The sequence below is a fragment of the Schistocerca americana genome, chromosome X, assembly GCF_021461395.2.
Source record: "Schistocerca americana isolate TAMUIC-IGC-003095 chromosome X, iqSchAmer2.1, whole genome shotgun sequence".
Classification (NCBI taxonomy): Eukaryota; Metazoa; Arthropoda; class Insecta; order Orthoptera; family Acrididae; genus Schistocerca; species Schistocerca americana.
Window position 1 is genome coordinate 457,712,055 of NC_060130.1, and position 288,358 is coordinate 458,000,412.

Consider the following 288,358-nt stretch of genomic DNA (forward strand, 5'->3'; position numbering starts at 1 on the left):
ATGAACTGCAGATTGAAACTGAAGAAACAGCAAAAAATAGGAATTTAAGGAGGTGAGACCTGGATAAATTGACAGAACCAGAGGTTGTAGAGAGTTTCAAAGACTGCATTAGGGAACGATTGACAAGAACAGTGGAAAGGAATACAGCAGAAAAAGAGTGGGTAGCTTTGAGAGTTGAAATAGTGAAGGCAGAATAGGATCAAGTAGGTAAAAAGAGGAGGGCTAGTGGGAATCGTTGGCTAATACAAGAGATATTGAGTTTAAATGAAGAAAGGAGAAAATATAAAAGAATGCAGTAAATGAAGTAGGCGAAAAGGAGTACAAACTCTCAAAAACGAGATCGACAGGAAGGGCGAAAGGGTTAAGCAGGAATGGCTAGAGGACACATGTAAGGATGTAGAAGCATAGATCACTAGGGGTGAGATAGGTGCCGCCTACAGGAAGAGTCAAAAGACCTTTGCAGAAAAGAGAAGGACCTCTATGAATATCAAGAGCTCATATGGAAAACCAGTCCTAAGCAAAGAAGGGAAAGCAGAAACGTGGAAGGAGTATGTAGAGGGTCTACACAAGGTCGATGTACTTGAAGACAATATTATGGAAATGGAAGAGGACATAGATGAAGATGAGATGGGAGATGTGATGCTGCGTGAAGAATTTGACAGATCACTGATAGACCTAAGTTGAAACAGGGCCCTGGGAGTAGACAACATTCCGCTAGAGCTACAGATAGTCTTGGGAGATACAACCATGACAAAACTCTTTTATCTGGTGAGCAACATATACGAAAAGAAATCAGGTGCTGACAGGTGTGAAACTTACCGAACTATCAGTTAATAAGTCACGGTTGCAAAATATAGACACCAATTCCGTACAGGCGAGTGGAAAACTGGTAGAAACTGACCTCGGGAAAGACGTGAGGCAATACTGACCCTGCGACTTATCTTAGAAGACAGGTTAAGAAAAGGAAATCCTACATTTACAGAATTTGTAGACTTAGAGAAAGCTTTTGACGGTGTTGACTGGAATACTCTCTTTCAAATTCTGAAGGCGGCAGGGGTAAAATACAGGGAGCGAAATGCTATTTACAATTTTTACGGAAACTAGATGGCAATCACAAGTGTCGATGGGAAGTAAAGGGATGCAATAGTTTAGCAGAGAGTGAGACAGGGCTGTATCCTATTCTCGATGTTATTTAATCTCTATAATGAGGAAGCAGCAAAGGAAATATAAGAAAAATTTGGAGTAGGGATTAAAATCAAGCGAGAAGAAATGAAAACCGTGAGGTTTGCCGATGACATTGTAATTCTGTCAGAGAAAGCAAAAGGAAGAGTAGCTGAACGGAATCGACAGTGTCTTGAAAGGATAATATAAGATGAACGTCAACTAAAGCAAGACGAGGATAGTGGAATGTAGTCGAATTAAATCAGGTGCTGCCGAGAGAACTAGATTAGGAAAAGAGACTAAGTACTAGACGAGTTTTGCTGTTGGGGCAGCAAAATAATTGATGATGGTCAAAGTAGAAAGGATATTAAATGTAGACTGGCGATGGCAAGGAAAGCGTTTCTGAAGAAACGAAATTTCTTAACATCGATTATAGATTTAAGTGGCTGGAAGCCCGTTCTGAAAGTATTTGTATGGACTGTAGCCGTGTATAGAAGTGAAACATGGACAATAAACAGTTAAGAGAAGAAGAGTATAGAGGCTTTTGAAATGTGGTGCTGCAGAAGAATACTAAAGATGATAGGTTCGTAGGACACGTTTTGACGCATCAAGGGATCACCAATTTAGTATTCGAGGGAAGCGTGGAGGGTAAAAATCGTAGAGGGAGACCAAGAGATTCAGAAGGATGTAGGTTGCAGTAGTTATTCGGAGATGCAGAGGATTCCACAGGATAGAGTAGAATGGAGAGCTGTATCAAACCAGTCTTTGGACTGAAGACCACAACAAACTACAACCGCGTTGATCACTTTAGTCTGTCTACCTGTTTCAGTTCCTGAGGTTTGACTAAATATACAATGTCCAGTGATATTAATGTAACCACCTGTCCAAAACCTGAATAACCACCTTATGCAGCGTGGGTCGCTGCGAGACGTGCAGGAAGGGAGTCAATGGCGTTCTGGAAGGGTAGTACGGTAAACTCATCCTGGCGCTCTTCGAACCACGCACTTACACTGCTAGCTGTACGACGTGTTACACTGTCCTGCTGGCAGGTACCATCATGACAAGGAGAAAAAAACTCCATTTAGTGGTGGACATGGCCCTTTAGGTTACAGGCATTTTTGGCGTGATCCATTGTGCCATTCCGAATAACGAGTTTATCCAGGGAATGCCACGTAAACATTCCGCAGGCCATAACGCTCCCTCCTCTGGCCTGGATCCTTCCGCCAATTGTTGCTAAGTGTTTTCTTTCAGACCTTTCACGTCGAACATGCCAATGACCTTCTGTCCGATGGAACATAAAAGTGATTCTGAAAAGACGAGTTGTCTTCATTCAATGGACGTCCGGATATGGTTCTGCCGCGCAAATTCTAGCTTTCCTCTCCGATGAACAGCAGATAGCATGATAGCATGGGTGTGTGAACCAGGCGCACACACAGCAATGTTAGCTTAAAAATCGTTGAGGAGACACTATTGGTAGCCACTTGGTTCGTCTGGGCGATCAGTTGCTAAACTGCTGCACAACTATTTGCCTGTAAACATCTCTGCAGCCACTGCTTACCCCTGTCGTCTGTAGTCCTTGGTGCACCACAGTTAGTGGTTTTGGATAGCACTATTTTGTCATGCACGGTATACTTTAACCTCTGCGGTATGCGAACAGTTTACAAACCTAGCCTTTTCTGATATCTTTCCACCTTTTGACCGAATGCCAATGATCATTCAGTTTTGGAAGGCCTATTTAACTCTCTGTTACTGCATTACGACAAAGACTGCACTGCGCTCCGCGCCGCCGCTACTCCCCCCCCCCCCCCCCCCCTCCCGGGACTCTTTACATACCCTCAACTGCTAGAACTGCCACCTGCCGTCTGTGAGTGTTTCTCGCATCTTGAGGTCGAGCATAGTGGTGGTCACATTAATGTTACTGGACCGTACAGACGCCGACATCTACAGAGGCAGGAATCGCTAGTTCGTGACTAAAATGTTCAAGAGTACATTATAAAGAACTATAGAGAAACAGCTGGGGGTAAGTGCGCATTTGTCTATAGAAAATATAACAATTCACTGACGTTGAAGTTGGAAATTTTGAACACCATTTGATAGGCAGAGATGACAAGAAAGTATAGGTATGATTTCAATTACCTTACTTACACATACACCGTCCCCATTCATCATGCTTTGAAGAGACTTTCGTTTTATATTCCAATGCAGGAATTTAGCATGAAATATCCTAGCTGAAGCCTAAAGTATTCTTTCCTGCGAATGGTCAGTGGCAGCTGGGTAAAAATGGTGAACTGCTGGGCATTAGCGAGAGCAGATTGTTGGACGCCAGTAACTGGGCAAATGTATCGAAAAATAATTGGGTAAAAGGTATATACAAGAGAAAATTCCATAGTACTGGTCCCATATCTAATGACTCAATCCAAGACGTAATCGAGAACGACAAATTCTTTCAACTGAGTGGGGGGGGGGGGGCGGTAGCTGGTTTGTCTCGTTAGGTGCCTCTAAACCTGGTCTGAATAAGAGAATTGCACTACTGGCCTTTGAAATGGCTACACCAAGAAGAAATGAAGATGATAAACGGGTATTCACTGGACAAATGTATTATATTAGAACTGACATGTGATTACATTTTCTCGAAATTTGGGTGCATAGATCCTGAGAAATCAGTGCCCAGAACAACCACCTCTGGCCGTAATAACGGCCTTCATACGCCTGGTGCCTCGGGCATGGATGTGTGTGATGTCCTTAGGTTAGTTAGGTTTAAGTAGTTCTAAGGTCTAGGGGTCTGATGACCTCAGAATTTAAGACCCATAGTGCTCAGAGACATTTGAACCATTTTTTGATACGCCTGAGCATTGATTCAAACAGAACTTGGATGGCGTGTACAGGTACAGCTGCCCATGCAGCTTCAACACGATACCACAGTTCATCAAGAGTAGTGACTGGCGTATTGTGACGAGCCAGTTGCTCGGCCAGCACTGACCAGACGTTTTCAATTGGTGAGAGATCTGGAGAATGTGCTGGCCAGGGCAGCAGTCGAACATTTTCTGCTTCCAGAAAGCCCGTACAGGACCTGCAACATGCGGTCGTGCATTATCCTGCTGAAATGTAGGGTTTCGCCGGGATCGAATGAAGGGTAGAGCCACGGGTCGTAACACATCTGAAATGTAAGGTCCACTGTTCAAAGTGCAGCCAGTGAGAACAAGAGGTGACCAGTGGCACCCAATACCATTACAGTATGGCGATGACGAATACACGCTTCCAATGTGCGTTCACCGCGATGTCGCCAAACACGGATGCGACCATCATGATGCTGTAAACAGATCCTGGATTCATCCGAAAAAATGACGCTTTGCCATTCGTGCACCCAGGGTCCTCGTTGAGTACACCATCGCAGGCGCTCCTGTCTGTGATGCAGCGTCAAGGGTAAACGCAGCCATGGTCTCCGATCTGATAGTCCATGCTGCTGCAAACGTCGTCGAAGTGTTCGTGCAGATGGTTGTTGTCTTGCAAAAGTCCCCATCTGTTGACTCATGGATCGAGACGTGGCTGCACGATCCGTTACATCCATGCGGATAAGATGCCTGTCATCTCGACTGCTAGTGATACGAGGCCGTTGGGATCCAGCACGGCGTTCCGTATTACCCTTCTGAACCCACTGATTCCATATTCTGCTAACAGTCACTGGATCTCGACCAACGGGAGCAGCAATGTCGCGATACGATAACCCGCAATGGCGATAGGCTACAATCCGACTTTCATCAAAGTCGGAAAAGTGATGGTACGCATTTGTCCTCCTTACACAAGGCATAACAACAACGTTTCACCAGGCAACGCCGGTCAACTGCTGTTTGCGTATGAGAAATCGGTTGGAAACGCTCCTCATGTCAGCACGTTGTAGGTGTCGCCACCGGCGCCAACCTTGTGTGAATGCTCTGAAAAGCTAATCATTTGCCTATCACAGCATCTTCTGCCTGTCGGTTAAATTTCGCGCCTGTAGCACGTCATCTTCGTGGTGTAGCAATTTTAATGGCCAGTAGTGTAGCAACAGTTACGTGGGAACGGTTGTTTTAACGTCACATCTTGTGACCTATATCCTTTGGACCTCCCAGAACAGCGAACTAATATCAAGATTTTGTCAAATATCTTCATAGGCGATGAGATGTGTGTTTTTGAGCAACGTACAAGTGAGAAAGCAAGTAATAGTCTTAGTGAAAAGCTGCTCCATCACCAAAATGAAACAAAGGTAAACAGGGGAGAAAGAACATGAAAAATTAGTGGTTTCCTTATTTTCATGTAGAGCAGAATCAGCTATGAATTTGCCCTCCAGTGAACCAGAGCTACCCACTTAAGCACTGAGTAGGTGGCAATAATGAGAACTTGCAGTAGAAAAACGAGGTTCAGCGTCCTTTATCTCCAGCCTCCAGCTGATTTATTTTGTCACTACATTCAAGGAAAAAATTTACACTTGAGCACTTCATTTCAACATGATAAATCCTGATCAAAGCACTTCTGTTGCTAGTATCATTATCTTCTACAGTAGTAAAATGAATTTAAATCTCTTATGGAGATGAATTTGATGGACTAAATTAAATTTTGTGTCAGACAGTGATTGGAACTCGATTTTCTTGGGTATCGCGAATCTGCTACTAATCCACAACAGAGTAATGAATGTATCGGATCCTGTTTTGCACTACTATAAGCTGAGAGACTGGCAAAATATTTTTCGATTGAGCCACACGCACAGACGTACACACACACACACACACACGCACACACACACACACACACACACACACACACACGCACACACACAGTTTGTGTTTCACGACCACGTGGACAGTCATGCCAACTGCGGCAGTCACTAGGCACTTGCAAAAGCTTAAACACACAGAAATGATTGGCATCTCTTTTTTTATTGCATCAGTTTTTGAGACTTTCATCGGTTGAATAATGAAATTAATACTGCTGTGTGCGGAAACTAAACTACGTGCGCACGTCAAATCTGTATTACTTCTCTATCGATCAGGATAAACATTAAAATTGCTTAGCGTACTGTTGCAGCGGAAGATGATTATATTACTTCCGTTCTGTAAGAAGAAAAAGTAGATGTAATGTATTGATAAACGACAAGTAAATGTCTGAACTTCTATGTAGGCATTACATGGGCAACAAACTGTGCCTTTACTCGTGCACTGTTTTCGTACAGGCAGACAGGACTGTAAACTGAAAAAACTTGGGCTTTATGCGAGGCGCGTTTCTGAACAGAAATCGAGCTCATTACTGGCCACGCGGCTTCCTAGCTTGGAAACACGCCGAGGTAATTACTGCCACATGTGAGGTTCTTCTCTGCCGCCAAGCGCCTAATGAGCGACCGACACCCTCCATGCATCTTCCAGAAAATATTACCACCAATTCAAATGGAAGCCAGCGTGTTGGAATTCCGACAGCTACGAGGAGGCAACTAGATTACAAGAGCAGCTAATACTATTCCCTACAAATCCCAATCGTCTACAGTACCTGACAGAAAAAGGGAAGTATCCACAGGAAAAGCAAAAGAAAAGAAACTTCACATATTGATAATGCATGTAATATTATTTTAGTGTTAACAAACTTCAGTCAGATTTACGAGGAACATCACTGTATGAGACCACTTATCAGTATGACGTTGCACCCATTTTGGCTTGGATTATTGCGCTGACTCGTAGGAAATGATGTCACAAAGCCGTTGTACTATCAGCTGACGTAAGCTGGCCCACAAATGTAGTAACTAATCCTCGAAATACTGAACACTGGTACTGGTACGATGTTGGCATCCGGGCTTCTCCCACACATTGTCTCTCAGAGTGAGATCTGGGAATCTTTCTTGGTGCGGAATTGCCTTAACATCAGACAGGCAGTTCATGGAGACACGTACTATGTGTGGACAAGCACTGCAATAACACGACGATAGTGTCACCCAGTATGTTACACTAGAACGTACCGTTGCGCTGTTAGAATTTCCAACCTGACTGTCAGCTGTGACCCGTAACCGTACTAGAAGGCTTCCCACGCCATGGCGCCCATAGTGAAACCGGTCTGCAACACCCATTCATTTTAGGAGTGGGACTTCTCACCAGATTAGCGCCATACTGGAGTAGTGCAGAGATGCGCTTCATCATTGAACTCAGACAGCATTTCTTGCTTCACAATCATGGCATCACTCCAAACGCAGAGCGATGTTTAGTAGTTTTAATGGAAGACTACCCCCTGGATGGTAATTCCCTAGTCAGGCAGCTACCAGTCTCCAATCAGCAGTGCGGGGTGACGCAGAATATATCAGGGAGTCTATCACTAATTATCCTTGGCCGGCAGGCGCAGGGGTAAAAGTGTTAAGATGTGCTTGGTGCACAGTAAAGTGATCTGCCCTTATGGTGATTAGACGTGGTCGACCAGAACCTTGCTGATGAGTATGGCTGTCCTCACGTTCCCATGCAGTCCAACATCGGGGCACAGTCACATGATCCACAAATCTGGATGTTCGACCAGCTGGCCAAATGTAGGTGCCTTTCTCAAACTCTGTCAGGTGCCGATAACGCTGTCTCAGATCAGTGATTAATACACCAATCAGCCAAAACATGATTACTCCCAAACCGCGATGTTGAACGCCACCTGGTGGCCTTGCGAGCACGTGACGCGGTAGCAAAAATATGTAAGTGGACCAGACAAGGGCTAGGGATCATCCTAGCCAATGGGGAAATTCACTGAGATAAGGGACTTTGACAAAGGGTAGATTACTGTTACCCAGAGATGTGAAAGAGTATCTCGGAAACGGCAAAGCTGGTCGAATGTTCACGAGCTACTGTCGTCACCATCTATGGAAAGAGGTAGAAGGACAGTGAAACTGCCATTAGGCGCTAAATGGTTGGACATCTATGACTCTTCATAGAACGTGGAGTTTGGAGGCTTCTCTGTTCTATAAAGTAGGACAAATATTGATCTGCGGCATCTCTACGAAAGAGTATAATGCTCGTACACACACAAGCGTTTTGAAGCACACCGTTCATTGTACATTTCTAAACACGTAGCTCCGCAGCGGACCACTCCCGAGTGTTCATATGTTGACCTAATGACATCGTCAATTACGATTGCAGTGCCGGACGGTGTGGCCGAGTGGTTCTAGGCGCTTCAGTGTGGAACCGCGCGACCGCTACGGTCGCAGGTTCGAATCCTGCCTCGGGCATGGATGTGTGTGATGTCCTTAGGTTAGTTAGGTTTAAGTAGTTCTAAGTTCTAGGGGACTGATGACCTCAGATGTTAAGTCCCATAGTGCTCAGAGCCATTTGAGCCATTTTTTTTACGATTGCAGTGGACACGGAACCATCGAGATTCGACAGTCGATTCTCCGGGTAAATCAAATTTTTGCTACATTAGGTTGATGGTGTTCTCCACAAACGCCGTCATCGTGGTGAACAGCGGCTCGAAACCTGCAGTGCGCCACGGACGCAGGCAGCTGGGTGCAGCATATGCTGTGGGAGGCATTTTCCTGCGCTTGCACGGGACGTGTAGTATTAATCGAAGACACGCTGACAGCTGCAAACCACAGTCATCCCGTCATGCTTCATGTCTTCCCCGACGGCGACGCCATCTTTCAGCAGTATAAGTGTCCATGTCTTGAAGCCAGAAATGTGCTACAGTGGTTTGAGGAGCACTGTAGTAAACTCGCGTTGATGTCTCTGGAACCAAATTCGCCTGTTGTAAATCCTATTGAACCTATCGCTATAAGGCGCCTTCACTACCTACGCAAATCAGCGGCCTGTTATTTAAACGAATTAGATGAAATGTTCGTAGACATATAGTGCCACATACCTCCACAAACCTACCATCAAACTGTCGGATTCGTGATATGCAGAATCAGTGACGTATTTCTTTCCATAGACGGACAGACAAGCTATCTAGCATGTGGTCACAATGTTTTGGCTCATCAGTATTTCCGTTGTTATTCACAGAGAAAAATTAACATCTGGCGCTGTTCACGCCCCTTATATACTCCACCAAGGCTCGTAACAACGCTAAACATGAAGGACACTAATGCACACTTGTAGCAGCTCTGCTTGTGACAGAGAATTCCAACTTTAGTCATTTACATTTCTGCCGATGGTGTGTACATGAACGAAATTCCACTGGTATCAGACACATCTTCTGAGTGCTTCACTTACTTTCTCATGCTATGAACCTGGAAGGTATTTTCATCTTCAAGGTGTCTAAAACCCAATTCTTAGTACTCATGGTGTAAGAAACGCTAATACTATTAGTCCGTCTGCTGAGCTGAGTGGTAACGCGCTTGTTTACCATGCAGTGGGCGCGTGTTGGATTCCCGGCGGGTTGGATATTTTCCCTACCCGTGGACGGGGTGTTATGTTATCCACATCATCATTTCATCATCACCGACGCGCAATTCGCCCAATGAGGCTTCACGTGAAATAAGACTTGCGCCCGGCGGCCGAATTTCCCCGGACGGGACCTCCCGGCGATCCACGCCACACGATAATTTCATCTTTTACTACCATTTAAACAGCGAATATCACTTCCTCGTATCTCCAACAGCAGCACCAAATCTCATAGTTTATATCTTAGTTTTACATTCTCACAAGATGCAAGCAGAAAAGATCATGATTGACGTTTCGCGTAGCATGTACGTAACTACATGAAAGCAAAGAACTATTGGATATTGGAGTCCCGTGTTTGTAAATCATTTTACATTGTGAATCGTGCAGTGTCTCCTACATAATAATTCAACGCAAAAGTAATGAAACAGCTGTTCACTTCACAGTGAAAATATATAGTATCCGTTCCGTGCAACGTTGACTTCACACTAGTCATATCGCAGGCAAAAGTCTCATCATACAAAGAAGTTTTCTCTCTGTTTCTTTGGATTTTGTCGCTCTCAATGTCTCCATGTGATAAGGAGCTGAATGACAACAAAGAATCGTTTGTTGCAACTAATGAAAAATAGAGTCGAAAAAGTGAACCGCACTTTGAGATGATCGGAAAAATATTCAGAAGTACTAATAACAGTAGCAAATGGGAATAGAATCAAATGTTAGGCGAAAATGTAAGAGGCAGTCAAATGGAAACCGAACACGAACCACATGGGGCCCATGGATTGATTCCATTCAAAAGCAATCACCACACGCATTAAGCCATTTACTGCACTGGGAAACGAGACGACCCATGCCTGTTTCGAAGAACGCAGTCGGCCTCTGACGAATACAGAATCGTACGCCGTCTTGCAGTTCTTTGTCCCACAGAAACCGATTTCCTCGAATATCTTTCTTCGGGTCACCAAAGATGTGAAAATCACGCGGTGAACGATCCAGGCTGTACGGAGGATGTTACATTGTTTCTCAACCAAATCGTCAGACTGGCAGCATTCCTGGGCGTTTTACTTTATATCATGTCGCAATTTCTACACAATGTCTTTGTAGCGCTGACTCAACAAGCAGAGGGACACTGCAGTCGAAGACGAACGTCATCATGACCTTATGTGGAGCAACCATTTCGACCCCGAGGGCAAACGGCGAAGCCAACAGTGCAAACATCCCACATGTCCCCCGTCAAATAAATCCAAAGCTGGTCACCCAAGTTCCTGTTGCTCCCAAACTACGATCGGTCGAACGCTACGCTTCAACTATTTGGTTGGGTTACAATGCAACATTCTCTGTACAGCCTGAATTGTTCACTGTATGATTTTCACATCTTTGGCGACCTGAAGAAATACATGCTTGAAAGTCGGTTTCAGTCGGGCGAGGAAATGCAAGACTGGGTGCGGTTGTGTACACGTCAGCGGCCGACCAAGTTCTACAAAACGGTCATCTCGTTTCCCAGTGGAGTAAATGTCTAATGCATGTGGTGGTTACTTTTGATTGTCACCAATTCATGGTTCCGTTGTAACGATTGTTCGGTTTTCGTTCGACTGCGCCTCATATAAGTTGTATGCACCAGCCATCCGTAGCATCTCAAGTCTTCTTATTTCATATCCGTTCATTAAGTACATCAATAAATGCATTTCACACGTAAAATTGTCACAGCGACCTTTTCTGTAATAAATGTTATATTGTAGTATTTATCCTCCTTACTGTGAGACCGCGTCTCATTTTCTCTGTGCTAGATGCATTAGGATGAAGAATGTTACGATGTCATTAGAAAAGCCTTGAAGTGTAAAAGACATTTTCGTTTTTGATTAAAATAAATCGGTAGCTCTCTACCACCACAACGGAGGACAATGGCGTGCACAGGGTGATTTTTTATGGTAGAGGAACCACTTCCTACAGTCATTGTTGAATTACTTTCTGAAACTTTATAAAGGTCATCCAAAGTGCTCTGTAAGAAATACTTACGTTCTTGAAGGTGAGAAAAGTATTAATGAGGTGTTAGTAAACTGTAGGAGTAGCCTTGGTAAGGTGATAAGTACGCGATGAATTCATTGCTTTCCGAATTCGGTATTATACACTCCTGGAAATGGAAAAAAGAACACATTGACACCGGTGTGTCAGACCCACCATACTTGCTCCGGACACTGCGAGAGGGCTGTACAAGCAATGATCACACGCACGGCACAGCGGACACACCAGGAACCGCGGTGTTGGCCGTCGAATGGCGCTAGCTGCGCAGCATTTGTGCACCGCCGCCGTCAGTGTCAGCCAGTTTGCCGTGGCATACGGAGCTCCATCGCAGTCTTTAACACTGGTAGCATGCCGCGACAGCGTGGACGTGAACCGTATGTGCAGTTGACTGACTTTGAGCGAGGGCGTATAGTGGGCATGCGGGAGGCCGGGTGGACGTACCGCCGAATTGCTCAACACGTGGGGCGTGAGGTCTCCACAGTACATCGATGTTGTCGCCAGTGGTCGGCGGAAGGTGCACGTGCCCGTCGACCTGGGACCGGACCGCAGCGACGCACGGATGCACGCCAAGACCGTAGGATCCTACGCAGTGCCGTAGGGGACCGCACCGACACTTCCCAGCAAATTAGGGACACTGTTGCTCCTGGGGTATCGGCGAGGACCATTCGCAACCGTCTCCATGAAGCTGGGCTACGGTCCCGCACACCGTTAGGCCGTCTTCCGCTCACGCCCCTACATCGTGCAGCCCGCCTCCAGTGGTGTCGCGTCAGGCGTGAATGGAGGGACGAATGGTGACGTGTCGTCTTCAGCGACGAGAGTCGCTTCTGCCTTGGTGCCAATGATGGTCGTATGCGTGTTTGGCGCCGTGCAGGTGAGCGCCACAATCAGGACTGCATACGACCGAGGCACACAGGGCCAACACCCGGCATCATGGTGTGGGGAGCGATCTCCTACACTGGCCGTACACCACTGGTGATCGTCGAGGGGACACTGAATAGTGCACGGTACATCCAAACCGTCATCGAACCCATCGTTCTACCATTCCTAGACCGGCAAGGGAACTTGTTGTTCCAACAGGACAATGCACGTCCGCATGTATCCCGTGCCACCCAACGTGCTCTAGAAGGTGTAAGTCAACTACCCTGGCCAGCAAGATCTCCGGATCTGTCCCCCATTGAGCATGTTTGGGACTGGATGAAGCGTCGTCTCACGCGGTCTGCACGTCCAGCAGGAACGATGGTCCAACTGAGGCGCCAGGTGGAAATGGCATGGCAAGCCGTTCCACAGGACTACATCCAGCATCTCTACGATCGTCTCCATGGGAGAATAGCAGCCTGCATTGCTGCGAAAGGTGGATATACACTGTACTAGTGCTGACATTGTGCATGTTCTGTTGCCTGTGTCTATGTGCCTGTGGTTCTGTCAGTGTGATCATGTGATGTATCTGACCCCAGGAATGTGTCAATAAAGTTTCCCCTTCCTGGGACAATGAATTCACGGTGTTCTTATTTCAATTTCCAGGAGTGTATATATGTCACTAGAAACTCCAATAGCCGTAAAACCAGAAGGATTAGTTGTTGAGAGAGAGACGTTTTGAAGAGGAATGACCATTTAATTCTAATTGTAAGGAAAACAGATACAATGCTGAGACACAATAGAAAAACCTTAAGGAAATGTTAATTATCCACGAAAGAAGAGGCTCACACTTTCATGAGTATACGACTCTTACGAAGTTGAATTGATAGTTGAGAGAGAGATGGTCCAATGAATAGCTGCGCGTTTGAGCACTGTAATGTTAAATAAGCTCAAAGCCTTACACACACACCCATGCCCTCGAACCTCCGCCAGGACCAGCCGCACAATCCATGACTGTAGCGCCCTAGACCGCTCGGCTAATCCCACGCGGCGCGATGTTTATTCATGCGTTTGTGTGACCATATTTTCCATGAAGAATTGGGAAACTTATTACATCCTTCCACATATACCTCCCGAAATGACCATCATGAGATAATCAGAGAATTTAGGGTTCATACGGAGGTTCGTCGACAGTTGTTCATCCTTCCATCACTCGTGAACGAAACGTGTGAGAGAAGGATATTGCAGTGGTACCGGAAGTATCTTCCGCCACACACTGTTAGGTGGATCGAGAATGGAGCTGCAAATACAGATGTAAACATCTTCAATACAAAGTGAAAGTTTCCACCTGCAATTAAGTGTGTGCTGAGAGATATCTTCCTGTCTGATTAAAACTGTGTGATGTACGGAGACTTGAACTCAGAAATTTTGCTTCTTAAGGGCAAATGATTTACCAACTTTTAATTTTTTTTACTCTTTTATTGCCAAACTGTAGTAGTATTCTTTTTTATCACAATTACAAAAATTTTACAGTAGTGACAATGTGGAAAATCATGGACCTAACAATGGTGTGTGCATAATATAATTACAGTACAAAATGAAACCTGTGGGACAGTGTTGTAATTTATTACTAAACAATATAAAAGAAAACACAATCAAATTAGGCCAAACTTCCGGTTGTACTATACAAGAAAGACGACCACTCTAAACATGAGAAAATATCCGACGTTCTTCCAAAACTGGGTGACGTCTTCTTGGAATACAGTTTTGTTCAATTGCCCAATCCGAAATTCAGATCACTGTCCACCAGAATCAGCTTCTCTCACCCCGTACAACTCAGCTGCGAGGGGGCTCTTTGAATACACTGTTTAAGTAATTAGCAAGGGTCCGGCGATATCTGAATATCCTTCCTGTAAGAAAGTCCAAAAGTCAAGCGCTTCTTTGAGATCGTCCCGAAAACTCGTAGTATACACTGAAATTCCTTCGATCCAGTTAATCACAAGTGTCATTAATCGGGAAAAGTGGGTCTTCACTGTACGAAGGAGCATTCCTGGCTTGATCGTGTGGGGCGACACTCGGATATAGAAGGCCAGTATCTTCACACATCCATGTAAGATCCAAATTCCAGGCGATATTAATCCGTCTCTATCGGATGACAGCAAATGCACATTGGGGAGTCAGCTAGAACAATGATGTGCAGTCTACATGTTGTCGGAAAATGTTCCTTGACCACGAGGTATCAGGTGGAGTGAATCTCCGTCGTAATTTTGTGTGTGTGTGTGTGTGTGTGTGTGTGTGTGTGTGTGGATCCCTAGCCTGTTCCTCTTCCAGCGCTTGGGGACATGTATCTTCATTCGAGAAGCTGAATTTTAGCGTCGATTTCCGGTATGAATTGACCATTTACTTCGAAAGATATTCTATGGCGCAAAAGCTGCTGTAGCACGTAAGCGCCTCAAAGCGTGCGCTGCGGCAGGGCCGAGAACAGCCTCGTCCGCACTGCTCCGCCGACGACCGACCCAAGCACTACTAACGCCCATTCCACACAACTTTACTTCTTCCGCCACTGTCTCACCTCCTACCTTCAAAATTTCACAAAGCTGTGACTTTACCTCCGTATTGACTTACCTAGGTAATAGGGCTAATCACAGCTGTGTTTAAAAAGAATAGATCGATAAAGCCATAAGGAGGAGCCGTACACGTCTGCTTTCATCCCCTGCATCTAAACTCGCTACATATAATAATATGTACTAGTGATCCTGTGGTCAAATAGTCTGTCCCTTGGCCAGAATTGCTTATCAATAAAACAATCAGTACTATTAAATAAAAGACAAATGACTAATTAATAAAAAAGGTTTGTTCTGTCATCAGAAATTGTTGCAGACGACACAAGAGAATTAAATTGAATAACGTTTATTCAAGTAACTAACCTAAAATGAACGGAAAGTGGTCCTACAATTATCAGCTATAGAAGATCCACAAAGATAACCTTTTTAAAATACAATAAAATGGCGTTAAGTGAGATCCAAAAATGGCAGCTGAATCCGCAGACTAAATAATTACTGTAGATGCGCGAAAACTAAGTCAATTTAGTGAACACAATAAACGAAATACGCGCCAGCTAAAAATAATTCAGAGTTCAGCATGACGATTTACACTGCAACACACAAGAGACAAAGAGTACATATTCATGTTCTGTCGGGTTTCAGTTCTATAACGCAAACATAATACATTATAGTTGTGAACTGGAGCACATTCAGACTTCACGAAAGTTGAAGTCCCTCCAAAAGTTAATGTATTCCAGCTGCCGCTCACCGTCCAGAATCAGTAACCTACAAGACTGAATGTCACACGTTACGTCAGGTAGGTCTGCCTTCTTCCATGTATCGCCGTAAGGTGTCCTGAATCACTCCCTTGAGAGCACCTATCAAAATGTTCCTGTCTTCACTTGATTCCAGTAGTGTTCCCCACTACCTAATTCTCATCGGCTGAAAACCTACTCCACCAAAAATACAACATTCTTGTGCTCAACAGACACAATTTGATTCAAATTCACCACTGCCTATGCTAAACTAACAAAATATAACCATGTTTAATAAAGGGAATGTAATAATCATTTGGTCAGTCTCCGACAATTTATAATAAGCGAAAACAGTAGTTTTTTTTCAGAAATAAGTAAGCCAGCATTCTAGTTCATGTGCACTTGTGTTAACTGACAGTAAAATCTTGTTAAATATTAATTAAACAGTTACTTAGACCCACTCAATAGAAGCGTCTTTTGGCACTCTCTGCAATGGATGTCAGCAAAAACATGCCATTGACCACTTCTAAGTTACAATGGTGTATAACATCAGCTGCAATCAACAGTGAAATAAATTTACTGAAACGATAGCAAAATATTAAATGAATAACTATACAAATATGACAAGATATGAGGCATTCATGCTGCAGTCAGTTACTGGGTTACTGTGAAGAATATAATGTTCTGACAGACATTAAAATAACTAAAAAGGTATAAAAACGCAATAAATCAATAAAACAAATAGATACGCGTGTATAGCTTCCAGGGATGATAGCAATAGAGCTACATCACCATCCGAGGCAGTGTTCATTGAAATAGCATGAAGCATTAATAAATTGTCAATTTCCAGGCTTATTGTCTGTATGTTCAGTAACTGTAAATTATTAACTTTCGTAATATTTAAGATATTCAAAATATTATTGTTTCAATGAATGTGCCTCAATTTTCTGAGATCGCAGATGTCTTCAGATTTGCTTTACTATGGAACTGTGATTTATTATTGAATAAGAGTTGTAAGCAGAAAATTTCCAATGCACCGGTACTGGTACCTCATCTGCACTCCGACCATGCAATGAACAGCTGTCCAAATTCTCTTTGCTCTGGAATTACCCATGTCTGGACACATGTTGAACGCCTTTGTACCTGAGCTAGTATGGAGCAGTTGAGTGGCCTCCTCACGGCACAGACTCTCACCCTGTCAAGCAAACAGATTCACCTCTCCCCATTACCAGCCCTAGTTGACTGAATAGGTTGCCTAAATAAGTGTAACGTTAAAAAGTTTTTCTGTTAAACGTGTCGTGCTAGCACTCCTGATAGGAAGGATGTTATGAAGATGTAGTTTAGCCACAGCCGGGGGTAGTTTCCAGAATGAAATTTTCAGTCTGCATCGAAGGGTGCGCTAATATGAAACTTCCTGGCATGTTAAAATTGTATGCTGGACTGAGACTCGAACCTGGAGCCATTTCATTTCGCAAACAAGTGACCTACAAACAATTTTTACCTGATCTCAAAAACTGAAGAGTGGTGCGGAGGGCAGGAGCACAAAGCAGGCAAAGGTCACAACCCAAAGCCTGGCTGCGACGTCCCCTCTTTCTCTGCTATGACTGATGGGTCTAGAAAGGAATTATATGACGATAACTGACTACGTTGGTTTCCTTATTTTCATTTATTTTATTAATTTTATTATTTTAATTTTTTTAAATTTTTAGTATACACTCATGTTAAAAAAAAGAACAACTTGAATGGCTAGAGATAGGACGCTCATATTCACAGGACATGTACATTCGTGTGTCCTGCAGAAGTGATTAGCATTTCAGTCATCTCGCTTCAGCATGCGTCCTTTTGCCTAGTAGACAAAGGTTCCACCATGGGTGCTGATAACTTGTTCCATGCATGGTGGCATCGATGTGTATAAGGCGCGAATGGCGTCTTGTGGTGTAGCCTTCCATGCTGCATCCACTTGGTTCCAAAGTTCTTCTGTGGTGGTTGGCACTGGATCACAGCACTTCACTTGTGATTGCACCATGTTCCACAAATTTTCGATTGACTACAAATCTGATGATCAGGTTGGCCAGGGCAAAAGCCTGACATTCTTTGACGCCAAGAAGACACGTGTTCATGCAGCAACATGTGGTTGTGTATTGTCTTGCTGAAAAATGGCGCCATGGGTTTTGTGCAGACAGTGTATAGCTACAGGTCGCAGTATGTCATTTCCGTTGCTCACAATAGTCACAGTACACTGGACAAGCACAAATTGTGATTTACGGTTGTACCCTATAGTACCCCACACGTATGGCCTTGATTTGGCACTGTATGTCTTCTGCTAATGCAGTGACTGTGATGCCACTTCCCCGTTTGCGGCGAATCAATATGCGGCCATAGTTTTCAAACAGACAGAACCTGGATTCGTCCAAAAACATGTTCTGAAGACATTCCTGTCCCCTGCGACATCGTTCAATAGACCATTGCCGTCTAGTATGTTTTGCACATTTTTCAAAGGCAGGAGGAGAAATGGACGACTTGCACGTAATCCACGTCGCAGTAAACGGCGATGGTCTGTCACCACTGAGAGTGTACAATGTGTTACACTGTTGCACTTTTGCGCCAGAGCCGAAAAGGAAGCAGATCTGTACTACGATATCATTCGGATTAGGTGTCAATCTTCTCGGGGGGTGGTCTCGGTTGTGCGACCTGACCCATCTCGTCATGATCTACGGCCTTCCTTGAACCATTCTGCCCACTCCCGTTACACTGCCGAAACACTTCGTCCCACACAAGGAGCAGTTTCCCGGACGGATGCATCACATTCTCTCATGCTAATAATGCACCCTCTTTCAAACACACTGATCTGATGGCACTGTTCGGGCATACGTCTGCGAGGCATCCTGTATGTTTGCGTAAGTCACACTGATCCATAACCTTCGGTTTATAGCGATAACGAGAGTTGCAGGAACATTTTACCTATAGGTGGTGTTGCGTCATGATCTCGATGTTGACATTGAATCCACGGGCAGACAACGTTCAAATGCTAATAATTTCTGCAGAATATACTTATGTGCATGTCTTGTGAATGCGAACGTCCCTCTAGTCGTTCAAGGTGTTCTGATTCTTCTGAACATGAGTATCTTCGAGACCAGATTGAGTCAGCTTTATGGGACAGGCCAACGACATCATGGGCAGATAATCACATGAAACAAAATTGAAATTCAGAAAAAAAAGAAATACGCATTCGTGTGTGCTGCTCTCCCTGCAAACATTCAGATCGCTCGTCTGGAGATACTGGAATGCTACACCGTTCCAGAATGATCACACACATGTCAACAACATAGGAGATTGGGTGCTCACTATCTAGAGGAGGAGATTGTTGACCTCATTGCTCAAATAGTTGTCAAATGTCCGACGATGAGTGGGAGTACATTTGTGCATACCGTGAGCTTCCAGTATATGACATCAAAATTCAAGTGTGTAGTGTGAGGGATCACAGAAAAGGCAGGCAAAAAAGTGACCTTGTAGCCAAGTGATAGTAAAATGAGAAGTGTGTGGGAGAAGTAGGAGATTAGGGGACTGTTGCTGGTGGGGCATGGGGGTAGTAAGGCAATATACATTGTGTTAGGAACCGGACCTCACATTTCGTAGTGCATGTAAGGTGGTGCTCGTCAGTGCCCTCTCACAGGCAACTTCTGCAAAGTTGCAGTGCGGCCATACCGATATGGTGTAGTTGTTGGTTGCTGGGAAACTTGCCATTGACAATGTGGTAAGAAATGGCATGAAGTCAGACGGAAGGAAAAGTGCGTCGACAGTTTTCCATACTGTCGGCCACTGTAAGTCAGGGCATTGTGCCTCCAATGCAATGTGGCGATGATGGAGGTGTGTGCATCTACAACAACTTATAAAAATCCTTCGCCCACTGTGGGCACATTGTTGCAAGAGCATTGTGTACATAACTAAGCTCAAGGAAATATGTGGAAAAATAGGACTGCGGTGGAATATCGTGAGCCACGTTAATTGGTTGTGCAGGTGAGTCTGACATGTGTATTCCTGAGATACATTTCGTAAGTAATGATGAAACTTCCCCCCAACGTCTCAGCATGGTGTATATACCTAATGCTATGGCTCTGGCCAGGAAAAGGACGAGACCAAGGCCACCTTTTGTAAGAGGAAGGGTGAGGATCTAGTATCGTATTTTGAATATGGTGCCACCCGAAATGAAGTACCGAAGCGTCTGTTGGTGTTGACGTCCCAAGAGCCATGGTAGAGGGAAACTTGGATGGCATGGACCAATTTAGGTGCCATATATGTAGTGAGTTCAGGCTGCATGCGGGGTAGTGGCGAATGTGGTAACGAACTGGAACTGACTGCGGCATTCAACACTGTGTTTTCGCTGTGGCACGCTGGGTAGAGCCCGTATAGTCGATACCCAGGTAACGGACCATTGTCACAGTAGGACATGGTAGTGGCCCATGTCTTGGAATTTGCGTCCAGCTGTCATGATCATCCATTTAATAACGTTGAGGTGACCATCTGACAACTGTCTGTGATATTAGTTCCATGCTATGGCATCGTGTACTTCTGTGGGAGAGCGTGCGAGAAACAGGAGATCGTCCACATACTCCAGGCAGTAGAAAATGTTGCTATGCTATGTGAGGAGGCCTCTGATGGGGGGCTCGTGGTGATCTTGTACAAAATAGTGGAAAGAGAGCATGCCTGGCTACCGTACATCAGACAGTGATCGGTCTAGGCAATCGTCAGTTCAGCTGGACCATGGACTTGCACTGTAAAATAAGCAGTAAATGGCGTCTATTACTGGTTTGGGAAACCACATGCATTCCGTATTCGAAGAAGAAAAAATGATGGCAGACTCGGTAGAAGCCGCTGCTGAAATCTAACCACGTCAACGCTGCACGGAGGCAGCAGGACGCAGTCAGTGCAATAAGGTCCCGACATTCACCTGTGAACATCTGGATGGTGGACACGCAACCTCGCGATGTTTGTTCTGGAGAAAGTACTGCGGGTAACTCTGCACGCATGTGCAGAGCGCGTAGATTTTGTAATCTGCTTTGTGTAATATCAAGAGGCGAAAATTGGTGAGGTCCACTCCCCCTGTCGGCTGAGGCCCTGGTATGAGAACGCCGTCGAAAAAGATGAATGGACCGATGGAAGGACAGAACATCTCCTGGGACATTTGGGTCCATCGCTGAAGTTCAGATAAAATTCAACCGGAAAGCCGCCAGAGACTGGGGGATTTATTCGTCGCCACCTCGTCCACTGTGATCGCTATCACCAAGTACGCCGCCCCCGTGTTATTACGGGTGTGGGTGACGAGTGGGAGAACCGCCGCCGCCGCCACCGTTTCATGATTGTAAAATCGTGGGTAACGATTAGCGGCTGCCATCTTGGATGTTAAGGGATGAGACGAGGGAACGTCGTCGACGACGGAGGTCGTATATGACAAGAAGCATGGACGGACACTCCTCATCGGTGGTGTCTTGACGGTGTGACCGCACAACCACGCCTCGTAATTTGTTGCCCTGACGGGACAGAAAATTGGCTTTGATACGTTGGCGTTCGCGACGGACATCCGATGACGGTAAGATGACATAAGGTTCGCGTAATACAGTATAATAATAGTGCTGAGTATCCCGGTGCCACGCCGTCGCATCTATGCCGCACTGGATAAACTCCCTCTTGATTGCTGGCTTCGCACAACTGATTCACCGAGTCAGCGTCGAGGCGTACCGAGGAAACCGTTGCTCTCAGGATCTTCATGTAGCAGCCATGAGTTGTCGACAAAAGAGAAGTACAGGGCTTACAGGCACGTCGACCTCGCCAAACTGGTTGTGGTGGCATGAGCGGAACGTGCAGTCTCTACTTCCACCAGTACTGCTCTTCGTACCTTCTTAACATCACTGAAGTTCTGCGAAACTTGTGGGACTAGCACGCCTAGAAGAAAGGATGTTGCGGATATATGGCTTAACCACAGCCTGAGAGATATTTCGGGAGTGAAATTTTCAGTTCTGTGAAACTTGTGGGGCTAGCACGCCTAGAAAAAAGGATATTGCGGATATATGGCTTAACCACAGCCTGAGAGATATTTCGAGAGTGAAATTTTCACTATGCAATCGAGTGTGCGCTGATATGAAACTTCCTGGCAGAATAAAACTGTGTGCCAAACTGAAACTCGAACTCGAGGCTCTCGAGGAGTGCTAGCTCCATAAGATTTGCTGGAAGACTCATGTGAAATTTGGAAAGTAGCAGAGGAGGTACTGACAGAAGCAAAGCAGTAAAGCTTTGCACAGCGGCCGTGAGTCGTGCTTGTGCAGCTGAGTCGATGCCGGCACGGGAACTCAGCGTGTTCGATCAGAGGGTTAGCTGTCCTCTGTAATAAAAAAAACTGAGTTAATGGGTCAACGATGAACTTGAACAAGCGTCATGGGACGTCAGCCTCGAACAAATAGAACTGACAATAACGAAAAAAATGAGACAAAAAAAGTCGACAGAGCACTTGCCCGTGAAAGTGAAGGTCCTGAGTTCGAGGCTCGGTCCCTCACACAGTTTTAATCCTCCTGGAGTTTTAATCTTGAATACGCGCCTAAAGCTCTGTGCTCACCGTATCCTGATTCAGCCATAAGCTCTTCAGATATCAGTGCTGGGGACATGTTCAAATTCAGTGGTGCAGTTGTCTGTCCTCATATGAACTTCTTAATCTTGGCTGAATTTGTGCTGTCCTACGGCAGTCATTTCATGCCTCCCTCTACCATTGAAAAAGCCTTGAAACGACAAAGACACGTCGGACGGCACAGAGAATTATTTCCGTTTCGAAGGAGAGTATCATTCAAAATAGAATCAAAATGTCTTCGTTGTGGCATTGGTTTGTAAAATTCGGAAAAAGGGTAAGCGCCACTATTTTTCGTTATGTTTGAGTGACATTACTGTTCAGGCAGGTAGTATTCGTTTCCAACGTAGCGTGCCCAAGCCCTTACAGACAAAATTGTACAGATAGCAGAGGATCGGTAGCTGAGTATTTTGAGATTAGAAACAATTTTCGGAAAGGTACGTATAGTACGTCTGCGTAAGATGCCATACTTTCTGATTCTACATGAAGTTATTATGGGTATTTCGAGATTTTAGAAACGAAGTTAATCACAGCTGTTCAGCAAGATTCCTTCAAAGTGAATAGCGATTTGTATGACAAAATCATAAATTTCATGTCCCGAAGTGATTTTTTTAGAGCTTGCACTAGTAGACATCTCACCCCGAAGATCAGTCTAAGTTTGTAAAACAAAATTTGATAATATCACCAGTTTTATTATGTATTTTACTCTCAAATGTCCAAAATGTCAAATGTATGTGAAAATTAACCTAAATTTTCCTAAGGACAAACACACACACCCATGCCCGAGGGAGGATTCGAACCTCCGCCGGGACCAGCCGCACAGTCCATGGCTGCAGCGCCTTAGACCTTTACTCTCAAGTAATACTAAATAAAAGCTTGTATTGCAATTACCGACCGTCCCACGATTGATATTTGCTGTTCTACAGCACTGTCGTTAAACATATCTGCCATATCTGTGCACGTTTTATAAAGCCGCCTCTTACATGAATGCACTGAATCCAGTCCGCCTACCGTCCGTTTTTTCGTAATAGTTTCTATTACACACAACACACTAATTATCTTCAGGAGTCGAATTTACTTTTCTCCCTCGTTTGGTGAATGAAGAAAATTTTTTTGTATCAGTCTTTTTGTGTTGCACTGTTTCCAAAATCTGTAGTTTTTCCTGGTCTGTCAACACAGATGCAGATTTCTTTCTCCTTTTCGGGGTGCTTCCACATTTGGTATCGGTGTAATGTTTTAGAACTCGGTAAAGGTCACAGCCTTAGCTGCAACATTTGCGTTATATGTAATTTCTGGGCTTACATATTCATTAAGAGTGTGGGTTTCTTATTTGTCAGATCCACCAAGAATGTTGTTTCGATTAGAATGCTTCTCAGTATGTTCTAGGCATCGTCTGCAAATCAAAAATATGCCGAAGGAAAGGTGTTACTAGTGTCTATCCCGCGTATCTGGGTGAAATGCAAATTGTACTACGTGTTCCAGTGTGACAGCAAAAGTTCAGTAACCAGACACACACATAGTTCAAGACATAGAGTACACGATAAACACAAGGCTAGAATTGGAAAGGAATGTATATAAATCACTATCATTGTTTTTAAATATATCTGCGGTTATTCCGTCATCGGTTATTCAATCCACTAGGAGAACTTCAAGAAACAACTATAAGTGACTATTTCGCCACACAGATTTAAATACTTAAACACACTGCAGTATTTTTGCTCTCGAAAATGAAAAATATCCCTTTCAACTGCGCCTTCTGCTGGCCGCACGGGACTTGGACTCAGGGAAGCAGTGGACCACTGGATGGTGCGCCCTCTTGTCACAGTGAAGTAACACGAGCAAATTGGCATAATTCCCCGGTTACAATCCTTCCCGGATTCACTCTATTAAAACGGTAGGAGGTTATGAATGAGTAATACGTATGGGACAGAAGTTACTAAACGCCCTTCGTTTCATAACAAACAACTTGGCGGTGTTACCTCGAAAATCGATACTTAGTCGTCTATGCGATGACCACGGTGGAGTTTACTACCATTTATAGTTAATGACCGGTTGTCAACATGTACTTGAAGACATGTATTTAATGTATGGTGCGACAGGACGCAACGGCCAGAAAGCTATACGAATGTACACAGAAAATTTTCACAATAGGCGTCATCCTAATTTGACCAAATTTGGCACCGTTGACATCTATATATATGCAAAGCTGTGTGACTGAAACCACATATGGCTACCAGAGTTCCTCGGCAAGGAGTTCCACGCACAGTATACAATGAGCCGTTGGTGCTGGGTTTTGTGGGACTACAATCACTAACTAATAATACTCCGTTGGTCCGAGGAAAACACCCTTCGAAGGTGTACCCTATAATAAACAGTACATGGGTCAGTTAATTCTGAACCAGAGTTGACACCTGTCATAGGATCGTCTAGCGCAGTACTGCAGTGCCGATGTCCGTGTCGTTTGTATTATTCTAGAATGAGGCCTCTTCCACTGTGATGATGTTCTCAGCGCATCGATCGCAGTTTCTGAAGTGATTCTCAGATCTACATCTACATCTATCTACATCTACATGATTACTCTTCAATTCACATTTAAGTGCTTGGCAGAGGGTTCATCGAACCACAATCATACTATCTCTCTACCACTCCACTCCCGAACAGCGCGCAGGAAAAACGAACACCTTCCTGTTCGAGCTCTGATTTCTCCTATTTTATTTTGATGATCATTCCTACCTATGTAGGTTGGGCCCAACAAAAGATTTTCGCATTCGGAAGAGAAAGTTGGTGACTGAAATTTCGAAAATAGATCTCGCCACGACGAAAAACGTCTTTGCTTTAATGACATACATCCCAACTCGCGTATCAAATCTGACACACTCTCTCCTCTTTTACGTGATAATACAAAACGAGCTGCCCTTTTTTGCACCCTTTCGATGTCCTCCGTCAATCCCACCTGGTAAGGATCCCACACCGCGCAGCAATATTATAACAGAGGACGAACGAGCGTAGTGTAAGCTGTCTCTTTAGTGGACTTACTGCATCTTCTACGTGTCCTGCGAACGAAACGCAACCTTTGGCTCGCCTTCCCCTTCCCCTTCCCCACAATATGATTTATGTGGTCTTTCCAACTGAAGTTGTTCGTAATTTTAACACCCAGGTACTTAGTTGAATTGACAGCCTTGAGAATTGTTCTATTTATCCAGTAAACGAATTCCAACGGATTTCTTTTGGAACTCATGTGGATCACCTCACACTTTTCGTTATTTAGCGTCAACTGCCACCTGCCACACCACACAGCAATCTTTTCTAAATCGCTTTGCAACTGATACTGGTCTTCGGAGGACCTTACTAGACGATAAATTACAGCATCATCTGCGAACAACCTAAGAGAAATGGTCAGATTGTCACCCAGGTCATTTATATAGATCGGGAACAGCAGAGGTCCCAGAACGCTTCCCTGGGGAATACCTGATATCACCTCGTTTTACTCGATGATTTGCCGTCTATTACTACGAACTGCTAACTTCCTGACAGGAAATCACGAATCCAGTCGCACAACTGAGACGATACCCCATAGGCCCGCAGCTTGATTAGAAGTCGCTTGTAAGGAACGGTGTCAAAAGCTTTCCGGAAATCTAGAAATACGGAATCAACTTGATATCCCCTGTCGATAGCGGCCATTACTTCGTGCGAATAAAGAGCTAGCTGCGTTGCTCAAGAAAGATGTTTTCTGAGACCATACTGATTACGTATCAATAGATCGTTCCCTTCGAGGTGATTCATAATGTTTGGATACAGTATATGCTCCAAAACCCTACTGCAAACCGACTTCAATGACATAGGTCTGTAGTTCGATGGATTACTCCTACTACCCTTCTTAAACACTGGTGCGACCTGCGCAATTTTCCAATCTGTAGGTACAGATCTATCGGTGAGCGAGCGGTTGTATATGATTGCTAAGTAGGGAGCTATTTTATCAGCGTAATCTGAAAGGAAGCTAATCGGTATTCAATCTGGACCTGAAGACTTGCCCGTATCAAGCGATTTGAGGTGCTTCGCCACCCCTAAGGTATCTACTTATAAGAACCTCATGCTAGCAGCTGTTCGTGTTTCAATTTCTGGAATATTCCATTCGTCTTCCCTGGTGAAGGAATTTCTGAAAACTGCGTTCAATAACTCCGCTTTAGCGGCTCAGTCGTCGGTAACAGTACCATCGGCACTGTTTCGTTGTGGAACCTATTAAAGGCATCTCGCATTGAAGTCCGTGCCAAATTTCGCGCGTCTGTAAATTTTAGCCAATCTTCGGGATTTCGCGTTCTTCTGAACTTTGCATGCTTTTTCCGTTGCCTCTGCAACAGCGTTCGGACCTGTTTTGTGTACCATGGGGGATCACTTCCATCTCTTACCAATTTATGAGGTATGGATCTCTCAATTGCTGTTGCTGCTATATCTTTGAATTTGAGTCACATCTCGTCTACATTTGCACAGTCAGTTCGTAAGGAATGGAGATTGTCTCTTAAGAAGGCTTCTAGTGACAGTTTATCCGCTTTTTTAAATAAAATTATTTTGCGTTTGTTTCTGGTGGATTTGGAAGAAGCGGTATTGAGCCTAGCTACAACGACCTTGTGATCACTGATCCCTGTATCAGTCATGATGCTCTCTATTAGCTCTGCATTGTTTGTGGCTAAGAGGTCCAGTGTGTTTTCGAAACCATTTACAATTCACGTGGGTTCGTGGACTAACTGCTCGAAATAATTTTAGGAGAAAGCATTGAGGACAATCTCGGAAGATGTTTTCTGCCTACCACCGGTTTTGAACAAGTATTTTTGCCAACATATCGAGAGAAGGTTGAAGTCCCCACCAACTATAACCGTATGAGTGGGGTATTTATTTCTTACGAGACTCAAATTTTCTATGAACTGTTCAGCAACTATATCATCGGAGTCTGGGGGTCGGTAGAAGGAGCTAGTTATTAACTTAGTTCGGCTGTTAAGTATAACCTCCACCCATACCAATTCGCACGGACTATCTACTTCGACTTCACTACAAGATAAACCACTACTGACAGACGCAAACACTCCACCACCAATTCTGCCTAATCTATCTTTCCTGAACACCGTCTGAGACTTCGTAAAAATCTCTGCAGAACTTATTTTAGGCTTTAGCCAGCTTTCTGTACCTATAACGATTTCAGCTTCTGTGCTTTCTATTAGCGCTTGAAGCTCAGGGACTTTCCCAGCACAACTACAACAATTTACTACTACAATTCCGACTGTTCCTTAATCCAAGCACGTCCTGTATTTGCCATGCATCCTTTGAGATTGCAGCCCATCCCGTACTTTCCCGAGGCCTTCTAACCTAAAAAACCGCCCAGTACACGCCACACAGCCTCCGCTACCCGTGTAGCCGCCAGCTACACATATAACGATTCTCTATCAGCTCACGGGCTGCAGTTTTATAAGATAAACTAGTAGCCCCGTATTTGCTGCCACCTCGTTCGAATGATCTTGTTGTAGTTATACCTCCTTTTGTCTATAAGAGGATATTTTCGATAAATATAATAATTCTCGTCGTTGGATGGAGTCGGATGATTTGCCCCATGACCATCGGTCTCACAATAATCTCTTGCATAATGAGATTTCTGTAACTAAATCTGCACAGATACTCCGCAAGCCACGGTACTGCGCGAAGCGGAGGGCACTCTCTACCACTACTTGTGCCCCAATTTCTCGTATCTTACCGTCGTGGTCCTCAAGCGCAATGAATGATGGCGCCAGTAAAATCAAATACCGGTTCTCTAAATTCCCCAAAAGTGTTCCTTGAGAAGAACGTCGTCTCCCGCCAGGGATTCTCACATGGGCAAAATCAAATCGGAGGCAAATGAAACCCGGCAGAAGGTAATTTACGGCTAAAATTTGTTGGTTGGGTCCTAGCTGTCTATGGCAATGTACATCAGATGCAAGGAATATTTCAGAGAACGGGACAAAACTTTAGACGTTGTTGCAACGCAAGCAATGAGACTGGTGGTCGTCACTTTGAACACTTTCTTTGAGCTTAGACTTTTTCTGTAAGGCATAAATTATTTATGTCAACAAAAAGCTACATAATCGTTCCCAACCATGAGCTGACCATCAGCTTGTTTCAGTTTAAGATTTTTTAACCGTCTATAGTGCGTATAAATTTGAGTCTAAAGGTTTGGGATCCCTTATGCACATACAAGGATTTCTGTTTACGGGAAAATCTTGGTCGTTTGAGGTGATTTCTCTTGTCTTTTCATTTTCTTTTTTTTTTTTTTATAAATTTATGTTCAACTTCTGTACACGCGTTTAGAAACTGTCCTCTATGGATGAACATGGCGCAGTAACAATTCAAATAGGTGTTACGATAAATGAAGTAAACGGAATTGCTCATAATGGTCACAGTTTAGAAACTGTCCTCCATGGATGAACATGGTGCAGTAACAATTCAAATAGGTGTTACGATAAATGAAGTAAACGGAATTACTCCTAACGGGCACAGTTCTCTCCATAGATAACGTAAAACACTGTGAGGTGTGTTTCCGGAGATTACTTCCTACCGGAGGGGATTGTTAACTGTTCTGAGAGATTCCAGTTCGTTGTGCAGTTTGTAGACGTAGTGCTTGATTGCGTTATTTCACCTAGAGAATTTATTTACCTTGTAGTATGATTGTGCTAAAATATTTGCTGGTATAAGAGCAACTGGTATTGATAAAAAACTAGATGTTGTTGAATGGAGAATTTTTTTTTTTCAGAAGGATGATTGGCATCCTACTAACAAAGAAGTTTCGGTGAAGTAACAAATATTTACGCAGAGAAGGAAAGGGTCATTATTTATTACGTATTCAAGAGAACTAACTTTGCTGTGAGGCAGATAGTGCAGTACAAAATAATCATAAACAGAAAACAGTTAAAGTGAAAGCAAACAGATAAGTACTCAATTCAGTGAGCGTCAAGCAGGTATTATGCTGTGTGTATAGAAAAGAAGTACCACGAACTTCGAACAGGCTAGTTATTTAAAGATAAAAACGCCGAGATTTGAACCTACATTATCGAAAATGAGTTCGTACTTCCGTTGTGAGCAGTGTTAGTATTTTATCTAAGACTGCAATGTAACAAAGACACCATTTTAATCCTGTGTGGATGATATATACTGTCTAACGGGGATTAAGGGAAGTACCTAAACTCTCAAGCTAAGTAAAGCAACATGCGGGATTTTCGAACCCTGCCGGTTAGACAAGGCACGGTTTCGCAGCTTGGGACTGGACGCTTATTTCCGTGGTCGGAACACTCCTTCTCGTCGTACAAGTGGTGTGAAAACGCGAACGGCCGCCAGCGTCTTATTATCTCTGGCTACACGCGGCAGAAGAGCAGAAGGCTCATGAAACTCTCAGCGCTTGTTAGGGAGCCGTATGAGTGTGCATCAACGCCGTTCCTTTTTATGAGAGCCTCCGCAGGATCTTCTCTTTTTGCAGATACTTCGGTACTAAACTCACTCTCAGAGTAAAAACTTCATTATGTAAGAAACCGGCTCGGGTGCTGATGTTACTTCCTGGAAATGCTATATGCCCACAGACTGCTACCACATGTGCGCCCTCAGTCACCGGTTTTACAGATAACTGCATCTGATTCGAATGCTTTCCCAGTCGAAATTTCCGTCTTTAGATAAAGATTTCAGTGGGCTGTCCCAGGTCTTCAGCGTCAGAATATATATGTGTAGAGGACCCAAAACGGGGTAATTTGGGATAATGAGCTTACAAACGGAAACGATTATATAATTTTTTATTGGTACAAAAGCTCACATCTAATAGGAACAGCTTAAGAACATAACAACACTTCTATGTGCCGACTGCCAGTCCCAATGTGTGTTTACTAAGACACAAAATGTTCAAATTTGTGTGAATTTCTAAGGGACGAAACTGCTGAGGTCATCGGTCCCTAGACTTACACACTACTTAAACAAATTTACGCTAAGAATAACACACACACCCATGCCCGAGGGGAGACTCGAACCTCCGGCGGGAACTAAGTCACACAAAACGTCAAGAAGCTCTCTCAAATACCTTTACATCATGTTGAACTAAGAAACAGACAACTAGCACCCTACAAAACATTTCCTTTTCAGATATTACTGCAGTTTTATACAGCAGATACTCCATGTAACTCAGTGGGAAACGTCCACATCATTGTTTTACAAAGTATTGTATCCAAAGTCGAGGCAGCAACATAAGCGGTTTTGTTTTTCGGACATGTCCCGCATGCTGCAGGATCTCCTCACAATGGATCTATTGAAACGAAAAGTACATCTAATCTAATGTAATCTACAGTCATGTGACTCTCACACATTGTCATTAATGACCTCTTAGTACTTCAAATATTCATTTCCGACCATTGGTTCCTGATCTCAAAATACTTACTTCATGATCATCTATAGTCTGCCTGAATTTGGTAACCACAGATGAAAATGACAACAAAAGTACTTCTATATACTAATGGGCTGAGGCATTAACAGCTGGGGAGATCCTTTTTCTTGCTACAGTTATTGCTTTCATCCACTTAAGACTCTGGTTTGGGTAATGCAACTATAAAGGTGACTGTTGCCACATTTAGACTGTTAAATACACAATTTATTTATTCGTAACCGAAAGTACACTTTACACATAAAACATGAAAAGTAGTTGTGAGTGTTGCTTATATGAAACATTTTTGTATTAATCTAGAAAAAATATCGACAATCGCCTATTGCAGCAGGAAGGCCTTCTACACATTTCCTTACCATTCAACATTTCTGAACTGACACAAAAACGGGAGCGAAACACGTAACAATCACTCACTTATCTTACTATTTCGTATGTTTTGCGGGATGTGGGCAAACGAATAGGGGAAAATAGTGTTTCTTCCGGTTTTTTTGTGGCCTCTTTGCAGTGCATATGTAGATCACGCTAATAACAGCAAATACTGTCTTTTAAGTCGGAAAAAAGCCGAACAACGTGACGGAATTTTTTTTGGCAAAATCGTAATATAGATATCACGATCAATATTCTGTATTATTCATGACACAATAAGTCTTGTACCAGACAGACACTCCCACTGAGAATGGTAAGCTTCGCCGAAGTGGATTACAAGACTCTTTAAAAAATACCAGTAACAGCACAAAAGCACGTCAACCTGCAGTAACATAGTTTTACAGTCAATAAATCGTTACTTTTAATTAATATGTTAAAATTCTTTCGTTGTATCACTATATCTGTCTTGAATTTTTAATGTTTGAATAATAGAAAGCTAGATGTACTCAAATTACATGTTTTTGTTGGTAGTCACGGGTTGCAGTACCATCTAGGTTGCAGGATATATAGAAAATGGCTATCAGTAATTAGAACCCAGATTTTATAATCACTCGATGAATATGTTAAATACGAGTCGTCTATGTTTTGGTGCTGCAGAAACTAATTTTTGTTTTAGGACTCATCCTTGCTATATAAAATTTCTAAAAATCTATCAGTAATTAAAGAAGATGGGGACAACTTGAAAAGGAAAGAAAAAGAATTAATTCAGCTTAGGAAATAACTTTTATTCTGCTGATTCCAGGCCCACAGCCACCACACATTATGGGAAGAATTTATAACCATTTTACTCTGTCTGGCCGAGGGGAGCAACGGATATAGCATAGTCTAAGCAAATAGCGCAAATTCGGCTGCCGAAAGAGGTCTACGACCCAGTCATTCTCGATCCGGTAAACTTTGAATTTGGAAAATCAGTGTAACTGTTCTTGGTGAAGTATAAAGAATAAATAGGCGGAAAAAAATTAAGTCCAAGAACTTGGACGCGCGTTGCATAGCGTATACTGAAGTCCCCTTCAGCACTGCGAGGATCGGTAAACGTAAGATTTTGCTTCAAAGCACGACCTAAATGCTCAAGGCTGTAAGCAACTAACAAATTTAACACCATAAGCTGCAATCTGTTTTCTATGATAAGGCCAGCAGAACATAAGTAAGTCGATTTTGAGGGATGAAGACACAAATGGACGACACGTAATTGCCCGGAATCTTGCCATCGCCACCGAGAGCGAAGTACTTGTTATAAGTTTGAGACCTCTGTCAGTGCGAATGACAACGATGAAAATTTGGAAACTGTTTGTTGTGGAAATGTGGGACGTCGATATAATTACATTTAAACTAAGTATCAGGTGAGAACTTGAACGTAGTAAGTGTAGTTGGCGTATAATCAGTGGAAACTCTGTGTACAGCTCTGCACCAGGCAGCTGGGATAATTTAGGGTCAGCCCGAGCCTAATGCGCCCTGTGGCTTTTGACTGAATTAGGTCCCCCAGCACGACACGTTATTAATAGCGTTTCAGTTAACTACAAGACGCCGAGGAAACTAGGTTACGCTTTATTGGCAAATCAATAATCTGTGTCGCCTTGTCCTCCTCTTGCAGTACCTTGAGAACTTAATCCATTCGTAACGTGAATTAGGAACGAACGCCAAATCGTCTAAAGTGACTATCTGTTTTCCCACATTTGAAGAATTTTTCGATGTCTCGAGAGAAGAATATTTTTCTTTTTCTTTTTGTTCACTGAATAGTTGAGATCATAACGTGTATTCAGAACAGATGTAACTGTATGTAACACTATACCTACTTTGACTGGAAAATATTACATTTTTCTTCCCATTTCTGGTTGTTTATTCTTCATTACGTTATTTGAAATCATTGGAAGGTGTACATGACATGGTGACTATGTTCCAGTTGTTCTGTATTGTATGTCACTCTGGGTTATTTTATAAAGAAAAGTGTCGTGTAAATCAACAGCTTTGGCGAATTACATCACTATTTGCAATACCATGTTGATCAAGTAATGTAATACTGAATGCATAAGAAATTACCACAATATTTTTAATGACTTATGTTTACGTGTCCAGACGAAGTATTTGTTGCTTGAAACACACTCTACTTGCCTGTCCACACTGATTAAATACGAAATTATTCATCCAACATAATAAATAGCAACTTTGGTTCACGTAGGAGAACGTCTTTCTTACAATATTTAAGGCTGCAAAATGCGACGCCCTAAAAACGTGTTTCACGTCTGCTTATTCTCTGTGGTACACAAGGGGAAAGCAAACTAAACCAAATCATCAAGGGCACTAGGGTCTGTTCATTAGTGAAAGTTGATTGCAGAAACACCATTGTGTATTTCAAGTAGAAATATTCAAATGGAATAATTTTCGAACGTGCCTGACAGTATGCGACGGTTGCTTTAAAAATGAGGTTAATCGGTTTACCTCTGTTGGGAATGACTACACTATAAAACGAAGAATTTTTCCTAATGGAAGACAATTGTGAAATATTTGTCGCAGAATATTGTAAAACAGCTCAGAAGAGGCAGTAGAATTCTTCTGCATTTGAGGCCGCATTGTCACCTATAAAATCCCGACTGTTGCCACAGTCGCCGAAACGTCGGAATTTTATAGATGACAATGCGGCCTCAAACCCAGAAGAATTTTACTGACTGTGACAACGGCTGCAGAAGCCTACGTTTACATTTAGCTCAGAAGAGACTTCATTTTCTATTTGTAGGATGGCTAGAAGCCTCTGGAAATAAAGCAGCATATTGAACAACTAATTAAATGTAGTAAACATAGGGAGCTTATCATTATTGTCACACGACAGGTCACTGGTCGGGTGTCTGACTAAAGTAGCCGCTCATTGATGGAAATGTATACAAATTAAAGTAAATTCTTACTATCATGTCATTGCTGCCGGGATGGTACCTTTGAAAGGGCACGGCCTATTTCCTTCCCCATCCTTCCCTAACCCGAGCTTGCACTCCGTCTCTAATGACCTCGATGTCGATGAGACGTTAAACAACACTAACCTAACCTAACCATGTCATTGCCTCAGTGTGTATACTGAGAAACAGGAAAAATACAATAAGACATGACATGAAGAAAAATAATTTTCTATGAAAGATGTAATTCAGGTAGGAGTTAGACCAATACACAAGCTATTTTGCGTTTGCTGTCTATCACTTTGGTAGCTTTTAACGTTCTTTCCATAATTAGATGAGGAGGGACCGTGTGCTAAAGTGGAATGAGATAAGGTTGATAAAATGACCACATTTGTTATTTAGGCTGTAACTGTGCATTAATGCAATTATTGTTGGTTTTTGTCATAAGCTCTCTGCAAATTACAAGCTATGTTCCACTCAATACGTTCAACTGTTATTTTTAAAGCAACTTTTATTATCATTCTGAAAATATGACATACATATTATGTCTCTACAAGCTGATATTAATAGATTACGAAGAATATTTCGTTATAAAATTGACGTACAATTTACTTACAGTGTTTTTTGGTTCGAGTTTACATGTTCTGAAGTCCACTGCTTCTTCCTCCATTGTTAGTGGAGGATGAAGTCGAAACAAACCTGGTTGGAGATCAATATTCGTCTTTTATGAATCCACTTTTTCTTGCGCTGCATCTGTGTTGTTTCCATTTCACCTAACCTTTTTACACTTCACAAAAGAAACAATAATTTAGTTTAATGTGTTTCGTACTCAGCACAGTGATTATGTCCATTAATTGCTAACAAATATTCAGGGATTTTAGCAGTGACGTACAATATTGAGGGATGTATGAACATTAGAAAAAAAAAAACGTTAAGTAAACGTGAGCTCTAAGACGCATAAGTTAAGAGCTATGACCAATTCTTAATTTTTTATACTATGAAGCAAATTTCTTCCGCTGCAAGCTCTTTGCTTTCCGTATTTTATAAGTAGTAGCATGGATCAAATCAAGAAAAAACGTCCGGTAAACATGTGCTCTAAAATGCATATGTTAAAATTTATGAGCACTTATTCATTAGAAGAGCTGTGCTTCAAAGTTGCGAAGACGAACAAGTGCTCATATCTCTTAAGGTAGATTTGTAGAAAAGGAGGTTCCGGTGCTGTGACCTTCCGGTGAGGGGGGAGGGGAAGGTTTTTTTAAATTTACACTTCATAAAATTTTATTTTAACACCTTATGTGTATTTTGAAAGTGCGAAAACAACATTTTTAACGGTAAAGAAATAAAGTTCTACAGTACTACATCTGAAAATCTGAGATTCCGATTCATTTTTTTTTTTTCGTCAGAGGTACCAGTATGGGGTGCCGGTTAGTACCATCACAAATTAAACAATAGCTGTGACTACTAGTTCATCTTCGCTACAGAGAAAAAGCTCTTTCATTAAACAAGTGCTCATAGCTCTCAATTTATGCGTTTTATATCCCATGTTTACCAGACAATTTTTTCTTGTTTTTGTCCATAACAATTTTCCCAAAATATGGAAAGGTAACAGATTTCAGTGGAAGAGATTTATTTCACAGGATCGAAGATGACAAGGATATCGCCAGGAATGTCCATCGTAAATGTGATAGGACCACTATTATTCTCTGTATTCGTAAATGATCTGACGGCCAAGATGAGCAGCAGTGTGCGGCTGTTTTCTGATGCTTCTACGGTGTCCGGGAAGGTTTCCTCGTTGAGTAAGTGTAGGGCAGCACAAGATGACTGACAACAAATTTCTGATTGGTGTGATGAATGGCGGCTAGCTCTTAATTTATAAAAATAAAAGTTAATGCAGATTGGTAGGAAAAACAATCACTTAATTCAGCTTTAGTAGTGCGCTGCTTGACACAGTCATGTCTATTAAATATCTAGGCGTAACGCTGCAGTGCGATATGTTATGGAACGAGCATGTAAGGATTGAAGTGGGTAAGGCGAATGCTCGGCTTCAATTTATTGTGAGAATTTTAGGAAAGGCTGGTTCATCCGTATAGGAGACTGCATATACATCACTAGTGCAATCCGTTCGTAGGTGCTCCTCGAGTATTTGGGATCCCAAAGAGATCAGATTAAAGGAAGACATCGAAGCAGTTCAGAGGTGGGCTGCTAGATTTGTTGCCAGTAGGTTAGATCAATACTGAACTATTACAGAGGTGCTGTGGGAACTCACATGGGAATCCCTGAAGGCAAGGTTACGTATGTGTTGAGGAACAATATTGAAAAAATTGTAGAACCGTCATTTGAAGCAGATTTCAGAACGAGTTTGATGGCGACAAGGAATATATCGCGTAAGGACCACAAACACAAGATAATTAAGGGCTTCTACGGGGGCATATAGACAGTCGTTTTTCCTTCGCTCTGATTTCGACTGGAAAAAAAAAGGAAATGAATAGTATGGTATGACCTACTCCCAGCCACGCAATTCACGGTGGCTTGCAAATTATATATGTTGTCTAGATGTAGGTCAGTAATCATAACATCGAACTAGTGTCGAACATTTATCGTTAAAACGTTTCATGTTATTCGTCCTGCAACATTTATTTCTTTCCTTTTTTGATTTTGTTTTGTTTTCTTTTTCTTGTAGGACGTTTGGACTTCGATGGAAAAAACTCTTGTAATAAGGCCATTGAAGAAATATTTCGTAAACACGAGATTACGCGAATTATCTCTTCTATAAAGACCTAAATTTTTGCAGGACTTCGGTGTCACTGAATATTGGTATGTAGTGATATCAGTGGGAAACCATTGTGAGAATGGAGTTGAAGAATGAAGCAGCAGGTCTTGCAGTATGTTAATACATCTACCTAAATTAGTACTTGCATGAAAACTGCATGAAGTTAAAAAGTGAAAAAAATTAACCTACGTGACCTCTAAACAGCGCAGTAAAAATGGTCGCTCCTAGATGTATACCTTCCGTGAATATCATGTGCCATATTGTGGTGCAATATCCATAAGTGTATGATGTGAAACGAGACGATGTGGTTACAAGTGAAGGTTCATTTTATTAAAAGAGCAGGACGTTACTCCTTAGTGCAAGAAAGTGTTTCAACAAAAGCTTCGCACCCAGTAACTCATCAATCGAAATCTTAAATTAGTTCTCGCAGTCTCTCTCCCAGGTTCTAAGAAACAGAATTCGCCTTCCTATGTCTCCTATCAGGTTTACTGTAACTGAAAGCAAAATTACAGCTTCTCAATGGCTAATATGCTTTCTATGTTGCAGTATGATCACCGTTACATCATTTATCTTCAAGTAGACTGTAAAAAGTAGGTGTTAATTAGAGCTAAACTGTCGTTGTGTGTACAAAATAATCTTCAAGTACCTCTCATTGTCACTTTCTGTAATTTCTGGTCCTGCATCTGAGGTGGTTGAAGAACGACAATAGGAACATGGCTTTCACGACCTCTACAGTGGAAATATGTTATATTCACTACTTTTATTGTGCATAGCAGTAACATTAAAGATGCTGTGAAAGCGCTTATCACCTTGGCTATCAGTACTCTCCAGTTGATTTCCAGTGAGCAGGAATTTCATGCAAGCCCAAGATATACACTCCTACAAATGTTACACAGATAAATTAGTAGTATTTTGTTTGGAAGTAGTTTTGTCCTCTCACTACTCTTTATTTTGTTCCAGTAAGCGACTATAGGCATCACACCCTACGTGCCAACTACTATCATTTTCAGTCTTCAGGTTTTATTTTCTGCAGGAACGTCAGCACCACTGTGAAGGATACAGTTCCCATAAAGTTAAAATATACAAGGCAGAAACACTTACTGATTAAAAACATGAAATCATTCTTTGATATCTCAATAAACTAAGATTCACAGATGAATATTACATGAAAAATGATGAAAACTGTCAGGAAAGGAAACCATATAGATAGCGTTCAATGGTAGTCATGAAACATTAACGACACATCTTCAAGGTACCAAAATTTTGAAAATTATTTAATTTGCAGTAAAATTACAAATAACTGCAAACATCGAGCATTTTAATCACAAGTGGAAGACAAAACATAAAATATGATGTCCCTCCATCATCAAGTGATGTTTACTGATCCTAAATTAGCATATGATTATATGACATTTTAAGGAATGCTATCATTTATGCTAAAATTGTTCAGAAGATCATGAAAGGAGAATGCATTACTATTTTTTTCACTCTTTGATCTTAGTTTAATGAAATTGGTACAGAGATAAAAATTTCCATTAGTGAGGGAACTGAAATGAAGAAAGATAACAGAACTCTCTAAATTAATAGACATTAGCATAAATATTGTGGAAAAACATTCCTGTCAATAGAATGATTTATTGCAAAAAGTTCTGAATTTTCTGAAGAAAGATTGTCCACATTGAACAACAGGAACTGATAGTAGTGTAGTAGCAGACTCACTTACTATAAATGATTATCGTACACTGAATTAAACTGGATATACTACATTGACAGTAGATACTTTCCTATTAGATAAACATGACAAACCACCCTTTGATGTTTTTACGTAATTTTTAGGTGACAGATTTAGTCATTCTTCCACAATTATCAAATGCAGGTATCATTTCATATTACAAAAATGCATTTCAATTTGTGCAAAGGAAGAAGAACAGACTAAGCTTATTATCTATTCTTCTCCTTTTTTGGTACCTTTTAGACTCAAATACAGTTTGGTTCCCTTCTTCCATAGAATGTAAATTATTCTTAGTTGACGATTCCCTGTACAACAGTAAATATACTTTGAACAGAAGTCTTGTGAAAAATATCTTCTGTTCCATGATACTGTCACAATATTCAAAAGACGTATTAATGATTTGATAAAGAATTAAAATAATGTAAAGTTACGCAAAATACGTCTCTTCAGAAAAGTATCTATGTATCAAAGCGTTTCGAATGTTTGTAAGAAAATATGAATGTGAACGAATAAAACTGAAATGTTTTACAAACAGGAACATATACTTATGTTTAAATTTAGCTATTTGGCACAAATAAGTAACAAACGTGGGTGATCGTATACAATCATTTTCAGAAAAATCTTAGAAAAGGTAACAATTTTTCTCTCTATAATACAACATGATATTGTTCATATTGAAAAAACTTTTATATAAGGAGTGAGATAGGAGCCTCTCATTCCATAAGAAAGAAAAATTCATGCCTCAGCAATCCTTAAAAGAAGAAAGTTATACTAGCATTCTAATAGACGAAATATTTATGTATACAAATAAATTAAGAAATTAATGGCATATGCAACTAAAACATAAGGCTGAATACTAGGTAATAGAAAGAAAATTGATAATCAGAGAAAAATTCATCGTTAAAGACATTAATGAAACAACTCATCTATCTGAGATCGACAAATATAACAACACTTTACGGATACTAGATATCTTCCCAGAAGAGACACTCCCATGTATGGAGTTACATTAACATAGTTTGTGTAAAGTGTAAAGTTCAACTGCCGGAAATGTCACATTTAATAAAGTGTTCCGGGCTATTATCCCGTGGTCGAGTGGATTTCGCTTTAAGACCCGACGTTTCGTCTCCATCTGCGGAAGACATTTTCAAGGAGGATCGTAGTTTTGTTGAATGTTCGGTTCACAGCCTTGCTCGCTTCTGACTACAGCAGAATTCCGCTTCCGCGGGCTTCCGCGCAGAGGCGTGACGTCACATGTTCTGAATATGTGAGCGCAATAGACCTCTGTCGTCTGCCGTCGTCGGCATTTGCTGCCAGCCCATGGTGGAACTTCTTCAGCACCAGAATTCAAATTCCACGCCTCCTCCTTCCTTCTGAAATTCCTGGAGTGCTTTACAATCACTATGGCCTCTCTGTATAAACTTTTATAGTGTCCACTTACGGCTGCCAGTAACTGAGTCCAATCAAAATGGATGTTCTGGTCTCATGGTTGTAAGACATGTTCCGAAACAGCTAATCTGTCAATCTCCCCTCTTCTGCAATTGCCCTTGTGTTCTTCGAATCGTTTTTTGACAGTTCTTTTTGTAGTACCCACGTACACCTCCCCACAACTACATGTAATTGTATAAGTTCCAGTTTTCTCCAGGGGTTGGCGAGCATTGTTGGCCTATTTTCCGTATCTTCCGTGTACGTGTGTAGACTACCGAAATGTTCCGCTTTTTCTGGATTTTGCCTATATGGTAGGTCACGTCCTTAATGAATGGCAGGAGAACTTCCGATATCTCCAGCGCTTGAGCATCATCGATAAAATTGCTACGCGGTGGTCTTCAGGCTATATTGCCTCACGTCCACGTATTTCGAATGTAACGAAGAGTTCTATGATCAGACGGATGGTGTCGCTATTGGGAGCCCCTTACGCCCGGTTATAGCGAACTTGTTTATGGAAAAATTCGACAAGCAGGCATTGGAAACTGCGAACAAGAGACTGAATGTGTCGTTCCGTTACGTGGATGACCGTTTGTTCTCTGGTGGCATAGCAGGGAGGAATTGGATCGTTTTCACTAACATCTGAACGGAGCCATCCCGAAGATTCGGTTTACCGAGGAGGAGGAGACAGAGAGAAGATGAAATTTTCGTGACGCAGAAGTTTTTAAGAAAATAGATGGTAGCTTGGATCACATTGTTTACCGAAGACCCACGCACATTGACCATTACCTACACCGGTCTCCAAACCATCACCCACAACAAAAGCGAGACATCATAAAACGTTGGCAGATAGAGTAATGAAAATATACGAACCAGAGCTACTTGACGCAAAATTCAACCATCTCACCAATGCATTGCTCAAGAAAGGTTATTCGTTCACTGAGGTGAAAAGATTGTTAAGACAAAGTCGTAGCGACGCTCATGAGCTGGTGAAATCGAAAGTTTTCCAGTCATTTATTAAGGACGTGACTGACCGCACAGGCAAAATCCTGAATAAGTGGAACATCGCTGTAATATACACTCCTACAAGTAAAACACAAGATCACCGCTCTCCAACCGCTTAAAAAAGCTGGAATTCATAGGACTCCATGTAGTTGTGGGGAGGTGTATGTGGGTACTGCAAACAGAACTATCAAAAAACGACTCTAAGAGCACAAGGGCAACTGCAGGAGAGGGGAGATTGACAGATCAGCTATTGCGGAACATGCCTTACAGTCAGGAGACCAGCACATTGATTTTGATTGGACTCAAGTACTGGCCGCCACGAGCGGGCATAATGAATACTATACAGAGAGGCCACAGAGACTGCAAAATACTCCAGGAATTTCAGCAGGAAAAAAGAGAGCGTGAAATTGAATGACATTTGGATTCCGGTGTTGAAGGAGAAGTGCAACAGTGTTCCACAATGGGGGACAGCAAAAGGAGATGACGTTAGTGGACAACGACCAAATGCGCTTTCGTATTCGAAGTATGTGACGTCGCCCCGATACGTGGAAGCCCGCGGAAGCGGAATTCTGCTGTAGTCAGTAGCGAGCTAGGGTGTGAACCGGACGTTCAACAAAGCTACGATCCCCCTTGAAAACATCCTCCCCAGATAGGGACAAAACGGTGCGTTTTAGAGTGAAATTCATTCGACCACAGTATAACAGCATCGAACATTTTATTAATTGTAACATAATTTGTGTTAACAAAATAAGTTTGTTATTTATTAAAAACCACTGAAATACCTGAAAAACACCAAACCGAAATTACTTGAAACAGATACGTTAAAAATATCTGACGCAAATATGATCACTGTGGTTATGAAGAAATTTCATGCTTTACATCATTCTTTAAGGTCATCACACATGAAATATTTAAAAAAAACGTATGAAAATTAGGAAATTGATATTTCCCCCACTTATTGTAAAATGAATTCAGAATTACAGCTTTCTTATTAGAGTATAGTCCGGTCCTTCAAACTCTCGCAACAGCTTTTCTTGTATACAGTCGTTCAGATTTATAGGGCTCTAACGATGGACTGCCACAGAGACTTTAATTGACACTTATGTGAAACTGTTGATAGTACTTCAGGATGAATGCTTAACAAGATTTCAAATACTTTCAGGGAATTCCTAATTCATTACATTTTGGCCAACTTAAAATTTCACAGTTAATTCTGCTGGCATTCTAAGTAGATCTTATATTTGTTAGAATAATAATAGCAAAATATTAAGAAATATAAGTAGCCTTAGCTATTGCCTTAACTGGGTCCTATACATTTGAATAACTGCTGAAACATAAACGCTAAATATTTCCTCACAAAACTGCACATACTGTGTTGCGTGAAGATTGTAATAAATAAAAATTCTGATTTGTCATAGTTGCGAAATGTAAGCATATAAAAAACTCTTTTAAGGTTTGAAGAAATCTAACAGGCTTACTGAATTAACTGAAGTGATCCTGTTTCACTATAATCAGAAGAATCAGTGTAAGCTGAGATTTCCTGTGTGAAAAAATGCAGCGGAAGAATAAAGAAATATCTTTACTGAGGCAATGAAAGCTTTCCATTAATGAACAGTGAACATAAACGCCTCGGATGTTACTAAATACTTTAAACAGTTACTAATACTCATGTAATTTGCCTGTTAGTGGCTAAAATATGGACAACAGGCAGAATGAGGCATAATTGTTTATAGGCAGATTTCAGCAATTTTTACGATCATCAACTGTGCTGTGCATTTGTTTCTTCTAAATAGATGTTACTGCAATAAACTGCTCTAAAATAACCACAATTTTCTTTAATTAGTCACTCCAAAAGTCAAGAAAGTTGTATGCCACCTCATCAAGCAAAGATAACCACAGAACATGTTAACCCAAAAGTACCTGATCAAAAACGACATTCATCGTACTCTCTAGATATATCTGAGAATATGTAGACGATTTAAAACTTCTTTCTTGAAAAATAGGAAACAGGTAGTCCAATTTAAGAAATGTAGTATTTTATGTACAAATTTCTGTACTGATTGTCTCATAATTTTCTTTTGTAGAGCAACTTATTAAATACTTGATTTTTAACAACTTCATATTACTATTATTACTTAGATGAAGGAGAAAAGAGACAGTTTGGAAAATGGTATACAATAGATATCAATTTAGACACACAAAATAATTTGAAATTCACAACAAATACTTTAGTAGACTGAAATTTTCATTATTCTGTGGTGAGGCATGAATTACAATCTACACACAAATCATTTTATATCATCTAAATTAACTCAGTTCATCTAGTACCAAGAACCACAGCCAGATTAATTGTGAAAAATAAGTTGATTGTGTAGCAGATAAAATAAAACATTTGAGGTGCTGAGAACCACAAGGGTCTAAAGCACACTGTTATCAGTTTTGAGACTGTGGCATATGTGCATCATCCTGTTACCTGTAGACTGTATGGTGAACCAGCTTCATCTCCATCTATATCCACACTATATCTGCATCCATATTTAATACATGAACATTTACAAAAAAGTTGTGTCACTGATTTCTTGGATATTCAATTTCCGTGTGGTCCAAAGGCACAAAGCACAATTTTGCATTTTTGCACTTCTCAGTTGCCATCTAGGACTGACAACCTAATTTAGTGCTACATCATACACGCTGTAGTAATACTTCATAATTAAATGTGTATCAGCAGTTTCACCTGAAACACAGAATGTGTTTAACGAGTATGACGACGAGTACCATGAAGTGCTGAAAAAGGTCATAGTTATTGTGTGTGTGGCACACTTAGTATCTATTCTTTATGTTCTGATTCTAATTTCACATAATCACAAACATTGCAACTATGAAAAGATATTCTTCTTACTATCCTAAATATATAAATTTTGTGAATTAACATTAATAATACATAAAATCCTAAATATTAATTAATGTTTCATAACATAAAATGGATGCACACTACTTTTCCTAGGAAATATAGGATGTTGGAGCTTGGTCGAAACACAGTTCACGCCTATGAGACTGTTGGTTAGCCTATGAATTTCATTTTCACAAACATCTATTTTTCTGCACACTTTGTTTCTGCGCGTAAGGCTCTAATGGTTCTCAGAGCCTCATTTGCTTTGATGCAGGATGTGTTTATGTTCACACTGGTATATCAGTGACAGCGTTGCCTGGTTGTTTACGTTTTGGTGTATGTTTGATAACAGTGAGCATGATGTAACGAAAGTTCACACAGTAGATGTGGGTGCACTGTATCTGAAATTTAGAGATAGGACTAAAACGTAGATTCTTCAACTAGAGGTATGATAATGGAAATAAGAACAACTACTTTGTAAGTTATTAATCACTAGAGGTATGCTATGACTGATTATGTAGAAAAATAGAAACACTCACAGATTTAAGCTGGGAATTACGTCCATGAAAGTAAAAAATCTCAAATATATTACTCAAGAAATTAATGCAACAAGAGACAAAATGTAGAAAAAGAAGGAAAGCGAGGGAGACAGAGCTCCGTTTGTGTTTAGTGCAGTAGTTTACACTGAAAAAAATTATGTGTTTGACTGTATATTTAAAAATTCAACAAATAGTTTACAACAAGTAAAACAGGACAATCGAATGTATATTTGACACAGAAAACAGTTGATCGTAGTTACATCATCAAATTAAAAGGACCAATATGTTCTTATCTCTCCTTCCCTCTCTCTCTCTCTCTCTCTCTCTCTCTCTCTCTCTCCCTCACACACACACACACACACACACACACACACACACACACACAGTGTGACAGAGAAAATTATGTGTGATTACATTATCAACTGTACCCATTTCCAGTTTGTGAATGAGATGTTCACCAATTACTATATCAAAAGAGGATTCTCGAAATTCATGTTTTATGTAGTAAAATTTAAACATAGGGTGTTATTACTAAAAAAAGGTAGGAGTAGAAAGCCAATGCATAACATCTACCATTTTTGTTACTAATTCTTATTCTAAGAACGTAAGTGTGCTTTATAATGTCCTTCAACTCAGTTATTAATTACAGTCACGTTTTCGAAGATTACACAAACGGTCCCCTTCATAATTATGTCTTTACGCATGTGTAAAATCCGTACTTGTAAGAGGTTCTCTGGTGATAATTTACAACACTATATACACAAAAAAAGGAAAAGAAATTTGTTCAGGCTAGCACTTACTAATTATATGCTATGTCTTTCTTATACAATGGTAATGTTCTGGATACGTCTCTGACTGTTGCTGAAATGCACTTTGGATGGACATTTTTCAACAGATTTTGCACATTACACTGCCACTGGCGACGGACAAACGACATTTTTCAACAGATCGTTTCTCCTGCTACTTCGTCCATTTACAAAATACCCGCAGCACACTTCGCTACGAATCGAATGACGAATCCTGAATGATAAACGAAACACTGGAATGATGGACCACTAAGTAGGAATAATTTGCTCACTCGACGGTGTCCTGCTGCTAGTCCTCCTGTCAGAAACATTACTCTTGACTGCATTACTCAATACAGATTTGTCGTAGAGTCCCAGGTCTTGGAGGGTCCTTACAATACACTGACGAACATTCGCGTTCTTCCACGAATAGATGAATGGGTTGACGAGGTAATTGATGTTGGCGAAAGTATAGGCGAGGTTCTGGGCAAGGTCGATGGCTGGGGATGAGATTCCGGAGACCTTAACGAGATAGAGAAGCGTGTAGGGCGCCCAGCAGCCCAGGTAGACGCAGGTAACGAGAAGGAGGACGCGAGCAGACTTGGTGTTCATGGTGCGTCGCAGCACGTTGGCCGCCGACCCCCCGGGGCATGGCTGGTTGTCGCCCGTCAGTCGTCGGCACTTCACCGCAACTGCCTCCCTGCAGGACACACAAGCGTTCTCATCACTCTCATAGGCGAAACAAAACGAAAAGAGTCTAATTCTACCTACTTCAAAGGCACTTCAGTGGGTGGGCACAAAATATTAAAAAAATTTATACGCCGTTTCAGTGGCATGACAGTGGGAAAGGTTTAGTAAAGAGTCCAGGGCGGGAAAAGCAGTCATTACATATTTTTTGCCCTCACCTTTAGTGCTGCTTGCAGAGAAGATGTCAGACTAGTTCTATTATGTACCATCATTATCGTCAGTGAGTTTGACAGAAGAATCTGGTTCCACCACTTCTTAGTAAAAGTTTTTCTGATTTTGAGTCACCTGATGCCAGAAACAACATTTTTATTGTTCTTAATATCTCACTTACACACAGAGTAATACATTTTTAGAATTTAAAAGTTTAAACAACAACTTTTTTTCTACAAATGTACTTCCTTGTAGTGTTTTTCGGTTTGCTCGTTTCATCTGTGAACCACTAATGTCAACGGCATGTAAGAGCGGGAGAATAGGCCACACTACTTGTCCGGAAGAGTGGCCCAGTGTTTTATCCCTATATTAGTTAGTTAATTCCACACAGGGTGTTCGGAAATTCCTGATACAAACTTCTAGAACTTGTAAAGGTGAGCGAATACATAATATTTTGAACAGGAACACATGCTCGGAAACATACTGTTTCCGTGCTGCAGTCGTTTGAAAGCGTGTTTTTTAGGTAAATATGCAACAGTGTAGTGACGGTGGAGGAAGTTACGTCGAAATAACTACTACATTTGACTTCTATCCTATATCTCTGACCTGGTTCGAGCAACAATCACGTATCTGAGTGTTGGAGCAACATGATTGAGTTCACGTTTGCAGAATACACCGACATGATCCTTCTGAATGGCAAAGCTTACGATAGTGGAAGAGCTGCTCGTCGCCTTTGTCAAGATCGTTCTCCAAAATATCCGACTGCTTCGCATACCCGTTTTTCCACAATTACGCAACTTCTTCGAGGGAGGGTGCCTTAACTGTCAGCTAGCGTGACTGTGGTGCTCGATGGAGACATCTCATATCCGACTTGCAAGATCCCGTACTGCATCACCTTCAAGAGAACCATTCAACGACTACCGGAGCCATTTCTTTGGTTATTAATGAGCGGAACTGCAAAACAAGTAATAAACTGGCTCATGCCGAATCAGTTACTTGTAAAAGTGGTCACGTTACCAAAATATTTTCAAATAATTGTAGCACGGAAACGGTACGTTTCTGGACATGGGTTCTAATTCAGGATATTATCTACTTACTCCCCTCTACTAGTCCTAGAAGCTTGTAACACTAATTTCCGAAACTTTGTATGCCATGATGGTATTAGTGATCAGATTCACTTATAAACCTACTTATATACAAACTGTCATTCGTCATTCTATAGCCCTGTGACGATTTAGAACTAATTGATTTGTCATATTTAAAACTGTCCCTGTTCAGGTAAATTTGGCCTAGTGAAAAATACTATTGAAAATGATCTCCTCCAGGCGTTTGGTACTGTTTCAGGTACTAAGGACATCAAGATGCCAAGAAACGGCGTCCAGAATTCTGAAGGACGAACATGGGATGCTGTTGCGATGTCACTGGCCAAAAAACCCCACTAGGTAGTGGAAAATGCCCGCTACGTAAGTCTTCCGAGATATGCACACAGTTCCCATATATTGTTTCCCTTTCCATATAAAAATATTTTATATGACACCTTATAGTATGTAGATTCAAACTGTGTAAGCGGCAAGCTTCTATCAGTAAAAATTATTTGTTGAAAATTCAGTTTCCTTTAGAGTGGCCTCTTTATCACACCTTCCATCAATAATTTTCCGGGTTGGTGGAGAAGCGCAAACTGAGATAGGGAAACTCGATTATGGACTAAAAGTCGGAATTTATACATCAAAATGCGAAATTCCATGTACGCACAGTCTGATGATGATCATAAGAAATCAGGTAGACACACTTTTGTAATATGTAATCTTATTTATCTGTGCAACTTGCATCATTAATTCACACCTGTTGTTGAAGGTGGCATAAGGCAGCTCCTAAGCAGGCGTGCTATCGTCACACGTAGTTCTCTCATACCAACACGAACAATCCCAATGATTATTGGTAAATGACGCACCCAACGACAAATTATTTTAAAATGCTTTATTTCAGTGCATAAACGGTTTCATGCTATCACGTCCATATTTAGACGTCTAATGTTTACGATTACATTAGTGTTTCGTTCAGCAGCATGTCCTCCGCGCCTTCAGAGTCATCCAGTGGACTGCGCTTTGTCCCGGTGCGGGCCTCACACATTTCCAGGACAGTGCATAATCTGTTACAGTTGAAACAGCACACGTATTCTAAAAAATCACTTCATAATATTCTTCATGTCAGTTTTTGATTCACACATGTGCTTTACATTTGATGTTTTTGTTTTGTGTAAACAAGAACATCGAATTTAAAGCAAATGCGAGAAGCTCAGACTGACATGAAGAATATTATGACGTGTTTGTGTGAGGCAGTTATGTATTCAGAATATGCATGCTATTAGAACAGATTATACTTTATCTTGCAAGAATATAAGGACCATTGCTCCGTGACAGTCCCATCATTCATTGAAAACGTAATGTGGGTTATCTGAAAACAACCTGTTCGAATGTTTGGAAGTCAGCTTTCAGCATTTCGTAATCTGCACTGTTATTGACCAGGAGAAAAATGTTCTTTGATGAACTTCATGGCTCTGTAGCGAAAAATTGTAGGCCACCTGTTCGACATAGCAATAGGCAGCTGCAGAATGTGGTTCACTTTAAGTCCTCTTTTTCTATAGTGGTGTGGATAATGGGAAAAATCATATGCTGATATCACCAAATTACAGCTGTTATCTCTTATCCTCTCCCTCCTGCTCTTCTTCGTCTTCTTCTGTTCTTTTCCTCTGTACATAAATTGAAGTCACTTGCTCGCGACCTTCTGTATATGCAGTCTTATCACAGGAACTGCTGTAGGAATTTAGATCTAGTGTTGACTAATAGAAACATCGATAAATGGGGACGGTTTCTGTATGTAATTTACAAATTTTCCTACAAATTTTCTGAATAATGGTTAAGTAAATTTAAGTTGTGAAATCTATAATTTTACCACCTAGCGAACAGCCACCACAACTGGGGATAGCCGCGGTGACCCGGGAACGCAGCAAGCGACATCTAGTTGACATATGGTCTGGGGGCGTAGCAAAAGACCATGTAGCTGGAGACTGGAACGTTGTAGAATAGAATCTCGTCTGGTCGACTTTTTTCACTCTGCATTTTAACCTAGCATTCATCTGTCAGTGATAAGGAAATATTCATTTCGGAATATGACAATTTCGTATTGTCAGTTTCTGTTTCTCTGAGGTAAGCAAACGTAGTTCACAATCTTAATTCACTGGAAGCAGTTCAGAAAACTGGTAGTAAGCTACCTAACTTTGAAGCATGGTAATAACTATGAGCAATAACGAAAAGATAACCATCTCGTCAACACACTGTGACGTGAGATTTACAGTTTGAAATAATGCAATATTTTATCCAATAGTTGCCCTACAATCGTCTAAGAACAATTATTTGGTGAAAAAACTTGCGAAACAAAAATGTGTTTATTTTTTATGCTACAAGTAAAACGTTTTCCGAGAAACTAATTCAACAACTTTTGCCACTTTGCTTTATTTCAGCTCTCTGCTGTGTTTGAATCAAACCTAGATGTGGACTCGATTCTTTTTGTGAGACATCAGAGAATGCTACCATAACGGGTCCACTACAAGGAACTGCGGTAGTGAGTCTCAACAGTGCGTACTAGCTTTCACAACAGGTGTGCTGCAAAACGTGCTAAACGTGTACATGTTGTATCTAGAATGAAATTTTCATTCTACAGCGGAGTGTGCGCTGATATGAAACTTCCTGGCAGATTAAAACTGTGTGCCAGACCGAGACTCGAACTCGAGACCTTTGCCTTTCGCGGGCAAGCGCTCTACCGACTGAGCTACCCATGCACGACTCACGCCCCGCCCTGCAGCTTCAATTCCGCCAGTACCTCGTCTCCTACCTTCCAAACTTTACAGAAGCTCTCCTGCGAACCATGCAGAACTAGCACTCCTGAAAGAAAGGATATTGCGGAGACATGGCTTAGCCACAGCCTGGGGGATGTTTCTAGAAACATCCCCCAGGCTGTGGCTGAGACATGCTATTTGAACAGATTATACTTTATCTTGCACGATTATAAGGACCATTGCTCCGTGACAGTCCCATCATTCATTGAAAACGTAATGTGGGTTATCTGAAAACAACCAGTTCGAATGTTTGGAAGTCAGCTTTCAGCATTTCGTAATCTGCACTGTTATTGACCACGACGTGTGACGATGTTTCTCGAAACATCCCCCAGGCTGTGGCTAAGCCATGTCTCCGCAATATCCTTTCTTTCAGGAGTGCTAGTTCTGCATGGTTCTCAGGAGAGCTTCTGTAAAGTTTGGAAGGTAGGAGACGTGGTACTGGCGGAATAGAAGCTGTGAGGACGGGGCTTGAGTCGTGCTTGGGTAGCTCAGTCGGTAGAGCGCTTGCCCGCAAAAGGCTAAGGTCCCGAGTTCGAGTCTCGGTCCGGCACACAGTTTTAATCTGCCAGGAAGTTTCATATCAGCGCACACTCCGCTGTAAAGTGAAAATTTCATTCTAGAAACATCCACCAGGCTGTGGCTAAGCCGTGTCTCCGCAATATCCGTTTTTCGGGAGTGCTAGTTCTGCATGGTTCGCAGGAGAGTTTCTGTAAAGTGTGGAAGGTAGGAGACGAGGTACTGGCGGAATTGAAGCTGTAGGGCGGGGCGTGAGTCGTGCTTGGGTAGCTCAGTCGGTAGAGCGCTTGCCCGCGAAAGGCAAAGGTCCCGAGTTCGAGTCTCGGTCCGGCACACGGTTTTAATCTGCCAGGAAGTTTCATGTACATGATGTATGTTTTATCTTTTCTTTTCTTTATTTGTGCCACATCAGCCAGCTTCCAGCTCCCGATAATACTGAATCACGCACACGCACACACACCCATGATTAGTATAAAATGTTTACATTCGTTGTTAACATATTACTTACATCACGATGTGCTCCAATCACTTCCATAAGCTGTCAGTCCAAACAGTAATTCAGTATAGAACACACAGCACCCCGCCTCCAGGCAAGTTTTCTGGTGCGCTGCTTACATTGCAGAAGTTATATGAAGGTGGAGATAGTCCGTTATTTAACGTTGTTCTCTGTAATTTAGTCATATCCCTACGCAGTGGCCGCAAGCAAAATATGTTACGCCACATGAATCATCTGTCCGTAGATACTAAATGCTACGCATGCGGATGTACGTTCAACATCTCCTCCCGAACTACCGAATCGATGTCAACCGTACTTGGTACACATACCAGTCGCTATCTGGAAACATGCGATGTGGTGGTTGGAACCACCTACCTCTCAAAGTGCACTCGCGACTTCCAACGGATTTTAAAAATCATTTAAACCATTATCTAAAATTTTTCTCGCTTGCTTGCTTAACTTCAGATATTTAACGCATTATCTCATGTGTGACCTAAGACGTCAGAGAATACAAGGGAGTAACCCAGAGTGAACTTAATCTGGTTAACTATAAAATTGTATTTCCATATGTAAATATAAAAAGCAAATAAGAAATTGTTAATGAAGAGGAAGTATTTAAAATTGAAACAAAAATCTGAAATCATAACGTACATAGCCTAGGAAATGAACGTACGGTATATTTTTAAAAAAAAGTTTAGATGAAAGTTTAACTGAACCAGAATTTGACAGTACAGATATGCAGTATAAATTTATTGCTAATGCTCTACGTCAGGCAGCCAAAAAAGCCCTTGGTGAAGAAATTAAGTATGAGAAAAAAATCTTTATACTATTCTGATACAAAAATAGAGAAAGAGGTACAGATAAAGATAGAAAAATATTTAAAATGGCTAAATAAACAAAGTATCCAGGACACGATAGAATTAAGAGCACAACAAGCATAAATTAGTAAAATGGTGACCACAAAAAATAATAATTGGGAATACACCTGTAATAAAGTGAATAATTTAATTAGAGGTAAGGGAGGCTCAGAGACATGGAAGATTTTGGGATACACATAATAACGATACAGAAGAAACAGAAAATAATGGCAGCATTTCACTGGTCATAGAAGTAATAAAAAAATAAATTATAACGAAGTGTTACTGTAACTGCAGAAGTACCATCTGAGCTGGTTAAATATGATATACACTCGTGGAAATGGAAAAAAGAACACATTGACACCGGTGTGTCAGACCCACCATACCTGCTCCGGACACTGCGAGAGGGCTGTACAAGCAATGATCACACGCACGGCACAGCGGACACACCAGGAACCGCGGTGTTGGCCGTCGAATGGCGCTAGCTACGCAGCATTTGTGCACCGCCGCCGTCAGTGTCAGCCAGTTTGCCGTGGCATACGGAGCTCCATCGCAGTCTTTAACACTGGTAGCATGCCGCGACAGCGCGGACGTGAACCGTATGTGCAGTTGACGGACTTTGAGCGAGGGCGTATAGTGGGCATGCGGGAGGCCGGGTGGACGTACCGCCGAATTGCTCAACACGTGGGGCGTTAGGTCTCCACAGTACATCGATGTTGTCGCCAGTGGTCGGCGGAAGGTGCACGTGCCCGTCGACCTGGGACCGGACCGCAGCGACGCACGGATGCACGCCAAGACCGTAGGATCCTACGCAGTGCCGTAGGGGACCGCACCGCCACTTCCCAGCAAATTAGGGACACTGTTGCTCCTGGGGTATCGGCGAGGACCATTCGCAACCGTCTCCATGAAGCTGGGCTACGGTCCCGCACACCGTTGGGCCGTCTTCCGCTCACGCCCCAACATCGTGCAGCCCGCCTCCAGTGGTGTCGCGACAGGCATGAATGGAGGGACGAATGGAGACGTGTCGTCTTCAGCGATGAGAGTCGCTTCTGCCTTGGTGCCAATGATGGTCGTATGCGTGTTTGGCGCCGTGCAGGTGAGCGCCACAATCAGGACTGCATACGACCGAGGCACACAGGGCCAACACCCGGCATCATGGTGTGGGGAGCGATCTCCTACACTGGCCGTACACCACTGGTGATCGTCGAGGGGACACTGAATAGTGCACGGTACATCCAAACCGTCATCGAATCCATCGTTCTACCATTCCTAGACCGGCAAGGGAACTTGCTGTTCCAACAGGACAATGCACGTCCGCATGTATCCCGTGCCACCCAACGTGCTCTAGAAGGTGTAAGTCAACTACCCTGGCCAGCAAGATCTCCGGATCTGTCCCCCATTGAGCATGTTTGGGAGTGGATGAAGCGTCGTCTCACGCGGTCTGCACGTCCAGCACGAACGCTGGTCCAACTGAGGCGCCAGGTGGAAATGGCATGGCAAGCCGTTCCACAGGACTACATCCAGCATCTCTACGAATGTCTCCATGGGAGAATAGCAGCCTGCATTGCTGCGAAAGGTGGATATACACTGTACTAGTGCCGACATTGTGCATGCTCTGTTGCCTGTGTCTATGTGCCTGTGGTTCTGTCAGTGTGATCACGTGATGTATCTGACCCCAGGAATGTGTCAATAAAGTTTCCCCTTCCTGGGACAATGAATTCACGGTGTTCTTATTTCAATTTCCAGGAGTGTAGATAAGTAACATGAACTTTGGAGAAGCCTTTTTGAAAAATGCTTAAATGGCAAGCCCATTCAAGAAGACTGGAAAGTAGGATATATATATATATATATATATATATATATATATATATATATATATATATATATATACAGGGTGATTCAAAAAGAATACCACAACTTTAGGAATTTAAAACTCTGCAATGACAAAAGTCAGAGCTAAGCACTATCTGTCGGCGAATTAAGGGAGCTATAAAGTTTCATTTAGTTGTACATTTGTTCGCTTGAGGCGCTGTTGACTAGGGGTCCGCGTCAGTTGATGCTAAGATGGCGACCGCTCAACAGAAAGCATTTTGTGTTATTGAGTACGGCAGAAGTGAATCGACGACAGTTGTTCAGCGTGCATTTCCAACGAAGTATGGTGTTAAACCTCCTGATAGGTGGTGTATTAAACGCTGGTATAAACAGTTTACAGAGAATGGGTGTTTGTGCAAAGGGAAAAGTTCTGGACGGCCGAGAACGAGTGATGAAAATGTAGCACGCATCCAGCAAGCATTTGTTCGCAGCCCAGGAAAATCGACTCGCAGAGCTAGCAGAGAGCTGCAAATTCCACAATCAACTGTATGGAGAGTCCTACGAAAAGGGTTAGTTATGAAACCTTATCGTCTGAAATTGGTTCAAGCACTGTCTGCAGCTGATAAGATTAAAAGAATCGATTTCTGTGATTTTATCCTTGCTCAAATGGAAACAGATGTATCTTTCGTTTCAAAGATTGTGTTTAGTGATGAAGCAACTTTCCACACTAACGGGAAAGTCAACTGTCACAATGTCTGTATATGGGGCACTGAGAATCCGCGGGAAAGAACTCAGTATGAACGTGACTCGCCTAAGGTGAACGTTTTCTGTGCCATTTCAGCCAAGAAAGTTTTTGGTCCCTTTTTCTTCGAAGGTGCTACTGTAACTGGACTACTGTATCTGGAGATGTTAGAGAATTGGCTGTTCCCTCAGCTCGAACAAGAAGCACAACTATTCATATTTCAGCAGGATGGAGCGCCACCACATTGGCACTTATCTGTCCGTAACTACCTGAACGTCAACTACCTGAGGCGATGGATCGGCCGCCAGACAGCCCGTGACAGAGCACTTCATCACTCGCCTCCAAGAAGCCCTGATCTTACCCCCTGCGATTTTTTCTTATGGGGGTATCTTAAGGATATGGTGTTTTGGCCACCTCTCCCAGCCACCATTGATGATTTGAAACGAGAAATAACAGCAGCTATCCAAACTGTTACGCCTGATATGCTACAGAGAGTGTGGAACGAGTTGGAGTATCGGGTTGATATTGCTCGAGTGTCTGGAGGGGGCCATATTGAACATCTCTGAACTTGTTTTTGAGTGAAAAAAAAACCTTTTTAAATACTCTTTGTAATGATGTATAACAGAAGGTTATATTATGTTTCTTTCATTAAATACACATTTTTAAAGTTGTGGTATTCTTTTTGAATCACCCTGTACATATCAATAATCCACATGAAAGGAAGGAAAGATGAGTGCGAGAACTACAGAGGAATAACTGTAACTAATGTATTTAACGGACTTTAAGGAAGGACCGTCAAACAATTTTTGGAAACAGAGTTTAATGAAATGAAGGCCGAGGTACAGGCTGGCTTCAGAGCAGGGATATCAATTATAAATCATATATTCTGCTTGAAACAAATAATTGAAAAGAAAAAAATTAGAAATCCACCCCATCATTTAGTGTTTGTAGGTGTAGAAAAAGCGTAAGATAATATATCCATATGTAAGTTGTGGAGAGCTTGAAACGTGTATAATATAAATTCTATCGTAATTAAAGCAGTTCGGAACCTTTACGAAAACTCTATAGCAAGAATAAACGTACAAAATTGTCTCTCACCTGGATTTAAAGATTCAAAAAGATTACATCAATGATGCAATCTGTCGACAACACTTTACAAATTACATACAGAAAAAGCGTTGGAAAACTTGAAAAGAAAATGTAAAATCATGAGAATCCCAGTAAGCGATACTGCGATGTATTCAGTACAATTTGCTGATGGCCAACTAATTTTGGCACAAGATGAAGAACACATACAGTAGATTACAGGGAAATTAATATAAAAAATGGGGACTACAGGTCAACAGGTATAAAACAAAATATATGGTAATAGGGGACAAAACCCATGATCTGACTCTATAAAAAGGGATGGGAACTACTACACACACTGAAGAGTACAAATCTCCATGAGTCAATATCACACCAGATGGAAAACAAGGCAAGGAAATTAATTCAAGAATAAATGCTGGGAAGTACACTATGGGAACAGTAAACGGTATTTTATGGAACCAACAGATTAGAAGGGAAACCAAAAGAAAAATCTTCAACAGAGCTATCAGAAGCATTATGACATATGGATCAGAAGTATGGACAGTCAAAGCGCAAAAAGTAACAAGGTTGATGACAACGGAGATTGACTTTTGGAGGCGATCCGCAGGGATGCCTAGGCGAGAAAGAATGAGAAATGAAGTCATCAGGAAGAACATGAACGTTACAAATTCAGTTGCAGATTTTATAGAAGAAAAACAGATGTTGTGGTATGGACATACAAGAAGATTCCCACAGAGAATTATGAAATGGGAGCCCCAGGGAGAAAGAATGGAGGGAGACCGCCGACTACGTAGATTCAAGGAATTCCGGCCTCTATCAGAAGAAGAAATACTGAAGAAAATGTATGGAGAGATAGACACAAATGCAGGATGAAAATCAAATTTGACGTGTAATCTTGGGGAACCGAAAAATCTAATACGTGACCTCGTGAAACTGGATAATAATAGTAAAAACTCGATTAATTAAAGGACTGGGGCTTCACTCGTTACTTACTATCTGGAAAGAAGCTCTGTGTGACTAAGAATCCCCTACATCTGATAGGAGTAGGCATGAAAAGGGAGGGGGGCATTGAAGCGTAATTCAGAAACAGTTAGAGCACTTTCGACAAAATTTATTGGGTGCATGCCTTATTGGTATTAAACTGCCGTGGGAGTAAGATTCCCCACTAGCACTATGGCTGGAGGTGTGAATGAGAAGGGGTGACATATAAATGTTCGGAGTTAATACGTTGGTATTTATTTTGTGTATTTAGTTGACCTGGAAATGTTTTAAAAGTATGAGGCGCAATTTGTTTCTAATTTCAGCTATTCATTGTGTCAACCAGGTCACAAGTTTGAGTACTGCAGTGAGTCAATAATTTTCTCGACGAGTTGCGGGACCAAAGATCAAGCCACATAGCTGAATACTACAGATAAATTTAAATCCTGTTCGGGACGTACGGTATCAAAATGCAGAGAATCAGACATATAAGTATGTAATGCATAACGGGCGATCAAAAAGTTTCTGTTTGAAGGACGTACAGTCCAGAATCGGTATGCCAGTCAAATAATATGGCCGTGAGTACTGAGACAATCATCCTACCTACGGACCAGCTTGAAGACACCAGTTTGATAAAACACCGTGTCCTGCTGCGTAAAGTCGTCCGTAACAGCCTGTCGCACATCATCATCCGACAGGAATTTCCTACTCTTCAAGGCCTTTCTGAGGGACAGAAGGCTTAATAATCGCTTATATACCCGCATTAGAGCCGCGTTACGTTGCATATACGCTGCTTCAACGCCGTCAAACGGAAAGTTTTTGATCGGCCTTATTTGTCACATACGCATGTATTTAACACCTCCTCTAAGCCTGTGGATCGATTTCATTAAAACTAGGAAACATATTACTTACTTTCTGGAAAGAAATACTGCTACCCTGCGTGGTCTGAGGTGTGCTGTCACGGTCCGCGCGGCTTCCACCGTCGGAGGTCCGAGTCCTACCTCGGGCGTGGGTGCGTGTGTGTTGTCCTTAGCGTAAGTTAGTTTAAGTTAGATTACGTAGTGCGTAACTTTAGGGACCGATGACCTCAGCAGTTTGGTCCCATAAGACCTTGCCACAAATATTTACTGCTGTGGTAAAAAGCACCAAATTCCCGTTGGGGGGGGGGGGGGCGTTGGGGGTGATAACGAGGTGATGGACAGAGGAAGGCATGGAGGAGGTGGACAGAGGGAGGGACATAGACCGAGATGGGAGGATGGGTAGAAAGAGAAGGAAGGAGGAGTTGAATACCGCGATTTGAACAAATAAATACCTGGGCAAAGCCCGGTTTCTCAGGTAGCTGAAACATATTTTAGTTTATGTGAGTACAACTTTACTAAGGTTTTAATGTAAAGGCGGCCGAACATATCAGATCTGGTCTCACGGACCAAATTCCATAGGCACGTAAATTTTGGTGGTCATAAATTGTATTCCCAAGACATGTCCAGTACCATTCTAAAATTGATATACTGATGAATAAAGCTACTACTGGTACTAATACTATTACCACTACTACTACAAGCTAATCACCGTCGATTGGAACATACTATAGGAGCATATGATAGGGTGCTGACGGAAACATTCATGTAATCAAAAACTTGAGCCATCTAAAGGCTGCGATGAAAACCCTAAAGGTGTTACGGAATTGAAGTAAAGTATTTTAAAAGCATCTGTGGCTGTTTTTGTTATTCACCAACAATTACTAATGGTCGCTGAATTCATAAGACTCAGCATGGGAGAAATATCCCCACTGTCATTCGATGCATAAGAGTGCGGACTTCCTCTTTCCTTATCTTCAATGTTTATCAGTTAAGTACTAGCGTCATCATAATTCCGGGTATCTACATGTTTCCAGGTCATAATTTTAAGGAAAACTGGTGGGTTCCTGTAGCATATGACCTGTATATATTGCTGGAAATAGCCCTCGTCTTCTGTGGGAAACTGTGGCGGACCAACCGTAAATTTGGAAGATACGTTCCTCGCTGGAGGAGACAGACTGGACAGGCAGCACCAAGACTTAAGCGTCTGAATCTGCAGTCCTAAATCCTTTAAAGTTAGCGAGGGTACACGCTCTTCCACCAGAGGAGGGATGTGATGAATCTGTAATAGGTTACTTTACACGGGAATCTTGCACTTCTCTCGAACTTCTTGTATGTATTCTACTACCAGTTTAGATAATTACAAGAATAATAATGAAAATAACGATTACATGAAATTACATTTATAAATCTTAAATTATCAACCGTATACATAACATGAACGAAACATTAAAATAAAATTCTCGAAACGTAATTTTTCTTTGAAGTCAAAACCATCTAAACATGCCAAATGAATTGCACAAATAGTAACAATACCGAATGTGATCAGCAAAGAATATAAAGTGAAGTTTGTTGTCATTCATTGAAACAACCGTAGCAATCGGTGTCACAGAATTAAAAAGTATTGTTAATGAAAAATTTAAGGGAGTCAATAAAAGGTGTGTATATTATTCTCAGTAATTAATTTTGAAGAGACTTACTATATTCAGTTAATAACACGTAAAAAGTTTTCCAAACATCATTTGCTTTAGCTATTCGAAGTGTCACAAAAATAGAAAGCTAGCGAAAACTTTAGGCAAAGGTACTGTCATCTGAAAGCGCACAATAACCTATTTGTGAGAGAAAAAATATTTTTTGCTGCGTCATTACCAAGGTAAGGCATTTATACGCTTTCAGAGTCATTTAATCATCTTCCGTAAAAGTAAGGGAATTTTGTTTCATTGGAATCGAACTAGAATGACAACTCTAAGGGAACGAAAATTTATTCGTTATTCTCACACCATTTTAGCTATATTTTAATGTCTCTAGAGTGTGCCAAGAATATGATGTTAAGGATTTTCAGGCCAGGACATAGTTAATGTCGATTTTTACAGATTGATAATACTTGCACTGGCAGAACTGTACCCTCGGAGAGTACGCATTTTTGTGTGTTATTATGCATAAATTGTGGATATTTCATCAATGAATATCACTCCAGTAAAGAGAACCACGAGGCCGCCCTACAGTGTCATACCTTCATGAATGTAGCTGGTATGTAAGAGAAATTACACAAATTTTTGCCAAGTGTGCGTGAATTACTATAGCGACGAATACTACTTCTGGGAATGTATTACTCAGCGGAAAAAACCACAGGAGAGTTTGTCTGGTACACTCTCTGAAAGGGTTGCCTTTTTTGAACTGGAATTTCATCTGCTCTCCTTTGGAATGGAACAGCGAGGAGAAACAGTGGTTGAGGAACCGCACTAATATTTGTTAGGTGTGCAATGCGACTATCAGGTGTTTACGTTGGACGTTTAGCATTAGAGAGAACGTGGATGGTGAGTTGGCTGTCCTTACGAAGGAAAAAAGAAAAACCTGCAAATGCGAGTAGGACTCGGACTCAGAGGGTTTCGTACAACTTAATTATGTATGTAGGTAATTCATTCATCCCGAGAGTCAAGAATCTCGACGATTTTTCCCTGTTATCGAGATCGATACTGGCAAGGTATCTAGCTGGAGAATTTCAAGACTTTCGATAACGTGTAAATTTTGAGTCTGAAGTTTAAATTTTTGTATGATTTCGCGTTCAATATCGTAATTTTTCTTTTACTTCGTTAATTTTGGAGTTATACCAACATGCTTTGCTATATGGTTTGGTATCTTGTTTTATTTAACACGGCTAGTTCCGTAGCACCAAATATCCGAGCTCACTGAACACGTCAGTACATGAAATTACAACATGAAATTAATAAAAGATAAAACACAATGTTTATGAACCCAAAAAAGGCAAGCCATAAATTTACGCAAATGTAATCAACAATATAAAACAGGAATCAGCTTCATTATTCAAGGAACATCTCTACGGGATAGGAGTAATCTACGAGGAAACTCTTCGGTTTCGACTTTAAAGCGCGGGAATTACTGCTAAGATTTTTGAATTGTTGTCTTAGCTTATCGAAAATGGATGCAGAAGTATACTGCACACATTCTTGTACAAGAGTGAAGGAAGACCGATCATAATGCAGACTGGATTTCTGCCAAGTACTAACTTAGTGAAAGCTGCTAATTCTAGGGAATAAGCTAATATTGTTAGTGAGAAACGACAGTAAAGAATATACACATTGAGAGACCGATGTCTGAGTACACAGACTAGTGAACAGGGGTCGACAAGTGGTTCGCGAACTTACACCATCTATTGGCCGAGCCGCCCGTTTCTGAGTCAAAAATATCCTTTTGAGAATGGGAAGAAGTACTCCAAAATATAATACCATACGTCATAAGCGAATGAAAATAAGAAAAGTAGACTACCTTTCATGTCGAACTATCACTTACTTCAGATACTGTTCGAATAGGAAAAGTGGCAGCATTAAGTCTTTGAACAAGATCGTCAACGTGACCTTTCCACGACAGTTACTGTTCGAATAGTAAAAATGGCAGAATTAAGTCACTGAACAAGGTCCTGAACATGGCTTTCCACGGCAGTTTACTATCTATCTGAACACCTAGAAAACTGAACCGTTCATTTTCACCTGTCATATGCCCATTCTGCGAAATTAAAACGTCGGATTAAAACTGAGTCTTACTGTCATTTATAATTAATTTGTTTTCTACAAGCCATGAAATTATGCCATGAACTGCACTGTTGGAAACAGTGCCAATGTTGCGCACAGTTTCGTTTACTACCAAGCTAGCGTCACCGGCAAACACAAATATTTCAGAATCACCTTAGCACTAGAGGGCATATCATTTATACAAATAAGGAACTGGAGCCTCCGAGGACTGTTCCCTGGGGTACACCCAGTTTGACTGTGCCCCACTCAGACCCTACATCATAGCCATTCTAAACACTGTAAATAATGATTTTTTGCTGTCTATTGTTAAAGTAAGAGATGAACCAATTGTAAGCTACTCCCCGTATTCCATAACAGACCAGCTTTTGGGGCAATATTTTGTGATCAACACAATCAAACGCCTTAGTTAGGTCAAAAAAGATGCCTAGCGTTCGAAACCTTTCATTAAATACATCCAGTACTTCACAGAGAACAGAGAATATAGCATTTTCAATTGTTAAGCCACTTCTAAAACGGAACTGTACATTTAATAGCAAATTAGGCGAAATTGAATGATCTCTTATCCTTACATACACAGCTTTTTAATAACTTTAGCAAACACTGATGGCAAAGAAGTAGGTCTAAAATTTCTCTACATTATCCCTTCCCCCTTTTTATAAAGTGGCTTTACTACTGAGTACTTTAATCGTTCAGGAAACTTAACACTCTTAAAGGATAAATTACAAATATGGCTAAGTACAGGGCTAACATGTGCAGCATAGTACTTTGATATTCTGCTAGGTACTCCGTCATATCCATGACAGTGCTTAGTCTGCAGTGATGTAATTTTCTCCCTTGCCAGTAACACAGAGGAGTATTTCAGACATCAGTCTTGGAAACGCATTTTCCAAGAGAGTTATATTATTCCATAGAAACCAGGTTTTTATTTAATTCACCAGAAATTTTGAGGAAGTGGTTATTAAATGCTGTACGTATATCTGACTGATCAGTAACAGTAATATTTTATTACTAACTGACTTTATATCGTCGAACTTCTGTTGCTAACCAGACGTTTCCTTCACGACTGACCATATGGTTTTAACTTTATCCTGTGAATTAGCTATTCTATTTGCATACCACATACTCTTTGTCTTCCTAACAGCATTTTAAGCACCTTAAAATACTGTTTGCAATGAACTACTGTAGCCCGATTGTGACTACTTCTAACAGTCTGACATAATTTTCACTTTGTTCTGCGCGATATCCTTATCCCACTTGTCAGCCACCCAGGCTGCCTTTTACTGCTAGTACCCTGTATAACATTGTAACGGAAAGCAACTTTCAAAAAGCATGAGAAATGAGTTAAGGAAAATATTATATTTGTCATCTATGTTATTGGACTATGAACATCTTGCCACTCTTGTTCCTCAACAACGACGTTTAAAAAACCCTCTATTGCCGTTGGATTAGCTTGCCTAAATAGTCTGTAATTATATATAAGACTACAAAAACCTTTTAGTGTTAAAATTTTTGCGTCATGATCTGAAAGGCCTTTCATCCTTTCACTAACAGAATGCCGATCTAGTAATGAAGAATGAATAAAGGTATTTTTTATGTCTGTGCTACTGTTCTCCTGTACCGTGGTTGGAATGAACATAGCCTGAATCAGATCATATGAATTTAGGAGATCTTCCAAAATCCTTTTTCTTCCGCAATCACATACAAAACTGATATTGAAGTCACAACGTATAACAGATTTTTCGTACTTCCTATAAAGTGAATCAAGAACCCTCATTAACTTGAGCAGAAATGATCCGAAGCCAGCGTTAGGTGACATGTAAACAACAATAATTAGAAGTTTGGTTTCACGAAATTCAACTGCCTCTGCACGACATTCATATACTTGTTCAGTGCAGTGCTACATATAACTAATTTTTGGTACTTCCTATAAATTAAATCAAGAACCCTCCTTAACTTGAGCAGAAATGATCCGAAGCCAGCGTTAGGTGACATGTAAACAACAATAATTAGAAGTTTTGTTTCACTAAATTCAACTGCCTCTGCACGACATTCATATACTTGTTCAGTGCAGTGCTACATATAACTAATTTTTGGTACTTCCATAAACTGTATCAAGAACCCTCCTTAACTTGAGCAGAAATGATCCGAAGCCAGCGTTAGGTGACTTGTTTGTTGTTGTTGTTGTGGTCTTCAGTCCTGAGACTGGTTTGATGCAGCTCTCCATGCTACTCTATCCTGTGCAAGCTTCTTCATCTCCCAGTACCTACTGCAACCTACATCCTTCTGAATCTGCTTAGTGTATTGATCTCTTGGTCTCCCTCTACGATTTTTACCCTCCACGCTGCCCTCCAATGCTAAATTTGTGATCCCTTGATGCCTCAAAACATGTCCTACCAACCGATCCCTTCTTCCAGTCAAGTTGTGCCACAAACTTCTCTTCTCCCCAATCCTATTCAATACCTCCTCATTAGTTACGTGATCTACCCAGCTTATCTTCAGCATTCTTCTGTAGCACCACATTTCGAAAGCTCCTATTCTCTTCTTGTCCAAACTGGTTATCGTCCATGTTTCACTTCCATACATGGCTACACTCCATACAAATACTTTCAGAAACGACTTCCTGACACTTAAATCTATACTCGATGTTAACAAATTTCTCTTCTTCAGAAACGATTTCCGTGCCATTGCCATTCTACATTTTATATCCTCTCTACTTCGACCATCATCAGTTATTTTACTCCATAAATAGCAAAACTCCTTTACTACTTTAAGTGTCTCATTTACTAATCTAATCCCCTCAGCATCACCTGATTTAATTTGACTACATTCCATTATCCTCGTTTTGCTTTTGTTGATGTTCATCTTATATCCTCCTTTCAAGACACTGTCCATTCCGTTCAACTGCTCTTCCAAGTCCTTTGCTGTCTCTGACAGAATCACAATGTCATCGGCGAACCTCAAAGTTTTTACTTCTTCTCCATGAATTTTAATACCTACTCCGAATTTTTCTTTTGTTTCCTTTACTGCTTGCTCAATATACAGATTGAATAACATCGGGAAGAGGCTACAACCCTGTCTCACTCCCTTCCCAACCACTGCTTCCCTTTCATGCCCCTCGACTCTTATAACTGCCATCTGGTTTCTGTACAAATTGTAAATAGCTTTTCGCTCCCTGTATTTTACCCCTGCCACCTTAGAATTTGAAAGAGAGTATTCCAGTTAACGTTGTCAAAAGCTTTCTCTAAGTCTACAAATGCTAGAAACGTAGGTTTGCCTTTTCTTAATCTTTGTTCTAAGATAAGTCGTAAGGTTAGTATTGCCTCACGTGTTCCAACATTTCTACGGAATCCAAACTGATCTTCCCCGAGGTCCGCTTCTACCAGTTTTTCCATTCGTCTATAAAGAATTCGCGTTAGTATTTTGCAGCTGTGACTTATTAAACTGATAGTTCGCTAATTTTCACATCTGTCAACACCTGCTTTCTTTGGTATTGGAATTATTATATTCTTCTTGAAGTCTGTGGGTATTTCGCCTGTCTCATACATCTTGCTCACCAGATGGTAGAGTTTTGTCATGACTGGCTCTCCCAAGGCCATCAGTAGTTCTAATGGAATGTTGCCTACTCCCGGGGCCTTGTTTCGACTCAGGTCTTTCAGTGCTCTGTCAAACTCTTGACGCAGTATCTTATCTCCCATTTCATCTTCATCTACATCCTCTTCCATTTCCATAATATTGTCCTCAAGTACATCGCCCTTATATAAACCCTCTATATACTCCTTCCACCTTTCTGCCTTCCCTTCTTTGCTTAGAACTGGGTTGCCATCTGAGCTCTTGATATTCATACAAGTGGTTCTCTTCTCTCCAAAGGTCTCTTTAATTTTCCTGTAGGCAGTATCTATCTTACCCCTAGTGAGACAAGCCTCTACATCCTTACATTTGTCCTCTAGCCATCCCTGCTTAGCCATTTTGCACTTTCTGTCGATCTCATTTTTGAGACGTTTGTAATGGAATACGGTTTTTTACTTATATGGCCACTCCCCCACTCTGTATAGAACTTGAAAAACAGCCAGTTAATCTGTTTCCTGGTGAAGGGAGCCTCTGAATTGTCAAATTATTTAATTGGTGCTTCGATATACCAGTAATGTTAGTCAACATATTTTAGCAGTTCACGAACTTTATCTCTAATACTTCTTATATTTTGATGAAATATGCTAATTGCTTCACTACTCGGATATCCGGCCTCCTCTGAAGATGAATCTTTTGTAGGAGGGACTTCCATTAAGTAGGGAGACCTATCAGCTGACTTAAGTCTAAAAAAGGTGCAGTTCTAACACCGACTACTACAGGAATTTTCCCATGAGTAATCCCACCACCGCCTATTTCACTGTCACCTATAAGCTCTGTGAGTCTCCCCTTCCCATAACTATTCAGGTGCAGGCCGTGCCTAGTCGCACCCGATCTACTGACAGACTCAACTGGCACCATTGCAATGTGAGCCATGCCATCCTCCATCAGCGCCTTCTCCAGCCCTGATACGGCGTAACGTTAAGCTGCGGCACGTCGGCCAGGAAGGTTATAGCAGAGAGGGCTGTGAGACGATGTCAGCCAATAGTGCTCTGACGGATCCCTCTCTAGGACGACACCGAGATGGCAGCGGCATGTAGGAGAGGGGAATATAAGAGCCGCGCCGCCTGGTCGCGACCCTAGTTGAAGACGAGGCGTCCTACAAACGCTACAGCAGTGACACAGAAACTGTATTGGTTCACTTGTATTACGAATTGTACATACTGAAGAGCTTCCTTATATTTGCCTGTCGCTCCTTGCTTGCGTCACGTCTATACCTCACAAAGATAAGTATTGTAATCATTTCATTTTGTAATAAACTCCATTAATACGATTTGCTTGACTTGTTGTCTAGCGATCCGAGAAAGCAGGTTCCCTAGGCACCCTATATTAGACGACTGGGCATAACACAACAAGCCCAATGTTAACACGCCTAACAGCAGCTGTAAGATGAGGCCAGTCATGATGCCGAAACAGTTGCACGAAATGCACATTAATGCCACTAGTTTGTTTAGCTGTTTTATCAGATCATCACCAACTCATACTCCCCGTCCCTTTCAAGCCTGTTCCCAGCTCCACCCACAATCACTACTTGATCCTCTTCCGTAAAATGGTTAAAATGGCTCTGAGCACTATGGGATTAACATCTGAGGTTATCAGTCCCCTAGACTTAGAACTACTTAAACCTAACTAACCTAAGAACATCACACACATCCATGCCAGAGGCAGGATTCAAACCTGCGACCGTAGCAGCAGCGCGGTTCCAGACTGAAGTGCCCAGGACGGCTCGGCCACCCCGGCCGGCGGTATCTGTTTCCCTCACAATTAGTGTTATGTTCTCAGTCACCTGAGCCAACCTTGCACTAGCCTTCACATTGCTGGTGACCTGGTACTCACTCCCCAACACATCCTGCAACTGCTGGCCCACACTTCTGCCTTACGAACTACCTAGCAGGAGAACCGTTTTCTTTCTGTTAGAATTTGCAACTGGCTTAGGCATCGTAACTGCTGTGCGCTGCTGAATGTCTCCTACACCTACAACTACTAGAGGCTCCTCTCCACTAAGCTCTGACAGTTGGTCAAATCTATCAGTTATACAGAAAGTACAGCTGTTTGAATATCTCATCCTCCTAGCTGCCTTCTTACCAAACTCCAGTTCCCATTCCCCAGCGCCCTACAGCCTCCTCAACCTATGTAGTTTCGCCTTTGCTTTTTGTAACTGCACCTGCAGGGCATAGGTCTTACGCACTGCTCCTCTATCGAATCATTTCTGCTACTAATTCCGCATTTTCACAAGAGGATCTCGCTAGAATGCCCACTGGCTTCCCCACTTCACTTCCCCCAATGAAAAGACTTTCAAGAAATCTCGCACCGTAACCCACTACTCACAAACCTACGACGAAGACCACACTTCTCACTCATGGTAAAATGTTAAAAATTACTGAGAAAATTACATTACCTAAGTTCAATTACAACAGTACAACAATTTAAAGGACTAACAATAGTGATCTCGAATTTCCCTCTTCACTAAGAAAGCAACTACTTTTATTAATACTATTGAACCACAACTAATACCACTACCACAAAAACTTCACATAATTTTTTATCTCAAAATCTAAAACCAAAACTCCAAGCGACTACTGGAACACTCAACGAAATTCAACACAGTGAACGAAAGTCTTACTGAAATATTTCGCTACAAACAATAAGAAACGTCAACTGAAAACTACCGCACTAAATTTAAAAGATGATTTCAGTGCTTAAACACCTCTAACAAACACAGAGACCGAAAGTTTCAGAAAGGTTATTAATCCGTTATCTCATCAAAAACTGCACGAGACACCGTTAAAGCTACTAAATTTAATAAACGAATAACAGAGCACAAACTACTTTGTCGGAACATATGAACCGTTATAGCTGCAACTGCACTCCGCGAAATGTAAACACATTCCTAACATTTGGATGAACGATTGAAAACTACTAAAATTTAATATTTAAATACAGTGCATAAACGACTTTGTCAGCACTTAGCTTCAGAACCGCTACAGCTGCAACCGCACGCCGTGAAATGTAAGCACACTGTTACGATTTCCATGGGTGACGTAAGCTCACTCTAACTACACGTTTTCTGACTCCGTCTGATCTCCTCCCTTTTTCGATAACTGATAAGGTCTGTGGAAGTCAGCAGAGAAGAGAACGGTACAGCCGGCCATAGGGCTACTGCTGTCATGCGAATCTCGAATTGTTCTGTGGAACACTTCAATGGGCTTTTGAAACCACATAAAAAACACTGGAAGTCAATGGTGCATCATTTACGAGTAATACTTTGGTCTGAAACATTACAGATGCTGTACGTGTCGGAAGCACAGACTGTCAGGGAATGTTTGAGAGAATGAGACGGCGTGGATCGGGAGTCACGCAGCCTTACGCCAGTCATCGCTAGATGGCAAATGCATCGTTTTCACAGCGGTAGGAGGCTTCACGTCATCGTAACTCAGCCAAGTGTCACGAAATATTTGAAAATTATACACAGAAAACTTGCTCGTGATGCAATCTGCCTGTTAGTAAAAACCCATATACAAATCCCTACAATAGTTCCTAATATTTTTAACAGGTTACAAATGCAGTGTAAGTTCGTAATCGCAAAAAAATATTTTTTGTGTGATATAATTACAAACCAAAAATTTTAGAATTTTTTCCTTTACACTTACTGTTAAACCGAGCTTCCTGCCAAATTTCATGATTTTAGTTTAACGGGAAGTACCCTATGCGTTTGGATGGATGAGACTGTGAGTATCAAAAAACGGCTCTATATTCTTATTGGAATGACTTAGAAGCGTAAAGTTTTTGCACCTCAGATCTTAGCATGTGATATAAACGTCAGCTTGATATCTGTAACCGTTCCTGAGAAAAAACACATACAAACAGAGCGACAACGAAGTAATATTAAAAGTGTTCCGTTTCTGCCGACTGAGGAACGGCGCCCTAAAAATAAGAGTTTTTGTTGTCAGCATTATTCCGAGTTACGAGTCGGGGAGATGAACAGCTGTTGAAACGAAATATTATCTATCGAGCCTTATTCTTGTCCTAATTGGATTACGCTTACTACATGTTTGCAACTCTTTCTCGGAGAAATATCTTATTATGTAGAGATTTACAATGACGAAATGATACAATGTTGTAAAAAAATATGAATAATATCAGGGGAGCATCACCGACCAGTGTTCCAGATGAAACGACGGCATTGACAGAAACTAACAAAAAAAGGAGAGAGAGTGTTACTTACGTGGTCAAGAATTTTCCAAGTTTAAAGCTCAGCGTGTCAAAATGTGCGAAACATTATTGAAGAGAGAAAAGTCTGTTTTGAAACCGTATCGCTGAAGTTCGCAGAGAAAGAAGTAACGTTACTTGAGACAGCGCCATTTCAGCAGGTCATGATCCTCCTGAAGCAAAATTAATGAGTGCACTGTTTTATTGCCACTATAAGCAACATTCATTAATGCAAATTAACAGTAACGTAGTGAGCATCGAAAGAATAAAACTTTCTGTGGAATTAGGAGTTAAGGACTTCATGAATGAGGATGTCATTACGAAATGAGTCAATGGAAACAGCTGCATCAACATTCACATTTGATTCGGAAGTGCTGCTCGATTATTTTATTAGACGGATTATTTGTATGAAACTTTCGATTCATTGCTGTAAGATCTGTAAGATGCGACGTTCATGCAAATTGTGGAAACGTCAACGTATTTCCAAGAATGCTGTCCATCACGACAATACTTTAGACATAAAAATGTCTGAAATAACTATTAACAATACATTCTCCGCTTTGAGGAGGCCTGTCTATGGTTCGCTGTAAGTGAAAGTTTCTGCTCTTCTGTGCTTTACTTCTAACCTTGCTTCAACCAGAAATTAACAGCAAACGGCTATGGGTCGAATGGACTTTTGGTTACACTGATAAACAAATAGCCGATATCTGACAAGATTTTTACATTTTATAATGCAGTTATAATGTTGATATGAAATCCGAAAACAGTTTTGCAGCTTTAGTTTTCGTAGAAACCCGTTCGTCCGTTCGTAGAAAGTATTTACTTCATCTTTATGTTTACGTCATCTCCAGCGCCGTAAATATCCAGGTAGCCTCCAGTGAAACCATCCTTTGCTTAGGAATATCTTCATACATCGAAATATTTTCACGTTTAATTACAGTATTATATGAAGCCTCGAACACATCGTCAGAACATCGCGACTGTTCATTGAATCAAATTTCAGAAGCAGTGAGGTACCCAACGTAAGCAGGAGGGCTTAAACAAACAGGAGGGCTGAGAAAGCATAAACACCATTTGCTGCTTCAGATCACGCTCAAATTTCGTACTATGGTTTTGAACTGTCCTTTGTGGATTCAAAGTACATACCAGAGCAAAAACTGTAAATGCTTCAAAAGGTCCAGATCTCGTCCAGTAGGGCTGCAGCTCTACGATATCCTTAGAGTGGGTGAGTGGGTGGGTGTTGTCGGCTGCATCGAAAATTGTCAAGAATGTCGTCCACTAGCTCATCGCATTACTCCAAGCCCCAAGGTAAATGGTGGTTTCATTGCTGCCCTTTATGCCAGCTCCTGAGGAATTTTCGTGTCGATTCTGAATGGCGGTTTGTCTGAAATGCTTTCCTCGGTCACCCGTAAGAAAACCGCGTGATTTCAGCGTTGCGTGTCCGCAGTTCTGACCTCTATCGCAGAGGCCTTAAAAGAACGGCTGAAATATGGATAAGAGTGGGTGTGACGACCATCCCATCCTGTGACAAGTCCACTATGGCGTTGGACAGAATTTTTCTGAAGTTTGGTGCCAATGTGAGGTCATTAACTCACTTTAAACCACATGTGAACTTCTGAGCTATGGCCTTGTTTCCGTATGTGTCGACACCTTGCTGTTCGAAGCGTCGCCGTCAAAAGGGTGACATCGCAATGCGCCGCACTTTTACACCATTGCAGAAGAATGTTGTAGGAAAATTTGAGTCAAATTTCTAAATTAAGCGTTGCAATGAGAGACAACTGCAGGTTTTCGAAGAAGTTAACTTTTAATTGTGTTGTGCAGTGTATAATGATTACTTATCACGTCAAGATCGCCTTGTAATTACAGTGTTAATAACTGGTTTCCGCACTTCATTGCCATATTCAGATGTGATTAACCCACAATGAGGTTCGACATACTGTGTGCAACCCATTTATACGCTCTGAACACCCTGAAGAGTTATAAACTGATTCAATGAATTACACGTAATGTCATCTAACAGTTAGTGAAATTAAAACATTGCTGTGTAGTATTTATACAGAACTTATGGAAGAAAGTGGTACATGAATTAGGACGAAGAAGAAAGATAAGGCCATAATGAAGACGTTGTTGATAAAAGTGAGCTCTATGTCCACTTATGTCTGTTTTAGGAAAATATTCTTCATATTTCACGACTAAATATGTGATTACTCCTAGGTGGTGTGTTTAGTTTGTGAGTTGTGGCCATATATTTTGATAACCACTTCTAATGAGAAAACCAGCGTTCACCCATTTTATCGAACATATCACCCTCGTACGTGCTGAGAAGAGAAGGTTCAAAATGGTTCAAATGGCTCTGAGCACTATGGGACTCAACTGCTGAGGTCATTAGTCCCCTAGAACTTAGAACTAGTTAAGCCTAACTAACCTAAGGACATCACAAACATCCATGCCCGAGGCAGGATTCGAACCTGCGACCGTAGCGGTCTTGCGGTTCCAGACTGCAGCGCCTTTAACTGCACGGCCACTTCGGCCGGCTGGAAGAGAAGGAAAAGAGGTTCTTTATTCTATCATATCGTTAGTGATTTGCACAGAAGGTACTGCAGGCCAATTTGTGCATATGTATTTAAAGAGGAATGAAGAATAATGTCTTTTAATGCGCTCTTACTACAGTAAATTGCTTCACATTTGGTTGCGATGGCCGAAGGCTCTTAAAGGCTCCTCATATCTTTGTCTCAGTTACAAACGAGTCTCGAGCTACACGAAACGCGCATTAGTGGTTGCTGTAACGACATTAGCTTCTCTAAGAGTCCCAGGTGGTTACGCAGTATAGCACTCCTTCTGTTATCTTAATGAGTAAGGAAGGCTCACACGCAAATAAGTTGGCTTCTTTGGAAGCTACCTCTGTGTCTCTGAAATGCAAAAAACATTATACAAACGATAGAAACACAATACTGGTGATTTGTCAAACGATAACCCTGGGCCAGAAAATTTAATTACAGTGGAGGATGACGAAAGTTAGACAACAGATCAAATTACTAAACAGAACAAAACCTATAAGAGCTAACAGAAATTGCACTGAGTGGTATTTTTGATGGGTACCCTTAACTGTCAGCCAAACTCTAGAAACAGAGATCCCACCAAGGGCAAGAAATACATTAAAGTACAACAGAATGAGAAGAACAGTAAATTGTCGAAATACCACATAATATTAAGTTAGCAGAATAACTCAGCCTGTAGCAAAGCTGAAAGTCTGAAGAAAATGCAACAGATGGTTCAGTAATTATCGCAGCCATTTTGTGAATGGAACCTAACTGTAATAAAAGGCAAGGAATGTAGGTAATAGTAGCGCAGAAATATTCGGTTCCTTAGTCATCAGGATAGACTTAAAAAACGAGCGAAATAGAATAAGAAAAAAACGTTCTGTGCAATGAGTGCCGCGAAATCTTGCGAATGGGCGGTGACCACCAGTTGGTAGTCGACTACTGAAGCCTATGCAGCGCATTTGTCTCCGTGCCATTGTGACAGAAATGGGAAATCGAAGCCACACATTCAACTCGGTGGTGATTTGATCCAGAGCAAATCGTTGATCATACAGTATGGCTCTGTGGAGGCGATGTGACATCCATTCGCCGAACACTTGTGACATTCCTGTGTGGCAGTTTATTCGTGTGGAAACATTGCATCTGCGAAACTGAGAATCTACATTAGAGACAGTTGACCTAAAATTCGTATGTAATCGCAGATATGCTATGACCTGTCCGCCTTGCACAGATTACCGTCCCATTTTCAAAGTCGGATAACCGTCTACCTGTCGCCACGGTCCCTGCAAACGTTTGTGAAACAGACTGTTCATTATCTACACAGGGCCATTCGCCACATCTAGTTGCAATAGTCAGGCGTCATATATGTCATATTTGAAAATGGGACAACTCTCTTCTGCTTTTATATTAATTTCAAGGCTGTTGTGAAGCTTTGATACCGGGTTGCTGTTGAATTCATTGTAATGTGCTACACTGATGATAATACTTAGCTGCCGAGCGGTCTGGGGCGCTGCAGTCATGGACTGTTCCCGGCGGAGGTTCGAGTCCTCCCTCATGGTTGGGTGTGTGTGTTTATCCTTAGGATAATTTAGGTTAAGTAGTGTGTAGTCTTAGGGACTGATGACCTTAGCAGTTAAGTCCCATAAGATTTCACACACATTTGAACAATATTTAGTTGTTCTTGATAGTTATTTTTGTTTACGACTGTTCTGCATAGTCGGCGTATCATATATCTGGCTGCAGTTTTTGAAAATGTGGGTGGTTTGATTCCTAGCTAATTACCATGTCTGTAGCTGTTTCGCTTCTGAAAATGTTGAATTTGTGTCTCCTGTTAGATTTTGTGATTTGGAGGATGAGATACAGTATTGTGTCTTCTGTCTGTATTTCCATAGTCGACTGAATGTTGTAGTGTATAGTATTTATATGCCTGTTAACTGTTCGTATGTTCTTGTGCTCTGTCAGTGAATCATATCTGTACCTGTTTGTTTCTGTTACAGCCGGCCGGAGTGACCGTGCGGTTCTAGGCGCTACAGTCTTGAGCCGAGCGACCGCTACGGTCTCAGGTTCGAATCCTGCCTCGGCCATGGATGTGTGTGATGTCCTTAGGTTAGTTAGGTTTAATTAGTTCTAAGTTCTAGGCGACTGATGACCTCAGAAGTTAATTCGCATAGTGCTCCGAGCCATTTGAAGCATTTTTTTCTACTATATCTACAAAAAATCTCTTTTCAGTGTTATTCATTAGGAAAAAATGGCAGCTATCAGTGTATATAGAACACCTCTAGGCAAAAAGGACTGTCAAGGAAAACTATGATCATTAGCATTGTAGAAAATAATGGATGCTATGATCAAGACATGAGTGGAGGCGTCGGAAACCTGGAAAGCCGAGAGGTGTTAGGCGCCTTGCCACGGTTCGCGCTGCTAACACACCCCCCCCACCCCCGCCCCCACCGGTCGGAGGCATGGCATGGGTGTGTGTTGTCCTTAGCGTAGGTTAGTTTAAGTTAAATTGAATAGTGTGTAAGCCTAGGGACATATGACCTCAGCAGTTTGGTCCCACGGGAACTTACGACGACCCAGGAGAGAAACTGGTGAGGCCTGAAGGAGGAAAGGCCGCCTGCGGAGGAAAACACGGTGCCAAGCAGCAGTCGAGCTAAGCAAGGTTGACTGAAGGCGGACAACACTCAGACTACGATAACCCCACAACGGCCTACACAGCAACGAGGTGCAAAGCCAATAACTTTGCCACAACGATGTCAACAGGTCAACAACAAAGAGAGACACAAATCGTGACATGACCAAAGAGAAGAACCAAGTGTGGAGCGAGGTTTTTATCGAGTAGTTCATGTTACAGTGATGATATTAACCGACAATATCAGATGCGAGTACAGAGATAACTCTGGGGAGAAATTTACCCCGGCTGCAAGGAACACTAGTGGCGGCGTAATCACATGGCGAGACTGGTGGAGCGCTCGCAATGAGAGCACAACGCTGCGGCAATACTATGCCTCCTAACGACCATCTAGATAGATTATCATCGATGGAGATTCAACATCTATAGAGCGCGATGTAGCAACACGTAGCAGTAACACACTATGGAAATCACACCAGAAACATTTTACCATAACGGAAACCAGTATGGTGCACCATATCGTACAACAGTTACCTGTCATAAGATTGGCAACATCTTCAAAAAACGTAACACTGGTATCTCGTTTAGAACACTGGTATCTCGCACCGTAAAATATATTCGAATGACGAAAACTGATGAAAAATGGCTCCAAATATTAAGAATATTTCCGAGATATGGATATCCACAGCTTTTTAGAAGGAAACTGTACGGTATTTTGGATTCCAGAATAGAAGTTCTAGGTATGTTCTCATGCATTTTATGCATTCTCCATAAGTTAGTACATTGTCAGATAATACTTATTCCTAAAACTCATTTGCAAACCTAAAAGAGTTAAGAAATTAATGATCCTACGATATTAAATATCTTACGAACAACGTAAATTGCTCGCATCTCGTGGTCGTGCGGTAGCGTTCTCGCTTCCCACGCCCGGGTTCCCGGGTTCGATTCCCGGCGGGGTCAGGGATTTTCTCTGCCTCGTGATGGCTGGGTGTTGTGTAATGTCCTTATGTTAGTTAGGTTTAAGTAGTTCTAAGTTCTAGGGGACTGATGACCATAGATGTTAAGTCCCATAGTGCTCAGAGCCATTGGAACCATTTTTGAACAACATAAATTAAATAAACTTTGGCTTTATCTCAGTATTAGTGACCTTTGTAGACTGATTCCTCTGTACTTCGCCCGGCCCGGGAGGCCGAGTGGTTCTAGGTGCTACAGTCTGGAACCGCGCGACCGCTACGGTCGCAGGTTCGAATCCTGCCTCGGGCATGGATGTATGTGATGTCCTTAGGTTAGTTAGGTTTAAGTAGTTTTAAGTTCGAGGGGACTGATGACCTCAGAAGTTAAGTCCCATAGTGCTCAGAACTATTTGAACCATTTTTTCCACTGTACTTCATTGAAGGCTTCAGAAGATCAATACGCAATTAATCAGTTATCACGTATCTTGGCAAAGCATTGTATTGGTGAGACCAGTAAAACGGTCCGGCGAATTGTGCATACACACAAACACAAACGCACACAAACACAACAAATATACACACGCACACACACAAACACCACACACACACACACACACACACACACACACAGTCACCCTCCCCCCCCCCCCCCCCCCGCCCCCACACACACACCCTCTCTCTCATGTACATAGCCATATCATTTTACTGCGTGAACCGTTCAATTTTTAGGCATGTGGTAGTGAGAAGACAGACGCGTAATTTTGTTCTGAGTTTAATCCACTATTTTTCTGTTGTATATACCGACGGATCGTGGAATGAGAGGTCCACTTTGCCGTTTTCGTTTGGCAATACGCGATTCCGACCGCCATACGTTTTAAGTTTAGCTCCTTTCTCGGATACTTCTGTGAAAGATTCAACGCAAACATTAATTCACTGTACTCGACTTTTCACGTACTTTCTAATACCGTCAAAAAATAATGGTTTCTTTAAAAAATACATAGTTGCTTCAGTACCTCTGCGTACAATTATATGCCGAGAACTTCGTTTTGGAATCTTGGACGGTTCATGGAATAAAAAGGGTTCACGTTTTACGTAGTTCAATCTGAACACCTGACAATTCAGGTCAGTTAGTGACCTCAGATATTTCCCGAGCCTTTCTACATCTACGTGATTACTCTGCTATTCAAAACAAAGTACCTGGCTGAGGGTTCAATACACCTTTCATGATATCGTAATTCAGTTTTCACCCAAAAGAAGTGTGAAAAAGTTCTCACATAGATGAAGTATAGCCCCCTGTCATAGCTGTATCTGCTACAGAAATATCAGAATCAATTTCACTTTTTCCAGTGAAACTATAGTAATTTCTGCTGTTACTATAGTAGATCTAAAATATACTAATTCGCTCTGCAAAATGCGACTAGCAGTTAGGAGAAATTACAGTATTTAGAACGTAAGATCTTTCTGTTTAAACATGCATGTAATTGCTGCCTTCCGTCAGCAGCTCGTGGTCGTGCGGTAGCGTTCTCGCTTCCCGCGCCCGGGTTCCCGGGTTCGATTCCCGGCGGGGTCAGGGATTTTCTCTCCCTCGTGATGACTGGGTGTTGTGTGATGTCCTTACGTCAGTTAGGTTTAAGTAGTTCTAGGGGACTGATGACCATAGATTTTAAGTCCCATAGTGCTCAGAGCCATTTGAACCAATTTGCTGCCTTCCATGGAAGATCGTGTAGTTGTATGGAACCGTCGCGTCAGGCTGATGAAATTCACCAACCTGACGCAACTAAGATAATCTGCTTACAAAATCGGAATAGTGGAGAAAAGTTTAATTTGAAATTGATGCTAATCACACGTGGTTACATGAAGTTGGACCAACACACCAACTTAGAGCAAAGGACGTGGCATCTGAAGATGATTCACCAGTTAACTATTCATATGTTCAGCACTTGTTTCTGCCAGAGACTTGAATGAAAGATGTCTGCCAACAGCCACATGGGTTTTTAAAACGGAAAACAGTTACAGATATTTCACATAATAGCTTCGTTTAAAGTGGAGAGAACTCCACAAATTGGAAATATTAAATCAGAAATAGCAATAAAATGAAATCGCAAAAGAGTGTGGTCACAAATACAACCTTAAAATAGCATTTATGTCACCAGGTGCCCGAAATGGCCACTGTCTATAGCAGTACTTGTTTTCAGTCGCTGGTTCAAGGAAGCGTGAATAGACTGAAGATATTCATTCGCTATGATCGGACATTCTGTAATAACGCTATGTTTTAGATCTTATCGAGTCGTCGAAACTTGGGCATAGAATTTATATTTGAGTTTGACCGAAAAAGAAAAGCACAGAGGCACCAAAGTAGGTGAACGTGTTGACCAGCCAATAAGGCGTTCACTTCTTATCCAGCGATCAAGAAACAGTTCCGTGAGCGCTTTCTGGCCACAAGCGAGTAGCTGGCCGGGTGCCTGAAGGAAAGGGCGCTCCATGTGTGGACGAACTCTTCGAATTCGTAACTCGATTACAGCACCTTGTTTCTCGAGCATCGACATAGTTCGTTACACACCACGATGCTACACACTACAATTCGGAGCCCTCTAGTGGCAGAAGGATACATATATGTAAACATAAAGAATAAATTTGTAGAATGTTAATAGCGTTTGTTTATTTAAAATGTTTATCAGTTTTTACATCAAAAATTCTGAGGCCTTACTTTTCAGCAGACCCTCTTATTCTCAGGTAAAGCAGTTTTGCAAGAAGAATCTGCGAATCTACATAAATTTTGAAATACCTGCTACTCTGTATCAAACGCAAGGTGTATTATAACCACCATGTCAATGCCTGTACGCTTCCTTTCGTCACATAAGCGCCTCTTCCGTTTTCTCGTCGGCTCGCCACGCTGTCAAAAAGGGTGAGAGGGGGGGGGGGGGAGAAAGGGGAATAGGAGGAGGAGCACTACCTGGAATTAGTACCATACTCTCCAGTTAACTACGTCGCCTAGCTTAACACGCAACACGCTACGTTACGCAACATAGTACAGCCTATGAATGAAAAATAGGATACATAATTCGTGTAGTCACCATTTTTTTTAGGTGGGAGAGCCATTAATAACACGCTAAAATTCCTTGTCGGACAAGAGGGGGTGTGAGCGTGGCGTATGAGGGTCGATTTTTATAAGTTGGTTGGTTGGTTGGTTTGGGGAAGGAGACCAGACAGCGTGGTCATCGGTCTCATCGGAATAGGGAAGGATGGGGAAGGAAGTCGGCCGTGCCCTTTCAGAGGAACCATCCCGGCATTTGCCTGGAGTGATTTAGGGAAATCACGGAAAACCTAAATCAGGATGGCCGGACGCGGGATTTTTATAAGTCCTTCTTGAATAAGTCCTTCTTGAATAACTCGAAAGGCATATCCTCTAGCGAAAACGTGTTCCAATACAAAATTAAACTACACTAAATTTACTAACAGAAATCCCGTTCATTTTTCCTCTTATGAAAATAGGTTGAGTGATGCAGGGGATAGAAGAAACAGAAATTATTAAAACTAGTGTTTTAAAGATATAAAATTTATGTTTATTGAAAAATTAAGTGTCTTAATAACAATTATTAAATATGTGTACCGTATCTAATTGCATCAGAGTCGCATTAACAATTAAAGCATGTGATGGGGCTGTGAGGCGCGCGGGATTAGCAAAAAATGGTTCAAATGGCTCTGAGCACTATGGGACTCAACTGCTGAGGTCATTAGTCCCCTTGAACTTAGAACTAGTTAAACCTAACTAACCTAAGGACATGACAAACATCCATGCCCGAGGCAGGATTCGAACCTGCGACCGTAGCGGTCTTGCGGTTCCAGACTGCAGCGCCTTTAACCGCACGGCCACTTCGGCCGGGCGGGATTAGCAGAGCGGTTTAAGGCGCTGCAGTCATGGAATGTGCGGCTTGTCGCGGCGGAGGTTCGAGTCCTCCCTCGGGCATGGGTGTGTGTGTTTGTCCTTAGGATGATTTAGGTTAAGTAGTGTGTAAGCTTAAGGACTGATGACCTTAGCAGTTAAGTCTCGTAAGGTTTCACATACATTTAAACATTTTTGAAAATGGGGCTGTGATGGTGTGGACGGTAGAAGCGTAAGGGAAAGCAGGTTGCCAGAATGTGGTCAGATACCTCCGCCTGCAAACTGGAGAGCAGGTGAGTCCTCACTTTCTCTACTCCACTATGTCACGAGAAGCAACTACAGTATACTTCACAAGGTTCAACAACTCTTTCACAGTGCGACTTACAAATCAGTGGAAGCACAGTGCGCAGATGCACCATCAGGAGGATGCTTAGTTTTCATAAATCGGGGTCAACTCTACATGGCCGGCCGGAGTGGCCGAGACGTTCTAGGCGCTACAGTCTGGAGCCGCGCGACCGCTACGGTAGCAGGTTCGAATGCTGCCTCTGGCATGGATGTGTGTGATGTCCTTAGATTAGTTAGGTTTAAGTAGTTCTAAGTTCTAGGGGACTGATGACCTCAGAAGTTAAGTCCCATAGCGCTCAGAGCCGTTTGAACCATTTTTGAACTCTACATGAAATGCAAACTGGGGTTACTGACAATACTAACACATGAAACAGGTAGAGAGAAAATTTACATAAATCGCTGCACAGTGCTAGTGTGGTACTTGTCATCCTTCATGGCAGTTATAGCGTTCTTCTTGGAAAAGCCACTTTTCCCATAACAAGCGTTGCTGTTACTGGGGTTTACAGACAATGCCACCCGAGCGTTTCGCATCCTATATGAGACAAAGTACCAACACGACTATATCTTGAGAATGTCTTTATTCTATCACACGAGTAGTTTTGGCGGCACATTACAGCCATCCTCAGGCCTTACCCCTGCCGTAAGGGTATGTGATATCCTTGGCGCATTTACTATGAGATCCTTGTTATTACCACACGTGGTCTAGCTTTCATCAAGAGTCTATACTCGACGCCGTTTTGTAGACACGTGTGCTAGTAACAAGGATCCCACAGTAAATGCGCCAAGGAAATCAAATACTTTTCTGACAGTCGTGGGGCATGAGGATGGCGGTAATGTGCCGCCGAAAGTAGTCGTGTGATAGAATAAAGACATTCACAAGATACAGCTGTGGTGGTAGTTTTTCTCACATGTATCATCAGCTGAGGTCTCTCGTCCATGCAACAAGACACACACTCATAGGTTTCCCATCCTGTTGTCTAATGTGAGTAGACAAACTCGCACACTGCTAGTGTTTACATAATGGCGTTATTTTCAGTTTATTGAGTTAGTACATGTTTACAGTTATCTAGTTTTTATGTAAAATACTTACCTAGGAACAATGACGGGGAAGTGTTTAAATATGAAATATGATATTGTCAGTGACCTAAGTAATGCTGATGGGAAATGGAATAGATATGTGAACTTGTGTACACCGTGTAGTAGTTACTTGGCGATGAATGGCAACAAACTTACTGCACTTCATTCACTAACTTTAGCAACAGAAATTACTGGTCCTTATAGTGTAGGCTACACCGACTGTTGTCACTTACCAGACATTCACAACACATCTTCCAAGCTGCGTGTGAATATGTCGGGTGGAATGGGACTGATCGTGTTCAAGTCTAGAACACTGATATCTTAAGTTCCGTAATACCTTAATGGTCTTTTTTTGTTGCAGAGAGAGTTGATTTAAGCCTTGCAGCTCTTCATATGATGGAGAGTTGAGGTCGGGATGCTGTGTTTTATCCCCCATGCTGTGAAAAGCATCCCAGTCACTGAGAAAAGGTAGTCGACATTTTCGAATATACAGTATACAGTGACAGAGTAGCTCGCTTAGTACTGTATCTTCAGTGTGGCAGACAGCTTATAGCTCCAATTGTTGTTTTTCTTAGTAAGCTCACTGAAACCCAGACCAGAAAGGAGACTGATCAAGATTCTGATCCGTATTTACGGTGAGTGATGTGGTTGGCAATATGGACGACAAGAGATATGGACGACTGATGGCGAATGGCTGCAATATCCACTTTTTTCAGTTTGCTGTTTAGCCCTATTATTCGTTGAAATGCAGTCCATGAAGAAGAGGACTATATGAGGTACTATTTTCTTAGCCCCTCGACAGAATTTGTGACAAATGGAAAAAAGTTGCGATAAGATAGTGACTTAATATCTTTCAAGATATCGAATGAAACAACAAGTTTACTATTCCCAGTCACTGTTTATTTATATGCACAACATATCTCTATGGTTTAAACCTCCATCATCAGTTGGACCCACACCTGTTAGTATAAGACGTGTGTGTTGTGTTACGACTTTGGGGCAACCAGCGGCGCTATCTGCAGCCATCAAATGGCTCTGAGCACTATGGGACTTAACATCCATGGTCATCAGTCCCCTAGAACTTAGAACTACTTAAACCTAACTAACCTAAAGACAGCACACAACACCCAGCCATCACGAGGCAGAGAAAATCTCTGACCCCGCCGGGAATCGAACCCGGGAACCCGGGCGTGGGAAGCGAGAACGCTACCGCACGACCACGAGATGCGGGCTATCTGCAGCCATCGCAGGATTCTTTCTCTGTCGTCGACATACCATATACACTGTTCATACTTTGTACAAAAAAAGATGTCTACAAACTATCATGTGCTATTATCTTCCAATATAACTGTGGCAGATGTTTTTACTATTCACTTCTGTTCTTCTTGTTCGTCTTTGCTCTTTGCAGAATGGCACACGTATTTTAAAAATTTTCCCTTGTACTACAAAAGCACACCAAAGATTTTGTGTTGCGAATTGTGCTGAAAACATTGTGCTCCGTGTTGTTTACTACTTCATACTCAGTGATACGGAGGTGTGGGTTACAGAGTGGTGCGGCAACTTTCTTCATAGAGAAAGCTGGACGGGAGCCGAAATTATTAGCGAACAAGTTAACACACAGAAGATTCACTTAACTTGCATTTCTCCAAACGTACGAAGACTTCTTGGATGGAGGTCCGCCAGTTATGCAAAACACCATTTTTCTCAGTACCCAAACATGTTTCGGCACCACTGTGCTATCATCAGTGGGTTTTCGTTTTTATTTATTCTTTCCATTTGGTGTGCATGAATTTTCTGGATCACTTGTGTGTTAATTACCACAGGTTTTCGTGTGGCAAGTACTTCCATTCTCTGCATAATGCTGAGGTGTTGTGATGCACACGTAACTATAACAAGTATTTTTCACAAATAACGTAGTAAAACACTTTTCACTTCACTAGAACACAGTGTGTGTTATAGTTACGTTTGCGTCACATCATCTCAGCATTATGCGGAGAATGGAAGTACTTGCCACACGAAAACATGACAAGCTTCCTGTAGTAATTAACACACAATTGATCCAGAAAATTCATGCACACCAAATGTAAAGAATAAATAAAAACGTAAACCCACTGATAACGGCACAGTGGTGCCGAAACATGTTTGGGTACCGAGAAAAACGATGGTTTGCATAACTCGCGGACCTCACATCCAACTATTTTAACTGCAAACGCGGCCAATACAAGGAGCGGCAAATTAAAATGATGGATATACGAAGACTTATTACAAATAGTGCAGCAAGAATTAGAATCAACAACGAAGATCCTCGCTGTAGTAAGCACAGACAATGGCGTCACATCGGATGGGCTCCAAGTGCAAGTGGGTCGTCTGGCTGTCGCCGGCCGTCCTATATCGGTGTGGCAGAGGACGCTTATAGTCCAGAGCCGCTGGAGGCGTGGCTCACTGAGCGTGGACTGTTGGGTCTGCCCACACCACCATCGACGTCTGACGGAAAGTTACAATTCCGTTGCTAACTTCGCCACGCCTCTGGGATGGTATCGATAAGTACTACCACAGACCCCATCTGTGTCTTTCGTTCTGTCCGTGACTGACATTATACGAGGTATTTTTCCGGAAATTAACGCGAACAGCTCATCCAAGACGAATCAGCAGTTGTCATTTATCTTTATGTAACTGAAAATCACCTCCATTGATGCAGATATTTCTTCATGGTCAGGGTGTCGTCTTCTTCTCGATGTATATCCTATGTCTCTTAAGAACTTTGTATAGTGATCGTCATGATGATCTGCATCTGCTGCTTGCACAGCCACAACAGAGCCGATATGTCTTCAGATGGTGGCTCCCCATTCGCCCGTCCTCTGCTGTGCGAAAGCTGCAATTATATTGCCCTTCATGGAGGAGTCAACATAAAACTCCTTCGCGGCATTTGTTGAGTTTCTGAATTTTGTTTATCAAGAAACTCATCATCACCACGTTCCGCACAGAATAGATAGTTATAAAACAAAATTTTATGTGAGCTGAATGTAAACTTGAAGCTCTATAACGTAGGCTGTTACTCTGCCAGAGCTTCTTTCAGAAGTGAGTCACCTCATTTAATTTAGTCTGCTCTGGTTTACTCTTTTCAGCAAGATGCATGAACAACACCATGCTTTTTGGTTTCTGAAGCATTCGTAACTGGAATTTCTTCCTCGGTCACTGACAATATCACACTTACGGGTTAAACAGTTCCCAGATATTGCTTACAGGAACGTATTTCCCATTAAAACTCATTTAATAACTGCAAATATATATATATATATATATATATATATATATATATATATATATATATGTGTGTGTGTGTGTGTGTGTGTGTGTGTGGCTACAGAGCTGTTAAATAGGAAGTTCCCGTACTGTTGGATAGGACGACGTGCTGAAGTGAAGTGGCCTGCCCGGTCTCCTGATTTGACCACTCTTGATCTTTTTTTCTGTGGGGAGCAATCAAACATAAAGTGTATGCTCAAATACCAACTACGCCAGACGATACGAAGCAACGTATCATCGAAGCATCCTGTGATATCTCATGTGACACCCTCGCCGCCGTTCACAAATCATTCGAACGGCGACTACAAAAGTGCATTGCAGCAGAGGGGAAGCATCTTGAGCACATGCTTCAGTAAAGTTTTTTATCATGTACAGTACGATATGTATTTTGTATCTTTGTGTGTATTTGCTTCGTATTGTGATCTATAGTAAATATTTTCAAATAAAAGCAAATACTTAGGAAATAATTGTGACCAATAAGGGCCTCCTCATTTACATTTGTATTTCTGTTACTTAAAATGTAACAACATATTGTAGTATTTTAATACTGTATGTAGTCTGTTATTTAGGTACCACACTTGTCAAATAACTGATTAATATCTGCGCGACATCATCAGTTAATTTTTGTGCAAAATATCGCAGTATGTATTACTAATGTCGGGTAAATGGGCGTGTTTGTGTAAGGACGGACTCGAGACGTTTACCATGTAGTCTACGCAACAGGCCATGTAGTCTACGCAACAGGGAAGGTCGTATTGGTCAACGCCGCTTCGAAGGACGAACACGATACGAGAACATATCTGTGTCTCAAGAACTATTCGTCTAAATAATATGATATACACATATTTGAAACCGTCTTTTTAAGCCCATCATCTTACGCTAAAATTTAACATAGGGTTCCATTTTAAAAAAAAACAAAGATGGCCTCATATCTCTGTAGTAAAAAAATAACACAAACATGAAACATTTTCTGTTCAAGTAGCCCCTGTCCCTGCAATTCACTATGCAAAAAATGGTTCAAATGGCTCTGAGCACTATGGGACTTAACATCTGTGGTCATCAGTCCCCTAGAACTTAGAACTACTTAAATCTAACTACCCTAATGACATCACACACATCCATGCCCGAGGCAGGATTCGAACCTGCCACCGTAGCGGTCACGCGGTTCCAGACTGAAGCGCCTAGTACCGCACAGCCACACCGGCCGGCTAATTCACTATGCAAACGGCATCTTTGTATCTACTATCTATTACGGTTGGGGAGATATAAGGGGTGTTATGACTTAGCTGCCTCACCATATATATATATATATATATATATATATATATATATATATATATATATATATACGAGGGCAGTTCAATAAGTAATGCAACACATTTTTTTTCTGAAACAGGGGTTGTTTTATTCAGCATTGAAACACACCAGGTTATTTCCCAATCTTTTAGCTACACAACACTATTTTTCAACGTAATCGCCATTCAATGCTACGGCCTTACGCTACCTTGAAATGAGGGCCGGTATGCCTGCACGGTACCATTCCACTGGTCGATGTCGGAGCCAACGTCGTACTGCATCAATAACTTCTTCATCATCCGCGTAGTGCCTCCCACGGATTGCGTCCTTCATTGGGCCAAACATATGGAAATCCGACGGTGCGAGATCGGGGCTGTAGGTTGCATGAGGAAGAACAGTCCACTGAAGTTTTGTGAGCTCCTCTCGGGTGCGAATACTTGTGTGAGGTCTTGCGTTGTCATGAAGAAGGAGAAGTTCGTTCAGATTTTTGTGCCTACGAAGACGCTAAAGTCGTTTCTTCAATTTCTGAAGAGTAGCACAATACACTTCAGAGTTGATCGTTTGACCACGGGGAAGGACATCGAACAGAATAACCCCTTCAGCGTCCCAGAAGACTGTAACCATGACTTTACCGGCTGAGGGTATGGCTTTAAACTTTTTCTCGGTAGGGGAGTGGGTGTGGCGCCACTCCATAGATTACCGTTTTCTTTCAGGTTCGAAGTGATGAACCCATGTTTCATCACCTGTAACAATCTTTGACAAGAAATTGTCACCCTCAGCCACATGACGAGCAAGCAGTTCCGCACAGATGGTTCTCCTTTGCTCTTTATGGTGTTCAGTTAGACAAAGAGGGACCCAGCGGGAACAAACCTTTGAATATCCCAACTGGTGAACAATTGTGACAGCACTACCAACAGAGATGTCAAGTTGAGCACTGAGTTGTTTGATGGTGATCCGTCGATCATCTCGAACGAGTGTGTTCGCACGCTCCGCCATTGCAGGAGTCACAGCTGTGCACGGCCGGCCGGCACGCGGGAGATCAGACAGTCCTGCTTGACCTTGCGGCGATGATGACACACGCTTTTCCAACGACTCACCGTGCTTTTGTCCACTGCCAGATCACCGTAGACATTCTGCAAGCGCCTATGAATATCTGAGATGCCCTGGTTTTCCGCCAAAAGAAACTCGATCACTGCCCGTTGTTTGCAACGCACATCCGTTACAGACGCCATTTTAACAGCTCCGTACAGCGCTGCCACCTGTCGGAAGTCAATGAAACTATACGAGACGAAGCGGGAATGTTTGAAAATATTCCACAAGAAATTTCCGGTTTTTTCAACCAAAATTGGCCGAGAAAAAAAATGTGTTGCATTACTTATTGAACTGTCCTCGTATATATAGGGGATCACAGTGGAATTTTGAATACTTATATAAGAGAACTGGATGGAAAATGCTGGGGAGGTATGGTGCATTGGTAAACTCTGCAGAATGAGGAGAGCTCGTGGTGGGTGAAGTGACTTTCCTCAGAAGTACGCTACAGTTTTTTATAGGATAACTAAGATCTAATTTCCCGACTAGCAGTGTGCAGTGATTTATGTAGATTCTGTCTGTATGTGTATCTCGCGTTTGTATTATCAGTAACTCATATCTGTATTCCATCTAGAGTTAGTACCATTTTGTGAAAAATAAACATCCTCTTTTCTGGTGTATTGGTCACTGTGTTGCCACTGATTTATAAGGTGCGCTGTGAAAGAGTCAGCGCAACATGTGAAACATCCTGCAGTTGCTTATTGTAGCATAATCGGGTAGAAAAAATAAAGACTGACTTGTTCTCTCTTTAGGCTGCAGACCGTTAAAGGTGGGAAGTGGTTCTGAAGACGTTCTATTCCACAGGTTTCTATCCTACACCCGTTTCCCCTTCCATGGGGTCACAACAACATAACACAATATATCCCTTAATATGGCTCTGCTGCACTTAAACGTGGTACACTCATCTATTATTTGTTATTTACTCACTTAATTTAACAACGAACTGTAATTTTGTACAATTAACATACAATTTTCAACAATTTGCGATTTTTGCATCGTGTAAACTATTTGTCTTAAAGAAAAAATGAGTAAGTTATGTTTATGTAGTAAATTTAAGTTAATTTTATTTTGGCTAGTGGATGTCGTTTTCAGTTTGTTCAAGAAACACGTAAAAATTTACCTTCAAACAAACCTCCACCCGACCCCTACACGACCTCCATCCCCCCCTAACACCCCACCGGTCAGAGTATTTAGTATACGGTTCGTGGCACCCCCCACCTACCACTGTACAAGAATCTGCAATTACACGAATTTAAGATTTCTTAGCGCTCGTTGAAGGAGACAACAGACGCGTACCGAAACCGCGCTTCTGACTAATAACAGTTGGCTTGGTACACCGGCCAGTCTATTAATGGTTTTCACAGACATTCAAGCAGCCAATCTTCACGGGCTTTTTACGCGAATGGAAAATGAAGAAACGCTAGTATGTAGTATGATGGTAAGTATTCTCCGCCATGCACTTTTAGTGGTTTACAACGTACAGATGTGATAGTAGATACAGCATGTTAGCAACATAGCTTTCGCGACATGAAGATACGTACGTAGAGGTATGTAACTGAGCAGCTAAATTTGAGAGAAATACTTTTACCTTGTACTTCCATGTACGAAGTGCACTCTATAAGTAACGCAACACATTTTTTTCTGAAATCAGGTTGGTTTCATTCAGGATTCAGATACGTCGTATTAATCCCCATTGTTTTGGCTACCAAACCCTACTTTTCACCATAATTTCCGTTCGGTTGCGCAGCCTCACTTCACCTTGCTGGAAGGGGCTCTATGTGTCGGACCCATACTATTGCTGCTTCAATAACCTACCCATCAACCATGTACTGCTTTCCGCAGAGTGCATCCTTCATTGGGTCAAACAAATAAAGCCGGAAAGTGTGAGATCCGGGCTGTATAGTGGATGAGAAAGAACAGTCCAATGAATTTCAGCGAGCACTACCAACAGAGACGTACAGTTGTGCAACGAGTTGTTTGATCGTGATTCGTTGACCACCTCGAATTCGAGTGCTCGCACCTTCCAACACTTCAGGAGCCACTGCTGTATGCTGTGTGCTGCCGGCTGGCTAGAGGAAGCTCGGACAGGTTGGCGCTACCGTGTTGCGATAATGACAGACGCCTCATCCAACGACTCACCGTGCTTTTGTTCTCTTCCAGGTCTCAGTAGACGTTCTGCAAGTGCCTATGAATACCTGCGATGCCCTAGTTTTCCGTCAAACGAAACTCAATGACAGCCCTCTGCTTGGAGCCCACCTCCGTTACCGGCGCCGTCACCTAGCGGAACTTCAGGAAACTATGAGAGCTGAAGCAGGAATATTCTACGATGTCCCCCAACAAATTCCGCCTTTTCTAACCATGATTTGCATTACTTACTAAACGTTCCTCCTAGAAACACATAAGCTCAGTAGCCCATCTCATCGACAATGAATTGGAGGTCAGTTCTGTCGTGAGAGGCCCGATATAAATTGTGGTACGCATTAAAACATTTGAACAGTTGTATTGACTCCGATGGTGGAAATTGTATCTTACATGACATTGTCGGCAGATGACTATCTGAGCTCGTCTACGCTATGTGATATACAACTTCAAGACTCTCATTCAAAAGCCACCTCAGAGGCAATTTCCGTTATGTAACGCATTTTATTCCATGGAAGTCATCTTATTAATATTTATGTGACACACAGCAATTGTGCATGTTGCATTTAAGAAAGGGCAATGTGGAATAAAATAACAAATAATGACGTAGTGCAGCTTCGATGTATCCACAAAATGGCTCTGAGCACTATGGGACTTAACATCTATGGTCATCAGTCCCCTAGAACTTAGAACTACTTAAACCTAACTAACCTAAGGACGGCACACAACACCCAGCCATCACGAGGCAGAGAAAATCCCTGACCCCGCCGGGAATCGAACCCGGGAACCCGTGCGTGGGAAGCCAGAACGCTACCGCACGACCACGAGATGCGGGCGATGTATCCACAGTTAAGGCATTTACACGGTACACAAAGTGTCAAAAAAGGAAGGGTCAATATGCAGGGCAATGACAAAATCGATCATTCCAAGGAAACTGTCTTGTAAACATGGGCTCTTATTTGTAAATGTTTACTTTAAGAACTATGAGCATTTGCTCCTCTTCACTACTGTGAAATACGTCTCCTCTACTGAAAAAGTGCACATACCTATTAAGGTGTGCATTTTAGAGGCAATGTCTACTAGACATTTTTTCTTCGACTGAGCGTTCCTGCCATATCCTTCAGTACTGACAGTTCCTCTTGGGCCTACCTGTATAAATGCCGACCGGAGTGGCCGAGCGGTTCTAGGCACTTCAGTCTGGAACCGCGCGACCGCTACGGTCGCAGGTTCGAATCCTGCCTCGGGCATGGATGTGTGTGATGTCCTTAGGTTAGTTAGGTTTAAGTAGTTCTAAGTACTAGGGGACTGATGACCTCAGCAGTTAAGTCCCATAGTGCTCAGAGACATTTGAACCAGCCTACCTGTATAAACATGCAGTACTCTTAAAACATTTTTTGCGTCCTTACTTCTATGCAGTGAATGATAATTTCAACTTATGTTCAATCGCACAGAGATTGTGTCCTGGAAAAATATTTTCAACAGCCTACTATTTAGGGCCGCTGGGTTGATTTTGAGAGATACGTTACTGTATTCCTCAAACCATTTCCACGGTGATAGAAAATCTGAAGGAGGCATTCCATTTATTCCTATGCATCTCACATAGACCGTTGTTATCAGTATATGTTACCTTGATGTTTGTGCTGTATAAGTGGTCTGTATACTCATAGTCATTGGTGACATTAATAGTGCTGTACTGAAATGGCACATTTAGCTTGACGGAATTCGACCTTGCTATATTTTCTACGGTAAATCCATGATCGGCACTTGTGCATTAATGTTTCGGTTATCGTTAATATTGTAATTTATCACTGATTTTTGAGACAAAGTAGGGTATAGAATTGCTGTGTAGTTTCTATAAGTGTCTTGTTTCAACTTACTATTTTTGTATGGGAATATATAATTATGTGATGATGCTGGGCCAATTACTGTATTAAAGAAGATTTTATTTCAAGAAGCGATACTCTTTAGTTAACTGGTGTTCAGCTTCCGAAGTGTCTTAAAATATCGCTTCTGTTCTACGGATATTGAGAGTGGCCGTGGCAAAGTAGTTTATACTGTACAAGGGGAAGGTAGCAGAGTGCTCAAACTATACGGCCAACACAGCTATGCCACAAGCAGAGAAAAGAAGTACGTTGTGATACCTAGGAGCCGTGTGGAGCTCCTGCAGCGTCGCTGTTCAGAAATCGCTTTGGATAACAACAGAAGTGGACTCATCCCGACAGTTAAGCTGCACGGACGTAGGTCCAGTTTTCATGGCTCTCAAGGTGGCAGCGCGCATCTGAATTCATACTGAGATTCGGCTCTGGGACGATGTCCGTCTCAGATTCTCTACTGCCAGTTTTGTCAAAGAAATAAGAAGATCGGCCACCGCGATGCGCATCCTAAAATTATGTTTGAGATTAAGGTGGCATCTCCAATCGTATGAAATAAAACTGTACGTTTGAATGGACGCTGTCCTATGAATCTGATGATGAACTGGATTTAAGGTAGAAGTTAGCAAATTCTGTGTGCAGCTGATTGCTGAAAATTATGTGACTTCCCGTTAGTGACTGTTCTTATTGCCTCATGACATATAACTGAGTGTCTGAATCAGTTATCAAGGCAATGATGTTGCTTTCGAGGAGAAATGGACTCAAACTCCAGATTGACCAAGCAGATCTGTGCTTTCCGCTGTTTTAGTGACAGTGAGCCAACTCCAACGTCGTTCCTTCGGTAAGGTGAAAACAGATTTTTCAGTAAAGCTGAATCCTTAGTGTTACTTCACTATTAACGTTCATTTATGATATTTTATGACAGTTAGAAGTGTCTAAATGCGTTTGTAAATTACTGTTATGTTATGAATCTTCAGTTTTCATCCAATGTGACCAGTGGTTGCTGATACGAAGTTGTGAAAATGAGACTATAGACAACTGCTGTTAATCTGTTGAGAAAAAAGAAATCAGTTTGTATTCTAAATAGCTTTGAACAAATATAGATCTTACTGATATTATCTGAATACACGGGTTTTAAAATTACGGGGAAACAGGAATTTTTGCTCGGCCGAAATCTTATTTCAATGAACTTCTCTCACATGCGTTATAACCATTTTTGTTCTTGGAATAAGATTTCATTCCTGAAGGTATCACAAACTGAATTCTGTGCTATAAATCATGACTATGCAGAACTCAAAGATCTGACTCCATAGAAAAATAAGTACCGATAGAAGGTCTAGCAACCAAGACGAAAATGTTGAGCTTCCAACTTGTTTTCTTTCTCTAAATGTCTCGTTATCGACTGAATGATAATCATAATGCTGTAATGTTCCTTCTTTCTTTCATCAGATGTACCCTTTTTTTATTTTTAAAGTTCGAACAAGACGATTTAAATTTGTATCTTGTACTTAAGGTAAACGACAATTTAGCTTCAGGCTTAGCCGTATTTTACGAACGTTCCCAGTGTTCGCCTTGTAAAATGCTGAAGTGCTGTAAACAGAGATCCGAAACCTGATTATGGGCAGTATCATAGCTCAACAGTCATGACTGATTTGATTTAAACTGTTTTATAGAAAAGGAAACCTTCTAGTCCAGTTTCAAGGAGACGGTTTGCATGATTCTTCCAACATAACAGTACCAAAAAGAAAACTATCTTTTATAGGAAAAACCCGTATGGACTGTAACATTACAACAGTGACAGAGAGATGGTGATATCTGACATTTCTTATGTTTTCAATATGCGAGGAATTTAATAGAAGATTATGATTATGATTTTTACGAAGAGCTGAGATAAGGACGCGAGCGAAGGACACTCCCAAAACAGAAGCTACTATTTACGATTAAGACTATCCACTGTATGGATATTAAAAATGCTTGTAACACTCAAGGATGGTTTGCTATTTTTCTTGATAGATTTATGTTTATATTCCTCTGCATATTTACTTATTAGGGCATAGAATTACTGCTAAAACAAATTTGTCTTATGATAATTAGAGAGACATTTCTTCACTACCTAGCACATGTCTCATCCCGGGTTCAACTCGAAACACCATATGTGCTTGAGTTTCAGAAAATCCTCTGATTGCAGACACAACGGATGGTTTGCTATTTTTCTTGATAGATGCCTATTTCTGTTTATATTCCTGTGCATATTTACTTATTAGGGCATTGAATTACTGCTAAAACAAGTTTGTCTTATGATAATTAGGCCGGCCGGTGTGGCCCTTGCGGTTCTAAGCGCGACAGTTTGGAACCGCGTGACCGCTACGGTCGCAGGCTCGAATCCTGCCTCGGGCATGGATGTGTGTGACGTCCTTAGGTTAGTTAGGTTTAAGTAGTTCTAAGTTCTAGGGGACTGATGACCTCAGTAGTTAAGTCCCATAGTGCTCAGAGCCATTTGCACCATTTTATGATAATTAGGGAGACATTTCTTCACTACCTAGCACATGCCTCGTCCCGGATTCTCCAGTTTCAGAAAATCCTATGATTGCATACTCAACGACCTATACACCGTTAGAAGATGGTAATAGATTTATTCCGTTTAGCAGCTATGAAAAAATACCAGTTCACTAACGCATGTCGAAATTGATAGTCCTAATATTACGGAAATAATGAGCACACTAACAACGTAAACGTAAATCTGCGCATCTTTACGAACGTCAGTAAAGCGTCCAATGCATACAATCATATTACATGGAGGAACCGCTATCACTTCCTGCAGTAGCATGCCACTGTGAGGAACAATTAGTTTGGGAAGAGAGACTTTTTTGCATTGTTATCGGTGATTATCGGGTCGAGAGAGAGAGAATGAACGAAACTAGGGCTGTTGGTAAAATATCGATATGTCCATATATTTTCCAAAATGTCTCCATATATATCGGCGAGGATTTTCCCAGATACATCGATATATCGCTATAAAAGTGTTAATGTCGAGTGCCGATATTTTTTTGCATTATATTATTTCACAATTTTCGGTAAATATTTAACGCTTTTCTTTTGAAGTAGTGGTAGAGCATAATTTCACTTTCACTGTGTGAAGGAATCTTACTACTTGTTAGCTTTCGTTACGTCCAGTCTTTGTAAATGAATGTGTGAAGCAAATATAGATCGCAAAAGGAAGAAGTCCGATTTTACTGGGGCCTGGGAAGGGGTGTGGGGGGGGGGGGGGGGTGACGATGTGAATGGAATAACGAGATTTCCGATGTGAAGAACAAGAAAGTTGCGTTAAAAAACGATTTTTAACGCAAGTAGTGTGCTATTTCTCCACATCGGCATTCTACAAAAACAGTTTCTGGAAATAGTGAACAAAATTCATAAAGGCGAGATTGGTCTTTGTGGTAGGTGGGGACGTGTGAGGTGAAATGGTGACGTAACCCGCGCTCGGCGGTACGGGCGGAAACTGCAACGTTTAGCTTCACCACGCAGCTTTGAAACTGCAACTGGCAGGTCGCTGGCGTTGGCAGAAATGAAAAGATACTTATATACAGTTACCATTGTTAGCAAAGTGGTTATCGCCAGTCCTGAACGCGCATCGTTTTCCTTTCAATTCTTGTACTAAGGGGGACATGCAGAATCCTAGCTTGTTGATGTTCAGGATATCTTATAATAAAATACGTCAGTATAAAACTCTGAAACTGGCACTATATTTACAACGTGTGGCCGATATTATTATAGGCCGGTACGTCGGTATTTTTTCCCGCGACACATAGATTCTTTTTTCGATACATCGAGAGGCAATAATAATGTCTTTAAATACAGATACATCGAATTACCGATATTTTTAAGAAATCAACAGACCTAGACGAAACCTTGTGACTGCTCGTTACGTACTTCTCTAGCAGGGCACTAAGGGAGTCTCAGCCCGTTCTGTCCATATCTCGTGGAACAGTCACCATGAAGAGTGTCATATCGCGCTGCAGAGAAATATCAAGAATGTTTATAATTTAGCGTCCCATTGACCTTGAGACCATTAGAGACTGATTATTAGGTTAATTGCAGAGTGACGGTGAAGGAAACCAGTCTTTGTCTCTTTGAATAAGTTATTTCACTGTTCGGTTCAAATGACATCTGTATAATATAGAAAATGTAAAGCAAGTCGGGTGATCGGGGTTCAGAAAACAGCTCCACCCGAATACGAGTCTAGTGTTCTCAGTGCATAAATCAATGTATATACCCCTTTTGATTGCCAAATAGGCAAGGAAACTTTATTTTGTAAACGCCATTCGACTATGCTACCTTCTGGTCAGCTATCAGAACGATACTGTAATTAAATAATCCTGGTTACAGAGGCAATTCAGGAATAAATGTTCACCAGTATTTGAATATTGTGCTTTCGTTTCGGCCGGCCGAAGTGGCCGTGCGGTTAAAGGCGCTGCAGTCTGGAACCGAAAGACCGCTACGGTCGCAGGTTCGAATCCTGCCTCGGACATGGATGTGTGTGATGTCCTTAGGTTAGTTAGGTTTAAGTATTTCTAAGTTCTAGGGGACTAATGACCTCAGCAGTTGAGTCCCATAGTGCTCAGAGCCATTTTTTTGCTTTCGTTTCACAGCATGTAGGAGGATATAACAAAGTTATTTCATATTTTAATCAGGTAGATCTGATGATGATAAATTTTTCGCTCGACCCTGGGTGAAAAATACTCGAGCTTTAAGAACTGTAGTACAGAATGTGTTTAGATAGGCAGACTAACCTGTGAATCCGGTAATGCACCAGTGCCACGACCACGATGATGCCGCCGTGGGTTGCGATCCCGGCTGCTATCATGTAACCCAGAGGAACGATTTTGTCCAGTTCGCATTCAGCTCCAGGCTCCCATTTATTCCACGCAAAGAGTGATAGATTTATCATTGTGGAGGCCAGCCATACAGTTGCAATTATGACAGCCCATCGCCTGTAAAACAATGGATTTGGTTGTTGAGTTGAAGATTATTATTATTCATATAAGAAGTACTGTACGACAATTGTCAAGAAATACAGGGAATTCATCCAAATGTCATGACCGCCCCAGAAGCCTCGTAACATATATTGGTCGCATATTTCGTCATACGATCTGTATCTTGAGAAACCTGTTCTCATGGTATCTGATTTATACTTCGTTTCATTTTCCTTATGCTGTTACTTCTGACAGTCTGTCCTGGCATTGACACTGTTTACCGCTCATGCGAATCTGGCGTGATAATTTAAAGTGTCCGCCCCGATAGCTGAGCGATCGGTAACTCAGCGTGTTCGGTTAGAGGGTTAGCTGCCCTCTGTAATAACAGAACTGAACTAACCGATCAACGACGAACGGGTGTCTCAAGACGTCCGCCCCGAGCAGATGCAACGAACGAAAGCGAACAAAGTGAGATTTTCATGCCGGCACGATAGCTCAGCGTGCAGGGTCAGAGGGTTAGCTACCCTCTGTAACAAAAAACTGAGTGAAGGGATCAACGTAGAACCTAAACGAGTGTCGTCGGACGTCCGCCCCGAACAAATTCAACGAAAAATATAGATCAAAATTGAGATTTAAAAAAATAGTGGTCAGCGTGACAGATTGCCGTCCTACGGGCCCGGGTTCGATTCCCGGCTGGGTCGGCGATTTTCTCCGCTCAGGGACTGGGTGTTGCGCTGTCTTCGTCATTTCATCCCCATCCGGCGCGCAGGTCGCTCAATGTGGCGTCGGGTGTAATAAGACCTGCACCAAGGCGGCCGGACCTGCCAGCAATGGGCCTCCCTGCCAATGACGCCAAACGCTCATTTCCATTTTTTTCCATTTAAAGTAACCTGTTTCAGAGTACCGACTGCGTACTGTACTGAGTAGCACTGTCAGTCGTTTTCAATTCATTGCGGGGCCCTTATTTTCAGTAACTGACTGAAGTCGAATGCATTGGATTTCACATATAATTTTAAGTTTTATTACTCGCTTTTTATACTCTGAATAAGGTCTTACTCTGTACTGAATTTCATTATATGACTATAAGACTAAAACGTGATATAATGTACTTGCATCTGACGACACGGTGACTGCAGGACTCGACTTTTTCCTGTTTTATCGGCATCAAGACTCGACTCATACTGGGTAATGAAAGAATGAGAGAGCTGCACCGACAGAAACTTACAACTGTCGCCACGGTAAAATTTTACTTTAAAAGCATAGGTTGAAAATCGTCTCCAGTTTCTGTCTACAGCCGGCCGGGGTGGCCAAGAGGTTCTAGGAGCTACAGTCTGGAACCGCGAGACCGCTACGGTCGCAGGTTCGAATCCTGCCTCGGGCATGGGTGTGTGTGATGTCCTTAGGGTAGTTAGATTTAAGTAGTTCTAGGGGACTGATGACCTCAGAAGTGAAGTCCCATAGTGCTCAGAGCCATTTGAACCATTTTTTCTGTCTTCAGGCATGATCTTGCGAAATGGGATAAACCTTTTGAAACTTTCTGTACGCTTAGGCAATACTATCAGTTTGTTTATTGTGTTGTCCGTATTGACACATTATGCTGAAAATTTGTTTTATCTATTTCAGCATTATTGAACTTAATGCGTCCGCAGAAGCCACACAGCATCTGACAAACACTGGGTTGACATCTATGCAATAAATGGACTATTACAGTAGGTTAAAGTAAAGTAGGATCTATTTTACAGGGTACGAAATATATTGTCTGACAGTTCTGTATATAATGTGTAACTAGGTGATGGACGAAACATCGATATGCGTAGTGTTATAACAAATGAAACATATGAAATTTATTATGTGAATGGATACGGTTACATAATTTATTGTTGTTATTTATATTAGTGTTGTTACTATTATTATTATAAACCGACCGGGATACCTGGGCGTGTTACAGAGCGTCTTCCGGGACGGGGAGGTGCGGCGACCCCTGATCGAATCCGGCGAGCGGATTTACGACGAGGGTCGGTGTGCCTGTCAGCCTGGATGTGGTTTCTAGGCTGTTTCCCACATACCAGTAAGTGAATTACGGGCTGGTATCCAAATCACGCCACAGTTACACGATTCGTAAACATTTAGAGAACTCACACGAATAACGCTACATACTGAAAGTTTGGGTACACATATTCCGCCACGGATGGTAAGGGAGTGACGAGACTAAGGGCATTCGGCCACTCCTTAAATCAGCCATGCCAAATTCGTTAACAATCATGTCGACCCTGCGCCGATTCGCAACAAGGGCACAACAAAAGGAAAGAAGACTGTTGCTTGTACACATATTGCATGAGTTGGTGGTTCTGGTGACTTAACCGCTTCAACATCCACCAGTTAACGTAAGGCAGGAAACTCGTTTGCCTCGTGTAAGCTTCGTTCTGTGTGTTTCATGTTTTTTGAGGGGCAGGTTGGAGACCTGCCCGGTAAGACGATAAATCAGTTCGTCTGAAGAACCGATTAACATGGAAATGACATTTGTCGAACATGCGGTTAAGTAGATTTGTTTGGAACTGTTAAAGTGGAACACGGTGAGAGGCGGTGCAGAAGCAGCGAATGGAAAACAACTGCTGAGACTGACTTGGTCGTCTTAATGACTTCTGGGACCCGACGCTGGCGCAGAACGCTGTAGCTAGCGTAATGGGTTTCTCTGACGAGCATCCACGTAGCATTTCTGTGGTTTTGGGCTGACTTGCTGACGTGTTTATAGTGACGTCTTATGTAATGGAGTTTTCTACTCAAGATAAACCAAATGTCTCCCTAGCTGCTGGTAAATGTGTAGCGTTAGTAGGATGACAATATTAAAGCAACCACAGAATAATTTAAAGCGCTCTGAACCCTTTGTTGGGTATCTTAGTGACTAAGTTATCATGTAAGACATAGAAGATAAGTTGCTAAAGATGGAACGATTTTTTTCACTGGTGCTTTCGGTTTTCTGGTAGCCACACTAAAAGTAAGCGTCAGCTGATAACTGCTCAGAGTGACGCACTTACACACATAGTGTACTGAAAATAAGGACAGCACAGTCCCATTAAAATATTAATAAATTTACATATTCCTTCAAAGTCTTACGTCTTTCGGACTAGGTGGAAAAATCTGAATATTACTGCTCCTTTACTAATAATATAAGCACCGTTGAATTGTGTCCGAAGTTTCTTCTCAGTTGCTCTCGTTTGCGCGCAGCACTGCTAGTTCTCTCGACAGCAAAGGAAGTAATTTTTTATTTACTTAATTAGAAATGTATTAAGCAAGTACTCCAAAATTCTCACTTAGAATAATGGCCTCTGATAAGTATCCTCTGAAACAGTGTATTCCAATATCACTCACTACTGAATACCCTACAGCAAGTTTTATTACTGATTATATCATTAGAGCATTTGTGGATGCACGTTGCAAATTTTACTCTCATGCTATATTTACGGTGGGTAATTTACACGTTTATGTATTTAATTCATCCCTTGTCGTGTCAAGTCAAATTTATGGTTAGCCTCTCAGAGACGGACCAGTCTACCCATTTGAGTTGATGAAGGCAGTTTTGATGCTTCTTAGAAAGCATTTCAAACGTCGAAATTGCTACTTCTCGTTTATGAGCCAAGTAGGTGGGACAGAAACACTTAACTGCACAAGATACTGCCTGCTATGAATATGAAATAGGGTGGGACTGACCCATGAAAAGCGGTCACAGATGAATCATCGCTAAACACAGGCTGACGAAGGCACCATTAACTTACACGGAAGTGGCAACAGACTTCATATGGTACGTCCATCTTAGCCAACGAAGTGACAATTATGTAATCATGCCAATGAAATACCTGAGATCCACTCTTAAATCAAGTCCTCGAGCCCATATTGTGACAAAGGGTTAAGAGGATTGGCACATCACAAGAAGTCATCCCAATAAAAGCTACTTGCAGCATGAAAGTAAACGTATTAATTAATTTCATACAGTAATCGAGGAAAAATTTTGTGAAATTATTTCACATAACATGCTACAAATCGAAATTATAGCATATATGTCATTACCACAACACTCCCACAAATTTACTCCAATACACGTTCTCATATATTTACTCCAATATCTAGTCATGGCTTCAGTAATTAAAAAAGCTGGTAATGACATTCTAGAGAGATCCAAAGTGTAAGTCTCATCAACTATTCAATATTTATATGGTGTTATTAGTGACAGTAATTAATTTTGATTTAACAGTTTCAATAGTTAACTAATTGTAATTCAAATATCAATGTTATGTTTAGTAATATCTTTGAACTTTACCAGTGACTCACGTGGAACACAATATCTGTCATTCCTAACATACAAATTGCAAATGTTCGCATTGCATTACATCTAAGGAGTTTCAACAGACGTGTACTGCAGCGTTCTTAAGTCATCAGTGATAGCGGGACGTTATGTGAGAGAACGTCTTCCTTATGTTGACTAGAACGAAAGTCACAATTTTCATGACTCCTAATAGTGGGGCTAGTCTTCTGGTGTACTTTCTTTGCCACGAAACTTTATCGTGTTAGGGCAGATACGGACTGTTCGAATTGCGAGTCTCAAAACAACCAAAGCAGACGTTGAATAAAACGATTCGACATTAGATTTAAAAAAAGAAATACTCTGTAGTATAAGGAAAGTAGAGTATGAAGAGGAGATCTTCTTAACTGAAATGTGCTCAAGTTTCCCTTTATTAATGTAAGGAGAAAAATCATTAGATTAGAGGGTAACAAATGAATTTTTGTTTCTCTAGCTGTTCTTGCCTGCTGTGTATCACTGTATGTAGTACTACTTTGTAATGCTAATTAATTATATTTAGTAATCAGCTACTGGGAATGGAATGAAATTTTATCTAAACTGCAAAGGCATTCTATGACAGTAAAAATCAACGTCGATTCTTCTAATTGCACTATCTGCCCTATGTACAGACAATTTAACGAAGTAACTTACATAACCGAGAGCCTACTTATAATAAATTTTTACAATGGACTCCTACTTTTAACGAAAGACTAGCTGAGTGCCTTGCGTTGCCCAGGTATGTATTTATTTCTGTCATCTATTAGTCCTTCTTCTCCGTCCTAATCACTAAGCCCAACTCTTCTTCCCCCTCTCTCTGCACACTTCTTCCACCCTCCACTCTCTATCTCCTCCTGCCCCTCTCTCTGTCCATCTGCACCTCCTCTCTCTGCCTCTGTCTCTCTCTCTCTCAATCTGCGCGCCCACGGTGTCCATCTCCTACTCATCCCTTTCTGTGCATCTCCTACTTCACTCCCTCTGTCTGTTCATCTCCTCCTCTCCCCTTCTCTCTCCAAGCCGTCACCTCCTCTCAATAGGGCGTTGCTGGTTCTTGTCCACAAAATATTCCTTTCTAGATAGTAAAAATACCTGTACCAAGTATCCCTAAAATCTATCCAGGGGTTTAGGAGCAGCATTTATCCACTGCTTTGCTTGTGTACGCACATATCCAATGTACTTCACATATATTTAACATATTTCACACGTATTTGTACACATATTTCACCTGTATCTCATGTGAATTTCACCTTGCAGTTTCGTTTCCATCCAATTCAATGTGTATGACGTCAAATCTTGTGAACTACACTACTGTCCAGAATTAACGTATCAAGCGGAAATTTTGCAACGTTGTGTTTATTTTGCCACGAAACGGTATAAACAGGTGATAGTAAAGTAGAAACAACGTAATGAATTCAGAAAGGTCCGAGAATTATTATCGGTTATTGAAAGTTATAATGCACAGACAATATTGGGAAAAGAAAGCTGGTTGAAGTCAGACGTCAGTGACAACGAAATCATAAGTTCAGACTGGAATGTTTATCGTAAGGATGGGTTAATCGCCAGTGGTTGCGGCATGTTTATTGCAGTAAAAAATTCGATAAAAATCTAGCGACGTTATCACGGATTCCGAATGTGAATTAATCTGGGTGAAATTGAGTATTAAAGAACGGTCAAAAATGGTGATCGGATGCTTTTATAGACCACCTGGGTCAGGATATGTAGTTGTAAAACGCTTCAGACAGAGCTAGCAGAACATCATTAGCAATTTTCCTGATCATGCCGTTGTAATAGGGGGTGACTTCAACTTGCCAGGTATAGATTGGTAGTATTATGCCATCAAAACTGGTGCCAGAGACAGGGAACCGTGTGGCATTGTTCTGGTGTCTTGTCCGAAGATTACCTTGAGCAGATACTTACAGAACCAACTCGTGAGGGTAACGTCTTAGACCTCCTGGAAAAAAAAACCAGACCTGAACTTGTCGAATCAGTCAACGTAGAGGAACGTATCAGTGATCATAAGGCTGTGACAGCATCTGTAACGACGGGTCCTACAAGGAATGTTAAGAAAGTTAGGAAGATATATTTGCTCAGCGAGGGTGACAGGATAAAAATTTCAGAATGTATCAGAAGTCAGCATGAAATATTCGGCGATGAGGACGAAGATGTGAAGAACTAATGGAAAAAAAATTCAAAGGCCTCGTTCGATATGCCCTGGACAAGTATGTTCCGAGTAAGGTTTTAAGGGATGCGAAAGATCCACCATGGTTTAATATCCGTGTTAGAAAAGCGCTACGTAAACAAAGAACACTTCATCTCAGATTTAAGTAAAAATGTAGCTGACAAACAAAAGCTGAACGAAGCGAAAATGAGTGTAAGGAGAGCAATGAGAGCAGCGTTCAATGAATTTGAAAGTAAGACGTTGTAAACCGATCTGAGTAAATCCCGTAGGAGATTTTGGTAATACGTAAAATCAGTAAGTGGGTCAAAATCATCTATTCATTATCTCAGCGACCACACCGGCACCGAAACGGAAGATAACAGAGAGACGGCCGAAATACTGAATTCGGTCTTCCGAAGTTGTTTCACCGTCGAAGATCGTAACACTGTCCCTCCTTTCAATCGTCGTACGAACGTCGAAATGGCAGATACTGAGATAACCGAACGCCGAACTGAAAAGCAGCTACAATCGCTTAGTAGTGGAAAGGATTAAGGACCAGATGAGATACCTCTAAGAATCTATAAGGATTATGCGAAAGAAGTTGTTCCCCTTCTGGCAGTAATTTGTCGTAGACCGCTTGAGCGAAGAAAAATACCTAATGACTGGAAAAAAGCGCAGGAGATTCCCGCTTTTAAAAAAGGCTGTAAGACAGATCCACACAATTATAGACCTATATCGTCGACGTCTATCTGTTGTAGAATTATGGAACATGTTTTACGTTCAAGTATTATGACGTTCTTGGAAAATGAACAGCTCCTTTAGAAAAATCAATATGGATTCCGCAAACAGAGATCCTGCGAAACTCAGCTCGCTCTGCTCCTCCATGAGATCCACAGCGCAGAGGACAACGACATTAAGGTTAATGCCGTGTTCGTTGATTTCAGTAATGCTTTTGACACCGTCCCACATTACCGTTTAATGAAAAAAAATACGAGCTTAAGGAGAGCAGATCTGCCACTGGATTCAAGACTATCTTGCAGATAGAACTCAACACATCGCTCTTAATGGAACTAGATCGACACATGTAAAGGTAATATCCGGAGTTCCACAGGGAAGTGTGATAGGACCATTCCTGTTTACAATATATATAAATGATCTAGTAGAAAGCGTCGGATGCTCTTTAAGGCTATTCGCAGATGATGCAGTTGTTTATACCAAAGTATCGAAGGCAGAAGATAGTAAGAATTTGCAGAACGACCTGCAGAGAGTTGATGAATGTTGCAGACTCTGGTAGTTGATCTTGAACGTAAATAAATGTAACATTTTGAGCATACGTAGGAAAACAAATCCACTACTGTACAACTACACTATTGACAACATACAGCTGGAGACAGTATTTGTCGTAAAATATCTTGGCGTAATTATCCAGAGCGACCTTATGTGGAACGACCATATAAAACACATAGCGGGAAAAGCAGGCACCAGACACAGATTCATTGGAAGAATCTTAAGGAAATGTAAATCATCCACGAAAGAAGTGGCTTATAAGGAGCTCGTTCGCGCGTTTCTTGAGTATTGTTCATCTATCAGGGATCCCTATGAGATAGGACTGGTAGAGGAAATATAGAAGAGCCAACGATGAGCGGAGCGTTTCGTCACGGGATCGTTTAGCTGGCGAGAGAGCGTTACGGAGATACTAAACAAACTCCACTGGCAGACGTTACAAGAGAGACGTTGTGCATCACGGAGAGATTTGCTATTGAAATTTCAAGACAGCACTATTCAGGAGGAGCCAGACAACATATTACTTGCCCCCACATACATCTTGCGTATTGACTACGAAGAGAAAATTCGGGAAATTAGAGCCAATACAGAGACTTACCGACAATCATTCTTCCCACGCACTATTCGCAAGTGGAACAGGGTTGGAGGGATCAAATAGTGGTACCGAAAATACCCTCCGCCACACACAATTAGCCCGCATCTCGTGGTCGTGCGGTAGCGTTCTCGCTTCCCACGCCCGGGTTCCCGGGTTCGATTCCCGGTGGGGTTAGGGATTTTCTCTGCCTCGTGATGGCTGGGTGTTGTGTGATGTCCTTAGGTTAGTTAGGTTTAAGTAGTTCTAAGTTCTAGGGGACTGATGACCATAGATGTTAAGTCCCATAGTGCTCAGAGCCATTTGAACCATTTGAACACACAATTACGTAGCTTGCAGAGTATGATGTAGATGCAGATGTAGAACATATATAGCTCCTACATGTATAACGGTAAACGAAAATTTTCTCGTTTTTTCCCACGTAACGGATTTGCGCACAAATTCTGACAAGTGATGAATGTTCTCAGTATAGGGTATGACCACCTCTGCCAGCAATATAGGTCCGACATCGACCGAGCATGCTATGAATGATGTCATCAGTCTCATGTTTAGGCAATAACGCCCATTCCTCCTGCACAGCTGTTTGCAAGTTTTGGAGAGTGCTTGGTAGTTGCTGACGTGATGCAACCTGTCTCCCTAGTGCATCCCAGACATGCTCTATGGGAATCAAACCGGGAGACGCCATGCTTGCAGCATTTTCAGTTTCCAGGGAAACATCAACCACTCGTTCTCTATGAGGTTGAGTATTATCGTCGATCAATACGAAGTCTGGGTCCACACCACCTCGCAACAACGGCTCATAGGGTCCCAAGATCTTAAACCTTGCCGACACATCCCTACAATTTCAAGACGTAGTGTTCGAGAGGTCCACATAATTCCTGCCCTCATCATAAGGGATCCTCCTCGATGTCGGTCTCTTTCCACAGTTTTTGGGTCCCGAAATCGTTTTCCACATTCCTTCCGGATACGAATGCTTGGAGAATCACTCTCCAGACCCAATCGGGACTCATCTCCGAAAAAAGAACATTGACCCACTATTCGACGTGGTATGTTGACGACTCCAGTCTAGACGTTACCTTCTACGAAAACGCATCAGAGGTACACATGCAGCAGTTCTCCTACAATAAAGAACACTCTGCCGAAGCCTTCTGTCACCGTTTATCTCGATACAACACATACAGCGGACCCTGCGAGGTCAGATGCCAGTTCCCGTGCAGTACTAAGGGGGTACCGTCGTGTATTTACAGCCAAATAACCCTCCTCTCTTTTTCATATCATACTTGGTCGGCCCTGCCCTGATCTTCGGATCTTCTGGATACTGTTTCGATCTCCATAAATTATCGCCATATCTGGGAAATAACAGAACGATTCACATGAAGCCATTGGGCCACCGAGCGAGGTGGCGCAGTGGTTAGACACTGGACTCGCATTCGGGAGGACGACGGTTCAATCCCGCGTCCGGCCATCCTGATTTAGGTTTTCCGTGATTTCCCTAACTCGCTCCAGGCAAATGCTGGGATGGTTTCTTTCAAAGGGCACGGCCGACTTCCTACCCCGTCCTTCCCTAACCCGACGAGACCGATGACCTCGCTGTCTGGTCTCCTTCCTCAAAACCAACCAACCATCGGGCCACATCGGTTTGCGACTGTCCTTCTTCCATTTTTGACGGCCGGAGTGGCCGAGCGGTTCTAGGCGCTACAGTCTCGAACCGCGTGACCGCTACAGTCGCAGGTTCGAATCCTGCCTCGGGCATGGATGTGTGTGCTGTTCTTAGGTTAGTTAGGTTTAAGTAGTTCTAAGTTCTAGGGGACTGATGACCTCAGAAGTTAAATCCCATATTTCTTCCATTCTCCTCATGGCCCTCCACAGCAGAGAGTCTGGTAGGCGTCTCCCTTGTGCCATACTTCGACTGTGTACACAGCTATTGTGGATGTAGGACTAAGTGGCAAACGCTGCCCCGTTTGGTAGGTGCCCTAGTGTCATCGTTAGCGTGGTTGTCCATTGACCGGAATGCCACCTTCCGCGCGAAACACTATCGTACGGACGTCTGTTGACAGTGTGTATGATTATGCCGTGAATTAGACACAAGACGGTGAAATAGATGTTCGCTGCTTTAATTTTGGACACCGGTGCATGTTTCATACAGCCACATAATTTAGCAGGTACATCTAGTGGTATACTTGAATAGTGTCTACCAAATGCGTTTTGTGTACAGTTAGTAACAAAGATGTTATAAATTGAAAAGTCATGCAAAATGCTGCAGTTTGTCACGCATATCACTATTTGACATCATATCTCGTGATATATGTGTCATAAAATGACATACTTTTGTAGGAACATTCAGCGAAACATGTGGATACTGTCTGCGAAATTTGTTGCGGATAGAAACGGTAATAAAGACGCAATAAATTAAAACGTCATAAATGAAGTGGCAGTTTTTCATACATCACAGTTTTTTTGACGTCATATGTCCTTAACCATGTATCGTATAGCGATATAATTTTGCAGGTACATATAGTGGTGTATGTTAATGCCGTCTGTAAAAATGCGTTACAAATAGAGTTAACAGTAAAGAAGTAATATATTAAAAGTTTTTGCCTGATGTGACAGTTCTACTGCATGAACGGGGAAAATGTAGTAAGCTATAAACTTTTATTCTTTCACCGTTTTGTGGGGTGTGTCAGCGAGGAAAAGGGTCGTATAGGATGGACATTTTGTGTAAACATGGTTCCAAATTACTGTGTGCTCTCATTGTCAAATACTGAACGAATGAAGTCTGCCTATATTGCGCGGCGTGAGCAACGCTACTCATTCAGCCCCAGCGCCACTCTTTTGCGAGTTAGATGGTTCTTCACCCATAGTGGTTCTTTCCGGACAAAGAGTGAAAGGTGTACCAAGTTTGGCAGAAATCGACCAATTGGAGGAGATGGCGAACATACATACATACACGGAGGTGACAAAAGTCATGGATACCTCTTAATAACGTGTTGGACCTCCATTTGTCTTCCATAGTGCAGTAACTCTACGTGGCATGGAATTAACGAGTCGCTGGAAGTCGCCTGCATAAATATTGAGCCATGCTGAATTTTTAGCCATCCATAATTTCGAAGGTGTTGCCGGAGCCGGATTTTATGCACGAAATGACTTCTCGATTATGTCCCATCAGTGTTCGATGGAAATGATATCGGGCCAAAGCACTAACCAATTAATACCCTTGAATTGTCCAGAGTGTTCTTTAAACAAATCGCGAACAAGTGTGGCCGGCTAACATGGCACATTGTCATCCACAAAAATTCCATCGTTCTCTGGGTACATGAAGCCCATGAATGGACGCAAATTGTCTTCAAGAAGCCGAACACAACCATTTCCATTCAATCATTGGTTTAGATGAACTAGAGGACGAAGTTCATCACATGCAAACACAACCCACCCATTATGACGTCATCATCAGCTTTCAGAGTGCCTTGTTGACAACTTCGGTCAACGGCTTCGTGACGTCTATGGCACACTCAACACCTACTAATAGCTATTACCAATTGAAATCGGAACTCAGCTGAACAAGTCACGGTGTTCCAGTAGTCTAGAGCGCAACCGATACCGTCACGAGCCCAGGAGAGGTGCTGCAGGCGATGTCGTGCGGTTACCAAAGGCACTCGCGTCGATCATCTGCTGCCATAGGCCATTAGAACCAAATTTCGCAGCACTATCCTAACGGATACGTTTGTCGTACAACCCACACTGAATCCTGCGGTTATTTCACGCAGTGTTGCTCGTCTGTTAGCACTGACAGCACTACCCAAAAGCTGCTGCTCTCGGTGGTTAAGCGATGGCCACTGCGTTGTCTGTGGTGAGAGGTGGTGCTTTCCATTTGGTATTGTCGTCACGCTCTTGACACTGAAGATCTCAGAATACTAAATACCCTAACGATTTCCGAAATGGATTGCCTCATGCGTCTAGCTCAAACTACTATTTCGCGTTGAAAGTCTGTTAATTCCTGTCGTGTGGCAGTAATCACGTTGGAAATCATTTCAAATGAATCACCTGAGTACAAATGACACCTCCGCTAATGTACTGCCCTTTTATACCCTGTGGACGCGATAATACCGTCACCTGTATATATGTTATCGCTATCCCATGACTTTTGTTCATCTCAGGAAAGAAGGAAGAAAAATAGACTTTTATGTCCCGTCGACATCGAGGTCAGTAGAAACGGAGCACAATCTCTTATTACGTCCAAGATAGGGAACGAAATCGGCCGTGTCCTTTGAAAGGAAACATCACGGTATCTGCCTAGAGCGATTTAGGGAAATCACGGGAAAGTATAATCTGGATGGCCAGACGCAGGTTTGAACCATCGTCCTCACGAATGCGATTCCACTGAGCTAACCACTGCGCCACCTCTCATGGTTTGTCACCTCAGTTTTCAGTTCATACATACAGACAGACATACATATATACGTGTCTGCATATACTTGCGTACATCCACTTTTATAATACACACTTATTAATCGAGAAAGATGAAAACTTGTATGTAGAAGACATAGGTATGTGTTGATGGGTGTCAACAAAAACACATGTGTAGGTGGTATTCGCTGTGTGGTCCGTGCTCCGAAGCGAGAGAGAAATAAAGAATCTAACCTACCTCCCTATCTTCTGCAGTCTCGAATCAGCACTTTAACCTTATTTGTGTTATTCGTCGAGTAGCTCTGAAACTGCACTTTCCACGTCTGTCGATGACTTCCTGATGGCGGATGTGCTCCTTTCTTTCCGTGACACGATAGCCTTCATGAACCCACATCATTATTCTACCAAGATCGAGGCATTGTACTTTATCTTTGATCGAGATCTAGTTCAAAAATGTTCAGATGTGTGTGAAATCGTATGGGACTTAACTGCTAAGGTCATCAGTCCCTAAGCTTACACACTACTTAACCTAAATTATCCTAAGGACAAACACACACACCCATGCCCGACGGAAGACTCGAATCTCCGCCGGGATCAGCAGCACAGTCCACGACTGCAGCGTCTTAGACCGCTCGGCTAATCCCGCGCGGCGAGATCTAGTAATACAAACATAAATACACAAATCAGAAAAGGTTTTACATTACCTCGGTTCCGAGAGTTCCGGAACCTGTACTGAAAATTGGAATAGATCTCAACAGAAGCCTCATTTTCGCCTTTTTTATTGTTCATGAAAATCACACACCGCATTTTGTACTACCATAAAGCGACACCTTCAGAGGTGATGGTCCACATTGCTGTACACACCGGAATCTCTAATACCCAGTAGCACGACCTCTTCGATTGATGCATGCCTGTATTCGTCGTGGCATATATCTACAGGTTCATCAAGGCACTATTGCTCCAGATTGTCCCACTCTTCACCGGTGATTCGGCGTAGATCCTTCAGAATGGTTGATGGGTCCTGTCGTCCATAAACAGCCCTTCTAAATCTATCCCAGGCATGTTCGATAGTGATCATGTCTGGAGAACATGCTGGCCGCTCTAGTCGAGTGATGTCAGTATTCTGAAGGAAGTCATTCACAAGATGTGCACGATGGGGGCGAGAATTGTCATCCATGATTACGAATGCCTCGGCAGTATGCTGCCGATATGGTCGCCCTATCGGTCGGTGGATGGCATTCACATATAGTACAGCCGTTAAGGCGCCTACCATGATCACCAGCGGCGTACGTCGGACCCACATAATGCCACCCCAAAACTACAGGGAAACTCAACGTTGTTGCACTCGCTGGACAGTGTATCTAAGGCGTTCAGTCTGACCGGGTTGCCTCCAAACTCGTCTCCGACGATTGTCTGGTTGAAAGCTTATGCGACACTCATTGGTCAAGAGAACGTGATGCCAATTCTGAGCGGTCCATTCGGCATGTTGTTGGGCCCATCTGCACCATGCTGCACGTCCTCGTGGTTGCAAAGATTGACTTCGCCATGGAAGTCGGGAGTGAAGTTGCGCATCATGCAGCCTATTGCGCACAGTTTGAGTCGTAACACGACGTCCTGTTGCTGCATTAAATGCGTTATTCAACACGATAGTTTAGCTGCCAGGGATCCTCCGAGCCATAATCCGTAGGTAGCGGTCATCCACTGCAGTAGTAGCCCTTGGGTGGCCTGAGCGAGGCATGTCATAGACAGTTCCTGTATCTCTGTATCTCCTCCATGTCCGAACAACATCGCTTTGGTTAACTCCGAGACGTCCGGACACTCCCGTGTTGAGAGCCCTTCCTGGCACCAAGTAACAATGCTGACGTGATCGAACAGCGGTAGTGACTGTCTAGGCATGGTTGAACTTCAGACAACACGAGCCGCATTACTGGTGGAATGAGTGGAACTGATCGGCTGTCGGGCCTCCTACGTCTAATAGGTGCTGCTCATGCATGGTTGTTTACATCTGTGCTCGGATTTAGCGATATCTCTGAACAGTCAAAGGGACTGTGTCTGTGATAAAATATCCACAGTCAACGTCTATCTTCAGGAGTTCGGGAAACCGGGGTGATGCAAAACTTTTTTGATGTGTGTATTATGTTATTCACTGGCGGTGTGCTTTGTTTCACGAGCAAAACTAGAATGAGCCCGGCAATCATCTAAAGTATTATAGGAAACCGCTTAAAATCACATCCAGACTAACACTCTTTAATCAGAGAGTAAATTTCTTCTGTTTTGCCTCATATGTCAGTCTAGAATACAATTCGTGTTTTGCTGCGGGGGAAGTTCCCCAGAATTACCAGTTTTATTGACGGGGAATGTTTACGACTGTGCACATACTTCGTTCTGTAATTCGTAACTGAAGTGCCGTAGCCTGTCAGTAGGCTAGGCAGGTCATTGTCGCTGGCCATGTAGTGTCTTGAAACTTAGATCGAAGATGATTCGATATCCGAAAACACAGTGGCGAGGAAACAGTACGACACCATTTAACGTGTGCCCGAATCAGTGCCGCGAACAATACCCAGAATCGTCTTACAAAGCGCCACAGACTGCAGCGGGGCTCCAAAATCAACAACTGGGTTAAAAAAGTGAGTTAATAGCTAAAGTCGAGAGTTGATGTTATTATGGCTTCAGTAATCAAATACAGACTATTAAACCTGCATCAAAAGCTAGGTAGAGGAGTAACGGCTATGTCCATGTGATCAATATGAGCGACACCTAGGCCCTGCAGCTACTGTAGTTGGAACTACGGACCGTACATACTACATCGCTGGAACTTTACGAGTCCGTCTCTACAGGATGTCCCAGCAGAAATGGTCAGCACTCAGGGATATGACAGGAAATACCATTCTAAGAAAATAAGTCCAGTAAACATGGACTCTAAAAAGCATACCTTATGAGCTATGGGCACTTGTTCAGTGGAAGAGATGTATTTCACAGCAGCGATGATGAACACGTGGTCGCAGCTCTCAAGGTATGTATTTTAGAGCCCACGTTTACTAGACATTTTGCTTCGAATGATCGCTCCAGAAATATCCCTGAATACTGATCATTTCTCATGGGACACCCTTTATATACCTGGAGGCTGGAATAACTTGAATAATATTTACAAACAAGGCGGCAGCTCCACACGGAGCTAATGCTTGGTGTCTGTTCTTTCGGACACGTTCGAGAGAACAGACACTACATATTCATTTAATTTAATAGGCCTAGTTGGGCAATGGATCCACCTTCTTCATTACGGATGTACAAATACGTCCGACCTCTTTTTGGAAATCTCATAGAGCGAACATTGAGAAAATGGACAGAGACTGCAAATAGGTGGCGCTCAGTGGGAATGTGAATCGGCAGTGAGGCGTGTCGAGATAGTTCGTGCAGTTGCGTTAACGCTGTGTCCGGAATCGTGCAGTGGTTAACGCACCTGTCTAGTAAGCAGAAGGTCTTGGGTTCGAGTCCTGGTATAGTAGACACTTCCACTCAACGCCTCTGTTTCTGCGTACTGTCCCGACTCAGTTGACAGTGATTCTCACCCCTTTCCTTTCCGTTCTTCCCCTCTCCACCTCCGATTTGTATACAGAAATATTTCTTTAAATACAGCTACGCCTCTTGTAGATCAGTTCGTACCTGCTGTCATTAAACATTAAGTCATCTGATCACTATACAGACTATCTTAAGTGTTGAATGTTTGCTAGAGAATTTGACAGTTCATGTTGAATTCCAAAGCCAACACACCTGGTTGAGGAAATTTGTAAAACTGACAGCTTAATAGTAGAGTGAAAGTTTACATGTAGACGAATTATCAGGTGCAACCTGAGATAAATGAGATGTCTGTCTTGTATGTATCAACATTAATATAAAGCAAAGGAAAAGTTTTTACGAGACTGCACTGAGTGTTAATCGTTACAAATTCCCAAATCATATTGCGGCCAAAAATGGTAGAAACAGATCCATCCCAAATTCATCTAAATCCACAGCTATACTCTGCCAGCCACCTTATAGTGTGTGACGGGTAATATCTTGGGTATCACTACTACTTTGCCATTCTCTTCCCGTCGCAAATGGTATGTGGGAATAACTACTGATGATAAACGTTCCTGTAACATCGGAAATCTTTGCTTTTACCTTCATAATATTTCGTGTGATATCTGTAGGAAGAAGATATATTTAAAAAAATGGCTCTAATGGCTCTGAGCACTATGGGACTGAACATCAGAGGTCATCAGTTCCCTAGAACGTAGAACTACTTAAACCTAACTAACCAAGGACATCACACACACATCCATGCCCGAGGCAGGATTCGAACCTGCGACCGTAGTGGTCGCGCGATTCCAGACTGAAGCGCCTAGAGCCGCTCGGCCACAACGGCCGGCTGAAGGAGCTATACATTGGTTGGTTGATGTGGAAGAATACGTTCTCAGAATTGAAACAATAAACCAAATCGTGATATACAATGTCTCTCTGGTACTATATGCCAATGAAATTGGATCCCCCTGACGATTACGTCCTTACTAAACAAACCCATGTGGAACCGCACTGCTCTTCTTTGACTCTTCCTTGTCTCGTCTATCAATCCTATCCGGTAAAGACTCAAGCATGAGGAGCAATACTCAAACATCAATTAAATGAGGGTTTTGTAAGGTACCTCAGTAGTTGGTAGACTACACTTTACTTCCTGATCCTTCAAGTGAATATTAGTGTAGCACCTTTCTTTCCTACGATTAGTTATGTGTGTTTGGCACCTATCTTATCAACGATTAAATTAACATTTAGATTTATTTGGCCACTCCAGGAGTCCCTAATGACCTCTTCATCGAAAGGACATTAAAATATTAGCTTCCCGTTCTCCTTTCAGGGAAGAGCTGTGATTTATAAGGCTGATTGCATAAATACCAAACAGGCCGCCACCTGGAATTAATCAGCCGCAAATTAGCATTGTATCTGAGGAGTTAAGCCAGAAGCTATTAGGATTTCCACTCTACCCTTTCCTGTTCTGGTATGTTTTGCAATGAATGTTGCTTACTGACCAGTCGCACAGTATCCGGGACCATGAAGGAAGGATACTATCTAACGGAGGTAACTCGCTCATCCGGATGACGTGAAGGAAGCAGGAGGCAGACATGAGAAATGCAAGCAAGCACGGTTTGCAGCATGGATTTGTCAACCGGCAGGGCAAAACGAAAAACAAGCACAAGCTTAGAAGTAACTAGTGATGCAGGAAACGTTTGGAAAACGTTTTTTTTTTTCCTTTTTATGGAAGGAAGGTGTGCCGGAGATTGCATAACAACAGATGAGCCTCCAGAAATAGGGATTTCAACGTGAGTGCAGCCTAACTGAGTGAAAAACAGCGGACCGTCTCCGTAAGTATGTTGACCACGTTCTGTAAATTCTACTCAGGGTTTTGGGAGTAAAGAGATGCAAATCCACATTCGGCCATCAATACTTGTGTTTTTTATGGATTCCCTAAATTATACAGGCAAGTGCCGGGACAGTTCCTTCGATTCGAGTTTGTGCGCCATCTCAAATTATCTTATCGTCGAGGGGCAATTAAATCCTGACCATCCATTTCACTTCCTGAAAGAGTGAATCGTTATGACCCCTGAAGCTGACGACGGCCTATCGCTACTGTCGTACTATCTAGAGCTCCACAACTACTGAGTTTTACAGTTGCTGAAAATTATATTACACATCCAGATTTCTGTAAGTGTATACATAAGCAGTCAGTCAAGCTAAGGATCGTATTTGGAAACATAAAATTAACAACATGTCTTCTACAAATGCAGGCTGCATACATAAAAAGGCAATGGGTTTACACTGACGAGCTAAAGAATTATGAACGCCATTCACTGCAAGATCGAATGCCATTGTGCGCATGTAACGCAGTACCGACAATATGTAGGTCGTAACGGGTGTAAGGGCAGATAATTTTATATGTGGTACCTTAATATGTACTCACATCTGTGTTCTGGTTGATTTTTTCCTCTGCGTGCAACAATCTTCCCACAAGCACGCCACGAACCTTACGATCTGATTTTCTTCTGCGTGGTCGCAGTGCCTGTGAGTATAGTGTAACTGTTTTATGTCCACCCGTCGTCACTTCAACATCTGACCTGCTGCCCAGGAATAAATATGCACTGATGGCATGCCCTTGATGGTACTAACCAATCTAAAAGTATACGGCTTCTAATGCTCTAATTATTAGTCTGCAAATGATATAAATACTGATGTTATGCTGATCACTACACCGTCTTTTGTCACCAACAGAAATACATGCACTTATACCTATTACCTATGTGTAAACAGAGCAGAGACGAATGAGAGATTTCTAGCTAAGTCATGGGTCACAAATGATGAAACACAGTGATATATCTAACTTTGACAAAGGGCTGATTGCTATAGCCTACATCCTCGAAACGAGCATTTCGAAAAAGGTGAAACTGGTCTGCCGCTCGTGTGCTGCTATCGTGTGCGTCTTTATAGAGTGGTTGAAGGATGCTGAAACTATGAGTAGACGAAAAGGAGTTAGACTTTCACGCCTCCCAATAGAAACAGAGCTTGCTCAATCTTTAAAGCACAACAAGCGGCGGTTTATGACAAATCTGACGACAGAGTGCAATACTGGCGCAGGCAAAAGTGTTTCGGACTAAACTGTTCAGTGTACATTGTTAAATGTGGAGCTCCAAGGTAGACGACACCTACATGTTTCTGTGTTGAAATGTGTGTGAATTCCTAAGGGACCAGGATGCTGAGATCATCAGTCCCTAGACTTACACACTACTTAAACTAATCTATGCTAAGAACAACACATACACCCACGCCCGAGGGAGGACTCGAACCTCCGGTGGGAGGGACCGCGCAATCCGTGGCATGGCGCGTCTAACCGCACGGCCACTCCGCGCGGCCACGTTCCGATGTTGATTCACCTACAAACGTCGATATCGATCCTAATAAGCGCAAGATGATCCAAAATGGACCTAAGATCAGTGTAAACTTGTCACCTGATAGGATAAATTAAGTTTCTAGTTACAACAAATCAATAGCCGTTCCAGGATACTCCATCGAGGCGAAGAGGTCTTCTAAACATGCACTGTGCTAAAGACGCAGGCCGGTGGGGAGAGTCTTCTGCTGTGGTAGCAATCAAATGTATCGTGACAACTGTGGTCTACATGAACATTACAGCAGTCCACTTCAATCCCATCGTGCTTGATGTATTTCTCGATGACGATAACATCTTCCAGCAGGATAAATATCTGTTTAACAAAGTCAGAACTGTGTTACAGAAGTATGTGGGGAGTGATAGTGAATTCGTGTTGATATCTGGTCACGTAATTCATCTGACTGTAACAGCATCGGAAACGACTGGATTGCTGTCGGGAGCCAGCTCTGTGCATACAAACTACCGGTCGGTAATTTACGGGAATTGCATGACCTGTGCATAGACGTCCGGTGAAACATACCTCCACAAAACTACCAAGGAGTTGTGGAATCAGCCGCCCGGGTAGCTGCACGTGTTAACGCGACCGCTTCCTGATCGTATCTACCCGGATTTTGAAGAGATGTGTGTTTGCTGGCGCGCATCGTTGTGGTTTTTAGGCGGTTTCCTACGTCCCGCTAAGTCAATACAAAGCTGTTTACCATGTTACACCTTAGTTACATTCTATGCCTACATTTATAATACTTTCCCACACGTGTATGCAGAATTTATCCACAGAAGACTGGTTACACTTGCTTGTCTTGCGGGCTGAGTAGGAGACTGATGGCCGCGCCGTTGTGGTCTGCTTAAACACTTACTCTGTATCAACATCAGTTGTTGAATTCATACCACGCAGAATGGCAGCTGTATTGCATTCTGAAGGTAGACACACACTCTGGTAAGAAAGTAGTCGTAGTTTTTGAATTAAAAACAATTTATATTTTCATTAACGACGCGTTTAGCTTTCATGAGGCATCTATGGGGATAGATTAGGAAATGAGACACTTAAAGTAGTACAGAAGTTTTGCTATTTGGGGAGCAAAATAACTGATGATGGTCGAAGTAGAGAGGATATAAAATGTAGACTGGCAATGACAAGGAAAGCGTTTCTGAAGAAGAAAAAATTGTTAACATCGAGTATAGATTTCAATCTCAGGAAGTCGTTTCTGAAAGTATTTGTCTGGAGTGTAGCCATGTATGGTAGTGAAACATGGACGATAAATAGTTTGGACAAGAAGAGAATAGAAGCTTTAGAAGTGTGGTACTACAGAAGAATGCTGAAGATTAGATGGATAGATCACATAACTAATGAGGAAGTATTGAATAGGATTGGGGAGAAGAGAAGTTTGTGGCACAACTTGACCAGAAGAAGGGATCGATTGGTAGGACATGTTCTGAGGCATCAAGGGATCACCAATTTAGTATTGGAGGGCAGTGTGGAGGGTAAAATCGTAGAGGGAGACCAAGAGATGACTACACTAAGCAGATTCAGAAGGATGTAGGCGGCAGTAGGTACTGGGAGATGACGAAGCTTGCACAGGATAGAGTAGCATGGAGAGCGGCATCAAACGAGTTTCAGGACTGAAGACTACAAAAACAACAACAAATTAAGCAAAAAGTAAGGTACTGTCCTGGCTTCACAGTTCTAAATGTGAGTAAGGAGCTGTTACTAATCCCAAAATTTTCCTTTTACAACGTATAAAAACTAAAAAATGTCTCTGTGCTATACTGAAACACACATCAAATGAGATGAACACCCAGAGACCTTTTCCTTTTACAACATCTTAGAAACCATAAAACGGCTCTGCGCTATACTGAAGCACCAGTCGCATAAGACGAACTCGCTGAGACCTAGTCAAAAACAACTAATAAATCGTGTAACCACGGGCTGAATTGCTGCAAGAGTTGGAAATCCTTAAGCATATGTGTACGGTCGACGAATTATTGCTGAATTATCAGCTCACTGGTTAGGAACCAAGGCTATTAACACTCAATATTGTCGATTTTTGAAGCTTCTACATAAATTTCGTTATGCTCTTTTAATGGGTTACATTTCGGTTTCACCTATTTTCTCATCAACCCTTCTCCCTGCCTCTGAATGTTTTATTCCTAAACAACATATTTTTAAAGTCGGGTAGGGACCTGGTGTTTTAATAACTTTTTTTACCCCTAGTCATCGGGTTGACGTCCATGTTCGGTGGTTATCTTACAGTTTCATTTAGTTAGGACTGATCTCACTTTTTTATCTACTTGGAATAATTTTGAAGTTCGTTAGGGGAGATTTTGGTCTGATTAATTGTAATCGCTTGCTTTCATTATAGCCAATCAACCATTGTTAGATCTTTTTTTGTAAGCATTGGATATACTGACTGTTAGTTAACTACTTTGAGCCCCAGCTATGTGCATCCTCAGCAGACATTGCATGCAACCTCATTCCGCTGTACTGCGAAACGCAGTGTTATTCAAAAATTAATTGCAACGAAGACTGTTTTTAATTCAGATACTCTGCATACGGTTGCTGTACTCTTAAGTGGTCATGAAGTTTTGGCAGAACAGTGTTGATAATAGGTAAATAAAAATCACCGACTGAGTGCGTCGGGCTCTAGAGTTTTACACGTACCTGACGTTCATGATTTCCTTGTAGCGGAGTGCGTGCACAACTGCGATGTAGCGGTCGACAGCTATGGCCACGAGGCTGTAGGCCGAGGTCATGTGGGCGCTGCTGACGACCACGAAGCGTAACACGCACGTGTACTTGTAGCCACCGAGCCCCACCCTCGAGGCGCACACGTAGCGGTAGGACAGGTAGAAGACGGTGGCAGCGCCGACGAACGCGTCCGCTGCCGCGAGGTTGGCGGCGAAGCGCGCCGACAGGGAGACGCCGGCGAGGCGGCGGCGCTGGCGGACGATGGCCGCCACGATCGACGCGTTCGTCGCCAGCATGAGCAGCAGCATGACGCCGTCCACGGCCGCGTGGACCGCCAGCAGTGGCAGCCCCCCGGGCACGGCGGGCAGGCCCTCGTGCAGGCACGACTGGTCCATGCCAGCTACGTCCTGGCCAGACAACAATACTGCGCATATAGCGACCATCTTTCAACGTAATGAATATTGCGTCACATGAAAATTTTTACTGGGATGGGATTTCAACCCGAATCTTCAGGTTGCTTTAAGTAGTGGCTTTAAACATTAGTCTTTCTAAGCTCGCCCCCAGTTTTGAGGCAAACCTAGTAATTAACAAATGAAATTAATCCCTTTAATACCGTAGGTCTGCAACCATGGTGGAGTTTTGCAAAGAAAACCGTCTAGATCACGTACTGAATTTTTTGTTTATTATTGTGACAGCACACACTGATACCACCCGACGTGCGTCAAAGCTGGCAATGGAATAGCAAGTTTACGTCAGACGCGGGACCTGGTGGACCCAACCGTGTGCGCCCATTGAGCCACACCTGGCGTGACTCTGGGCTATGAGCGGCAATATAGAATGGTTGGTAGGAGCCACTCATCAAACACAACACGCACGTATAACATTTTCATTATATGATCCTATGCCGACGCCGTCTAATCGCGGCTCCAGCAGCATCTTTTGTGGTTTAGTTCATAGGGCCTCTTCCTTGTTGACATTGAGAACTAGACTCTGTCTCTTGCTGTACTATTTTTAATGAGATATACAATTAAATCCCCTTTTGACTGTGTTAAAATGTTCGCTAATCATTACTGCTTCTTTCCAGTTTTCCTACGTCGACAGTTGCCTCCCCACTCTGTAACTCACATCTCCTTACAGTTGGGTATGAAGCTGTACACAACAATTACAACGGCTTGATTACTGCTATTATCAGATCAAAATATAGAAGTCATAATACTAACTTCAGTTTCAGCTGCCACAAAACCTATGTCTAACCAGGCATAATTTTTACTGCTGTCAACACCGGAATTTGTTTACGAGTTCTAAGTCTTTTTCTAGTGGCAGCAGTAGCCCAAACGTCGTAATAAAACTATAATAAGTACGATAAGCGAACCATACGAATTTATTCGCAAATAACAGATCTACGTTGTCACTTGTGTTTCTCCCATTACTTTCAAATACTAAAACCCTGCACTTTTCCTGAGTACATAGGAATACTAACAAGGGGGATCGGATCTGGTATAGGGAAGTGCTTATCCTGCCATGGAGCTACAAACAACACTGATTACATTGCACGTTCGGCATCTATGAACAGTGTTCACTGATAACTTTTCATGATTTTATCCTGGATAATATTCAATGAATTTAATTTAGTGGCAGAGTAAGCCACGGTCTTCCCCCAAATCGGTTTCCCAGTGGTGCTTTTTCCATGGTTGTAGTTCAAATGGTTCAAATGGCTCTGAGCACTATGGGGCTTAACATCTGTGGTTATCAGTCCCCTAGAACTTAGAACTACTGAAACCTAACTACCGTAAGGACATCACACACATCCATGCCTGAGGCAGGATTCGAACCTGCGACCGTAGCGGTCACGCGGTTCCAGACTGAAGCGCCTAGAACCGCACGGCCACACCGGCCGGTATGGTTGTAGTGACTCGAACTAATAGTAGAAAATGAAAATGGCTATGAAAGTATGAGTCAGGTTGAAAGACGTAAACAGAAAACTCACTGGTTCCGGAGGATAACGGAATATAACTATAAACGAAAAGCGAGAGAGAGAGAGAGAGAGAGAGAAAGAGAGAGAGAGAGAGAGGGAGGGAGGGAGAATAAAGCAGTAAGAGTGTAGGAATTTGAAAGAAGAGAAACACTGATGTTGCAGCTATGACAAACCCTGATCGTTTACATTTTATCTAAGTTTTAACTCATTTTATCCTACAGATAGTTATCAACGAAAATCAGAGGTAGCATCACGTCAAAGGAAAAAATGAATATGCAAAAGGGACGTTAAGCACAAGAATCAAAACACAATCAAGTTTGTGTTCTTTTTCGATTAAGCTGAAAATCATAGAAAAATTTTAGTTGTTTTATACGTAACACAGAGAAGAGTTTTATTTAAGCATCAGCATCTTCACTGATTTAATTTAAGAAAATTGGAAACCCAGGTTAAGTAAAGATTATAATTTGTCACGACACTCCGACGTTCACCATTTCTGAACTTTTTTCCTGATTTCACATCACGTCAGAGCATCATCGATTTATTTTCATTAGCCGGTCGGAGTGGCCGTGCCGTTCTAGGCACTACAGTCTGCAACCGAGCGACCGCTACGGTCGCAGGTTCGAATCCTGCCTCGGGCATGGATGTGTGTGATGTCCTTAGGTTAGTTTGGTTTAATGACCTCAGAAGTTAAGTCGCATAGTGCTCAGAGCCAAGCCATTTTTAATTTATTTATTTATTTGGCATGATCAGAAAAGTGCCTTCAGACTCTCCTTTACATCAGACCAGGCTTCTACACACATAACACTGTTTACAGTGATCAGGCAAAACATTATGACCACTGCCCACCGCAACGTTTGATGCCGTTGGTGGCGTTGTGGATACATGAGACGGTAACAAAAGTATGTATGTGCAGCAGATAGCCCAAATACCGGCTGCAAATGGGGAAACCGACTGATATAAGTAACTTCGGCGAAGTGCAAATTATTATTACGTAAAGCTTGTGAACAAATACACTACTGGCCATAAAAATTGCTACACCACGAAGATAACAAGCTACAGACGCGAAATTTAACCAACAGGAAGACGATGCTGTGATATGCAAATGATTAGCTTTTCAGAGCATTCACACAAGGGTGGCGCCGGTGGCGACACCTACAACGTACTGACATGAGGAAAGTTTCCAACTGATTTATCATACACAAACAGCAGTAGACCGGCGTTCGCTGGTGAAACGTTGTTGTGATGCATCGTGTAAGGAGGAGAAACGCGTACCATCACGTTTGCGACTTTGATAAAGGTCGGATTGTAGCCTATCGCGATTGCGGCTTATCGTATAGCGACATTGTTGGTCGAGATCCATTGACTGTTAGCAGAATATGGAATCGGTGGGTTCAGGAGGGTAATACGGAACGCCGTGCTGGATCCCAACGGCCTCGTATCACTAGCAGTCGAGAGGACAGGCATCTTATCCGCATGGCTGTAACGGATCGTGCAGCCACGTCTCGATCCCTGAGTCAACAGATGGGGACGTTTGCAAGATAACAACCATCGGCACGAACAGTTCAATGACGTTTTCAGCAGCATGTACTATCAGCTCGGTGACTATGGTTGCGGTTACCCTCGACGCTGCATCACAGACAGGAGCGCCTGCGATAGTGTACTCAACGACGAACCTGGGAGCACAAATGGCAAAACGTCATTTTTCCGGATGAATCCAGGGTCTTTTTACAGCATCATGACGGTCGCATCCGTGTTTGGCGACATCGCGGTGAACGCACATTGGAAGCGTGTATTCGTCATCGACATAACGGCGTATCACCCTGCGTGATGGTATGGGGTGCCATTGGTTACACCTCTCGGTCACCTCTTGTTCGCATTGACAGAACTTTGAACAGTGGACGTTACATTTCAGATGTGTTACGACCCGTGGCTCTACCATTCATTCGATCCCTGCGAAACCCTACATTTCAGCAGGATAATGCACGACCGGGTGTTGCAGGTCTTGTACGTGCCTTTCTGGATACAGAAAATGTTCGACTGCTGCCCTGGCCAGCCCTTTCTACAGATCTCTCACCAATTGAAAACGTATGGTCAATGGTGGCCGAGCAACTGGCTCGTCACAATACGCCTATCACTACTCTTGATGAACTGTGGTATCGTGTTGAAGCTGCATGGGCAGCTTTACCTGTACACGCCATCCAAGCTCTATTTGACTCAATGGCCAGGCGTATCAAGGCCGAAATTACGGCCAGAGGTGGTTGTTCTGGGTACTGATTTCTCAGGATCTGTGCACCCAAACTGCGTGAAAATGTAGTCACATGTCAGTTCTAGTACAATATATTTGTCCAATGAATACTCGTTTATCATCTGCATTTCTTCTTAATGTACGAATTTTAATGGCCAGTAGTTTATCTCAAAAACGGGAAAGCTTGTCGAATGTTTACGTGCTGTTGTCGTGAGCATCCACGGAAGGAGGTGGAAGGACAATGAAGACACTTTTGGGTGCTAAATAGTTGGACGTCCACCACTCTCCACAGAACGTGAGTTTCGGAGGCTTTCTGCTTTGTAATGTAGGGTATATGGTGATCTGTGACATCTCTGCCGAAAGAACACAATGCCAGTGCACGCACAAGTGTTTCGGGGCACACAGTTCACCGTATATTGTTGAACGTAGAGCTCCGCAGCAGACCACCACTACGTGTTTACGTGTTGACCCAACGACATCATCAGTTATGAATGCAGTACTCACACGTGACGGTCGATATTCAACCGCCAATGAATGGAAAGGTGTCTGTTCTTCGAGTGAATCACATTTTTGCTACTCTAAGTCGGTTGTCATCTCCACATCCACCGTCATCGAGGTGAACGGCAGGTCGAAACGTGCAGGGTCCTATGGTCTCAGGTTAGTCTGAGAAGCAGTTTGTAAGTAGGCTGTTTAGGTTTTCTTATTGGTAACGCCACGTAGCGCTCTATATGAAAATCACTGGCTGTGCTGTGTGCAGTCTGTGGCTAGTTTGCATTGTTGTCTGCCATTGTAGTGTTGGGCAGTTGGCTGTTAACAGCGCATAGGGTTGCGCAGTTGGAGGTGAGCCGCCAGCAGTGGTGGATGTGGGGAGTGAGATGGCGGAATTTTGAGAGCGGATGGTCTGGACGTGTGTCCATCAGAGACAGTAAATGTGTAAGACTGTATGTCATGAAGTGCTATATATATTATGACTTTTGAACACTGTTAAGGTAAATGCATTGTTTGTTGTCTATCAAAATCTTTCATTTGCTAACTATGCCTATCAGTAGCTAGTGCCTTCAGTAGTTTGAATCTTTTATTTAGCTGGCAGTAGTGGCGCTCGCTGAATTGCAGTAGTTCGAGTAACGAATATTTTTGTGAGGTAAGTAATTTGTGAAAGGTATAGGTTAATGTTAGTCAGGGCCATTCTTTTGTAGGGATTACTGAAAGTCAGATTGCGTTGCGCTAAAAATATTGTGTGTGAGTTTAGTGTTGATCAGAATAAGTAAAGAGAGTAATGTCTGAGAACGTCCAGTTTTGCTCAGCTGTTTGAAAAGCAAATAACGTAAAAGGTTTATCAGCACAGTAATTAATTAATTTTTCTAATGGGACGTTTCAAGTATGCACTGGGAGTCATTCTCCTGCGCCTTCATGGGACCTGTGGTAGTAATCAAAGACACCCTGACAGTTGCGAACCACCTGCGTCACGCGATGCTTAATGTCTCCCCCGATGGCGATGTCATCTTTCAGAATTAATAAAACGTTCCGGGCATCTTTCAACAGTATAACTGTCCGTGTCACGGAGCCACAACCGTGCTACAGTGGTTTGAAGAGCATTATCGTGAACTCACGTTAATGTATTGGAAACCAAACTCTACTAATGTAAATCCTATGGAACCCATCTGAATCGCTGCCGGGCGCCATCACACGTACGCAAATCAGTGGCCCGTTATTTACTCGTTACATGACCTGTGCGTAGACTAATTCCTTATATCTGCAAGAACCTACTAACAAACTGTCGGATCCTTGATACGCAGAATCAGTGGTGTATTTCGATCCAAAGACGGAGAAAAAAAGGTGGTCAAAACGTTTTGGCTCATCAGTATGGAATTATAATAATTTTAATATAATGAAATGTAATGAATGGATTAATAGAATAAAAAATGATTTGAAACAAAATGTGACGGTATGTTACCATTAGGAACAAGTTTACTGTTTAACTAGAAAACATAACCAGTCTGACATCAATTTTAAGGAGAAAAAAAGAACACATGTTAGATATTAGTCCCACAAATCACCTCTGCACGAAAATTTGGGCCCTAATTCTGACAGTACGCAGTTATGACCTTCTGAAATTATAGGTTTTAAACATGATCGCGCATCGCCTGTCACTCGCTCCTCGCCATAGCAGCCACCTAGTTCTCGATCGCCAATTACGGTACGGAGGAGCGAGTAGGAGGTTGCTGAATTACTGTTAAGTACCTAGTTCCACCAGAGATCTGTTTGCTTTGAACATTTTTATGTTGAGATTCATAAATGAAGTGCCGGCCGAAGTGGCCATGCGGTTCTAGGCGCTGCAGTCTGGAACCGCGTGACCGCTACGGTCGCAGGTTCGAATCCTGCCTCGGGCATGGATTTGCGTGATGTCCTTAGGTTAGTTAGATTTAACTAGTTCTAAGTTCTAGGGGACTAATGACCTCAGAAGTTGAGTCCCATTGTGCTGAGAGCCATTTGAACCATAAATGAAGTGTAAATCACTGAACCGAATGAGTCAGTCGATAAAGAAGTAGCTTAAGCCCATTTAATTATTAACATCGCTCTTTGGATATTAAAGATGATGCTGTTAAAATGAAGTACTTTGCAGGAGATGTGCTATTCTTCAACGTCATGGTTCAAATGGCTCTGAGCACTATGCGACTCAACTGCTGAGGTCATCAGTCGCCTAGAACTTAGAACTAATTAAACCTAACTAACCTAAGGACAGCACACAACACCCAGCCATCACGAGGCAGAGAAAATCCCTGACCCCGCCGGGAATCGAACCCGGGAACCCGGGCGTGGGAAGCGAGAACGCTACCGCACGACCGCGAGATGCGGGCACTTCAACGTCATGTCCATGATCAAGCAACAAACAGAAAATCATTAACTTCGTTCATATTAATTCTTCATTTTTGGCCGGCCGGAGTAGCCTAGCGGTTCTAGGCGCTACAGTCTGGAACCACGCGACCACTACGGTCACAGGTTCGAATCCTGCCTGGGGCATGGATGTGTGTCATGTCCTTAGGTTAGTTAGGTTTAAGTAGTTCTAAGTTCTAGGGGATTGATGACCTCAGAAGTTAAGTCCCATCGTGCTCAGAGCCATTTGAACCAATTCTTCATTTACTTATGTTTATTCATTTTGATTTTGAGGCGATATACAACGGCAGTATATCAGTACTAGAATATTGTTTGAATAATATTGGACATAGGTTCAAATGGTTCAAATGGCTCTAAGCACTACGGGACTTAACATCTGAGGTCTTCACTCCCCTAGACTTAGAACTACTTAAACCTAACTAACCTAAGGACATCACACACATCCATGCCCGAGGCAGGATTCGAACCTGCGACCATAGCAGCAGCGCGGTTCCAGACTGAAGCGCCTAGCACCGCTCGGCTACAGCGGCCGGCTTGAACATATGTGAGCACGAGGTTGGTATTTTATGTATTAATATTACACACCAGTTTTCACGTTGAATAACATGTGTTGCCGAACATGATTTTAGAGCTTGCTTTGCGGATGAATGCACCTCCCACCTTCTTTTTGCTCAGTTTCGTCATCCCAGGAGTAGGAGGGCTCTGGTTGTCATTCCACTACACACTTCGAGCTCGGGCATTAGTCAGTTACAGTGCAGCGGAGCAAGTGAGGAACAATGTTTCGCGCGAGAGTTTAAAAGCTGTACTTTCTAAAGATTATAAACTGCTTACTATCAAAACTGTGGCCCAAATTTTCTCTTTGGATCGCTGATATATTGGAAGTGTGCTGTTTTCTCCTTAAAATATGAAACTAAGTTTGTGAAAGTTCTTTTTAAGAGCAAATAGCTATAGTGCTAGTGATAACACTACTTTTAAAAGGAATGGGAACAATACTAACAGTAGGAGACATAAAATGAGTTAGGGAGTACACGAGTGAGATTATAGGACACAGCGAGTTCTCACGGAGAGATATTCAGATGCACTGCACAGTCTACGGACTTTGGGAAATTACGAATGTCTGGTTGGAAAAAAGGGTACTTAGTTGTAATGTGGTAAGACAGACATAGTTTTTTCTGCATATATGTCATTAGCCGCCTTTTGAAGCTGGATATGTGGTTGCTGGATATAGTAAGCAATATCATACCGTACCACACCGTAGAGCCGCTAAAAATTACTTTGAGAAGGTGGCTAAGTGACGGAGTGGGATTGAAGGTATTTTGCTCTAATCGGGACAAGTGTTTCTGCTGTGTTGTTCAAGTAAGACCATTTAGATCCAGAAGATTTATGAGGAACTGTACACGTTGATAAGACGGTAATGCAGGCGGAGTTTATAGAAATATCTGCAGTTCAATGCATTTATCGAAGATAGCTATGCCCAATTTACTGAAATACGGTCACAAAAACGACCACTAAAGATAGCGTCACGGCAAATTCAAATGTGGCCAAAGTCTCACAGACAAACAAAAATCAAATTAAGCCAAAATTGGCATTAGGGAAGTCATACATGAAGAGTTGAACGAATTCGAGAGTAAAATTTTGTTTACCGAACCGACAGAAAATCCAAAGTTTTTAATCTCTCTTTAAATCTGGAAACGAATCGAAACCATCTAACTAGACATTCTGTGACAATAACGGCATCAAAACTGAGCATGACACAGAAGAGACTGAAGTACTAACCGTCTTTTCCCAAATCTGTTTCACGGAAGATGATAACACAGTTGTTTCTCTTTTAAATCGTCGAAACCACTGGTAATGAAATAGGTGACTATAGGACAGAAAAGCAACTGAAACTGCTCAGCAAAGGGAAGGCCACTTGCCTTGACGGGATACTTAGACGACTCTACACAGAGTACGCGAAGAAACTTCTTTCTCTTCTTGTATCTGTATACTGCAGGTCATGAAGGAACTATTCGTTGTTAATGATTGGAAAAAAGACGTACATAATGTTTTCAGGAACGATCCTCCAACAGACGCACGAAACACTAGGCCTACATCTCACATGTTTGTCTATTGTAAAATTTAGGAACATGTTTTAATCTCTAATACAATGACTTTTCTGGTGTCTGATAAGGTCCTCTGTAGAGATCAAAATGGGTTCCGAAAACAACGATCATGATACCTAACCCGCTTTGCTGGTTCACGAGACCCAGAATGCTGGAGATACGTGACAGGATACCGCACTGCCGCCTAATAAAAAAGGTATGAACGTTCGAAATATCCGACCAGCTGTGTGACTGGATTGAAAAGTTTCTGGCAAACAGATCTTACCGTTTTGAGTTTACGTGGCCACAAGTCAACACCTGATCTGTTGCCTTCTGGAAAATAAGCATTAATGGCTTGCTCTGCAACACACTAAAATTTCCAGCTTAACGGATAAGGATAGAGAAACACTGATAGGGAAAAGGCCAACAAACAGCAAAGGAAGAGTGAGGAAGAGATAAAATGGAGAGAGGGGTGAAGGTCTGAAGAGATGACCAAACGCCCAGTCTTAGATTGTGTGATAAAAATCTCCCGCACGAAGAAAAAATAAAACTAGATTAGCCATTGAGGCATTGTCTCCTAACACCGTAGGCAATGTGGTGGGAAGGTTAAAACTGGGCAGTCCAACAAGATGTAGACGACAGTCAAGGGGGAACCGCAGCGACACTGAGTTGGGTACTCGCGACGGAGGAGGTGACTGTGAATCAGCCAAGTAGTCAAGTATGGCCGATGCTGAGACGGCAGAGGACACCGGAGACCCAGCGAGTGTCTTGTATGGATGACCTCCTCACATTCGTTGTCTCCTTGGTGATACGTAGTTTATTTGTGGGACTGAGGGTGTGCCATTCAGTATCAAAGGTCCCGAAAACTTCACAGCTGATCAGAGATCATTCTCCGGTGTGCCGATCTCCAGAGATGGTTTACCGGTAGCCTGGCAGTTTATAAATTTGTGGTAAGTTTCTAAGGGACCAAACTGCTGAGGCCATCGGTCCCCAGACTTACATACTACTTAACCTAACTTAAGGTAACTCACACTAAGGACAACACACACCCTTGCCCGAGGGAGGACTCGAACCTCCGACGAGGGACCCGTTCGCACCATGGCAAGAAACCCCAGACCGTGCGCCTACCCTGCGCGGCCTAGTAGCCTGTTTGACCAGCGTGACAGCAAGTTCATTGCGTTAGATTCCGAAATGTCCTGGGGCCAAAATTAAGGTCACTCAACACACATGGTTTTTGAGAGCAGAAAAAGACTGCTGAGTAGTCATTACCAAAGGATGACGAGGGAAGCACTGGACAAGAGCTTGTAGGCTGCTTAAGGAAACACTACAGGCGAGGAAAGGTTTACCTGTGCAGGAGCTGATATGCTCAAGAGCATGCAGTGAAAACCCAGCCATCCAGCAAGGGCTGCTGTTCAGAATGTCCAGCGTGAGCGTAAGCGAAGCCAACGCGACCATCGACCATCGAGCCATCAGTGTAAACTATTTCTGAGCTGAAAAATGGCTATAAGTACTATGGGACTTAACTTCTGAGATCATCAGCCCCATAGACCTAGAACTACTTAAACCTAACTAACGTAAGGACATCACACACATCCATGCCCGAGGCAGGATTCGAACCTGCGATCGTAGCAGCAGCGCATTTCCGGACCGAAGCGATTACTCAGCCCTGGAACTCGCCGATAATAGCGAAAAACTGGAGGTGGATTGCCTCAGGGGGAACTCGGTTTTCTTGGGGGACGCAACTGGTCCAGGCGAAGCTGTGGCCAAGGCATCGATCACGGAGGTGTAAGTGAGATGACCCGAAGAAAACGTGGCAGAGTGTAAGACTCGAAATCACTGAGATGGACCAGACATGGACTGTTGTCGGTATCCCTGATCTGGGCCGCCGCTGCGTGGGATGGATCAACGTGTTAGGGAAAGGAAGACGGTAATTTGAATGTTGAGGCGAACTGCAAATGTGGGCGGCATAGTTTGCAAGCAGTTGTTGTCACCTGATCCACTATGGAGGAACCCCAGCTTCCAGCAGGAGGCTGTTCACTGGTCTCGTTCGGAAAACCCCTGTTGCAAGTCGAACTCCGCAGGGTCCAGCACCTGCAATGCTGAGGGCGATGCTAAACCATACACTAGGCTCTCATATTCAAGACGGTACTCTACAAAGGCTTTGCACAGCTGCTACAGTGTAGGGCGATCTACACCTTAGTCATTGTGACTCAGGCATCGTGGAATGTTAGGAATGTTAAGATGCAACCAGCACATTTCCTTAAGCTGACTACGATAGGGGGGGGGGGGGGGGGGGGGACAGGGATTTTCTCTGCCTTGGGATGACTGGCTGTTGTGTGATGTCCTTAGGTTAGTCAGGTTTAAGTAGTTCTAAGTTCTAGGGGACTGATGACCATAGATGTTAAGTCCCATAGTGCTCAGAGCCATTTGAACCATTTGAACTACAATAGGGAAGCCAAGTTAAGTGGGCATCCAAGTCCGGTCCTAAAAAGTGATAAGTCTCCACTACATTATGCAGCTGGCCATCGAAAGAAAGTTCTGGATTCAGATGGACAATACGATGGCGACAGAAGTGCAAGACCCAGGTCTTGGTGGTTGAAAACTCCGAGCCATGTGTGAGGGCACATGCCTTTCGTATGGCTCTCTGCAATCGACGTTCAGCCACTCCAATAGAAGAGGAGCAGAAAGAAATACAAAAATCGTCAGCCGGCAGATAAAGACAACAGCGCTGCTGCTGCGATAGCATTAAGGACCACTAAAAAAGACTGGGGCAATGAGTATAGAGCCCTTGGAACCCCATTCTCTTGGATATGGTGCAAACTGTGTTAAGCACCGGCTCGAACTCTGGAAGTGTGGAGTGGCAAAATGTTCCATATGAAAATCGGGAGCGGGACCTGGAGACCAAACTCGTGCAGAGTAGCGAGGATGTGGCGTCGCCAAGTGGTATCCTAGGCATTCGTCAGGTCAAAAAAGGCAGCAATGTGTTGACGGCGGGAAAAGGCAGTTTGGATGGCAGACTCCAGGTGTGCCAAGTTGTCAATGGGGGAGTGACCTCGGTGAAAACTGTCCTTGGACGGAACCAGAAGGTTCCGAGACTCAAGGAGCCAACACAACCGTAGGTGGTTTGACCAGAACCAAGATGGAATCTTCCTACACGTCGGCAGGGGCCTGAAGATGGCGTAGAAAATCCCCGAAACTGGATGTCAAATAAAATAATTTTGAAATTAGACGGCTGAAATGTGTTTGACTTAATATCCTGTACCGAACAGCCGACTCCTGCAATAATTTCTGAAAAGAGGGACATACAGAGCTCTGTGATTAAGTCTGGGTCGGTATATACAGCTCCATTTGTGGAAATTCCAGGTATACATGTGGTGGTATGATATCCGCAAAGATGCCTGAGTATGGTTGAAACCTGGGAAGGAGAGTTTCATGTTACAATGGTGGCGACATATCGTTTCCAACACTCCTGTCTCCATTGTTTGATCAGCTGAGGGACCTGATACTAGTGAGTAGTCTTGAACGAACAGTGACGCAAGCCTGACGAAGAGGGGTCTGACGTACTAGGTCATGCATTGATACGATGAAATAGAGCATTGATAATGGCTAGGCACTAGCCTAAATCTAGATTTGCCTAGTAACACCTGAAAGAAAAGGCGGGTGATTGCTGTGCTCTTAAATTTAAACGTCATATCACAGTCGTTGAGTGTACCTACATTCCTAATGCAAGGTAACTTGATGATAACTGTTGTGATTTCCACTGTGATTTCCATTCTGCACCCGATCATTCCTTATTTTCCGAAGAGCCTTCACATTTGGTGGTAAGTTCCTATGGGACCAAACTGCTGAAGTCATCGAATGTTCAAATGTGTGTGAATTTCTAAGGGACCAAACGGCTTAGGTCATAGGTCGCAAGACTTACATACTACTTAAACCAACTAACGATAAAGACAACACACACACCCATGCCCGAGAGAGTACTCGAACCCCCAACAGAGGGAGCCACGCAAACTGTGGCAAGGCACCCACAATCACGAGGCCACCCTGCATGGCTACCCCATATTTCAGCACCCATTACGATTCTACTGTTGATGGATAGAATTTTATCTTTATATGTGAATGAAGACTGGATATCGAACCAAGTACTGAGTTTTTTCACGTCAGCAGTGTCTCGTACAATATTTGTTGCCTCATTTGGATGTATTGTACTGATGATATAGAAGAAATGTCCCAAAATAGTTCCAACTCTTCCCAGATGTTTGGTATGTTGTAAGATGGGTATAACTATGCCCCTTACATGAAGTCATTAAAGAACACCGAACTCATATTGAGCAAACAATGGGGCTGAACAACGATGACTGACAAGGCACGTCGGCCGGGGTGGCCGAGCGGTTCTAGGCGCTACAGTCGGGAACCGCGCAACCGCTGCGGTCGCAGGCTCGAATCCTGCCTCAGGCATGGTTGTGTGTGATGTCCTTAGGTTAGTCAGGTTTAAGTAGTTCTAAGTTCTAGGGAACTGATGATCTCAGAAGTTAAGTCCCATAGTGCTCAGAGCCATTTGAACCATTTTGAACTGACGAGGCACAATGCATCTTGTAGAGGGTATAGTATGGACGTATTGGAATAATTAATGTTGGGTGATGGTTTTAAAGTAATTCACGCGACTTGAAAACTTTGTGGAAATGCGTCAATTTACTGGAGACTATGTTATCCGAGGGAAGTATTCAGAGTTGACCGCGGCCGGGTGGCGGAACGCGAAGGGAAGCGACGATAGGCAGCTTAGGGCGGCTCAGACTCTGAGAAAGCTGTAACAGGGCGCGGCATCCAGCTGCCTTAAGATGAGTGACAGTGAGGGGCTGGTTGACCCGATGCTGGTTTACTGGGAAGCTAACGGAAAATGGTAAGCCTGTTGATAAATGTCCGTCATCCTGTTTTCAGTGAAACATGCGAGAAATCCACGCAAATCTTATGTATTGCAAATGTAATGTATTGCGAATACATAGAAAGAAGGATCCTTTATTGTATGATTATATGACAGCGGAACAAACACTGGTAGCAGTTACTTCTGTAAAATATCTGGGAGTATGCGTGCGGAACGATTTGAAGTGGAACGATCATATAAAATTAATTGTTGGTAAGGCGGGTACCAGGTTGAAATTCATTGGGAGAGTCCTTAGAAAATGTAGTTCATCAACAAAGGAGGTGGCTTACAAAACACTCGTTCGACCTATACTTGAGTATTGCTCATCAGTGTGGGATCCGTACCAGATCGGGTTGACGGAGGAGATAGAGAAAATCTAAAGAAGAGCGGCGCATTTCGTCACAGGGTTGTTTGGTACCCGTGATAGCGTTATGGAGATGTTTCACAAACTCAAGTGGCAGACTCTGCATGAGAGGCGCTTTGCATCGCGGTGTAGCTTGCTCGCCAGGTTTCGAGAGGGTGCGTTTCTGGATGAGGTATCGAATATATTGCTTCCCCCTACTTATACCTCCTGAGGAGATCAGGAATGTAAAATTAGAGAGATTAGAGCACGCACGGAGGCTTTCAGACAGTCGTTCTTCCCGCGAACCATACGCGACTCGAACAGGAAAGGGAGGTAATGACAGTGGCACTTAAAGTGCCCTCCGCCACACACCGTTGTTGGCTTGCGGAGTATAAATGCAGATGTAGATGTAGAATCTACAGTGGAGCGGTCAACAGAGGCCAAAATATGTGTGTTCGTGACTATAGCAACTTCACGCAGAATTCACGGTCCGCAGAGTCTGAAGTAAATCAAGTGAAGAGCGACAGAACGAAATACGCCGGCCTCCAATGGGAACGTAGGACCAAGGAATTTGAAGTACTCTCCTGGGAGTCAGAATTTCGGAAAAATTGGTGTTTTATGCAGACGCTAACCTTGATGGGTGGCCTGGGAGGAGCTAAATAGCAGAAGTTGAGAGGAAGGGAAATTTTGTGGGAATTTTTTCACTTCCCAGAGCAGGCATTGGCCGGCACTGGGAAGCAACGCATAATTAACGTGACTGGTGCTGCAATTGGCGTAAGTGATTTTGCTGGAGGGGAAACCGAGGTGAAGAGCAGACTGGCAGAAGTCTCCGTAGAGGTCTTCTGTTTCCAGCTTGCCAAGAGTGTGGACGCAGCGTTCTTTGCTCAGCTTGCCTGAGAGAGAGAGAGAGAGCATGTCTGCAATTTAGGACCTAGCAAACGGAACGATTGAGTTTGGAGATAGTAAGTTTTCATTCAGCTTTGTACTGAGCAAGATAGCTAGGAGTAAATCGATGAGCACAGCCTTGCAGCACCACGAGGGTGGCCGACGTCCGCACAACTACGGTGCCCCACCATTCTGAATCCAGTGATATTGCGGCCGCTCCGGCTTGATTTAGGCCACTGATTAATTTGTTGGATCACGCCGGCAAAGTTTCTACGAGGGTTTCATGGGCCTTGTATAGTAGAATTCTTCTCGCACTTCGCATTACGTCTGGGTCAGCCGATAGGAATTAATTTTGATTTATCGCGGTTTATTCCACAATCAATTAATGTCAACACTGTCACCACAGTTCAGTCAGGAGTTACAGGGCCTTATTACTTTCTTTGCGTTATCCGATATTGCCGTAGTTTTGCGCTCTCTGTTGATCTGTTAGTCAATTAGCTGGGGTGAACACACGCCAAAACCAGATAAGTGACGGGTGGGGTGTTACAATGTACACCATTCCTTCACTGCACCAAGAAAGCACACTGCTCAAAATATCACTACCATGTGTTAATCCCATGGGGCTTTTCATTGATCTCTTTAGAACCTGTTCAACAGGTAAATCTTCCCACAGTACTGATCAAAATATATCAGATCTGTGAATCATTGAGTGTCCTTTACTGAAAATAGCAAATTTCAGTGTTGTATGTACTCATGTCTTGTAAATATAGATGAGCAATTTAAGAGTAAAAAGACAGTCCGCTAAGCATTGTTCTCCTTGTATACAGGTGAAGCTTCAAATTTACCATGCTCTCTGCTTCATTGAATGTGACGAAAAGTACAGTCATTCGATAATACTGCAACCAGAGCTTAGAGATAGGGACTTCGCCCTCCAGGTTTTCCAATGTAGTTTTGAATTTGACTGTTAACAATTTGGACAGTTTCATTCTCTCTGAAAAAAAGGAGTTGTGACCTATCACTTTCACTTAACGTTCTCCCACTTTCTTGCTCGTTCGATCTCAGTTAGCTGAGCCTTAGTAAAAATCAAATTAACCAACGCATGATTTGTCAACATACGAGCTCTCAAGACCTTGAGTATGCATGGCGTTGAGAATTTTTTGTCGACCCTATTCTGGGGGCTTGAACTGTTTGTTAAATTCCATATCTTGAAAACTACTGGACGTCAAAAGCTGCTACAGGACTTAAGTTGCAGCATTGTATTGTATGGTATTGAACTGGGGACCTAGAACCGACGGATAGGCTTTGTCCCCGCGGTATCCCGCAGTGGTACACAACCCCACAACAGGTTACAGCAGTCCACTCACCCCACCGCCTCCCCACGCCGAACCCAAGGTTATTGTGCGGTTCGGCCCTCTGTGGACCCCCCGGGAACGTCTCACACAATACGAGTGTAACCCCAATGTTTGCGTGGTAGAGTAATTATGGTGTACGCGTACGTGGAGAAAGTGTTTGCGCAGCAATTGCCGACATTGCGTAAGTGAGGCCGAATAAGGGGAACCAGCCTGCATTCGCCGAGGCAGATGGAAAATCCCCTTAAAAACCATCCACAGACTGGCCGGCACACCGGACTTCGACATTAATCCGCCGGTCGGATTCGTGCCGGGGACACACCATTGACGTAGAATGAGAGGAGTTCATTTATTTAATCATACAGTGATAATTGCACAATCAGACAGTGTTTGTCATCAAAATACTATGAAAACAGATAGCTCAAAGCATTCATATTCATTAACATATAAATAGGGTCTTACGAATAATGGACAGCTATACGGCCTTGGCCTTGTTGAAGGAACCATCCCGTCAATTTCCCGAAATAATTCGAGAAAACCCCTAGAATCTAAATTAGGGTGCCGGACAGAGCAAACTTAAACCTTTCGAATCCGAGGTCATTGTCTTAACAAATCCACCGCCTCATTCGCCTCGTCCTATTGTACAGTGTTCTTTAGACCCTACATATTTGGCACTGGATAACTTACTACATAACACAGATCATCACAGCACAGATTTATGGACCACGTACACGCAGCAGTGCCCCTAGCACCCCCTCCTGTTAGTTCGGAAATGAGACTCCGAGGTCGTAAACGCTCAGCTGAGCCCATGCACATCATCATGTTACCCGTTCAGTCTGTCTGCAAAACTAAGTCATCATCCCTCACGATAAGTGAGATGCTGCGTTCAGGATACTGAAAATACATTATTATCATGCTCTGTAGCTCATGGCACATGATTTTCTTGTGAAATCTTTACATATTAATAATGTATTGTAATATGAAGGGATGTTGTTCACATACCTTCTCATTATTAAACACTACTCTGAGTCCATGTTTAATTGTGCAGTACGCACTGCTTATGAAGTATGTTCTCGTACCTTTTAAAACCGATGTATTTCATTTCGTTGGAGAATTTTTTATACAATTTTATTGCCTGACAGAGAAATCCGTTTTGGGTCATTTGTTTGTTTCTCTTTGTTAAATTTAAGACTTAATTGGCCCCTGTTCCATAATTATACGGAGAACTATCGGTGCAGTACCTGCTAATGTTTTCCCTAATGCGCACAATAAATTGATAGATGTACTCACTTGGTGCAGTAAGGGCACCCACTTCTTAAAAAACGTTTCTACAATGAGCACGACTATTGCTTCTAGTTATTCTTACGGCACTTTTCTGCCGTCTGAAAATTATGTCCACGTTTTGTGCCTTTGATTCCCAGAAATGAATCCTGTAATTAAGAACTGAGTGTAGCGTAGAAGGGTCTAGAATGCATCACAACACACTGACTGTTAGAAACTGATAATGGATCCCTAATAATATAACACGCTGATGGCATTCGTCACACTATCTTTAGACTTAACATTTACCACCTAATATGACACAGCTACATGCACACTTTCTGAACAGAGACTGGAACCTCATCTGGGCCAATTGACTTTTTATTTTTAATTTTTGCAGTTTCTACTTGACCTCGAGCTTTGTTGCGAGAAACAGCATTGTGCTTGCTGATACACAATATTCTGATTCCCTAATACCAATGTTTACTATTTATGCCACACCAGATGTGTCCAAAATATATAGGAAGTTATTACTAATTTCGCTCTTAACACCTGTGCTAATATTCGTGTCTCCACATGTTATTATGTCAGTTCTGAAGTCTACGACTCTTTCCAGGACTTCAATTAGTTTCTTAAAGGAAATGTCCACATTGTCGTCGAGCGGCACACATACACAGAAAAAATGGTTCAAATGGCTCTGAGCACTGTGGGACTTAACTTCTGAGGTCATCAGTCCCCTAGAACTTAGAATTACTTAAACCTAACTAACCTAGGGACATCAGACACATCCACGCCCGAGGCAGGATTCGAACCTGCGACCGTAGCGGTCACGCGGTTCCTGACTCTCGCGCCTAGAACCGCTCGGACACTCTGGCCGGCACACACACAGACTGAATGAGTTTTATGGGTGTCTAGCTTTCTTAATTTGACAGTTAGCATTTCAGAATTTTTATCAAAACGTTACCCAGTTTTAAATTGTGCACCACGTATGAAATAAAGACGAGTAGATGACCGCACAGCTTTTAGGATAGTTCTACATCAGCAACTTGCACATTCGTATGACGATATGCGTAATCCATGTCTCCAAACCAATGCTCTGTAATGTAGGCCACTGCGCTGTTCATAGACTGTAATTCAGCATCAGTTTGCTGTATTTTATTTTTAATAGACTGCGCATTCTGATTGAAACAGATAATTCGGCGCAAATCTCTGTGGTGTTTGTGCGCTTCGGTATAACTTTAACAGGATGGTCCGAGAATTACTGACTCTGTAAAACTTCAAGAAGATGTCTCAGGATGTTTGGCTGGGTAGGAGGTGCGAATAACAAGTTCCTTGGCAGCTGTGAAATCATAACAGCAGTTGCGTCAAGAACATATCTTATTCAGCAGAGTTCACATGGCAGCTGTGGACGGTATCGAGGCGGTGTCGTTAACCCTGTGCGTCAGTGCCTGCTCCAGGAAGGAGGTGTTGGCGGGTTAGTATTTTTACTGTTTTTGCAGGTTGGCCCAAGTTATGCTTTGACAACGCGCCGCTTTCAGTAATGTAGAGGGGCTCAGGCAGCTCTTCATGAAGTAACCCAGTGCTTCACTGCACTGGGCTGAGGCATGCATCATGTACACTACACACTTTTCCGGCTCACATATCGGAATTTCGCAGCCAGCAGGCTGTACCATCTATCCACGCATTGTGAAGTCCGCTAGATAGGAGTTGGTACAACACTCCTCCTCCCTTCAGAAGATCCGATCCACCAGACTGCAGCCTGCTGCTAAATCTGTCAACACTGTATGGCACATTTCAAAGTTCTTTTTACAACTATTTACATCTTCCACCATAAATAGTTTTCCACTAGTCCAGCCTAATTCACAATGTTCTATGACTGGCACCCTTACGACTGTTTAGACTCAAAGGGTGGCTCATTTGGTCGTTATATGTACGATGGACGCAGAGTTTTGGAGATGGATGGTGTTCCTCCATAGGTAGATATAGGCTCCAATAGCTGGAACCAGACTCAAAAAGGTAATTTGTGAATGGGACTCCCATCATTGTATTTTGTGATGTTATCTACTACGTTACTCTTGTATATATTGAAATACGAACATTGCACTTACAAGCCCCTTCTGCACTGCTGTAAATCTTTCCAGTGAAATGAATAGGTTGGGATACAAGGTATTGACCAGGAAACCTAGGTTCTTAGTAGGTAGTCCACCCAAAGATTTATCGACGCTATTTTGTTATTTAATACTTGTAAAATTTGGTAAGTATACGAGGGTAGTTTCGAAAAACAGTTTCTCTAGTTTGCCACATCTGGGCCGCATATGGAAAGCAGTGGAAATGGAAACAGATGCTCTACTGAACCTTCCAATTTCTATTACGAATCTACTTATACCTCGTAATGAATCTAGCGTCGCAATTTGTGAAGTCTGAGGAGTCTGATTTCTGGAGGAATCAGGTTATGATCCCTGTCCTTCCAATCAAATATATGTTTTCCCTAAATCACTAAAGGCAATCGCCCCGGCGGATCCTTTGGAAAGGTCATGGTCGTTACATACCGTTTGTCAAGTTCGTGCATGTGTTCCTAATTTTTGATGGGACGTTTAGCCACCCCTCTTCCTAAATAGATTTAAAAAAAGCAACTCTCATTGAACTACGTGTCCTGTGAAAGTAATAAAGTGGGGAAAGCCCGTTCTACGTTGTCACAGTTGTCGTAGCAGAGCCCATATAGCTTCATCTTAAAGAGCGGGCCCATGTGGAAATTAAAGGCATTCAGTCGTTTGTCAATATGATTAGTGTCTGTGGACCTCGAGGTCTACCAAAGAAACACCTACATTATCACAAAAACGTTGCTTCAGTATCATAGAGTAATAAATCCCAATTCGTTGTGAACAGATTACAACAACATTCGCGTTACATTCCCATTTTCGCAGTACAGTATCTAACGCTCTTTTAACACTCCGACGTGTAGGGTTTTACCTGGGGCAGAATACTGCTAGAGGCTTTTACTACCGCATGAGAGCCGTTATTGGCGTAAACATTGTTGAGTGCGTCTGAGACTACAGAGGTGAGTTAAACTTGAGGACGAAAGTCACTTTCGCGTGATGTGGCACTGCCAAGTAACATAGCTCAATGAAGCATGTACCATACACAGAAGGAACTGGTACAGTATAGTACAACTGAAAAAAAGGCAATGAGACGAACAGAAACGATACTTTATTTACACACAGAAATTATAAGAAAATCGCCGCGATTCATAGTTGTCGCCTGAAAATTACAAAAGGCGGTACATGGTTCTTAATAGGGCCGCAATGCATGCTTTGCAACGTGCAGCCATGATGGGAACAATATTGGTAAGGAATTCTTGTGACAGGGCTTTCCCTCCCTCCACCAGCGCGGTTGGACACCAGTGAATGGTTGTTGGCGCATGTGGGCGTGCTGCAATGGGTCTCATCGTCGAATGCCACTCTTGGTTGTTGGGATTTATTTGGCTGAACTCTCGTTCCAGAAGCTCCTCGACCTGCTCAAACCGATGTGTCTCCACATTGTCATCAATAATAATGAAGTCAGGACCAGATACATCCTGAAAAGACACACATGGGGAAGAAGTTCAGTGTCACAATAACCTTTATCGGTGAGTGTTCCATGTTCAAAGATTTTAAGGTCAGTACAGCCATACAACATTATGCCTCCCCACACCACAACCGGTGAATCACCGAATCGATAAAGTTCGACAATGCTCCTGGGTGCGTTACCTGTTCCTGCCTCTCACCGTTTGGGGGAATGTATTACATAATTGTATTAGAAGATTTAGAAAAGAAAGAAAGGAAAACCTTGAGATAAATATGATTTTCAGTCAAAAAGAAACAGTGTTTTGAGACCAAGTAAGTAAATATATTGAAATTCTACCATAAAATAACAGACGTGATCAGGAAAGGACGTGGTACACTCTTAGGATATACAGAGAGAACGAAGGAAGACAGATTAATAAAGAAGATCCACACAATCTTCCAAAAGAGGAAAATAGACAACGAAAATAGGTTGGCAGGCATTGCAAAAATGGACTTAAAAGAAACACAGATTGCACTGTAGACCTCGCTCAACCTGAGATAAATTCAGACTGTAAGTCAAGTAATCTGAAAGTCTTAAGTAAGATGAAACAAACCGAAAATCAACTGGCGTCAAATGGTTAGATGGGAGGAAAAGAGCTTATTTTGAGAAAATGAAAGTTTAGGAGAGCTATGAAGGAAAAGAGAAATAGTGTTGACGTCGTTCTTAGTTGGCAAGAAACATGATTTAACAAAAAGTCTTTAAAGAAATATAACGTTACCTAATGAAGTTCTATACAATGCCTAAAGTACTAAGGGATGTGATCGACAGACAAAATGTACAAAATGCATTGTGTACTGTAATTTAACGATAGGAGTAACATTTCCTTCAGCCTTGGCACGTGCTAGTACTTATTCCCACGCACTCCCGTATCTGCTCGACCCCTCACTCGAATGACGCCGGGCTCTCTCAGCCTTAGTGAGTTACGCCCTCTATTTAGTATTGTTGCATCATCACTCTGTTACAGTGTTATTTCCTAAGATTCCTTAGAAATAATGGTTTGGTATGCTTCTTTGTGGAACTGCAATGGTGGTTATTTTGCAGAAACTTATTTGTTGCACTGAAGTTTTAAGATAGGCATCAACAAATTACCGAGCAATGAAACAGGTACGTCCCATGAATGCGGTATGTGCAAAAATGTCGACACTAGAAAACCAATTTTTGTGCACGAAATGGAAACTTTGTGCCAACCGTTGTTCACGGGAGTGTGACAATTATCGACCGAGAAAGATCTAACACTAGACAACTATCAGTAGTAATAACACTGGCAAACTAAGTTATTCCTTCACTAAAAACAGAGAAGCATGATAATGCACTAAACGACTTATTAGTGACCGATAGGTATCATTATACGCCGGTTTATCGCACACTGAGCGTGACCATTAGGAAATCATACGAGAATCTCGATACATTGCAACATTGAAAAAAGTGGTAGACATAACGTCTCCAAAACGAATACCAGCCGAGGCAGGATACGTGATGACAAGTGCCCGTGATTATTTACGAAATTCCCGGGTTCGATTCCCGGCGGGGTCAGGGATTTTTCTCTGCCTCGTGATGGCTGGGTGTTGTGTGCTGTCCTTAGGTTAGTTAGGTTTAAGTATTTCTAAGTTCTAGGGGACTGATGACCATAGATGTTAAGTCCCATAGTGCTCAGAGCCATTTGAACCATTTATTTACGAAATATCAAGTGCAGTCACTGACAATGACGGAACAACCTTTGTGCAATAGCTGATGGAACGATTACGGCGACATTTTGAGGATGGAACATGAGGAGCATGCCTCCGCCGACGAATATGCTTAGCTAGCAGTATCGGAAAGAAGTGGATTCAAATCCCAGCGCCACCTTTTAGAATTACGTTTCAAGACTAATGCCGCGATTGTCCCTCTGAAAAAGACACGACCGACTTCCTTCCCCATCCTTGTCCTAGTTGACCTTGAGCTTCGTATCTTATCAACTGTTCAGCGACGGGACGTTAGTCACTGATCTTCTTCGTTTTCTACAGTAGTGGTGCTACACTGACGCAATTGAACCATCACCCAAAAACAGGGCGTAAAAAATCTACGTATACAGATCTGCGGTGTTATTAGATTTACTTACATTTAGTTACTCCAGTGCTAAGTAGCATACTGGGCAATAAGTTTCAGTGTAATGAAGATACTTCGCAAGAGTTAGTTTCCTTCGTCACAAGGTCTTCCTGTATTACGCCTCCATCCGTTGGTTTCCATAACTGTGCTGGGTTGGGATTTCTTCCATCTGTCATGCGTATAACATACCCTCAAACTTCAGTCTTCTTTTGGCAACTATTTTATGCAGGCTGCGTGGACTGCTTCTTCTCAGCACATCATTGTTTGAAACGTAGTGGCGATAGGTGATCTTCACAATTCGCCCTAAGCAAATTTAGTGAAAAACACTGAGCTATTGTGACGACTCTGCTGATGTTTCCCGGTCTCACACGCAAGTATGACCATTGGTAGGATAGTAGTGGAGTTAAGCTGAGGCTTTGTGGACAATCGGTGTAAGATTGCAGAAAATTTCCCAGTTTGGCTGGTGATGTCTAAATCTACGTCCCCGTTATTATAGGTAAGGATGACGAGGTATGCAAAACTGTCAACATCTTGCAGTGCCTTCTGCTGCAGTATAATTTGAGTGGATAAATTTCCACTTTTTGTGGTAACTGTTTTTGTTTTATCACTATTTCTTTTATCCCTGCAGGGCTGGTCACTTCATCCCTCTTGGTATTAATGGATTTTCTGCCAGAAGAACGATGTCATCAGCAAAATCCAGATCCGTAAGATAAGACTGCTCATTCAGATGTATGCCGTTGGAGTTGTCGATAGTTTTTCTGATTATAAAATCTACGACTAATATGAGGAGTGGTGACAGAATGGGTTCCTTGCTGACGTCTGTTAGAATATTAAAGAAAGGGGTGTTCACCTTTCGTGTTCTCATATAGAGACCCGGACGTAGATACGGGTCCTGAAAAATTCAGTCAGATGCTCAAGAATTCCACATAGGATTATAATATGTCCATAGTGATTCTCGGTGTAAAGTGTCAAACGGTTTTTAAAAAAAAAGAAAAAAAATCAATGAAGTTTAGGTGTAGTGGACAGTTAAATTCCATTCATTGTTCTATTACGTTTCGCACAATATTTGTTCGGAAAAGTATCTCCCAGTTCAAATACCCAGCCGGTAGTCGACAAACTGCTGCGGCTTTCATCCTTTTTACAAGGAAATACTTTGCCCAACACCGAAAAATTAATGGTACCACACCAGTTTGTACATTCGCATAGATTTCCTTTCTTGGGTAGTTTAGCAATGATGCCACGCCTCCAGTCTTCTGGAACCTCCAGTATTTGACAGCAGGTATTGCACAGTTCAGTAAGGTAGTGACTTAAGTCCGGACTTCCATATTTCACAATTCCGGCTGATATTTCATCCAAACAATCTGATTCTTTGTTTTTGTAAGAGTTAGGATTGCTGCTCACCTCTCTGTTTCTGCCATATCACCTATTTTTGCCATTAACTCTTGCATTTTGCTCCTTTTCGAAGTTGGAAGCATTAGTTGGGTTAGGCTGGTTTAAGGTTTCTTAGAAATACTCAACCCATCGGGCAGCTTTTTCATCTTTTCTGATCAGAAGTTTGCCATTTTTATCCTTAATGGAGCCGTTTGAATAAGTATGAGCTTCAGTAAGTTATCGAAAAATACGGTATAATGTCCTTTTATCATTTCGAGAGACATCGTTTTGCACCACTCTACCCTTTCGTTCAAACCACTGTTTTTGTCAGCGCTACAACTGCGTTTGGCTGGGCGGTCTATCCCGGCATATCTTTGTTTAGCTCTTTGAAGCTCTTCATCATCTTTTGCCTGTTCAGGTTGTTGTTTTATGATATTTGTTTTATCTCTCAGATGCCAGATTCGGTTTTCAATCCATCTCCCTTTCTCTGTTCCACTTTGTCACCCAATTGTCTCTTCAACATATATACGCACAGAATCCTAGAAGTGAAATCATTGCCTTTTGACTACATATGGTAGATCGTGAGGTCGCTGAAATCGATTTTTAAGACAAATTAAGAACGAATTTTTTAGTTCCTGGTCTTTTAGCTCCCTCACATCAAACGATCGTTTGGGTTATTGGTGTTACTGTGAATCGAACATCACTTTCAAATCCGCTTGAGCCAAGAAGTGGTCTTATCCAACATCCGCAGAACGATAGCTCCGTGTGAATCAGAAAGGTGACTTCCATCGACTATTTACACAATTGTATTCATTTGATTTAGAGCATTTCCATCACGCCAACGCCAGGTTTTCTTGTGTATCATCTTACGTAACGCCAGGTCATCTTCTGTATCATCACATGCTTCTAAACTTTAATTTAATAAATGCTCATTCCTCTAATTGTTGTATCATTAGCACCCAGTGGCTAATCTCCCTACTTCACCACACTTCATGTTCTGTCATCCTGTCAACAGTTGGAGTCTCAACCCTGGCCCCTAAAGCTGGTAGGCACGTTTGGTTGGTATGGATGCCGTTAGGAATTTGCTGTAACTAGCAGATTAGATTTTTCAAGAAGTAAAAAGTAACTGTCAATTTATGTATGATATGAACTGTGTCATTCTGTGAAACAGGGGGGTACTTTCGAATACCTTCAGATCTGTCTCTAGTTCGACAGGTAATCCAGGTAAGGTGTTATGCACATGACTCAACTAAAGCGACCTAGTTGTACGCCAATCCTTTGATCTTTTCGGAACAGGGAGTCACATTACTGATTAAGTTTCACTTAATGGATGCCATATCCGTTCTCAACCCCAAACATATCACACTGAAGCAATCACATCAGCAGTACCTCTTCTGTAACCAGTTACAGCTTCACACAATGCACGTGGATGTGTTTTGTCTCACTGCCAGTTAAATAAAATTTATTGCGTACATTTTATTGATTACAACGAACTATTGAACGTATTGCTGTGTTAAATTAGTTTTTATTGTAAGTGGCAAAGTTAGACAAAGCAAACTTTCTTTATAAAATTTAATCAGCACTATAAATGTGATGTTAATTTAGTGTATCATTACGAGTCGCCGTTTCCTCATCGTTACTTCCATTTAAGCTCTACACTAACGGTGTTATATATTGCTTTGTCTCAAATTTACTCCAATTACTACAGCACATGTTCCATAACGAGATTAGTGAAGACGATCCTCCTTGCACTACATCTATTCTGGTACTTTGACTTTCTCACATAATTATATTTCTCCTGTTTCATCTAAAAGACTTCTCTTGCCTGTCCAAGCTTTTGAACTCTTCCTTCAGCGCCATTTTTATTTCATATTATTCTTCTAGCTCACCCAGATATGACTTTTCCATCGTTAAAATAACATTTTCGTATAGTTCCATGCTCTACCCATGTATTTTCTGATACGGCTTTAACTTTTCATAATCAATATTGGACTTCAAAACGTGTTCCTTGTCCAGTCCTTCTAATACCGAATAATTTTGGTACAGTGAGCAATGAGTGCCTTTGGTGCTCTAGTGACCTCACTAGAACCTGTTTCTTATTAAGGATAGTTTTAATAATTGTTAAATACAACCACGTTTCGTATATTTTTCCACGTTATAAGACTCGATGGTGTTGGCACGAACACAAATGAAAATGTAAGATTATTTTAATAATTTATTTCAGTAAAATGTACAAACAATTTTGATGAAACTACAAACGTTTTTGATTAAATTCCGAAGCGTCAAGTACGAAACATTACGTTTGTCAAGGAAATGCCGAGTAGTTTTTACACATAGAACGTCCACATTTTGAACATTTATCGGTGTATTTTCTATTTACAAAACTTTCATAATAGGGGCACTGTTCTCCTTGTTTGTAATTTGTATTAATAAAACTACTGAGGAACTGATATTGTTTAGTTTTCAACCAATGAGTTTCTATCGTTAGGATTGTTCATCTCTTGTAGTTAGTCAGCCTTTTCTAATACGCAGATTTATTATAAATGCATTCGTTGCACTAATATCAAACATTTTGTAAAATAATATCATTGGTCACCTTCTTCTTGTAGTGTACTTTACAAGCAGCTTGTACACCATATCTACTCCTGACCTTATATCATTGTTATCTAGAATCATTATTGGCTTGGATTCTTCACGATCTTCCAATACTACAACTGTGCCTATTTTTGGACGATAAGAAACAACTCTTGGAGCCCAAACATGGGTGAATATTTGACGTGACCTTTAGAGTGACTGAACGCTTCTAGTACCTCTTCTAACTGTTCCTGAAAGCGGGACATAGTTTTCCAAAAGGATTCTCGCCAAATTAAGGCTTATGAAAAAGTTGTCACCTGTTGCACTTCTTCCATTGTTTCCTAAGCCTTTCATCATGTCTAAACCAATTCTCTTGTCTTAACCAATATCACGTGATTCATTTTCTTATCGACCATTGTAAACCTGCAGAAAGAAGGTAAAATGTTGGTCCATCACATACAACGCGAAATTTCAGCGCATATTTTCCTGGTTTTGAGGGTATTTGTTAGCGAAACAGACATCTACCACGAAGTATTACAAGCTGCCGATCAATTCTTACGTTGCTGTCAGGAACATAAGTGTTTTGAAGTGCCTTTGCCTACATTTCAAATGTTTCTGTGATGGGAGTCAAATTGTCAGGAGCACGGTGCCACGTCTCGCATGCGCATCGTCAAATCAAATGCATCTTGAAGTTTGGGTGAAATGATTTCAAGCCATTGCTTCACTAAAAATTGGTCTAACATCCTCTTTATTCCACAGATGTGTAATTGATTCACTGCAGGCCTTGTAAGCACCTGCTACGTTCTAGCAACCATTAAGCACTTCAGTTCAGTGGCGTCTGAATTCCATCTACTGCCGTAAACCAGACTTCCCTTTTTGTTAGTCCACTTTAGTATTTCATCAACTACGTTCTTCCAAGGAAACAACTGAAAAACTGATGGTACTTTTTACTGCATTTTTGTTGGGCCTGGCTTTATTAGTGTTACGTAGCACCTTTCCTTTCATCCAGAATTTCTTCTCAACTGTGTGCCACACTTCCTTTGTTTTTTTGAACTATATGAAATGGATAAAAATTATATATCGTGGCACCAGACGCTGCCGTATGTATATACTAACTTATAATACAACGCGTTCTTGCCTATAAAACTCAGCAGTATGTATCACTTCCTTTACGGGCTGGACGTTTACACTGCCCAAATCTTATTCCGAACCTCCGTCTTGTTCATGAATATTCTCTTCCAAGACGTCTGTTTCTCCCTCACTACATGAGATATCAGAATATACATCGCTGGTATCAGTACTTAGATCTCCAAAGATGGGATTATCTTGCAGGAATATTTCCAGCACCTCCTTTGTGGAAAGGTGATGAGTCATTATCAGCTAAATGCAGCAGACACAGAACTGATCTCACAAACGTGGAACGAAAAACTGACTGCGTAGGAAGTCCTGAGAGCAATATTTCCAAGAATGTAACAAAGGAAATGCAGCAACAATTGTATATTTTAAAAAGAGTATCAACCCATTATAAAACTCCAAGAAAGAAATGGAGTAGCATATGATCCCTGTGGTATTCAATGGTTCGAGCATGATATTCTGCAAACTCTATGTATTCAAAAGGTTATGTTAATGCAGTATTAAACTATTACTTATTCCAGGAAAAATCTGATTTTTCATAATTCTTAGGGATATAAAATAAGGTCCAATTTACAGAAGATTATGCTCTGTGGTAACTAGAGACAACACAGTAATAGGAGGTTTAAGAAAGTGTCATTCATTACAGTCGTCTTTATTTGATCAAAATATAAATTTCATTTTTTATTACATCTTTCTCTCAGTAACCATTCAACAATATACGTAGGAAGTGATAATCAGGCTTACTACCTTTATGGTAAATATAACACAATATTTCTTTTTAATTTAGTTCATGTACACACACAAAATGTTTTATTTGATATTTTACTTTAGTACCTGATGCAAATATCTTTATCATTATAGTGTCTACAGCAGTAGATTTTACTTTTCACTTCAAAAGGTTTACACGTATTGTTTATAGTAATTTCTGATCAGCTTGTAACTGGTCTAATGCTACCTTACTTAAAAATTTCTCCAGTCTTTTAATTATAGTGTACTCCTGTTATGTACGTGTCTCCCCATTTTCTAACTGTCCTTCGCATCTCATTTGTTGAAGATTAACGAGATTAGTTTTCTTTGTGGACGCTTGTAATTCAACATCATGTTTTCTGTGGCCTACGATGGTCTCTTCTATTGACCTCCTCAGATTGTCTATTTGTTAACCACGGCAGTGCTGTATTGGTTACCCACGAAGTTTCTTATGATAAATCTGGTGCCCATATTTGGCGCGTTTTTATCCGAGGTGTCACTCGGCCTTCAAATCTTCAGGTGTGAGAATAAGATTAATACCCACAGTAAAGAGACTTAAAGCGAGACATATTCTACATAAAATGTCATGTGTTTATTTCTTTATTTGAGCATTTAATTCACTTGGTACGATTAGGGCTTTTTTAACCTCTCTTGTATCTGATAATGTGTAGTTAGAGGGAGATAGCAGCATGATGCACGTAACATTAACTGTGCGTAATAATAATGATAACAATAATAATAGTAGTAGTAATAGCGTTCCACTAATTAATATGTAGGGATATAGTAATGATAGTTCTATTAACATTGTGTTAAGTAATTTGTTTCATAACATAACGTTCCTTTCAAATGATGGCAATGCAGTAGTAACAGAAATTCACGGCAACAGCAACAAAAGACTTCAGAAATGTAGAATAAGTTGAATGGTTTAGGAAAGAACGAGAAGTAATAGGATAAAGTTAACCAGTGAGATGGAAGAAAAAGCACGATTACAATTGAACGAAGGAAGCCGAGACGATGCTAGCTATGATAAAACAGATACTGATACGCTGCTGAACAGAAGAAAAAAAACCTGATATGCCGACAGGGAAATTACACAGGTGATAACAGATAAAGCTTTAATGTCTTCTTGAACGTACCGTCGTTTTTAATCAGACTTAGGTTACTGGTTACTTTGTTCCAGAGTCGTATGACTGGAAAAGAGAAAGAGTCGGAGAAAAGATTTAGTGTCATGAACAGGTACATGAAAACTTTTTAACGTATTAGAACTTGTATTGACTTAATCAAACAGGTCAACACTAGTCTCATTTCTGCTGTAAGTATACTTGGTTGTACGTCTCGAGTTATTGTTATGTGGCTATGTCGAACAACATCACACCAGTAAAGATTCGTCCGGACTAAAGACTGAGTTTGATTTTGCTGTATTTTAGGCGAAAAACCTTTTCTAAATTTTTGATTCCTTGCATTCTGTTACAGTTTGATCTTCCCAGTTTGGATGCTTATCGATGACTATTCCAAGATATCTTATTACTTTTTCGTAGTGTAGCTGTGTACCATAAAAGAATATTGGCGTCATTGCCAATTTCCAAATATTTTTAGTTTCTGAAGGATTATACGTACATCCCGAAGCTCTACACATGTAACAGAAGATTATTCCACTTACGAGAATTATCTCATTAGGAATCTCTCGACTTCTACACCGATAAACAAATGGCAGCAGCATATATTTTAGCATATAGCTGCTCTTCAGTGAACCCAACATAGCAAGAGACATTCTCTTGCTTAGGTATAACGCGAGATGAACACTGCACCAGATGAGTGTCCGTTTGGTCGAAGCCAAAAGCCCTGCTGCCACTTCTCTCAGCAAGAGGACCTTCCGTCCGAGTAGCGTTACATTAGGCAGGGACCTTGAAGCTGTTTACTGCCTCCTCATTCTGAATGAGCTAGGGAAACCAGACTGCAGGCCGACACAAATAACAGACTACTGTATCAGCAGCTACCGGAGACAAACTTTCTGGCCTGCAGTACGTTGTTGTGGCAATTCACGCACGTGCAAATGACTACCGGCGGCCTATAAACAATTTTGTGTTTCGTGGAGAACGAGTGTCCTCCAAAAGTAGCAGAAGCTTTTAAGAAAAATCTAGGAAGACAATATATTTCACATCGCGTCGCAGCAGAACGTGGAGGTCCTATTAAACTCTAACCGTAAATGAGAAAACGTGATGTTAAACTGTAGACGCGATTACTTATTTACAGCCAGCCATCTTAACCATCCGCATAGACAGGTTTTCCTCCCCACCGCACACGGTCAATGCCGCCTAAATATTCTTAAAAAGAAAAAAAAATCTGTGTACAGCAGTTAGATGCTGACTGACATACTGTTCTCTTCAGAGCCAAAATTTCACTCTGCAACAAAATGTCACCCGCAACGAAACGTCTTCACAGATTAAACCTTTAGACGAACCGGTACTCAAACTGAACCTCTGTGTTTCACAGGTAAACGTAAAGCTTGAATTTTTAAGTCCAAGTCCAACAAAAAGATTCTATGTATCTGGATATTTAATACTCTACTGTGCAATAAGCAGCGTCCGTTTATGGAATTGCTATATGTCAGTATGTCGTTGATGACTGCAAGCGATACCAGACTTCATAAATATCTCACCTATACGAATAAACATAGAATTAAAATAAGAAACGACTACTGGGGTTCCGTTTCCCACCGACGAAGCGGTCAGTACAGACGTATTACAATCTCAGATTTTGTAAGGACAGGAAAGGAAACGGGTTGTTTTTTTTCTTGGTATTCGCCTTAGCGATTTGGGGAAATTAACGAAGACTTACATCTGGATATTCGTGGTTGATTTGACCTTGATCCTTCTGAAAGCAACACGTCGGCAGGTCACTGCAGAAGATAACTCATTAATACCGATGAGAAATTCGATAATAAACGTCTAGACGACTAATAGAACGTATCAGTTCCGTTTTAGGAGGTTTTGTCAGTCTCTCAGTCCGTAGAGCCGTTACTTAACAGTAGCTATCCTGATTTTAATATAGATTTCGCTGGACCGTTCCTGAAGCCTCAGGATCCTAGGCTTTCTTTTTTTGTGATAGTTCATGGACAAGTAGAGTTCTTTGGAATCAATACGGCTAAGTCGAAGATCAGTTTACTTATACAACTGCGGAAGGTGATGTGTTTTCAGTACTCTAGTGACCAAGGGACAAACGATATACTTTAGTGCACTACACCTCAACAAACATCACTGTGCTAATCATAAGGATGCAGACGACTGACATCGTTATAATACTTAAGAATTGCATTAGCTGACGTTAGTTCGTTCAAATGATTTCTTCCAAGCGCATCTCATTACGAATTTTACAAACTTTTCCATGGTGAAGTGTAGTTGGATATTTATCTTGCAAGTCGAGTGTTCTGCAACGATAAATCTATCTAAAGAATATAAAACTGACCATGCGTGTGACGTATAATTAAACAGTGCCGTTTCTCGTATGTTGCGATTTACCCTACGGGCGTCACAAGGCTTACTCATATTATCCGACCTTTATTTCCTACTACTGTTTGCCCGCGACATCACCTGTCTACACATACATTACGTATGTTAGGACGTACAATTCATCTGTCGTGTTCAGTCGTGTGGCTTGATCCTTGGCCCCGAAACCAACTGATAAATTATGTCTCGCTGTTATGTTCATTCTCGCGAACTAGTTGATGCATTAAACAACACAAATATGAGACAGCTTGCACTTCAAACTTTTAAAGTATTCCAAGAAAACCAAAAACCGGAAAGAAATACGGGCAGGTTGTTTTCGTAACTGTTATCCTTTCTCACCCATACCTCCAACTCTAAAGCTAGTAAAGGTACCTTACTGTCGCAGTATTTTTGCACAAAGTGTGAGTCATGTGTACACTAGACTTCGTTCGTATTTCTCCGGGCGTTTCTGGCTTATGCTTTTGTGTCACCACTTTTCACTCGACCTCCTGCCGTAGCAGTGCTACGGGTGTCTTATTGTCACAGTAATATATTCCAGACAGCAAGTGATTAGCATGCCGAGTTTCATAGAAATGTTTTCAGACACTGCAAAAATGTGCTGTTGGCAGCTGTCTCCGCATCCCCCCCCCCCCTCCATCCCCCCACACCATCCGCCCCACCCCACGGTGTAAAATTTCGTTCTGACGGTCACCAATGAGTCCTACGACGCACAAAAACTATAGAGTCGATATCGATCGTTTTCAAATATGCTCGTGTCACCGCTTCCTCCTAGGGCTGAGAATGGTGTATTTTTATATAAATCAGCATGTTATACAAGTAATACGTCTAATGCGTATTGTACGTAGGAAATTTGGTTGAAATTGCTCCAGATGTTTCTGAGTTATGCTTTCATGTCACCCTATTTATACCCCCACCCCCATAAGAGATAGGTGGTTCTTAACCTCACAGTGCTACTTTCCAGACAGTAAACGTTATGTGCACCAAGTTTGGTAGAAATGGATCCTGTGGTACTGGAAGAGATGTCGTAAGCACATATATTTCTGTAGCATGTAAAAATACATATATGACAACCATGACCCATTCCTCCCCGTGCAACACATCCAACAGATACCACCTTTCTCTCTGCCCACCCTCCCACCCCAGCCCCTCCACCCCTCCTGCCATCTTCAGTCATCATAACGATACATAACTCCAGCTGAATAGCTTCACCGTTCTGTGGGACCAGTGGCATCACTCTGTCATGCTAGTATACTCCAGGCAGTATTTGCAAGAAAACCCACCCGAGCTATCCTGCCCCATCATTTCTACCAAAGCGCTTAAATACTAGTACCTAGGGCTGGCACTCTATGAAAAACCAATTCGGATCCCCACCTACTAATTTTCAATAAAGGAAACCTACAATGGGCTAAACCTACTAAAACTAATAACCAGTCTAAGGCGCAGCAGTCATGGACTGTGCGGCTGATCCCGGCTTAGGTTCGAGTCCTCCCTCGGGCATGGGTGTGTGTGTGTTTGCCCTTAAGATATTTTAGGTTATGTAGTGTGTAAGATTAGGGACTGATGACCTTAGCAGTTAAGTCCCACAAGATTTCACACACACTAATAACCAGACGAAAATAGACACTGAAGCCCAACTTCACTATCAACATGCAGCACACTGTTATCCGTCCCATTCTCACCTCTAAACACATCGCATCGACTTTAGGTCCTCCAAAATTTTAAGGCTGTCTTCAAATCCTCACAACTTTCTCGCATGCATAGTGTGTACCAGTTCAGTAAGTTCCACAACCGGAACATTCTTACATGTCCTACCTCTAACGTGAAATCTCTGCCCGCTGCCTAGCCTATTATCAGCACATCACACCTTCTCTCCATTTCCAAACAATGCTCACACTCCCTCACGGTAGATTTAACTACCTTCCCCTTCAAGACCATAAAATCATTCCTGAAATCTATCTATTCTAGTAGATGTACCTATCAAACCAGATCCTTCTCTAATGAAATTCCGCAGTCGTATATATGATTGTGTGTGTCTACTAATTCCCTTTATAAATGACTTATAAGCATTAGCCATGACACTGTCGGTTCATCTAAAATACAGGAAAGGTAAATAAATGATGAACGGATAGTATAAGACATTTTCTTCTCTGTATAGCGTTTGATGTGGAATTATGAAGGACATGTGGCAAGTGGCTGCCTCGCAGTAACGCCGTGCACTGCATGTTTAAGATCCCCATGATATTAGATAACGCATAATTCAGCCTACGACATTTCGTGGGACCGGAACAAACACAGCTCTGAGCGACTATTTGCAGCTGTGATGTTACAAGCCAAGCGATCGACTTTGCTTTTCTGGAACAATGTATGCGACGTTAGTATTTTCAGGAACAACGAGGTCCTATGAGTTACAGGGCTGCTTAAAAAACCTACTAGTTCTTACTCAGAATATAAGCTGTGGACACGTGACGGCGAATAATGGCCAACAGTACGTTACCAAAAATTAGCGACAGTATGTTCCTAGAAAAAAGATGAAAATACGTGCAGCTATTTACGATGAACCAAACAGCTTCAAGAATTCGATTCTGTTATTACGTCAAGGGTCAGAACTTGTTTTCCTGAGGGACATCCTTTAACAGCTTCAATAAAAATAGTATTCAGGCATTAACATAGGTATACTAGTGTATGCCGATGGGAAATTTGGCACTAGTTTCATTTAAATGATTGTGGAACAGGATGACTGTATACACAATAAATTATCATTGCTGATGACTCATGGAGAAAAAAATAAAATTAATAAAACTTAGTTGTTTGACGTGGCCACTGCCTTACTGGGAAATGTGAACACATCCAAACGCATGTAACAGAAACCATCCCCTCCCCCATCGTCCTCCCTCGCCTACTTGAAGTTGTAGCTTTAATTGAGCGTAATAGAGGAGGAATTATTGACTGAATGTGGTGCAGGCGATCCCTTTTCTGGCTCAACAGATTCCTCCATTCGCAGTAACTTTCCATTCGACTCTAAACTTGTACTGTACTTTCATGCATTCGATTTGCCATGACGGTTACTGACAATGATTATCACAAGGTCTGCCTTACAAGCTCCTGTCAAGGCGACAGTGATGTTGACAGAAAATCTTCGTCATAACCTTCAGTATTATTTGGTGTAGTAACATTTTATATTTCACTTGAAGCAAACTAAATTCCTTTGTGTAATGTTTAAGAATATATATGTGGTCCAAGTTGCTTGAACAGCTAGTGAAACATTCAACTTTGTACGAATTCTTTACAAATCTGCTCAGTCTGATTAGTAAGCCTTTGTCCATCTCTATGACAGATTCATCAAAAGACCTAACTTTCATAGGGAATTATGCCCTACGTGACTCTTACTTCACTTGAATTGCTAATTCGTTCTGCGACATGACCTACATGACCTCTAGCCTTGTTTATTCTTCTGTCACACATTAAATTTCTCTCTGTTCGTTACGCTAAAGACTATCATCTCTTGGTGAAACGTAGAACCAACTCGTGTTTGAAAATAGAACAGGCAAATCAAAACTTAGAAGAAAGGTAATATACCCTCTCGGATGGGCAACCATATAAACAAATACCGATGTAGGTGATCAGGACTGTTGCATGACAGAGTTACGTGAAACGAACACTGAGTGATCACAGCATGACGTGGGGAAATTCATAAACAGACATAAAATTCTTTCAATATAAGGAAGGATGGAAGATTGAGTTTAACGTCCCGTCGAGGTCATTAGAGACGGAGCACAAGCTCGAATTATGTCAAGGATGGAGAAGGAAATCAACCGTACACTTTCAAAGGAACCCCTCCGGCATTTGCCTGGAGCAATTTAGGGAAACCACAGAAAACCTAAAAGTGGATGGCCGGAGGCATCTTTGAACCGCCATCCTTGCGAATGCGAGTCCAGTGTACTAACCATTGTGCCAGTTAGGTCAATTTAAGATTTTAAAATAATAAACATACCTCACAAAATGTGACTCACTATATATTGTAAAATATCACGTTACTTTCCCTTTCAGTGTGTTCATAGCAGTCCCGAAAACAGGGACATGAAATCCCAGATCTTTATAGAATCTTCGATAATGCTTCACGCTTTGGTGAGGAAGGTCTATATGATACATTTTCTGTTGTTTTTGGGATGTAAATACTTTCCGTGGCATGTAAAGACGAAAAAGTAGATTATGGAGAGCAGTACATGTTTACGTTGGTCGCTAGTCCATAGTTCTTTCCCGCCGCTGCACTACCGTCTCTTCACTTTATTTTCGAGCTTTCGGGGGATTTGGCAATATACAGTTCTACAATGAATCTTTTATTTATGAAGTTCTCCTCGCTATTTTAGTTTGTTTGTTGGCACGTACTGAGATGAGCAATGACTTCTGCAGAAGGAACTAAGCGCTCTAAATCCCTCCTTCCCACACAACTTAGCTTATCTTTTTTTCCACTACTGAGATTAAGAGGCAAAGTATTTCTGTGAGTTCTATGTGTTGCTATTAAGTAGAGACCCTAGCACTAAAAGCCCTTAACATGTTTCTAACTGTTTCACGGACGCATTAGTTAAGGGCGTACCGACAATGCGCTCTATTCTGAACTGTAAAGATTCGACAAGACAGTATGTCCAAAAGCATCTACGTTAATGTTACAGTACTATTAACCGAACTTTACTGTCGGAGGTTGTAGATGAAGCGTCAGTTCAGTCTATTTTTAAAGATATTATAACACAAGCGGAAACCAAAGACAAAATTAATGTGCCATAAGGGTCGGAGGAATTAACTTGTAACTGAGATCTTTTAATGATGTGGTCAGTAACTGAGATCTTTTAATGATGTGGTCATATTGTTTTATCTTACACCTTTACTTAAGGCAGGTTCTTGATGGGAACTAAGAACCTTGTAATTTTGTGTCAGGATTGATTTACGGAAGTTACAATGATTGCAAGACAGAGAAGCTCTATGGAAACTAGTATTTCATTGTTTCCTTCACTCACGGCATTAGTGATATTTAGAGAATGCATTTTATTTACTTACTTCACGCTGTCATGTAAGAAGTAGAAATTTCAAGATACGTAGCTGTAGTAAAATGATGGGGCTTATAATCTACATTCTTTATTTTCATACGGCGTACAAGCAAGTATTTCTTCGTGGTACAAAGTTGCAAGTAACAAATGCTTTCAAGGCCTAATACGACCCGCAATATCGCGCTACGAAAATTCGTTTTAATTCAGTGCGACCATAATTTTCTCGTTGAATTCCGATTTATACCACATTTCCTGGTTTAGACAACTGTGCAACGTATTGACTACGTTGCTGGCCGTCGAGGCGAATAGGTTTGTTACCTGTCGGCAACACGTAAATTATAGCAAATGGACGCCATACTGAACTCTGCCAAGCAGTAGCATAGACGCTGGAGTATTTCCAAGAGCAAATGCAAGATGACAAGCACAACTGTGTCACGATGCTACATGGAACTCATTCGGTGTAATGCCTTCATCTATTGTCATACATGCGAATAAAGGGCAATCTGCACAATCAACTCTTGTTTACGGATGCTAGTCAGTGGAAGCTTCATTCCTAAAAATCATATCACAATTATTTTTAATACGCTGTGTGAGGTTATAGTAGCTTTCAGAACTAGATGTAGCTTTAAACGGATAGTGAAATAAACTTCATAAGGGATTAGATGTTGTGCGAATCCAGTAATTATTATACTAGGGTTGATCAGTAATGCAACATATTTTGTTCTTAACGCAGGTTGGTTTTATTCAGAATTGCAATACATCATATTATTACCACTTTTTGGAGTACATAAACATATATCTCAAAACAATCTCCGTTCAATGCGACGGCTTTACACTATCTTACTGGGATGGCCAGAGTGCTCGCATGGTACCACTCTACTGGGCGACGTCTTCCGCATCAATAACCTCCCCATCACCCACTAACTGCTTCTTGTGGAGTGCATCCTTCATTGAGCAGATGGACAGATGGAAGACAGAAGGTGTGAGATCCGTGATGTAGGATGGAACAGTCCAATAAAGTTTTGTAAGCCCCTCTCGGTTGCACAGACTTGTTCGAAGCCTTGCGTTGTCATGCAGAAAAAGAAGTACTTTTGAATTTTTGAGGCTGAACTCGCTTGTTCAGTTTACTGAGGGTAGCACAATACACTTCCGAGTGGATCATTATACCATGAGGGAAGATGGTTCAAATGGCTCTGAGCACTATGGGACTTAACTTCTGAGGTAATCAGTCCCCTAGAACTACTTAAACCTAACTAACCTAAGGACATCACACACATACTTGCCCGAGGCAGGATTCGAACCTGCGACCGTAGCGGGCACGTGGTTCCAGACTGTAGCGCCCAGAACCGCTCGGCCACCCCGGCCAGCTCATGGGGGAAGACACTTAACAAAATAATCCCTTCAGAGTCCCAGAAGGCTGTTTCCACGACTTTACCAGCTGAAGGAGGGGCTTTGACCTTTTCCTTCCGAGGAGAGGTGATTCGGCATCACTCCATGGATTGTCGTTATGTTTTCGGTTCGAAGTGATGAACAAATGTTTCATCACCTGCGACAATGTTCGACAAAAAATTGACACGATCGGCCTTGTAACGCGCAAAAAATCCTGCACAGATGGTTCTTCGTTGCTCTTTATGGTTTTCTGTTAGGGGGCGAGGAACCTATCGGGCACACGCCTTTGAGTACCCTAACGGGTGGTCGAATGTGTCAGCACTACCAACAGAGACGTCCAGTTCTGCAGCGAGGTGGTTGATTGATATGCGTTCATCACCTCGAATGAGAGTGTCCCAACGTTCCAAGTTTGCAGGAGTCACAGCTGTGGGTGGCCGGACAGTACGTGGGAGATTGGACAGGTTTGCGAGACTTGTTGCAATGATGACAGACCCCTCGCTTAACGACTAATAGTGCTTTTTTCTCACTGCCAGGTCCCCGTACACATTCTGCAAGCACCTTTGAGTATCTACAGTTTTCTGGTTTTCTGCCAAAAGATACTCAACGACAGCTTCTTGCTTGGAACACACTTCTCTCACAGACGCCATTTTTGAGGCTACGTATAGCGCGCTACCCATCGAAAATTAATGAACTGCAGGGGCTGAAGTGAGAATATTCCGCGATGCCCCAGAACAAATTCCACTTTTTTTTTTTTTACCCGAAATTGTCCGAGAAAGAAGAATGTGCTACATTACTTGTTGAATGCCCCACGTACGAGTAGCCAGCTGCACCATCGACTACGCAGATTTCCCCTAACACACAAACAGATCCTAATAACAGTTAAAAACCAGCTCGCACAAGCACACGCACGCACTCACACACACACACACACACACACACACACACACACACAGAGAGAGAGAGAGAGAGAGAGAGAGAGAGAGAGAGAGAGAGAGAGAGAGAAACACACACAGATCCGACTTTGATTGAATCATGCCTGTATGTCACCCCAAGCTACGCTCCAGTTACCTGTGAAAACCCGATTAACAGTTTTGGAGATTACCATGTTTCGAGAGACAAACCGACACGATCGTCTTCTATAACAGAACTTAAAGTAATCCGATTTTGGTGAAATAAATGCTACACGTTGCCGCTCGCTACACATAAATTCCCTGTGAAAACCCCATGAATATTCATATGGTAGTTTTGGAGATTAGCGTGTACCAACAGACAGACATGACGGATTTAGATAAAACTTCAAATCACGATATCTTTTTGATTCGTGATACAGTTTTGATGAAATAAAACCTATACGTTGCTTCATGCTATGCTCAAGGTACCTGTGAAGGCCCTATGAAAATTCTTCTAGTAGTTTTGGAGATCACCGTATTCAAACAAACAGGCAGATACGATGGATTTTCATATTTCTTGGTAGTATAGATTTCTGGGATCATACAAGGCAGAATAAACACTAGAAATCGGAGAAGGTAAACAATGGAAGCACGTATCCCCACGAACTGATTTGACTGGTGGGGCAATGTAGGGTTGGTTCTATTTGCGAATGCAACAAGGTGGAATCCTAACACGTGGTTTAATGGAGAGTAATCTCCAAGAGACATCTACGGCGATTTGCAGAATGATAATATATGCCTTTAAAAGTGTTTGGATAAAATTACGTCGTGTGTGCTGCGTAGAAATGGAATATTTGCTGTTGTTTCCTCGTATATTCCTTGTATCGATTTTTACTGTTCAGAAGTGGAAGTTGTCCCTTAAACTGCGGCGGATATTTCTGCCACATCTTCTTTTCTATAGTCCTGTTGGAACCAATAAATGAGGCATAAACATTTAAATAATTTCCAAAATGTGAATCACGGGGGAATTATCTCTACAGTAAAGCACTTTTTCTTTTCTGTGCATTATATATGGCTTTACGCACTGTAAGTATTACTATCCAAAGTTACTCAGCGAAATTTTGAGATATTAATCCGTTATGCAATTCAGTATCCAACACCCCTCCAGCCTCTAAGTACTACTTTCTAATACATAAAAAGGAACCATTTCCATTAAGTTTACCATTAGTAGAACTTACGTGGGCTCTGTAGAGGGGAGCTCTAAGACGTTCGATGGAATAGCTTACAGGAACAGCAGTAAAACGAAGTGTTATATACGTCTACTTACACACTTTTGTACGCAAGGAAATGCATAGCAGCGTCTTTTAGCTGAGTGTTTGGGAAATGATACATTTTTCTGAAATATGGAAATAATTACACTGGCACAATACTGCAGATGAGAGAACTGCTTAACAATATAGGATATAAAGTAAATACTTCACTGGAAGTGCAGCAAGCACCGAACAAAAACTGAAGTGACTACACAACGTTTTGGCTGCAACATATGGTGCAAAGAAACGTGACATTTGATCACAGCTATAAGTAGAAAAATGTTACAGGAGTTGTCAAGCCATTATAGAGTTAGATGTTATTTTGAACTGTTCTTCGTGAATTTCAGATTTTTGCATAATGTCGAGCAGTCAAATATGGCAAATTAGGCCATTGCGTGCACAACATTATTTTTGTGACAAACAATTTTTTTTTTGCAAACAATGTAGCAAAGCTACCAAGGAGATCTGAATTTGTAATTCAGGGAAACTGATAATTTCTGTGTTATTACAGATATAATTTTGAAAGACATACTTCCTGAAAACTACGGAACTCATGTTTTTTCATAATGTCTCACGACCGGAGGCTTTTAGTTACTAGAAGATTACTTTAAGATCAGATTTCTGTTATCTGTCGCAGTTAGCTGCAAGGGCCACTACGCACACAGTTGTTGCACACAGAGAGAAATTGCAATAAATACCTGTATGACAGAAGAAAGTCACGTGTATTCACATACCCGAACGGCAGCTAGTCTTGCATCGCAGTTACATCGACTAGAGCTTGAGACGCGTTACGAGAACTCGCACTTTACGGTAAGTCGTGTTGCGTACTCGGCGGCGCAAACACGCGGTTTCCGTTCGTCCCACTAGCGGGTGAGAGCTGGGCGCTGTCAGCCGAGCGGAGGGGGACCAAGTGACGGCAGCCCGGTATTTCCCCCGAGGTATACTGCGTCCGCTCTTATCACCATTCTTCCTCGGACTGCTTTCTTACGTCCACACATTACCGCCACACGCCGGAACCTGGCTGAACGTTAGGAAGTGACGCTGCTTCCACACACAGTGCGTAATGGGGTGCTATTCTGGTCACCGAGGAATCGTTAGAAACGGAATAATCCATATCGTTCAGCATTTTATGGTCATCATGAAACAGCATATTTGTGGTTTCCATAAGTCGTTCGAATGTGATACCTGCGTGGCTGGTTGCCGTAAACTGTAGCACCTCTATCCATTCCAATCATTCAAACAACACTCATTGGCTGAACCTGTCCTGGACTTAGTCTTTTGGTTTGTTAGTAGCTCCCGTAGCATGTAGGTCTCTAAATTCAGCCTGCAGCAAAACACAATGTATATATAGTTTATTCTACCCAAACCTGTTTCGACAACATTGTGCCCACTTCTGTGCTGGCCGGTGTGGCCGCGCGGTTAAAGGCGCTTCAGTCTGGAACCGCGTGACCGCTACGGTCGCAGTTTCGAATCCTGCCTCGGGCATGGATGTGTGTGATGTCCTTAGGTTAGTTAGGTTTAATTAGTTCTAAGTTCTAGGAGACTGATGACCTCAGAAGTAAAGTCGCATAGTGCTCAGAGCCGTTTGAACCACTTGAACCCACTTCTGTGGGTCTCGATTTATTTTTGTAAATTATCATACAAAGCTCATGGATTTTTATCTATTTACGTCTTAAGACATCTCAAAGATAAGCCCTCAGCGGGAAGAAATTCCGCAGTTGCACATACATGTTCCACAGGATAAGCATAACACCTCTTAAACCTGAACACATCAACTAAATATAATGAAACAAAAGAGACACCATATAAAGCTCAACAACAGGCAAAAAATAAAAACGAAATATTATGATAGTGGCTACCCAGTCAAGAGCATAAACAAAGGGTCTGAAACACAGAGGCTAAACACACAGACAACACAGTAGACCACACTACACCAGGAAATATGAACAAATTAGTACACACTAATATACAATGACAAAATGGCACATAGATGTGAAGTTTAAGGAAGAAACGAAGTATTCCAATAACATTCAGGTGATGGTGACAGTTCAACAAAGGCTAAGATCAGACAGATGAATCTCAAGCACATTCAGTCAAATCGCATGCAACTCCTGTTAAGCCCAGTACATAGGACGAGCAAGCAGAAACTTCCGAACAAGGTACTCAGAGTACGTATAAGATCGGAAGAGCGACAGAATGCTTTCACTTTCACGGAACATTTAATATATGAAAACCACCACCCAACTGATATCGAAACTGACCTACAAATCCTGAAACACAGCAACAGTTTACTTTGAGAACAATCTTCAGAAGAACATTATGACGTACAAAAGGCTATAGTGGAAGGCTAAAACGTTAATAAATGAAAACATAACACTTTTCAACAACACTCTCTTAAAGACTGTAAGAGAACTGACACAGGACACAGAAAAGAAACAGGACACTCACCCCCCCCCACCTACACACACACACACACACACACACACACACACACACACACACAGAAACATACCCGCGCACGTGCGCGCTCGATCCCTCAGCACACGCATGGGCTTACATAAGGAACAGAAGTCGTCAGAATACCCCCTACACTTTTTCGAAGTAAGCGATACATCTCACGACACATGGGAACATCAAGGTGGCGTAATTTTTTGAATTATGACAAGATGTAAAAGTTATGATATTCTCTGTTTCTAAAGCAACTGCAAGCCGACCAACAAACGAGACTGCATAACGGATTACATAAGCACCTAGTGACCACAAGCATTGTATCCACAACACTGCCGAAATTTCTTAAAGTGTAACACCGACGTATGTTAGTTCATATTTTCATAATTGTTAACAAAAACCGCTCATACAGTGGCGGATTGTAAGCTGTATGCTAAAAATGGCAAAAGAAAACCACAGAAAATATAGCGAAAAACGGCAACAAGCGTAAAACCCGTGCTATGGTTTAAAAGTAAGTAAAGTGTTATAGAACTAGCCATAAAATACAGTATATGGAACCAGACAGTACTCTTGCAGTAACGTTTTGTAATGTTTGTGACAATATTAATTTTCATGTTTTTAAATGAAGAAAAACCTACCGATGATGGCAACATTGTCGCTGAAACTAGTTCTGGGAAGAAAATAAAAATGAAACATAAAAAGTGTTTTGCATCAAGGTGGACGCACAATCCAAAAGGGTGACCCACAATCCCATATTATTTCCCAAAGCATTGGGAAACACAGTCACTTTAGACCATCCATATGAATCCATATTTTCAATCGCTTCAGTACCAAAATCAGTTTCACGAGTTTATCTAATGCTTCTTCAAGCACAAGCAAACGATTTACCCTTCCTACAGCATGTGTACTAGACGTTTCACCCACTGGTCCACTTGACACTGTATTACTCAGACTACCATCATTTCAAATACTGCAATAGTGTTTGAAGCTGTAGGAACTGTAGCTAACCAACTGCATCAGAGTCTCCTCCAAAAGCTGAATATTTCCCGTGCTCTTCTGTAACCTCTTACTTGCAGCTCGTTAGACGATCAGCCAGAACTTAATTTTTTATGAAACTAGGCCACCTCAATAATGTCATTCTTATACATCTAAATAATATATTCAAGTATGTCACTATGAATCATCTAACCATATATGAAAACCAACAAAACTTGAATAAATAATATGCCTACTACGTTCAAGTGTTTGCATAAACTGTTTCCATCATGTTGCATATTTTCTGTAATCGTTTTACATGTATATTGTCACAGTGGCTAACATATTCAAGACAATTTGAGAAACAATATTTACTGAAACATCCACTATTCATTAGCATTTCACAGCATATACGAATAATCAGTAAAACTGGATGTAGCTAGGAAATGAATTTACCACAATCTAGATGCTTAAATGCTCGATGCATAAAAAAGACCTAGCTGTAAATTGCTTACAAGTGACTCATAACGTACAAAACGTTATTGTGAATCGAATCTGCTGTCGTTTACATCAGAAGTTATCAGAAGAGTAAATTCTGTCACTTGGTCGCAGATGTCTCAAAAGTACCAAGTTAGAATAAGAATGATATTAATACCTTTCACAGAAACAACTGTGAGTATATTAATACCAGTAATACTGACGTTTTTAGTAAAATACGGCGTCTGTATTATATAAAAAGAAGGTATGTTCTCAAATTCCAATATATGTATAATTTTTTTGTAAACTATCTCTTCTATGGTTTTAATAACTAGCTCCATTCCCTCTAACATTTCTAACAAGAGCATTCGAATATTTTTAAAAAATTGTTCTAATGGCTCTGAGCACTATGGGACTTAACTTCTGAGGCATTAGTCCCCTAGAACTTAGTATTACTTAAACCTAGCTAACCTAAGGACATCACACATATCCATGACCGAGGCAGGAATCGAACCTGCGACAGTAGCGCTCGCGCGGTTCCAGACTGTAGCCCCTAGAGCCGCACGGCCGCTCCGGCCGGCCTAATGTTTTAAATTTGCCTTTTGACTCCCGTATTACACTATGGTTAAAATATTCCGTGTTAAACAGTAGCGACTTACGTCCAGAGATATTAATACAGAATTAGTTATTTTACTAATATCTTCAAAGCAAACAATAAAAACAGGAGTACTGACCACAATTTTAAATACAGTAACAATTTCAGATCAAATGGAAAATATGCGGAATAAATACGTATCCTGAAAATAGTTCTTATGTTAGTTTCATGAGTTTCATAAGGCTACTTTAGCTCCGTTATTCTGAACTACAATAAATACAGAGCTATAATTTTCATTCCGCTGAATTGTGTCTTCAATTTTAAATCCAAAGCTGTAATTTTGATTCTGCTGAATTGTGTCCTCAATTTAGCATGAGTAGTATTTTCCCCACTACATGACAAAATTATCAGCTTACAGGTTTAAGTACACAGAGATCGTTAACACAGTCAACTACAAAATGACGTAAGTATTATTCATAAAAATTTTACTGAACCAGGGGAATCACGTTTGCCACAAAGAATGTTAAGTCTAAAGAAAAAGAACAAATGTGTCGAACGGCGTTAAAACATTCCCTATGAAACTAGTTTCTCCCATAACATCAGTTATCGTGCTACACACACGAGAATGAAAACTGGACAACGAGGACCTCAAAGCCCAAAAACGAAAACTGGAATATTTAGTGAAAACAACAGTCACAACAGAAGAATAGAAACAGAATCTGGAAGATGAGGTGGCGGCTGCTGGTTGGCGCGGTGCAGCTGGCGACTTGCATGCGCCGACAAGAATGCTTCAACAGCCAAGGCCGAGTGTGATCTTGCGCGCATGCTGTGGCAGCTGCAGTAGACGGGGTGGTGGGGGACAGTGTGGGGGCAGAGTGGGGAGGCACAAGGGCAGCGCGAGGGCGACAAATGGCTGGCCCGGTGTAGCACGGCGCACACTTTCCTGTAATCCGCTGCCACAGACGCCGGTGGTGCAAGGACTCGTCTTGTGTTATGGTGTTTAATTAAAATAAAGTCATAAATATTCCTATCCTTTCCCAACATAGCATAAGTGGAGGGATCCAAACTTAGGGGAGTTTAGAAGCAGTATGTATGTTATCAGGGGGAAAAACTCTCTGATCGTCTGGAATTCTATACTGGCTGCTTAAATGCAGGTCTGCAACATTGTAGCTTGGGAAAATTTATGAAGGAGATAAGTAGGCTAGTTACTAGTTGTATGCGAAAACGTGCTTACAAATCTTGGATATCCTGGAAATAGCCATGAGACTTGGACCTGCAGGGGAAACAAACTTTCTTTTTCTAGACGAGTGATGTCAGGGAAAAACCCAGCCTCTATCTTGAATTCTATACTTAGCACAAGTGACCCACTTTCACCATATGCACCATAGATTTCAAGCCCATTTTACTGAGGGCAATAGTCTTGCTTCTATATTGACATCACAGTAGTGGGGTAAAGTCCCACTATCACAGTGGCACTACTTCTGAATCTCCTGCCAATTTTTTAATTTCCCATCGTTTAATGCCAAGAATAACTCGTCAATGCCACAGGTGGTGGTGGGAAGATAGAAATCTGGCAACAATGCATGATGTCATCGATGCATTGGAAGTCTGGCAATAGGGCACTTTGCACTAAAACTCTTCCAGGCTGTCTACTAACGGCATGTACAGCCAGTGGGATATTTTTACCAGTGGCACTTAAAGGGTCAGAGCCTTCTAGGAGGTCATGAACAAAACAAGAACAGTAATAATATGAAAGAGTGCAGTCTACGAAAACAGACTACTTCCATGCAACTGACGTATTAGAAGTGATCTATTTTCCTTATCGCTGTGTGAATGTAGGTCACATAAATGTAACGTGTCTTCAAGCAGAAGTATCGTTGGAAACAATGAGTAAAACAGCCTATTTTTCGCCTTATGGGGACACAGAACATTGCTTCACAATTTGCTGACAGGTTTTAACTTACTCATCTAGGTTTTACATTTCGATGCTTTTTTGTCACTGGAAAAAGAGCAGGTAACTTAGCGTATATGTAGAGACATATAAAATTGCAGAACCTTGTCGCGTGATTTCGATAATAAGGACTCCATGCCTCATTTAGGCAGCATATCTAAATAATGAAGCACTTGTTAAAATGATACACAATTTTTTGTGTTTTACAGCAATACGTGGAGTCACAAAGTGCGAATATTTTTACGAAATTTAGTGCTGTATTCATGGTAATTCACAGTAAGAAATCGAGAGGAAATATGTTTTAGCATCCACTCTAGTTTGTAAAAGAAAAATCGGAATTAAAATTGAGGACAGACTGTAAAATTCTCTTGGCGCTGATATAAATGAAATTAGATTTCTGTTAAGCTGATAACTATTTCACAATTATTATCAAATGTCAACTTGATTTGAGAAATATTGTTCTTTATACAGCTTCTTAAAACTGTCACGCTGTCTATGTTTCACTCAAATCGACAAAGTATCAAAACAGCAGGCAAATGATGTTTGTGTTTCGTACTGTTTATGTATAATTGATGAATTTTGTAAGGAGTCTCCTCCATCTCTTTTAACAGGAGGAAGGCGCCGTGCCACGGTTCGCGCGGCTCCACCCGACGGAGGCTCATAAATTGGTTCAAATGGCTCTGAGCACTATGGGACTTAACATCTGTGGTCATCAGTCCCCTAGAACTTAGAACTACTTAAACCTAACTAACCTAAGGACATGACACACATCCATGCACGAGGCAGGATTCGAACCTGCGACCGTAGCGGTCACGCGGTTCCAGACTGAAGCGCCTAGAACCGCACGGCCACACCGGCCGGCCGTCGGTGGTTCGAGTCCTCCCTCGGGCATGGGTTTTTGTGTGTTGTCCATAGTGTAAGTTAGTTTAAGTTAGATTACGTAGTGTGTAAGCCTAGGGACCGATGATCACAGCAGTTTGGTCCCATAGTAATTTACCACAAAAATAAACAGTAGGGAACGTACGGACGTATTCAGATCCGGCTGAGTTTCTGTAGGAGATTTTCCAAGCAAAGAACAGCCCATAACTGCAACCACATATGGAAACATTGGCAAAGAGCACAGTGTGATAACGGACGATGAGGGATTAAAATTGTGTGAAACGACTGAAGTGCTGGGTAATATAAAAGGAAGTCTGTGCTGCATCTTACATGAAGAATTAACTACGACAAAGCTTTGTGCTAGAAAGAGTGAGTGCTACGCATGTCTTCTGGGCCAACTAGATGAATAAAATTGCGATGATATGCCAACATGTGATGAATGACATCTATTTTTAAATGTGAATATTTACAAGTTAATGCCCATATCTAAAAGAAGTACCAAATACGAGGTCTGTTAGTAAAGTATGATCCGATCAGGCGCGACATGGAAGCCACAGTGTAAATCCGATGAAGTTTTGCAGAAATGTTTAGGGCGGAGTCTCTAATACGCCCATCGATCGCGCCACGTCGCTCTCTTCAGATCTAAGCACACAGTGAACACTTAAACATGCCTAGAGAATAAAGGCTCCCACCAAATACGAGGACCTGGCGAGGGAATTCGTCTGATGTCATTCAGCCTACGGAACAATACCGTCACGCGTTTCCTTCTTCATGACAATTCTCGGTCGCACTCTGCTGTAGCTATGTAGATGCTCCCTCAGCGTTTACGATGGGACGTGTTTGATCACCCACAGTAGAACCCATAATTGGTTTCCCGTGAGCTGCAGACCAGCGTACAGAATTGGCGGAAAGCACAGGCGGCTGCCTTCTATGACAAGGGTACTGGAGTAACATAAGGGAGTTTTGGGTACGCCACACACTGTACAGTGGCTTGAGGAGGGTATACAGGGTGTTCGGAAATTTCCGCTACAGACTTCTAGGACTCGTAGAGGGGAGTGAGTGAGTAATAGTTTGAATAGAAATCGCCGGCCGCGGTGGTCTCGCGGTTCTAGGCGCGCAGTCCGGAACCGTGCGACTTCTACTGTCTCAGGTTCGAATCCTGCCTCGGGCATGGATGTGTGTGATGTCCTTAGGTTAGTTAGGTTTAAGTATTTCTAAGTTCTAGGGGACTGATGACCACAGCAGTTGAGTCCCATAGTGCTCAGAGCCATTTGAACCATTTTGAATAGAAATCCACGCCCGGAAACCTACCGCTGCAGTTTCAGATGTGTAATGCGTCCACGTCTGCTGATGGAAAGAGAAAAGTCAGAGTGTTGCTTGTCCTGGTATGCGACCGCCGGATTTAACTCTTTTGGACTACTTCTTTTGGGGTCGTATGCTAAGTTGAACTTACAAGATTCCAGCCGAGAGAGAAGAAGATCTGCTGGCCTGAGTTCTTGCCGCTGCCTGAGGAGACACCAGGTGAGATGGAGAGTAATCGAGCAGCTGTTGTAATGCATCAGTACTGTTTTGTACTTGCAGTATGCTGAGATCTTTGTGTTTTTGAATAATGTAAACAAGTAATGTGTAAGGTCTAATACAAACTAGTGTGTTTAATTGATAAAGGGATGCCTCGTTATAATTCTTTTCGCACTGTTACCTAATAATTGTACTGCGCCATACCGAATACAGTTCCTCAAGCAGAAGTAGATGAGTTAAATATCTGATCCGAAACAGTTGTAGAACGGAAACGGTACATTTCCAGACATGGGTTCCTGTTCTAAATATTATATAGTCAGTCCCCTCTACAAGTTGTAGAAAATCGTAACTGAAATTTCCGGACTCCTTGTATGTAGATTTAGATAGACTGAAAAGAAAACAAAAACAACATCGAAACATAACTTTAAAAAGTGAAAACTGATGGAATATAAATCAGGAATCGACGGAACATTCAGTAGATTTAAGATCCACTGACTTCTAGCTATTCCCACACCTAATGGTATTTGTGGCTGTGAAACGTTTTCAACCCAGTGAAACAGTTTCAATAGCCCTAGCTTGGTATTTTCCGAAAAGCTCAGAACCTTAATTCACATTTTGAATACACGCACGCTGGCCGTTATGGTGGTGGTGGTGATGGGCAGTTCGAGGTCAGGATGTTGACATACCACCATTTCAGAGCTTGGGTGAGTGGTGTTGATGTGAGAGGATACCTGCCAGACTCCCGATTAGGTACCACTGTAACAGTTTTGGCCAACCACATATTTATTATTGAGGATACATCATTATGAGTGATGTCGCTCAGGAAAGCCAGTGCCCGCAGGGCTTCGGTAATGCACTCCTCTTAAGGCAAGCGCTGAGCAGCACGTGGATTGCAGCCTCAGGGGGGCAGTGGTGGATGTAACAACGACATCAGCAACGGCAACAGTGAAAGGCAGCCGACCACAAAGAGATGACTTGCAGCATTACTCTCACGGCCCAGTGGCCGCTAGCAGCCTCGGGAGCAGACGATTCCGAGTACGACCACGACATAGGGAGTGTGCAGAAGGAGCAACCCCAGTGGCAGAGTGTATCTTCACATGTGGAAGAGGACTAAGAGCTGCAGGTCCCGCCACGAACAGGTCACCAAGAGCCCTCCGGTTGCTGAGCGGCAAGTCCTGAGCAGCGGACTCTGTATGAGAACAGAGCCTAGCTAGCCGGATCCAAGTCGGCAGGGAAAGACGTGTAGGGCCAAGGAACTCGTACGTCAGTTGCTGCGAAGATTGTGGATCACTAGAGTTCTTACTCATAGCTGGATGACGCGGACTGAGATACCTCTAGCTGAATATGTGAAATACAAATAGGGGCGTGTGTCGTGTTTGCTTCGCTAATGCACTGGTTCCTTCCACTCAAGTCACAACAGAAACTCGGCGTGAGCATAGGTAATCGGGTCGCCTGCATGGTGTATTCTCCATCCTTCTGCTGTGTATGTAGTTACACATGTGAATCTGCCGCTTCAGTTGGCAACCGAGTGAAGTAACTGCCTCATAAGGCCATGATCGAATCTGTCATGTCGAATCATACACTGAAATATTTCACATAGGAAGAATACACTGACAGAAATTTTAGATGCTAAGGCGTACTGTAAATATTTCTTAAAAATATTGAAGCTAATCAGTTTTGCAGCACGAAGAACCGCTTATAACAGCGGTTTGTACAGCGCTTCACATCTTGCGCACAAATCCACGAATAAGCAGACTCAGCCACGACATGAGAACATAGCGCTGTGTAAAGCAAAGTTTTTATGGTAATCTTTGCATAATGTATACCTTACTAACAACGAAACAGTTCGTTGTTTATTTCCTGTAATCGTCACGAAAATGTGAAGTGTAGTATTAGATGAAGAACACAAACATTTTCTTTATCGAGATGCTGAATCACACTATTAGTTCAAGGTGGAGACAAACTTAAATTAAAAAGTCTTTTCGCCATACTTCTAAAGACGATGGTGCATTACACCTAGGCCAAGAGTCGAACAAAGCCAATGAGTTATTTCCTGAAAATTGTAAGAAGACATTGTGGATGTAATATTGAAAATTATTCTCTCCGATTTTTCCATATTTTACTACGTGGATGGCAAGACTTTTGCAACTAACAGTCCCTTTTTTAAATTTTTGGTCCATGCCGTGAGCTCCCTGAAGATAGATATAAAGCTTCGGAAACAGTAATCCACTGATACTTATCACTGGTATTGTTGGATTGTGTCACAGCATTCATAGACTGAAAAGCGTCTCTGTTTTTTCGTCCGAAATGATAACGTGATGTATGCATGCAGTTCTTGCACAAAACGAGGCTGATTGGCTTTATACACAGCATTTTAGGGTATAACAAGGAGCTTTGTCTTCAAATCAGATACGAATTTTTCTATGCTATTACCTATTCATGATATCTCCTCTAGAAGTTAACCTGAAATAAGTTTCATAATATTGCGGCTTTTTTTCCCGTGTAATTTCCTCAACCTGTCTAACCAGATCGAAGAAGTCTGGAAATCAGTCATGTTCATCTTACTTGCAATACAGAGGACTCAGTCTCGTAGATATCCGTCAGTAATGGTGCACTGACTCCCACAAGCAGTTCTAAGCTTTTAGAATAGTTTTTATTTCACAGTTCTGTGAGTTTTATTTTGGTGTGTATTTCATACTTTGCGTAAATCTTTCTTCCATTTATGAAATTCACATTTAGATTTGCTTTTCACACTGCTTAACTTTAAGCGGTTCATCCCTCCTTCACTTAACCAAAAAATTTTTAATCTTTTCTTTGTCGCTGACTGCTATTACTGAACATGTTTTCATGGGTCTTGAAAGGTATGGTATTTTTGTTCTGGACTTTAACTAACACAATAATCATCTTTCGAAAGAAAGTTCACTGTATCTTCATAGTTATTTCCTATTTCCTTTATGTTTCCACCATATCTAACGAAAAGTCATCATTCGGATGAATGTCCATTAAATTAACTAATACATGAGACATACGTAAGTCTGTAGGAGAAGTAGGTGATTTCTGTTGTATACCATATTTTTCATGTTTCATCTTTGCAAAGTCGGAAACAGTAATTTGATTCTGTATTACTGTGGAACCCTGGAACAGCACGAAGTCACATGCTATTAGAAAGCACATACGAAGAAAACACAAAACAGGAAATTCAGTTTCATCTCCATTGTTAACGCTTAGCGATGCCGCAAAGGCAACTACTAATTGTTGTGGATACTATATAAGTTGCAGTTTCGAGCGAGTAGTAACTGTGAACAATTCTATCAGTGAAACTATCAGAGGAAACTGAAATGAGATTTAAAAATTACGAGCGAGTTGTGCCACCTCCGTATCTGCCTGCGATGTTGTGTATGCGAAGCTATGGTAAGCTCTCTAACTGCCTGGCGAGCTAAGAATTAGGCAAGTCTCAACGTTTCTTTCAAGAAATACTTGCAGTCTGCCTTAGCAGTTAAAATATTGACATTGCGTTTCTTTCGGTGTATTCTACCCGTAGAAACAATTGCAGGGCAGGTTTCGACATGTCTGACTGAACTGTTTGTTTGTTAGTGTCAGAGCAGCAGTTCCAGCCGAATCAGCATGCCGCACTGAGTAGCTCAGCTAACTCGACGCTCTCCTCTGGTGTCCTGTAGTATCCGAGGGCTATGCCTTTATTTTATTCAGTGGCACGAAGTGCATTATTTTATGGTGCAACAATACTCCGGAGAACCACGGATACGGTGTGCTGAGAATGAGTCCATAGAGAAAATTTAGTTGATTGAACAGAATCTGGCACAACATGACGATATGGTGATCGATTATGGTGTACATAATTTTTATTTCATTGCCTTGGTCGCACAGCTTCCTGATCAGAATTATCGGTTTCGGCTATGCAGTACCCCCTTCATATTCTACAGTATAAGTAAGCGAAAGTACATTACTAGTCTCTACACTGAGAGATTAAAAACAAATGACAGAAGTTATAAAAAAAACACAGTATACCTCTCATTCTGCTGTACTGAAACAAGTCATAACATGTATAAATAACTCGAGTTAAAACTGCCATGCATGCTTCAACTATTTGTACAGTATTTAGGCCGGCCGGTGTGGCCGAGCGGTTCTAGGCGCTTCAGTCTGGAACCGCGCGATCGCTACGGTCACAGGTTCGAATCCTGCCTCGGGTATGGATGTGTGTGATGTACTTAGGTTAGTTAAGTTTCAGTAGTTCTAAGTTCTAGGGGACTGATGACCTCAGATGTTAAGTCCCATAGTGCTCAGAGCCATTTGAACCATTTGAACAGTATTTAGGACGCAAAGCGATTCTAGAGGTCGTTGATGCATGCATAACGTATTACTATATAAACAAAATAATTAAAAGAAAATTCATTTAAAAGTAAAATCCGTTAAAATATTCTCAGTTGAATGTATGAAAGCAAGAGTTTATGCTTGTTCTGCGCATCTATATCACGCATTCGTCGACAGTCATTGAGCGTTCGGTAGAATTCTCCGCGCTCAGCTGTGAACGTCGTAGCCAACCCGAGTATTAAACATGATCGTAGCAAGTTATTTAGATAATTTTTATTCTAACTGTTGCGAAGTGTCACGGCTGATGGTGGTGGTAAGCGAAAAATTCTGCACAATCAAGCGAGAGGCATAGTTTGCAGCATAGATGCTTTCTTCAAGGGCACAGCGCGTGTTTTTGCTTACCGTAACCGTCGCTTGGAACTGGCAAAAATGCAATCCTCGTCCGCGTCTCGATCTGAGCGAACCACCATCTTTCGTGAATCGGACTGTACCAAAACCCCACCCCTCGTGTGCCTGCTCGGACACTGCTACAGAAGTGATCAACTGTCTACTCATTTAGAGAATAGGCGAGGCCAGAGGGTTAGTCTCTACTTTGACTCCCTGCTTCGAACGACGTCAACACCTTACGACCACCCACTCACCCTGCATTGAGGACGAATCCACCGCGTCGAGTACACTCGGTAGAGCCCATGGGCGAAACAAGCAACGCCCGAGGTGTCCCATGTGACGCGACAGACTCTCTGCCACTGCTACTTCCATAGGCAGCAGCCTTAAGACGGCTGACAGTAGCCATGAGCGCATTCAGCTGTTAGGGAACTGAGGCCAGCCCCACCTGCTCAGCATACATCATGACCACATCCTACTAATCCGAGCACGACAAACGTCCGTGCTAAACTATAAGAACACAAAGAGAAAGCTAGAGGTTACCAATTGAGGCTGACCCATACGGAGCTGTATACCTGGCAGTTCAAATGATATAACAACTGTGGTATAGACCGCTAAAATCTACTCATACAGTTAGAAAAACTCTAGATTTTACCTCTTAAATAGACAAACAGACACGGAATTTTAGAATTAAATTACGGAGGAAACACAGAAAACAAGTGCAAAAGGGGCGAGGAATCGAAAGAAGGTAGTATGTAATGACGAGACTGTAGCAGATGGTGCAGTGTGGGCAGAGATCGAGATTATCTACATCATAACGGACCAAACTACTGGTGCAGACTGAATCGATGATTCGACCCACCATCTTCTACCAGCGTAACTACTGGTTGTTCTGCAGTCATTATGTCTCTAAATCAGTATAATAACGGCGACAACAGCACATAAAACTTCAGTGTCGTTTTTGTTTACGTACAGCTAAACTTGTGTCAGTGACAAACTCGATGCATTATTGAGAGTTTAACTTAATATCTCTTTCGAAACTCACCACAAATGGGAAACGTAGGCTACATTTTCACTGGAGAGAGAGGGAGGGGGGGCAGTTGTGGGGAGAACGCTGGGTGAATGGAAGAGGCTCTGTCCTGGAGTCTGGCTGGAAACTGACAACTTTTAGGAAGATAGGGAGAAAGAGAGCGCGATCGGACAATTTTATTATCAACACTAAAAACAAGTATCAATCACTACAAGATACAAATAGAGAAGACCCTCAGCTACGAAGAGGGGCAGGATATGTGCAGCACTCTTCATCCGATATCAGGAAACCTATGAATGTGCCAAGTGTTAGGAAGAAGAAAGTGCGGTTGCTAGGTAGTAGCCATGGACAAGGTGTAGGTCCCCAGTTACGGGAAAGCCTAGGGGCACCGTATCAGGCGGCATCATTTTCAAACCAAATACAGGGCTGAATCAAGTGAGAGATGCTTATGGTCCTTACGTAAATGTGTCTTAAAAGAGGATTATGTAGTGACGGTGGCCGGGACTGAAAACAGTTTGAACGGGGATGGAGCATATGGCATAGGCGGTGACCTTGACAAGATAGCGACCCTGATTCAGAGTACAAATGTACACTTCGTTCAGCTGTTCCAGCATCATTATCGGCCACACATTAGTTGAGTTATGAACCGGATTAATGTGTTAATAGAGGTGGTGTACCGAAAAATATTTTGATCCTAATGCTCTGGTGCCTATTGGAACTATCAATGAATAGGGTTTCAATAGACAATGTCTACACCTAAACAAGAGTGCGAAGTGAAGAGCGATACACCTGATTCATCAACGTATACTGCGAGGATCTCAGGCCATACGTGGTCAAATGTCTTGTTTTCACTGGTAGGAGAAGTATGTGTTTTTTAGGCAATATCTGGATAGCAAATTTCCCTGCTTTAAGAGTATCTCCAGTAACTTAAAAAAATTCAGGAACAGTCACTCACAAGTTAAATTCTAAAACATCTAATGACACACATGCCCCTTTAGGGAAAGATATCATTCGAAAAAACGACCGGGACATTTCACAGACTTAACAATCCTTCATCAGAACATGCAACCTATAAAAATTAAAATACAGCAATTTTAAGCAGACCTCCAATCTTTGAACTGCTCAGTAGTTTACGTCGCTGAGTACTCGTGTAAGGACATAGAAATCCAACATGTAATATTATCGTTATTTGAAAGCGTAGGCTCCTACTGTAGAACTATTTCAGTGGGTGGAGGATCATGTATTTATATCAGAAAAGGAACACAGTTCCAGACGATACATGACCTTAGCACAATAACTGAAGACAAACACTTTGAAGCCGGCCGAAGTGGCCGTGCGGTTAAAGGCGCTGCAGTCTGGAACCGCAAGACCGCTACGGTCGCAGGTTCGAATCCTGCCTCGGGCACGGATGTTTGTGATGTCCTTAGGTTAGTTAGGTTTAACTAGTTCTAAGTTATAGGGGACTAATGACCTCAGTAGTTGAGTCCCATAGTGCTCAGAGCCATTTGAACCAAACAGTTTGAACAATCAGTTATTGAATTAACAGGGTTTCACACGACCAAGGATTTTATCATTTTCGGTGTGTATCCATCTCCCAGTGGTAGTGCTCACAGCCTTAGCATTAACAGAAGCTTAATATAAAGTCTGCAGTACAAAAGTCAACGTAATTTTGTGTGGAGCCATAAACATAAACACATATAAATGAAACTAGTAGCGCAAGCATAAATATCTTTTAGAAATGTCCCCATGTCAATAATGCTACATGGGTTACTGCTATCACTGTGTCAGTAATTGATGTCGCTACAAATATGGCCAGGGTAAAGTGTGATGCAGTTATAAAAGATTTTGGGCTATCAGACTATTTCATCAAAATAATAACCGTAAAACTGTGCATGGAAAGATTTCCTTACCTGCAGGCCTAGAAAAGACATGTATCAAAATTCAAGGTTTTTCAAAAGAACTTCCAAACCAAATCAGGGATGAAGTGTATAAAGAGGCCAAAGTAAATGTGAAATTCTCAAAATTTTCAACATTATTTAAATCCAATTTTGGAAAGACGTTTCCAAAAGTACCCACAACAATGGATTACAGTAGGTATTAATATATCCTTTCAAACCCATAAAGTGCCTCAGTTCCACGAAAAAGAGCAGTAATGAGCCAGAGTTCTTAAATTTTTATTGCAGAAACAGTAGGTCTTAACAGGACACTGTGTGTGAATTTCTCTTGAAACTGTGACTGTGGAGCACCGAACCAGACCATCTGGAACATTGTCAAGGAGTGTAAACTGGGAGATCACCTGGGTGGCCCAGATGACTTTTTTATGGTATAAGCCTCAAGACTTGACTCGATAAGCAGAGTGGGCATTAGAATATAACACCAGTTTTGAATTTATTAACTGTATTTATGTCTCTTTATATATTTTTATGTAATGTTGACTGCATTCCACGAGTAGTGCTACATGCTATATAAATAAATAATTTATAGAAAGATACTGATTGCGGCAAAAAGCAAATAAATGGCAAAATAATATACAGCACCGAGAATAAAAGCAAAGCGCTGTAAGATGTCATAAAAAAGGGAGAGATGAACAGAGGTTTAGTAATATAATGACAAGAGAAGAGTATAAAGTAGTAAATAATCCTCACCATGAAGCAAACTATGGGAAAGATCATTTTCAAGTACAGCAGAGAAGTTACAACAACAATTATAACATTTTCATATAATTGCGTACCAAGTACAGTGATGTTCCTACTAACCACAGAGCTTGAAATTAGTAAAAGTAAACAAAACCTAAATTATAAAAAAGTAAGTATTCTTAGACAAAGTGTGAGTGCCCATGCTGAAACAATGAATACAGAGAATACAGGCTCCCTTAAGAAACATAATAAATTAATATTTCACACAGAAACATTTCCAGTGCATTTAGAAGAGGCAAGAGTAACATCTTTGTGAAAGAAAAGTAATACAGAAGACACAGAAAGTTAAGGGTCCATTTCCCTGCTGTTATGATTCTTAAGAATTATGGGATCAGTTATAAAAGCCAGATTATATAATTATTTGAATAAATACAGCCTTTTAAATGAAACAGACTTCGTTTTTGAAGTGGTAGATGTATGGAATCAGGCATAGTAGAATCAATAAGAGACGCACTTCAAGCTCTTTATAAAGATGAATGTGTCACCAGCAGGTTCTTAAGTCTTTGAAAGGCTTTTTATACAGTTATCCTTCAGATCCTCCTCAGGAGTAAGGGGGAGGGGTGTAGCTAATAAATGGTTCCAATGATACATACCAGATATGGAATAAAAAGTGGAGATAACACATATCTCAAATAAATATAAACTTATTGAACACATTTATCAGAATAAAAATACATTAATGTAGGAGTTCCTCTGGTCAGCAAAAAAATGGTTCAAATGGCTCTGAGCACTATGGGACTCAACTGCTGTGGTCATTAGTCCCCTAGAACTTAGAACTACTTAAACCTAACTAACCTAAGGACATCACACACATCCATGCCCGAGGCAGGATTCGAACCTGCGACCGCAGCAGTCGCGCGGTTCCGGACTGAGCGCCTTAACCGCGAGACCACCGCGGCCGGCCTCTGGGCAGCATTTATGGACCAAAAATATTCCTCATATACATCAATGACTTTCCCAGTATTTATTGTTTTTATTATGTTACAGTTACATATGTGTGTATTTCTGATTCCTTGTTTTCTTTTTGTCACTAACACTGGTATGTCAGAAGAAGCTTGCACAGCTTAAACAATGAGAGAGGTTTCAATAACAGTGTGCTTCCCGCGATTAGTGTTTAGTGAACTTCAGGTTACCAACAGCAGATACCAACAACATACTCTAGCGGTAAAACGTTGTAAACGTGGCACACGGCGCAAGTCAGTGACTTACGATGTTTCAGAAACAAAGCAAATACTTACGTTCGCGCCACGGCCGTTGTACACAGCACACTTCCTTGTCAAAAAGTGTGACTTATGGAATTTTAAAACTAACCAATTCATTTATCTTCAATCGAACACTGAGCAGTATAGCTGAAAAACTCGTTCTCAACGAAGAAAATCGGAAATTTGTGGTAAGATCTTATGGGACCAAACTGCTAAGGTCATCTGTCCCTAAGCCTACACACTACTTAATCTAATTTACACACACACACATGCCCGGGGGAGGACTCGAACCTCCGACGGGGGAAGCCGCACGGACTGCGACAAGGTGCTCTAGACCGCACGGCTACTTCGCGCTGCTCAAAGAAGAAAAGCTCTACATACCCCTACATAGCAGAGGTATCTTCTCAAAATTATGTAATGTAAGAGGAATTTTGCTTTCCAACGCACCTCCTGGAACTATTATAAGATTCAAATTCCTTTCCAACTTCATATGACAGTTAGTGATCTATCCGCTCTGTCTTCAACACATTTTCCTGCATGTCGCTCTAGTTAAATCACGCTTTTTCATCCTCTTGTATACAGTCATTATTGTAACTGTCCACTCTTTCTTAACAGTCAATGTAACTTTTATTTCAGTCGTGCCCTCTGTCACTGTCTGGTGTTATTTAAAACGTACTCAAAGCTGCTAAACTAGTTAACTTTATTTTTTATGTACTGGTAACTGTAAGTATCCTCATAATAATATCTCAGATGTATAAAACTCAACCACGAGTATGTGAAGAAATTAAGAATGCTTTGTAATTGTTTTCGATACGTATTGTTACATGTCCTGTGCCGAAGAGAACCAGAGGACCCTAGTCTGGTAAGGCTAAATAAACGATAGATAAGAATAATAAACTCATATATCAACTGAATGAATTACGTTAGTGGTGGGATATGAAATATCTGGCCCAGATCTATTTGCTAAGTTTAACAAATTATATGGACCGAGTGAAACGTATTATTCCGTTCAGCGCTGGGCATAATTCAACTTGGAATATGTCAGATGTTCGGTGCGGGGGATACAAGTAAATAATTAAGAACCGCCAGCTTAAGTAAAACAATTAGATCACCATTAGCGACGGACGCGCCTCTCCGTTGGGACCTCCGGTGACAGTTGTGGCTGGAAGCAGATACGCTCGATTGCGGCTACCAGGGGACATGTCGGCCGTGTGTCGTAGTCCCTGGAGCAATGCCCTCTGGACCGTCGCTACGGCCCATACCATGTCCCGTCAGCTTAGCTGGCAATTACGGTCTGTTAGCAGCGGCGATGTATGACTCACAGGATTATCTACATGTCACCTATATTCTTGTCAAATACGGCGCATGGGGATAGAATTCAGTATACACTAAAAAATTACAGCTAAGGCAAACATCTAAAATATTTCATTTATTTATCTTGAGCAAATGCTGGCAGGTCCTTTCTTAGATCGTACCATTAGTTTCTACACCCTAAATTATTTAAAAAGTCAATAATTTTAATATGATAAATAGTAATCAAATGACTGAAATTGAAATAAAATGATTTGAAAGAAGATTTGAAATATCTAATGCGTATGAGAATGACAGTACTGAATAAGAATTAACTGCGTTAATTGTTGCTGAAGTAATACTGCTAATGCTAAAAATAACACCGATAGTAATAGTGACAGTGGAAGATACAAAATGTATTTACAGATGCTCAAAAGTGATGTTTTCTAACATAGGGAGGTCTGAGGGTGACGCATTTAACTAGATTCCTCCAGCTTAGAAAATAAGGAAGGTCTGGTTGAAAAGACGGGTACTTGGTTGTAATTGAGTAGCGGATGCTTATATGTCATAACAATATTTGAAACTACAAATGGTATTCATTTCTCTGATATAGTGTAAGAGAACATTCCAGAGTTGGGGTTTTGTTACTGAAGGGATCGAATGAGTCAGAACAAATTTTTCTCTAGTGGGGAAGATGTGTTTCTGCTATGTTGTTCAGAAAGGAGCGCTGAGGTCGAGGATAGGTATATGAGACTGTATACGTTAATAAGACGACGAAGAAGATGAGTGTGTGAAATTATCTGTGCTTCTTTGCACGTGGCCACGACAGCTGTTCATAATAAGCTGAAATTTGATCAAAAAGTCGAACGTCACAGACATATCTTACGCAGGTGTTCGTCACCAGTACAAAGAGGCAGGAGCTTTCATGGCAGAGATCTTGCAGGGTAATATCATTCTACTGGAAGGACAATCATTTCCACAGCTTTGATTTTCAGGTCAAAAGGAAACACCTTATTATATTTTTGTATACGTATACATACTGACCCCTTCTTGTAGAATACTGTTATGTGTTCAATCCAGTTAGGATTCCATCTGTTATGGTTTCTACACTCTTTGGTGAAGGGGAGAAATTTATATTTGTCCTCTTTGGAATTGTCGATGGTAGGGATTTCCGAAATTTCTAATTAATGAACATAGACTGAATGACCGGGATCTATTTTGTTTTTGATGGACTAAATCTTAATCCCTAGTATGTGCGCGTTTCGATAATGTAGACAGGTCAGCGTTGACACTAGCGACAGATATACACTCCTGGAAATTGAAATACGATCACCGTGAATTCATTGTCCCAGGAAGGGGAAACTTTATTGACACATTCCTGGGGTCAGATACATCACATGATCACACTGACAGAACCACAGGCACATAGACACAGGCAACAGAGCATGCACAATGTCGGCACTAGTACAGTGTATATCCACCTTTCGCAGCAATGCAGGCTGCTATTCTCCCTTGGAGACGATCGTAGAGATGCTGGATGTAGTCCTGGGGAACGGCTTGCCATGCCATTTCCACCTGGCGCCTTAGTTGGACCAGCGTTCGTGCTGGACGTGCAGACCGCGTGGGACGACGCTTCATCCAGTCCCAAACTTGCTCAATGGGGGACAGATCCGGAGATCTTGCTGGCCAGGGTAGTTGACTTACACCTTCTAGAGCACGTTGGGTGGCACGGGATACATGCGGACGTGCATTGTCCTGTTGGAACAGCAAGTTCCCTTGCCGGTCTAGGAATGGTAGAACGATGGGTTCGATGACGGTTTGGATGTACCGTGCACTATTCAGTGTCCCCTCGACGATCACCAGTGGTGTACGGCCAGTGTAGGAGATCTCTCCCCACACCATGATGCCGGGTGTTGGCCCTGTGTGCCTCGGTCGTATGCAGTCCTGATTGTGGCGCTCACCTGCACGGCGCCAAACACGCATACGACCATCATTGGCACCAAGGCAGAAGCGACTCTCATCGCTGAAGACGACACGTCTCCATTCGTCCCTCCATTCACGCCTGTCGCGACACCACTGGAGGCGGGCTGCACGATGTTGGGGCGTGAGCGGAAGACGGCCTAACGGTGTGCGGGACCGTAGCCCAGCTTCATGGAGACGGTTGCGAATGGTCCTCGCCGATACCCCAGGAGCAACAGTGTCCCTAATTTGCTGGGAAGTGGCGGTGCGGTCCCCTACGGCACTGCGTAGAATCCTACGGTCTTGGCGTGCATCCGTGCGTCGCTGCGGTCCGGTCCCAGGTCGACGGGCACGTGCACCTTCCGCCGACCACTGGCGACAACATCGATGTACTGTGGAGACCTCACGCCCCACGTGTTGAGCAATTCGGCGGTACGTCCACCCGGCCTCCCGCATGCCCACTATACGCCCTCGCTCAAAGTCCGTCAACTGCACATACGGTTCACGTCCACGCTGTCGCGGCATGCTACCAGTGTTAAAGACTGCGATGGAGCTCCGTATGCCACGGCAAACTGGCTGACACTGACGGCGACGGTGCACAAATGCTGCGCAGCTAGCGCCATTCGACGGCCAACACCGCGGTTCCTGGTGTGTCCGCTGTGCCGTGCGTGTGATCATTGCTTGTACAGCCCTCTCGCAGTGTCCTGAGCAAGTATGGTGGGTCTGACACACCGGTGTCAATGTGTTCTTTTTTCCATTTCCAGGAGTGTAGTTTGATTGGTTTCTTCATATAGGTGTAAACGGAGGTCCTCTGCGCTAATGTAGTATTTTCAACTAGACTAAACTGATGACACGTCACTAACGTACAATGAAAAGAGTGTGGATCCCAATAACGAGCAAGAGGGCTACGCAGAATTTCACCTATCGTCAATGTGACTGTGATTTCTGACATGACGCTTTGTTGTCGATATGTCAGGTACGAGTGAGACCCCCGAACTGAACTCTGAGGTAAGTTTAGGCTGCTGAATTGGGCAAATAAAATATGTAACCCGACAGTGTAAAAACCTTTGCTAAAATTTAAAAAGCACATGGCTAGCTTCCGGTCATTTCGTACTATTAGGAAGGCAAATGTCCTGCGAACTTTACGGAAACTAATTGGTATTTATGCAGTGTGTTTTCTGCGATTAATTACTTGGTTATTTTTTCATGGACTGTACGTGCTATTCTAAGGTCTTGTACAATGCCAGAAGAATGGAAATAGGACGGTAATCAGAGGGTGCTGTGGCAGTGGCATTCTTGGATAGCAACTTCACAAGTCCCTCTTACCGGTTCTCAAAATGGTTCAAATGGGTCTGAGCACTATGGAACTCAACTGCTGAGGTCATTAGTCCCCTAGAACTTAGAACTAGTTAAACCTAACTAACCTAAGGACATCACAAACATCCATGCCCGAGGCAGGATTCGAACCTGCGACCGTAGCGGTCTTGCGGTTCCAGACTGCAGCGCCTTTAACCGCACGGCCACTTCGGCCGGCCTTACCGGTTCTCAGATAGAACGCTTGCAGTCACGAAGTGCACCAAAATATACGGTAATGTGGGCAACAACGGGTCCAAAATATGCTCGATAATTTAGACTGTGGTGGAATCGTGTCAAGTGAATGCTAATCAGCTACACATAATGAATTTTCCGACAATATTGTCAGTAATATGTTCTAGATTTTTCGTGGCTATAGTCACTTATCCTCGCGAAATAATACGTCTCCGTTTTACTTGCTCTTCAGCTGAAGTTGCCAACAAAGTGAAAGATCAGTTTAGCTCCTCTATCGGCGAATACCGACTTCACGCTTCACAGTGCCTATCCGAACACCATGACGGTTTTGCTTTAGGACAGCTAATCCCTGTCTGCTGCTTGTTGATCTATAGACATACCTGAGTTTAACATTTCGCACAACTCCCGACTGTAAACGATATGTTTTTCGGCGGTAGGTCGTAGTTTGTAGTCCTGAGTGCAATGGTTCTGAGATTCGAGATCTGTTTCATCTCATGCATTAACCAAGGAGCAGTTTCCATCTCAGTTATGCGATATTTAGGGGAGCATATTTGTAATCTAGTCGAGCGCGTTGGTTAATAACTCCATGAAGTTTTTAGTTAATGTAAGAGAATAGAACCTAAGTTGTCACCCAAGCTCCTCACCTGCAAAATCTCATAGATTTATGTATTTAAGGTTTCTGTATGTAGTCAGCTGTGGCGTCGTTTTTGGACAGCCTTAGGAATACGTTATGAAATTTTAGACTTGGACAAAGATGGAAAGAGCAGATGTTTGAGAGAAACAAATCACTCTGTTCAGTGTTTCCATTGCATGTATATCTATGAGACTGTGGCTATTGTGTAGATGCAAGCAGAAGTATTATAGCATTTGAAGAAAACGCATTTGCTTGATTTTTAACGGCAAATGGGCTGTTATTATCAATGACAATAACTGAATGTTCGTATGCCTAAGCGAGACTTGAAAGGCCAGGTTAGAAGCAGGCCAACCAACCTACTTCCATGGATTTCTAGCAGATGCGGATTATACAATTTTTGTTAAGAGATTTTATCCCTGCAAACGCATATTCGAATTCTTTGTCTTTGTCAGTGTTAGATGCAGGCAGCATAATAGGTAAAGTGTCAGAGAGTACGAGTATGTATGCTGCAACACAGGCCCCTGATCTGTCATTTGTTGGAAGGGTATAGCTCTCTGGATTCACGAACTTTTGAGAATGCTTTGCTAGAGTCAGGTCTGCGACAGAAGTATTTCACGGATGTCTACGTCTTGAAATACATGACGTAAATTATAGAATTGAGGTGGCAGATGTCAGACATTTGTAACTGCGTGGAGGAATATGGTGCCTTGTGGTGTACCGTATGTGACGGTATCACTGTTAGATGCGATATTTTGAGATATGGTCAACGCTTGCCTAGAGACGATGCATAAGAAATGCCGTGGGAGGGGGCACAGTCAGCTGTAGTAGAACAGGTGCGAGTGGGCCAGGTAGGCATAGGTAGAAAAGGAAGTAGTTCGACCAAAGTCAACTGGGTTTGCAGCAATTGCGAGACAGGAAAGCTGAGCTAACAAAACGAGTATCGTTGAATAGAATAACTATAATCTGCACGCAACAGTATTAAAAGCAAGGTAAAGGGGTAGACTACAGAAAGTGTTCTTTACGGGATCGGCAGTGTTTATTGCGACCGCACACAGTGCTGACAGCACGGCGCTCCGTTGTCAGCCCAGTATCGTAAATCCTGGTTCGTCACCGGTGGGCCACAGATGCTGCTAGAGGTCGCCGCTAATGGCGACACCCCCAATGGAGCCGACTGTATTCATCTGCACCTCAGTTTAACTCGTCGCACACTGAGCTCTAGAAGAAGACACAAAAAACCCTCGGAAGTCTTTGTGTTTTAGGTATAAACGTCTACCAAGTATCCACGCCCTACAACAGCAGACGTAACCGACATCTTTAGCGGCGATGATGATACTGAAATATCCACTGGATTGAAACATCCCTCGAGCTGAGTCATTTGGTGGCAACTGAATGAATTCAAGCTGGGTTAATGACATGAGTGCTGTATTGTAAGCAGACAGAAAGCTGTTGGTAGAAACTAATCGCAAAAGTTGCTACTTTTCTTCTCTTTCAGGGGGCAGATTATACATTTCTTTTCAGACTGGAGCGGCATATTTGCAAGGATAAATTTTTTTGTTTTGTCTTTGTTTTTTGAATCATTTAGGGGATCATATACTTGAATTACTTTGTACAATCTATTCTCTAATTTTAATGACTACTTGTGTAAAACTGGGACGCAATGGAGAGCAATAACTAATGATGCTTTTTCAATTTCTGAGTCGTCAAGTTAATGAGCTGTTCACATCCATTACAAGGTCCATTCAAACACAAGAAAACCAGCTACAAGCACAACAAGAAACTAATGAGGCTCAGAATTACGGAGTTCCGGTGCCACCTGCTTCATTTCGCGTATCGAAGCCAAAGTAGAAGAGTGATCCTAATATTAGATGCGGCTCGAGCAGCAGTTCTCTGTATACAACATTCACGGTGAATCTCGTCTTGGGTTGGAGTAGAAACCTTTAGTTTCTGTAGAAAATTGTTTTCTGAAGTTGAGCCGCAAACTTTATCCTATGCTGTTCTAATGAATAGACAGCCTAACTTGCCCTGCAATGAATGGATAACAGAAATTAAAGGCATGTCTACAAGATGCATCTTTAGTGGTATTTGTGGAGCATCATTTCGACACAAAATGCTTCGTGGTAGATAACAGAATGAGAGCAAAAATCTTAAGACATCGCATACCGTGCCTGAGCAACATCCTACAAGATTTTGTGGAGTTAGATACTCCCGTGGACATAGCTGCAGTTTTTTACGTTAACTGCTCTACATTAGGGCTGTACAGACCTGCTATTACCACGGAGCCGAAAACCTTCACTGTGACTAAATAAGAACCGCAGAAAAAGATCGCAAAAGAATTAAGTTCTACAAGAGCACGCTTCCTCCTTTCAGGGAGAGAAAAAAATATGAGTAAAATGGAAAAAAAACGTTCAGACGAACCAATAGGTGTCGCCAAAAGGTCAATGGGTTGCCGCATGAGACCCGGGTACAGATGTCTATGAATCCCTGTATACGTGAATCCGCACATCACAAACAGTTCATATTGTTCAGCACCGCGAGCTCAAACAAATGGCAGCGGGACCGAGCCGACACATCAGGCCTGGCGTGCCAAAGTCACGTGCTTAGTCCTTAATAACGGACCGCCACATAGCTTTTCCTTCAAGCAGATTGCCAACATTGTTATAAAATCGGACGCACTCAGCAAGTGTGATTACATAATTGAGTTTAGTTCCACATTGACTTCATTTGCAGAAATGGAAATATACTTGATTTCATAATCGATGTTCAAAGGTGTTCCAACTAATAGGGTCATTCTAATGGCAACTAAAGTCGCAGGAAACGCGAACCAAACCTCCTTACTGAAAATTCGTTTTAACTCAATCAGGATTCAAAGCGAAACCGTCTCTCAGATTCACCATCACTTAGGTTCGAAGGCACAGTCACAAATTGTCCATTACTTTACAAATTGTCAGTCAGAATTCGAAATTTCTGTTAGAAAGTGGTGCTTCAGTTACTTAAACAGAAAACATACGAAATACTAGAACTCTCAAACCTGCAGCAATCAGATCTACAACTCACACCATATAATCGTGAAATAATTTCTGTTCTCGAGAACAGTCCAGCACCAGCAAAAGCGTATTGGAATGGACACGTTTGATTCGTTCGGTCTGGGAATTCAATAACACGCGAGTGTAGTCAGTTTTCAGATTTCACAAGAGACCATTAAACAGTTAAGTAAGAAATATTAAGATTTTTCGATGGCACACACACTTATGCGAAGGACTTCAAAGGGCTCATTTCTTTTAACGGTAATGTCAAACCTAAATTGTACAAAGCATGTTCCCTGCCACACAGTTTTTGATGTGAAGTAGCTCCTAAAGTGAAACGACTAAAACAAATTTGAGTCCTGAAACCCATTTCATCATGCCAGTGAGCATCTCCTCCAGTAATCAACAGGGAAGAAAACGGGAAAATTAGAGACTTAACAGGCTTCATGGCAACTGTGTTTGCTCACACAGTGATAGATCCATTCCCACAGCCACGTACCGAGGAATTAATGGACAGATGGGAAGAAGGAAAACTCTTCTCTAAACCAGATTTAGCAGATGTCTACCTGCTACATCCTCTTGGCGAAGAAACAAATAAATTCATGGTAATGAAGACGCCTGAAAGTTTGTGGGCTTATCAGTATTAGCGCGTTTCCGTAGGAGACATTTCACCTCTTGCTTTGTTGCAGCGGGTTTTCGAACTAGAAACGGTGAAAGTCCCGTCATATTCTGATAGTACCAATTGGTCGATAAAGTAGTTGCCAGAAGCCGGCCGGAGTGGCCGAGTGGTTCTAGACGCTACAGCCTGGAATCGCGCGACCGCTACGGTCGCAGGTTCGAATCCTGCCTCGGGTATGGATGTGTGTGATGTCCTTAGGTTAGTTAGGTTTAAGTGGTTCTCAGTTCTAGGGGACTGATGACCTGAGAGGTTAAGTCTCATAGTGCTCAGAGCCATTTGAACCAATTTTTAGTTGCCAGAAATGCATAGGAAAAACATCCGAGTAATATTTGGAATGCTTTTTTCAGGTCTTAACAGACGCAGGATTGAAATGCAACCTAGTAATATGCTCATTCTTTAATAAAGAAATTGAATATTTAGGACGTATCATTGATACTCAAGCTGCACGTCCTACTACCAAACTTTTAGAGGCCATCCGACTGTTACCTTCTCCTGTCAATGTTCAGGAAATACAACTTGCTCTTCGGAAGGTTAATTATTACTTCAAGGTTTATACTGAACATAGCTAAAATTGCAGTATCATTGCATGGCCTCGAACATAAAAATGATGCTTTCAAATGGACTCCAGATTGGCAACAATCATTTCAGAAACTAATGGATACCTTACTTAGTCGAAGTCGTCTTATACACTTCGATCCAAGGAAAGCAGTAATAAATACAGTCGGCACCTTTTAATAAAGTGTCGGCGCAGTCTTAGCACATGAGGGTTACGTCAGTGACTGCCCCATAGCATTCGCAAATTTGAAACAATTCTAAAGTACATTATAGTTAGACAGTGCACCATCGTATTCGGCGATGAAAACAGATTCTGCCTGCACACAAGCTGTGGCAGTTTGCACGTACTACGTAGACTTGGTGAGCGCTCTCCCGTAGAGTGCATTCATCCAAAATACACTGGCACCACCACAGGCCGTATCGTCTGGGGTGCTATAAGCTACACCCCTCATTCACCTTTGGTGTTTCTGGAGGGGATACTAACCAGCGCTCGGTCCATGCAAAATGTTGTTAGACCCGTTCTTTTGCCACATTTGCAACAGGAAGGTGATGATTTATTACAACAGGATAATTCTCACGCACACACTGCCCATGAAACTCAACGTGCTTTGCAAGACGTGCAGCAACTTCCCTCGCCAGCATGATCTCCGGACTTGGCTCCAATCGAACACGTGTGGGATATGATGGCACGAGAAGTGAGTCGTGCGACTCGTCATTCAACAACCCTTACAGGACCACGCGAGCAGGTCGACCAGGTGTGGAATAACGTATCACAGGACAGCATTCGTCATCTGTACGATCGACTGGATGTCAGAGTAAACGCCTCCACTGCCGCACGTGGAGGCTACACTACGTACTAATATGGGTGATACCTCAGAACCTCTTGTGCTATTGATCTGCAAATGTAATCTTTTCATGTACTCCATATACGTTGTTGTAACAATAACTCTTGAGTGAATTGGAAACCTCTAAAAGGGTGTACTAATTTTTTCCAACTGTTTATGGATGGTATAAAATTTGATTAATATACATTAATACACAATTCGTGAGAACTGCTCTCATTTACGTTTAACAGTTCTGGAATCACAGAGTACTTTCCATTTCTGTGATTAGCAATTTGCTTGGTTAAGGCAACATAAAGCTTACACCAATTTTGTTCGTGTGACGAGCGAGTAAAAGTGGCACGCAGGTAACGCATTCCCCTGCTGAGCCCCAGCACGTCACATTTACATAGCAACGATCCTACAAGTTATACGTTTCATATCTACAGTGATCCAGGATTCATACCTCTGTAATGGTCTGACAATCGCAGTTATAACAGCACAGTGAGACGCAATTTAGTGTTCGGATTATTGTTGTAGCGACCATTTTCCGCTCACCAATTCGCTTGCTTGTAATCTTTTCCAGCAGTGGTTGGCCTGCCAGCGACAAACTTGTATGTTTTATTTGTATTTTGGACGTTCTGTTTTTCTTAATGACGTTATGTTTAAAGACAGATAAAAGTGCATGTGAAGATGGTTAATGTGTATAAGGAGTATATATGTTTACAATATTTCTAGAAGGGTCTGTTCATCGACGAATAAATTAGATTTGAGTCATTCCAGTGTGCGGAAAGGGCAAATCGTGGTAGTTTGAGAGACACCAGATAAATTACGCTAGACGGAATTCCAGTACACACGGAACAAATCAGTGCTGAATTTCCTGAGGGAGCAGGCAGCGGCAAATATCACCAAGCTTGAAACACAGGAAAGCGAACAGGCTTATCAACAGAGTGGAAATGAGCTGACTGACGATAGCGAAACGTACGTTTCAACACTGCCCTCTTTACACCCGGCACTTGGCTGTGAACTGGCATATTTAATGGATGTTTGAAATTAGATTGCAAAGAACAGAAAAATGAAAGGAACGTGGTTCTTGCATCATTTAAAAGGAAAAAGTAAGAGCTTTACATGAATGTGAGTTTATTTTAAAATATGAAATACAAATGGGTGTTATGATTAAAAAAAGAAAACACAAAACTATCGCGGATAAAAAAATTTTACATGTTCTCTCTCTTGAGTAGTGCCATTATTACTGTATCTAAATTTAATACAAAATATCACTGGAGTGTCTAACTGCAGGTACCTGTAAACTAGAGTATTTTAATAGTCCAGATGTATTGAGCCTTTGCGTGAAAATCCTGGAAACACTATGGGACGCAAAGGCCAACGCCACAGTCCTTGCACCACTATCTACAGTACTTTCCTTCCTGATGCGCTTATCCGTCTCTTTCTTCCCCCTGTCTGAACATACTTTGCAATACCTAGTAATATTCACCTTGTTTGCAGTGGTAGGGACCTTCTCTGGAAAGTGCCTTGCAAATGTCCTCTCAATTTGTGAGGATGATGCGGCTTGTTGCTGAAAAATGTTTCCGCCCTTCTCAGCCGATTTCTTCCCCATTCAGTGAATAAAGTCTACTAGGGATACATTCTTCCTAGTGTTCTCTTTATATAAAATAAATCTGTTGACAGTTGACACCATAAACAAATGGAAAAACAGATTTTACCACCACTTCAAAGTTTTTCGGGCAAACGGATAATAGCTGAGAACTGATCTGCTTTGTCAACTCCAGCTTTATTATTATTGTAATCAATAATAACGTCTGGCTTTATAATTTCTGCTATTCCACCTTTGGCCCTCACTTGAATACTAGTGCTGGTAGACTTATGCTTTGTGGAAAGACAAAAAACATCTCGTTTTGACTTCCACTTCACTGCCAAGAGATGATGTTTCCTTTGAAAAACTTTTTTTTTTTTTTAGTTTTAGTGTTCCGAGTATTCGCCGCTAACCTTTCCTGTTTTTCATTACTGTTCCCACTCCATGAGCTTTACTTTCCCACAACATGTCCAAAAGAGAAGGACTGGTGTAGTACCTATCCATATAAATGCACTGTCCTTTGCCAAATTACTGTGAACACAACCTTTTTACAAGGCCCTGGATACTATTGTCAACACTGCCTGCAGAACTTGTACATACGTCACAGTTTAGCATATAACCAATTGATGAATCGCAGAGAGCACACAATTTTATTCCATATTTTTTGGGTTTGTTTTTCATGTAAACTCTGAAGCTTGTTCTACCACGAAAGGGACACATTGCCTCATCTATTGTCAGATTCATGCCTGGACGAAAACTAATTTTGCTATTATTCACAAATAAATCAAACAAAGGCCTCACTTTGTGAAGTGGGTCGTGCTTTTCTTCGCCCCTGCTAATGAACGTAGCATTGTCATTCAAGTGTAACATCGACAATGTAGCGCAAAATTGATCGCGACTCAACAATTTCCTCGCAAATCCTGTCTGCGGAAACGGGTCTGTTGACCAATAATCACTGATTTTCGGCAATTTTACGACGCACATATGCAAAATAATACTGGGAGACCAGTAAACCTCTTGCAATTTTACTGCAGACCACTTATGACAAACAGAGTTTATTTTCAGGCTACCTTTGCGTTTCATTATCGTAATAACGCTACCAGAGTACAGATTCGTTCCACTTTTGATGAGCCGAATAAGGTCGTCATCAAAGAAATAACTAAAATATTGAAGCTCCTCAGTGGCATCGGAAAAATGCGATGCTACGCCGACTACTTTCTGGAAATCCAGCAGTGCTGGCTGATCGTCTGGTTCGGACCAATCTTACTCTTTGTGCTCAGTGAGCCACACACGACCAGGTACCACAGATGGTGACTGATGGTCTGTACCATTGTCTGCACAGAAAAAAAAATGCTAAGATTGGTGCTAAAAGGTACTAAATGCAAGTGAAGTAATGAACACTACTCACAATACAAAATGCGGTAATGACCTCTTCACTTTACGAACAATTGAGACATATACATAGCTGAATCGTCAGTTGTACTTTCGTCTGGAGAGCACGAATCCTCTTTGTCAGAATCGTCAATTTCAGATCCTGCATCTCCATAAAGAATATCTAAGATCTCTGCCACAGTCAACTCGCAGCGCGATATTTCCACGATGTGAATGAACTGCAGGTAACTTCGTCTTTGCAGTGCTCACAGCCGCTCCCAGGATAGATAGCCGATAAGTGCTTGCCTCTTGCGGAAGAAGAATGAAATACCTCCACATTAGTTGACGAAACTGCTTCGGAGATGAGCTAAACGCGATTACGGAGCCAAATAAAGGCTCGCCCGTACGGTATACGGGCGCCGTCGCCAACGTCAGGGTGGCCGCGCCCGTATGGCGTACGGACACCGTACTGTAAGTGTTAACAGTGGTTAAAGAGAATGGAGGAAAGTGACCCCAGAGTTGAAGCATACGGGGGGGAATTGTGAGAGAATATTGCAGAGTTAGAAAAGACAGGCGAATCTCGTCTAAAGACTGCCCAAGATAGGCTTCTCCACGCCGAGACAGAAGAGGTGCAAACGACTGAAGGCACGAATGAAGAAGTTGCACATGCAGTGCAAAGTCTTGAGGAACGGCCAGTTTCCGAAGAGACCAAGCTGGTGTAACTCGTTGAACTGAAACAGTTTGTTTCGTTGAAACACAATATGGAAAATTTGAAAAGAAGAACTGAGCGAACGCAAGTAACGGAAACTCTTTTAAAAGTATCGCGTGGTAGGAATATTCTGAACGAGGACTCAGAGTCGAATAGCGCGACACTGTCCGTTTCGGACAGAGGCTCTATTAGAGAAGAGAGTACAGAGTCGGCGTCCATGTCTACATACGAGAGGTCATTTCATAAGAGACCCTGTTTCTCGTCGAGGAATCTTTTAATGAGCACTGTAGGTGCGGATCTACGTTTCGAAACTAGGGTGGCCAAATTTAAAAATAGCCTAACAAGCTAATGCCCTGTCCGAGTACAATTAAAATTCGTTAGTAACCATTTGAGTGGTGAAGATATGGCTGGGGTGTTGTCAGTAATACAAAACTGCGCAACGAGCATGGGTCTTGAGTCCGAAACAATGAAGTCGTATGAGTCGGCGGTGGAACAGAGTGAGGTACGCTTGAGCATTATTAAAGCACCGCCGCTTGCAGAGAAGCGTTATCAGTCGCGCGACATATACTTCGAGAAATTTCTTAGAAAGAATCGAGGTATGGATCAAATACATAGCAGTGGAGAGCAGATCCAGTTACTCTTATTATTGTACTCCATGCCAACAGAGAAAAATCGAACGCTCACTGATATGCAAAGGAAAGACGTTGAGGCTTTCAAATTAATTCTGTTTAACCTGGGTGGTTCCAAGTTCGAGGAAAAGAGAGAGGGGGTTGCGTACGACTCGCTCCAATACGAAAACGGTTGCAGTAGCGAGCTACGAACAGGATTGTAGAGGAACATATTGAGGGAACAGAAGCCGTGCTACAAGGCCGAGGTAGCGCTGCAAAAAGCTGCAGCAGTTAAGAGGAATAGACACCTCAGAAATCACGGAATGTCAGCGCTGCAAATGGAGCGAGAAAACGGAGCTGTTGAAATGATAGAATTGTGGGATCCTGTTCCAGCCCGCAAGCCTACAATCATGATTTTATAGCGCAACAGAAAACGAATGTGGACGAGGGCCGGGTTTGATTTCGAGACATATTGAAATATGGCTGATGTCAGAAATGACACTGGCCGAGATGGACTGTGTGTCCAATCACAGAAATAAGTATTTACTTTAGTATGTGCTGTATTTAGTTTCTTTTTTGTCTTCACTAGGTTAATATATGCGTTTAGTTGCTTTGCTGGGGTATATCTTGCGCGCTTTGCTTGTGATTTGGGAGAGTTTGTGTATGTCTGTGTACACATGCATTGTTACTTGCTTTAGTTCCTACATCCGTTTGATGGAGGTCCTTTCACTGCCAGAAAACTAATACACGATTCGTGATGGATTTCTGATGGACTCCTGCAGGTATAGATGAAGTCAAAGCCACGGCAAGCTTCAAATACTATTGGTGTTCTTTGTTCAAAAATTTCAAATTTTCGTTGCTCCGAAAATTTCAACTGCGAGAGGTAATGAAATGTCGAGTGTCGTTCCGCTGCATTCTTACATTCTCTGTATTATCGTATATGGTACATCATTCCTCATGTGTGTGTGTGTGTGTGTGTGTTTTGTTATTGATAGCAGTATTTTGTTAGTACGGAAGTTCGGAAGTATTCTAGCAGTGAGAAACTGCTGATCCCTGCCACGAATGAGTAGTGTTAGGAAGAGTGTGACCTTTATGCTTTTAATGACGGGAGAGGGATTTTTGATGGGATCACATGGAAGGATAATTCGGCATTCGTCTGACTGCTAGTGTACGACTCAGGGAAACAGCCGTCTGTTTAATCATGTTTCTTGTCATCTGCCAGTTTTAGCCCTGAGAGTATTGACCGTGTCAGACTAGATATTTACGTTGGGATAATGTGTGTTTAGTCGCTCGCCGTAACCCTAATAAATTGTTTGGTAAATGCAGCAAATAAATTTAGTCACCCTTGCGGAAACGCACATACTGTAACTTCAATTCATAACTGCTTATTAAGCAGATTGTTTTTAGAAAGTTTTACTTGTTTGTTTCTTTGTGTGTGTGGGAGGGGGGGGGGGGGACGTGAAAGTCCGTTATTATTCTTGATTTCATTATACAGGTAACTTGACATTTTTCAGCGCTTCGTTTTGACAGTGTAAACCATGTTTGTTTGTTTTGAACAGCGATCATTTCAAATAGTACAAGTGATACCTCGTTAAGATTAAATGTTAGGACCGACTGACAAGGTAGTAAAGGGAATGAAAAACAAATATTTGTTGGGCTCACAACAGTCTTCGAATGTTTTAGAGACGGCGATACTGCCGGTCCTGAGGACAACAGCTGTCCCAGGAGGGTGGCGTTCAGGAGAAGAAAGAGATGGGACGAGCGCACCGCTTTCATGACACTAATCCCTCTAAAGGCGGCAAGTCGCGTCGCGTTCCTACCTTCTCGGCGTGCGTAGGAGAGCTAACGTTTCATAAACACAGCCTGTGCGCTGTCTGTAATGTTCCTCTGGCATTCTCATCTTGGGCGAATGGCGTAGACACAGTGAAGTACCTAATTACGCTAAAGTAGCCCACACAATCAGTTATGCATAAATACATGATGTTATTGCTAGATTAACTACGAGAGAGGCATAACATTACACACTGGGAGATTAGAATAATAATTTTTTTGAGCTGATCATGTTCAAGAAATTTAAAAATCAAATTCAGCTTTTTGTTTTTAAGCATGTGCCTGGCCGAATGAGGCAACCACTACAAGGTTACTGCATTACCAGCTATGTAGATACGTAATATTATTAAATTTTTTATAAACATTCAAATTTTCAAATAATTATGAAAGATCATGTTGGTGGATACATCCTGAGCCAAAACGATTTAGAAAAGATATCTGTATTGTGCGAAAACTGACAATTGACACTAAATAATGACAAGTGTGACGTCATCCACATGAATTCTAAGAGGAATCCGTTAAACTTCGGTTACACCATAAATCAATCAAATCTAAAGGCCATAAATTCAGCTAAATACTTGGGAATTACAATTAAGAAGAACGTGAATTGGAAAGAACACACAGAAAATGTTGTAGGGAAGACGAACCAAAGACTGCGATTTATTGGCAGAACACTTAGAAGATGCAACAGATCCACTGAAGAGACTGCCTACAATACGCTCGTCCGTCTTTTGGAGTTCTGTTGCACAGTATGGGATCCTTCGCAGATATGGTTATCGGAGTATATAGAGAAAGTTCAAAGAAGAGCAGCACGTTAGTACTATCAAGAAATATGGTTGAGAGTGTCAAAGGGCATGGTACAGGATTTGGGGTGGACATCATTAAAACAAAGGCGTCTCTCGTTGCGGCGGGAACTTTTCACAAAAGTTCGATCACCAACATGCTCCTCCGAATGCGAAAATGTTTCGTTGACGTCGACTTGCATAGGGAGAAACGATCATCATAATAAAATATGGGAAATACGAGCTCGCACTGCTAGATATGTGTGCTGGTTTTTTTCGAGAAGAGTTCGAGAATGGAACAATACAGAACCATTGTGAAGGTGGTTTGACGAATTCGCTGCCGGGCACTTAAGTGTGATTTGCAAGTATCCATGTAGACATAGACATAGATGCACGTTATAAAAATCTAGGGATATCTCAAAGCGTCGTGTCGGGCCACCTTTTGCCGAGCGTAGTGTAGCAACTCGAAGTGGTATGGAATCAGCAACTCCTAGGAACTCCCTGGAGAAACATTGAGCCACGCCACCTCTATGACAGACCATAATTGCGAGGGTGTTGCCGGTGCACGATTTTGTGTACCAAATTACCACGGGATTATGTCCCATAAACGTTCAATGGGATTCACGTTGGACTTTCTGGGTGGCCAAATCATTCGTTCGAATTGTCCAGTATGTTCTTCAAACCAATCGCAAACAGTTGTGGCCCCGTGACATGGAGCATTGTCATCCAAAAAAATTCCTTCGTCGTTTGCGTACATGGATGGCTGCAGGTGGTCTCCTAGTAGTCGAATATAACCAGGACCCATTCTATTCCACGTACACACAGTCCATATCGCTTAGGAACCAGCACCAGCTTGCACAGTGCCTTGTTGGCAACTTGGGTCCGTGGCTTCGTACGATCTGTGCGACATTCATCTGACCAGACCACGGTTTTCCAGTCGTCTAGGGTCCAACCGATATGATCACGAGCCCAGGAAAGGCTCTGCAGCCGACGTCGTGCTGCCAGCAAAGGTTGCCATAACCCACGTTCGTCGTACGTCCCACATTGATTTCTGCATTTATTTCATGCTGCGTTACTTGTCTGTTAGCATTGACAACTCTACTCAAACGTCGCTGCTTTCGGGCGATATCTGAAGGCCATCGGCAAACGCGTTGTCCGTGGTGAGAGGTAGTGCCTGAAATTTGGTATTCCCGGCACAGTCGTGATGCTGTAAATCAAGGTATATTGAACTCCCTAACGATTTTCGCAATGGAATGCCCCACGAGTCTAACTCCAACTACCATTCAGCATTCAAGGGATGTTAATTCCCGTCGTGCGGCCATAACCACGTCGGAAACTTTTTTGCAGAATCACAGCTACGCCAGTGCACTGCCGTTTTCTACTTTGCGTACGCGATACTGCCACCATCTGTCTATCAGCATGTCGCTATCATATGACGTTTGTCACCTCATTGTAATCAGATAATGTTATTAACTCTTTTCATGTGACATTATAGGTCCGCCATGTAAAACCCAGACTAAATATGCTACTGTATTAATTTTTCATTGGTTCAGGGACGAAGTTTCCCATAGTTTATATTTTCAGATTTTCTGTTATCACTAGATGGAAGTCTCTGGGCATTTCAAGAGTTTTGATTTCCGATGATTAATTTGGAATGGAATTCTTTTCTCTTGTAGAATCAGTAATCGTCTTCGATCGTGAATCGCCATCAAGGGGGTTTTATTCTTTAAAAAACAGGAGGAGATGGCTTGATGTGACAGTACCATCACATTTATCGCTTTACAATGATGAGTAAAATTGGCAGCTTAAGATACTTAACTGCGCTGGAAGGAAATTCATCGTTAGCGGCTTCTGGTGTAAGATTCCCTTATATCGCTGGGTCAGGTCTTTGAGGGTACAGTGACGGATCTGAGTGATAGGAGCACTATGAACGCAGGGCGGCTTCAGCTCTCCCCTGTTGGGCTTACGGCTAGCAGAAATGTTGTAACAACATGCCTGGTCCATTTCCGATTGATGAGGATTGCTGTCGTTCAATGTCTTGGAATCACATAGCAGTTTTAATTTCTGTGATTAGCAATTTGTTGTTTTAAGGCAAAGTAAGGCTTACACCGATTTGCATATCGTTTGTGTGATGAGCACGTAAGTGTGGCAGGCAGATAGCAATTTCCATTGCCGAAACCCAGCACGTCAGACTCACACGGCGACCATCCTACGAGCTGTACATTGCAGTCCAGCTGTTGACTGATGTTGACATGCTGCTCTCCTTTGAACACAGGGTTCAGGGAGGATTTCGCCAGTGCGTGCACAGGTACGCCAAGGTAAATAACCCACAGATGAGGAAAGAAAAAGATACAGGTCATCTGAAGATTTAAGTTACATCCACTACTTGGATATAAGAAAACTCTACTGGCGTACCACGCAACGATCTACGCCAACTGGACGGTTCCAATGGACGTCCGAAAGAGAAATCGCAAGACTGGAGGAAGATAGCTATGATGGGGCTGAAGATTCTGGTGAGGGCTATGTCCTCGAGGCAGGAGCTGGAATACCCGGCCCATTATCATGAGGCGCACTGCCACTTGCCACTCTATGTGGAATGCCGAGTCCTGTACAAAGGTTCCAGTCCCAAGCTGATTACAACGCTGGCGAATTGGCAGCGATATATTCTACACCACAGAAGTCTCCAGCAATGTCTCAGGCTGGGGATGAAACTTGTTAGTTGGGAAGCAGTGGAAACCGTTAGAGACAACCGTGAAATTCATTTAGTTTACCACTGGGGCGGGCGTTATGGCGCAAGAGGTTATATTGTCTGGTCAGGATTCAAGTGGACCACCATCTTCAGTCAAGGACTAGTCGCTGTATAGATGGATATAGTTTCAGTACAGTTCACGAAGCTAATCTATATCGGTATGTGTGTTTTGGATGTCTGCAAACTCCACATGTACCGATACCACTATGAGTTTCTGAAGCCAAACTTTGCTTCTTTCAAATTACTTGGTATTAGCACAGGGAGTTTCACATGCTGGGTGAAATGCCGCGATCCATACGAAATAATTAGATACAATCATGAACAATTCGACAAATCTGGATACGTGGCCGATAATACTTTAGGAACAACAACTCAAAACAAGAAAGTGTCTGCTTAAACTCAGGTGCCACACGGGGATAGGCTAGGCCAAGTGGAACACACTGCACAGCAGCTGAAGGACGGAATGTCGCATCGTGACGACAAACATTAATCTGTGCAGATGGGATTGGGATCCTCCCGAACTCACAATATCCACTGAGTGTCGCTGGTTACTTTATTTGTAAAACAGTGGGCGTCTGTCCAGAATAATTGGTTAAACTGTCTGTAATAGTTGTTTAAATGAGTTTGCACACCTGACTGCACGCTGTGTGTGGGTATATATTGTGTGCACACTACGTGTGTGTGTATAGCGACATCAGGTGGAACAAACATGTGAAAAATGGGGTAGGGAAAGCAAATAGTCGACTTCGGTTCATTGGTAGAATCTTACGAGAGGGTGATTCACTTGTAAAGGAGACCTCATATAGGACGCTGGTGCGAACTATTCTTGAGAATTGCTGGACTGTTTGGGATCCGTACGAGGGCGGATTGAAGGAAACATCGAAACAGTTCAGAGACGGGCAGCTAGATTTGTAACTAGTAGTTTCGGACAACACGTAAGTGTTACGGAGATGCTTTGGGAACTCAAATAGGGGTCCCTTGAAGGAAGCCGACGTTGTTTTCGAGAAATGCTATTGAGAAAATTTAGAGAACCGGCATTTGGAGCTAACTGTCGAACGATTCTACTGCCGCCAGCATACATCGCGCAAGGACGACGAGGATAAGATACGAAAAATTTGGGGTCATATGGAGTTGTAGAGACAATCGTTTTTCCCTCGCTCTATTTGCGAGTGGAACAGGAGGGGAAATGACAAGTAGTGGTACAGGGTACCCTCCGCCACGCTCCGTATGGTGGCTTGCAGGTATCTATGTAGATGTGGATGTATATATTTCTGCGTGTGTGGTTTCTCCCCCACCTGCTGCTGCTAGTTCTCATTTCACACACACACTATATATACTGATCAAAGATTGAAATATAAGTACTGTACATAGAATTATCAGAAAGAAAATGATTTAAATGTAAATACTGTGTAAAAGAGTAACGGGTGTATACTGAAACAAGAAAGACTGTTTATAAACAAGAAGAAAGGGCCGTAAAATTTATTGCAAAATAAACTATTATAATTTGTTATTTCACTGTTATTGTTTCCAAACCTTTCACTATAAAGTTATTGTTAGTAACGATAATTTGATTATAGCAAACCTGAACCACTTCCCATGCTGCACAGACCTGGAATGAAGAGGTGTACACAATTGAACTAGTTATCATGTGTGAGAAGGGGAGGGGGATCTCGAATCATTTGTGTCCCTTGTGGAAGGGGAGGGTTTCCCCTCATTTTAGTGTGATCCCATTGGTTTGCCGCCAATTTTATATCATGTGATTAGCATCGAGCTACGTCATGACGTGCCTAAGGGAAGTGGTCTGATTGGGGTACCATCAGATGACCTATTGCCGGAGTTTCCCCGGTGGTGGAGGAAGACAGAGGGTTGTGGGGAGATCTTGAATATAAGCAGCACAAGTGTGTAACCTGACATGGCAAGTGCACTTGAGATAAGACTCTTATCTGTCTCCATTCTCTCAGTCCGGAACCGCGCGACTGCTACGGTCGCAGGTTCGAATCCTGCCTCGGGCATGGATGTGTGTGATGTCCTTAGATTAGTTAGGTATAAGTAGTTCTAAGTTCTAGGGGACTGATGACCACAGATGTTAAGTCCCATAGTGCTCAGAGCCATTTGAACCATTTTTTGTCTCTATTCGCCCACTGTCTACCTACTGCTTATTAGTTGCAGCTTTATAATGTTACCGTACGTGTTGCCTATCCCCCTTGCTCACATGCTCGAACTTAAAAGGGCACCTGTTACCACCCATTGGACGTCCAATTGGGGTACTGGCGTGCTAACTTCAGCCTTCGTCACCGATGAACAGCAGTCGGCATGGGTGAATGAACGAGGCGATTGCTTCAGAGGCCCTGAGCATCAACGATTGCTGAACGGTCGTTGAAGAGACACCACTGGTAGCCCCTTGGATCATCTGAGCGGTCACATGCTTAACAGTTACTTGTGTTTTCGCCCGTACACATTCCCGCGGCCGTCGTTTACCCCTGTCAACTGTGGTATCTGTTGCACCACTGTTGCCTCAGCACCAGTTTTGGATAGCGCCATTTTGCCAAGCTTGGTGTACTTTAAACACGGCAGCAAGCAGATAATTTTCAAACTCAACCTTTTCGGAAATGCTTCAAACTTTTGTCTGAAAGCCAATAATCATGACTTTTTGGACGCCAGACAAATCGCTCCGTTTCCGCATTACGAAAACGAGTGCACCATTTTCCTCGTTCCCCAGACACTCTTTGCTGGCCAAAGTGCCCGTGCGGTTCTAGGCGCTTCAGTCTGGATCCGCGCGACCGCCACGGTCGCAGGTTCAAATCCTGCCTCGGGAATGGATGTGTGTGATGTCCTTAGGTTAGTTATGTTTAAGTAGTTCTAAGTTCTAGGGAACTGATGACCTCAGATGTTCAGTCCCATGGTGCTCAGAGCCTTTTGAACCAGACACGCTTTCCGTATCGTCCTTTGCTAGTGCTACCATCTGGCGCCTATGAATGGCTACTGCACACTTATGTCGAACATAGGCGGTGTCAAATTAATCTGACTCGACCTTGTAATTATTAGAGAAAGGATATGAAATGGATCCATCGCATAAATTCAGTAATAGTGTAGCCTTTCGATTGGTAGGAAAGGCTCTAGGAAAGTGTAGCACGTCTGTGAAGAAAATCGCATAGAAAGTGCAAGTGAAGTCCTTATCAAGTGCGCATGACAGCAGACAAACAATGAATTCAAAAATACAGAGCTAGGATCGTTACAGGTCTATATGCACCATACGATATTGTAACAGAGGTTCTCGGGAAACTTAAATAGAAACCCTTCCAAGGAAGACGACGCAGTTCTTGAGGAAACTCTAGGATGAATTCAAGGAAATCGTCTTCTAATTAAAGTCTGCGACAGTCCTGCTGCAAGTATTGTATATTACGAGTAGGTAACGAGAAAAAGACAAGAGAGATCGGGGCGCGTGCAGATGCATATGGACAGTAATTTTAACATCGCTCAATAAGTGAATAGAATGGGACAAAAAATGAATTTCATTGGTACCAAAACTCTCCGACGTGCACTGTACGGTAGCTTGTGGAGTAGACAACGTTTTAAGAAATTATTCCATGTTTTGAGAGGTGGCAGTGTGGACCGAAAGAAGAAAAAGAATCCAGGATACATACGCTTCGAAACGCATATCTTGACAGTTACGAGCACTTATTCAGCTGTGGTACTGTGAAACTTAACTCTTCTACTGCCAATTCTCTGCTGTTATAAACGACATATAGAATGCAGTAAACAAATGTCGTCGTTTCCTCTCTTATTGTGCACGGATAGAGCACGCAGTTCATATCTCTTTTTTTTTTTTTTTAACCATATTTACAACTGTGGATAAGTCCAGAACAAGCATTAGTTCAAATGGAACCAGATTTTGTTTTGAGTTTGTGAGATGCTTTTACATCGTAGTTTTACCATTGTACTGAACAGCATAATGGAAACCTATATTTCCACATATGGAATGGCAAACATGATGAGGCTATGTCTTATGGACCATAACATGTACACTCCTGGAAATTGAAATAAGAACACCGTGAATTCATTGTCCCAGGAAGGGGAAACTTTATTGACACATTCCTGGGGTCAGATACATCACATGATCACACTGACAGAACCACAGGCACATAGACACAGGCAACAGAGCATGCACAATGTCGCCACTAGTACAGTGTATATCCACCTTTCGCAGCAATGCAGGCTGCTATTCTCCCATGGAGACGATCGTAGAGATGCTGGATGTAGTCCTTTGGAACGGCTTGCCATACCATTTCCACCTGGCGCCTCAGTTGGACCAGCGTTCGTGCTGGACGTGCAGACCGCGTGAGACGACGCTTCATCCAGTCCCAAACATGCTCAATGGGGGACAGATCCGGAGATCTTGCTGGCCAGGGTAGTTGACTTACACCTTCTAGAGCACGTTGGGTGGCACGGGATACATGATTACGTGCATTGTCCTGTTGGAACAGCAAGTTCCCTTGCCGGTCTAGGAATGGTAGAACGATGGGTTCGACGACGGTTTGGATGTACCGTGCACTATTCAGTGTCCCCTCGACGATCACCAGTGGTGTACGGCCAGTGTAGGAGATCGCTCCCCACACCATGATGCCGGGTGTTGGCCCTGTGTGCCTCGGTCGTATGCAGTCCTTATTGTGGCGCTCACCTGCACGACGCCAAACACGCATACGACCATCATTGGCACCAAGGCAGAAGCGACTCTCATCGCTGAAGACGACACGTCTCCATTCGTCCCTCCATTCACACCTGTTGCGACACCACTGGAGGCGGGCTGCACGATGTTGGGGCGTGAGCGGAAGACGGCCTAACGGTGTGCGGAACCGTAGCCCAGCTTCATGGAGACAGTTGCGAATGGTCCTCGCCGATACCCCAGGAGCAAGTGTCCCTAATTTGCTGGGAAGTGGCGGTGCGGTCCCCTACGGCACTGCGTAGGATCCTACGGTCTTGGCGTGCATCCGTGCGTCGCTGCAGTCCGGTCCCAGGTCGACGGGCACGTGCACCTTCCGCCGACCACTGGCGACAACATCGATGTACTGTGGAGACCTCACGCCCCACGTGTTGAGCAGTTCGGCGGTACGTCCACCCGGCCTCCCGCATGCCCACTATACGCCCTCGCTCAAAGTCCGTCAACTGCACATACGGTTCACGTCCACGCTGTCGCGGCATGCTACCAGTGTTAAAGACTGCGATGGAGCTCCGTATGCCACGGCAAATTGGCTGACACTGACGGCGGCGGTGCACAAATGCTGCGCAGCTAGCGCCATTCGACGGCCAACACCGCGGTTCCTGGTGTGTCCGCTGTGCCGTGCGTGTGATCATTACTTGTACAGGCCTCTCGCAGTGTCCGGAGCAAGTATGGTGGGTCTGACACACCGGTGTCAATGTGTTCTTTTTTCCATTTCCAGGAGTGTATTTTTTTCCAATTTTAATCAATAAACTTGTGCTTTAACTTTTATAAAAGATGAACCCCGTGTTCATATATGAATCACCCATTAGTAATAGACAAAAATAATGTCAAGGCCACCATTTCATTAGCACTATTTCAGTATTCTGGTTCATTTAGATTCTGATAACTCTAATAACCTCTAATGCAGGCTATCAACAACAAAAGAATGAAATGTCAAAATAAATGTAGCAGATGCATTGGGGCAGGTAGTCTACATTAAGTTTTAGTAGTTAAAGTGATTGCTGTTAGATCAGTAACTCAGAGTCGCCTATCGCCTTCCAAAACATACCACAAGTCCAATGTAATGTGATGAGACACATCGAAATGAGGTGAACGAGACTAGACATTTGTTTTTTAGTGTTGTTACTTGCCACATAGGGTATATAAAGGGCACAGACAGTGTCTGATGTTGATTGATCACTGTGAAGGAGACAAAGCTGCCGTGTACTTACATGAGTCAGCGTTATCAGCAACACGAAAACTTTGAAATGGAACTCATTGTGGAGCTCCATTTGGCCAGATGGTCGAAAAATTTCTAATTTTCACCTTCTTTCCGAAAGAAAGGAAGACACTCCGTGCATCATTCTGTGTCATCCCACAGCTTTAGTCGAAGACTAGTGGTAGCCTAACTAGAGGCATACCGCCTTGCGCGTAAGCTGCTGCTAACACCACGATACAAACGTCTTCATTTGGAGTGGTGTAGCATGGAATGCTCAATAATTCTGCCACATTGTGTTCATAAATTATACGTGGTTCTTCATAACCTGTAATAACCATAGTCGGCGAATGCGTCTCTGAGCTAGGGTAGATTCTATACTTTAAAGGTTTATGAAGGACACAGCGTCGTCGTGTGTGGGACCACTGGGTATTATTTAAAGTCATGGCGGCAGTGGCTGATGGAATTCTGAGGCCACTACGGTACATCACATGATTGTATCATGGTGCCATTTTTCCGTATAACAACGCTCGTCGACTCATACCTCGTGTCATTATGAACCGTTTGTGTGAAGCTAATGTACTCACATGGCCAACGAGTTCCTCAGATCTACCCCCGATGGAACATATCTGGGATTAGCTCAGACATCCCATTCCCAGTATGCAGGATACCAAGGGTCAGTTACATTTCTGGGCCAGCTTACCTCGAAGAGGATACAACCACTATGTGACACATTTCCCAACTGGATCGTTACATGTATCCAGGTCAAAGGGGGAAGCAATGTTGTAGTGATAGCTGCGCTCATAATCCCAAGTTCCATATGAATTTGACACGGATTTGTAATGACTAATACAACATCATATGTTCGCTCAACCTCTGATGTTTCATTACGTTTGTACGTATGTCTGTATGTACTGATGGAGTGGCTTCGTCCCGCCGTAGCCCTCAGTGGTACAGAACCTCACAACGTGCTACAGCACTCCACTCACCCCACCACCGACCCACAGCGAACCTTGGGCTATTGTGCGGGTCGGCCCCCAGCGGAGCGCAATAATCGCCGACAAAGTGTACATGAGGCAGAATAAGGGGAATCAGACCGCATTCGCCGAAGCAGATAGAAAACTGCCTTAAAAACCATCCACAGACTGGCTGGACAACGGACCTCGACACTAATCCGCCGGGCGTATTCGTGCCGGGGACTGGCACGCCTTCCAGCTCGAGAAGCATTGCTTTAGACCGCATGGCTAGCCGGGAGGGTGTATCATGTCGTTTACTTGTCCCCTTTTGGTCGCTTTACTCTCTTTCTGAGGCAATCTACTCTGTACTCCTCACATTGACATTACACTTGGCTTGGGGTACACGCTTGTTTCTTAAATAATACTCAGTTTATACCGCAATTTGACTAAAGTTACCCTGAACATACACCGATGAATGGCACATAAATTCGACAAAGTCCTTGGTACATGGTATGGGACACTAGATATCTACCACAGCTCACGCAGTTTCCTTAAATTACTGGTCGGCGGATTGTGGCCGCGTATTTGGCGCCCATAGCGTTGCAGGTGCGCTCCTGGTGGGCAAGACATCAATGTGAGTCTACTATTACGCTATTCAGACCACCATAACACGATTCTGATTTTGTGGTTCAAATGACTCTGAGCATTATGGGACTTAACATCTGAGGTCATCAGTCCGCTAGAACTTAGAACTACTGAAACCTAACTAAACCAAAGACATCACAAACATCCATGCTCGAGGCAGGATTCGAACCAGCGACCGTAGCGGTCGCGCGGTTCCAGACTGAAGCGCCTAGAACCGCTCGGCCACACCGGCCGGCTGATTTTGTGACACGGATAGTTATATTCCTGTATGATGCCATTTCAACCAGGGAACATACCAAGCATGAACTTCAAGTGGCTCTGAGCACTATGGGACCTAACTACTGATGTTATCAGTCCCCTAGAACGTAGAACTACTTAAACTTAACTAACCTCAGGACATCACAAACATCCATGCCCGCCGGCAGGCGTGGCCGAGCGGCCCTAGGCGCTACAGTCTGGAACCGCGTGATCGCTACGGTCGCAGGTTCGAATCCTGCCTCGGGCATGGATGTGTGTGATGTCCTTACGTTAGTTAGGTTTAAGTAGTTGTAAGTTCTAGGGGACTGATGACCTCAGCAGTTAAGTCCCATTATGCTCAGAGCCATTTGAACCATTTTTGAACATCCGTGGCCGAGGCAGGATTCGAATCTGCGACCGTAGCGGTCGCGCGGTTCCAGAATGAAGCGCCTAGAACCGCTCGGCCTCAACGGCCGGCCAAGCATGAAGTGATGCTTGTGGTCTGCAATAATATTCATCTGTTCCACAGGTGTCATGGGGCTTTCGATTTCTACCACAAGTTCCATGAAAGCCCAGGTTAATGTCCCCCATACTGCATTCACCGACCTGAGTACTTGGCGTACCCGAGTAGTCGTTCGTCCGGACGGCGATGCATCCGGACACAGCTATCAACCTGGTGTAACAAGAAACGCACGTCATCCAACCAATTCGACACGTTTCCATTAATCCACCGTCCAGTTTTGATTATCCTACTGCAGTCGTCACTGACAATGTCGTAAGGATCGCGTGCTGCGAAATTCTACATTCAACATTGTACGCTGAATGGCGTGCTCCAAAACACACCAGTACCTGTATCCAGATTTGACACATATCGCCGCCTACCCTGCTTTACATTGTGGGCAAGTCTCCGACCACCATGGCCTGTGATGAGGTGCGTACGCCCAACACTCCGTCGTCTACTACTGGTTCCACAGTCCTAAAGCCACTTCCCATAGATGCACACGATATAAGAGTGCAAACAGACTACCATCTTTGACGTTTAAGAGATGGTAGTTCCCAGCCGCCGGGGCATAATGACATTCCCTTTGTCAGAGTCCCTTATGTGAGTGGATTTCCGCAGTTGCGGCTCGTATCGTCGCTAGCATGATTTTCCATTCGTCTGTGCTCTGTTTATAAATTTTCCTTACTGCGTCACGTACCCGTGACGGTTGACAGTGGTCATATAGTTTTCTTCATACTGTATGTCTACACGGAAATATTGTCGGTAGAAAATAATATCAGAGTTTTAGCTGAAGATCTGTCTATTCTGTTTCATAAACTTTAGGAAAATCTCATCGTGGCTCTTTATTATTATTAATGGCTCTGAGCACTATGGGACTTAAATGCTGTGGTCATCAATCCCCTAGAACTTAGAACTACTTAAACCTAACCAACCTAAGGACATCACACACATCCATGCCCGAGGCAGTATTCGAACCTGCGACCGTAGCGGTAGCGCGCTTCCAGACTGTAGCGCCTAGAACCGCTCGGCCACTCCGGCCGGCCAAATCTCATCGTGATCGTAACTGTTTGCCACTCACAGAATGGAAGTTGGAGTTACTACCGCATCTTGAATGTAACGGGCGGTGACAGAAGTCACATGTGCACATATAGAGACTGCGATAGTATCGCGTACACACGATATGTAAGGGCAGCGCCTTGGCGGAACCGTCATTTGTTCTCAGGTGATTCATGTGAAAAGGTTTCCGACATGATTATGACTGCACGACGGCAATTAACAAACTTTGAACACGTAATGGTCGTTGGAGTTAAACCCATGGGAGATTTTACTTCGGAAATCGTTGGGGAATTCGTTGTTGCAATATCCACAGTGTCAAGAGTTTTCCGAGAATACCAAATTTCACACATTACCTCTCACCATGGGCAACGCAGTGGCCGATAGCCTTCACTTAACGACCGAGAGCAGCAGCGTTTGCATTGCGTTTTCAGCGCTAACATACAAGTAATGTTGCGTGAAAGAACCGTAGAAATCGATGTGGGACTATGACGGACGTCCCGTGAGGACAGTGCGGTGAAATTTTGCCTTAATGAGATTTGGAAGTAGACGACCCACTCGTGTGCCTTTACTAACATTACGTCATCACCTGTAGTGCCTCTTCTGGGCTCGTGACCATATGGGTTGGACGACTCGAAAACCGTGGTCTCGTCATATAAATCCCAATTTCACTGGTAAGAGCAGATAGTAGAGTTCGAGCGCTTCACAAACCCCACAAGCCATGGACACAAGTTGTCGACAAGACACTGTGGAAGCTGATGTTGGCTCCTTAATGGCATCTCGTGGTCGTGCGGTAGCGTTCTCGCTTCCCACGCCCGGGTTCCCGGGTTCGATTCCCGGCGGGGTCAGGGATTTTCTCTGCCTCGTGATGGCTGGGTGTTGTGTGCTGTCCTTAGGTTAGTTAGGTTTAAGTCGTTCTAAGTTCTAGGGGACTTATGACCACAGCAGTTGAGTCCCATAGTGCTCAGAGCCAGCCAGCTCCTTAATGATGTGAGCTGTGTTTACATGGAATGGACTGGGTCCTCTGGTACCAATGAACTGATAATTGGTTGAAAATGGCTATGTTTGGCTACCTAGCAACCTTTTGCAGCCATTCATCGACTTCATGTTCCCAAACAACGATGAAATTTTTATGGATGGCAATGCACCATCTCATCGGGCCACAGTTGTTCGCGATGATCTGATAAACATGCTGGACAGTTCGAGTGAATGGTCTGACCAACCACGTAGCACGACGTGAATCCTGTTGAACATTTATAGGACCTAATCGAGAGGTGAGTTCATGCATAAAATCATGCACTGGCAACCCTTTCACAAATATGCACGGCTATAGAGTTAGCATGGCCAATATTTCTGCAGGGGCTCCCAACGACTTGTTAAGCCCGTGCCGCGTCCGCGGTGCTAACACTGCACTGGGCAAAAGGAAGTCCAACACGATATTAGGAGTCCCATGACTTTTGCCAGATCGCTGTAAGTTATACTGACGTACATCCGTACCTACGATATTTTGTCGCATATTGCATGAATATGGAGCGTATAAAAGGACTTAACAGAAAAAATTCAGTACTGAGATATACACCAAACGAAAATCAGTTAATAATATGCTCATGAAAACGCGTATTAAAGGATTTGGGTGAAGATGATAAGCGTAAATGGAACAGGACAGTCCTTTTATTTATTTTATGTGCAGTACACAACTAAATAATTAAACTGCCTCTTACCACACTTCCGAACTGTGCAGAGATTGAAAACGTTACTGACCTTCTCCTCTGGGACAAACGACCTTCAGAGGAGTGACAGTCTGCCACCTAAGGACACCTAAGACACCTAAGACATTCCCGAGCGGATACTCTTTTCCCAGTGTGCTGAGTGAGAATGATAGCCTCTATGGAGACTTAAAAGTAGGACAGACATACTGACAAGTGGAAGATTGGCTTCAGGTAGCGAAACGTGTCGAGATAGTCATTTGGAAAGAAAAGTAGGCAGTGAGAGCGTGCAACTGGGAATCAGCCCGTTCTGGCAGACACTAAAAATCAGCTAGCGCTACAGTGAGTAAATTTCAGTCAAGAGTCAGCATCGAAAAATTTTTGTATTATAGTGAAATAGGGAAGAGTTTGTTATGGATGTGATACTCGAGTTGTGCAGACAGTCACTAAACCAAAGGCGTTTTTCGTGGCTGCCGAAATTTTTTCACGAAATTTCAATCGCCAGTCTTCTCCTCCGAAAGTGAAAATATTTCCCCGAGCTCCAGTTACACAGGGTACTGGAGATTCCTAATAAAATACGAGAAATCAGGGCTCGTTCAGAAAGATTTAGCTGTTCATTCTTGCATGTACTGTTCTACAATGGAATTATCAAGAAATAGCCTGAATGTGGTTGTAGGGACCCTATGCAAAACTATTCAGCGTGAATTGCGGAGTAGTCATGTAGATGCAGATGTAGATCCAGTCTAATGTAAAGGATGTTAACCGACATACACTACCGAATATCATTACGCAATAAAACCATGCATCAGTTACTAGCTTTAGACTCAGTGGTCTAAGATCACTAATGCCACTGAAACCATCAAGCATTTCATAGACAATAAGATCACAGTAGCTACCGCACCTTTCGTAGGTATTCCTAACGCGAGCATAGTTTTAGGGTGAAGCTTATAATCAATGTGTGTCCGAGGACTGTAATGAGTAGAGTTCGCTCTCCCACATGTTGGTAACTGCAAGTTTCCTCTGGAAAGTCACCAGGGAGACATCCTTGTGAAGGTCACAGAAATTACTGGGCAACTGTACCCTGTGTCCGCAGGAGGTTCCCATATTGTATTAGAAGTGACGTAAATAGCTTCAGACCCGTGGAGGAATCTCATGGACTGAGACTCCAACAATTTCAGTGTCTAGGATTGTTCCTCTCGTTAGATAATACACGCTTATGCGACATTGTACACAGACAGATGTGTGGCCTTAGAATGTCTTCGTAACGTCTTGATTATTACAGCGCTTATGAGCCTTTGGTTGCTGATTTTAAAAACGACTAAATGTTGATCGTCATTAATTACTGATAACTTAAGTAATTATTCGGCAGTATAGTACGCACCTAAACGTTTGTTCTCGATCATCAGTAGTTCCAAGAATCCTTTTCTTCTTATGTCGACTTTCATCTGCAGCCCATGTCGAGTAACATACAGAGAGTCCACAAAAATATGGAAACGCAACCAACACATCACATCATCACCTTTAATAGGGTGTAGGACAATCGTTGGCATTCATTTGTATCGGATTGGATAAATAGGGATCATGTATGATTTTCAAGGGAATGTTATACTATTCTTCGTGCAAAATAGCTGCAAGTTCAGGCAACGATAATGGAGGTAGATAGCGATCTCGCACCTTTCCCTACACAGTAGACCACAAAGAAAGGCTCAATTATATCGAGATCTGGTGACTTGGGTGGCCAGGGGAAATACGACAATTCGTGCTCACAAAACAAGTGCTGGATGATGCGTGATATTTGAACAGGGGCCGTGTCATCTGGCTGTACAGTATCACATGCTCATCCTAGATGGTCACATAACCCTTGGCGAAAGTGAGCCCTTACAGAGTAACCACGTGGCCCACGTAATACCTCGACTCGACTGCCTAAATCATCATCGGACTGCAATGTTTTACTCTTGGGATGTAAACTCAGCCAGCAGCTAGAAGCAGTTTGAATCAAGACTTCTCCGATAAAATAACATCATTCAATTGCTCCATAATCCAAGTTTTAAGGCTGCGTCGCCAGATTTTTCTGTTACAGGCCTTTTCACTACTGCTGAGTTGTTATGCAATTCCAGCTGGCACTGCAATTCCCCAAATCTGGAGCTTCCTTCACGCTCTTTTGGTGCTGACAGGTTTTACGAATGCGACATTCATTTCTGCAGTGATTTTTGCAGCTGTTGCCCTCTTATTTTTAGTCACAATCCTCTTCAATGTCTCCGCCACCATCACTCAGCACACACATTCGATCGCGTTGTGCCTTAGCGGATCAGGTTTTACACTTTTCCTGTATGCGGTATAAATCTCCCATAGTATGCCACTAGAAACACGAAACACTTCCGCTCCCTTGGTTACGGAAGCACCCACCATACGAACACCAACCATTTGCCCATTTTCAAATTCACTTAGGTCCACCATTATCAACCCACAACTATAATATTCTGACCACGAGCCACACTTAAAACACGTTGAGGACACTGTACAGGCAGTGTTTGTGGTGAAATACAACAGCGAAACCTGGAGGCTTGGCTATCATCTGTATTTACGTTCAAGCGTGCATTTATCGCGCTGTTTCCTTATTTTTATCAACCCCTATAATTGCGTCAGCTAGGTCTTATTTTCAGAAACAGACTTCTAGCACACTATAAGGAGAGGTCACTATCCTTATGGAGGATGCACGAACGTCTGCTAGATTACAACACCAATAAGGGATAAAACATTAATCACCCCCTTAAAAGAATAGACTGTTTCCTTTGTAGCTCTGTAGTGTGTAGATAGCATAGAAATCGTTACCAGGCAGTCAAGGGACCATTCACAGCTGACCCAGGTTATTGAAATGAAATAGTGCGTATGTGTTAGTCCGTTACATGGAATCAGCACAGTAAAATGTATCGACGTGACATAATGCCAGAAAGCAGCTATCGTGTTTGAACATGCCCATGACTACACCCTGAATGAAGTATCCCGACTTGTTGGTGTATCAACGCGGACTGCACAACGCGTGTATAAGGATTGGTGTACAGCTCGCAGAAAAGTGTCACGGCGTGCGAAAAGTGGTCGCAGAGAGATAGTAACCGACAGGGAGCGCAGACCGGTGTCACACATTGTTAATAAAAATTGATATAACTTCGACATTGACAGCTGCGGTTAGTGAAACCAGCTCAGTCTTAAACAGTCAAGGGTAAACATTGCGAAGGTATCTGCTTGCAATGGACATTTGTAGTCAGGTATCTCACTGAAACCTGTTATTTACAGCGGCGTATAAAGAGGTATATACGTATACATCTACATCAATACTCACCAGGTCACAATTAAGTGTTTCGCAGAATGTTAACAGAATCACTCTCAGACTATTTCTCTATCAGACTATTTTTCTACCGTTCCATTCTAGAATACAACATGGGAAAAATCAATACCTAATGTTTCCCTGCGAGCTCTTATTTTAATATGGTGATCATTACTCTCTACTTATATGGGAGTGAGAAAAATATTTTTTCATTCAGAGGAGAAAGTTTATGGTTGAATATTTGTGCGAAGATCTCGCCGCAACGAGAAACGGCTTTATTTTAATGGTTGCCACAATAGTTCAGTTATCATATCCGTTACACTCTCTCATTTTTTCGCGATAACGTAAAATAAGCCGCCCTTCTTTAGTATTTTCAGTGTCCTGTGTCAATCTCGTCTGGAAAGGCTGCCATACTGCACATCGCCGGCCGCTGGTGGCCGAGCGGTTCTGACGCTACAGTCTGGAACCGCGCGACCGCTACGGTCGCAGGTTCGAATCCTGCCTCGGGCATGGATGTGTGTGTTGTCCTTAGGTTAGTTAGGTTTAAGTAGTTCTACGTTCTAGGGGACTTATGACCTCAGCAGTTGAGTCCCATAGTGCTCAGAGCCATACTGCACATCCATACTCTAGCAGAGTATGGTGAAGAGTGGTATAGGCAGTCTAATTAGTAGATTTGTTACATCTTCTTAGTGCACTGATAATAAACCTGTAGTCTTTGCGTCACCTCTCTCCACAACATTTCAGTATGATGGTTCTAGCCTAAGTTGTTCGTATTAGTAATTCCTAGGTATCTAGTTTAGTGGACAACTTTTAAATTTTTAGTATTTATCGTGTAACCAAAATTTAACCGATTCTTTTTAGTACGCATGTTGAAGATCTCCCACTTCTTATTGTTGCAAATTTCCGCTTTTCGCATCATAGATATATCTAATCTAAACGTTTTATAATTTGTATTTATTTTCTGATGACTTTACTAGACAAGAAACCGAGAGCATAATCTGTAAACAATCTGAGAGGCTGCTCACATTGTCTAACAAATAGGTGTGACCTGCGCAACTTCCCAGCCCACAAGCACGTATCTTTCATCGAGCGAGCGGTTGTACATGTTTGCTAAATATGGAGCTGTCTCATCAGCATATTCCGAAAGAAACCTAATTGGTATACAGTCTGGTCTGGAAGACTAAAGCTTGGTATGTGATTTAGATGGCCATTTACACCATGGATATCTTTTTCTAAGTTACTCATATTGGCAACTGTTCTCGATTCGATTTCTGGCTTATTTACTGTATCTGTTTTGGTGAAGGAATTTCATAAATCTGTCTGTAGTAAGCTCGTTTCAGTTGTTCGTAACTATCGCGCAATGAAGATATTGTTGTGTGTTGCCGCTTGAGTACTGCACACACGACAAGAATCTGTTTGGATATTCCACCACATATACTGTCGAAATTTTTAAAAGCATCTCGAATTGAAGTCTGTGCTACATTTCAAATTTATCTAAAACAGCTGTTTTCCTAGAGATTTTCCGTTCTTTTAAGTCTGGCACACATTTTTTTTCGCCTGTAACAGTGTCCTGAACCTTTTGTGTCCCATGAGGAATGCATTTCATCTCTTATCAGTTTACTTGGTATGACTATCTCAGTTACTGTCGTCTCAATTTTTGTGGTGACGAACACGCTGGAGTCGTTTCTTCATTTTCCTGCAGGTTGTGCAGTAAACTTAAGAGTTGGTCGTTGCACTGTGAGGAATAGCATCAAATAGAATAAGCCCTTCAGCCTCCCAGAATACCAACGCCACGACTTTACCAGTTGAGGGTAAGGAATGGAGGTTTTTCTTCTGAGGAGTGTGGTTTGGCGCCTCTCCATGAATTGCATTTTCTATCCGGTTCGAAGTGGTGAACTCATGTTTCATAGCTTGTGACGATGTTCGATAGAAAATCGTCACTACCAGCCTCGTAACGCGCAAGCATTTCCGCACAGATGGTCCTTTGTTGCTCTCTATGGTCTTCCGTTAGGCAGCGAGAATGCCAGCGAGCACACACCTTTGAGTACCTCAACTGGTGGATGAGTGTGTCAGCACTGCCAACAGAGACGTCCAGTTGTGCAGCGAGGTGTTTGATTGTGATCCGTCGCTCATCTCGAATGAGACCGTCCGCACATTCCAACACTGTACGAGTAACAGCTACGGGGTGATTATTACTGAACTATATGAAAAAAACGTAAATTAGTTACAAACTACGCCGTGCACACACTTTATTTAACATGTAAGCGTCACAACAGATATTCGGATTTAGGTTAGCACATGTTCCATAATCTTGCTCTCATTGGTGATGATGTGGCGCAGACCAATTGCGAAATTCTGCATGCCCCGCTGAAGTGTCGGAACACTGATGCTGTAGATGACCTCCTTATGGGCTGTTTTCAGTTCATTAATGGTTTTGGGGTTATTGCTGTACACCTTGTCTTTAATATATCCCCGTAAAAAGTAGTCACATTTGTTCAGATCCGGAGAATATGGAGCCAATATAGGTCCATATGCCAGTGGCCTCTCGGTACCACAGAACCAGAATGCGGTCCCCAAAGTGCTCCAGGACATCAAACACTCTCCTTCTTCGGTGGGTTCGATCTCTGTCTTGCATGAACCACATATTGTCGAAATCAGGGTCACTTCGGATAATGGGGATGAAATCATCTTCCAAAACCTTCACGTATCAGCCTGTAGTCAGGGCGCCATGAAGGAATATTGCACCGAATATTCCGTTTCTGGACATTGCACGCCACACATTCACCAGTTGAGGGTGAAGAGACAACTCGATTACAAAATGCGGATTCTTAGTCCCAAAATGCGCCGATTTTGCTTTTTGACGAATCCATCCAAATTAAAGTGGGCTTTCTTCGCTAAACCAAATCATACAGTGCATACTAATTCCCAACATACCGCACTGCCAACCACGCAGTTTGAACGTGCTAACGCAAATGGTTCAGAAGTTATGACGATTTTATTTCATACAGTTCAATAATTGTTACACAGCATGTACGGCAGGCCGGCACGCCTAATACCGGACGGGTTTGCACGTCCTTGTTGCAATGATGAAATACGCCTCACCCAACGACTCATTGTGCTTTTATTCACTGTCAGGTCTCCGCAGACACTCTATAAGTGTCTAGGAATATCTGCGATACTCTGGTTTTACGCCAAAAGCTTTCTGTTTAGAAAGCACCTCCGTTACAGACATTATTTTGAAGGCTACGTATAGCGCTGCCACCTATCGGAACTTCTTGAAACTATGGGAATTTCTGTGATTATCTACAACAAATTACGTCTGTTTCCAACCGAAAGTGGCCTAAAAACAATGTGTTGTAGTACTTATTAAACGTCCCTTGTAACTCGCAGCAGCTGTCTACCTCAGCTGAACTGTTACTTCTGACAGTATCAAATGCCCCATCACCAAGTGAATTTAATGTGTCCTTTGTCAATAGCATTAGGCTTTTGGTTCAAAACTTCGCGTGAAGTTATCTCCTGCTTTAGCCAGCTTTCAGTACTTAATACCATATCTGCTTCACAGCTTTCAATGAGCACCTGAATCTCTGGTTCTTCCCCAACATAGCTACGAAAATTTACAACTACTGAACCATTATTTCTTGGTTCTACCATCATCCTGTACTTGGATCTCAGCCTTTGAGAGTAAACCCTTCTTTTTGCACTTTTTCTACCCTGTAACCTAAAGAGTAACCAAGTCCACTTCGCACAGCACCCACTACGTGTAGCTGCCTCCTGTGTGTAGTGGACCCTTGACCTACCGAGCGGAATGCTATAACCTATCACAGTATAACGTAAGTCAAGGTATATGCAGCCTACACAGTCACAGAATCATCCTACCCTTTCTTCGGCTCTCAAACAAAGATTTACAGTCAGTCCTGTCGACTATACTACAGACGGTGGGCTATACCTTTTTGTTGCGGAAGAGACTGGCTGTCTTTACCACTTCAGATAGCCGCTAGAAACCGGAGAGGATCTATACTGATCCAAGAGACACACATCATTAGTATCAATAAGCCACCACCTGCAATTGGCTGCATCATTTGCTCTTTGTAGCATCCAGAACGACTTGTTCTACATTTGGGATTACTCTCCCTGGTATGTAAGCAGAATTCACACTGGACTTCTTTCCCTCCTTGGCAACCATATGTCTAACAGACTCCTGCACTTACCTAACGTACGAGTTCCCAACTATCAGTAATCCCACACTCTGTGAATTCACAGAGCTTGCAAGTGAAGATGCTTCCTCTGAAACAAGGAAAGCAACTGCATCTGGCTCAGGATCTTTACTAGCCAGCAAGCCGGAGTGGCCGTGCGGTTCTAGGCGCTACAGTCTGGAACCGAGCGACCGCTACGGTCGCAGGTTCGAATCCTGCCTCGGGCATGGTGTGTGTGATGTCCTTAGGTTAGTTAGGTTTAAGTAGTTCTAAGTTCTGTGGGACTGATGACCTCAGAAGTTAAGTCTCATAGTTCTCAGAGCCATTTGAACCATTTTTTTACTAGACACAGACAGCGCAGGAAACATGTTTGTGAGACAAACTTGGGAGGTTTTTTAATTGATCCCTCAGAAAGTGTTTGGTTGCCCGCTACACAATGAAACGACGTTCCACCCAACGACGGGCGAGGGCTGAACCTCAGTGCTGACCACAGTAGCAAACCGATCACGAGACACATCTGACGTGCTTCAGATCCCTTTGAACCCCAGGTCCGTTCCACCACTGTGATACCCACTGGTAACGGCCTCAATCAGCGTGATCGAAGCGAACACTGCTTGCAGCTATGAGCGAAAGTTCACCAATTCAGTTCGCATCCGAATACAGCATTCACAGTCCATATATATATACTGAACATGGTGGAGATCTGTACTACACAAAACCGTGAGAAATCCAAGAAATATACTACGAAGGGACACAGGCAAATTAAATAAATTAGTTGCTTCTAGCTAGAAGCTCTTAAAATAATAAACACATGAAAGGTATGTTCTCCTGGTGCAGCTGGAACAAAGACTGTACCTATTATAGTCCATGATAAACAGCCGCAGAACTCCATAGGGAAGGAGCAGCGAAGATTTCTGCACGTGAGGCATGCCTGCGCATGAGTGCCAACGCATTCAGCCTCGCATTATATTTCCCCCACCGCTACGCCAAGCACCGAGCGAGGTGGCGCAGTGGTTAGCACATTGGACTTCCATTCGGGAGGACGACGGTTCAATCCCGCGTCCGGCCATTCTGATTTAGGTTTTCCGTGATTTCCCTAAATCGCTCCAGGCAAATGCCGGGATGGTTCCTTTGAAAGGGCACGGCCGATTTCCTTCCCTAATCCGATCAGACCGATGACCTCGCTGTTTGGTCTCTTCCCCCAACACAACCCACCCCAACCGCTACGCCAGGCTGTCTGAGTGCCAGGAGGGGGCAAAGGTGAAAGGAACGCTCAGAATTAAAATGGCAGAACAGCCGCACTGCACGCAACTTGGTTTTGTATTTCACATTTATCAACAACAAAGGTCACGAACAAAACAAATTTTCAGTATTATTAAATAATTTTTTCCCCCTGAAGGCATAATATAATTTTTATCTGGTGCAAACTGTCAGGGTACGGACAGACACAGACAATTTGACAGAGTTTCGCACTCAGTTTGCCATGTATACGTAATTTATTTACTTTCGTAATCGACAAAAGGACTTTTAACAAATATGTCGATGGATATATTGTAGCACTTTTGTAACGTCTTTATGGAGACTTGGAAACTCTCTCTGAGATAAGCAATGTAGATGTCCTGAACAATATATCATTAAAACTAGAATTACCTTGCAAGTCAATCAGTGGCATCTGCAAATGCACAGGGGCGCTTTCAACTGGAATGGCAAACGGTCTCGAAAAAAACTTGGAAACAGATGTAAGATTGATAGTGCCCTCAAAATCTTTATAAAAGTATCACTGTAATTCTTTCAAGGCCACAGTGAATTCTTCAAACCCTACATTTTCCTTACCACCTGTGAGCTCAGGAAATTGGACTGTGTTTATCAGAATGTGTCCCTATTTAAATGCATCCCTACCAAATCGGAAAGTTACCTTGCAATGTCTTACTACGAACAGTGTTCCAGTCAAGTGCACTTAAAATGCTGAGTCTGCAATCCATTCCCGATGTTATAATTTTAGTTTCTGTGCGCCTTCTTCCTTCATAGCCTCAACAATAGCGAGTGTCCATACTTTTTGTTCAGTTCCATTGAAAACTGTTGCAACTGACCATGGAACGATGGCAGCTCTCTAAGAGTCTGGCAAGTAGTAGAAGAGGAATAGCATGACATCATCTGTGGCCGAGCGGTTCTAGGCACTACAGTCTGGAACAGCGCGACCGTTACGGTCGCAGGTTCGAATCCTGCCTCGGGCATGGATGTGTGTGATGTCCTTAGGTTAGTTAGGTTTAAGTAGTTCTAAGTTCTAGGGGACTGATGACCTCAGAAGTTGAGTCCCATAGTGCTCAGAGCCATTTGAACCATGACATCAACTGAGAAACAGCTGTCTGTATTGCTGTTATTTCCATATTTTCCAGTCACTAAATGGTGCAGCGATTTTGCTAGTATGAATAGGAAAAATGTAATTAAACTAATATCCTACTTAATGCTAAAGGTAACACGTGATAATAAGAACTATGTGTAATGTAAGACGGTATATACAGTTCGCAGTAGCTAAGTCGTAACCGTATTGTAGAAAATCGTTCAGCATTGTGACACGATATGTTTTTTACTTCGAAAGGAAGTGATTATGGGTATATACGCATGCTTGCCACATACGTCCTGATGTTGTGTGTAAATTGTAGCTCGTTTTGAGAGTTCCCATACGGACTTCGAACTCCTTGGATTACATTTACAAGTAGGAAAACATTTTTTATTCTTTCACATTAGCCGCTATTTATTGTTAAAAAACCACTTTTGGCTTTGTCCTTGCTTCTGTGCCTTTCGTGTACCTATCATGATTACGTATTCTGCATCCCAGGTATAAAATTGTATATATACCGCCTAGGTTCTCTATCCCAGCTGTAACATTTAGTTCTTCACCATTTTGACAGCTAGTATATATTCCACTACATTTAGCTCAAACTCCATTTCCTATTCACTTTCAGCTACTACTGTTGCATCATCGAATGAATCGTGTTGTGCTAGTTTTCCGTCCTTGACAAACAACAATAATCATTTAATTCCCTCGCTCTCATTTCACTGCACAAATAAACATCAGTGGTGACAATGAATTTGCCTTACATCTTCCCTGGTTCTGACTTCTTACACAAAAATGTCAGTACTGAGTATTGTAATTCGCCTTGAAGAGAAGGAGTGGGCAAAAAGATTTCGGGTTTGCAGCCGGTCGTCGTAAACTTCATTGCACGATATTTCGGGTGGACAACTGCCAGCCATCTTCAGGTGAGCAGATCAAGGGCTGACGAAGACGTTCTCCGCTTCAGCTTCTGATAGTACTACCGCGCATGCGTTGCAATTGCGGAGACAGTAGGGCCACACCGACCAGCGGCAGCGCCTTCGCTGGTGGAACTGCAGTAATCAGCGGCCGTCGATATTCTCGCTGGCCGCAGCTATCGAAGTCTTCTGGCGTCTTCGTCTCGAGAGAATTTCTGAGATGACGGGATTCCATGCGTTATTCAATTGGTAACCACTGTCACGATAGCTGAGGCCAGCGAGAATATCGACGGCCGCTGATTACTGCAGTTGCACCAGCGAGGGCGCTGCCGCTGGTCGGTGTGGCCCTTCTGTCTCCGCAATTTCAACGCATGCGCGATAGTACTATCAGAAGCTGAAGCGGAGAACGTCTTCGTCAGTCCTTGATCGGCTCCTCTGAAGATGGCTGGCAGTTGTCCAGCCGAAATATCGTGCAATGAAGTTTACGACGACAGGCTGCAAACTCGAAATCTTTTTGACCAGTTGATTCGCCGGGAAAATTTCAAATTTTACACGAAAATGAGTGGGTTTCCATCTCTGTCTATTATCGATACCACACTACATAAAAAAATTAAGAACATTTTATGTCAGCCAGCATTAGAAAACGCCTTCCCATAATTATTGCGTCCCAATGAGCTCCACAGTACGACCTCACCTGTATTATGGATGTGCTTTTCCTCTCCATTTGCCTAAAGGACAATCGTTTTGCAGTGTGTTTGTAAGTACCACCGATTGGCAACGCTGCAGCAGCGAATCTGCGAAACCACGGTGGGAGTTTCGTGACTCTTTGTCTCTGGCTCTGATCTGACTGAGCCGTCTACAATGGTCACTGGATATGTAAACAAAGAAGCGTCTGATGTGATACAGACGGAGGCGAAACCCTACACCAGGCTAACTAGAACGCGTGGTTTTCTCTCGTAAATGCTCGAACACGTCAGAGATTTTTAATGGGCCAGACAACACAGACTGAACATTAGCTGACAGGAGCCGTGTAGTGTGCCCCAACGAGTCGCGATACTTGCTCTTTTCAAATGATACAACACGTCGAGTGTACAGGCGGGCCAATAAGGCGTTCAATCCACAGTGTGTGGAAGGTAGTAGATCAAGTGTTATTCGTGTATCTTATAAACCATTATTCTACATCATTATGTCAACAGTCTTTGTAAGAAACACAGTACAAGTTTCTATGATACCAGTACTGCTTCATGACACGTTTATTTCTCGACACTGGATGAGGAGTAAGTCAATGGAACAGTCTTTGCGCAGGGAAAATATGAAGGTGCACAGTAAGTCAATATGTCGTTCGTAAAAAAGCCTTCGACCTTGAATTGTCTGATAACGCAAATTAATTTCGTTTCCTTATTAGTTGTTGTCTATAACGATAAGCCACGTATTAAAACAGATACATCTGAATAGCTGCAACATTTAATAACTCAACACTGACACCAAAGTGAAAGCCTTCTTTCAGTCAAGATATGAAATAAATACTTTTGTTGAAATGTCTCATGAGAATGACACATTCCACACATATTGTGTACGTATTCACCTTATTATCTTGCTGCTAGAGGAACACAGCTATAATTCCGTTACATACTTTTGCTCTTTTGTTATGACGCCAACCAAGATTATAAATACCCCTTCTCTATAGAGAAGCTGAATTCAGCATTATCTTTGACTAGTGACAAGACACATGGTCACAATAAAGTACAGATCGTTTGCCAATAGACGACTGAACAACTGTAGTAGAGACACAGCAGAGTATGGAGGTGAAGAACCACTTCTAATTTTCTTGCGTTCATTTGCACTCGGACATTATGTTCTTCAATGCTGTAGTCCAACACATTTTGAGTTTACTGAATAGTAAAAAAATTAAAGCAAATGATTATCATTAAAATGTATCAATTAAAGGAAACTAGTGGAAATTAACTGGTAGAATCACTGAAAAGTCGTAAATAATTGTTCAAAGTGAATATGAGATCGCCGCGCGGAATTAGCCGAGCGGTCTTAGGCGCTGCAGTCATGGACTGTGCTGCTGGTCCCGGCGGAGGTTCGAGTCCTTCCTCAGGCATGGGTGTTTGTGTTTGTCCTTAGGATAATTTATGTTAAGTAGTGTGTAAGCTTAGGGACTGATGACCATTGCAGTTAAGTCCCATAAGATGTCACACACATTTGAACATTTTTGAATATTGGATCTCTACAGTGCCAAACTTACTGTTTCTGTTCCGTTGTAGGAAAATTAGGAAATAATGTACCACCACATGGGCTTCAGTGAAATAAAGCTTTTCCCAGAAAGATTATACTCTTGTTACTAGCTTTGTATAGCAAGTTTTATGAGCCTCAATAGATGAGTAGTCAGTACGTCTGACATCTTGGCGGGGAGGTAGTGTTCATTGCCCGATACCACTAAGGATTTTTCCTCGTTGGAAGTACTGGAACTGCCTCCTGGTGCCAACTGAGGACCTACCTGGCTGGGAAGTAGCGACTACAAAGGTCTATAAAACTTACAGCGGTTGAGAGAGTGGTGTACCCATGCCATGCCCCTCGATATCCCGTTCGCATGATGATATGTGGCAGAGGCTCGGTCCTCTACACCTGATCACAGTGTTCATACAGCAAGTAACAGTAGTCTGGCAGCCATATGCTAACACAAATAGCTACATCAGAGTCAGTGTAGCACAATAAAAATTATTAATAACTAGACACTCTATAGCCAACTGTCTGTTTTCTGACATAGTGTCAGTACCCAGGAATGGGTGAATCACATTACGACTGTGAACCACAGCGCCACTGATGCATCCATTACAGCCAGCAGATTAATCATGCAGACAACCAACCCCTTGTAGAACGAGGACTGCTGTTCTGCAGTCAGGTTCAGGCGTGCTGCGCAGCGATGGTTTAAACATCAGTAAGTTGCAGATAACTTCGGAGCCTTTCGTGTGGAGAAACGTACCTCAAAATTATTAAAGAGAGCAAAAAGAGATCGTGGCATTCCTGAGTTCAGTACATCACTCTACCATTTATACATTAGTATTAGAGACCATCAAGAGTATTTGCGATTGAGACGGGGGCTATCGAGTAACTGCTATAATGGGATAATGTACAATGGTTCTCACCTCACGAACAAAGGAGACATAACTAAGGCAATTAAGGAACACTTCGTAGAAATGATAGCTACTATCAGTCGTTCATTATAGTCCTCTATTGTAAAAGAACTATGGCCGAGGAAGTTTATAGATGCCCCTTATCTATAGAGGAGCTGAATTCAGCATTATCTTTGACTAGTGACACGACACATGGTCACTACAAAGTACACTGTTACCAAGTTGCGGCATCTCGTAGGGAATGCAAAAGAAATCCTCTTTGCCGTGTTAAATAGGACATGGGAAACAGGACAGACATTCATTCCGATTCATGGAACTATGCAGTACTAATACCACTTGATACTAGCGTGAATGGTTATCGTAGGTTTCCTCTGAAGAACAGCGTAAGAAAGTTATTTGAATGTATGGCGAATTGCCATGTTCTTTGGTTTCTCTATTGGTTCCTAGCTTGGGTTCAAGAAATATGATTCCGACATAGGTAATCTGATCCAACTGGAATCCTGCCTACGCAGGCAACGGTTCATAGTTATCGTTTCCGATATGAAGAAGTTCTAAGAGAACATTTGGAGGCATTACATCCTCAGACAATTCCATCAATGCAGCTTAAGTGGATGACTACCCGTCTTTCTATGGTCCATTCCTTTAAGGTATATTTCAGATACTGAGTTGAGGAACTCGTAGCAGAGCGGTTTGAATAGGGGTGCAGCGTCCCATGAGGAATCACACTGAGCGTCACTCTCTCCTGTGTTACTTTTAACTGCACTTCAACAGCAACACGTCAGTTGCAAGTCGCCCTAAAGTGAACAGAACTCGGCAGGAAATAGTGTGCGTGGACTTCCATCGTTATCGGTGTATATTTATTTAGCCAGAGGCATTTCTGAGAGTGACAGATTCAACGATGTTTCAGGGCCGCGTTTACAAAACTCTCGTGGATGTCACTCCTGAGAAACCTGTAAGCACAGTCTCTAAAAAGAATTAATTTTTTCCACATGCCCTGGAAAGAAAAGAGAGTCTGTGGAGGTTTTTGTGAGGTCTAGACTGTATTATGGATGCCAGGTGTGTGGATCAGCAAAACCTTTAAGTTTAATGATCTCAAATGCAAACCTATATCAAGGGGTAAAAGAGTTCGCGTGTGGCTGCGGGACCAGCTCCATTCCTAGCTTTCATCCTGAAGCTGCTGAGCCATAACTACACTTCTGGTAGTAGCTCCTTGTGCACGGTCACCATGGAATCGTCTTGCTCTAACTACAGATGAGAGGCGAACTTCGGTGTAGGCGCTTGGTGAGGATGATACATCAGACTTTCTGCAGGTTAGAGTTGTCAGTCACCATTGCTGCTTCTAGGCCGAATATTATCTTACAAAAAAGATTAAAAGGGAGACTGTACTCCACGAATTTTTAAAGCCATATTTATTAATGTTTCGTATCACTTCTGCAGAAATGTGGCAGTCTACAATGACGTATCTGAGCACGGAGGAAACGTGGGCTGCGCTATGGTTTCCCGTTATAGTGTTCTACGGGTATCGTGTTTTAGGCCACGCAAGGATTCGGCGCAACAACTTGTTCAATGGAAAATCCAGAGTTGGCAGGAAGAATGTGTGGAAGTATCACATTACAAGATGTGATTTGCAAAGCCAGACACCCGACCGAGGTGCTGTTCCTTCCAGTCACAGAGGTGGCACGAAGTACTGTTAAACTGCCTCCGTTTTGGACACACTCTGCTGACGCACAGATTTCTCCTCCACTGAGAGGACCAGCCAGTATGCATTACGCCACATTTTCGCTGATTATGTTTTATTTGCTGAGCTTGGGGGGGGGGGGGACGGAGAGGTGGGCAACAGTTACCTATACGCTCGCTCCCTATTGTAAACAACGATCGTACGAGTTTCCAACGAAGTGTGAAGTGACAGCACAATTCTCTATAACAATATGGCAATGGCGTGTAACTTGCGTAGGAGTGGTTGGTTCTTTTCCATTTTCTTCAGGAGTTACACCACAACCATTTGCAGAAAAAAATTAACTCGTTTTATCTCCATTACTTACTTCGAAGTATTTCATCCTTTGACTATTACAGAATTTTTAAACATTGAATTGTGTGTGTATTTTACTCACCATTTGGGAATCGCGTGAAAAGAAAGCATATGTAAATAAGTCAGAGAGACTAGCTCCTTTCCGTTTTCTATTGGTGGTGAAAAAGCCACAACTTTTAATGCTTTTATCGTATTATTGGATGTTTCATATAAATTCTCTGTCCTATGTCTACTGCACAGATTTTAGCAAAGAGCTAAGATGTATCTTTTTTTCTAGTTTTTAAACTAGCTCTAAAAAAGCAAAATAGTGCGTTCTGCTCAACAACAACGACAACCGTATCAACACAGACCACTCTTTTTAATTCAATGATTAATCATCAATTAGATACACAGTGTACAGTCATGCTGCAGGAAAACTCACAAACGTCAGAGACGAGATAAACTGCGAGATTAATCTTGTGTTTCGGCTTCAGCGAGGCACTATAACTCACAGTAGATGTCCTGTGACCTGATACATCCGTACATTTAAAACGATGACTATTGTGCCACCGCCTCAGATTTAGTTTGAAGTTTAATTTCCCGACTATATGATTATAAAAAATAAAATAAAATAAAATAAAATAAATAACAACAAAGCTGAAAGGGAAAGAATATTAGAAGACTGTACATTTCAAATTGAGGTGTTCACAAGGTTACTAGAAGGTGTCTTTAACATTTCCAGATCTACTTACAATAAACGGTTCTGCTGGACACTCCAACCACATTAGCTCTTATTCGTCATTTAGGAATCGTGCGAGGAAGAAAACATGCATAGACCAGCCAAAGATCTTGGTTTTTTGCTGACCTTGCCATCTACTGGTTTTACGGACGTTTTTCCCACTGACGAACACCTATGTTCAATTAACGCTGCCGCTTCTCAGGTTTCCGTAGATCTATCAACAGATCTACAGTTGATCCTGGCATATAGATACGCCTGGTCCTTCATTTTCTAACACTGGCCTCGTGGGGATACGGATCAAGTTATGGTCAAATCATGTGATTTCGTGTTCCTCTATGGCTTCGATTGGGGTGTTCTTCCACCTAATTATAAGATCATAGGAATTGGTAGCTAAGATTTCTTATTCATGTGCCATAATTACTCGTGATTTTAATCTGAAATTATGCCTATATTCAACCTGTTTATCTTCACTGAAGATTCCTCTTATAGAACAACTGAACACAATCGACGCTGTACCAAATGTTTTCTTTTCATTATGTAATTAGCTCCAGTGCGCTTAAAATTTCTTTTGGTGAACACGTGGCCACATTGATGTTTACAATTTACGGGAAAGATTTTATCTACAGCTGTTGTCATTCATAGTAATCGTTGTGGGCACTACTGTTTATGTTCTAAGAATACATATACTCCATAATAAACACAATAGCAATTTTCTTTGTTTGCAATATACAGTCATTCTTATCATCACTATCCTTATGATGGGAAGAAATTTCAACGTTTCATAGCCCTTCTTGTCACCAGCATTTAACATTTCCGAAATCTGAATTACTGCTAAGTTGTGACTTATCACGATACAAACACAAATACATCACATCTACCAGATTATTAACAAATCGTATTAGTGACTGTTATTTTATTCAAATAAAGAACACATGCAATGCATGTTATAATGTGTGTTAGGGTACGCGTGCCCTGTGGACATGGATTCTTCATTCCAAGAAAGAGAACATCCGCTGCCGTAGAGAGGCCGACTGCAATTTCGTCAGAGCTAAGTAACATTAGATGTGACATTATTTCTAGTGGAGAGCTCGTGCACTTTGCTTCATTTAAGTAGGGTATTTTTCCTAATTAATGTCAGGAATATTAGGAAAAAAGACTCAATACTTGACGAAGCCTAGCAAGGGAAGGAAGAAATGATAAACTAAGATATTATTTAATTTTACGCACGACGTTTTCTTCTTCAGGGTAATTCAAGGTTATCGCATATTGGCTAAGTAATGGCACCCTAACGCACTGAACAGCCCAGAACTTAGCTCAGTATCGTCTTTCCCGTTAAGCTTGTATTTTTACTCAAACCATGTGTTTCTGTGGTTAAGGTTGCTAATGTACTACTGCAACTCCTGGTGACAGAAAACATTTTCCTCATCAGTATATGTCGCTCGATGGTGAGAGGTGATGGCGAACAGTAAATCACCAAGTTATCGGTCCTTTCTAGGATTCGGTTCCAGATGCCTCCCGAAGTGAGGCTGTATGACACCGCACAGTGATCTATTGGAAGAATAGGGACACTCTTTCTAGAGAGGTGTATTCCGTACTGTTACCCACAATCGCTCTCTCACTTGTTTGTTATCGATATTTCAAACGAAATACTGCAGTCTACAAATTCACCAACGCTAGACATTTAGCTACAAAAATGACACTTCGCGAAAGAGTAGCATTAGTGTGCATGTTGGAAAACGCAGCTTTACAGTTACTGTTCTTCATCCACTCCTCGGCTCCTTGAAGTCTTCTAAGCTACAATTCATAGAAACTTCTTCTCGCTATCAGGAGTGTAGCTACAACCATGATTCAACCTCATCTAGAACTCGGCAGGAGAAAGCGTTTTGTAACACAACAAAATTTGTGGAAAATCATTAGAGAAAAATATTCCCGATCACAAGTTGCACCTTACGTCATAGCATCACATCGAGCAGTCTGCCAGATCCGCATAACAGTTTTCACGAAGTGCGCACACAGTAGTTTATTTACAATGACTAACCACAGAACGATATCACAAGTGCTTGCCTTCACTCTGTTGGCATCTAAAACGTTCACGTCGCAGCCTGTTAAGGTAAGCCTATACGTACAAAATATTCTGCACAGACTGCAGTGAAAATGAACGTGGAAATGCCCTATGACTCAACTGGATTCGCAACGAAACCCTAATATATCGAACTAAGGTGCAAGGATACATCACGAACATCCGAATGAAATCACATCAGTTGCTCTCCAGTGTTAAAGGCAACTACTCACGTAAGAAGCACAAGTAACTTTGAAGGGGAAGAGAGTGATGATTATTTGAGCCTCAGCCGTGCTCTTTACTTGCCGCTCCTGAAATACCCATCACCGTGCCTGCCCTAATTTAGTGCCTTACCATATGCCAGTCTGCAGAGACGTACATTGTTCTTTAAGATAAGACTTCGAACGACAAATTATCTCCAGTTCCACAGGGAGCGAGCTTCCGTAGACGCTGGAATCGTCATAATTAACAAATCGCGAAGAGGTGAAGTAGCGCTGCTGGAACTACGCACTCGGTAGAACATGTTTACTGCTGCCGCCCGCACCGGCGCGCACACTGCTCTCTGGTGGAGGACTGGCGGCGGCTGGAGCGGCTTGCTAGAAAGCCGCTTACCTAACGCGCAGACAAGTTTCAATGTCATCCGCGAGTCCGCGCTCTTAACAATGTGTCATCGTAACTATACAGTTTCACGCGCGTCCGTGGCCAAGGTCGTAAAATTACCGTGACCGTAGATTCTGGACAAGGAGATGAACTTTTCGACTATCTGCTGGCGAAAAGGTCTCCGACGAAATTTGGCCATTATGTATAATCTCTGTTCAGGTTCCACCTAACATTCAAGTAGAGCCAATAATGTTTGCAGATGACACAAGTTCTAAAAATCATCCAGTTAAAGAGAAAGCACCTATCATTAATCGGTTTTCTGAAAACGTAGTAGTAGGCCAGACAACTTTGGAAATATGTTGTCCAGCCCCATGTTGTCAAGGCTGTTCCACGTAGGCTGCAGAAGTTACACTGGAAAACACTTACACATCCTCCAGAGAGTCAAAATCTTTCCCCATGCGATATCCTTGCTTTGGGAGCACTGGAGAAAGACACTGCGGACGAAGAGGTGCGTGCCTGGGTGGAATCATGGTTCTATAGGTAACTGCAAACATTTTTCCATGAAGGCACTGACTGTCTTGTTTCAAAGCAGGACAAACGTATTAGAAGTTACGGCCATTAATTTTGAGATATTAAACAGCTTACTTAGGTTTTCGTGTCTGTCTCATTTCTGTTTGACTGCCCTTTGTAATATCTCTTTTCAGTAAGAACATATTAGTTGCTGGCCTTAAGGCTTTGTTGATCTGCGTAATCTATTTGGCTACACAGACCACAGGAATATGAGAAGAATATATATAGAAAACATTACAAAGATTCATTTCCATAATCATCTTATGATTGAAGCTCTTTTGTCGTCGTGTTTGCTTCCTTATACGTAATAAGGAATATGGTACTGTCGTGAACACTGTTTTAGCAAGCGTGTAAGTTTCGGTGAAGTTTCTCCTTCTTCATTACTTCCATTTATTCGCTGTTAAATAATATTTCAAAATTTTTATGCATTATAACATAAAAGAGTGTTTGAAGTTATCGTATTTATACTAATAAAAGTACTTACAGAAAAAGTACTGCTCATTGGTGTTCACGTGGCTGTTTGATATTTGCTGAATAGCTATAATTACTGCCTACCAATACGTCATCTGCACTTAGTAATCGTTTATATATGTTTTGTTCCGTAATTTGCCAAATTTTAGGTCTCATATGAAGTTAACTATTTTTTTACAGCACTACTGTCATGATATTACGTTCTGCTGTGAGCGAAGATTCGTTATTTTACTCTTTCACTTGCATTTTCTAGGTTGCAGTACTAGTTTTCAAAAAGTGTGTTCAAGTGTATGCTGACTGTGAATAGGCTTTGTGAAAAAGCACGGCGCGTGGTTTGAGGCCCATTTCACGGATAGCGCTGCCCCTCCCGCCGGAGGCTTCTTCGCCCACTGCTTGAATACTGCTCGGCAGTTTGGGATACGTACCAGATAGGGTTGATAGAAGAGATAGAGAAGATCCAATGGAGAGCAGCGCGCTTCGTTACAGGATCATTTAGTAATCGTGAAAGCGTTACGGAGATGATAGATAAACTCCAGTGGAAGACTCTGCAGGAGAGACGCTCAGTAGCTCGGTACGGGCTTTTGTTAAAGTTTCGAGAACATACCTTCACCGAAGAGTCAAGCAGTATATTGCTCCCTCCTACGTATATCTCGCGAAGAGACCATGAGGATAAAATCATAGAGATTAGAGCCCACTCAGAAGCATACCGACAATCCTTCTTTCCACGAACAATACGAGACTGGAATAGAAGGGAGAACCAATAGAGGTACTCAGGGTACCCCCCGCCACACACCGTCAGGTGGCTTGCGGAATATGGATGTAGATGTAGATGTAGATGTAGATGTAGAGGTTCGAGTCCTCCCTCGGGCATGGGTGTGTGTGTTCTTTGTAGCATAAGTTAGTTTAGGCAGTGTGTAAGTCTAGGGACCGATGACCTAAGCAGTTTGGTCCTTTAGGAATTCACACCCACACACACACACACACACACACACACACACACACACACACATGAAAAAGCGAGTTTGGTTGGATGGTGGGCGGGTTATGTATGTAAATGTCTGTACTTATTTTTTGTCGATGTCTCGTTTTCACGCTTCTATAACGTGGTTGCTGGACCTTCTTAACACGCACTGTTTCACTTTCCTGCCACTCTGGTGAATTTTACTTGTGGACCCATCATACGAAAAAATTTTTGTAGGTCAAAAGTTAGTGCTACTAAAGGGGGCATCTGTCTGTGGGACATTTGGCCACCTCCTAACGATCCCTCCTGCGTAGGCAAGGCCAACTTTGTACTTTCGAACGAGAGCCCCCCATTTTTATTGTATATACGGATTCTACTCCAAAAAACACGGAAAGTGTACCATTTTCTTTCATTCGTAGTAGATGGCGCTGTAATTGACAAATATCAAGTGTGTCTGTTTTTGAAACTGGGAATCGACGCATTTGATTCTACATTTCATTTACGATGTAACTGTAAGTATTTGTGTTCTAACAGTTGATATTTATGGTCGAAATTTACTGTAGTGTTGCAAATTTGATTGTATAGAGAAGTATGGTTAGAAACTATGTTTATCTTGATCCAGAAATGATGTGGTCGGTGGAATAGTTTTCTGTTCCCATAGAGATGCTTGATTTCGTTGAGTCTGCTTGCCTCTCGTCATTGGGGTGCTTGATTTGGGTGAGCATCCATAGCAAGTGCGTCTCTTACTCTCACTTCATGGACGATCTACCTTATTACAACGGCTGTGGTTTTTATTCCGAAAGTAGTGACGGAAGTTGGACGCAAACACATACCGAAATCAGTCACCCTGATGCCGGGGTTCGAGTTTGACCATCGAAATGAAGTATTCCGATGGTTTGGAGACTCACCAATTTCAACCTCGCAGGGAAAAGAAAATTATGTTACCAATCAAGTGGCTTAATTGCCAGACACGTCAATGTCTAGCCATATTATTTTTATTATACAGTCACAACTGAAAACACTCAAGGAGCGTTTGAACATCTTCATCAACCTTCGAAACACAAAGATTTAGATTTATATCTTAAATTAAATGTAGAATGAAGTGCTTGGTTTCTTAATTGTAAATACAGGCACACTCGTTATTGGTCGAATGACAAACAATGGTCTGGTAAACCGAACGTAGGTTTTGGCATAGAATCCAAATATGCAATAAAAATGGGTGTTTCCCATTTGAAAATACAAAGGTCTCCCTACCCACGCAGGAGGGGTTGTTAGGCGATGGCCAGTTGCAGCATGGACTGATGTCCTTTTTCACTATGTTAACTTTTCACCTAGAATATTTTTCTCCCGTAGAATATGTCGTTTTCGAGATATTTAGCTGCCTCAAGTTAAAACAAACACACTGTATACACTGAGGGGACAAAAGCCATGGGATACCTCATAATATCATATCTTACCACTTTTTGCCTGATATAGAGGAGCAACTCGACGTGGGACGGACTCAACAAGTCGCTGGAACTCCCCTGCAGAAATATTAAGCCGCGTTGCCTCTATAGCCGTCCATAATTGCAAAACTGTTGCCGGTGCAGGATTTTGTGCATGAACTCATCTCTCCATTACGTCCCATAAATGTTCAATAGGATTCATGTTGAGCTATGTGTGTGGGCAAATCATTCGCAAGAACTGTCCAGAATGCTCTTCAAACAAATTGCGAACAACTGTAGCTCGGTGACATGGTGCATTGTCACCCATAAAAATTTCATCACTGTTTGATAACACGAAGTCAATCAATGGCTGAAAATGATCTCGAAGTAGCTGAACATAACCATTTCCAATCAATGACCGCTTTAGTTGGAGCAGAGAAACCACTCCGTTGTATGTAAACACTGCTCACACAATTGTGGACCCACCACCAGCTTGCAAAGTGCCTTGTTGACAACTTGATTCCGTGGCTCCGAGGGATCTGCGTCACACTCGAACTCTACCATCAGCTCCTACCAACTGAAATCGAAAATAATCAGAGTAGGCCAAAGTCTAGTGTACAACCGTTATCCTCACGAGCAGAGGAGACGCGCTGCAGGCGAAGTCGTGCTGTTAGGATAGGCACTCACATTGGTCGTCTGCTGTCATATCCCATCAGCGCCAAATTTCGCCGAACTATCCTAACGGACACGACTTTCGCAAGTCCCACATCGATATATATGGTTATTTCACGCAGTCATACTTGTCTGTTAGCACTGACAACTCTACGCAAACACCGCTACTCCCAGTAGTGATGGCCGCCGGCCAGTGCGTTATCCGTGGTGAGAGGTAATGCCAGAAGTCTGGTATTGTCGTCACATTCTTGACAGTGTGGATCTCGGAATACTGGATTCCCAACGATTTCCGAAAGAGAAAATCCCATGCCTCTAGCTCGAACTACCAGTCGACGTTAAAAGTCTGTTAATTGCCGTCATGCGGCCATAATCACGCAGGAAACATTTTCCATTGAATCATCAAAGTACAAAAGACATCTCCGCTAATGTGCTGCCCTTTTACACATTGTTACGCGATACTATCGTCATCTGGATATGTGTATATCGCTATCCCATGACTTTTGTCACTTCAGTGTATATGACGCAGTGTGATGTGTGATACATATTTATTACACTACTGGCCATTAAAATTGCTACACGACGAAGATGACGTGCTGCATACGCGAAATTCAACCGACAGGTAGAATATGCTGTGATATGCAAAAGATTAGCTTTTCAGAGCATTAACACAAGGTTGGCGCCGGTGGCGACACGTACAACGAGCTGACATGAGGAATGTTTCCAACCGATTTCTCACACACAAACAGCAGTTGACCGGCGTTGCCTGGTGAAACGTTGTTGTGATGCCTCGTGTAAGGAGAAGAAATGCGTGCCATCACGTTTCCGACTTTGATAAAGGTCGGATTGTAGCCTACCGCTATTGCGGTTTATCGTATCTCGACATTGCTGCTCGCGTTGGACGAGATCCAATGACTGTTAGCAGAATATGGAATCCGTGGGTTCAGTAGGGTATTACGGAACGCCGTGCTGGATCCCAACGGCCTCGTATCACTAGCAGTCCAGATGACAGGAATCTTATCCGCATGGCTGTAACGGATCGTGCAGCCACGTCTCGATCCTTGAGTCAACAGATGGGGACGTTTGCACGACAACAACCATCTGCACGAACAGTTCGACGACGTTTGCAGCAGCAGGGACTATCAGCTCGGAGATCATGGCTGCGGTTACCCTTGACGCTGCATCACAGACAGGAGCGCCTGCGATGGTGTACTCAACGACGAACCTGGGTGCACGAATTGCAAAACGTCATTTTTTCGTATGAATCCAGGGTCTTTTTACAGCATCATGATGGTCGCATCCGTGTTTGGCGACATCGCGGTGAACGCATATTGGAAGCGTGTATTCGTCATCGCCACACTGGCGTGTCACCTGGCGTGATGGTATGGGGCGCCATTGGTTCCACGTCTCGGTCACCTCTTGTTCACATTGACGGCACTCTGTACAGTGGACGCTACATTTCAGATTTGTTTCGACCCCTGGCTCTACCCTTCATTCGATCCCTGCGAAACCCTACATTTCAGTAGGATAATGCACAACCGCATGTTGTAGGTCCCGTACGGGCCTTTCTGGATACAGAAAATGTTCGATTGCTGTCCTGGCCAGTACATTCTCCAGATCTCTCACCAATTGAAAACGTCTAGTGAATGGTGGCCGAGCAACTGGCTCGTCACAATACGCCAGTCACGACTCTTGATGAACTGTGGTATCGTGTTGAATCTGCATGGGCAGCTGTACCTGTACACGCCATCCAAGCTCTGTTTCGTTCAATGTCCAGGCGTATCAAGACCGTTATTACGGCCAGAGATGGTTGTTCTGGGTACTGATTTCTCAGGATCTATGCACCCAAATTGCGTGAGATGGTAATCACATGTCAGTTCTAGTATAATATACTTGTCCAACGAATACCCATTTATCATCTGCATATCTTCGTGGTGCAGCAATTTTAAATTCAGCTTATATGCAGAAAGGTTGGTCACAATACACAAACAATATCACTTTTCCATATTCGGAAAACCCACAAATACCAGCAGCACCACACATCAAAAATCAAACCATCCAGTTACCCAAAGGGGATGATTTTCAACACATGCTACACAGACTGAATACAGCTCCCCTCAACGAGGACAGGTGCAAAAATAATCAAACACTAGGCAGATACAAAACAAATATGTTAGGCAAGCTAAACCAAAAGGAAAACATATCCAGCAGAGATCAGCGAAGAGATCAACTCCAACACACAACCACAGGCACACAGAACGTAAAGACCTATAACACAAACAAACACAACACATCTGAAAAGAGGCATACAGTACCAAAAAAAAATGACACTCTCTCTCCTATAACATCAAAGCAGTCAACAGGATAGGCAATATATTAATAAACCAGCACTGCAAATTGACTGCAGAGCAGGCAACTCCATAAAAAAGAAACTGAGGGTAACTAACAGTAACACCGGCAAACACAACACATCTGAAACCTACTAACTTACCTGTCAAGACTGTAGTTCAGTTTGTGTTATACAAGCAAGTAGATATTTTAGAATCACATATACTGAACACAGAAGGGCATTTAAGAGTAACAGCAGTCAGTCCACATTTGCTGATCACCTCACGGACAAGAAACACGACCAACAGACATAAATGCAGACTTTAAAATTCTTAAATGTAGCAATAGCCCTTCACATAAACTTATAACAGGAGAAAATTACCATGTAGAAAAAGCCATAGTGGATAGAAAGAAGTAATGAATGAATATACAGCACTATGCAATAGAACTCTGTTCTCAGCTGTAAAAGAGCTATCAACAGATCAAGACACACAATACGGACACACACACACATACACAAACAAACAGAGACACACATACTCAAAGCTCAATATCACTGCAAAATTCCCACCCAGAACACAGAGAACGAGCTGGCGGAACAAATTAACATCACACAAACGATGAAACACTGTGTGTTAGGAAGCTTCAATCAGACACACTGTAGAAGCATGAAAATGTTAAATTTATTTAAAATAACGTACATTTACATACACACAACCCTCTCCCCACTTACCAGTTCATAAAGCGTGTTCGGTATCTGCATACACTTTAGCGCATTCTACGTAAACTTGTACTTTAACAAAAAATGGTTCAAATGGCTCTGAGCACTATGGGACTCAACTGCTGAGGTCATTAGTCCCCTAGAACTTAGAACTAGTTAAACCTAACTAACCTAAGGACATCACAAACATCCATGCCCGAGGCAGGATTCGAACCTGCGACCGTAGCGGTCTTGCGGTTCCAGACTGCAGCGCCTTTTAACCGCACGGCCACTTCGGCCGGCGTACTTTAACACAAAAAAGACAATTCAGAGAGTAAAATAGCTAATCTTCGTTTATAGCGGAAAGTAATACACTGCACAGTAACATAAATGTATGAACTGTCTATGTTCGATTTTATCGTTTAATAAACACTACCAGATGGCACATGGCAGCACTAGCAGTGGATGATATATAAAGCGTGGCGGACCACGTCCAACCCCACACGCAGTTTGTTTTTCCACAGCACGATACCATCTACCAGAAGGACAATGCAACATGTCACACGGCTCACAGTGCAGGTACGTGTTTCGAAGAGCGCCAAGATGAGCTTAGAAGACTCCCCACGCCATCAAACTCCCCGGATTAAAACCCAATCGAGAGCCTTCGGGACCACCTCGTGGATCCTCAACCGTGAAAGCTAGCGCAGATGGCCAAGTCACTAAAGTCGGAATGGCTCTACATTCGTGTCGGCACCTTGCACAATCTGACTCCTCTGTTTCAAGTATTGCAGCAGTCCGAGCTACAACATGTGGTTATTAAAGTTTTTGGCGGCTTGTCGCATTAATGTGACGGGACAAAGTATAACAGAGTAGTGCTATAAAATGGAGAAATAAGAATCATCGATAAATTCATATTAGGCCTAAAATTTGGCAAAGTAGGTAGCAAAACACTGATATACTCTTCTTAATTGCAGATGACGTACTGAAAGGTAGCTGTGCTGCAAGTATCAGCTGCCATGTGAACCCCAATATCTTATATTAAGTTATATTATTATTTTTTCCTTTTGATATTCTTGGCTATACTTTCATTAATGTAAATACTGCATCCTCAATAACTGTTATGTATCATAATACATAGCTATTTTATGTGTCATTTAACGAAGAATAACTGAACCCACTGAAGAAGGAGAAACTTCTCCGAAACCCGTACGAGTATTGAAACAAGAAAAATTGTGTTTGCTCAAGGCAGAACATTTTCTTATTACATTGTAGGAAGCAAACACGGACAAGAAAAGAGGTTCAACCACAAGACGATTATGAAAAAGAATCTGTAACGTTTTCAGTACAGATTTGGTTTACATCCAACTGTGGGCATTCATATGATCAGAACTAACCAAAGAAAAAGACGATATTCGTGCTGTCATAAACTCTACAAAATGGTTCAAATGGCTCTGAGCACTATGGGACTTAACAGCTGTGGTCATCAGTCCCCTAGAACTTAGAACTACTTAAACCTAACTAGCCTAAGGACATCACACACATCCATGCCCGAGGCAGGATTCGAACCTGCGACCGTAGCAGTCGCGCGGTTCCGGACTGCGCGCCTAGAACCGCGAGACCACCGCGGCCGGCTAAACTCTACAAAACAAAATCATAGTTCCTAGAAGAATAGTACCGGACGCGAACTTCAACAGCTTAAAAGACGCAAACCTTCATCAGCACCAGTAATGAGCGTTATCTAGCATTGTCACGGCTGTCTAAGGCCAAAACAGAGCTAATGACTTTTTTACTGAAGCGTAGTTGGCTGGAATGTAGATATTACTTACACAATATTTTGGTTAGAGAATACGTCTCGTTGTCAGAGTGCTAATTCGTTTATTACGAAACAATTGCTGCTGCAAAATATGTAATTTTCGAGAATGTTTTTTTTCCGTCCTTATGAACAGAAGCGAAAAAGAACAACGGAAACGAGCTCTTGCCTTCAGAAGTGTGATGAAGTAAGTGTGAACTAGAGTCTAACGAGCAACTGTACTGCCACTTGCTTTCCTACGAAAGATTATTTGTGAGTTAACTTAACCTGTGTTAAGTTAGCACAGTTCTACTGTGGTTACTTCATTACGTGAGACCACATTTGGGATGACTGAAAGATAAATTTGACAAAGAAGTTCAAACGTTTAACTACTTTCGCTGAGAAAAAACACTAGAAGCTTGCGTAAGACTGTTCTGTCATTCACGATCAGGCACCAACAAATACATCAACAGCGGCAGACAATAAATTGAAAGGGTAAACATCGGAATGGTATAAGTAGCACAGAGTTTATTCAAAAAAAGAAGAAAAAATGCGACGTTGGGTGCCGCCTGGTGGCATTATGGGCACATAGTGACAAAAGTATGTAAGCGGAGCAGACGCCGATGGGGGATCAACGCAGCAAAGATATTGGCTGCAAATGGAGAAAACCACTGAAATATTCGACTCTGACAAAGGGGAGATTATCATTACGAAAATGGCGAAGCCGGTAGAACGTTCACGTGCTACTATCATGAGTATTCACGGTAAAAAAGTAAAAGGACAGTGAACCTACCACTAGGCGCTAAATACTTAAACGTCCACGACTCTTCACAAAACGTGGGATTTGGATTCTTGTCTGTTCTGTAAAGTACGATATATGGTGATCTGTGGCATCTCTGCCTAAAGAGCACAATACTGGAGCACTCACAAATATTTCGGAGCACTGCGTTCATAGTACACTGTTGAACATGGAGCTCCGCAGCACACTAACCATACGTTTTCACATGTTTACCTAACGACATCCACAATTACGATTGCAGTGGGCACAGGACCATTGGGATTCGACCGTCAATCAATGGAAACGTCTCGGCCCTTCGGGTGAATCACGTTTTCGCTGCACTGAGTCCACGGTCGCCTCCACAAGCACCGTCAGCGAAGTGAAGGGCGGCTCGAAAGTGCAGTGCGCCACGGACGCAGGCTGGTGGGAGCAATATTATGCTATGGGAGACATTCTCCTGCTCTTGCATGGGACCTGTGGTGGTAAACGAAGATACGCTGACGGCTACGAACCACCTGTATCCCTTCATGCTTGATGTCTTCTCCAACGGAGATGTCATCTTTCACCGGTAGAACTGTCTTTGTCTTGGACCCAGAACCGTGCTACAGTGGTTTGATGAGCATTATAATGAACTCACGTTTATGTCTCGGTGACCACATTCACCTGACGTAAATCCTATGGAATCCATCAGGATCGGTATCGGGCGCCATCACCGCGTACGCAGGTCAGCGGCCCGATATGTACCGCGAAATACATGACCTGTGCGTAGACATCTAATGCCACATACCTCAACAAACCTACCAACAAACTGTTGGATCTCTGATACGCAGAAGCAGAGACATATTTCGTTCCAAAGAGGGACAAACAAGCTATTAAGCCGGTGGTCATAATGTTTTGGTTCGTCACTGTGTGTAAGATACGTAACTGAAGATTTAAAAAGTTCAGAGCTTTCACTTGTACCAGTATGGCTTTATAATGCCTTCGTAAAGTGTCAAATTTATGACTATTCCATTAACGAATACCATCTTTCCTCTTGCTCTCTTTCATTCGCTTCCTAACTTTCACAGTTATCACGGTAGCATTCTTCATCACTTGACTGTGCAGAATGGCTCGGCTGTGAAATGTATTGCGTAAAGTATGAAAGTGTTGTTGATTTCTACCGTGACCACGAGGACGACCACGACGTCGTGGCTAGATTTCTGGTAGGATCAGTATCGGTGTTAGGCTCTTATGGAAGTTGTGACACAATGGAGGAATAAACTGTAGTAACGACATCAAGTCTTCAAGTTTTGCTTCCTTTTAACGTACCGCTCCATGTTGAAGAGGTGGAATATGCACAGGTATCATACCAGGCCTATATGGATTCACAAGATTTATTTTTCGAAATTGTATGTCTTCATTCAACGTCTCCTCGAAGAAGAAAGCTGATGGTTCAGCTTTCCAGTATTACATTCGTCTCATTGTCAACCAGTTAACCTTTTGCTTCTCAGTATCCAGTTTTCTGTTGATCAGAGGCTCTGCAAATGATTTCATAGACAGGATATCGCCTTACTTCACTTCTTACACATGAAATGTTGTTCTGTCAGTTTCTACACGCTTCATATAACCCTGTGGCACAAATATAAAATGGATTTTTTTTTCTTCCTATCAATGTGAGAAAGATCTGCATCAGTATCAAGGTAACCATTATCAGTCTCAAGAAATTTATGATCTATCTTTTCAATAGATGTATGAGCAATAATATAGGGCCAAGATATGGCGTTTATTTGATTTCTGCTTTGTGGAACACAACTATCACTGTAGGGAATAATATTTTTATTTTCCAATGGCAACGACTTCACATAATTTAATAAGTTGGAAACAGTTTATGAAGGGCCACGTGAGCCTACATTCTCAGACCATATATACACGGAAGTGTGATCTGCGGTACAGTTAGGTATTCCAAGATCCGATTTCCACAGCTGTCTCTTGTAGTGAATAACATAGGAAATTAGTATTGGAGATGGAAACTTTTTTTTTAATGGAAGGTAATTACATGTGCTGAGCCTTCTTTTCACATCTGTACATCTCCTTTCTTAGCGGCTCTTGCCTCATGAACTCTTATTAGGTGGAGCTATTTTTCAAGCATTTCTTCTAATGATGCCTGCCTCAGCTTTGATTAAATTTCCTGATCTGTTACAATTATAGCAGTTGTCACTTCTTAGCCCGTAAAATGATAGATTAAATTCTAAATTGAGCACGTGACGGTAAATGAAAGTCTTCACTGGCAACGATTTTCTGATTCACTTTTGCCATTAAACAGCTTACTCATTTTTGAGACAGATAACTCCCGCAATAGTTATTTCCTGTTAGGATTATGTGGCCCGTTATGGGCGATCACCTGATATTTTATTTTCTGGAGCATGTTTACCATATTTGCCAACAAGAAACAGACATCCCTCTCTTGGTTGGGTTAATGCAGCAGTGCTAAACCGTCGATTGTTTGTACTCTTTACACACTCGGTTACCATCCAGGTTAATCACAGTACGTTGCGTTTTTGCCTTCTTACAGTTTAGTTTTGAGAGTCTTGGTTTGGTAGATGAAACACGTTTTACACTGCTGGCCATTAAAATTGCTACACCACGAAGATGACGTGCTACAGACGTGAAATTTAACTGACAGGAAGAAGATGCTGTGATATGCAAAAGATTAGCTTTTCAGAGCATTCACACAAGGTTGGCACTGGTGGCAATACCTACTATGTGCTGACATGAGGAAAGTTTCCTACCAATTTCTCATACACAAACCGCAGTTGACCGGCTATGCCTGGTGAAACGTTGTTGTGATGCCTCGTGTAAGGAGGAGAAATGCGCACCATCACGTTTCCGACTTTGATAAAGATCGGATTGTAGCCTATCGCTATTGCGGTTTATCGTATCGCGACACTGCTGCTCGCGTTGGACGAGATCCAATGACTGTTAGCAGAATATGGAATCCGTGGGTTCAGTAGGGTAACACGGAACGCCGTGTTGGCTCCCAACGGCCTCGTATCACTAGTAGTCGATATGACAGGCATCTTATCCGCATGGCTGTAACGGATCGTACAGCCGTGTCTCGATTCCTGAGTCAACAGATGGGGACGTCTGCAAGACAGCAACCATCTGCACGAACAGTTCGATGACGTTTGCAGCAGCATGGACAATCAGCTCGGAGAACATGGCTGCGGTTACCCTTGATGCTGCATCACATACAGGAGCGCCCGCGATGGTGTACTAGACGAAGAACCTGGGTGCACGAATGGCAAAACGTCATTTTTTCGGATGAATCCAGATTCTGTTTACAGCATCATGATGGTCGCATACGTGTTTGGCGACATCGCGGTGAAAGTACATTGGAAGCGTATATTCGTCATCGCCAGACTGGCGTATCACCCAGCTAGATGGTATGGGGTGCCATTGGTTACACGTCTCGGTCACGTCTTGTTCCCGTTGACGTCACTTTGAACAGTGGACGTTACATTTCAGATGAGTGACGACCCGTGGCTCTACCCTTCATTCGATCCCTGCGAAACCCTACATTTCAGTAGGATAATGCACGACCACATGTTGCAGGTCCTGTATGGGCCTTTCTGGATACAAAAACGTTCGAATGTTGCCCTGGCCAGCACATTCTCCATATCTCTCACAAATTGAAAACGTCTTGTTAATGGTGGCCGAACAACTGGCTCGTCACAATACGCGAATCACTACTCTTGACGAACTGTGGTATCGTGTTGAAGCTGCATGGGCAGCTGTACCTGTACACGCCATCCAAGCTCTGTTTGACTCAATGCCCAGGCGTATCAAGGCCGTGATTGCGGCCAGGAGTGTTTGTTCTGGGTACTGATTTCTCAGGATCTATGCACCCAAATTGCGTGAAAATGTAATCACATGTCAGTCCTAGTATAAAATAATTGTCCAATGAATACCCGTTTATCATCTGCATTTCTTCTTGTTGCAGCAATTTTAATGGCCAGTAGTGTCTTTACGTGCATGGCAGTATATTAATTTATGATACGACCAACTGCCAGTGTTTTCAACAAGAGCTGACTTTTGCGGATCCTTCTAAATTTTTCGGCAATTTTGTAACGGGGCAACTTTCAAGTATACTACAGCGCCATCCGTGGATAGGTTCATCGAGCTATCGACCTCAATTACAAGGATAATTTATGTGTACTGTGATCATACTGGCTATGCAGACTTCAGTTCAGTATAAATGTATACAGGTTCTCATGTTGATGAATACGCATTTTGTTACTTGAATCCATTGCCTTCTGGAACTCAAGTGACAGTCACAAACATTCTTAAGGTTTCATCATGCAAAAGTCGTAAATTTTGTAGCAATAGATTTAGATTCGAGAATAATTTATTTCAAGCAATCTGGATGACTAGAACTTACTTATCTTTTGTTTTCTTATATTATTCGAAACGATTATAGAGTTTCTAATTATATTACCTGCTCGTGTAGCTTAACGCTCAGCACATTAATCTCGAGACTTTTAGGTTCCATTTGACACTAGAGAACAGAAAAAGCTACAGAAAACCAATTCCAGTAGATAGGGAGGCCTGCACAATAATTTCCGCTTTGTGAGGTGAGTCAACCTCGGATCGAATCCGCGCTGTGCACTAACGACCTTTTGTGTGGCACACCTGATACCATGTCTGAGATTCTTAGGCATCTTTCCACACTCATTTAGATGAATACGTAGGAGTTTCCAAGCTTCACTTCAAAAAACTGGGTATACATGGCGTTAATATACGATAAAACACAGATGAAATTTCGCACATTCACAAACAGATGCTACACACGACTTCCCTCCCTTAGATTATCTTGACAACTGTAGCGTCCAGAAGGGAATCTGACAAATCATGAAAATGCTGAAGCCCATACAATGGAATGGACGCTAGGGTTGGGTTGGGTTGTTTGGAGAAGGAGACAGGACAGCGAGGTCATCGGTCTCATCGGATTAGGGCAGGATGGGGAAGGAAGACGGCCGTGCCCTTTCAGAGGAACCATTGCAGCATTTGCCTGGAGTGATTCAGGGAAATCACGGAAAACCTAAATCAGGATGGCCGGACGCGGGATTGAACCGTCGTCCTCCCGAATGCGAGTCCAGTGTTGGACGCTAGGAAGAGAGGAGTGAGAATGTCGGAGTTTTCCTTCGAAAAGGTCACAGTCGATACTTTCTGTCATTGCTCATGACCTGAGACGCTGAGCAGTCTCAAATGACTTTGATGCTGACGACGCATCAAAAGCTAACATTGATTTCTTTCAGTCTATTTTCTCCAATGTGTGTATGCTCTCCTTTTTATCTGCACCTCACAATTGTTTGAAAAGTACTTTATTATAAAGAAATGAGAGATGTACAAGGGGGAAACAAAAAGTAAGGACAAATATTCTTGTATGCCTTTTGTTCATCATACAAAATATGAAAACTAGAGCTACATTCACGGTAGTGTCCATATTACTTAAAACACTTGTCGAACGTTTTAAATTTGATGGAAACACATTTCAGAGTCGTATGTATTTAATCTGCGTAGCGCATCCACCGATTTCTGTTTCAGTTCTTCTGTAACATCGAATCTCGTCCTTTTCGGATCCGTTTCACCCTAGAGAACAGAAATAAGTTACGGGAAACCAATTCCGGTAGATAGGGAGGCTTGTACACCAATTTCCTCTTTGTTCTTCGCCAAAAACTGCACGACACTACCCACCGCTGTGTGCTCGGAAGCGTGGAGACATTCACGAGTACTTCAGGACAACAACACAGGCAGTTTTTTTCCGGCAGCAGTCGCTATAGCACTTGACAGAAGCAACGCTAGTTGACTGTGGTACCATGGTGGACTATCCCCCTCACATCGAGAGAAGAAACCAACGTTGTATGCACCTTGGTTTTCATCTTTTTTGCTGCAGTGATGAAGCACTTTTCCACTGGCTCAATTGTTGCTTGGTTTCTGCATCGCGTCAAGACGCATGTCTATTGTTTCTGTTCCTGCCACACTATTATATGGACATAAGATTGATCCAGATAGAGTTTAGACAACATTCTGTATATTAAAATTCATCAGTTCATCTGTGATAATCAAATCCGGGGATGCACTGAGATCTATTTATCGAAGATTCCTGTCGTTCGGTGGCTCAGTGACCGAGTTCAGTATGAAGTGGTGGCGAAGCCCAGAAAGCTCTGAGGATTAGGTCTTCCCGATACTGAAGTAAAGGCGTCCATCTTGGTTGCACGACTCAATGTCTTAAGATGTACACAGGTGGTGTATTCTTTACATCTCATTTATTTTTATATCTCCAGCCAGTTAGTCTGGCTCCTCCCGTTCATGTCGGACGGATTAACCCTAAATCGCAATGTATCAGAGAATATTTTATAATTTTCAATTTCCTGGCTGTTGACATCATTTCAAAAACACACCTCACTACTGGAGTCTTATACCGTTGAGGTAAACCATCTTGCTCCTCCTCTATTGAAATAGCTTTCCGGTCATCCTGGCAAACTGTCTAGTCTCATTTTAGTCTTCCCATATTACCGATGGAGCTTGCATCGTTGTGTTATAGGGTTATTCATCGTCTGATACCGACTGTCGATCGCCTTTTTCGCACACGCATTCGTCAGACTGTACGATGTGACGCATATCATACTACGGACACCTTAATTCGCAGACTGATCTCTTGTGGACGTGGTCATTGGCTCTGGATTCGTCGACTGTTGGTTGTTCTTTCCCGAGGGTCTGAATTCGCTGTATCTGATAAATTTCTTATTGGTCCGGAAGTGTCCTTTTTTCCTCAGACGAAAATGAATACGATCGTCTGGATCCTGGATCACTACGTTCACTATGTTGCTGAAGGAAGGAACTACCCTGATACCTGTGTCTTTCACGAGTATCAGGAGAGTGCGCATTGGACGTGGCTGCGGTTGCCACGTCATAGAGGGCTTTTCGCAAATATGCCTTTTCTTATTGTTAGTCGACAGGGTATTGGTTAAGTTCCCCTATGATGTGTGAGTCACCCCTGTTTCTGGTTCCCAGTCACGTGAAGCCTTGTTTTATTCTTTCCTTTCTTTTTCACAAATAAATAAATAAATGAACAAAAAAGTACTCCGTCTTCAGGCCACGAGTGGCCTACAGGGACCTCCGACCGCCGTGTCATTCTCAGTGGATGATGCGTATAGGAGGGGCATGGCGTCAGCACACCGTTCTCCCAGTCGTTATGATGGTATTCTTGACCGTAGCTGCTACTATTCGGTCGAGTAGCTCCTCAATTGGCATCACGAGTCTGAGTGCACCCCGAAAAATGGCAACAGCGCATGGCGGCCTGGATGGTCACCCATCCATGTGCCGACCACACCCGACAGCGGTTAACTTCGGTGATCCCATGGGAACCGGTGTAGCCACTGCGGCAAGGCCGTTGCCAAACAAATGAACAAAGAATAATAAAATAAATAAAAAATAAAAAATTGACAATAGGTAGTGAATTAGTTTCCTGGTTAGTCAGAATCTTTTCATCTTGTTTTGTTACTAATAATTACTTGTTTTCTAAGTTTTCAGCACATATTACTTTATGATTATGACTATGTTCCTCTGAATGATCATGTAGATATGAAGCCAGTTTTATAACAAAAACGCTGGCTAAGCACCAGACTACAGACCCAAAGGTCTACGGTTCAGTCCCTGGTCATGTCTAGGACATTATGTGTCACTTATCATATCTTTCTTCTCTTACAGTTTTTAATGAGGAAGATGCCGAGTTCTACCGTAGTTGGGAGTCCATGTTGGAACGTAGGTCTCACTAAAGCTGGATGGATAAGTCTGTTCAAAGTTCGGAGGGAGGCGAGGGCGTACCAGCCCAGTAAGTCAATGCCCAATACACTCGTGTGGTGTTCAAATAGAGCTTCAGGTTCAGCTCTTCTTTACCTATAGGGAGCTTCTTTTATAACGCCAAAACCACTCGTATACCCGTGCGAGACTCAATGCTTCTTCCATCACACACCTGCTTACGCAGAGAGACCATTTGTGGTGGATTAAGAACGTTGTACCGAAAAGACATTAGACGAGAACCAGTCACTACCTTCCCTTGGCCTTCAGTATAAGAATTTCGTTTAAACGTAGTTATGTGTCTTTGTCATCTTTAGTCTCTATTTAGTTGTACTGAAATTCTACATGCTTCAATGTACTACCGGTAAAAGTTTTCCTTTGATGTTCATATCGAACACACATCCACAGCCTCGATACCCTGCATCTAAAACCCACTAAGAAAGGCAACTGAAGTCTCAAGAAAGAAGTGAGCTTCGTATTATAACTGCATAAAAAATAAATAATGACAGCGCTAGAATGAGTGCAGGATTTTGTATCATAAAGTAGTCAAAAGGTTATAAAATAGCTATTCAGCTCGAGATGAGAGGAAGGGGACTCCACGTGTCTTTCTCTACCCATCTGTTCGGTCATTCGCCTTAACAGGTTTATGGATCCTACGCAAAATGTAAATGTGTGTAGCCAGACACAGACCTAAAATCTTCTCCTCCAGAATGTGAATATGACCTCCACCGTTGCTCTATCTCCCTCGTTAGCTATTACTAAGTGGTCCCTATAGCGACCCAACGGCTGTAAATACGAGTCAATACTTGGTAACAGAGATAAAACGGATCAGAAATAGCACACCAGACACAGACAGCAATTCTTTGTCAACGACTGTTCAACGTAATGATGAAGATTTTCTAAAGCATAATGACACATGTTCTGTGAGTTCACCTTACCTGATACTCTGAACAAGCCCAAATCAGAAGAAATGAAAAACGTGAAGAGTTTTGCTCCTATCCCGCTTGATTCAGAAACCACTGGCAGAAATGTACGCGTGTAGTTTGATATAAACTTTTAACACAACACTGAACAGCTGTAAGGATAAAAATTTTGAAATTTTTCCATAATGGAATAAAATGTTCTAGAGCTTCCAACCGCGATGACAGGCTGAAATGGCACGAGCATTCGATCAAGCAGTCCTTCACCATTACCAAGTGGCATGACTGTCGATGGGCTGCCGGTACGCATTTATACACTGTAGCTGCCGGCTGTGGCGTCACTGGTGCTCACTGCATCGCTGTATCTGAGCATGCGTTGACTAGGCCTTCGGTGCGCCGCTTCACCCTTCAGTTCTGTGGAGCTGAACCCGCCTGAGCTTCCCTCGGCAAAGTGCGATCTTACGTCCTTCTGTAAGTATTATCAAGGACGCTCACAGGTCTGGTCACTCACTGAGCTAATGCGACTACGGTTTACCAACAAATGTCATCACAGGCCGGCCGCGGTGGTCTAGCGGTTCTGGGGCTGCAGTCCGGAACCGCGGGACTGCTACGGTCGCAGGTTCGAATCCTGCCTCGGGCATGGGTGTGTGTGATGTCCTTAGGTTAGTTAGGTTTAAGTAGTTCTAAGTTCTTGGGGACTGATGACCTAAGATGTTAAGTCCCATAGTGCTCAGAGCCATTTGAACCATTTTGTCATCACAGGAACAAACTACAGAGAAGCAGTAAGGGGAGTTAAGCCGGCTTAAGAACCATGACGTGGAGCGGACCATTGCTCTTCAGAAGTCACTGTCATAAACTGATGGCTAGAAACATACTCCCACACACGAGTGAAGTGTGAGTACTTAAAGAACTGTCGCTGCCTGTGAAATAGTAAGTGGCGTAGAACAGGCAGTTCGCAAGTTCCCCGGTGAAACAGTGGACAAAGTACGGCGTGAAAATAGCTGCATCCTCACGAAAGCAAAGCTACCAGCATCCCAACATGACCAGCGCTGAGCGCAGTAGCCTGGGTGCACTGCGCAACGGCGAAAGCATTGTGATTCTTCCTACTGACAAGGGCAACACAGTCGTAATGATGGAATACCCGGACAACTACACGAATATGTGCACGCAAATGGACGAAAATAGTTCCCGGAAGCTCCCAAAAATGGTTCAAATGGCTCTGAGCACTATGGGACTCAACTGCTTAGGTCATTAGTCCCCTAGAACTTAGAACTAGTTAAACCTAACTAACCTAAGGACATCACAAACATCCATGCCCGAGGCAGGATTCGAACCTGCGACCGTTGCGGTCTTGCGGTTCCAGACTGCAGCGCCTTTAACCGCACGGCCACTTCGGCCGGCGGAAGCTCCCACGCTACGCAACATCGAGAATAATAAGAAAGACTTTTGAGCTTCTTAAGCGCAATTTAGTAGAAGACAGTGTGGTCAAGAAGCTTTTCCCTCAGGCACCTATGTCACCTCCTGCTTATATTTCACCGACGATCGAAAAGGAAGGGGCGCTCTTTTACCTCATCGTACCCACCATTAGTTGATCGACATACAACACAGCGAAATATTTCTGCAGTCACATCGCTTTACATGCAGGCCACTTATTCTTCTTTCTTCTTTCAGGAAATTTGTCTTGAGACATGTATCAACTGGATGTCCTCCACTGTGAACGTCGTATTAAGAACTGAACCTCTTTTATCTTCCAAATCAACCGTCTTCGAGTTAGTGAGGGTGACATTATGGTCGGTTTTGATGTGGCGGCGTTATTTACGAATGTGACTCTCAAAATTTCTCTCTACTTACAAGGGAACCTACCCATCGCACCCCCCTCAGATTTAGTTATAAGTTGGCACAGTGGATAGGCCTTGAAAAACTGAACACAGATCAATCGAGAAAACAAGAAGAAGTTGTGTGGAACTATGAAAAAAGTAAGCAAAACGTACAAACTGAGTAGTCCACATGCAAGATAGGCAACATCAAAGACAGTGTGAGCTTAGGAGCGCCGTGGTCCCGTGGTTTGTGTGAGCCGCTGTGGAACTAGTGGTCCTTGGTTCAAGTCTTCCCTCGAGTGAAAATCTTATTTTCACAAAGTTATGATCTGTCCGTTCGTTCACTGACGTCTCTGTTCACTGTAATAAGTTTAGCGCCTGTGTTTTGCGACCGCACCGCAAAACCGTGCGATTGTTATTGAAGTCGCGAGCTATATTTGCTGGATTCATATTGCCCACGGAATACATCTCACGTATTTAATGCACTCTCGTCCAAAGTAGTGAACAGTCAACTGCCAGCCAGGGAGCCTGGTTAGCAGGAATACTCTCTCTTCCGTGCGCTGTAGTCGTCTGACTTCGTGTGTTTGCTTAGGTGTGGCGTCCCCATACTACGGCGAAGTTACCTCGCATCGGACGGACGGACTGACGGGCAGATAATTATTGTCTGAAAATAAAAAGTTAAACTTTTCAGGCGATGGACGACTTGAACCAACGACCTCTCATTTCACAGCCGCTCACGCTAACCACGGGACCAAGGCGCTCTAGAACTCACATTGTCCTTGATGTTCCCTATGTTGCGCATTGACTACTCAGTTTGTATATTTTGCTTATTTTTTCATAGTTCCACACAACGTCTTCCTGTTTTCTCGATTGATCTGGATTCAGTTTTTCAAGGCCTATCCACTGTGCCAACTAATAACTAAATCTGAGGGGGGTGCGATGGGGAGGTTCCCTTGTTAGTAACTTAATTCTATGTGACTGACGTGTTCGAGCTATTTAAGCATATTCTCCCATCATGTTCTTTTCACTACAACGATCAGTATTCCGATCAAACTGACGGCGTCGCGATGGGAAGGGCCAGCTGTTGCAACGCTATTTATGGGTAATTTCAAGCATAATGCCTTAGACGTGGTGCCATTGAAGCCTAGTTTCTTCTTCCAGTAACTGACAACACGTTAGTCATTTGGTCCCACGGACTAGAAGAGCTTGACGATTTCTTGAGACATATCAACAACATTAACAGTAATATTCACTTCACCAGGGAAGTGAAAAAGACGATGCACTAGCCTTCCACGAGGTCACTGTCAGCCGCAAACGAAATGTATCTCTTAGCCTCTGCGTCTACAGAAAACCCACACACACCGATCTATACTTTCACGACATCATCCTTTATCACCTGGCACAGACGCGAATTGTGTTACAAACATTGGCAAAACGCGCAAGAACTATATCATACGCCGATACCCTGAACTATGAGTTGAACAACCAACGCAAGATCTTTGGGAATGAAGGCTAGAACTTGCAGCCATAAAGTAAAAATCACAATAAGAGCACCGACGAGAAACAGAAAAGAAACTTGCTTTTTGCCGTTCTGTGGCTCCGTGTCCTGCTGGAAAGACACAAAACAAAATCGATCTTCAGGCCTGCGAGAAAATTACGGCAATTACTGGGACCAGTTAAAGTATCGGCATGTCTGAGAACACAAGATATCTTGCGAGCGTAGCCAGTCTTACGGTGGAAAAAACACTGCGTAGTGTAGAACAACGTACCCCGAGAAATAGGTGTCACCTGAGCATGTTCTAAAAAACGGTTACCTGATCAAATTTTAATCTTTATCATGACACGCACTAACGGCATCTGGTATTATGTAATTAAGGAAGCCATGGAAATAAAAATGAATGCTAACACCCCTAATAGAGACGTCAGCCAGAAATTCAGCTTGGCGTCGGATCCAGCGGTAGCGAGGTTGGAGTGGGGGCAGCGAAAACCGAATCAACGTATGCCCCCACATATGGCAATGGCGTGAGCTTAGTGACGTCATTACCGGCAGGTAGTGTATCTAAGGGCGTACCAGCAGCCCATCGGCAATACATACATACATATATTAGTCCTTGTTCCATAGATTATGAGTGCGACATTTCGTAATGATGTGGAAATACTTAATTTTATAAATTATTTTTTACAGTTACTACTTCGTATCTAAGAATTCATCTATTGAGTACAATGAGTTCTCATTCAAAAATTCATTTAATTTGCTTTTAAATGTTGGTTGGCTATCAGTCAGACATTTAATACTATTTGGCAAATGACCAAATACTTTTGTGGCAGCATAATTCACCCCTTTCTGTGCCAAGGTGAGATTTAATCCAGAACGTGAAGATAATCCCTTCTTCTAGTGTTGTAGCCATACACTTCGCTGGTATTTTTCTTTTATTTATTTATTTATTTATTTTTGAAATGGGATGGGTTACTAATGACATATTTCATAAGTGAATATATGTATTGCGAAGTTACTGTGAATATCCCGAGTTCCTTAAATATTTGTCTGCAAGGTGATCGTGCGCGGGCTCCAGCTATTACTTTGGTTACACGCTTTTGTGCAATGAATACTTTTTCTCTTAATGACGAATTGCCCCAAAATATGATGCCATATGAAAGCAGAGAATGAAAATAGGCATAGTAGGCTAATTTACTGGTATTTTTATTTTCAATAATCCTAATAGCGTAAGTAGCTGAACTTAACCGTTTCAGCAGATCATCGATTTGTTTCTTCCAGTTCAATTTCTCATTAATTTACACACCCAGAAATTTGGAGTATTCTGCCAGAGCGACTGACTTCTGTTCATAGTTATCTTTATCAATGGTGTTATGCCATTAACTGTACAGAATTGTATAAACTGTGTTTTCTCAAAGTTTAGTGAGAGTCGATTTGCAGAGAACCACTTAATAAATTTTTGAGAGACATTATTTGCAATTTCCTCAGCTGATTCTTGCTTGTTGGGTGTGATTACTATACTTTTATCATCAGCAAAAAGACCTAGCTTTACATCTTCATCAATATAGAGTGGCGAGTCGTTAATCTATATAAACAACAATAGGGACCCAAGAATGAACCCTGTGGGACACTATTCTTGATACCTCCCCAGTTAGTGGACTCGGTACTGTTAATTTCAACCTTCTGCATTCTACCAGTTAAGTATGAAATCAACCATTTGTGCACTGTCCCACTCTTACCACAATAGTTAAGCTTATCTAGTAAAATTTCATGATTCACACAATCAAAAGCCTTTGAGAGATCACAAAATATCCCAATGGGTGATGTTCGGTTATTCAGTCCATTTAACATTTTATCAGTACAAGCATATATAGCATTTTCTGTTGAAAAGCCTTTCTGAAAACTAAACTGACATTTTGTTAGTACTTCATTTTTACAGATATGTGATGGTACTCTTGGATACATTACTTTTTGTAGAATTTTGAATAAAGCTGTCAGAAGTGACATTGGGCTGTAGTTGTTAGCATCAGATATATCCCAGTTTTGTGCAATGGTTTAAAAATAGCGTATTTCAATCTATCTGGAAAAATTACCTGTTTCAGTGAGCTACTACATATGTGGCTGAGAATCCTACTTATTTGTTGGGAACAAGCTTTAGTACTCTGTTGGAAATGCCATCAGTCCCATGTGAGCTTTTACTTCAGAGTGAATTTATTATGTTCTTAATTTCAGTAGGAGAGGTGGGTTGAATTTCAATTTTATCAAATTGCATAGGTCCTGCCTCTTCCAAATACTGTCTATCAATTTCTAACGAATACGTGGATCCTATTTTCTGTATAACACTTAAAAGTGATTACTAAATATGTTTTCTACTTCTGACTTCTTTTTAATAATCTTTTCATTGTGTGGGATGACATACAGACTTCCTGTGCTCTCGGTTGCCCTGTTCCCCTTTTAACAATATTCCAAATTGTTTTAATTTTATTATTAGATGTGCTAATCTCAGACATAATGCACATATCTCTGGACTTTATAATAACTTTTCTTAACACAATGCAGTAGTTTTTATAATTTTTCATTGTTTCGGGATCATTACTCCTCCTAGCTGTAGGATATATTTCTAATTTCTGTTTACAAGATATTTTTATCTCTTTAGTAAACCATGGCTTTCTACATGGTTTCTTACAATTATATTTCACTGTTTTCTTGGGGAAACTGTTTTCAAATATACTCATAAAGGTATCATGAAATAGGTTAAATTTCAAATTAGCATCATGTTCCCTGTACACCTCATCCCAGTCCAACAGTTGCTAGATTTTCCTAAAACTGTGAATAGTTAAATCGTTAGTTGAACGCACTGGTTTGGAGGACTGTGTAGAGTTACTGTGTGGAGCTATATCATATACTGCAACTAGCTGTGCGTCATGATCAGACAGACCATTCTTTACAGGAAGAGTTTCTATTTGAATAAATTTATCTTGGTCTATGAAAATATTATCTATTAGTGTGCTGCTTTCCTGCACCACCCGAGTAGGAAAATAAATAAGTGATGTCAAATTGAAAGGACCGAGTAATACTTCTAGGTCAAGCTTTCTATCGGACGCTTTCAGAAAATCTACATTGAAACCCCGAGAAACGATCATTTGCTTTCCTGTCTGACAGATGGTCCAACAAAGAACCCCAGTTTTTCAAAAATAGTTGAAAATTTCACAATTTTAATTTCCAGTTTTTTCACATTATGACTGATTTTAACATATGTGGTAGCTCCTCCTCTCTCCATAGTGTCTCTACTTACATGTGCTGAAAGCTTATATCCACCTACACTTACCATTTCATTACCTATGACTATATGATGTTCGGACAGGCATAGTACATCTATTCCACCCTCAGTTTCTAAATCTTCTAAGCAAACAAGAAGCTCCTCTACTTTGTTTTTTAATTCCCTGATATTCTGATGCAACATATTAACATTATTTTTCACTGTGCTTTTATGTGAATCTTGTGACATACTAGCATTATTTCTCGCTGTACTGTTATGAGAATATTGTGATATTTTCACATCTCTAGTAACTGCCTAATTTCAATCAATTTAGAATGATTGGACACTGATCTTAGCTCAAAAAAGTACCCCATGAGTTTCAGCGTCCCCCGCCCTCCCCTTAAAGATTTTGCTATCATCCCAACCAGTTTATCATTCCCTTTCCTACTGAGATGCAGGCCATGTCTTGTGAAGTCCCACCTATCAATACCATCAACGGGAACCAAACATATGCCTGAAAAAGTAGCCGCCGGAAGCAGCTGATATAGCTCCATATTTACCCTCCTCATAGAGCTCCGAGCGGTTCTAGGCGCTACAGTATGGAACCGCGCGACCGCTACGGTCGCAGGTTCGAATCCTGCCTCTACACTCACCCCTATGTAACCATCCGCCACAACAGCTGCACGGAACCACAGAACTGACTTTCCTGCGGCAGCTCAAACACTTCTCGCTTATGGTTGTTTACAATATTTTTACAAAATTTATTTGAGCAATTACAGTATTATTACATTAACAACAAATCACAAGAGTCACTACAGTTATGTGGAACACTAATATACGTGTATACTATTAATATAGTAACTTAATGCAGTTAAACTAACGAAAAAATCAAAACTTATATACCCGAAAAATTAGGCCTTGTAATGAAAACAACCTAAATCCTTCACTAAATACTCAAAGAAATGTCTTAAATTTCTGCGTAAACCTACTTTTTTTTCGAGAAATACTTTGAAACAAGTTAAACCTTCAACAGATAGTATAAAACAGACTCTCAGTAGCTTCGTTACGGTATAATATTAACTTAATTGACAGTTATTATAGAATTAATTACTTATCTTCACAAGCTTGATATTCAAGTGTCTACGATCTGCCCTAGAGCTGCCAATCACGCCATTCTTCAATAGCCAAGGAGTGCTTGGCCGAACGCTTATGGCAATTTAACGACTTGACGCGGCTGGAAACCCTAAAACATTTTATTCAATGTTACAGCCGTGAGACTTCCATATTCTTACTTTCTGATAATTTTCTCATACGACGATCTTTTAACTTCACCGTCACAGGTAAATGACGTCGTGATGTTATTAGAATTTTTGTCCTTCAGTCGAACAATGGCTTTTGACCTTAAGACTCGTTTCCGGTAGTATTGTATTGCTCTCTTTGCTGTTTAGATAACAACTTGACGAAATACCGTAACCACTTTCTGAACGAGTTACATTTCTGTCTCCCTATACAATGAGTCATTGACATACTTCAGGGCTCTAAGTAAGTGTATCTCACTAGTCTGTGTAGTCACGTTATTATGGGAAACAAATAAAGAGGAGGATGTGCGTCATCTTATAGCAATAAATGGGAGTGTGGACTACATTCCCATCCAATACTCCAATAATAATTAATGCACAAGGTAGAAGGTGCTAACAGCAATCATATTAAGGTTCTATATGGACTGTATCAGCACAAAGTTCGCTTTAATAACATCAGATGACATATTGCGATGTGTCTGTTTCCCAGTTCCTCCTATTAAGCTGGTATCTTGATGGAAAGAGGCAACGCCGGCCGCTGGTGGCCGAGCGGTTCTAGGCACTTCAGTCTGGAACCGCGCGACCACTATGGTCGCAGGTTTGAATACTGCCTCGGGAATGGATGTGTGTGATGTCCTTAGGTTAGTTAGGTTTAAGTAGCTCTAAGTTCTAGGGGACTGATGACCTGAGATGTTAAGTCGCATAGTGCTCAGAGCCATTTGAACCATTTGAAAGAGGCAACAAGCAATGGCTCGTTGGGACTGAAAATCCTTCTTGTACTACACAGAATGTCCTAGGAGTAATGACCAATCTTCAGGTACGTGACAGGCACAATCGCTCGAAGCATGGGATCTAAAATATTTATCTTAAGAGCTACGAGCTCTTCTCCATCTTCGATATTATTGAAACAAAAAGCTCTACAGCAAGCTCTTTGCTTTCCATATTTTGAGGGGTAATGGCATACAGCTAAACAAGAAAAATATGTCAACTAAACATGGCCTCTAAGCTGCATACCTGATGAGTTATGAGCACTTGTTCATCTTCGCTACTGTGAAACTCACTCACCTCTGCTGCCGAACAAGTGCTCATAGCTCTTAAGGTACGCCTTTTGAGTACCGTATTTACTGGAATTTTTTTTCTTATTTTCGTTCATACTACCTGTTGTGTACATAGTTCCGCGAAGTAAGCGCGTACACAACTTTCCCATTAGAGCGCGCCCCGCTAAGCACAACAGCACAGGCGCAGCGCTCGTCCGTCTCCGCACTACGAGATGGCGCTGTCTCAGAGACGGACCAAATTCTGCTTCCGCCGATCCGCGTATTAATATGTAACGCAGCCAATGATATTGCTGCTAACGTAGAACCTTTTCTCCTCGCGGATCACACTCGCGCAGTGATACCTGAACGCGCGAGGTATTATAACGAGTGTGCAGACCTCCGACTAGTCAGTCTGCATTAGTCTGCATTAGTCTGTAGTCAAGTCAGTCAGCGCCTAATTAGATTATCATATTCCTGTACATAGCCATGAAGATAAATGAATAGACACTTTGTCAAGTGTCAGACATATGTGAGAATAAGATTAATGTACCAAGACCAAAGGAACTTCAGATTGTCAATTGTAAATAGCATCCAGAATCAAGTTAAGTAAGGTTTATGATTACTATTACTTTAATAAATGTGTGTGAAAATTAATCAAGTTCTGTTTAAAGTTAGTCACCGTCAACCTGCTACTCTAAGCGTGCAAGTGGCATTTCTATCGTCTGACCTAACGGTAGAAGACAAACACGTCACGATAAGACCACGAGACATATTGCTGACACTCGCCTACTTCGCTAGAGCGACAAGTCAAACAATCTGATGGTGTGTGTACCGCAGGTCTTACAGTACGCACACCACACTACCTAATCCCGAAATCTGGAAGCAAATAGCTTGCATTAGAAGGAATTTGTTTCACATAATCGAAGATGAAAAGTGCCCTTAGCTCTGAAGGAATGAATTTGAGAGCCTATATACAGTGGACGTTTTTGGTCCTAAGGTCGTTTCTGTCACATCCCTAAATGTTAGCCATTCTTCCTGGGACACCATGGTACCAGAAAAAGACGACAGTAAGAAATGAAATAACATTCAGTGAATTAGCCAGGACAATGGAAAACTGCTTGAGGATGAGAGGTATGGTATACTGGAAATTCCCAGTGACCGTTTTAGGAAAATCGCAGAAATTATAAATCTGGTTGGTTGGACAGTGGTATGAACCTGGTTCGCCGAGCGGTTATTTAATCACTGATCCCCCTCGTTTTGTCAGGTGTGAGAGCTGTGGTTTTGAAAGTTTGTTAGCCGCTTCTTGTACAGACAATCATTTTTGGTACTCTGGAGAGGGCACTGGCAGTAGTTTTGGAGGAAGCGGAGACCAGTATCTGACAGCGAGCTGGAACGATGACACTTTCATTCGTCTCACCACAACCCAATCCTCTTAACCTCTGCCGAGCACTTAGTTGTGTGAAATCGTAACCGCGAGGTGCGCTTTCTTGCATACCCTCCTTCTAGAAACGTACCTCAACCTGAAGACGATCACGTGTAAAAGAGGGCAGCCTTCGTAAACGCCAGTATCAAGATACCTTTTTGGTATGGATCAAAATAGCACACCTTTTAGTTGGAACTATGCACTAAAGTGATTCTACTTAGGTGATGAAATGAATTTTCGAAGAAAAGACAGATTACTCCCACAAATAGCCTTTCAGCAATTACTTATTGTCTGATCCTTTTTTTATCGCTGTCGATTATGAATAGAACAGATGAAAGGTGGTTGATGAACATAATAAATTTTTCTGTAGAGTACACATATGAACAAGTACTGTTTTCTTTTTATTTATTTATTGGGTTTTGGTTTCATAACAATACAGCCAACCGTAACTATACGTATTGGAAAACACTGCCAATTTTACAGTTACCTCTGTACAACATTTAAACCCATTTACAGCAAAACCGTTATAACTCTTATAAAATATCTAGGTGTAAACTCTGCCTATTTACTTATACAAAGAAAATTAAATTCAGTTACAGCAAAAGGAATACTGTTTTTATTAAAACGTACGTGAATTCACTACACTTTTTGTGTTTTATGACTTCTCGTTCGCAGGATCTAGACTTTACCGTGGCTGATTAAGTGGTATCGACGGAAACTCTGTCGACCGCACCCGTTGCGCCGCGGGCCGCTCACAGCTACGCGAGAGATGGCCCTTAAAATTCTTCAGCCAGATCGCCACCTGGGCGAGCTCGCTATGCGTCGCTCGCTGTTCTTCGTCGGGTGACGTTACGCGTACGAGCCGCCAGAGAACAAATTGACATGACCTCACTGCTCGCGACTCTGACTGGCTGCGGCATCTTTTTAAACTGCCGCACTCAGAGTTTCGTCCCCACACCAGTGCATCTATAGATTTTTCGACATTATTGTGGAAAACTGCTGTGAGGACAATACACGGGCTTTACACCCAACATCGCGTGGGGCCTACTCTGGCCCTGCATACTGCAGTGAGACGCCTTGGAAGTGGGTCTACAAATCCCTGGTAGTCCTCTGGAAGCAGCTGACACCAAATCGTTTGCAGAGCAGCAGCCAGTTCTGGTCATTTCGTGGGTGCAGAATCTATGGCACGGAGCCTGCGTTCCGTGACATCACAGAAACACTCGATGTGTATCTGGGCTCTGGGGTGGCCATCTGAGTCTTAGGACTTCCCCTGCATGTTCCCGGAACCATTCCCGGGCGATGTGGGAGAGATGAGGCTGCGCGTTATCATCTTGAAACACTGCAGAGCCCTCAGTGCGTTGGGTGTTCAAAAATGGATGGAGATGGTCCCCGAGCAGCGCGACATACCGCGGACCATTCAAATCCCAAAATCAGTTCGAGAACAAATAGGGGCCCATTCCACTCTAGGAAAATGCACCCCAGACCATAATAGAGACACCACCGCCTTGGACCACACCTTCTTCGAAGGCGCGATACATGGATATAAGTGTCTGCAACACACACAGGGCCTCCCATCGGTTTGGTGTAGTTGAAAGCATGACTGTTCCAATCATATTACGTTACGCCATTGTTCCAGTGTCCATCGCTTGTGACTGGCGACAAATGCAAGACGTTGTGCACGATCACTTTGGGTTAAGAGTGGCACCCGTGTGCGGCGCCGGCTCCCATACCCCATGGAATCCATGTTACTACGGATTGTCCAAAGGGAGATGCGTCTAGCATGTCCTGTGTTGAAATGAGGCGTGATTTTTTTCACTGTTGTCCTTCTGTCGCTACTGACGATCCGTCTCAGATGATATCGGTCACGGTCAACAAAGGTGTGTGCTGTGGATTGTGATACCCTCATTCAACCATTGCGATACACTGTGGACATGGCTGACAGTGTGAAGCCGAATTCCTGCACCACTGCCGAAATCGAAATTCCCATCCATCCGGCACCGACCACCGTACTCAGTTCGAACGGCGTCAGCTCACGACGCTGTTGCATATGATACAAATAACTTTCACAACTACTTCTCAGAAGGCCTCCTATGCAACTGCAATCGGTACAGGGGCCGTGTGGAGCGCATACAACACACCTGTGCTATCTTGGCCCTACTATCCCATGACATTTGCTACGTCAGTATGCATCGACGTAGAACGACGCTGCTGAACATTACTGAGTATCGGGAATTTACATATCTGAATCAGCACTCAACACTATCTGTTACACTCATGTACACTACCCTCTTTGTAATTCAGCACCACAGAGGAACCTGAAGCTGTTCAAAATTACGTATATCTTATTTATTAAGTGTGGGTATTGTAAGTACACTTACTGGTGTGCTACCCGTCTTCATATGTCTGTCTGTGTTTGTTGGCCACCTCCACTACGGACACAATAGATCATACGGACCCTTGTAATTTTGGGAGATCTGTATATACAGGGTGACAATAACTGAACTATATGAGAAAAAGGAAACTAGTTAAAAACTGTGTCTTGCACACCCTATATTCCACATGTAAACGTCACTACAGATACTCGGATTTAGATTATGACATGTTCGATATGCCTGCCATCTTTGGCGATGATGTGGCGCAAAGGAATAGCGAAATTCTGCATGACCCGAAGAAGTGTCGGAACATCGATGCTGTCGATGACCTCCTGATTGGCTGTTGTCAGCTCAGCAACGGTTTTGGGGTTATTGCTGTACACATTGTCTTTAATATAGCCCCAGAAAAAGGAGTCACCTGCGTTCAGATCCAGAGAATATGGCAGCCAATGGAGGTCCATGCCAGTAACCTCTGGGTACCACAGAGGCAGAATGCGGTCCCCGAAGTGCTCTTCCAGGACATCAAAAACTCTCCTGCTTCGACGGGGTCGATCTCCGTCTTGCATGAACCGCATATTGTTGTAATCAGGGTCACTTTGGATAATGGGGATGAAATCATCTTCCAAATCCTTCACGTACCAGTCGGTAGTCAGTGCGCCATTAAGGAATATCTCGCCGACTATTCTATTTCCGTACATTGCACACCACACAGTCAGCCGTTGAGGGTGAAGAGACTTATCGATCACGAAATGCGTATTCTCAGTACCCCAAATGCACCTACTTAGCATATTGACGAACCCATCCAAATTAAAGTGAGCTTCGTCGCTAAACCAAACCATACATGCGCATACGAATTCCCATCATGCCCCGCGGACAGCCGTGCAGTTCGAACATCCTAACGCAAACCTTTCAGAAGTTATTACGATTTCATATCATGTACTTAAATAATTATCACCCTGTGTGAGTTTACATATCCTACCGTCTGTTGTTCTCAGAAGAGTGGTATCGCAGTCGAGGTCTCTCTATCCCATACCACTCAATAGTATTTTAGGGACAATCTAAAATTGTATGATTCATGCTTTCTTCTTCTCCACAAGTACAGATAGGTTTGTCTATCGGTACCAAATGATTTAAGTATTTTTTAAAACGATAGCGATCCAATTTCATTCGTGCAACGGTTGTATAAATTCCTCTTGGTACCGTTTGCATTATATACCCATGGCTTGTCGGAATTGCAAGGTGTATCACTCTATGATGTTTCCCTTTGCCGTTGCTTCTCCTTATCCATTCTTCGTTCCACATCATCCGAATCGACAATGGAAGTAGTTGTACGGAGCTTGTATGCGGTACCTTTGGATGACATTTCGTTCCTGTTTAGCTGCTTGGTCGGCCTGTGTGTTGCTGCGGTTGTCGCATTGGCATTTCACCCAAATTAATATAACCCCTTTTTCTGGGTTTATAGCCTACTTACTTAGTGCATTATTACATTAACGTTTCGTTCGTTTTCTTGAAGCGTAAAATGGTTTTCCAGGACCAAGAATGCTGCATAGGTGACGGTGAAGATAACGGTTTTCCCTCAATACAGCTTCCCGTGGACTTAAGTGCTTCTAAATGGGTGCTAGCTTTTATCGTCTTAATTAATATTCCACAGGTAACTTACGACATCGAGAAGGTTGCGTTGACAGGCCAGTGAAACGGTACCCGGTTCCAAAAAAATGTGTGTGAAATCTTATGGGACTTAACTGCTAAGGTCATCAGTCCCTAAGCTTACACACTACTTAACCTAAATTATCCTAAGGACAAACACACACACCCATGCCCGAGGACGGACTCGAACCTCCGCCGGGATCAGCCGCACAGTCGATGGACAGCAGCGCCTTAGACCGCTGGGCTTATCACGCGCGGCTACCCGGTTCCATTTGCTTTCTTGGTCCCACCTGTATATAGCAGTTTGGCGTCCATTGTGAGTCGTAACACTTCTTGTATCGCCTTGTCATACTCTGAAAATTATTATTGGTGTCATTTTAATGGTTTACTTTTTTGTGTGATACAATTGTTGGAGTTGAGGTGCGCATCACACTCAGCTTATATTTCAGTGTAATCTACAATCTATCTCGGAGCTTGTTTGCTGACCTAATAGAGTCCGGTAAAATTCGAGCGCCACCATCGGGATACCATCGACACAAATACATAGTCCTTTGTGCTGTATTTTGAATAGTTTAAATGGATGGTTGTGCTTATAGACCCCCAGCAGATACATGAATAGTCCATTTAGAGACAGATAAGTACTCGACAACTACACGGTCCAGTCACATTAGTGTGTCCACTTGACAAAAAACCGAATAACCGTATTTTGCGGCGAGAATTTGTAGGAGGCAGTCAGTGAAGCTCTGGAAGGTACCGACAGCGTGTGGAGTCATGCCAACTCCAATGCCAATGACGATACATGACGCGAACATCCCGATCGATGTTGACTCACGTACACTGCGATCTGCGTCACATTGTATTGTCCTGCTTGTAGAGGCCATTGTCCCGAGGAAAAAAACGTACTGGCACCCCAAGGAGATAGATGCATATTTTTTTTAATCCATTGTGCCTTTTCGCAGCCTATAACGATTTCTCCTGCAGCCTGGGCCCGTCCGACAATGGTTGCAGGGCCGTAGACGGCAACAGCTAACATCCTATGGAGCATAACGCATGATTCATCTGAAAAGGCTACCTATCGCCACTGAGCGCACGGCCAGTTGCGGTATAGGCGTGCATATTCCAGTCTTCATCACCGCTGAACTACAGTCTGCATGGGAGCACGAACCAGGTGCCTGCTGCAGTGATGTTCGTTGTATGGTCGCTGAGGAAACACTGTTGCTAGCCCGTAGGTTCATTTGGGAGGTCACTTGTTTAACAGTTGCACGTCTGTTTGCCTGGACATAAACTGAAGCGCCAAAGGAACTGATATAGACACGCGTATAAAGAGATATGTAAACAGGCAGGATACGGCTCTGCGATCAGCAACGCCTACATAAGACAACAAGTGTCTGGCGCAGTTGTTACAGTGTCTGCTGCTGCTACAATGGCATGTTGTCAAGGTTTAAGTGAGTTTGTACGTGATTTTATCATCGGAGCACGAGCGATAGGACACAGCGTCTCCAAGGTAGCAATGAAGTGGTAATTTTCCCGAACGACCATTTCACGAGTGTACCACGAATATCAAAAATCCGATTAAACATCAAATCTCCGACATCGCTGTGGTCGGAAGAGGATACTGTAAGAACGGGAGCAATGACGACTGAAGAGCGTCCTTCAACGTAACGGAAATGCGACCCTTGCAGATTTCAGTGCTGGGCCACTGTCAAGTGTCAGCGTGCGTACCATTCAACGATATGGGTTTTCGGAGCTGAAGGCCTACTCGTGTACCCTCGATCGCTGCACGACACAAAGCGTTACGCCTCGCCTGGGCCTGTCAACACCGACACTGGACTGTTGATGAGTGGAAACATATTGCTTGGTCGGGTGAGTCTCGTTTCAAATTGTATCGAGAAAATGGATGTGTACGGATATGGACACAACCTCATGAATCCACGGACCCTGCATGTCATCAGGGGACTGTTCAAGCTGGTGAAGGCTCTGTAATGGTGTTGGACGTGTGCAATTGGAGTGATATGAAACACCTGATACATCTAGATACAACTCTGACAGGTGACAATGCACGTAAACATCCTGTCTGATGACCTGCATCGATTCATATCCATTGTACATTCCGACGCACTTTGGAAATTCCAGCAGGACAATGCGACACCCCACACGTCCGTAATTGCTACAGCGTGGCTCCAGGAACACTCTTCTGAGTTTAAACACTTCCGCTGACCACCTAAGTACGCAGACATGAACATTATTGAGTATATTGGCGATGTCTTGCAACGCGCTATTCAGAAGAGATCTCTACCTCCTCGTACTCTTACCGATTTGTGGACAGCTCTGCAGGATTCATGGTGTCAATTTCCTCCAGCCCTACTTCAGACATTAATCGAGTCAATGCCACGTCATGTTGTGGCACTTCTGCGTGCTCAAGGGGGCCCTGCACGATATTGGCAGGTGTACCAGTTTCTTTGGCTCTTCAGTGTATGTCCACAGCTCTCGTTCACCCATGTCGTCTGTGGCTTGAAGTTCATCACAGTTGCCTCGGCGCCATTTATGGATAGCGCCATTTTCCCATGCACGGCATACTTTAACTACGGAGGCACGCGAACAGTTTACAGACTTAGCCATTCGGAAATGTTTCCACCCTTGGGCCAAAAGCCGATGATTGTGCCCATTTGGACGTCTAATTAATAGCTCTGTTTCCACGCTACGACAAAGGCTGCAGTGTTATCAGCGCCCACCCGTGACGCTTTGTATACTCTCCACTGCTAGTGCTGCCATCTGCCGTTCAAAACGGCTCTGAGCACTATGGGACTTAACTGTTGTGGTCTTCAGTCCTCTAGAACTTAGAACTACTGAAACCGAACTAATCTAAGGACATCACACACACCCATGCCCGAGGCAGGTTTCGAACCTGCGACCGTAGCGGTCTCTCGGTTCCAGATTGTAGCTCCTAGAACCGCTCGGCCACTCCGGCCGGGCATCTGCCGTCTGTGAGAGATTATTGCACATTGACGTCGAACATAAGCGGTTGTCACATTCATGTAATTCGACCGTATATAAAGGTTATTTTAAGAAAAATAACCACCCACTTTTCCGTGTATTTTTATATATGCCAATACGCGTTTCAGTCTTTCAACCATCTTTAATTCGGGTAATACCTAGCTGAATCTTCAGTAAGCACATCGCTAAAACATCGATAGCAATATGGGAGCTGCGGCTGGCTTGTGCAAAAGTAACAATTTTGTTTGGCTGTTACGCTTAGCGAGCACACAATTTTGCACAGCCGCGCGGTGTAGCCTGGCGGTCAGAGGCGTCTTGTCAGGGTCCGCGCGGCCTCTCCCGCCGGAGTTTCGAGTCCTCCCTTGGGCATTGGTGTATGTGTTGTCTTTAGAGTAATATAGTTTAAGTTAGATTAAGTAGTGCATAAGCTTAGGGACCGATGACCCTAGCAGTTTGGTCTCATAAGACCTTACCACAAATTTCAAATTTCAATTTTGCACAGGCTAGCGTCCAAACTGCCGTCGATGTTGTAAAGATGTACTTACTGAACATGCAAATATATATTACACCAACGGAAGATGGGTGAAAGCTCGAGACGCGTACTGGCATAAATAATAATACATAAAAAAAGAGGGTGGTTCTTTATTCCTCAAGAAGATATAATCCTGAGGCACGGAGCTCAACAACCATTAAAATGAATACAGTTTAATGTTTCATAAAATTTTGCACTTAAGTTGTCAATTATTTGCTGATTAGTTTCAGGCTTTGCCCTTTTCCACAAGCCACATATGTTGTCTTTACGATATGTTATAAACTTTGTCAGTACGTCGCGTCTTACAGCTCTCAAACTCTGGAGAAAGCTCAGCCAATAAATAATTAGCAGCTTTGGTATGAAGTTTATAATAGTATCTCCTTCGGTATTCAAGAGCTGCAGAAAACATGATGTATTGAAAACCTTTATAACATATCCTAAATTCAAAATACGTGGCTTGTGAAAATGGGCAAAGCCGAAACTACTCAGCCAATAAATTACTAATAGCATTGGAATAAAATTAAAAAAAAAAAAGACTTCTCTTCAATATTTGAGAGCTGCAAGACGGAAACGTACTGAAAATTTCAATAACAACGCGTGGCCTTTCAAAACGGGGAAAGCCCGTAACTAATCATCCAATAAGTAATTAAAAGCTATGGTTCAAATTTTAAAATGTAAGTTTTTCTTCAGTGCTCTGTACATGCTTAGTCATATTGGTTTCTGCTCTCTAGGAATACCCGAAAGTGCTCGTTGGATGGATATTACTCTTCCACACTTTTGTGTTACTCCTCCAACACGTGGGGTTCATATCAGTTCCAAGCCCAAATACCTGACATTTCTCGTGACTGGAAATGTATATGGGCCTAGTTTTATTTGATTGAAGCCTGCACATTTGTGCCTAGCGAATATGCAGACGGAGGTCTTAGTAGGCCATTCTTACAACGAGATATTTGGCTGCCAAGGTTGAATATTCTCCATCAAATTGTAAGGCCAAGTGTCATATCTGAATACTAGTGTTTCATTTTGGTCGGGTGCATAGTTTGGTTTGCACGCTGTGGAGGGGGACATGGTGAGCGTGCCTCTGATAAGAGCCTGTGTGCGTGACTCGGCTGAGCAGTATGGCCAGATCACTACAGAAGGTGTTATACATGTTTATACTTCAATTAATGTAGGCTCAGAGGTTATGAATTAGTATGGTTAATGTCGCTACAAATTTGCAATTATTTAAATTTATTTATAGCCAAATTACTTCATGTAGAACTGAATATAAGGTACCAGTTTTGCTAAGGTTTTTAATATGTATCTGGTGGCATATTAGAATTTATAATTTTATTTGTATGTAAAAATTTGGTGGAGAGGATGATGGTAGTATGAAGTCATTTATTGACTATGACACTTCAGTTTTCTAGAGATGTGTGCGCTAAAGACATAAGTGGGTGGCGCCATCTTTCTCTTTCGTATTGTTTGGTACTGTTTGGTACAAGCAACACCCATGCTAGTCTCAGGGGTGATCTGGCTGCACTCTTTCCAGAGACAGCAGTTTTTGTCACCGATTTGAACATAATAGCATCGTATGGCGTACCGATTAGACTTCAATTTATTTGTCTTAGTATGGAGTCTGAGTTAGATCAAAGTTAGCTGTGAATACCGTCTGTGTTTTCCAGCTATTTTATTCATTTTTTGTGCAGTGTGTGTGCTAGTTACTTTATGGGGGGCTCGAGCTAAATTTTAGTTCACTTGATTACGTAGAGTTCACCACTAACCTATAAATTTTGTGTTATATTAAGAAGTACAAAACTTATTAGTTAAAATTATCCACTACTAGTTGGAATTATTATTTGCTGCAGCTACCTATCATCCTAACGTTATTTCAAATGTGATGGGTATTAGGAGACAACTTTGTTACTTATATTATTATTAAAGCTATAATAACTGCAGAAAGAAGAATCATCAACAAAACTGTTTTATAGAGCAATATAACTCTATTACAGTTGTCACAATTGGGGGGCTCCTCTGGGATTTCGTTTGTCAGGCAGCTAGATCTGAAAGTTACGTTAATCAGATGTGGACTGCAATAGAGGATTTTGGTCCTTTGGTTTCTTTATTTTCTCAGCAAACGGGCACTGTCGCCGTAGTCACACGATAGCAGCTGCGCAGTCCATGTGTGCTCCAGGGGTACATCTCCAGCGCGTCTCACAGTGATACGGAGTCGTCGCCTCCACATTAGCCTATCGTAGAAGTCCTTGCTCCGAGTTTTGGTGAATCTATAGCACCGTTGTGCTAGACACGCGACACATGCAGCTATCGACACCAGCAGCAAACGGCGACCGAACACATAAGTTAAGCGTTAGCAGCATTTGTGACTGTAAACGGTTTGGCGATGCAGCCAGCTAACAATGACTGAGGGGATTAAGTAGTTGCCCATTGAATGTGGGTCTGATCATACAGATAGTTAAATAGGAAGTTCAGGTAGATATATGTCGGAAGAAAATAAATATTTGGGGAACAAAGATGCACAAACGCTTTGGCGGTGCACGATGTAGGAATTGTCAGCAATAATAAGCCCAACCGAGTGGCTTAGAAAGGATTTTGAAGTTAAAATTCCAAAAACCCATATTATTTTAGAGGGGATTAGTACACAAAATAGTGATGTAGAGACAAATCGCGAGGTATAACAGATGCAGCGGGGAAGATTTGGGTGGGAGGATAGATACTGTACAGACTGGATGTGATAACAGGGAAAAAGACGCAGAGTCTACACTAAATGAATGTCCGCTAGTATAGTAGAGATGAACTCAGTGAACTTACAAGGGAATGGTCCAATAAGACATGTTGAAACCTATCCTGAAATATTTTAAACAGGAAGAAGACAAAAAAAATTTAAAAAAATAAATGCAGTGCCAAAATTTTAGCTGCTAAGAAGCACTGCAATTATTTTGTAAAAAATGTTGAAGTCACACATTTTTGCCGCGGGAAGAACAGCTTACAACAGCTATTTGTACAGCCCTACCCGCCTAAAGCGCGACTCTGCGAATCACTCATGCAGCGCCGGGTAATGGAATTATCCGGTGTTCACAGAAACAAATTTTAAACACCAAAGCCTGGTTTAAAATGGAGTAAATGGAAGCGAACACGTGTGAATGAGCATTTGCAGAAAATTCACTACCATTTGCTTGTATTTGGGTAGAATTGTTTATACTAAATGGAGCGGAAGAGGACACGAGGTAACGAACATTGCCCGTGAACCCTATGTTATTAGTTTTTAGATTTGGAGCCAATATTCGGCCACAATGCGAAACTTTGCTATTCAATGAGAATTATTTTGCATGGCGAGTGCACTGTTCTTGACGGCGTATGTAAAATGGCGCAGGGAAGAAAGAATTTAAGTGTCTCAACTTGTATGGAAGCGTGGCATGTGTGGAGATCGTGCACTTTATACGGAATTGCATCTCCATCTCGCCTTACCAGTGCTCCAAAATTTTTCTTGTATGTCGGCTGCCATTTTTCCTGGCTTCTCACTACCATTGAGGGGAAATTTGTTATCAGAACACTAATTACCGACGTCGAGCATCTCCAGAGGTCACACAGTTAGCGCTTCCACTACGCATGTAAGGTCTAATGGTCATATTTTTTTTTTTTTTCTAAAACAAAAATGGTCTAGTGGCAAATCAAATCCCGTTCAGATCAAAAACTTTTCACCATGATTTTTAATCTAGCATTCAAGTTTCACAGACGTTGGAGTAGACACAAAATCATGTGGTTCGGATACCACGCACAACTGCAAGTCTCCATTTTCGTATTACGTAACTGGATAATGTTAGGGACACGTAAGTAGCTGCAGTGGCGTCCTGTTGAAAGACCTGCAAGAGGCCTACGCGATTCACCAGACTGAATTCTCTTTTGCTTGTGCTTGTTAGCTTGTTTGCTTTGGTGAAAACCTGGCTTAAACTATACAAATATTTTTTTGAATAGTTTAATATCGACAGTTCAATTCTTGCACATGTAATACTGATAAAAGTCACTATCAGAGAAAATAAAATCATGGCAGTGTTTGATGTCACAGACGACTTCCATCAATGAGGACTTGTAATTTATTCAAATGAAATATCTCTTGCAGTACTACATTTTATAACTATTCCTTAAAGCTTTGTTTGAAAGTTGTACATTTGACTATCAGTGAAACAGTTCTTTGTTCATTGCCTGTAGTTATCACAAAAATGCGAAGTGTCTATTGAATGACAAAAACAAACATTTTTCTTGCGTCAGGCACACCGCACAAAGGAAAATTTGGTGCAGTCAGGCACATCGCAGTAACCAATAGTTTTATTTAGACAGAACTGGGAAGGAGTCAGATATGGGTCCGGCCGTTGTTCTGCATATTGCGCTGGGTACCAGACATACTTGATCAAAGTCGTAAAGCGTGGCGAAAATGGTTCAAATGGCTCTGAGCACTATGGGACTCAACTGCTGAGGTCATTAGTCCCCTAGAACTTAGAACTACTTAAACCTAACTAACCTAAGGACATCACACACATCCATGCCCGAGGCAGGATTCGAACCTGCGACCGTAACGGTCTTGCGGTTCCAGACTGCAGCGCCGTTAACCGCACGGCCACTTCGGCCGGCAAAGCGTGGCGAAGAAAACTGGTAATGCACAAATGACTGCAGCTTAAGAATACTGTTCCGCTGATAAACCTGAAATGAGAGATAGGCACCGGAAATTTTGTTGTCTGATAATTTCCTCAAAAATGCCTTCCATTGTCGAAAAAATTCTTTATCGAGAGATTGAATCGCACTTGTAGTTCTAGGCGGAATCCACGTTACATCTCCAGATTTGTCGTCGTCTTCTACAAAAACAGAGGCGTCGTTATATCCAGGCCGTGAATCCAACAAAAGCGATGAATTACTTTCTGCAGCTTGTAAGAATACGTTTCGAACGAAATGTTGAAAATTATTCTTTCCCATTTTTCCAGATTTTCAAACGTTGATTACAAGATTTTTGCCACTAAACAGCCCATTTTTTTTTAAATTTTGGTCCTAATTCGCCTTGCGGTTCTTGAAAACAGATGTACAGTTGCGGAAACAGTAAACCATTCATACTTATCACTGGCATTGTCTTATATGCTTCCGTCACTGCATTCATTGATTGGGCAAACGACTCCGTCGTTTTGTCCCCCCTAAATGATAAAGCGCGGTGTGCACGCAAGTTTTTCACGAAACCAGACTGGTCAGCGTTAGGAGCAGCAGTTGCGGGCAGAAAAGAAAGTTTCGTCTTAACGTCAATCGTGAATTCCTCTACAGCACTGTCTATCACTGGCAACTGCTCAACACGTTTGCGTGACGTAAACATGGTCGTTTGGAGATTTCTCGTTATGTACGATTTCTCGAACCTGCGTAGCCAGGTAGACGAAGCTCGGAAATTGGCACTGTTCATGTCAGATGCAATTGGGAGGGCCCAGTCTCGTAGATCTCCATCGGTAACGATGCACAGCCTCTCACGACCAGTTATAAATCTTCCGAACAAATTTTCATTCAGAAGGTTTCGGGTTTCCGTTTGGCGCAATTTTTTACTTCATGTAATTCATTCTTCCATTTGTACAGTTCACGCTACGATTTTACGAAACAAAAACGCCTTCGCACACTGCGTAACTTCAAGTGTTTCTTTCCCTCCTTCGTTTAGCCAATATTTCACCGTCTTTTCTTTGTTGCTGAAAGCTGCTGTAGTACGTTTTTTTAGGCTTGGAAGGTATTCTTCTTCTTCAGAACTGTTATTGGCACTGACGTCATTGGAACCACAATTCATGGAATCGTTACAGTTATTTCCTATTGCTCCTAACGTATCCAAAATTTTAAACGAAATGTCGACATCAGTAGAGTGAATGTCAAGGACATCAACTAACAAATGACACATATGTACGTCGTCAGGAGAATTAGGTGATTTCGCCTGGAAACCATGTTCTTCATGTTTCATAATTGCTAAATTGAGAACGTTAATTGGATTCAACATTACTGTGAAACTGGAAGAAGATAAAGGTACTATCGGCAGGCATGCCTTACGAAAGCACAATAAATATTAATTCAGCTTATCTGTATTGCCAGTACTTACCGATACTTCAAAAAGCAACTGACAATTTGTAATAGATGTTACTTTGAGTGGATAATTCGAGAGAATAGTGTCTGTGTACTGTACTGTCAGAAAAACTACCAACGAATGGTAACCTGAAGCATCCTTTGCAAATTACGATCATGCTGTGTTGTGTTTCCTGTTTACAAATGTAGCACCGACACGGGCTGTGTGTGTGTGTGTGTGTGTGTGTGTGTGTGTGTGTGTGTGTGTGTGCTTAGTTGAGCATGTGCAGTTGTTGCAGCACCAGTAGGGGTGTAAATTTCTACCGCCACCTGGCGCACTATGAATCTGCCTATTTTCATGTTTTTTTTTAATACTTGCAGTGTCTCTTATCAGCAAAAAAAATTTGATAGTGCATTTCTTTCGTTGTCTTCTTCCTGTTCTAACAACGCTACCACAACAAAGGTCAAAACTTTAATAACGATTGTGGTGTTGCTCACGCTGCTAAATACTGCATTTTCGGGCAACAACAGTCATATTATGTGGCAGGTGTCATTAGAGCACAGTTAATAAAGTCATTTCAGGTAATAATGAAAAAAACTAGGCACTCATCTTTTTGGGTTTCCCACGCTGGTCTCGTATTATCATGGCTCAATCGTTGAAAATCTAGGTAGTTATGATTCGAAGCTCGGATGCAAAGAGGCCTAGGTTTCATCCTGCTACATTCAAAAGTTTTGTAGATGCGCTTCACAAACCATTCTTGAAGCTCACACTTTTACTGGACAATGGTGATGTAAAAAGATAATCAGCACTCCGAAATTAAGTTACACTTCCTTTTAATTGCTTTTATTGCAATTACACGTGACACACAAACATCACTTCACAATACAAAACATACTTGAAAACATCTTCCTTACAGTCACTGTTAAAGTTCACATTTTATAAGTTGACTGCAATATGCGTCTTTCCTACATTACGTCAAAGACTTGACCTTCTCAAGGTCTGACTCTCTAACAACTTAACAACTAAACTAACAATCGCTTACACGCCCAAAAATCAGAGTTACATGTACGTCAAAGATCATAGTGACAAAAGAAAGAATACACGTAAGAATAATATTATTGCAACATAAACATAACGATGTATCACAAATGAAATCAAATCTGAATGTTGTCTCAGAAATATGTCAACTACTTTGCAGAAACACAGTAGAATATAGCTGGTATCGAGAGGTTCAGGTGCGGTGCCGTAATGGTTGCGTAATTCAAGTGCCATTACACTGTGTAAAAAATTTCAGGGTAGGTTTCGACCTGTCTTATTGGACCATTCCCTTTTTACAGACAAGTAGCCTACACTCTGTCATGCTCAAAGACGCAGAAGTCTGACCAAAAGAAACTGCATATATTAAAGGCGATAGTAAGCATTGTTTAGACGTGTCAGGTAGGGGAAGTGTCTATCCATTTCATGGCAAGCCCTAAGTTACACTACATTGAAGGTAAAACAAATACCAAGTGGTAGATCGTTAGCACCGTGTAAATATTGTTTTACTGAGGGCATACCCGACAAGGCAAAAATTTAATTTCTGAAGCGGCTGCTCGACAGTGCTGCACAGACACTGGAGAACCAAAACGCGGTAGCATTTTGTGACTGCGCTCTGTTTGAGGCTCTTCTACTATACAAATATTGGGGTAAAAAGGCCACTCTAGTAGTAGCATGTCTATCAGACAGGTCGTGTGTACGAGTTTTGTGAGTGTGAACTGTAAAAGTTGGTTCATATGGACAAAGCGCTGGGCACTCTTACCGTACTTTCCACTCTGAAGAGACGATTTCCTTACTATTTACCGTGGGATTTGGTCCTTAGGCCCACTGAAACAGTTGACGGTTTCGTTGAATTTGTTAAGTGAATTCACGGTGCCATATTTTACCGTTACAGGGTAACTGAGAATCTAAGAAATAATGATGAAACTAGAGGAGGGAGGAATTGGCAAGGACTGCAGAGTGTAGAACAGTAGCGCTTTCAGTGAGGCTTAAGTAATTTTCAGCATAATTTGCTTAACCACAGAAGTCAGCTGAACAAAGACCAGATAGTAGTAGGTAAGGAGACAGTGGACAGTAGAATATAAATCAGCAGCGGCAGCAGCCACAAAAATAAAATTTCCCCCTGCTGTGGACTTGAAGGGAGTAGAACTCCCTATGACGGAAATAAGACCAGAGATGGATTTGCAAGAATATGTAATGATAGTCGTAACGTTACGGAAGCTCGGGTGTTTAATAGGGAAACAACGCTGGGAAGCGAAGATAGGTGGAGAGGCTGGAGGCAACAGAGAGAATTATTAGAGAGAAAAATGGTTCAAGTGGCTCTGAGCACTATGGGACTTGACATCTGAGGTCATCAGTCCCCTATAACTTAGAACTACTTAAACCTAACTAACCTAAGGACATCACACACACCCATGCCCGAGGCAGGATTCGAACCTGCGACCGTAGCAGTCACGCGGTTCCGGACTGAAGCGCCTAGAACCTCAAGGCCACCGCGGCCGGCAATATTAGAGAGGAACAGAGGCAAAGAGTTACGTCTATAGACGTAAATTTAAGTGATTTATTTGATCTGGAATCTTGTGAAGGGGGTAATGATGTCGGCTTGGCAGCACCAAAGCTGAATAAAAAGAGGGTGGAATGAATATCGGCAACCAATGGCGAAGGCAGTGCGAAATTTTGTATTGACCGGGCTGAAGCAGTTTCAGCAGTAGAAGTTTTCGCGGTTAGCGTACAGGAAGTGAAACCTATCGCGACAGAAGTAGAGGTAAGATACACAAAACGTAATGTGTGTGCTGACAATATATTCACTGAACACCAGGGTACCACAGTGAACAATGATACAGGAACAGTGAGTGGAATACTGGGCTCTGTTCAAAGTAATAATAGTCTAAACATAGCTGACAGCCGGGATAAAAAGAGAACATTCATATCTGATGATAAGAATGAATTCATTGTTGTTGATAAGATTGAGTAAATTGCTGTTGTTGAGTTGACATCTGATTGGCTCAGTAAAGGGGAGTGGGAATTCCAACCGGTATATTGCAGTGTGCAGGTCAGGTTAAACAGTAGGTTGTTACCTCAAAGGTGAGTGACTGAGAAGTTTAAAGTAGCCAGGAAACTAATTAGTTTAATTGAAAGTCAGTTTACACCACTACAACACCTCTTGCTTCTGACGAAGTATTTGATTAAGATGATGAAGTTGTATTTTGTAGCGAAGTATGCATTAATACGTTATACAACGATAGTTGTGTCTCCGAATCATTATTTAATAATGTAAATACTAAGGTTAATGCAGCGTTTCTACCTACTTGCGTGATGTTTAAAAAGACTACTGGAAGTTACAGTAGCCCAATTAAAAGTGAAGCCGTTATCAGAGTAAATATTGATATCGTTATCTGTGAACAATGACTGTTGTTGGTACCAAAAATGCAGACATCAGTTACCAGACCAGGCTTGTAAAGATTCGCTTGCTGGTGAAAGATTGGTGACGAACTTGTACGTAGGTAGATGTCAAGATATTTTGTGAAATTTGTAATTTATTGTGTGTTTATTATGTATTTTGTAATTAATCCAGTGATTTAAATTATTTGCGATGGGGTAGCAGTGCATGTTCATTAATTTGTCTTTGTTTTAAATTGTTAGTTTGGTTTGATTTTTGTTGTATTTTTGTATATGGTGACAGCTGGCGTTTCGATACTTTCTCGTTCACATTGAGAAGACCTTGGTTAAAGTGAGAGGCCGTTCTCAGATGGGTGCAGTGTTGTGGTCGGTATTCTGTCTATGTGAAGACACGTATCACAGCATCAGGAATAATAAAATTGCAGTTGCCCGTGTTCTTCTCGACACAGTTTTTGTGCATGTGTTTGCCTATCTTTTCTGACGATTTTTCTCTAATGTGAATTTTGTATGCCTGGGTTCCCTATGAGAGGCGTGTTCAGATTAGTGGTTCAGATTCAATGGGTTGCATTTTTTCTTCATTAGAGAATGCTCTGGATGGCAAGGTTTACGAACAACGCAACAATGATGGTTGCACTGACATTGTCAGTGCCGCAGGACGACACATGGCAACGGCTAACACAGTAAGCAGTTCGACATATCAAGTGCTTTGTCGAGTAAATGTAAAGGGTTTCGAATGTGTTATTTCAAAGACCGATTGTAAAAAAACTACGAAGTACCGCAAAAGTCCTCATCAGACTGGAAGTAGGGGCATTTAAAGCAAGAGAAATTGGTTTTTTAAATTAGCGTTTATAGTGTTAATCGCCTCATAAGGAGCACAGGCAAGTTTACTTTCGGAAGTCTTTTCAAATGAGAATATGTTGTTTCATTTCAATTTGAAATGTTAAACATACATATATTTGTATGTTTAGTTTGAAATGCCAAAAACGCACCACATGTACTGAGCCTGTCAAAAGATAAGATATTACACTTTTATATTTATGGATTTCAGTTTTGCTGATAACATATAACTCTCTTTGGTGAAATGGCTTAAATTTGGTGCTACTTCTCTTACCTTGCACAGTGCGTGAAAAATTAGATAAATGAAGGTATTGTGACACGACGTGTCACATGTGAATATTAGTGTTTTTTTCCTGGTGGGACACGGTGTTTGGTCTGCATACACCGTTTTGAAGGGAACAGGCAAGCACTCTCTGACATGCAGTTGTCAACATAGCTTGGCAGAGTGGTATGGTCGGACCCGCATGTGTACCTGTCAGATTTTGAATGCTCCGGGCTTGACGTTAGATCCCCTTGGTAGCGAACAGGAAGGGTAGATTTACATTGTCCACGTTTATGCACTTGCAGTGCAAACTATTATAGATACAGAAAAGCACGATGTCATGTCAAATAGCAAGTGAAGACGATTTTCTTTATATGCAGTTATGCTCTGGATAGCGCCAAGCACCTATGTTCGACTAGTCGCCGAAGTGGCGTCAACTCGAAAGACTTGCACCAGGTGAACGGTCTATCCGACGGGAGGCCCTAGCCACACGGCATTTACATATGTTTGAGAGGAATCTAATGAATAATTAACAAATTTTGCAATTTGTATTACACAAAATAGATCCAGCTATCTATTTGCAGCACTCGTCAATGCTCACCAACTGAGTTATTCACATGTTTCAAAACATTACTAATTAAACTTTAAGAGACGTTTTAATTGAAGTTTTTATTAAAGCTAAAATATCATTTTACGAGTATATAAAACAACTATATAGATAGCAAGGTAGTACATGTTGGCAGACGTGATTACGCACTACCTACAACATTTATTTTGTAAGATTAATACTTTAATTATTTTTTTTATAAATTTGCTCGGTTTTAACACAGTTCAAAACTGACCAAACTTAAATTAGCTCTGATTGTGGTAGTGGAATTTATTCCTTCCAGTTGCTCAGCAGAACTTGTCTTTTAAAGGGAGAATCCGATTTAGGCTTTAAGTCATTTGCACTGAGTATGACGGTTAAATAAGTTTCCCAGAGGGAACTTGAAATACTTTCGTGACTGATCGGCACTCAAGATTATTGCATCGTGTGTTGAATAAAATACCAATTACGTATGCTAGTGTGGAGTTTCATATCGATTAATTTTAATTGTGAACACCGCCTGTGTATTCCACCAATTTTATTTACATAGCGTGTTTGCTAACCGCTCCATTTTGGGCTCGAACTAGACTTCAGTTTATTTTATTACGTAGAGTTTATCACCGGCACACAAAATTTAACGTGATATTAAGGACAACAAATATTATTACTGAAACCTATCAGCCAGCAGTTGGGGTATTTTATTTAGATTTGCTGCATCCACTATCAACACAACGTTGTTTTAAATCTGATTAGTACTTTAGATACAATTTTATTAATTTAATTTTTACCAAGCAACAAGTATTATCGAGCAGCTCAATGCTATTTCCATTGTAACAAGTTGTCCTACATCTACTCTGCAATTTACGCTTAGGTGGCCGGCAGACGGTTCGTCGAGCCACTTTCAGACTATTTCTCTACCGTTCTCTTCTCGAATAGCGCGAGGAAACAACAAATACTCAAATCTTTCCATGCAAGCTGTGATTTTTCTTATTCTATTTCGATGATCGTTTTCCCTATTTAAGCTGCCGTCAACGCAATACTTTCGCACTCAGAGGAAAATGTTGGCGATTGAAATATCGTTAAAGGCTTTCGCAGCTACGAGAAACTTCTTTGTTACTATGGTTGATATACCAAATCGGTTATTATATCTGTGACGCTCCATCCCCTTTAGCACTATAAAAACAAAATGAGCTGCTCTCCTCTGAACTTTGTATTTCCTCTGTCAATCCACTTTGATGAAGATCTAATACCGCACAGAAATATTCAGAAGAGAATAGACAAGCGTAATGCGGGCAATCTCTTTAGTTAAACTGTTGCATCTTTTTTAAGTGTTATGTCATTCAAACGCAGTGTTTGGTTCTCCTTCCATACAAGATTTTCAATGTGATTGTTCCAGTTTATGTTGTTCGTGATTGTAATATCTTGTTATTTAGCAGATTTTACAGCTTTTAGATTTTTGGCGTTTATAGTGTAACCGAAATTTAAACTATACTTTTTATTACGCGTGAGGATAACTTCACACTTTTCATTAATTACAGTCAACTGTCACTCCTCGCACTAGCCAGATGACTTAACCAAATCATGTTGCAGTTGGTTTTGTTCTTCTTATGAGTTTTCTACAACGTGAATGACAGCATCGTCTGCAAGCGATCGAAGACGGCTGCTGAGTTCGTATCCTAAATCTTTTACATAGATGTCTCAATTATATACTTTTCTGTCGCTCCCTTTGTACAGATGCATAGGTCGTTAGCAAAGTGCATGATGTTAGGGTTATCAATCTCTACATCATGTAAACCCCTTCAGTATATACAGAGTGTCCCAGGATGAATGGTCAATATTCAGGGATATGACACAAACGCTTATTTGAAGCAAAATACTTCATACGGACATATGCCCTGTTCCCAGTGGTTTGCGAGACTGAACTCATTTAATGTACACATATTTTAGGGCTAGTGACGTTCTGGTATGTGTCTTACCCACCCGACCTCGCTGACTGATTAGTCTAGCCCAATGTATTTTCTTGCTTTCAGCCCATTGGCTCGGGATGTCTTTCTGCCGTTAATCATCCCTTTGAAGGCACAGTTGTACGTGGTGTGTTGTGACTGAACTAGTGCAAAGGCCTGAGAGTGCATAAAAGAGAAGCACCGATTAACTGTGTTTGTGGGCGCGCTGGTTAAAATGCCACACATCTACGCTAATCTGTCGGTGCTTTCCTACAAGTAGAATTCCTGATCGTAGAGTGTTTACCAGAGTTTTCAGTACACTGCGTGAAAAAGTACTCTTTTGAGTTCGCATTTTTCTTCTCAACATGTAGTTCATCAACCTGTGCAGGAATAGCAACACAGTATTATAATGTGGCACCATGGTCCTGCTACCACCATACGACAACTTTCTGCACATATCAATGTCCCACGAACATGTTTATGGCTAACATTACATGCAGAAGACTTGTAACCATTTCACATACACGCGTCCAAAAACTTCACCTTGGAGACAATGCCAAGCGATTTCAATTTTATTACCGATTACATGGCAATCACCATTTGCGTCCATTAACACCACTCACTAATGAAGCCACTTTGGCACGGAATGGAATCAACTACACACGAAATAATCGCGATGGTTGCAGGAAAACGGGCACGATACAGTGGAAATAAATTTCCAAGTTCGTCTCTCGGTCAGTGTTTGGTGCGGCATGATCAGGTCCAGCTGTTGACAGGTCCAGTTATTTTAGAACGTATATGAACGTCCCTTGGGCCACACGGACTGCAATGTACTGCCAGCATCACAGAGGTCATCCACATTTTACCAGACGTATGATGGAACATCGAAACTGTACTGCCTCTACCCGCTGCATTGCTCTTGGGATTAAAATTAACTGTTCAAAAGATCGCGAGAAATTGCGCCATTAGATTTTTCTTTGTGAGACCGGATGAAGTATGAGGCGTACAAACGAAAGGCGAATACGCGAAATAAACAGCTCGATCGCATCATAGACCCTGATGCTAACATTTAGGAATGTGTAGAACTCAGGCAAACAATACAACATGTTCTCCCAAGAGCGTACAAATGCACTTTAATTGATGGTGGGATATGCAAACATTTATTGTCAACTGTTCAACATTTGTAATATCATGTGTAATATAATTATTTGAGGTAAATATTTTAAAATACGTATTTCCAATTCATTCTTGAAAAAAGGACTACTGTAATTTTTACAAACTGTTCTACATGCGTATATGTGCAACCCTGACAGTGCGTGGAATAATACAGAAAACAAATAACAATGTACATTAAATGTGCTCCATCTCGGAAACAAGTCAAATTGGGCATTAGCCCATATGAAGTTGTTTGCTTCAAATGGTCGTTCCTGGCATACCGCGGAATATTGACCACTACTCCTGGGACAGCATTTATATTGAAAAGTAATGGGAATTGTGGCAGTCCAGTACTATGGTGATTTGCCTGTGCGATAATACCCGTTGTATTTTCTGAGCAAATGGTTTTAGCAGGCGATAGCTCATCAGCTTATAAGTCAATATCATTTGTTACATATTATCGTAGACTCTTTTGAAATATGTTAAAATTGCCTGTAAGCATTTATTTTCGCTTATTGTGATTTGTGAAACTCGGTTGTTAAAAGCGTTAGAACATTGTTCCCATTCCACTTCCGAACCCAGTTTGAACGCCTGTCTTTTCCACCCACTACCCTAACGTTTTGTGCATGCCCGTTGACAGCATTATGGGTCTACAGGAGAGAACCTCAATTTTGTCCTTATCTTGTTCTTAATTGCCAATATTCCTTGCAACTTTAGTGAACGATATAATGCTGCATTGATTATATACTCGGTTCAAGAGATTAATTAGTTGTTGCTTGCCAAGTTGTGGCAGGTGGCAAAGAATTTCGAAGCTAATATCGTCAGGTCCCGGTGCTCTATGTTTCTCATGTAACAAAGCTTGGTCAATCTTTGTTAGGTCATGCTCATGCTAAATCTCGTGCATTGTATCCTCACGTCTTTGTTGCTGTCTGGGATCTGCCGTAGGGAATACCAGTTCTGCAGTATTCCTTCTAACTTTAAAAGGTTCTTTACTGGACAAATCTCCCGCCTAGTCCTCCGTCTGCTGGCGATGCGCGTAATTTTCAGCCAAATTTCGGTGAGTGGTGTTTGTTTTGTTAAAGTCGAACAGAAGTCTTCCTAGATCCGTGTCCACTTTTGTTACAAAGTAATTTTGGCTTCTGCTGTCGCATATTTAAGGGGAAGATAATTTTGTGATATGTTGCGTTCCTTGTATCACCTGAAATTTCTATTAATATTTCCTTTGCGTCTTGGCATTCTACATTCCACCACGGTTTTAGACCTCATCTTTCCAAAAAGCTCGTTTGCTTTGCGCTATCGACGTCGTAGTCGCTTTGGTGAAGGCTTCTGTAAAAGTTGTATAAAATGCTACAGTGTCCTGTGTATCCTTAGTTACTGCCATGTTGTTATCCTTCTATTTCTTGTAGTCATCCCAACCAGCTTTAGATGAATCCCATACGTACAAATGGTAACAAAGTTCTGTAGACTATTCCTGGTAGTGGAAGTTTGTGAGCAACGGTTGTGTTCCTATCATATCGTGGCTTGTAGTACGTGCCACGTCATGATACAAGGCAGTTCGACTGATACTATAGTTATTCAACTGTTGGATTTTCTTGCCTAGGTATGCTGAAGCCAGTTACCGAGCCATCATTCAGCACTACTAACTCGCTTCTTGTGTTATTTTCCAAAACATATGCCCTCCTGTATCTAACCGTCTAAAAACCCATGTCGGGTACTGTACTTTAAGGTAACGAGAACCACTTTAGGACAGTTTACTTGATGTACTAAGCACATCAAAAAAGGTATTGCATCACCTCGGTTCCGAAAGTGCTTTTTTCCTACTTCTTTTAGTTTAATGGATTTTATATTTTCTATTTTAAATGTATTTTGCCATGTTACTTTTTTAGTGAGCTGTAGCAGATATTCACGTATTCTTCGTAAGTAAACTAAACATCTGTCATCAATTGCTGAGGGTACGTTTATTTTCTGGTATTCTCTTCACTGGAAAGATCAGGGTGTTTTGTTTTACAAATTTAAAGCAATTCTTGTTTTCAGTAGGACACGTCATAATCAAGAAAACAGCAGGTTCAACATACTAGTGACCGGAATGTTATTCTGCCAAGGCTGAACGAATGTGACGCTGATGATGATGATGGCAGCCTGCCGATTGTGATTGAAGCACTGATGAAGATCAGTCGCAGGAAGACGTTTATGAGGAATGTGAAGATAACACGGACTCAGAACAGGAAATCGACACAGATGAACCTCGGGAAATTTCGAGGGATAACGCTAGTGATGGGGAAGGCAATTGTGACTCCAATAAGTATTATTTTCTTAATAACATAACAAAATGTTTCATGTTATGATATTTATTTTTGTTAAACCAATTCCCGTAATGCTGAACTATATTCTGTCTCCCTCTTACACATTCTCAGTCCATTTTTCTTTGATTTGTATTATGAAAAACAGCTATAACCTTCAATTATTTTGTTCCATAAAGTCATTTTTTGTCACTTAGTGTTTATTCACTTGTGCTTTTAAAATGAGATTTTACGTACGTTTTCCCATTTCATATCGAAGTAACGAATATATTTAATATTAACCACAAACTCCTAAACTAAACTGCGTCAGGACAGGCCTCGGGAGGCCCAGCGGTACTGACCGACCGCCGTGTATTCCTCAGCTTATAGGCGTCACAGAATGCGGATATGGAGGGGCAATTGGCCAGCACACCACTCTCCTGGCCGTTATCAGTTTACGAGACCGGAGCCGCTACTTCTCTATGAATTAGCTCCTTAATTTGCCTCACAAGGGCTGAGTGCAGCCCGCTTGCCAACAGCTCTCGATAGACTGAACGGTCACCTATCCAAATGCTAGCCAAGCCCGACAGCGGATGACTTCGGTGATCTGACGGGGACCGGTGGTACCACTGCGGCAAGGTCGTTGGACCTTACAAAATAAAATGAAAACAAAATACAGGAAAAACTTAAATTTGTTTTTTAAGTTAGCTACCACCATAGCCTGTGCATCTAGCCTTGTCCCTCTTTGGAGAACGCCTGATGGAGGGTTAACTATGTATTCAATTAGTAAATACTCAGAGACACTGCACGTGGAATTAAAACACTTTCTTTCGGAAAGTGCACATGTACGATGTTTATTAGACCACAGCTCCGGCTGCTGCTGATTATGGGTTGAAGGAGACTAACAGTCTACGATCATTAGTCAATTATTCACACTCTCTGCTCTCAGGACAGAATCAGTTTTCCCCAACTGTGTCTAGAGTAAGTTCTACGTCAAATTGTAACTCAGTTTTCTAAATTTTCGTGTAGCGTGTTTCTGAGATGGGACGTAGGTATCGGCCTGGTGTTCACCCAGTCTGATGTGCGAAACCGCCTGAAAACCACATCCAAGCCCGTCGGCACACCGATCCTTGTCGCTAACCCGCTGCACGGATTTGAACCAGGATTGGCGTCTCTCTGTTCCGGAAGCGGGCGCTTTAACGAGCGCGGCTATCCGGGCTGGTGCCGGCCGCTGTGGCCGATTGGTTCTAAGCGCTTCAGTCCGGAACCGCGCTGCTGCTACGGTCACAGGTTCGAATCGAATCCTGCCACGGGCATGGATGTGTGTGATCTCCTTAGGTTAGCTAGGTTTACGTGGTTCTAAGTCTAGGGGACTGATGACCTCAGATGCTAAGTTCCATGGTGCTTAGAGCCATTTGAACCATCTCCGGGTTGGTGCCACAGTTCCGGTAAGACCCCTGTGAACACCTCACTACTAGCGTTGGCTAGAACTCAGCGGCGGTTTGCTGAAATATGTCGCTACCACCTGGTCCAATCTGTAAATTGCCTTAATTAACTGTCTCTGAACAGTTCAGCTCAGCTTTCCTTCAGACATGGTTGACTCCGCAAGTCTCTCAGTGTTTCTCGTACGCTTCATTTATATATTTTCGGTGTTCAGCTAGATATAAAATTTCCAAATTTTTTTAAACAGTAATTACTTCGTCAATATCTGGCAAGACAAATTCAAATTTACGGTTACATCTCATAATAGGTGTTGCTATGGCATCACGTTAAGTCTTACTCGCGGGTGCAAGTAGAATCCACGGACGCTTGATGTCACTGTAGCTGAAACCAGCTTAGTGGATGCTGATCGAAGCAGAAGTATTTCAAAACGTCCAATATATTGTCCCCAGAGCGGGCAAAGCCCAGCTAAACTGGAATACAGGATATTGTGCCTGGGGTATCTAACCGCCTAGAGGAGGACAACCTATAGTGTGGCCGGGATTAATAAGTTACTTAGACAACTGTATGATGTCTCGACCGTCACACTAAACTTCTGTCTCAATCGACAACAAGACCTATGTCAGCTTATTAGTGTGGCATCTGGAAACCCCAACTATGGTGTGGTTTGCGGCTCTCCATAGAGAGTATGGCTGACTCAGCACAGGCCGGGGCAACTGGTCTACCAAACTCTCTTCACCATGTGGTTACTAGACGATATCTGTGTGATTTTTTGGAGAAAAGGGTCCTTTTTACTTAAGTTTTCCTGCCACTAGACACTGTGATTTGAGGTGTAGCTGTTGGACAGAGCTTATAGACTGGAGTCAGCTTTAGGTATACGGTCACTGAACGTGCTGTATTATTTATTGCAAATTCGAAAAACTGCATGTGTGTTGAACCGCTCCAAGCTCCTGCAAAATATTCCAAATTAGACTCGTACAAAGCTGTGGGTGACAATTTGTGCCTGTGTGTAAGTGGGGGTTGGAGGAAGGTTCACATTCCATGCCTTGCTAGTCATTTTCTAAATGAGTTTCTACCGAGCGCATGTTTCACCTTTCGTTTTGTTGCAAAATTATTTAAAGCTTGATGTGTGATGTACATTATTCTCAGGTACTTTATTATGGGACACGTTTCAAGACGGTTTTCTCTCCACTCGTCTCCAGAGCTCTTCTCTCTTCAAAAGAGTATGAGGAAGAAAACCCTGATTATACATGTAGCATTTTTCATGGAACGAGGAAGCATAACGGTTTCTCTAGATCACTTGAAGAGAATGACTAGATGGCTCCTAAACCAACGATTTACACGCCCATTCTTGTCCAATTCGACCTTCCAGTACCTCTCCAATGATCTAGCCATTGATAAGATGGTAACCTGTAATTTTCCTTTTGTATCTTTTTAGTACTTCTCGTCGTTATTAGGTCAGACTCTGTGATCCATTTGAGTGAGTAGTTTTCAATTATACTGAAATAACTTCGGAGTATCGCTGAAATTAGTTCATTATAGTGTTTAGAGTGAATAAGCTGTGTTGTACTCCTGAATAGTACTGACATGATCGCTGAAAAGAACTGACTGGACTCTGCGATCCACAGATACACGCCAACATTGCCACATCCCCTTACCTCACGAAACAGTGGCGTTATAGGAGACTGTACCTAAGGTGTTGGTGCACATTTCTGAAATCAGTAACTGTATCCAATATTATATCCCACAATGGCCTTGCAGTTACTGCTGATGAATTTCATCTCCCTTAAATTCCAATAGGCAGCACCTTATCAAAATTGCTGAAGTCCATGCTTACGATATGATCAAAGTGTGCAAATAATTTTCCACTTAAAATTACGGGAAGTATGGTGGTGTTTTATTCAAATACCAGTAAAAAAAACACTGTTCGCTTGAAAAAAGAAGTAAAAGGAGATACTATGTAGAATTTGTTATTTTGTTCTGTTTTATAGTAGGTATTCTGATCTCTTTTCTTTGACTGTTCAGAATGTTTACGACAAATGGCAACTAGAGCACCCAGATGAAAATTAACACCGCGATACTGCATATATCAGGATATACCTTATTAGGGATGACACAGTCGTTAACGCTTGTAAACTCAAATTTATTACAATTATGTAATTTTTAAACATGTATGCCCACTCTCACTATTATCTGAGAGAACTACTACCCGTAACTTTATCACACCGATCATTTGGTAATTCTTAATCAAAAATATTTTCTATTATGAATTCTATTTTGAATAAGCCTTTTTACTAAAATATTTGGACTCTTTATGATAATTATAAATATTCTTGGTTTCAAGCACCCTATGACCCACTGTTCGCTTGGTGAATCGTTTTGCATGAACTGGTTAATGACCTAAGCAGTTGCCAGAATCGTGATTATCAGCATCAAGTGCTCTATGGAAACGGCAGCATCAACAGAATATCGTTCATAATTTTATTGTGCTCATAATGGAGCATGGATCTATGATCATATCGAAAACCATCTATCGCCCCTGTTATCTAACACAAAGTGAATTAAAGTATCTGAGATATTCATGAACAGCTGGCTATGAACTTGTTTCAACAGCTCTCCTTCTCAAATACTGGTTGAATGAAGTCTGGATAATTGCACGTCACGAGTTATGCTGCTTTTTCACCGTCACTCCGAATCCCTTTCAGAGTTAGGTGGTCGTTACTCACATAGTGGTTCTTTCTGACAGTTAATGGTATGTGAACCAAGTTTGGTTGAAATCAATCCAATGGATTAGGAGGAGGGGCAGAACATACATGTAAACATACATACATACGTTATCACAATATGTATGGGTTTTAGTTTTGGCATTCTCATCATTCTCTTTCATTATCGCTCCTTGTATTGATACTGTAACTGTTTCGTTGTCGGTGCCGCAATCACGTAGTATATCTTCCTGTTCGTCTTTCTTCGAATCATCTCCAAATTCCTCCTCGAAATCCACGCCATCTAAACCCTATTCATAGTCATTATCATTTTCTGTATCATTTTCATACTCATCTCCTTTGCCTGCAATTTCCATCTTTCTTCCATTCTGTCGTATCTTAACTTTGACCTATTTCTCCCTATATTCCATAATTCTGCCCCTATAATAAGTAGCTGTCTCTCCTCTGGGCACTACTCTTCTGACCGAGATTGATGAGACCTGTTTTTAAAAGTATCATTTATAGACTCGCGATTGACTCCTTCTCCTCTTCCCTACCATCATGAAATCCAGTAAAGCTTCCTCACGTCTCTTGTTAGGTTGATCAGGTTTCTCGTTCTTCTTTTCGAATGTTTGTTTCTCAAAATCCCTGTTTTTCGTTACTACTCAGGCTACCTTCCGGACAAATCTCCTCAATTGTTTCCCTAAACGTCAGCAATGATTAGTTTACTTCATTGTGATTCACCCTTGTTCCTTCTTATAATAAATTCCCTGAATTAACTGTCCATAAGAATGCCTTATTTTCTCCTGACTCACAATGATTAAACTAGTTCCATCCTTTGGTATTACTATTTCTACTTGATTTCGATTTCCTTCTCCTCTTTCTCAGAACGCATCAGCTATAAATGTTATTGGGCCACTGCTCATTATCTGCGCAGCTGAGCCTCTTACTGATGCGAGGAATCGTTTTCCAATAATGTTCCCCATCACTCAGATTATATACATACATCGTCGATGTCTTCCTCCTCTCAGTCCCGTACCTTGTCTGACTTGCATCTTAAATTATCTGATTCAAAATAATTATTTTGTCATTGTCTCTGGATCTCATTCATTCCCCATACTACTGACATTCTTCCCTGCTATAGTACATAAATACTCCATTTATTTCACTCATAAATTGATCAAAATTGATGTTTGCTACGCTAATGTGCGTTTATGCTTGCACTCGTAACCTCCGGTCTATGAAATAGATTAAATCTCCCATATACGTCGGCGGTTCAGCGCAGTTCGCGATTCGAGACAGCCTTTCATAAGATTTCCCCCACCAGGTCAAAACCAATTCCTAAAAACTCGTTTCAAGACTATGTTTTGTCCCTTCCCTAATGTCCTCTATTTAGACGGTTACTTTATCATGTGTCTCGCTTATCCGTCGCATTAAATTGATCTGAGTCGCCTCTATTCGCTCATTAAACATATTTTTAACCGATTCACCTTCCTTCTCCACTGTTTCGATTTTCACATCAGAACATATCTTCATAGCAACCAGTACCGTCCTCACGGAAACGAAGCCTTTGTTAATAGATTCCAACATCTCTTTTTTCTGATAGTCAGTGTCTGCTTGCATTTCTGTTCTCAGAGATATTAAGTTTACTTCACTCGATTGTAGCGAACTTATTACGTTTGTCGTTTTTGATTCTAACGAACCTATTCCTGTGGCTATTTTCAGTTACAATGTACCTATCTCTGTTATCGTTTCCGATTCCGATGAATTTACATCTTCATTTTTCATTTTTACCAAAACTATAGATTTTTTTGGTGATTGACAAAAAACTGCATCATTTTGTAACGCTCCTAATGCTTGTTGCAATATCGATCTTGAACCCTACCGCCAGACAGCTCCGCCTAACTTGTATCAGAATAATTCTGCTCGTTTTTCACTTATGTTGCACCTTAGGTCCTTTGTTCTTCGTCTACACCTTGTTACGAGACTCTCTCCATACATCTGAAACAAGAGCAGGTACTCAGTGGATATTCCAAAATGTTTAAACTTGGCAAGTTGCAATAAAGCCTGAATCTTATAACCTCCAACACAAGAACCAGCTAACTGCCTACATCACCATGACGGTCACTGATCTATTAGACTTTTTAATGTCCGACTCTTTGCATGTAAGTATCTTCAAATTAATGTGATCTCCTTGGGACAGGTGGTGGATCTCAATTCTTTTTGTTTTCCCACGTAATGCTTTTCACTTGCCACAGAATAAGTTTGCCAAAGGCAAGAGAAATACTGACTGTTTCATTGCACCTTCTCATTGCAGTACTGACCACTCGCAAGAGCCGTCTACATTCGTTAACTCAGCTCAGTCTACTGACACTTCGAAATTGCACCAAAGTGTCTGTCCCAGGTTTTTATGGAAATTTCTCGTTAAGAGAATATTTAAGGGTGATCTGTTTTAATTGTTAAACCCACTCAAATGCCAAAATTGTACAAAATATTTTCTATTCAAGACAACCGGTTCAAGAATCGTAGCTGTCATCTTTAAGTCTTAAACCTTTTTTTTTTTTTTTTTTTTTTTTTTTTTTTTGTAGTAAACCATGTTTATTTTACTCTGACGTCATGCACAAGACGTCAGGAGGATAAAACTTGGCACATCATTGTTCCGGCCTAACAACGAGTGCCTGCGCGAATATCAAGACCGATACAGCAGAGAGGGCTGTGAGACGACGTCAACCAATAGCACGCTGACTAGGACGTCACCACGACAGGAGCGGCATCTGCACGAAGAGAACAAAAGCGACGTGCCACCTAGACGCGGGCGCACTAGTAGACCGGCACTAGAAGACCCACTAGAACAGAGGCACTAGAAGAACCGCAGTGATATTAGCGATTGCTGTAACTAATGAACTTGTGGGATTAGCTTGCACGGAAATTGTATCTATGAAAGGACACTGATTATTTCCATGCCGCCAATTGCTTGCGAACCATCCAGTAGAAACGTAAGTATTGTCAATTCAATTACTGTAATAAACTCCATTAACATGATTTGCTTGTGTGTTGTTTATTTATCAGTGAAAACAGAGGCCCCATATAAGAGACGAGTGGGCCGGATTCCATAATTATAAACGTTTGACATAGCTAAATTACACACATCAAAAATAGTTTTACATCACCCTGGTTCCGAGAACTCCTGAGGACGTTTAATGTGGACATTGTATCACAGACACAGTCCTTTTGACTGTTCAGAGATGTCACTAAAACCGCCCAAAGATACAAACAACCATGCACGAG

General features: G+C 42.3%; 1 protein-coding gene across 3 annotated transcripts; it reads right to left on the reverse strand.

Moving 5' to 3' along the window:
* Window positions 1-43,249: 43,249 nt before the first annotated feature.
* Window positions 43,250-227,993, reverse strand: LOC124556594 (adenosine receptor A1-like). 3 transcript variants are annotated; one of them, XR_006968627.1, is made up of 5 exons: window positions 227,793-227,993; window positions 117,441-117,874; window positions 94,858-95,058; window positions 45,216-45,900; window positions 43,250-43,720 (listed from the first exon to the last, which is right to left on the reverse strand). XR_006968627.1 is itself a non-coding variant. In XM_047130560.1 (4 exons), exons 1-4 carry the CDS (start codon window positions 227,817-227,819, stop codon window positions 45,471-45,473), a joined length of 1,092 nt encoding a protein of 363 aa, XP_046986516.1. In that variant the 5' UTR covers window positions 227,820-227,993; the 3' UTR covers window positions 44,574-45,470. The 3 variants fall into 3 exon arrangements, 2 of the variants coding, with proteins under 2 accessions (XP_046986516.1, XP_046986517.1); XM_047130560.1 differs by lacking the exon at window positions 43,250-43,720 and having other exon boundaries at window positions 44,574-45,900; XM_047130561.1 differs by lacking the exons at window positions 43,250-43,720; window positions 94,858-95,058 and having other exon boundaries at window positions 44,574-45,900.
* Window positions 227,994-288,358: the final 60,365 nt, after the last annotated feature.

Bases quoted from the DNA above. Each gene is read 5' to 3' on its own strand.
- LOC124556594 (XM_047130560.1), bottom strand. From the start codon at position 227,819: ATGTACGTCTCTGCAGACTGGCATATG. The intron at 117,875-227,792 runs GTAAGGCACTAA...TTGTCTGGCCAG, and splicing joins TCTCTGCAGACTGGCATATG to GACGTAGCTGGCATGGACCA. The intron at 45,901-94,857 runs GTTAGTCTGCCT...TGTGTCCTGCAG, and splicing joins GTGCATTACCGGATTCACAG to GGAGGCAGTTGCGGTGAAGT.